Source organism: Myxocyprinus asiaticus, chromosome 34, assembly GCF_019703515.2.
Source record: "Myxocyprinus asiaticus isolate MX2 ecotype Aquarium Trade chromosome 34, UBuf_Myxa_2, whole genome shotgun sequence".
NCBI lineage: Eukaryota > Metazoa > Chordata > Actinopteri > Cypriniformes > Catostomidae > Myxocyprinus > Myxocyprinus asiaticus.
In genome coordinates, this window is record NC_059377.1 from 27,036,390 (window position 1) to 27,324,747 (window position 288,358).

Genomic DNA, 288,358 nt, shown 5'->3' on the forward strand with positions numbered 1-288,358 from the left:
TACTGGATTTAATGGAGCAACAAAATTTGTTAATTAGAAGGGGGTGTCCACAAACATTTGGCCATATAGTGTACCTTTCTGTCAGCTCGTATGAATATAACACATCTTAATAAAATGTTTCACCGCTGTTCAATTTCTCTTTGGATTGCATCATTTATATAGCCAGCAGCCAAATCACTGTGGAGCTCTAGACTGGTTACCCACTGAAGCAAAGCAGGGTTGAGCCTGGTCAGTACCTGGCAGTAGACCTCCTGGGCAAAAACTAAGGTTGCTGCTGGAAAAAGTGTTAGTGAAGCCAGCAGGGGGTGCTCACCCTGTGGTCTGAGTGGGTCTTAACGCCCCAGTATAGTGATGGGGACACTATACTGTAAAAAGACACTATCCTTTGGATGAAATGTTAAACTGAGGTTCTGACTCACTGTGGTCACTAAAAATCCCTGGGCACTTCTTGCAAAGAGGAGGGGTGTAACCCCTGTGTCTTAGCCAAATTCCTCCCATTAGCCCTTATCTCCTAATAATCCCCATCCTTGAATTGGCTATATAACTGTATTCTCTCCTCTCCACCAACAGCTGATGTGTGGTGAGCATACTGGTGCACAATGGCTGCCGTCACATCATCCAGGTGGATGCTGCACACTGGTGGTGGGTGAGGAGAGTCCTCTGTTCAGTATGTTAAGTGCTTTGAGTGTAGTGTCAGAACAGCACTATCTAAACATAACATTCATTCATTCATATGGATAAAATGTTTTCCAAATGAAGAAACTAAATATTAAATGGAACAAATCATGGGCGCCTGCAGGATTTCATCTGAGGGTACGCACAGAAATCTGCCTTGTACAACCTTATATCTAGGGGAGTCCGGGGGCATGCTCCCCTGAGAGAATTTTTTTGCAAAAACAACACCAAAGCACTCAATTCTGGTGACTTTGAGAAAGTTTTTTTTCTCGAGTATGAGTAGCGTTCATGTAACTACTGGCTGAAACATTTCTTCCAGTAACCATTCAGAACAGACTGTTCTCGTGCTATTGATTGAAAAACAGCATGAGCGGATGCAAAAACACATTTAGTTTGAACAGCCCCTTGTTCACATGACACAGCATTAGCTGAAGTTACCTCTCAAAGTTACCTCTCAAAAAGTCTCAATTGATTGCAGGTAAATTTCCACTGTATTCAGCGCTGTTTTTTCTCTGTATTCGTAAATATCCCGATGTTGTTTTACTATGTGAGAAACCACTCCAAATGATTCTGTGAGAGAGCGGTCCGAACGAATTGTACTGAATCACGAATCGATTCAGACAGTTTTGTAAGCCCGTTTGGCCAATTCACTGGAAAGAACTGACTCAAAAGAATTATTCATTCACAAATTGGTCATCGCTAGTTCTTTTAAACAGCCAAAAGAAATACGGGATACATTTCATCATTGGTGAAATATTCTGAGAGTAAATATTTCTCAGGTCAGTCGGAGCGCTCATGGCACGCACAGTGCGTATGGCCGTACAGCTGCAGGCGCCACTGGAACAAATGACAATAACATGCAAATCTCTTTATTAATAAAAATACTTTTTGAATGTAACTGTATTCTAAATACCAATGATTTAAATTGTAACTGTAGTGGAATACAGTTACTTATATTTTGTATTTTAAATATGTAATCCCATTACACGTATTCCGTTACTCCCCAAACCTATATTTCAAATAGTTTGAAAATGGAAATGAGAGCTCAATTTTTACCATCTGTGTCTGGCAAAGTCTGTTGCAGTACTGAAAAAGTGTGAAAAAGCTCCTTTTTCCCTTCTCAGGGTAGTGAGAAACCAACATAACAACATACTAGTATGTATTAACCAGTATTTCAGACAGCTCAAAAATGTAAAAGGTTCAAATTGACCCACAATATAATAAGAACACAACGACTTTAAAATTCAAGTTTGGCGTATGACAGTCTGTGTGTAATTTATGTTGTAGAACAAAACATTACTTGAAGATACATAGATGTTTTGTTCTTCAACATAAGTTACACACAGTCATTCCTCAAGTGTGAATTTTGAAGCCGCCATGTTTTTAAAAAATTAATGTTGCTAACAAGTGGCTAAATAAGGACTACAACAACCACAAGTATATGAGTGTAAGTGCCTGACGAAATGGAAAATCACTGTGAAAGGACCACCAACTTCCCTTACAAAAAATCTAAACTAGTTGCAAACTTGGCGCAAATTTGCAGTTCGTTATTTTTTCATGCAAATTAGCTTTTGATTCACCGCAAATGTTTGCCAGATGTTTGCAGCTCTTCACCAGTAGTTGTGAACCTCCGGCAAACCTTTGCCAACAATGGACAATTTGAGCAAGTTTGCCTTAAAGCTCTTTTGCATGTGAAAATTGTCTGTGGCGAATTTGTGGCAAGTTTGCGGCATATTTGCATTGAACTCTCGATTTCGTAATGGTTAATAGCAACATACTTTTTTACAAAACACGACAACTTTAAAATTCACATTTAGGGTATGACAGTCTGCGTGTACTTTATGTTGCAGAACAAAAGTATCTTCAAGTAATGTTTACCGCAGACCTTATTTTACACAAGAATCCAAAATTGCCATTATAAGAACCCATAAGATAATACAGAGGGAACCCATGGCTAAAAAAATGCTAATTCTCTTCCAGGTTTTTGGACTACAACCTGGAAAGCTCTATTAACTGTTATTACATGGAAAAGAGCAGTGTGAAGATTACTTTAAAATCTCCATCTGTGTTCCTTGGGGAAATTAACAGCAACAGATGTGGAATGACCTGAGAGGTGAGTAAATGTTGAAATAATTTTCACTATTCGGGCCTGGAAAACTATGTTCAATATTGCTGTGCTATAAAACTCAGCCAAAACAGGTGATTAGAAACCTTTTTTAATAAATACTCTTCCTCTACTTCAATATTGTGTAATGATAGCTAGGAGGGTTATACACAGGTAGCCTAAAAATCGCCAGCCACATCGTGTCAAAGTCGTTCTAGCAAGTCCGTCCACTATCGGCCATCTTTGGAACGCACTCGGGAGACTATTTCCATTTATGCCAGTGCATAAAATGAATGGGGGAACACCGAAATCTTAAAAACGGTTGGTCAAGATAACGATCAAATAACATATTTAAAATTAGTAATTAAATGTGATAATATTGCAATCATAAATTGTGCTTCTTTAACTCATATTAAGCTAAACACGCAATTTCCCCGGCTTGTATAGCTAAAATGCATGCGCTGAAGCGAGAGGCTTGACTGGCGATGTCTGTATCTAAAAGATGATTGGCTCTTTTACCTGTGAGGCGGGACTTCCTTTCTACATCAGTTGACTGTTAGGCACTAGAGCTTCTTGGTTGGGCGTTCCAGTTTCTCACATTCATTTAAATCGAAGTGGCCCGTTTCTGCTAAATATTCTCTGATCGTGTCCAGTATAGAACTGTCAAACGTTGGCGGAAGTTACCGCACTAAGCCTGATAGGCGCTGTTTTTTTTTTTTTTTTTTTTTTTTTTTTTTAAACAAACATTAATTTTTAACAACACAGAATTTAAACACTAGGGGGAGCGTAATACCAATCTACATAAACATTTTAAGGAGACCTGATAGGCGCTGTAGTACTGTGGACGTGAAAAAGCGCAGCATAAATATCCTGCGCCGGAAGTACAACGTCCTTTTCTCAGTGATCAAACATGGCGGTGAGTACAACAGAAATTGTGATCATGATGGTGTGTAATTGAAATCAACAAACATCTGCTTGTTTTGAGATACTAGTCAAGAGAAACACGCCGTTCTTATTCGGTCTTGCTCTGACATATAAATTGGTGTCATTATTTTTAGCTAGAACGTTTAGATGCGTTGGATATTCCAACTAACAGGAGCTGCCTTCACAGTGTGCTAAAAAGCCGAGACTGCATTGACTCACATAAAGTTACCTATGTGCCTACTTGAATACAAAGCATACCTCGATTGAAATAACGGTCCGGAAAAACAGCGCGTTCGTTCCATTAAGGATTAAAATGCCAGAAATTACGGTTTACCGGCTTAATTTTCCGTATTTGCAGCAGCTCTCCAAATGGTGGATATGTCCGGACATGTTTCATTGGGACCCGTTTCTACAATACAAGTGGTTCGGGGTTTAGAAGAGTAACTTACAAGTCTGCCTTGAGATTTGAGTGTATATAAGTGATTTAAATTGCTGTTCGCTCATCAAAGTGTGAATGTTGTCACGAGATATGCCATCGTATACATTTTTCACAAGATTACCAATAAAAAATGCTACATCTGAGAGAATAATGTAATTGATAACTCGGAACCAATATCTGTGTATTTATTTGCTTTACATCTGTAATATAAGATCATTTGGTCAATTCAGAGGTTGTGATGGAACTTTGCAGTCATGACAGCTAGTTGTTATGAATTTCATTGTACAGGAACAGGGTGAGAAAAAGGAGAACCCTATGAGGGAGCTGCGCATCCGCAAGCTGTGCTTGAACATCTGTGTAGGTGAGAGTGGTGACAGACTGACACGAGCTGCTAAGGTGCTGGAACAGCTGACAGGCCAGACTCCTGTTTTCTCCAAGGGTAAGTAGCATTTGTTCTTTTCCTCACCTTTTTCTGTTGGTAAAACTCTGTGCTTTATTCAGCTGCAGTTTTAATGTGGATTAACTGTGGGAAGACTAGGGTAGTGCATTCACTAATTTTAACTCTGCCTCCCAGCCCGCTACACTGTGCGATCCTTTGGCATACGTAGAAATGAAAAGATTGCAGTCCACTGCACTGTTCGTGGTGCCAAGGCTGAGGAAATCCTGGAGAAGGGACTGAAGGTGAGAAGTTAACTCCTGAGAAAAACTGTTTATTAAAATTAAGACAAGTTTGCCAGGGCTGTGTAAGATATTTTGTGAGAAATAACTAAACTTAATTGTTTAAAGACATTTGTTATAGATGGGGGTGGGTGAAGATATCTATTTCCCGATGCATTGCTGTCTTTGTTTGAACAATATCGATTCTTAAATCCCAAGATAGATCTTTCAAACTGTGGTGGCGTAGTGGGCTAAAGCACATAACTGGTAATCAGAAGGTTGCTGGTTCAATCCCCACAGCCATCACCATTGTGTCCTTGAGCAAGGCACTTAACTCCAGGTTGTTCCAGGGGGATTGTCTCTGTAATAAGTGCACTGTAAGTCGCTTTGGATAAAAGCGTCTGCCAAATGTGTAAATGTAAAATGTCTGATTAGTCACTGGCTAGTAAATGTTCAGATTTCACTCACCAGTGATCGAGTAGTTGAAGTAATTGGCACAGAAGTCCTTTCACAGCATGTTGAGAGTTTGATTTAACTTGTTCTGTGGTGGCAAGGACGAGATCCACAGATCCATCTTCTCTTGTTATATGCGCTTACAGGCTGATGCCGCTAGTATTAAAGAGACAGTACCGATTAAGCATGTGTTCTACATATCAATGTAAATACTTGTAAATATAGTAAATTATGCAAGTAAACAATAAAATGCAACAAATGTACATGCATCATAATAAATGCAATTTCAAGACATTAATTGCTGGAATAGACTGAATTTGAATATTTTTCCAAAGCTAAAATGTGACCAATTTGATGGAAAAACTTATGATAAAATATAAATTGTAACATTTTCGAATTGTGCCTAGAAGGTTCCTTTTATAATTTAAGGGCATTCAATTTGACATTGTAACAAATGTACCCATATGAATCGATATAGAATCGAGAGCTTGTGAAACAATCAAACTGGGAAATCTGTATCATTACTCAGCCCTAGTTATAGATGAGTTGTGTACGTAGTGGGTTCTCTAACGTCCAGGTATATTTTGTATACTTTGTCCAGGTGCGCGAGTATGAGTTGAGAAAGAACAACTTCTCAGACACAGGAAACTTTGGCTTTGGTATCCAGGAGCACATTGATTTGGGCATCAAGTACGACCCTAGCATTGGAATCTACGGTTTGGACTTCTACGTGGTGAGTAACATGAATATCACGTTTTGAATCAAAGTACACCTATACAATTTACAGTGGGTTAAACTTTTTTGATTTTAACAGTTTAAAGGAGTGTGAGAGAAAAGGCAATCTCAAGATCCTGAAACTGTAACCAATTCTGCCGTGTCTGGAGCAGAGAAGTGGATAATTATTCTTAATCTGACTGTTTTTTTCTGTAGGTTCTTGGCAGACCTGGTTTCAGCATTGCTGACAAAAAGAAGAGGCAGGGCCGCATTGGTGCAAAGCACCGTATCCGCAAGGAGGAGGCCATGCGCTGGTTCCAACAGAAGGTTTGTGTTTTAAAACTTTGTACTTACCCTGACCCCAGATTCCCAAGCAGTCCATTATCCAGCACAGCTGCTGTTGAACTAAATAGCTTTTGTACAGTATACTTTTACACTGGATAAGATTTCTTTTTATTTACTTAAAGCGTGATGCAGAAATGCTACATATATTTTAAGTTAATTCAAGTTATGGTCATTTTGTCAGCATAACTAAACCTTTGTTAGATAAACACATGTATCAGTTAATTCAACTTAATTTACTTAAAGGTATGGAACACGTTTAGGTTTTAAAGACTGAAAGCGCATTGTTTCAAAATAACATTATTATACTTCTAATTTAATTGCCTCAAAAATAAATGACTGAGGGCAGTCATTAAACAATCGATTCCCCAAAGAAGTGCAGATAAAGCTGCACTTCAGCTATGCACATTCGCATGCACAAGGAAAAATTACATGGATTGAACAGGATCCAACTTCACCAAAAGGAACACTAATCACCTTAATTGTGACTTTACTCAAGTAATTACAGTAAAACAACATACGTAACACTAAAGAGCTAAAATCTCTGAATTTTATATAACTAATTAAATGCCCACAATTTCATTTTGACAAAACAAATGTGCCTAAATTATGCAAGGGCTTATGGGTATTCCCCACAACCTCAGTTTTGTACTTGATCTTGAGGTAATGGTACTTAAAATATAAATTTTGGGGGCCTGGGTAGCTCAGCGGGCAAAGACGCTGGCTACCACCCCTGGAGTTGTGAGTTTGAATCCAAGGTTTGTGAGTGACTCCAGCCAGGCCTCCTAAGCAACCAAATTGGCCCGGTTGCTAGGGAGGGAGGAGACACATGGGTTACCCTGCTCATGGTCGATATATAGCGATTCTCTCTCGATGGGGCGCATGGTAAGTTGTGCATGGGAAATAGCATGAGTGCCTCCACATGCGCCAAGTCTCCAATGGTAACGCTCCCAGCAAGCCACGTAATAAAATGTGTGGGATGACTGTCTCAAAAGTGGAGGTAACTGATATTTGTCCTCTGCCACCCGGATTGGGTTGAGTAACTGCGCCGCCACCAGGATCTAGTGAGCATTAGGAATTGGGCATGCCAAATTGGGGAGAAAAGGAGATGAAATTTAAAATTTAATTTTATGGATTAAGCTAAAGAAGTTCAAGGAACTCGCAGTTATTCTTTTACTTTATGTATCACTCTAAGTTGACGTTAATATTTTGCGTTGTACACAATAGAGCTGTTCAGCCGTGATGTCAATTTGTAGGTGAACCCGGAAGTTTAATTCGCCATGGGTTCCCTCTGGATTTTCCTATGATTTTTAAACGTAATAATAAAATAAGGTCTGTGGTAAACATTATTTGACGAAACGTGGACGTTTTGTTCTACAACGAATTACGTGCAGTCATACAGCAAACATGAAATTTGAAGCAGCTGTGCGTTTAAAAAAAATATATAATTCAACTGCTTCAAAATTCACATTTGAGGTATGACTGTGTGTAATTTAGATTGTAGAACAAAACGTCCACGTTTCGTCAAGTAATGTTTACCACAGACCTTATTTTATTATTACGTTTAAAAATCATAGGAAAATCCAGAGGGAACTCGTGGCGAATTCTGTTCCGGGTTTTTGGACTACAACCTGAACAGCTCTATGCAAATTAAGTAAAAAAATTCTTAAATGTACGTTTCGGAGTAGAAGCTATTTACCATGTATTATTTTTACAGTCATGTATAATATTGAGTAATATTGAGAAAGGTAATGTTTTTCACTCAAACTTGGAGAATGCAGTCAAATGGGCTTTTAAAACTAGTTACTATCCTGTCCATACTATCCTGTGGCCATTTTTATAAAGGCCTTTTCAAGGATTTTTAAAATTGTACCAGGGAAGTGTCTTCTCTGCAAAAGTGATCTATGAGGTTGTGCTGCTCATGATAGCAAATAACTGAAGAACATAGAACATATCCTTTCCACAATCCTTTAATTGAATATTTGTTAAAACAAAGTAATTGTATGTTTGCTGACACAAATTCTTAGTTGTAGCTTGTTCAGATCAAGATTCTGTCAGCATAATGGTAATATTGATAATAGTTCTGAACAAAAGTGGTTTCCAAGGCTGTTAAAATGTCTCTCTGACTAGACAGTATTTGTCTGAGCATCTGTCCAGCTTTAGTGTTTTCTGCTGTCATGAACTTACCTATTTTGTCTCTTTTCAGTATGATGGCATCATCCTCCCCGGCAAGTAAAGGACCACCTTTTTGACTTTGTAACACAAATAAAAGAAAAGCCCAAATTTTACGTTTTCCATGTGTCTTTTTTTTTCTTTCTTATTTTAGTACAACTAGGGTGTTGCTCCTTCACAATTAACATGCTATACTCCTCCACACAAAATACAATTATATTGTCTGTTAAACTTTCAAAAAGTTGTTTTAAAATGGCTTTGCCCACTATACTTGAGTTATACTTAACCCTAATTTGATGTCCTTGGATCAGACCTTTTTAAATATGGAGTTCACTTTGTAGTGTGGAAAATGTTTTGCATATGGTGAATTGCACCTAAAAGCAATGAGACTATAAACAAAAGATCAACCTCTGATATGAATCAGATTCTGCTCTGCCAGATGATACAGAAAGTATTGTACTGTAGATGTATGTGGAAGTCTGGTGTTAGGTTTGTGTAGTGTAGTTTGAGACGAGTCTAACAAGCCAGAGCCTGTATTTAAAATATTTGTCTCTGGCAGCTTTAATGTAGCACATTTATGTACTATATAATGCATCAAGTTTCTAAATACTCTTAAACCGTTTCTTGTTGGCGGCTATCAAAGAGAGCTGGCAGGTTCTGAAAGATTCCACATTTCAGCATATTACAATGAAGAAAAGACCCTTTTTGTTTTTTTCAGTTTGGCTTTTATTTGGTGTGCATTTTTATTTTTTCAATCGGATGCCCTCAAGGCTCCTTAACTTGCTACATTTTCCATGTTTTGTATTAATTTCAGTTCTAATTCTGTTACATATTAATTGATATTACATTGCCTACACTTGGACTAGTCACTTATTGTTGGGTATTTTTACTTGGTCTTATGAGATCACATTTTATGCATAAGTACAGGTTAGTTAAAGGGATAGTTCATATAAAAATGAAAATTCTCTCATTTACTCACCCTCATACCAATCCAGATGTATATGACGTTCTTCTGCAGAACACAAAGATTTTTAGAAGATCTCAACTCTGTAAATCCATCCAATGCAAGTCAATGGTGACCAGACGGTTCAAGCTTCAAAAACCACAAAGGCAGTGTAAAAGTAATCCAAACCACTCCAGTGGTTACATCTATGTTTTCAGAATCAATATGATGGCTGTGGGTGAGAAACAGATCAATATTTAAGTCCGTTTTTACTATTTCCACTTTAACATTCTGAAAGAGTAGGTTTATAGTGAAAAAGGATTGAAATATTGATCTGTTTTTCACCCAAAGTGATTGCATCTCTTCTCAAGACATTAAACTACTGGAGTCTTGTGGATTACTTTCATGCTGCATTTGTGATTTTTGAAACTTGAAAGGTCTGGTTACCATTCACTTGCATTGGATGGATCTACAGAGCTGAGATATTCTAAAAAAAAAAAAATCTTTATTTGTGTTCAGCAGAAAGTCCCACAAATCTGGGATGGCATGAGGTAAATGAGAGAATTTTCGTTTTTCAGTGAACTGTCCCTTTAAGTGTGACCACTCCACAGATGTGGTAAGGCAGGTTCTGTAATTTGACTTTAAACAAAATAAATTTATCTGGGTTCAAAGGGAAATGCAGTAGCCCTGGTAATTTGTTTTGATGATAGCAGGACTGAAGACTGGCTGTGTGATTTTTATTCTTTGTGAGTTTATGCAAATTCCACTGAGTGCAGTATCAAGTTTGGTGCCTATTTGTGTATTCTGTGTGTGGGGTATTGACTGTTGGCCTGGACCTCTTGGCACATAAAACATCTTAATTATCACTTAACTGTTACTGTGTCAAAATAGATAAAATGAAAAGCAATAAATAATTTGAAATACAGATAAATACAATTATATATTGCTAGATTCGGTACTATTGACTTAGCCTGGTTTGTTGTCATCCCATGATACTAGTATTTTCAATAGAACTGTATGGCTCAATGTCTACAGCTAATTCATTCACAGAAACTGAAGCACACACCTTGCTGAAAGCTTTCATTTTTCACGTTCTTTTTAAAGTGGGCCCTTCCAGTCCTTGTTTGAACTCCGATTGTACCGAAAGGCATACTTGGAGTTTAAGAACAAGACTGAAAAAGACTTTTGTGCACAATGTCTTCCCTTTCTTATATTATTAATTTACTTTCTGTTATCTAGCTTTCCATCTCTCCTACTGTCCTCTTTCTAAGCTCTTATTAATCACTCTCTCTCTCACACTGTCTCTCTTGCTCTCTTTCTCCTGCTTTCTTTTCTCATGCATTAATATGCTGTGAAGTCTGGTCTTGATTAGAAGGGGTGTTCCGGTGCCTCCGAGTTGTGTGGCGAGGGGGCAAAGGTAGGGCACAGCAGGACACCCCCACTATGGGTTCTGGCATGTCTTCAACAGCTGACCAGCTGTCAGTGGCTGGGTCATAACGCTGGACGGCTGACTTGTAACGCTTCTCGGATTCATTCCATCCACCCAGAAGGTACAAGTGATCTCCATGTGGAGATAAACCAGCTGTGCTCACTCCCAGGGGTAGGGTTGCAGCTCTGGTCCACTCCTCGGTCTCAGGGGAGAAAACCTCCATGATCATCACATCAATGCGGACTCCACCGGGGCCAAGCTGGCTGCCACCTACCACGTACACCTTGCCATCTAGTGTTGCAGAGCAATGCCAGCCACGGGGTGTCTCCAACTCTCCCTGCTCACTCCAGGTGTCGCCATCAATGCTATAACGGATGACTGAGCGTGAGTAAGCGCAGTTGACGTAGCCGCCTGTCACCAGGATGTCTCCAGATGGCAGGACAGCACTGGCGTGGCAGCATCGTGGCATATCCATTGGGGTACGCAGCTGCCAACTGTTGGAAGAGGGCTGATAGCTCTCAATGGTGGCCAGGAGGCCCTCAGTGTTGCGGCCACCAATGGCATACAGCCGCCCATTGGTGGCCACTAGACTGAAATGGGTGCGTCGCTGGCGCATGCTGGTCAGATGTAGCCAAGTGTTGAAGCGAGGATCGTATCTGAGGAACAGAAGATAATGCAGTCAAATGTGTATTAGACCAGAAACATTTTTTACAACTTTATACAAGTATGTGGATGCAGATGCAGGTGCTTGGCCACCGCATTGCGAACTGCAACATTGGTCTGGTTGAACACGATTAATGTGCGTTCTTGCGTTACTGTAGTGATAGCAAACCTCAGTACTCAAGGGGGCGATAGAGTTGCCTTCAATGGCCTGTGCCATTAAACTGGACATGTTACTTAGGTAAGTTCCTATAAATATATAAACTTTGACTAGCTCTGGATATTTATTTCAAACAGTTGCTCCACCACGACAGTAGTTGGCATGAAAGAAAAAACTGACTGCTGAAGAGTAAAGTTCACACTAATGTCCGCTGTAGCACCCCTTGCAGCAATGCTGAGAATGCAACACGAACTTGCGTTGTTATTAAATGCAGTCTGACACATTTTGGAATGCAACAATGCATGAAATCGAGCTTGCGTAGCTGAGAGCTTCTGTGTTCACGTACGACAGCCTGAATGTCAATACAGTACAATACAACCTACTATATATATATATATATATATATATATATATATATATATATATATATATATATATATATATTATTTTATTGAATAATGTGTATCTATATTGTGTGTGTTGTATACTGTACAGTGTATGTTATTATTTGTATATTGTATTGTGTGTAATTATGTGTATATTAGACTTTAAATTGTGTTGTGTTAATTTGATGTTATTGTAAATTGGTATATGTTTCATCACTGTCACGACTGCTATGTTGATCGGAACTGCACCCAAGAATTTCACACACCATTGCACTTGTGTATATGGCTGTGTGACAATAAAAGTGATTTGATTTGATTTGACTTGCTTCAGGGTATGTTTCAGCCTTTCGATGATTGATAGGTTCTGCTGATGACTTTTTGTGATAACGTACCTGCTAAGGGTGCCAACAGCATGTTTGGCCTGATTTCGGGCATCATTTTGATCTTCTCCTCCTGCCACATAGAGAAATCCATCCATCACAGCCACACACTGGTTGAAGCTCTTAGCTGGCAGTTGAGTAAGATGACGCCATGTGGCCATTCCTTCACGAGGATCTCTCCACAACACCTGCACTCAGTAAAACGAGTGAGCAACTAAAAGAGAATCGAATTGAAATGAATTTTCTTCATCATATTACATCACAGCAGGGCTATTAAAATTCGTCCTTGGAGGGCCACCGTACTGCAGAGTTAGGCTCCAACCCTAATCAAAAACACCTGAACAAGCTAACCAAAGGCTGTTTCTCAATGTGCGTTCTGTTGTGTTCTTACGCTCTTGTGGACTCGTTCAATGTTATCATCCACTGCCGAAGTTCAGTTCCTGTAGTCAAGAACGCAAGTACCGAGAATGCATAAAATTACCCAGATGTGTTCTTGATCAGGCTGAATATCAAGGATGCATCAGATGGTAACTTTGAGCAAGAACCCGGTACTACGGTGGCAGATGAAAGACATTTATCATTGTGTTTTACCCACTGATATATCAGTGGTTTTACTGCTGTAAGCTCGTGAAAGTCTGATGGCTTGTGACAGCCGTTATACTCCAACATTTGTTGTATTGTTGGGCATCATTTTAATATAGTAATAAACACATGAAGGAAACATTTGTTTACCGAGTTTATTCTTTTGAAATGTTACTAGTCCTGGAAAACCTCACTGATGTGATGATGATAATGCTGTCAGTGGTGTGTGATAATGCAAGTAGTTCTCTCACTGCCTTCAAATGTGCTGTGACGGTTAATTGCGCAACAGGAAGATCGCAGCACATCTCAAAGCAGCACATCTCCTCCTGTCCTTCCTGAGTTTGTTCTTCCAAGGTGGCTTGACAAGACCAGTCTCCATGAGAACACAAGTCCATTCTTTGCATTCTTAGAATTGAGAAACACCCAAGGTCTTCAGGATGCTGCTTTCCAAAATTTAGGAAGACAGGGGAAGACTCATTCATATTTATGAGGAAAGCGCTACCTGGTTGGTTAGGTTTAGGGGTAGGGATGGGGTTGGGTTGTAGTTACTGCAACTAATCAGGTAGCGCTGTACTGATGAATAGTACTGATTTGTCCAAGCTTTCTTCATGGATAGAAATTACTCTTCCCCTGCCATCCTATGTTTTGAAAAAAGGTATGTAAGAGCATGGTTGGAACTAAAATTGTGGCCCTCCAGGAGCGGATTTGAATAGCTCTGCATTACAGTATTAAACGATTTACATGTCAAGGACTTTATCCAAAAGTTTGGAATGCTTATTTAATATTTACCTCTCGACTTAGGGCACGTTCTGTTAGTGAAGGGCGACCCCCAATTGTTAGCAGAGCACTTTGGCTGCCACGGACCTTTGTGCGTCGAGACTGCAGTGTGTTCTGCTGGTAAGGCAGCAAATGGTAGTTCATGGCATCCACCAGCAGGCCATGACAGCGAGGATCTTGCATCATACGTGCCACAGGCTGGATCTCACTAACCAGCTCGCTAGCAGGGATGGTCTCAAAGCGCACATGAGACAGTAGTTCTACTGCATGTTCCTGCCTCTTTGGGTCAAAGTCTAACCACTTCATGGCCACCTAGGTTCCAGGAAAAGTTAAAGTAATCCATATTTAGTGTCTGATTCAGTTCACTTAATAAATATAAATGATGTTCATCCTCTACATATCTCATGACTCTCTGTAGCTGTATCTCTTTATACAGTATGTGCTGTATATATCTGAATATACAGACATATTTATGTTTTTGGCCACTTTATAAATAGGATATCCCAAGGGTCTGTGAAACCACTATTCCATCCATCCAACCATCCAGCCATCCATCAGTGGTGTCTCTACATTAGGGCGCTGTTGTGCAAAATGCATGGCATAATCCAAAACGTATTTTAAGAAATAATATATTTTTTGCATCTTAAACTTGTTTTATGTCCATTATACATGACAACAGTAGATATTCTTTTGAGAAATTCTACAATTATTAAGGTATGTTGCGTTAAAGTCATTTAATCATTCTCATTTGCTATGCACAGGACTAGCCCATCATCCTCCATGTTAATCAACGGAGGTCTGGAGAATCACATCCACCAAACTCGGGAATGTTAACAACGTGAAAATGTGGATGCATCTGACCTGGAAGGTGGTGACCTCCGAGGGCAGAACTAGGTTGTCGTCTTGTAGGAAGGATGTAATCTGCTCTAAGGTGAGTTGGTTGAACTGGGTTGTCTCAGAAAACTGGGCAAAATTCTCCATAATATAGCGTCGGGCGGCCTGACTGACAGGCATCAGACCATATGCAGTGCCAATGTTCCATACATACACACAAGTGTGAGTGTTCAGCTCGGCCATCAGGAAGTCCATGCACATCTGCAGAAGAGGAGGGATCTGCAGGGTGCTGGCTGCAGATACAGTGCATCCAATGGTGTACAGGGACATGTGCACGCGGCCAAGGTAAGCAAAAGTAATCACATTGGCAAGTCCTGTGGAGGAGAAATTCCAAAAATAGGTATCATATGAAACATAAAATAACATTTAGTATAGTGTTCTAATCTAATGGTGATCATGATTTTGCCAAGTTGCACGTTTCTGCATCAACATCATTGTTGGTTCTGGAGCAACAATCCTATCAACCAATACGATTTTAACATTAGTTTTAGGGTTAATGTTAGGGTATGGCTTAGGGTTAGGGACTTATACACCATTCTTATCAACCAACCATTTCCCTCTGATTTTAGGGGTTGGTTATGGTTAGGGTTATGGTTAGGATTGGGTTGGGTATAGGAATAGGGTTAAGAATGTGTTTATTTTACAGAAATGTTGTTCCAGGACCAACAAAAGATGTTGGTGCAAGAAGCCTTAATTGGCAAAATCAAGTTGACCATGTTCAAAAATATGGCCTGGCTATAAACTCAGGCACAGATCTAGTTGCTTTTGACACTTGAATGAATAGTGAAACGTTAATAAAAGCAGCTATACTTTAAGATCTTTTGATGCTTGTAGAGAAATTATAGTCCAAGTCACTTCTTTTGGTATAAAACGTAAAAAGATTTTATAAAAACTAAAATAAAGGCATTTTGTACAAGAAGTGCCTTGGACATAATTTCTACAGCAATGACTGAAACCCAACCAAAGAGCACCTTCTGGGACTTTATCTTTTGTTGCTTACCTAAAGGTGAGAGGGTTGGGAGCTCCAGTCGTTTGATCCCAGGGTCCTTGGCCAGGACTTCACGAAGATACTGGCTGACCGAGGAAATTACTAGTTTGTGAACATCAAAGGCTTTGGTTTTGCAGGCCATTTCCATGTCAGTGAGGAATCGCTCTTGCCTCATGCGGCTCAGCTCCTCCAGCAGAGCAGATCCATGCAGGGGACGAGTGAGCTCGCTGCCCAGGCCAAAACCTCTTTCCCCGGGTCGTATCACGGGGGGTGGCAAGGGCACCCCATTGAGCCGATTCAGCTGATCAATGTTAAGAGGAACCTCCAGCTTCTTAACACCAGGCTCTGGGACCATTACTCCACTCTCAACGATTGTCAGTTCAGGAATAGTCTTCTTGGGGTGAGGTGACTTCTTTTTGGGAGCCATTGTAGTGTGTAGGCTGGTTAAATTTTAGCTTTCTGGCAGGGTAACAGTTAGGGCTAACCAATTCTGATGGACACCTATTCAGAAAGACCCACAGCACTTGAAGAGATTTACTTAAGTTGTAGTTTTTGTGGTTTGTTGTTGGCTTTTCTGTGTATTATAGTGTTTTCTTTTTAGGGTTTAACTGACAGACCTAATTTCAAGTTGTAACGCTTTCACCAGAGCACTGGTTGGCCAAGATACTATATGGACAGACAGACACACTACACTTTCAAACTACTGAAGGAGAGGGGCTTGATCAGTGTCAGCACACGGCACCTAAAAAGAAACAGAGAAGTACAATAAATTACAAACTTTATATCATGGATGGGTTTACACTCGGTCTCATCTTACTATTTTGCAGCATGAGGGCGATAGACAGGTGCATGTGGTCTCGTAGGGGAGTTCCCAAAAAGGATAGGCAGGGTTAGAGTTTATTACAGGCAAGTTGAGGAGGTGACAAATAACATGTACATAAACTTTTTCTTCAATCAGGAATTCAGGTTAAAACTGATATAAATGGATAAGGGAAAGTGTATTTTTCATGTGCTGCAACCGTTCGCAATTTCTTAGAAGTTTTTTCTCTTTATAATCACTTTTTTTTAGGTTTGCAATGTGAAAAATTTATTTTAAAAGTACAAATATGAAAACTGCTTGTATAATAATTAAACAATAAATATCTATTTTATAAATAGTTTTAGATGAAGTATAGCATGTCATCAACAACTAATATGCACTTGTATTTCTAAATTAAATAATGGATATAATGTATCTTTGAATTGATATATGACTCATATTATAGGATTCAGCCTGTAATAAAGAATGTGTAATTATTATAGTTAAATATGCATTCACATTGTATATTTAACTATACAGACACAGCATCTTACAAAATGGAGCACATGTATAAACATGATATAATTCTTTTTTTTATTTGTCATAATTCATCTTAGTTTTGCTCAGGTTGTTTTAAATTTCAGCACATTGCACTTTTTTCTTATGTTTATATGGGGAATGTACCGTTTCTATCAGAAACAGAACAAAGTAACCCCTATGTAGTCACACAAACAAACAAGCATGATTGGACTGTGATAGACAGGTGTGCTTATATCTCTTCTAAAAATACCATACCACACTGCTTAAATTACCCTCACATTGTCATCAATCCCCTTTCTCACCCCCACCTCTCCCTAAAGCCTTTAATCTGTGCCACAACACAAAGGTTTATTCATGAACTCAAAATCAGATGCTGTTGTTTTTCATTTAAGTGAAAAGGCATCTGTCTTTCAGGCACAGATATGACTCAGTCCTGTTGCCCTTAACGCACAGTGAATCCACCCATTTGCCATGACAACCTTTTTCACCGAGGACATATGTTACACAAAGGACTGCTTTTTATTTTAGCAACAGGTGTGCAAAATATGGTTTTTAATTTAAAAAGAGAAAAATATTAACCAGACTTATGTTTGATGTGCTTCCGTCTTTGCTTTATTGTTTTAAATTTCAAAGAATTTACAAGATTAACCATCATGCGCTCCTTGGGTCACACACAGAAATGAAGGGGATAGATTATTAAGCATAAAGAGTGCAAATGATACACACCCACACACACTTACACAAACAAACAAAAAATAACTGGCAATACTATAACACAGAACAATTTTTTTTTTATTTTGTCAAATAAAGAAAAGAAATAACTGCCACAATGCAGAACAAACATACAGAAATGAATGGGTGAGACCATAACACATCCACAATGCAGAAAGCACACACACATTTCCTAATTTTACAACCAGGGATGAATTAGTGAATCTCTGCAGCCATTTACTGGATGTACTTGCCAGTTCATGTCATTTGACACACACACACACACACACACACACTGTATTACTGTATTGTGCAAAAATTTCAGTGTTCAAATAGTTTTCCCCCCAGTGAGCCTCAGCACTGTTCTTTGTTTTTAGAAAAGAGGAAACAGATATTTATTTATTTATTTATTTATTTTTTTATTTTTTTTTAATCTGTTCAGGGGATATTTTTTCCTTTCTGCAGCCTAATATTTGTCTTTGGTCATACTTCAATGTACACAGAAAGTCCTTTCTATAAACTAATGTCACTAACTGTACTTTCTCATTTTGAACAATTCTGTTAAATACAAGTCTCAAGTTATGAGCATACAATTTTCTTGATTATACAGTGAATACAATGTACGCTTATATGGTGCTTGCGATGGTTTTGTGACCATTTCTGTCATTTGGATCAGATCTACAGATCTCTGGAAATGTTTATATCATTTCAGGGGTGTTGCAACATAACATCCCTCATTACAGCACAAACACGACTCCTATCTGCCAGTGTCACCCCTCATATGACACCACAGCAGCTGCTGGCGCTGCCTGGCCTTTGACGTGCCCACACATAACAGCAGCACATTAATAGCTATTTACAGCAGCGGTTATAAAGAGCATTAAACAGCATGGAGGAAAAAAAAAAATCAATGGCTAAAATAATCATGATTCATGTTTGTACTATATCAGGGATGGCAGCCATAAATTTGTAATAGTTCTATGAAAGTCTCAGTAACAAAGTCCACATTCAAATAAAGGGATTCTATATTCTAAAAAAAGAGATACATGCTTCACAGCTATTGTGATGTTCCTGTATACATCATCATATCAGTCAGTATATACCGAATAAACTAAGTCAAGACATGCAGGATCTTTTTGACTACTCTGTTATAATCTAATACTAGAGACTTTTCACAACTACCAGATTCACAGTGCATCCAGAATTGCCTTTGTATGGACATGCACTGATATAAATGAATAATCTGTCACAGAGGATATTCTGAATGAGGCCTTTCCTTGACCTGAAATTCTGATTACTACACTATAGGCGGTCTTGTTCAGATTTCTAGAATGTTCTTGTGTTTGTAAACACAGTCAGTGATGACACCATTAACCATCTGACCCAGATAACTTAATGAAAGTCATACAGAGATTCCGTCTGTCTAATTAAAAAGTGATCAGTTCACATTACTTGTTCTAACAGTCATGATTTCACAACAAGAAATTCTTCATGTGCACAACATGAAGAGGTTAGAGGTAAGCATGAGACAAGGAGAAATTAATATACCTTGTGCAAAGATTTAAGAGAGGGAAATATAAAGGAAGTTTGAGAGGACTAGATAGGGCAAGAGGAGATGGAACAGAAGCAGCTGTCACATATGTCAGTAGTCAGTCCTAAAAGTTTAAGGCTTGGCTGTCTATCATCAGTCTAAAACATTGCAATGTTATGGAAAGTCTTGATAAGCATTTGTGTCCAACAACTCCATCATTCCCGCTGCAAGTACGCTGGTTATTTATAGAGTGAGAAGCAATCCTCATGTCATTCTCTGTTTCTGACTCTGACTGAGGCTGTTTAAATTTAGAGTACCTCACTACAGTGGGATGCTTTTAATAAGAAATTATGATAGTCTGTTATTGGATTGTCTGATGTCAAGCACATTCAAAGTGCTGATTAGCTGTCAGTGCCCAAGCTCATGTAATTTGCAACACTTCAAATTCTTGTTTCTGTAATTATCTGGATTTTGTGAAGTCATGCATTACACATATCTCAAATGTTAATTTGCTGTCAGAATGTTTACTCTGTAGTAAACGTTTTGTTTCATGTTCTGCTGAGATTGACTTTACTGTCTTTACTGTATGTTTTGGGTCCCTGAGAACCCAATGATTTATGTGTATATACAGAGTAAATATATTTTTTTAATCTGGCTTAATCAAAACCCATTGTACATACATTATAAAAGCTTAAACCCTCTGTTCTATCACAAAGTAGATATACGTTTCAGAAATGTGATCATTATGCAATAGAGCAAAGTTGCTTCTGGTTAAGAGTCAATTTGATGCTGGTATATATATATAGTTAAAATAATAATAATAATAATAATACAATAAAACAAATCCAAATAGATAAAAGTGAACTCCTACACTGTAAACCAATACGAAAATCCATTATATGTAATCATGTTTTTATATAAAGGGTTTCTGGCATAGACAAAATGCAATATTTTCTTCAATGTCCTCTGGAACATAGTCTAAATGTGTGATGTTCACTACCCAGTGAAAGAAAACATAATTAAAAAGATAGAGCAAGGACAAAACGTTTACCTCTACTTTAAAGCTCTCTTTATCTTCCTGCTCTTCTTCGTTTCCTCCCTTGTTCTCTCATTCGCTTTCTCTCAGTACTTGAATCCACTCTGTTTTCTTTCTTTGTACTTTGTCTGTCTGCCAGTCAGAGCTCTCTTGGCAGCAGGAGTTAGTGGAAAGGATGGACCAACCAAAGCTCTGTAACATAAACCTACCAGTCCCAAACCCCACCTACATCTCCATCTCCATATACAGTCACCCACCACTCTCCAAAAAACATTGTGCTTGCCCTCCTACCTCTAACCTGATATGACATACAGTTGAAATCAGAAGTTTAAATACACCTTAGCCAAATACTTTTCAACTCAGTTTTTCATAAATCCTGACATTTAATTGTAGAAAACAACCCCCTAGATCCAGCCCTGCATGCTAAGAATAGGGTTGTAACCACCATAGACATCGAGAGGGACATGTCCCCCCAAAATTTAGATCAATATGGGTTTTTTAAGGGCAGATTCTTAAATGGATAGTTCACTCAAAAATGAACATTCTCTCATCATTTACTCTCCCTCATGCCATCCCAGATGTGTATGACTTTCTATCTTCTGCAGAACACAAACAAATATTTTTAGAAGAATATCTCAGCTCTGCAGGTCCATACAATGCAAGTGAATGGTGACCAGACCATTCAAGCTCAAAAAAGTACATAAAGACATATTAAACCACTGGAGTCATATGGATAACTTTTATGCTGCCTTTGTGTGAGTTTTGAGATTCACTTGCATTGAATGGGCCCACAGAACTGAGATATTCTCTATAAATCTTCATTTGTGTTCAGCAGAAGAAAGAAAGTCATACACATCTGGGATGGCATGAGGGTGAGTAAATGATGAGAGAATTTTATTTTTGGGTGAACTATCCCTTTAAATGTTTAAATCAAAATGAACACCTTTGTCCCTGTTTTCTGTCACTATCAAAACGTACCACAGTGCTGCCATGTTTTTTTGTCATATACCATGTGTTACGTCCTTGTGTTCGTGCATGAGGTCGTAACATCATGGTAATATCGTGGCATTATTTTAAGTACATAGGAGTACCATGTAAATCCAATGGTGTGTGAATATGAAAATCATTGAGTGCCATGGTATATACCAAAATAACATGAATTACCATTTGATTACATACTGTAAGATGGTGTTTGAACATCTGGTTACTATTTTGGTTTAGATGCTTTTCTTCTGTCATGTTTTCAGAGAGGAGTCCTTGTATTTTGACTAATGTAACAAATTAAATATTTTGATACATTCAAAATCCCTTTCGACATGTTGTTGGCACATTTTAGGAAACTGAGTTTGCAAACTACACTGACTGCTTCATTGGGCCTTCCCAAATGGGCTGTATCTGCAATAACTACAATGCTCAATTATCAAAGTCGCCACACTTAATACGTTTTGACGTCATCGTGTTTTTAGCATGATTTATGACAGCTTTATGACGTTCATCCGGGATCTCCATTTGGACTGACGGAAGTTCATAGCAGTCTGAAACAACAGCAGCCCCCCTTCCCCACTGCTGCTGTTGAAGCTGCTTCCGGGCAACATGTTCCAGCTGTAAACATGGCGGAGGAGATACTGGAAGCAGTCGAGAAGTTGCAGTTAAGGCTCACGGAAAATCAAGAGCCTCGCAAGGTAAGAAACCTTCTTGGAGAGACGAAGCGATCGCCTTAGGAAGCGAATACTTCACATCGATTGTTTTACACCTTTTACGACTATGTTATACGCAGTGCTGCGAGTGTCTTCCCGAAAGGGGCATGAAACATTGCTGTCCAGAAAGCCCACGTATTACAATTGCAACGGCAGCAGACCGTGAAATGGGGGATGTTTAGACGAATAAGTCTGAGATAGCTTTGCCTCAGACATTTTTCTCAAACATTTCTCGATCCATCCAAACACCGACAGTCGAAGCTCAGTGTCGAGCCACTTTCTCAGAACCGTGTGCTCAGTTATCAGAAATGACAACCATGAAGCGATTTTATAAGATGGCACTGACAGAAGAAAACAGGCCATGTTTAAAGCAGCGAAGAGTCTGTTAATCACTTGAAGACGAGGAATATTTATTTTTACACGAGCAGGCAGATTAACTACTCGCGATTTCTTCTGTAAATGTTGTCAACAGTTCATGTGCCTACACTAAGGCTGTGTCCCAAGACCTAGTGAGCTGCCTACGTAGATAGCATTATGAGGGGCCGTTCAAACCGAACGCATTCTTGCGTCCGTCCGCGCTGTTTTTCAGCTGGTTTCCTATGTAAACATACACTAGACGGACGTCTTTGACCGATGCGTTACGTTTGTTTGAGCGTAAAAACCCATTCGGTCTGAACGGCACGTACCTAATGCTCTATTGTGCTGTGCCCCAAAGTGCTGTCTATGTAGGCAGCTCACTAGGTTTTGAGATACAGCAACGCGGTCGAACGCGGCCCTGTTCCTTTCTAGGCCACGACGACACTTGGCACTTTTAGAAGTGTTTATCTCATCATGGATTTCTTTTGAATATTTAATTTGATAATTTTGGTATTAAAGGAATAGTTCACCAAAAATGAAAATTCTCATTTACTCACCCTCATGCCATTCTAGATGTGTATGACTTTCTTTCTTCTGCTGAACACAAACAAAGATTTTTAGAAGAATATTTCAGCTCTGTAGGTCTTTACAAAGCAACTGAATGGTGGCCAGAACTTTGAAGTTCCAAAAAACATATAAAGGCAGCATAAAAGTAATCCATAAGACTCCGGTGATTAAAACCATATCTTCAGAAGCGATATGATAAGTATCGGTGAGAAACAGATCAATATTGAAGTCCTTTTTTACTGTCAATCTCAGTCCTTCAGTTGCATTGTATGGACCTACAGAGCTGAGATATTCTTCTAAAAATCTTTGTTTGTGTTCAGCAGAAGAAAGAAAGTCATACACATCTGGGATGGCATGAGGGTGAGTAAATAACAAAAAGTACTACAGTGCTGACATATTTTTGGATATGGTACCATGGTAATACCATGTTTTTTGGTGTATGTACAATGGTAATATCATGGTACTCCAAGGTGCTTTAAAAATGACATGTAAATACTGTGGTACATAATGTGGTATTCATTCGGTAACATGGTATTACCATTTAAAACCATCACTGTGCCATAGTAATGCACTTACAGTATTTTTTTGTAAGAGTATCATATTTTGGTATTTTAATAATAAGTGCATATTTCAGTCTCCTGTCTGTAAGATTCATATTTATTTTTCTCCCCTCATCTTGTTCTGTCTAGCTGCTTAAAACTCTCAAAAGGCTGGGAGAGCTGCCCGTAACCGTAGACATCTTGGTGGTAAGATTATAAGTTTAAATGCTAGTTTCATCTAACAGTTGTTCTAAAATGAGTTCTTTAGCTCGGTTACATTTTCTCAAATTCTTGCAGGAAACAGGTGTTGGAAAGACTGTGAATTCCCTTCGCAAACATGAAGTTGCTGGTGAGTCCGCTAAGAACCTCGTGGCCAAGTGGAAGAAGTTGGTTCCAGAGAAGTCTGCAGACAGGTTAGTTTTACACTAAAGGGGCTCGTATTTTCAAGCGTTTTAGTAAATCAAACACTAGGCTTACTGTGTGTTAATTACTTTGTAATTAAAGGCATAGTTCACTCAAAAATGAAAATTGTGTCATTTACTCACCCTCATTTTGTTCCAAACCTACATGATTTTTTTATCTGCCATTGAACACAAAAGATGTTAAGTAGCATGTTAGTCTCAGTCCCCATGCACTTCCATTGCATTTTTTCTATATAATCAAACGTGAATGGTGACTGAGGCTGTCATGCTGCTGAACATCTCAAAGAAAGTCATTTGGGTTTGGAACTACACAAGGGTGAGTAAATGATGACAATTTTAATTTTTGGGTGAGCTATCGCTGTAAGTGTAAAGATCAACCAATCAGAGAACCTCGGCCAACAAAGCACTCGAAACAAGCCTAGGAGCGACTGCCCACTCCAATGACGCACTTTGAATGACGTAATTGTCTCCCTTCACCCTCAAACTACTTATATATTTGTATATATTGAAATATTTTGCAATATATTGTGAAATTAAAACAGTTTCTACCCCCGAAAGATTTGGAGACTGCAATCCACGCTCTCATAACATCACGCCTGGACTACTGTAATTCCCTATACTGTGGCCTGCCTCAAATTGCGATCTCTCGCCTGCAAATTGTCCAAAATGCTGCAGCGAGACTTCTTACCGGGAAAAAAAAAGAGGGATCACATTTCTCCCATTTTAGCGACTTTACAATGGCTTCCTGTAGAGTTTAGAATCGATTTTAAAATTGCTGTTTTTGTGTACAAGGCTTTATCTGGTGTCGCACCAAAATACATGAGTGACCTTCTGATTCCTTACTCTTCCCAAAGAGCACTTAGGTCTAGTAATCAGCTTCTCTTAACCGTCCCACGTTGTCGCTGTAAAACTAAGGGTGGTCGGGCCTTCTCTGCTGCAGCACATAAACTTTGGAACAGTCTGCCCGTAAATGTGAGGTTTGCTCCTTCACTAGCCAGTTTTAAATCGGCTCTTAAATCTTATTTGTTCTCTCTGGCTTTTGATTAAGATTAGTTTAAGGGTTTTATGTTGAAGTTTTCTGATTGTATTTTATTTAATGTGTTTATATTTTGTACGCAGCATGTTTTCCTTTAATGCTTCTTTTTATATGCTCAACGTTTTATTGTACAGCACTTTGGCGCAACTCTGTTGCTTTTAAATGTGCTATAGAAATACATTTTGACTTGACTTGAAATGTAAAATATATTGTTTCTGTACTTATAATCAACAACCTAAAATCAAGAGTTTTATATATTTCCATCATTTTCTATTTAATTACGTCATTCGCAATGCTTCATGGGGTTGTAGTTCGTGCCCTCATGAAAGATGGTAAATACAGTCTTGTACATTTTGTCTTTTTGTCTGATTTTTCAAATATTTTTTCGCCTCAAAACAAAATTTGTGATGTTTTGATTCACCTCGGAGCTGGTTGGTTTAGTTCATGGTTCACAACTCTTTGTGTGAGATTTGATGGAAAGCCTATGCAAAAAATGAATAGGAAAAATCTTCCGGAACCCAGACGGCCGAAAAAGTGGGCGGGCACTGTTGCTCTCTATTGTGTAATTTACAATGTTTAATCTGATCACAAAAATTCTTTGCAAAACTTGTTGTAGTGTTGCCTTGCAATATGTAAGTTTCAATGTGTTTCATGTTTATGAGAAGACCAAGTGTAAAGGAGGGGCGTTCCCACTCACGCATTAATGAGCCTGGAGGGCATAAACGAATCAGGGAGCGGTCTCCAGAGGAACCTCCACTTATGGAGGAGGAACACCAGGAGGAGATGGAATACCAACATGGCTACTCCCCCTCCCCCCCACAGCACTACAGCCCACAGTACAGGCACAGCAACGAAAGGGAGTATCAGTCAGACGAGTATGAAAGCCCTCCAGAAGAGGAGCTGGAGCCAGAGCTGGAGCCAGAGCCAGAGCCTGAACCCAGTCCCCCACGAAATGACATTAGACACAGCAAACCACACAAAGAGCTGGCCAGAGAGCACAGTTCTCACGATGTCCGGGAACAGGAGAGACGGAAGCACCGTGAACAGGCTGCGGGTGGCAGCAGTAGTGAGGGGAGGACACATAAAGCCAACAGAGAGCAAAAGAGTGGGACGAGTCACAAATCTAAACACGATCGGCATTTAACCTCGCATGAAGACAAGAGGGAAAAGAAAAGAGGAAGTGATGGTGAGAATGTTTGATTTGTCATAAAGCAGTTGCCTTAAGAAACAGTTCACACATAAATGAAAATTCTGTCATTATTTTCTCATACGTGTCATTTCAAACACATATGGTATTGTTTTTTCTGTGGAACACCAAAGTAGAAATTAATTCTTGCTAGGCAGCTGGGTCCCAATTTGATTCCGAATCACAAGCTCTCGATTCGATTCTTATATCGATGCAATATTGTATATATAATATTGCAACAGATCTACAGTATATAGGTGAGAAGATCGATGGCAAACGGCAAGTAGATTGTAATGGTACAGCTTGTTGAATTTGCCAAACATCAGTGTCATGTCCCGGTGCTACAGTACATCAAAGATGTCGTTTTATTTACGCCGACATCACCATGCAAATCGGTGGATTTGCGATGCAGAAACAAAGCAGCAGCAGCAAAGTTGCATTTAACAGCCAGCCTCTTCCAGACGACACGGAGCATGACACTGAGCAAGACGCTCGTAAGTAACAAAAACAAGCTTATTCAAAAATCTGACAACGTAAGAAACCCACCATTACATGAGACTTATTCTCTGGTTTTGACGTCGAAATGTAAACGGGTATATGAGTAAAACATTTGCGCACATTATAAGCCCGTAAAGATTACATGCAATGTGAAACGGGGGAAGAGGCCAAAAACATTTCGTGTGCCGACCGGTTTTTGCTCATGCCGCTAAATAATATCGAATTATGTACTTCTAGCGTAAAACCAGATGTCAGGTTCCTCTCTAGTTTTTTTTTTAACCACTAAATAACACTGAAAGAAGTTTTTTCCTTGCCACAGTCACCTTTGGCTTGTTCACAGGGGGCTTTAAGACATTAAGGCGTGATTTTCTATGAAGCTGCTTTGAAACTATATGTATTGTGAAAAGTGATATACAAATATAAATTACTTGACTGTAGATAAACAAATCTTTCTCAAGAAAAACATGAAAATTGTGAGTTCACATTAGTTTTTCTCATTACAGTCAAACAGAATAAATGCAGTGCTGTTGTTTAAGTTACATTATTATAGAGCTCTGCTTTTTGTTGCCAATGTCAGACACTGTTGTGTCATTTGAGCACTTATAAAAAACATTTAAGTTGAATCCTTGAATAAGTTTGAGCAAAACATTTGTGGGCGCTGTTTTTGTTTTGTTTTTTTAATACAATACAATAAAAAAAAAGTGTATCATATCCTGAGGCTTTGTATCGTAGCGTGAAATGTGTGTATCGTTACATTCAGCGAACGTCACAGACGTGTTTTGGTTAAGCACACATTAACAAGAGCTTATTCACCTTGTCCATGCTATGCGTGATTAGAATACATTTTTTATTTGTTGTTGTTTTTGATCCACAACTGACCGTAAAGAACAGAAAGGATATTAAAAGAGACATTATTCAATGACAAATGGATTGTCTTTGGAAATGCATTACAGGGAACTAGTCAAATCAAACATTTACTTTCAACACGTAGTGAAAGGATCTTGGTGCTCAACTTATTCGCCACTATACTACTGGTGAGTGAATTTTGCTTTTTAAGAATCGTTATCGAGATCGTTCAAATGAATATGCAGTGGAAAATCTATATTTTTACCTAGCCCTAATTCTTGCCATTCAATGACCATGGGCTGTCAAGCTCCAAAAAGTGTAAATATGCCTCAAAAGCACTATAAAAGTAGTCCAAATGACTTTATGCGCTATATTCCATAACTTCTGAAGCTATTTGTTAGGTATGTGTGAGGAACAGATATATAACAGGAATTTAAATGATTATTCACTAATAAACTGAAGCCAGTATTTACGTCTATAATTTATAAAAAAAGTGCGTCGTATTCAGTTACCACATGTGAGAACCAATACCGTTTTGGCATCAGTAATAACATGCCATTTTTCAACCTGGATGCACGTCACTTAGATGCAAGCTTCAGCGGAGGTGAAGATTTTCAGTGAATAACAATTACATTTTCTGTCTTTTCTTCTTACAAACCTGTCATATGGCTTTGAAGACTCGCAATTTAGCACACGAGTTGCTACTTTAATTGTGCTTATTTTTGCTTTTATGGCTTGACAGCCTCTGGTTACTATGAACTGTTGCTTTATGGTATGCAAAATGATTCTTCAAAAATTTCTACTTTTGTGTTCCATGGAATAAATTACAGCATGCAGGTTTGGAACAACATGAGGGTGAGTACATAATGACATAATTTTCATTTTTGGGTGAACTATTCCTTTCATTTTTTAGATAATTCTGTTATTGTATATTGTTGCTAAATCTCAGAACTTAAAACTGATCTGTTTCTTTTTCTTTAAGGAAAATTAAGGGAGAGAAGAGAAGTTCCAGAGCAAGTGGATGAGGATGAGGAGCCATTTGAGGCTCCCACCATGTCTTTTGAATCCTTTCTCACATACGACGCTCCTACCCCAAGCAAAAAAAAGAAAAAGCAGCCCTCGCGGCCCACTCAGCCCCCTGCCCCTGTTCCTTCTGTGTCCTCCAAGTCTAGCAAAGCCAATGGGACCAGCAGTAAACGCTCTAAGCCATCCTCTTCCGCTGTGACCACGGCCACTGTTCCAGTGAAACGCAAGAAGGTGAGGCTGTACTGTATTTTTCTGGCGAGGAAACGGAACTAAGCCGTTATTGAAATGTGCTAATTGCAGTTGACCATTTGTATTAAAGTGAGGCAGTGTTGTAGTACTTGAGACCGGACCGAGTCCAAGACCATATTTTCATGGTCTTGGTCTTGTCATGGACTCGTGAGCAATTTGACTCAGTCTTGACTCGAACTTGAACAAGTGTGGACTCGGACTTAACCCTGAGTCCAGTCGAGTCCCTTTTAAAAAAATATACAGTGGAAAGCTGTTACTTATCTGACAAACATTTTTGACTGATAATATTAGAGATCTTGACGTCATGTCCCGCATTTCAATCTGCTTAGTAGAATCAGAACTAGTGATGCCCAGTTCACAAATAAATCATTCTACTGAGTCGGTTCTTTTCAGCAAATTGGCCAAACCGGTTAGCAAAAAGGTCTGAATCAATTGGCTATTCATTCCGATTTGTTCGTTGGATAAAGTGGATATTTAACTACAGTCAACAAAGGACTGATTTTTTTGAGAGGTAACTTTGAGAAACTTCCTTTGGTGCTGTGTCTTGTTAATAAGCGGTTGTTCACTCCAAATGCGTTATTGCGTCCACCCATGCTGTTTTTCAGTTGTTTTTCTGTGTAAACATGCTAAACAGATGTCTTTGACCTTTGCATTACGTATCGCTGTGTTTTTGGCGTCTCGTGCAGGAGGGCCACAATTGTTTTTCACAATCTTTTGTCAAATTAAAAAGAACATTAACTGTTAAAAACGTGTCTCGAGACACCTGTGTTATACTCTTTTCCCTGATAGTACACGTACAACACCCAGACATCTATTTGATGTGTGTGTTTACATCTGGAAGACGTCTATTTTATGTTGTTTGCTCATCTGCAATACATCAATAAGACGTATGTCAATAAGTATGTCTCGGATGTCAATAAAACAGTCAGCAAATGAGATGTTTATGAAATAGAATGATTGTAAATCTGAACTTTAAGATGTTTAGCAGATGTTAGATGCTTTCCAGATGAAAAGATCTAAAACAGACATCTCGTAGACGTACGTGTGCTATCTGGATTCGTTGCACTGCGTTGGTCTGAACGGCCTCTAGTCTTTTAGAAATGCTTTAGCCATTAGTTACATGAATGCTACACATACAAATGTAAAAATACTTCTCAAAATGTCATCAGAATTGAATGGTTTCTGGAAGGAAAAAAACTGTTTCTGTACGTACCCTGAAATGAAATCTCGCAGGCAAAAGTAAGCAGAATTGCTTACTTGACTTACAGTCAATGAAATATAGTAGTGCAATTGAAGAAATTGTTCACAAATTAAATGTTTATATCACTTTCTGCATAAACATTGTCATATTTAGTACATTAGTGTTTGGTTTTTAGGCCCATTTTAGTTATTGTACAGTTGTACTGTATTTTGTAATGCAGAAATGTTAAATGTTAAAATAATAAATGAGGTTTATTTAATATATGCACCTTTAGTTCTATAAACTATTTAATACATTAAAAACATAAAAAACTCTTGTCTTAGACTAAGATTTTACTGGCATCGGTCTTGACTCGAACTCGACCTACTGTGGTCTCGGACTGCACTTGTACTCAGATGAGCTGGTTTCGACTACAACACTGCTGTGAGCTGGTAGAAAACTAGCATTGTGTCCTTGTGTAGAAGATTTTCAATCCACTCTTTTCTCAGGTTGTGGATGTGGTTCCCACTCTGCCAGAAATCCCTTTGCCAGCCATTCAGCCTAACTACAGACCCCTGCCCTCCATTGATCTTACTCCACTGTCCCCCCAGAGACGCAAAGGTATTTGTTTTGGCACTGTTAGCACAGTTTAAACCCAATCTTATTTGAGCTTTTTTGGTACACCGAAAAGGAACAAAATCAAATTCAGGTTTATTGTTATTTTTACATATTGCAGAGCAATGGACAAAACGAAATTAGGTTCCTTCAGGAAACAACAGTACAACATTTAACAAGCAGACATATGATGCATAGTGAGCTATACAGTGGCAGGAAAAAGTATGTAAACCCTTTGGAATTGGCTGGTTTTCTGCATTAATTAAAATGTAATCTCATCTTCATCAAAGTCACAAGTATAGACAAACACAATGTGCTTAAGATAATAACACACAAACAATTATAATCTTCATGTCTTTATTGAACACATCCCATTAAACATTCACAGTGCTGTGGAAGAAGTAAGTGAACCCTTGTATTAATAATGGTTCGATGGTGAAATCCATCGTAGCTTTTGCGACAGGGTCGTGCGATCTGCTCCCAGAGCAAACAGATGGAACAGTGCATACGGACGCTTGATCAATTTCTGAAGCAACAACTGCACTATTTAAACCACTTTAATGTCACCTGTGCAGGTGAAGAGAGGAGAAGCAGACAGCTGCACATAAAATGAATAGCATGGCATAGATTAATTTTAAATAATAATTAAATACTATTAAATGATTTACAATGCTTAAACAAAAATGAAAAAAATAATATAATCAGTTGAAGTAGTAGTATTCAGTGTGTTTTGATGGAGAACCAATCTTTTTTTTCTTGTGCTTTTTAAGAGATTTTTTAAGGTTCTAAAGAAAGAAACTGAAAAACTGAGATACTCTTTTAAACTATAGAACCATTTATTTAATCTTGTGGATGTTTCATGTTTTGTTCACAGCTAATACTGAATGTAAAGGCCAGTTTATGTAATGTGACTCGTTCTGATTTTTTAAAACCGCTGTTAAATAAAAAGCTGAAAGAGAAATAATAGAGTAAAAAATAAATTTTTAAGAAACTGAAAAAAGAAAGAAATTGAAGGACAAGATGCATCGTGATGCATCGAGAATCATTTTATAATCGAATCGTTACCCTTTGAATCATAATCGAATCGTGAGGCCAGTGAAGAGTCACACCTCTAATGTCTACTGGGTTAAGGTCTGGGCTCTGACTGGGCCACTCCAAAAGGTGGATTTTCTTTTTTAAGCCATTCTGTAGTGGATTTACTTCAATGTTTTGGGTCATTGTCCTGCTGCACAACTCAACTTCTACTGAACTTCAGCTGGCACACAAACACCCTCACATTATCCTGTAGGACAGGGGTCCCCAAACCTTTTTCTGCGAGGGCCACATAATTTTTCCTTTCTTTAATGGGGGGCTAGGGATGCAGCGATTAACCGGTTTCGCGATTAACCGCGCTTTAAAACGTCACGGTTAATTAATCGTAAAGGTTCCGCTAAACCGAGTGTTTCTGTTACACAGAACGGAACTGCTGCAGCTTGCGTAAATTGAAAACAAAGTTACACTAGCGGTGCACCAGCTTAAAATGACGTGCTTATCAGAGGCACGGAGGCTGATTCAAAATCAAAACATTTACTTACTTATGCATATTAATTAGTGTGAACTGTGGGCTTGCTTCTGGCTGGTGAGAAGTCCAATGTCAGGTTCCATTCCTGTCACAGCCAGTCTCAAAGACTGATGCAAATGTTCATCAGTGAGTCTTGATCTCATCTGAGTTTTCATCAGTTTCATGCATGAAAAGGTTTGCTCACAGATATATGTGCTGCCAAAAAGTGTGGACATCTTCATTGCATGCTTTTTGATGTTTGGGTATGTCTCGTATGGGAGGGCAGCATAGAATTCAATGAGACCGTTGGGCTTAAACGCGTCTTTCAGAACATCACAGTTCTGTAACTCAGCCAACTCAAACTGATAAGAAGGCAAGGCTTCGTCAATGTCGGAAGCAAAGGGGTTCTGGAAAAGGCGGATTTCTTTAGGGTGGACATGTAGCTCACGGAACCACACGTCTTCTTTTTGATTGTATTCTTTGAACACAGACACTCTTTCTTGACAGATGAGACAAACAGCCACTTCTTTGCACTGAACAAAAAAATAATCAGTTGTTCACTTTTGGTTAAATACCCTGCATTCTGAATCAACCTTTCTCTTTCCCAACCGTTTCGCCATTTTGTCGTCTCTTTGAATTTTCTCGCTGGCTCGCGCGTCACCTGTTCGATCGCGATGGCACGTTATGTTGAATGTACTATTCTGTTGGTAGGTGAATTTTACAAATAATTAGGCTACGTTAATAACTAAGGGAAATTTTAGTTTGAAAGCCAACCTTTATTATCAAATACAGACATGATATAAGTAAAACATATATTTAAAATTGCATTTTAAAATGACAAAATATGTCTCTGGCATTGTTCAGAGGGCCGATCCAAATGTGGGGGCCGTAATTTGGGGACCCCTGCTGTAGGATATCTTGATTAACTTGGGAATTCATTTTTCCCTCAATGATGGCAAGCGTTCCAGGTCCTGAAGCAGCAAAGCAGCCCCAAATCATGATGCTCCCTCCACCGCACTTCACCGTTGGGATGATGTTTTCATGTTGGTATGCGGTGTCCTTTTTACACCATACATAGTGCTGCATGTTCTTCCCAAACAATTCAAACTTAGATTCATCAGTCCACAAAACATTTTTCCATTAGCGTTGTGGAGTGTCAGAGTGGTCAAACTTCAGGTGCGTAGCAATGTTTTTGTTGGAAGGCAGCGACTACCTTCATGATGTCCTGCCATGGACACCATGCCTGTTTAATGATTTCCGTGTAGTAGACTCATGAACAGGGATGTTAACCAGTTCCAGTGATTCCTTCAAGTCTTTAACTGTCACTGTAGGGTTCTTTTTTACCTCATTGAGCATTCTGTAGTGTGCCCTTTGAGTCATCTTGGGCCACTTCGAGGGAAAGTAGCCACAGTACTAAATCTTCTCTATTTATAAACCATTTGTCTAACTATGGACAGATGAATATCTAAGCTTTTTGAGATAACTTTATAACCCTTTCCAGCTTTACGCAAAGCAACAATTCTTGAACGTAGGTCTTCCGAGACCTCTTTTTTGTGAGGCATGGTCCACATCAGCAGATGCTTCTTGTGAATAGCAAACTCAAAATGTTTGAGTGCTTTTTATAAGTCAAAGTAGCTCTAACCCACACCTCCAATCTTGTTTTATTAATTGGATGCCAGGTTAGCCAACTCCTAACTCAATTAGCTTTTGTTGACGTTGTTAGCCACATAATTGTTTCCAACCTACACTGTGAATGTTTGAATGATTTATTCAATATGTACAAGAACAATACAATAATTTGTGTGTTATTAGTAAAAACAGATTGTGTTTGTTCATTATTATAACTTAGATAAAGATCCAACCAGATTTAAAGTTAAATTTATACATAAATGCAGGTAATTCCAAAGGGTTCACATATTTTTTCTTACCACTGTATATGCCTACCAGTAAATTACAACAGCTATTAGACAGTATTAACTGTATTTAAGACAGTATTTACACAAGACTGAGTTGGCGAATGTATTTTATTATAATGAATAACTAAATAAAATGTTTCCATCTGCATGGACTTTGAATATGCTCCTCAGTTTAATTTCTCTTCCAGTCCCTGTGTCATATGATGAAGAAGATGCTGGCTGCATAGGTCGACGGCTTAACTCTAAAATGGTGGTGTACTCTGGCTCCAAGACGGCATACTTACCAAAAATGATGAGCCTGTATGAACAGTGTATTAGAGTCCTCCAGAACAACATTGATTGTAAGTTTTCTACCATCAAAATTATCAGAATATTTTTTCATGTTTATATGTCTTCAGAGATCCACCTTTGATCAATTATTTTAATAGCATTATTGTTTAACAATTTTGTTTGTTTTAACAGGATTAAAGAAATGTATAAGAAACTGAATGTTGCACAAGTGTATTCCAAATAAAAAGGTGTTGATCAAATCAGGCATAACCTGATTCATTCATCATAGCCTGAATGAATCAGGTTATGAATCAGCTTTTTTGCTGATGTTACTCATATTCTCCCAGCAATCGATGAAGTGGGTGGAGTGCCATTTGAGATTCTGGAACCGGTTCTGGAGAGATGCACACCTGAGCAGCTTTATAGGATTGAGCAGTGTAATCAGGTATGTGTGCCAACACACACGAAACCAACACAGACACTGACCATGACTTTCACAATAGCTATTTATTGTGTATAGCTATGAATTGTTAGTCATTATGCCATAGAAAAATAAAGTACTTTTCCTCATCAAAACTTGCTCTTTTGTACATATAGTGCTATAGTGGAAAAATCTGTCATTATAAGTGTCTCTTCTCTCAGTATTTCACAGAAGACTCCGATGATTTGTGGATGAGACACTGCCAGCGGGATTTTAAGCATGAAGCTCCTCAGGAGTTAGAGTCTTGGAGGGAACTGTATCTCCGGCTCCATGAGGAACGAGAAGAGCGTCTGCGCAAACTCACGATGAACATCAGCTCTGCCCATGCAAACAAACCTAAAGGTAAACAGACACACACAAATGGCCACTTTAATAACCATATTTAGATAATGTGTTACATTGCATTATGTGTAAAATTGTACATATAATTTAGGCTTTTTAGGCTATGTAATTTCTTCTACAGACATGCTAAAACTATTGTGTGGTTCACAGACTGGAATAAAAAATGGTTAAAATATGGGTGAGCATTCACTGAACAGCGCTCAGGAGGATAATTATTTATTTTATTTTATTTTTTTATTGGGGAAAGATTGTCCTTGACAACATCTGGTTACATACATTTGTCTCAGTTTCAGCCTTCCCACACATTTTAAGTTTTGCACATCATTTTTAATATCCACAGGTTAAATACAATCTTTTTTCCAAATAGAAAGCAAGTTCTTTGAAGACGAAAAGCAATAAGCCTAAGCAAGAAGAGTACTTATTCAAGTACTTATACAGTATAGACACACTCATTATATGTCATGTACAGTTGAAGTCAGAAATTTACATACACCTTAGCCAAATACATTTAAACTCAGTTTTTCACAATTCCTGACATTTAATCATAGAAAACATTCTCCGTCTTAGGTCAGTTAGGATCACTACTTTATTTTTAGAATATGAAATGTCAGAATAATAGTAGAGAGAATTATTTATTTCAGCCTTTATTTCTTTCATCACATTCCAGTGGGTCAGAAGTTTACATACACTTTGTTAGTATTTGGTAGCATTGCCTTTAAATTGTTTAACTTGGGTCAAACATTTAGGGTAGCCTTCCACAAGCTTCTCACAATAAGTTGCTGGAATTTTGGCCCATTCCTCCAGACAGAACTGGTGTAACTGAGTCAGGTTTGTAGGTCTCCTTGCTCGCACATGCCTTTTCAGTTCTGCCAACAAATTTTCTATTGGATTGAGGTCAGGGCTTTGTGATGGCCACTCTAAAACCTTGACTTTGTTGTTCTTAAGCCATTTTGACACAACTTTGGAGGTATGCTTGGGGTCATTGTTCATGGAAGACCCATTTGTGACTGAGCTCTAACTTCCTGGCTGATGTCTTGAGATGTTGCTTCAATATATCCACATAATTTTCCTTCCTCATGATGCCATCTATTTTGTGAAGTGCACCAGTCCCTCCTGCAGCAAAGCACCCCCACAACATGATGCTGCCACGCCCATGCTTCACTGTTGGGATGGTGTTCTTTGGCTTGCAAGCCTCACCCTTTTTCCTCCAAATATAACGATGGTCATTATGGCCAAAAAGTATGTCCCCATGTGCACTTGCAAACTGTAGTCTAGATTTTTTTTTTTGGTAGTTTTGGAGCAGTGGCTTCTTCCTGGGCAGCCTTTCAGGTTATGTCGATATAGGACTCGTTTTACTGTGGATATAGACACTTGTCTACCTGTGTCCTCCAGCATCTTCACAAGGTCCTTTGCTGTTGTTCTGGGATTGATTTGCACTTTTCGCACCAAACTACGTTCATCTCTAGGAGACAGAATGTGTCTCCCTCCTGAGCGGTATGATGGCTGCGTGGTCCCATGGTGTTTATACTTGGGTATACTTGCGTATTGTTTGTACAGATGAACGTGGTACCTTCAGGCATTTGGAAATTGCTCCCAAGGATGAACCAGACTTGTGAAGGTCCACACATTTTTTTTTTTCTGAGGTCTTGGCTGTTTTCTTTTGATTTTTCCATGATGTCAAGCAAAGAGGCACTGAGTTTTAAGATAGGCCTTAAAATACATCCACATGTACACCTCCTATCAGAAGCTAATTATCTAAAGGCTTGACATCATTTTCTGGAATTTTCCAAGGCACAGTTAACTTAGTGTTTGTAAACTTCTGACCCACTTGAACTGTGATATAGTCAATTAAAAGTGAAACAGTCTGTCTGTAAATAATTGTTGGAAAAATTATTCGTGTCATGTACAAATTAGATGTCCTAAATGACTTGCCAAAACTATAGTTTGCTAATATTAAATCTGTGGAGTGGTTAAAAATGAGTTTTAGGCTGAAGTCCTTAAGTGTATGTAAACTTCTGACTTTAACTGTATACATTATAAGCACTCTACACAGAAAATATATATGGTTGAATAGGAGTTACATGCTCAGTCCATTTAGTCCAGCAGTCAATAAATCAAGAGAAGTACGCATAATGTTTTTTTTCCATGTAGGGCGGCACGGTGGCTCAGTGGATAGCACTGTCACCTCACAGCAAGAAAGTCCCTGGTCCCCGAGTCCCGGCTCATTCAGGGCCTTTCTGTGTGGAGTTTGCGTGTTCTCCCCGTGTTCGCATGGGTTTCCTCTGGGTGCTCTGGTTTCCCCCGCAGTCCAAAAAACAATTTAATTGGAGACCTTAAATTGCCCATAGTTGAGAGCGTGAGTGTGAATATGCATATCTGTATGTGTTTACCCTGTGATGGACTTGTCCAGGGTGTTTCCCTGCCTTCGGCCCAAGACAGCTGGGATTGGCTCCAGCACTATAGAAAATGGTGGATAATGTTTGTATGTATGTGTATTATTCACTCTCAACAGGGCGGCAGGTTAAAATGGCATTTGTCAACTCTGTTGCTAAGCCGCCACGTGATGTCCGCCGGAGACAGGAGAAATTTGGCACTAAAAACGGTTCTCCCAGCACAAGCGCTGCTGCTCCCACTGCCAAGTACGTGAATGCTTCACTATTCACCTTGACTACTTCTTAATGGAATAATTCACCAAAAAAATTAACATTTTCTCATCATTTACTCATCGTCTTGCCATCCCAGATGTATATGACTTTCTTTCTTCTGCTGAACACAAATGAGCACAAAGAATTTTTCACATCTGTTGATCCATACTATGCAAGTTAATGTACCAAAACTTTGAAGCTCCAAAAGCATATAAAGGCAGCATAAAAGTAATCCATATGACTCCAGTGGTTAAATCCATATCTTCAGAAGTGATATGGTAGGTGTGCGTGAGAAACAGATCAGTTTAAGTAATTTTTTACTATCAATGTCCACTTTTCACTTTCATTCTTTATGCATATCACCACCTACTGGGCAGGGAGGAGAATTTATAGTAAAAAAGGACTTTAAATATTGATCCGTTTCTCACCCACACCTATCATATTTCTTTTTTTTTTTTTTTTGTTCAAAGTCTTTTTATTAATATTTTACATAGTATAATATAACAGCAATTTCAAAAACAGATTAAGATGAAATCAATTCTCTTGCTCCAACAGAGCTCCCCATCCCTACTGCACCATTACATATTATCTTACAGACTTTTCTGTACCATATTATCATGGCCTTACAGGGTCAGATATAAGAAAAATAAGGAGGGAAAGAAAGAGAAAGAAAAATAAATAAATAAATAAAATTAATAATTCACACAGGATAAATTACATTTGGATCCATTTGCTGTATGCAAGTCAGCACTGGTTGCCAAATAATGAAAAAAGTTTGACTACAGCCTTTAGTGGAGTATCGAATCTTCTCTAGTGCAAGATGATGAATAAGATCCCTGATCCAATGACTAAAATTAGGTGGAGATCTGTCCTTCCACTTAAGCAATATAAGACATCTAGCTAATAAATTTGAGAAAGCAATCATATTTTTAGCATTATTATCTAAACAGAGTTCTGTAGTTAAACCGAATATTGCAAGAATGGGGGAAGGATTAATAGATAAATGCATAACTCCTGAAAGAAAATTTAATATTAATTGCAAATAATTAATAAACTTAGGACATGACCAAAACACGTGTGTATGATTAGCTATCTCAACTCTACACCTATCACACAAGGAGTCTATATTTGATGAAAATTGTGCAAATTTAGCTTTTGTCCAGTGTAGGCGGTGAACTACTTTGAATTGAATAATTGTATGTCGTAAACAGATTGAGGTTGAATGAATCTTATTTATAATATCTTGCCATGCTTCTTCTGAAAATTGCATATCAAGTTACTTTCCCATTGTTGCTTTGATTTAGTCAAAGATGTTAAATTTTGTGAGGAAATCAGAGTATATCAGACCTATATTATTCTTGGAGAGTGGGCTGATTTTCAAAATGATATCAAGTAGAGATTCAATAGGTAGAGCTGGAAAGTAAATAGTGTTAGATGTCATAAAACTGCGAATCTGCAAATATCTGAAGAAATGTGTATTTGGAATATTATATTTTGCTCTTATTTGCTGAAACGACATAAAGCTATTATCATTATATAGATCTTTCAATGTGACAAGTCCTGTCTCTTCCCAGTAATTAAAAGCAGTGTCTATAATAGAGGGAGTAAACATATGATTTGTCATGATAGGGGCATGCAATGAGAGATCAGTGAGCGAAAAATCTCGTCTAAATTGGTTCCAAATTTTAAAAGATGCTCTAACAATTGGGTTTAAAGAATGTTTAGACAATGACTCAGAAAGAGGTATCTTTGTACAAAGTAGAGCAGGTAATGATGTGGGCCTACAAGAAGCTTTTTCTAACAACAGCCATGCCGGGTTGTCAGAAGGGTTGATCCAATACAACTTAAATTTAATATTAGAAGCCCAGTAGTAATGCTGAAGATTAGGGAGGGACAGTCCACCACAAGAGCGATGTATTTGTAGTATATCTTTACGTATCCGAGGGATTTTCCTATTCCAGATAAAGTCAGATATCAGGGTGTCTATATGCATGAAGAAAGATTTTGTTAAAAAAATAGGAAGACTTTGAAACAAAAACAAAAATCTAGGCAACACATTCATTTTGACCGTGTTAATTCTACCTCCTAAAGATAATAAGAGCAGGTTCCAACGGTCAAGATCCTCTTTTAAATTGTTTATGAGTGGGCAGAAGTTAGCTTTATAGAGTTTATTATATTTATAAGTAATCCAGATACTCAAGTATTTAAACTTTTCTGTACTTATTTTAAATGGAAAAGAGTTAGATTATGTAGAATGAGATGTTAGATTTTATAGGCATGCGTTCACTTTTCTGTAGATTAACTTTATATCCAGAGATTTTGCCAAAGACATCTAACAGTCCAATCAGTACTGGTAAGCTTGTAAGTGGATGAGATAAGTATACAAGCATATCATCTGCGTAGAGAGAAACTTTGTTCGATACCTCTTCTGTGAATTCCCCTAATAGCAATCTGCTCACGTAAAGCCACAGCTAGTGGTTCAGTTACTAACGCAAATAAAAGGGGTGATAAAGGACAACCCTGTCTCGTGCCACGCTGTAGAGAGAAAAAGGGAGATAAGTTATTATTTGTACGTACAGCCGCCACAGGGGATGTATAAAGAACTTTAATCCATTGAGTTAATTTTGAACCAAACCCGAATTTCTTCAAAACATAAAACAGATAGTCCCACTCCACCCGGTCAAAACCTTTCTCAGCATCGAGTGATAATATTACCTCAGGGACATCAGATGGAGTGGGATCATAAAGAATATTTAAGAGCCGACGTATATTAAAAAACAATTGTCGATTTTTGATAAATCCAGTTTGATCACTGGATATTATAGAAGGCAGAACAGTTTCTAACCTACGAGCCAACATTTTAGCTAGGATTTTACTGTCCACATTAAGAAGAGAGATGGGGTGATAAGAGCCACAGTCAAGAGGATCTTTTTTTTTCTTGAGAATGAGCGATATGACTGCTTCTCGCATAGTTGGAGGTAGGGTACCAGAAGAAAAAGATTCCTCAAATACACTTAATAAAAATGGAGATAATTCATTCTTAAATTTTTTATAAAACTCGCTCGGAAACCCATCTGGGCCAGGTGATTTTCCGTTTTGCATTAACATTACTGAGGCGTTAATTTCTTCAACCGAAAAGGGAGTTTCGAGTTCAACTGCTGTCTCGCTGTCAATTGGAGGAATGGTAATCTTATCAAAAAATGAAGAAAACAGCTTCTTATCCTTATGGGATTCAGAAGTATATAATTCTGAATAGAACTCATAAAAACAATGATTGATCTGTGAGTGTTCTGTATACCTAAGGCCTAATTTATCTTTTATTTGGGATATATTGTGATCCGCCGTCTTTTGTCTCAGTTGATGAGCCAAAACTCTCCCAGCCTTCTCACCATGTTCATATGTTTTATAGCATGTTTTGTCCATCAGATTTTCAATGTGTTTAGAACTTAAAAGATTATATTCTGTTTGAAGTGATAATCGTTGTTTATATAAATTAGGCGATGATTTCTGGGTCAGGGTTGCATCTATTTTTAGTATAGCATTTTCAAATTTCTCAAGTCTGGCTGTTTGTGCTTTTCTAATGTGGGAACTGTAAGATATTCCTGTCAAATATGCTTTCATTGCTTCCCATATAACTGAAAAAGGCATTCCCAGGGTTTGGTTATGTTCAAGAAATGTTTTTATCTTAGACAATATAAGTTTAACAAATGCTTCATCTGAAAGCAACAAAGTGTTTAAGCGCCAGGGACGATATCTGTCATATGTAACTGGTATGCATAATGTCATTGATAGCGGGGCATGATCTGAGATAACAATAGCATGATACTCACAAATAATTAATTAAAGGGAGAAGATTCTTGTCTATGAAAAAATAGTCTATACACGAATAAGTTTGATGAACAGGTGAGAAAAAAGAATAACTTCTTGACCCATGATTGCGAAAACGGCAGACATCAGATATCCCATATGTGTCAAGAAATAATTTAATGGTATCGGCTGATTTGGATGGAATGGTAGCTTTGATAGAACTACGATCTAACAATGAAGACATTACGTAATTCATATCTCCTCCTAGTATCAAATAGTGTGTGTCCAGTTTTGGTAGTTTAGAAAAAATGTTTGTGAAAAAGACTATCATCATAATTTGGTGCATATACATTAGCTAGGACAACTGGTATGTTGTAAAGTTTACCAACTACTATGACATAGCGACCTGTAGAGTCTGCTACGACCATCGAAACCTTAAATGAGATATTTTTTTCAATAAGAATTGCTGTGCCTCTAGATTTAGAATTAAAATTAGAGTGATATAACTGACCTACCCACTCACACTTCAATCTAAAATGGTCTTTTTTTACATAAATGAGTTTCCTGAAGAAAGGCAATCCCCACTTTAAGTTGTTTTAAATGCAGAAGTACTTTTCTACGCTTGACAGGGTGATTTAAGGACTTAACATTCCAGCTAACAAAATTTAGATTGCAACCTGCTGATCTACTGGCTGTATTAACCATTTTTTATTTAAAAAAAAAAAAAAAAACAGAATCCAGCCATGATCGCATAGGATCTGAGCAAGTATAACAGTAGTCCCTCCTCTAAATTAACAGAAAAAATGCAGATTGAGTAAAGTGCAAAATAAGAATCTGGTGCAGTAAAAACCCACCCCCATTCACCCAAAAGGACAGAGTGAACCCCAAACCCATTGAAAAGACATCCACACATTTAAGTGCTTGTTATGGAGAAATCACATTGTAGCAGGCGCTCCTAGTCAAAATAAAAATAAAGAGCATATAACCTATTATCAATATTAGTCTCAAAGGCAATGTGGTCCTTTTACAAAAATAAAAAATTACATATGAATGAATATTAACATGTCTAAAAAAAATTTAAAAAAAGTCTTACTGCAAAATGTAGTACCATGCCATACATCTTTAAATATTAAACAATATATTCACAGCAAAGTCATCTACTCACCAACTGGAGAGAGATAGGAAAACAAAAGAGAGAAAAAAGAAAACACACGTTAAGTGTGTGTAAATATGTATGCTGTATCTGTCCTCGACAAGTTTATCTGCTATGCAACATTATCCAACACAATGTTTCTCTTCACATATGCCATGGCCTCGACTGGGTCGCAAAACTCCTCCTCGTTGCCACTGTGAGTGATTCGAAGCTTTGCTGTGTGAAAGATGCCATAGCGTACTCCGCCTCGGCCTCGTAGCAACTTCTTAACATCATTAAACGCAGATCTTGCGCGAGCCACGCTTGGAGGATAGTCTGGGAATATGAAAATTGTGGATCTTTGAATCGCAGGGGTCCAGCCTCTCTGGCTCTGCATAGGATCTCGACACAATCCTGGAAATAATGCAATTTGGCCACAATTACCCAAGGTTTACCCTCAGTCTGCCTCGACTGGAGACCGTGATGTGATCTGTCCACAAGCACTTCCCTGTCCATGCCAAGGACGTCTTTTAGCAGCTTTGAGACTGAGGCTGGAGAGCTCGAACCTGGCCCCTCTGCCACGTTCAGTATACGGATATTTGACCTCCTCATCCTCCCCTCCATATCAATGCATTTCTCCTGTAGACCCGCAACTGCTGTTTCAAGTGTACTCACAGACGCTTGTAATGAGGTCACATCATCTGAACACACCGATAACCCATTTTCTATATCGGTTACCGTCTTTTTCATAGTTTCTAAATCTGAGCGCAACAGCGCGATGTTGCCGACAACCTCCGTTTTAACGGCGTGCAATTCTGACCTCATATTGTTGAATTCGTCCACAAGAACAGTCTACAATTCAGCCCTGAGCAGCGTAGGGATATCATTTCTCATCAGCGACAGAATTTCTGCTTTCATATCCGCCATTTCTGTTTGTTTCTCCGGCGATTTCTGGTCACTGCATGAGGTGCCAGGCCTACTCGCAATACTTCTCCCCGTATATGTGTACTGTCGCAGACTTTTTGCCATTTATGTACCGCAGTAATTAAATTTTTTTTTTTTCAAAAACAAGAGGCGCAACAACAGAATGTTTTAGTGCCAATTTAAAGCAATAAAACGCCCAAAAATATAATTAATTTAACGAAATTTAACGGAGCTCACCAAAAACACAACTTACTCCATGCCTGCTCACCAGCACCCCCCACCTATCATATTTCTTCAGAAGGCATGGATTTAACCACTGGAGTCGTATTGATTACTTTTATGCTGCCTTTATTTGCTTTTTGGAGCATCACAATTTTGGTACCCATTCACTTGCATTGAATGGACGTACAGAGCTGAAATATTCTTCTAAAAATCTTTTATTTTATGTTCTGCAGAAGAAAGCAAGTCATACACATCTGGGATGGCATGAGGGTGACTAAATGATGAGAATTTTCATTTTTGGGTGAACTATTTAAGTTCAACCCTTTAAGTTGAAGCTCATTTTGACGCATGATTAAAAAAATGGGGATAAATTATGATTCCTCATACACAGGATCAGACCAGCATCAAACTACAGCTACCTTAGCAAGTCCAGTGATCAAGGTGGCCAGTCATCTTGCAGCAGTCCCCCTGAATCCTCCTCTCGCCCCTCTGCTCCCAACAGTGCTGGTGGCTCCAGTGCCAGAGAAAAACCACAGGTCAAAAGTGAGTCAGAGTGGAAATACTGTAGTTATGACAGCAAATATCTTGTACATACAGCTTTCTCTTTATATACCTTAAATTCTTGTATGCAATGATTTCTTGCATGCAAATAAATATATATTGTGTATTTACTGTGTTGATGAGATGATAATTTCCAATATTTTGCCCACAAGTTGAATTGTTTGTAACTTGTTGTTTTTGAACAGATTGCTCAATTCTTTACCACTTTTTCTTCTTTTTTTAGAAATTGCCCCAATGATGGCTAAGACTATCAAAGCATTCAAGAACAGATTTTCCAGGCGGTAAAGGGAAGAAAATGGCTGATTTTAGTGTATGAGAAGAGAGAGAGAGAGACTGGTGGAGGAAACATTTTTTTTTGCTGTAATGCTTCATAGGAAGCATTCAGTGCCCTCTCACCTCTTATGTTTTTTGCTTTCAGTATTATCAGTACAGCTCACTGGAAGCAATCACAAAAATATCCACATCAGCAACCATCAACACTTAAAGGTACACTCAGTATTTTTTATGTTCATGTTACGCTGGCCAATATGGCAGACGTCTTAGACTTCAAAAATTTTTAACCGATGTCCGCTATTCATTGCTAGCCATTAATGTTTTTTATCCTGTGAGAGAAAGTGTCCATTAATGGGGAGATTATTGAGATAAAGTGAGTTGTATTCAGTTGGTAATGTGATCTCAACATGAGGCTGTCCACTCCTTGTAAAATGAAACAGCTTTTATTAAGCTACTGATATAACTGGATTCTTCATCTCGTGTGAGTGTTCATGATTTTAATCATATTTTTCAAATGTACTATTCATTTCTTTATGTGTAAAAGATTGCTGAGTGCACCTTTAATTATGTCATAGCATTTCCTTCATTCTTACATGAACACACAATGAAATCAAGTGGTACACTACAGATTACCATGAGAAACCAGAATTACTGTTATATGTTTATTTAATTGCTTACTGCTTTAACAATTTCATTGTCATGGAAGTGAGTAAATGATCATATGGTAGAGTGAAAGGATAAATTAGATGCAAAAATTCAAGAACTCTACACTTCCACACCATCATATTTATTTTAAAGTCTTTGGACCTGACAGCCCTGAACCTTGCCTTGAATGAAAGATCAAGAATTCATTTTAATAGATTTTAAGTGTTCTATGGACGTTTTTAATAAAATCCATGTGTTGCTCTCACCATTTTCTTACTTTTTCATGAATATATGACTTGATGTTAATTTTTCTATTCCAGATCTATGAAGTTATTCAAAAATACATTAAATATGCAATTCACACAAAACAATTACTTGAATACACCTATACTATGAAGAACATGTCTTCAATTTCTGAGTTTTTAGTCATTTTGATATTTTTCTGGGGCTTACAGTTAAAAATGTCCAAGTGGTGTAACCGTCCCTAGACAATTATACATTTTTATTATTAATAATAAAAATAAGTCTCACTAGATGCTAAAAATCTTGAAAAAAGAAATGTCGATAAGTAGTTGAGAATCATCTTTTATTATGATTTTTTTTTTTTTTAAATAAGCAATGCATTTATATATATATATATTTTGAAAATCCACCTTATCAAAGTCAGGTGGTGTAACCAACATGCAAGGTAGCCATTCTGACAAAAACAAACAACGTAAAACAGAGGACCCTGTTAGACTATCATGATGATCCTGTATATGAGGTTTTTAAAAACTTTAGGATATTTTCATATTTTATGAAAAGGCACATTTTGTTTAAGTACAACAGATTAACTCTAAGAAAAACTTCTTGATATTCGTGATTCAAAATGTCTTGATATTTATTTAAAAAATTGCCTTGAAAAATATGTTTGAAAACTCTATTTTGTTTGTAAATAATGATTAAAGGAATATTCCGGGTTTAATAAGCTCAATCGAAAGCATTTGTAGCATAATGTTGATTACCACAAACATTTATTTTGACTCACTCCTCCTTTTCTTTTAAAAAAAGCAAAAATCTGGGTTACAGTGAGGAACTTACAATGGTAGTGAATGGGGGCCAATCCATAAACATTAAAATACTCACTGTTTCAAAAGTATATCCACAAGACATAAACAATATGAGTGTTAACATTATTTTAGTGTGATAAAATTGCTTACTTTTCTGTGTAAAGTTATAGCCAATTTTACAACGTCATTGCCTTGACGATGTAATGTCAACAAACACTAAAATTACTGGTAAACTGATGATATAAACAACTTAGCTCAAATAACGTGTTTTAACACAATTATTAATGTAAGTGCTTTTATAAAATTATAAGCTTCACATTTCTGCCTTTTAAACACTCCAAAAATTGGCCCCATTCACTTTCATTGTGAGTGGATCACTGTAATATCGATTTTTGATTTTTTTTTTTTTAAAGAAAGGAGGGACAAGTTAAATTATTTTTTTGTGATAATCAACATTATGCCATTATCAACAAATGCTGCCAGTTGAGCTTAACTTGTATTGAACCTGGATTATTTTTATTTTATTTTTTTTGCAGAAAATTGTATAAATATTTTCAAGATATGTATGAAATCAACATGGACACAAATATTACATTTCTACGAACACATGTAGTTTAAACTAAATTTTTAAAAGGTTTCTCATTTTTACCTCGAACAACCTTTTTTGTCAATAACCAGGGGTGTAAAAGGTACTCAGAAATTGTGAAAGTATGGATACCGAGTGAAAATTTTACTCAATTAAAAGTCTAAGTATCTAGCCAAAAACATACTTGATTGAAAGTAAAAAAGTATTCACATTAAATTGGACTTAAGTATTAAAAAATAAAAAGTAACTTCTTTACTATAGATAGAATGAAATCAAGAGATAAGATTGTGTGAGAGAGGATGTTAAATTCAATTGGTTTGTTAGGTCACCTTTTTACTGTGTCCGACGACTGTCATAATTGTCACATTCACAACCTGGTCAAAGAATCATGTTACAATGACTAAATGTTTGCTAAATTATTTTTATGTAGCCTGTTGTAATTAACACAGAAATTTCCTGGTGGAATGAACACAAGAGGAGCTATAACAACGACTTTTATTCACTTTCACAAAAGTCATGAGTAAAACGGCAGATTATCAGTTCATAAACACTTACTTTTCGCCATTTTCCTCACATAATGCTATCTTATGACATCTAAACACTTTTACTGTAGCGTATGACTCATTTTAACATTTGCATTACATCAAGTATGATCAAATTGTGCAGTAGCTCAACTTAGAGTTTTGCACTTGTGATGTAAAGGACTGGAGTACGAGTCCTGAAGAACACGCGAGTCGACACGAGGCGAAAGTGTCATAGAAGCACCACAAAATAACGTGGTATCTTCAGAAACTGTGTTTTTCATCTCACATTTGCTTTTTCTGACACTGTCTGTTAGTTTTAGGTTTAAAGGAATAGTTCACCCAAAAATGAAAATTTACTTACCCTGATGCCATCCAGGATTGGATAGACTGTCTGTCTTCATCAGAACACAAATGAAGGTTTTTAGGAGATGGAGCTCTGTCAGGTCCTTATAAAAGAAGTAAATGGGTGCCAGCACTTTGACGGTTCAAAAGTCATATTTAGGTGATCAATGAATGTCTTCTAAAGCGAATCGATAACTTTGTGTAAAAATAAATCGATAATTAAAACTTTATTAACTTTTAAAAAGCGCTTCTACAAACAGCTGACGCGAAGCGTGACGTAAGCGTGTTGACGAGTTCACGCAAGAATTTGGAAGCGGCACTTATTTACAACAGAAGAAATAACGTCAAGCGAGAGTTCGGCCATTTTAAACAGCATTAGAGCCCTGGATGGAAGCGCTGATTTAAAGTTTAAAACATTTTCATTATCGACTTGTTTCTAACATAAACGTATCGATTTGATTCAGAAGACATTCATTGATCGACTGGAGTTGCATGGATTATTTTTATGCTGCCTAAATATGACTTTTGGACCGTCAAATTGCTGGCACCCGTGTACTTCTATTATAAGGAACTGACAGAGCTCTGTCTTCTAAAAATATCCATTTGTGTTCTGCTGAAGACAGACAGTCATACACATCTGGGATGGCATCAGGGTAAGTGAATAATGACAGAATTTTCATTTTTGGGTGAACGACTCCTTTAAGATTTAGGATAGGGAGGTTATGTTTGTTGATTTATATCTCAAAAGAACTTTTACCTTAAAAACCTCATCTGTTCGGGAGAACGTTTCACTCGCATTTAGCGCCACACAGTGGACATTTCACTTCGAAATTGCCCTGAGACAAGTAATGAACCACATCATTTTATTTTGCAAAAATGTCTCCACAGTCACACAATGTTCGTTGCAAGGGAGAAGGCACTCACGAATTGCGATGTCAGAGCACCCAGCCCCTTGAGACATAGAGAAAGATAAAAAAATGTAAATGAAGCTTTGAAGAAAGTTAGCAATGTTGTTGGTTTAGTGAATTGTTTTCTGAGGTTTGCCAAACCTTGCTGTTGAGCAGATGAATTCAATAAAATGAATAATTAATATTAACTCAGATTCCATTATTTTTATCATTATTATTATCATAATCATTGCTGGTTTTATGGTTAGTATTTTAACTATTAGTTGCATAACAATAACAACAATAATTCAGCAAATAGGGAGTAGTAATTCATAGATATGATTTAAATATGAAGGAAAGTGCAGAAATACAATAAATGACATGTACATATTTAATTACAAAAGCCTTTTGCTTTTATATATACGTATATATTTGCAACGTGAATGGTAATTTTTAACTTTATAACTATCCAATCTGTAGATGTAGCAGACATTTAGAATAAAGTTTAGGACAAAAACCGTCAGTGTTTCTCACTTGGTGCTCAGAGTTTTGAATGAATACATCACATTCAGTTGGGCATCACATATGGTCTAATCGCGCAAATATTTAAACGTATCCGAAGCTCAAATCAGATCCGAAATTTGAAATTTGTGCGACACTCCATTTGAAACGACTGAACTTTGGTCTGTCATCTGTCCTTTGTGGGATGCAGTCAGTCCAGTAAGATGAAAGAAAATGATCTGCAAAAATGTAGTGAGTACTTTTCAAGTTTAAATAAAATTGTAAGGAGTAAAAACTACTATTTTTTCTTTGGAAATGTAATTAAGTAAAAGTACAAGTATTCCATTTAAATTGCATTGAGTAAAGTACAAATCCCAAAAAATAATACTTAAGTATTTTTACGCAATTACTTTACACTACCTGTCAATAACCCTTCATCTGTATTATTCATATGCATCCACTAACCGCATATGGCGCACACAGTTACTGTTGTATTTTAGGGTAATGTCTAGAAGAGATCCCTCTTTCATCAATCTCGCGAGATTCTACAATTGTACAGATTATACAAGGCATTTGAAGTAGCACAGCAACGATGAGCTCTAGTAAAAGATTATTTTAAATTGTCTGTTTTCATAAATAGTCATTCCTGATGATCAATTCAAGCTCTAAAATAAATATTTCACATAATAAATTTGATAATTTCATCACTAGATATGCTACTGTCAGTCATGCGATATTGTAATTTAGGAGAGATGTACATCAAACAGTGCCAGTTGCAGTAGTTTGATTGAGTGGTTTAGGGGTAACTAATAGACCCCATGCATAAGAGGCTTAGGGTTCTAGTCCACCTATGTGCATCTTTATATTTTAATTAACAAAGATTGCATATGCACCAGAACCATCAGGCACAAGAACAGTTTTTTCCCTCAGGCTATCCATCTCATGAACAGTTAAAACTGCCCCACTGAGCAATAATTATGTGCAATACACAGCTTAGTCTATTTATATTTATCCAACATACCCTACCTTTTCTGCCATTACATTCCATTGCACCATCTGTATATAACAGATTTGTACATACATATATATATATATATATATATATATATATATTGTCTATTGTGTATTTCTATATATTTTCTATTCACTTTTTATTTTTATTCTATTTTTGTATTATTATCTCTGTCTTGTTGTATTGTTTGTGCACTGGAAGCTTCTGTCACCAAGACAAATTCCTTGTACGTGTAAGCATACTTGGCAATAAAGCTGATTCTGATTCTGATGAACATAGTTACACATACTTAGACTATGTAACAGACTGCACATGTGCGAGAAGTTGACGAATGAGGGATCCCTTCTAGACACGGCCATACTTTATTTACAATGAAGGGACGCGACCAATCAAACGTCAATACGTCACAAGAAGGCGACTCCAAACTCCGTTCCTAATTGGGTCCTCCGTTTTTAATGGTCCAATTACATTCCAGGTTTCTTATTCGTGTGTTGTGGACTTCTACCACTTTTACACTACCTGTGACACTGTACGAGAGGTTTATGTTGCATTTTACCATTTGTGACAGAATCTAGTTAAACTGTCGTATATTATACAGTCGTCTGCAGGCGTGAGTGTTTTGGCACTTCTTTTGGTATTCCTTCGTTTAAAGTGCAAGTTTACGCAATGTCTGGACACGGCCACGGCGGTGGACACAGTCACGGTTGCTGTGAATGCGATCACGAGCCAGCTGAGCGAGGAGTGGAATATGAGCTGTACAGACGCATTGATATAGAGAAGCTTCAGTGCTTGAATGAGAGCCGAGACGGAGACGGGAAACTGGTGTTCAAGCCTTGGGATCAACGCACTGACAGGGCGAAGGTACCATTTAAAATAACTTGGCAGTTGCGACATGATGGCATAGAACTTGCTGGAAGTTTTAAATAGACGCAAGTATGGAATGGAGCCAAACTAAAAATTGATTGCATTTTAGTTTAAATTATAGGTGATCTTGCAACAAAAATGTCCTGAGTGTCTGTTGAAATATTGAAGACTGATTGCTCGTCTAAAAATGATATTGAATTTGTTCTATGTCTCCCATTTTATTTTCAGTTTGTTGAAAGTGATGCTGACGAGGAACTTCTGTTCAATATACCGTAAGAAATCTATGCTCTTTTGCATCACATATTTATTTATTTATTACGTAGCAAACAGCACTCGTCCTCTTTAAGACTCATTTTTGGCCACAGTAATATCCTTTTTAGGTAACTTGCTAATATAATACATTATTTGTAAATATCATAAATGCAATGGTCATATCTGCAGGTTTACAGGCAGTGTGAAGCTGAAGGGAATCATTATTGCTGGGGAAGATGATGAGTCACACCCTGCTGAAATGAGACTGTGAGTGTGCTCTCACTGTAAAATGAGCTTTATTGCAGTGTCACAGATGGATAATGCAATAATAATATCAATAAATGAGAGTTGCAAGTAACTTGGTGCTTTTTGAGCAGGTACAAGAACATACCCCAGATGTCTTTTGATGACACAAGCAGAGAGCCAGAACAAGCGTTTCGCCTAAACAGGGATCCACTGGCTGAACTTGAGTATCCAACCAAGTAAGCAATTTGGTTTTGAGAATGTAAACATGCATAAAAGTGCATTATTTGCTTGTTTACATCCTGTGTGTTGGGCATTTCTACTGACTATCTACCCCAAACACTTTGTATAGGATTGCCAGATTCTCCAATGTGCAGCACTTATCTATTCACATATCTCGGAACTTTGGGGCAGAATCCACTCGTGTGTATTACATTGGGCTACGGGGAGAGTACAAAGAGGTCAGTAGTGGGTAAACAAATATTCAGCAATAACAAAGACTAAGATTTATGGGGAAAGGTTTAACCCCTTAACCCCCTCATACACCACTTTTAAAACACAGTAAATGTTTTTACTAACTGGAACCAGATGCACCATATGCAAATGATATGAAAGGGCAATAGTTGACAGAAATCTTGGCTCTAGTTTAATCATGTCTATAAATATAAGTTATGGCGAAGGATCCACATTTGTGCAGTCACCTTCATGTAATATCTTGATTTCTTTTTTGTTATCTCTATTTCAGGCTCACAGGCATGAGATTACAATTTGTAACTATGAGGCTGCAGCCAACCCAGCAGATCACAAAGTGGAGAGCATTACTCCGCAGACACAGTTCATATCATGACAAATTAAGGAGGGAGAATCTCGGGCTTATTGTGTGAAACAGTAAAAGTGTCCATGAGTTTTGATAATAGTAACGTGTTGAACTGAGAGAGAGACTGTATATTCTTTGATGTGTTTAACAAGGATTTGTTTATTTACAAGGGTTTGTTCACCTGCAATTATGCTAATGTGCCAATAAACATTAATATATACTGTGTGTGTGTGTGTGTGTGTGTGTGTGTGTGTGTGTGTGTATATATATATAATAGTATATGAGTATTATTTATTTATTTATACTTATGTCAAATAAACAAAATATCCTTGAACTAACAGATGAGCGATGCAAGAAATCTGTTTTCGATAAAGAAAATAACTTAAGAACGTTCCCTTTTACATTTCTTGCATATCACTGTTGCGGATCAGATTTAAAATGTATTCATTCTCTTCATAAAATTGCATCAGTCGCTTCATGTCATATGCTTTAGACCATTTAAATTTAATGCAAATGTATTACACTCTAGCCGTGCAAACGTATGCTTACAAAATAAGATGCAAACTTCAAATCGTGGTTCAAGCTTCCTGCCTCAAGAATGTCTAGAGCTTTTTCAAGCCACCAGATGGGCGTTATGACTTCCCAAAAGTAGCTTAAATTGAATTTGCGGAACAATTTAAGCTTTTTGTTATTCAGTGCCACAAGGACATAGAAAAGAGGTTTTTGTACATAGTCACATTAACAAAATCACTAACATTGCCAGAGAAAATCATTTGACAACATCAACAAAATGTGAAAAATGTGTTTTACAGAGAGCCCATTTTGCTTGTGTATGATAATGTGCCCACTATAGGGTACAACGGGGCTAAAGGCACTTTTGATTTTATTTTCTCCAAAAACACTAAATGGCAATAAAAGCAGTACTTTCCTAAACACCTGGGGCCGTATGCATAAAACTTCTCAGAAATGCTCCTAAGAATAGTCTTAAGCTTTGGCTTATGTGTCAAAAAATTCTTAGCAAAGATTAGGACTTGTGTACGATTGGGAGCTTTTTATAAGCAACTTTCAGCAAAGTCTAAGACTGATTCTTAAGTGCTGACTGAGGTTACTCTTAAGTGTTGTAAAATAAGGACTACAGTGATGTCGACCCAAAATGGCCGACCTAAACACTGAATCAACCAATAGTGAGCCTGCATGGGTGTCCAAGCTGATATGACATCATTAAATCACTCATGATTTAATACAACACATTATAAAACAATGTTTTGATAATAGGTTATTTTCTGTTGATTAATTCTTTGGTTAATCAAATGAGAAAGCCAAATTGAATTTCCTGTTTTTTTAAAACATTATTCCACATTTTGCCGAGTGTTGTCCTCAAACAATATGCAAATTGAAGGCTACAAAACATCCAAATGCAAAATATTGCAATATAAATTTAAATAGAAGGATAATTTAAATCACAATGATAATAAACCAAACTGTTATAATCCCATTACAGTTACATATAAGATTTCAGTGAAACACGGTTCAATGTAATGATAAATTTGACATTCATCATATCAGCAGTATTTTATTGTGGCACTCCGTTTGTTTACTTCACTCCATGAATATTATTATTATTATTTTTTTTGGCCTATTTAAAGTAATAACGACTTGCTTTCTGTTTTGGACACGTTGTTTTGCAAACTGGGAATGTAAACTTGCATGACATTGAGTTTATAATATTGACAAATAAGAATAAATTAGTCAAATGTAAGTTATGAGCTGGGGTTAAACATCTCTCAAGCACATTGAACAGCAGAAGGAATCTGTTAAAGCACCTGACAACCCACACAAAACTATGAGCTTATCAAATGTTTTATATAGTGCTTGGGTTGGGCTCTTTTCAGACGCAGCTCTGTACCATTTTTCAACTGTCTTTTTTTCCTATCGAAATACGTTTTCACCACTGTAAAATGGCATCACAGATGGAGGTTTGTCATGCAAGTGCAAAGATCTTCAACTAATTATAATTAAATTCATTGCAGATTATTTTCATTTCAGTTCATTTTTTTATTATTTTAGTGATATTTAGATTTTATTAATTAGTTGCAGCCCTCTAAAAGCTTAGACAGGTAACCCATCAAATCTTTCAAATGCTTAATTCACACACCTTTACATTTGCACACTGTTTGAGGTCAACATTTGACAAGATGTAGAATAATGTTTAAAAATACAAAAAATACGAAATAATTAAAGGTGCTATATGTAAGATTGACCACAAGCGTTTGAAATGGGCACTCTCAAAATATTGGAGAGTTGTCTGCCCCGCCCCAGACTCGAAGCTCATGCGGGTTGCCAGAATGTTGACACGCAAATTAGCCAACTCAGCATCCCTTTTAAAGGATTTCTGGGCTTTAAGCTGTCTCCATCTTCCAAAGGCATCTCCAATATTTATCCTTGTTTTACTACGCCTCTGGTCATGGTGGTTTTTATACGGATGGCGAGGCTTTTTAGGTTGGGTGGAATCTGTTATCTCTGATCCAATTCGTTTGCTGGCTTCCATGGCTGCAGCACGCAGTGTTGTTTGCCTGTAAACTTGTTCAAATCTGGCAACCCAGCGGTGTCGAAATACTTTTGGGAAATCGGCAGTGGGCGGGATCACACAGGCCAAAACATAAACAGAAATTCCGGCCCGGAATGGAAACTTCAAAATAGAACATACTGACTGTAACATTGTTATCGGAGAAGCCAGTATTTCAACTTAGCATGTTTCCTAATTCTCTAATGACATATAATGGTCATTTTATGATTTAGGACAGTAAAAATATTACATATAGCACCTTTAATTTTGCCAATAAGACGTGTCTTTCCATCCATTTTTAGTTTAATAAAGACACGTATTTTGGATATTTCAGAAATATGATAAAAATCACATATCCCATACAGAGATTGAACTGTCGAGTGTTGGGAATATTCACATATAATTTATACACATAAAACATGATATTACAGATAAACAAAATCAAACATTTTAGAAGAGAACGAAACATCACATCATGTTTTTTTCGTTCAATGCCATACAAACAAGAGGCATTTATACATAGTCACCATTAAAACATGTTACATTGCCAAACACAATATTTTACATACATTTTAGTTCTTTTTGAACTTTACATGTTTTCAGCGTGTTTTTGTTATTTGCTTTTCCATCTGTTTAAGCCAATGAAAATTAAGCTGTGTCGTCAGCAAGTCCTCGCCAGCGAGGGCGAAAAGCGTGTACGCACCACTGATAAGGAGATGCTTCCCGTCCTTTCAAGAGCGATCGAAGAGCTTGATATTGAGTGGTCTCTTCCAGAGGAACCTACACAATCTCAGGGTAACGGAGTAATGTTTCACAGCCAGCTCGCTCCCGCTTTGTTTTGAGCCAGCCCCGGCCAAAAGTCCCATGCCCGCTAAGTTTAAAATGTTTGCCCAATATAACTATTGTCCCTATATTTATAAGATTTCACTATAACCCACTTGAGGCCCTTTTACTCCAAGTGTGGGGTAAAAGACTCCCTAGTCACCTTTTTTAAAAACCGAATTTTAATCAAACCAGTCTTCCATTATTATTGCTTTTCATACAAATTATGTTGTTCCATCAATATGACAAATAAATATAATTTTTTCAATCTTGAAACACTTTTTGACCAGGAAAAAGCACGTTTTCCTGAAGGTGTGCCTTTTGTCCCGTTGTACCTTTACATTAAAAAAAAGATCATCTTTAAAATAAAATGCATCAAATTTTAATCACACACCCCAATTTTCTCTCAATATAAGTTTCCCAATCCTTCTAAAAGAATCGTGCATAAATAAAAAGGAAAAAAAAAATGAAGAATGGTTTCTTTCTATAGTCCACATAATTCACAAGTATATGAAATGTGCATTTTAAACCTTTCCAATATTTTTATGATACCGCTTTGCTTTAATTATGAAACATTTCAAGCGCACGCGGTTGAATGTACGCGATGACATCACGCGGCTGTTGTCTCCGCCCATCTCCGGCAGAAGGAGCGGAAGTTCCGTTGTGACCTGGTATAGCAAGCGGTGAGTCAATACATTTGTACCACTGGGCCGCTGTTTATAACTGTTTTTCTTTGCTTGAACCCTTAAAATGTAGTCTATTCCCTGACCTTGGCTTTATTGAGCGTTACGAAGGCGCTAGCCTTCGTTGAGCGGCGTAGTAGTGGGATTATGCTCGGGGATAGAGAGAGATAGCTCCATCAATGGCTGTTGGTTCATTGTGACAATAATGCAAGCGAACAGGATTAAGATGGAGTATTTATGAAATGACCTCGCGTCTTTAATTGTGTATTTATCCAGTCCTCCATTCTGCCTACCTGTAAAATATGAGCTGAGCTGCGCCCCATTCTCCATTGTTTTTCATGCCCACCCCTTTCTTCCTCTTTTGAATATCATTTTATAGTGATATTCATGTATGCACGCGAGGAATCTGCACTGGCTTATGAAGGATCATTGCACTGACGCATTAAAGCCGATCAATACAGTGATTTGTTTAATCTACATCAGTAAGCCGTGAAGTAGTCAGATGCACATACTGAGGGAAAATTGATCGTGCACTTTCATTAGAAAAACAAAAAAACTAAATAGACCAGCTGCTGGTTTAAGAGGGGTTTTGGTCACTTTTTAAATAGTCAGGCAGGCAGAGGTCAACCTGGGAAGTTCTGTTTGTAGTAAATTGTTGTAATAAATTTTGTGTGGGTCCTTACTGTCCTCAATCATGTCTTTAAATTGAGGTACTAAAGAGATCATTGGGGCAGATGATTAGATAAAAAGATTGGGTGACATGTAGCGTACAATAGTAAAGTCAAGGAAAGCAGAGTGACCCACTAAAGTGAGTTGGGCAATTCAAGTGCTGTGGAGATCATTCATGTCTTTGAGATTGTTAGGGCTGAAACTTATGATATGGTTACACAAGCCACTCACAGACAAATTAAATCATTAAAATGGAGTGTATTTTCCTCCTGCAACTTTCAAGATGTAATTTCTCAGCACTGTCATGTGGTTCCAGGAAAATAGGGACCTGTGGTTTTCGTTTAGGCTTCATTAGAAAGAGTTTTCGTGGAACTGATGTGAAGTAGATGACACGTCTGCAAGTAGAAACTTGTGCTCTGCACAGCCACCAGTAGAATTGAGCGTCTCTCAGTATGATGAACCAAAGCATCAGTGCTTATGTAGCAGGCTAAATCCCTCTTTAATTTCACCTTTCTCATTTCCTATACACATTTAGATTCTCTGCAGATGGAATAGGGCATTAAAAGCTTTAGATGCGCATGAATTGCTTTGCTAGTTGAAATTTGAACAGCACTGGTGATTAAACCAACTTTTGTTAATCATTCTGCAGCCTGCTGACAATTTCTCTCCCAATCGCTGGTTTGTATCTTCAAGAACCATTTATCCAATACATATTGCCTGGGCCCATGTATTTTGTCACTGCATTTTGCACATAATTACTGATCTGTTTTGAAATCTTTGTTTTTGTGTTTTTATAAAAGCACTCCTCACATTGTATGTGTGGCAACAACATGTCTGTACCTCTGCTCGCCGAAGCTGTGACTTTGTCTGGGACAGAGAAGGAGACAGCTGTGGTGAGAGACCAGTCAAATCATTGACAAAAATACTCAAGTATCATCAGTATGCCATCAGTTATTTAAAATTTCCTTAAAGGAATGTTTTATCCCAAAATGAAAGTTTTGTCTACAGGGAAGAGAAACTAAATTCGATTTTTTTAACTGAAATATTACAAAAATATTTCAGAAAATTAAAGATACGCTTCAATAGGCAGTTCTATGTTAACTTTGTGTTGCACAGTAGCCTATACCGGTGGCATAGTACTACCATGGACTCAAGCTTCATAATACCAGCGGTGCCACAAAGGTTTCATTAAATTCAGTTGTATGTGCATAACTAAAGCTTATGCAGCGAGACGCTGATAAAAGTGCAAGGCATAGTCAAGATACAACCTTCAAAGGCCTCCACCTCTGGGGGCTGTTCACTCCGAACGTGTCTGTCTTTTTCTAGGTAAGCATGCGCTAGACGGATGTCTTTGACCGTTGCATTGTGTGTTGCTGTTTTTTTAGTGTCTCGTGTAATTTTTATAGACTGTCTGAGATTGTCAATTTAAAAGGAATTGTAACCTTTAAAACGTGTCTCGAGAAACCTGTGTTCTGTTTTATTCATTTTAAGCTTTCAAATTAGCTTTTTTATCTTAAATTAAGTGAATATTCAGATTTCTAATTTAAATTTGACAGCTGTACTGTTGACATTTACTCACCTTCATGTTGTTTCAAACCCGTATGACTTTCTTCTGTGGAGATGTTACACAAATGGAGGTATTAAGCAGAATGAGACCCTCAGTCACCATTTATTTTATTGAAAAAAATGCAACAAAAATGAATTGTGACTAAGACTTCCATACTGCTTAACATCTGCTTTTGGATTCCACAGAGGAAAGAAAGTCATACAGGTTTGGAACAACAAAGGGGTGAGTAATTGTTGACAGAATGCTAGTCTGACACTAGCCTTGGGGTCTTCCTGTCCCTAGGGTGCACTTTTATGGTTTTCTGGTTGGTCTGCTTAGTCTTAAATGGATAGTTCACCCCAAAAGGAAAATTCTCTCATCATTTACTCACCCTCATGCCATCCCAGATGTGTATGACTTCCTTCTGCTGAACACAAAGTAGATTTTTTTTTAAATATTTCAGCTCTGTAGGTCCATACAATGTAAGTGAATGGTGTCCATAACTTTGAAGGCCTAAAAAGCATATAAAGGCAGCGTAAAGTAATCCATAAGACTCTAGTGGTTAAATCCATCTCTTCAGAAGTGATATGATAGGTGTGGGTGAGAAACAGATCAATACTTTAGTCCTTTTTTTTTTTTTTTTACTATAAATCTCCACTTTCACCTTCACATTCTTCTTTTGTTTTAGTGATTTACATTTTTTGTGCATATCGCCACTGGGTAGGGAGGAGAATTGATATTAAAAAGCACTTAAATATTGATCTGTTTCTAATCCAAACGTATCATATCACTTGTGATGAAATGGATTTAACAACTGGAGTCGTGTGGATTACTTTTCTGCTGCCTTTATGTGCTTTTTGGAGCTTTTAAGTTCTGGTCACAATTCACTTGCATTGTAGGGACCTACAGAGCTAAAATATTCTTATAAAAATCTTTTTTTTTTGTGTTCAGCAGAAGAAAGAAAGTCATACACATCTGGGATGCATGAGGTTGAGTAAATTTTTAGGTTAACTATTCCTTCAATCTTCAAACACCTTCCTGCCTCATTGATAGAAGAAAAGGAGGAATAAATTCACAGACATCTTAGATTTAGAGATGCTGTTTTCATATAAAAATACCAACAGTCAGCATCAAACACAGAATGACCCATTTCCTGAACTACACCATCCTTTTTAGACCTGTTTTGTACACAGGAAACCAGGCCTCTTATATAGTTGTGGGCTTTCCAGAAATAATAATCTCCCACCACTCTCTGTTAACTTTGCAGGTGATCTTCCTTCATGGCTTGGGTGACACAGGGTGAGCTCGGTTCTTGCTTATTACTTGCCTGTTGAGGAATCTTTTAATGTCCCGCAACCTGTTGTGTAAATATCACAGACAAATATCACTTATTTCCACAGACACGGTTGGGCCGATACAATGACGTCTATTCGGCTGCCGTACATCAAATACATCTGCCCACACGCGTAAGTAACAGCTCATTGATTGCTTATTATATTCGTATTTCATTTGTATTTGTATTTGTATTTTTTTACCACGTCTGATCAAATGGGAGCATACAAGAACTACCTAGGTACCACCATAACTTTTTGCATACTGCAGCTACATTGGGCTTTAATCATTATACTCACAAAAATCTATATTAAAATTGTAAATGGAAATTAAAATAATAAAACATTGGAAAGCAACATTTTAAATCAAATTTAGATTTTTTCAGATACCACCTGGTGGCACGCCACATATCGCTAATGGTACAATATTTTGAGAACCACTGACATATAATATCATGCATTACAGAACTGTTTTAAGTTTCTTTTAATTTTAGTTTATCACACATTAGATTGTATTTTCTGTCTTTTTAGACCCAGAATCCCTGTAACACTCAACATGAAGATGACCATGCCCTCATGGTAAATTGCTTCTGATGTGAATAAAATTAGAATTTTGTAATTCTTGTACATTTACATAATGGCATATCTAACCTAAAGGGGTTAGGGCCTCTTAAATTCCTGTATAAAATGATCTATTTTTCTATTAAGGTTTGACCTTATGGGTTTAAGCCCGGAATCACCAGAGGATGAAGCCGGGATTAAGAGAGCAGCAGAAAACAGTAAGCAAAAGTTTTTTTTTTGGAAGAACATCGGGCATTTTCCAGGATACAGCATGAACCTTGACCAAACTAAAAATAATTTTCTTCACCATAAGTGAATAAGTGATGCTATCCAGTTAGGCTTGGTCTGTGTCAGCAAATTTGAAATCACATAAAGAAACACAACAAGTTTACAAGAGAAACATATTCCTGAAACACAATACTGTTATATGATGAAATTTGATAACATGGCACTCAGTATAGACTGTTCATTCTCTTCAACAGTAAAGGCCATCATTGATCATGAAGTAAAGAACGGGATACCATCAAATCGTATTATTCTTGGTGGTTTCTCTCAGGTAAGTGATCTACTTTCACTAAAATTCACTAAACAGTTGTGCTACTTTTGGCACGCATTGTTTCAGATTAAAAACCTGCATCTTTTTCACCAACCAGATGAAATTTAGTTTAAACAGTGGCTATTTGCACTTAAATTAAGTAACTGTCATTCTTTTCAGTGCAAACACAACTCTTTTTCTTTTTTTTTCTTATGGTAAAGAGCTTTATAACCATGCATACATCCAGATGCGCCTCTTTTGTCATTTTAAAGAAACGATTCAGGTGTCTAGATTACAGTGGTGGAGCAATACTGTACAGTCCCAGTAAAGCATGCTAGATTGTGGTAGTCTGCTGTATCCTTCACAAGATTGCACTCAGAATTGACCCGCAAGATCGGGAATTGTGCTGAATACAAATTGTGTTCAGGACTGTATTTTTGGGTATGTTTGCGCCGTTACCTGATTTGCAAAATTTCTTTAGTGAATGAGGCTCTAAAACAACGCAGACAGCACATGCAAATAAACCACGCTATAAGCATGCACAATTAATAGTGAATTCCCCCTGAATGTTTGTATTGTCATTCAGATTGCTGACATTGCAGATACGTTGCAGTTCCTGTGTAGTTCCCAGTTCTCTTAATTTGATACCTGTTTTCAGAGGATATTGTATAAGAAGGAATTGTGTCTGTCTTTGTTTGATCTTTAGGGTGGAGCACTTTCTCTCTACACTGCTCTGACCTGTCAACAGAAATTAGCGGGTGTTGTTGGGCTTAGCTGTTGGCTTCCACTTCACAAGACCTTCCCACAGGTATAAGACATTTGATTGTATGAATTTATGTGAGAAAGTGACAGAAACATGCTGATTGTACTGTATATTCTTCATCAGGGGCCATGCATTTAACCTCTATGGTTATTAATGCATGGACAGACCTTTTCAGAGATTAGTGATTCATCTTTCCTTCATATTTAGCAATGTGCTCTTCATGTTTAGTGGAGTAATGATGCCTTAGATTGTATTTCTTGAAAACTTACAGATCAGGCAAGTACCAGTCCTATTAGGAGACCAGAAACATCACAAATTGGCTTTGATGTTTGACACAGGAATAGTTCACCCAAAAATGAAAATTCTGTCATCAATTACACACCCTAATGAGACCCCAAACTCGTATGACTTCCTTCTTCAGCGGAAAACAAAAAAAAATATTTAGAAGAATATCTCAGTTTTTTTGTCATTGGGGTCCAAAACTTTCAAGCTCCAAAAAGGACATAAAGGCAGCATAAAAGTAATCCATACGATTTGAGTTGTTTAATCCATGTCTTCTGAAGCGATACGATAGCTTTGGGTGAGAAACATAAAGAAAATTCTGTCTTTATTCACTAAATCTTCTCTTCTGCCCAGCTCTCCAATGCGTGTTCATGGGAGAAGCCCCGGTTGTATCGCACACGTGTCAGTTCTCATGTGACCATACAAACGTGCATACGGCAAGAGTGAGGATGTGTTATGCTACCTTCCTGTCCTATTTGGATCTTGAAAGTTTTGGATCCCATTGACCTATTACATGAACAGAAACATAGTTCTTCAAAATATATTCTTTTGTGTACTTCGGGAGTTTGGGATGGCATAAGGGTGAGTAAATGATGACAGAATTTTCATTTTTGGGGTGAAATTTTCCTTTAAATATAAGGACTAAAAATACATAGCAATCAATTCACATATGTGAATTGGCTTGTAACCAAACATTTTGAGGAATGCAAGCATGCAGTCTTGTTTATTATTTCTGTTCAGATTTTAGACTTGCAAAGGGCAGTTCACACTTAACTCATTTTTGCGTCCACCTGCACTGTTTTTCTATGTAAACATGCACTAGATAGACACGTTTGACCGTTGCACTGTGTCTCACTGTTTTTTAGCATCTGGCGTAGGAGTGTCTTGATTTTTAAAGAATTTTAACTTTTAAGAACGCATCTCGTGACACCTGCATTCTGTTCCATTTGTTTGGCTATGCAGAAAGTAAAAATTGATTTGCGGGCTGGATTTAAGGATTAACTATGACCACTGCCTCAGTATGTATACATTCTTTTTTGTATCCATTAGGCTGCAAGTGGGAGTGGAAATAAGGACACTCCCATCCTGCAGTGTCACGGAGAAATGGATCCCATGATCCCGGTGCAGTTTGGGGCTATGACAGCAGAGAAGCTCAAGACCATTGTTTCTCCCGTGAACATCACCTTCTGCACCTATCCAAGTCTCATGCATAGCTCCTGTCCTCAGGTTAGTCTCTTCTTTTACCTATGTCTTCATTTGAGTATCTGTTTAGCATGTATTATGCATGTATTACAATTCCTTCACTGTATATTACTAAATATTGCTGAGAACTTGATGTAAGATTCACTTAGAAGCAATATCCTGCTTATTTCCTGTGAATGCATATGCTGATTATTTAAGTCAATTTAAGCAATAACATCATGCAATTTATTCCCACATTCATACATTTCCTTATTAGCCTACACATCCTGCAAATTTTAGCTATTAAACTATTTTACTCCACTTGTTTATTCATACTACTTCTAACCTAAAACAAATGCTACTCTGTGATTATCTTTACAGGAGATGTCTGCTGTGAAGGATTTCATTGAAAAGCAGTTACCCCGAATCTGACCTCATTCTAACTCACTGTGACCCTTAGACACTGACTTCTCACCTCCGACCTGCCATTCTCCCACAGGAAACAGCCATGATCCACAAAAATACATTCATGCACATACACATACACAAACACACTCATGCATGAACATTCAGTTAGATATACTGTGAACATGCAACACATGCATACAGTTTCATCTCACACCTTTGTTTGTAATTTCATACATCAATGGACATTTATTAACAACTTAGAAGTGTTAGAATTCTTATACATGACGCATTGGTCATTGAACATCTTACATACAGTAATATTCCACCAAACTCTTGGGGCACTTTTTTCTAGGGCACTTACTGACTTTTATTATACATTCCCATAAACATTAAAGGGATAGTTTACCCCCAAAAAAGACAATTTTGTCAGCATTTACACCCACACCTTGATTGTTGCAAACTCACATGATATTCTTTATTCCATGGAATATAAAAGGAGATGTTAAGCATAATGTTAGCCTCAATCACCATTTATTTTCATTGTATGGAGAGGAAAAAAAAAAAGATGCAACAAAAGTGAATGGTGACTAAGGATGCAAAGGGACGGAAACTTTCCAGAAACTGTTCATGGGAAATTAAGCTGGGGAATTTTGGAAATATTGGAAAAAACTTTGGGCACTTGGCTATATGCCGCTGCATCTTTGTGGCATTCTTAACATAGGTCTTTGCACAGTATTTGCAAATGTACACAGCCTTTCCTTCTACACTGGGTGAGGTGAAATGTATCCACACATCAGATGGCGCACGTGGCACTGTTCTGTAGAATAAGATTAGAAAAAAAGCTTGTAAAAAAACTCTAATGCAATGCTATGCACAGATATATAAATAGTTAGCTAAACAATTGGAATATTCTGGAATGGTACAAATATTTTACAACTGATGCTAGACAAATTAATAGAAATAGGCTAGATGAATAGATGAACACCTCAATCGGCATGCTAAATCAAACTATAACCTACGTTCTTGTATGATAACAGAAAACTATGAAATTCAACTGAATTTGAATTAAATCTGGTTGTTTTAACCAAGATTATGCTGCAAGATGTTTTTTTTTTTAACAACATTTAAGTTCCCCGTTATAGGCTAACTTGCAATTTTGCAAATTTCCAGTTTATTCCCGTTAATTCCCATATATTCCTGTTAATTCCCATGGAAAGTTTCCAACTTTGAAACTTCCTGGAATTTTGCAACCCTAATGGTGACTGAGACTAACATTGTGCCTAACATCTCCGTTTATGTTTGAAACAACAAGAGGTTGAGTAAATGATGACATATTTTTGTTTTGTTTACTATCCTTTTAAATCCTCTCTCTCTTTCACTCTTTATCTCTCAGTAAGCAATGCAGTATGGGTAACATTTTATTAGACAGCTCCTTTACGCAGAATTCTGGAGAGTTCAGCTGCTGCGAGTCTGTGGTGGTGGAGGAAGTTAGTCAGAGCCTGGTGCCGTTTGGAGTGATTTGCGTCACAATGCTCTGCATGCTAGTCCCACTGTGCATGCCTGTGGTGAGGGTTCATCGGGATGCTGCAACTCCTACTTGTGCTGAAATATCTTTTTTTTTCTTTTTTTTTTAAAGCTAGAATTATGAGAAAAACGAGCAAAAACCGCTCAAATAAACTAAGCACATGAATTATTCAAATCTTCCAGTATGTTTTGTTCTTCTAAAACAATTGATGACTTAACATCCAGAATAAGAATATACTAATTATATATGGTAGGATTTATGTTTTCATTTGTGCCATATTTATGAAGTCTTTTGGCTTTGTGTGAATTGTGTCTAGACTGGTTATGGCTTTATAACTATTTTAGGAAAAGCAGCATTATAAGCTGGCTTTAGATTTTAGAGTATCTAATTGTAAAATAATAATCACTGCTTGACATCACTTATTTGCAATAATCAGTGTGCATCACTCCAGACGGTGCTGGTAATAATCTGCCGTTGCTTTAAATAGCCTCCTAAGTCCTCCCTAATTCCCTTTCCACTTCATAGCCACATCATCTTCCATTCACGTAACCAAACACAGTTAAGTGTTCTGGGGTCTCAGATTGAAAATGTATATACATTTCAGGTTCCATATTATTGCATAAAAGTATTGTTTACTGACATGACCTATAATAAAGGATGGTAGGGTACAGTTATACAGCAGTGCTAGCGGAAGATGTGGTGGATTGAGCCTGCTGATATTAAAGAAGCAAAAAAAGTAACCTTGATTAGTTATTAGAACTTAAAGATGAGTTTGCAAACATGGATGCTATAGTTGTTTCACAGTTTGCTTGTATACATTTGAAAATGGATTAAGATGGTTTGTGTGATGATATCTAAACAGTTGTTTGCGAAGTAGTGAATGTTGCTTTTTTAAATCTAAATAGATGTTCTTTAATATAATGTTTCAGTGTTATTTTATCTTTTTAACACTGTTACTGAGTCCATTTGACTTCCATATTTTAATAAGCAATGATCCCCTATTTTCTAATTGGCATTATTCCTTATGATTAGGTAGTGTAATTTCTTAGCTTTGGACAGGTTTCCTATATGCCCTATGGCTTGAATGTTTAATGTATTAATCATGGGCATGCCAGGCACAAGCTGGTCAGAAGAAACTGGCAATATCTTTGGGTTTAGCAGTGAAATTATAAGTCTGTTTATGTCTACCTGAGTTGTATTTTGTTAGATTGTGTTTTATCATTTGTGCTCATTTAAACAAAACCAGTTGTGTTCTGTTTTTGTTTTTTAATTTGATAAAGTGTACAGAGGGACAATTTGTTCTTAAGCAATTTTCCCGAAACACATGTATGTGAAATAAATGATGCAAATCACAGCAATGCACTCTTGCCATTTTTTACCCCTCAGATGGGTCAATGTGAGAACTGCTATTTAACATCTCTCTGGACGACTGAGCATGGAAAACGTCTCATTCATACAGTACATAGCATCACGGTATGGTCGTACTTAGCTAATGAATGTACAAACAAATGGATATTAGGCCTAAAACTTTGCACGCAGAGAAAAAATCCTCTTAATTTTCCTTGAAGGTGCAAATACAATGATCTGTAACAGTCTTTCACTTATATATATATATATATATATATATATAAGTCTCCAACGAGAGACTGGGAAAGACTATTTGAGAAGTCATTTTCTTGACATCCAATGGTGGAAATTACGGCGATTAAAACATTTATTTCAAAAGGTTTTTTAAAAATAAAATGGCCGACTGCTTTGTCTTGCTAAGGCTAATTTCATAGCTAAGATTTAAAAAATGAAATAATAGTTTTTTTTTTTTCCGGCAAAACTACAGCTTGATTGGAAATGACGCCCAACAAAAATGTACCTTGATTTTTTTTTCCCGTCAAATTTCGCTTGTCTCATATAAAGGAATATTTAAAAGAAGTTAAGCTCAATCAACAGCATTTGTGCCATAATGTTGATTACCACAAAAATGATTTTCGACTTGTCCCTCAAAGCAAAAATCTGGGTTACAGTGAACAAACAATAAACGTAAAAATACTCACTGTTTCAAAAGTATAGCCACAAGACATAAACAATGTACTTGTTAATATGATTTCATTGTGATTAAATCGCTTACTAACCTTTCTGTTTAAAGTTAAGCCAGTTTTACAACTTTGTTGCCATGACGATACTCTTAACAAACCCTAAAATGTTTGTAAAAATGACGATTTGAACAACGTTACAGCTCAAATAATACACGAGTTTCAACAGATGAGTTAAAGGTGCACTCTGTAATTTTTTCCTCATTTAAAAAGTTTTACTCCTCAAGAAATTAATTGTAATTTTGAAACGTATATATAAAACCATGAGCACTCACATGAGATAAAGACTCCAGTCATACCAGTAACCTTATAAAAGCAGTTTTATTCTACATGGAGAGGGTCTCCTCATGGGGGAAGCCATTTTAGAATCACATGGCCATCTGATTACTACTCGCTTAAATGCAGTAACCGTCCTGTTATTAGACACGTTCACTCAGGAATTAAATTAATCCTGGGTGACTGTGAATTGCGAATTTCTACAATGGCATCCACAACTGAAAACTATTGCATTTGCATAATGCTCTCTGTGTCCAAATTAATTTGCACTACATATGTGTGTGTGTGTATATATATATATATATATATATATATATATATATATATATATATATATGTATGTATGTGTGTGTGTGTGTGTGTGTGTGTGTGTGTGTGTGTGTGTGTGTGTGTGTGTGTGTATACATACATATATATATATATATATATATATATATATATATATATATATATTCTTATTGTGTATTCTATATATACTTTATTTTCTATTCAATTTTCATTTTATTTTTATTTATTTTTTATTTATTTTTCATTATTATTTCTGTCTTGTTGTTGTTTTGTATTGTTGTGCACTGGAAGCTCCTGTCACCAAGACAAATTCCTTGTATGTGTAAGCATACTTGGCAATAAAGCTGATTCTGATTTTGATATTAAACAAATTACTGAGTGCACCTTTAATGTAAGTGCTTTTATAAAATCATCAGCTTTACATTTCTGCCTTAAACCCTCCAAAAATTGGCCCCATTCACATCTATTGTAAGTGCCTCACTATAATTTTTTTATTTTATTTTTTATTTTTTTGGGAATCAACATGACGCCACAAATGCTGTCGACTGAGCTTGTACTAAACACGGAATATTACTTTAAGCATAGCCTATGCTCTTTCACTAGTCTATGTTTATTTTTCTCTTTTATCATAGTTTTAAACATGTCATAATTTGTATTTTTATAATGGATTTTCTTAGTTTAATATTGAAAGTCTTGGTCTGGGACAAGGCTGAAATTATAAAATCTCTAGGCCCCATTAAAGGCATTAGAAAAGTACCAAAAACAAATGAGAAAGGTGTAGTAAAAGTTTCTAGGTCAGTTTTAACGTTACCTTCATATAGGCCTAAAAAACCGAAACATGATAGGTACTGACATGTAAATTACAATGTCCCATTAGATGGCGCAAACACACCAATTATTTGAAATTTATTTGTTTTAAATGACATTCGCTAACTGTAGTTGAACGGCACCACCGTGTGTCATCCTGCTCGGTAAGCGGCGGTAACGCGCTCGTCAATTCTGTCTTTCGGGTGCCCTTATCACAGCGAAGAAACAGTCGATTATTGTCCTATGAAATGAGAGTATGAACAACAAACACAGCCACGAGCACCACCCCTACGATTGTACAGTTCTTTATCATATCTCGGCACATAATCTCTGACATGACCGAATGTCTGCTACCTTATAAAATGTCGCTATAACCTGTTGACAAGCCGCCTGCTCGGGTCATTTGATGTCTCATCGCGTCCGAATCAGTGATGAGGTACGTGTGTGCTTGTTTGCGATTGTGTTGATCTCTCATGTCAACACGCATCAGTGCTGAAATCTTCGCTTTACATGCTTAAGTGTGGGGGAAATTAAAGCTCTGCTTATTTGTAGGTTTGTTTGTATATTTCCGTGAATGTTAGCGCTGCTCAGCTGTCAACACTGTAAATGCATTGAACATTTGCAATCATCAGAGCTTTTGTGTATTGTTACAGTTTTTGCTTGGTCATGCACTTTGATCTTTATGCCCTGGATATCCCGCATTTATAACATGTGTATTCACATTCGCATGTTGTCTTTGTTTTGCATGTGCGACCAGTGTCCATCCCTATCCGTGATGTTTAGAAAAAGGTGAATAGTAGCCAATGCACAATGAGAAATTCCTCATACAAAAAGAACAAACAACTCCACTGTTGAAGACAAACACAAAGAAGCAATTCATAGAGCAAATATTCGGACACTATGCATCATTTCTTGGACAGTGTTTAGTGACAACTAAAATTGCAATCAGTAATGTAATTCTTTTAGATTACAATTGTAATGTAATCTAATCTGGATTGCATTTGGAGTACTTCTGAATGACTTATTTCATGTTTTGATGAACATTTAAGTATCAATTCACACTACTTTAATTAAATGAATAGTTCACCCAAAAATTATAATTCTCTCATCATTTACTGACCCTTATGCTGTCTGAAACTCGTATGATTTTCTTTCTTCTGTGGAGCACAAACAAAGTTTTTTTTGATGAAGATGGATATGATGTTTAAATTCATACAGTGCAAGTCAATGGGGTCCAACAGTAGCTGGTTTTCCATCCATTTTGAAATTGTGCATAAGAAATCCAGAATGGAAACGCTTGATATGCGAATAAACTTAGCTTAAAATTGAATGCGCTCGGAGGAGGTGGATTTTCTAGAGTTTCATATTAAGGTGATGGATACAGTTTATTTGCAAAACGATGTTGCGTTTTGATCATTTGTGCACGTGTTATGAGTGTGCGATAGCTTGATGTGACTGGCCCAACGAAAGGTCAGACATTGGCTGATACATTAATACCCTAAATATGTGCACGGTAACTTTTTGTAAAATTTGGTTAACCACAAGAGTTCACAAACGGTTATTCTGTTATTTGTCGGGACTCGGGAATGAAGAAATTTATTCCCTGCTATCTGAGATTATGCGTCAAACATAATCTCAGATAGCAGGGAATAAAGTGCACAGTGAGCTATGAGCCGAAATAGCACAATACATAGATCTTCAAATGATAAAATCACATTGAAGTTGATCAAAAATAATATCTGTCACTGCCTGCAACATAGTAGGCCTATTCTTAATAGGGATGCACCGATCCGATACCTGTATCGGTATCGGCTCCGATACTGAAGTTTTAGACGGATCGGGTATCACTTGCAGCTATTTTTAGCCTTCACCCGTGTGCAATATTTGAGCACTACTCACGAACAACATCTCAGATGTAGATGCTCAATAGTTCGGTTCACTTATAATATGCATTCAGAATGGCACCGGAGGTGCATTTTACCAGAATTTGAATAAGAAGTGAATTAAACTACTGTGAACTTGCCTACAAACAGACACATACAGGACTTCCTGGAGAGTTCAGAATGTTAAAATAGAAGCCAGAGTGTTTTAAAGTTAAAGGTGCATGATTGAGATATATTACTATTATAATATATTATTATTATTATTATCATTTGTTTACAAACATTAATAACTGTGTGAATGAAAAGTGAGCTGATATCTTACAACTAAATTGAACAAAATAAAAGGCTTCTTTTCTACTGACTTATACTGGAATTACTGTTAATTTTGATGCTACATTATCCAGTATACTAGTTAATAATAAAGTTTTTCTTAATAAGCTATACATTTATATTGAAATAATTTGTAGTTAGAGGTTTGTGTTTCTTTACATATTAAAGAGCACACCCAATTAGTTCCACGCAATAATGTAAAGATATTCTAAACTGATTATGCAGAAAAACAACACTGGTATCGGATCGGGATCGGTATCGGCCGATACTGAGATTTCTGATATTGGATCGGAAGAGAAAAAGTGGTATCAGTGCATCCGTACTTCTTAAAGGGGCATTTAGTAGTTTTCTAGCTAGCTTTAGCATTGCTCTTCTTCATGTAGTTTAAGTACCGATGTTACAGTGGTTTTAGATGCTATACTGCCATCTTTCGACGTGGATCAGCATGATCGTCTCTGCTGCCCATTCAGCTTTGGAATATCATTTGAATCTGGAAAATGTCAGAGTTTGAGGTATTTTAAAGTTATTTATTACTCCTATAAAATGATTGCTTTGCATAAAAACAAACATCAGAAATCAAGTGAACATGCTTCTAGTGTTAAGGATAGATTATTGTTGTCCCTCATATCACTAATCTTTGGAGACTGTCTGCATTTCATGTTATTTCTAAAGACAGTTATTACCTTTATTTTTTTGTGATTAACATTTTATTGATTCAAAGAAAATAACACAACAGAGAAAAACACAACATATACACACCGAATCAACATTTAACTTTTAAACCTCATTAATATCCCTCCCCAAACACCAACCCCACCCTACCCCAGAGAACACCCCTGTGGTCACACAAAATAATACACACACACACACACACACACACACAAACAATAAAATAAAAAATAAATAAATCAAATATATAATAAACATGCATAATTAAACTAAATGTCTCTCTCTCCTCATCCCTTCCCCTAGAGTCCCCCAAAACCGTCCTCCAGCCCCAGCCGTCCATCTATCATCTTCTCAAAAGCTGCCACCCTCCCCATCTCTGCACATCACTCTGGGAATGGTGGCGCACCGTCTGACTTCCAACCCCTTAAAATAATTTGTCTGCCAATCATCACGGCAGTCAGAACCCAATTTTTAATATATTTGTCCCCCGAATTTATAACTTCCCCATCGCCCAAAATACAAAGTCTGGGGCAAAGTAAAATTCTGAACTTTTATCCAAAAATCTTGGATCTTAACACGTCCCCAAAAAACATGGGTTGTGTCTCCAACTTCTGATTGGCATTGCCAGCAGGTGGGTGTGTCTTTAAGACCAAGCCTATATAATCTAGAGGGAGTCCAATAAAAGCTTTGTAAAATCTTAAATTGCATAAGGCAAACCCTTGCATCTCTAGATGCAGACTTGACATTTTTCAGAATCTTAGTCCACACACCATCCTCCAGTACCACTTTCAAATCTTTCTCCCATAATCTCTTAATAGAATTTAAAGCTCCATCCCCCAGACTCTTAATCAGCAGGGAGTAATACACTGATGCCTCATGACCTTTCCCAAAAGCAGTAATCACCTCTCCCAGAGTATCTGCCGTTTTAGTGGGGTGTGTGCTACACACAAAAACAGTACAGAGCATGTGGTGCAGCTGTAAAAACCTATAAAACTGAGATCTGGGAATCCCAAAATGATGACCCAAATTCTCAAAAGATCTCAACACTCCACTCTAATACATGTCGCCGAGTGTAGCAACCTCCCTCACAATCCGCTCCGACCAACAGAAAGGGGACTTACTGATACATAATTTTGGGTTAAGCCATATGCTCAAGGCAACATTTAAATAAATGTTCGAATTGGATACTCTGGCAAATGTGAGATAACGGGGTGTGACTTAACTTCTCCGGTTAGTTTGATAGAAATGCTTTGCAATGGCGAAATAGGGGCAAGGATTTCCTGTTCAATAGAAAACCAGGGAGTGGCTCTTTCAGGTGGAAGCGACCAATGAGCCAAATGCCTGAGACCAAACGCATAATAATAAAACAATCATGGGTAGGCCTAGCCCACCTTTGTGAATCGGCCTATGTAATTTGTTGAAATGTAGTCTGGGACGTTTACCATTCCAAATGAAGGACTTCGCTATGTTATCAAATTGCTTGAAATAAGAGAGGGGGACATCTACAGGGAGTGACTGTAGCAGGTAGTTGAATTTTTGAATACAGAATTTTTGAATACAGTCAAAATTAACACTAACTAAATCAGACAAATTTGCTGAGAATAAAATACCCAAATACTTAATGCCCTGTTTGGGCCACTGGAAGGCGCCCGGCTGGAAGGCCGTTACTGGACAGTACGCTGTCAGAGCCAAAGCTTCGGAATTGACTTTGTATCCTGAGAGCTTGAAAAAGGAATTAATAATTCTGTGGAGGCAAGGCATAGATCTAGCAGGGTCAGAGACAAATAATAAAATATCATCTGCGTAAAGCAAAAGCTTATGCGCCATACCTCCCACCACCACCCCTGGAAAATCATCCTCCTTTCTTATCGCGGCTGCTAATGGTTCCAGGGCAAGACAGAACAATAATGGGGAAAGAGGACAACCCTGCCGAGTGCCTCTATTCAGAGTAAAATAATCTGAAATTAATCCATTTGTTTGTCTATAAACTAGGGTAAAAAATTACAGGGTGTCTATAAAGTAACTTAATCCATCCAATAAAAGTACTTCCAAACCCATTCATTTCCAAAATCTTAAAAAGATAATCCCATTCTACCATATCAAGTTAGATGGCAGTGACCGGAGACTGATCATACGTTACTGACCACATGATATTGATGAAATGCCTAATGTTATCAGAAGATCTATGGGCCTGAATAAACCCCACTTGATCTATATGTATAAGAGTTGTCATAACTTTACTTAATAGGTTAGCCAAAATTTTTGACAATTTTTACACCTAGCTGGATCAGGGAAATTGGATGGTATCTTTTACAATTGCTTGGATCTTTGTCATTTTTAAGAATCAGACTGATCTGGGCTTGTGTCATGGTTGGTGGAAGCTTTCCGTTCTTTAATAATTCTGTTTAAACTTCTAACAGATGTGGAGCCAATTCTGTAGCATAAGATCTGAAAAATTCAGTGGCAAAACCATCTGGCCCCGGAGCCTTGCCAGTAGGTAAGGTCTTAATTACCTTGTCAATCTCCTCCAAGGTTATCTCAGAATCAAGAGAGTTTTTTTGCTCAGTCATCAATTTGGGAAGTTCTAATGGTTCCACAAAGTTTCTAATATCTTCATCAGTAGACGAAGACTTGGAACTATAAAGATCAAGATAAAATTCTTTAAAGTCATTATTAATATCAATGGCCGAGGTAAAAATGTCACCCCCGGCAGATTTCACTGAGGGAATGGTAGAAAAAGACTCTCTCTGTTTTATATACAGTATCTATCCATAAGCTTTCCTGCTTTGTCCCCCGACTCAAAGTATGACTGTCTTGCCCTGAATAGCCAAAACTCCACCTTCTGCGACAAAATAGTATTATATCTGTATTTCAATCGTGTCAATTCTCTGAGGCCATCAGACGACATTCGGCGCTTCATCTCTGCCTCGGCACTTTTAATATTCCCTTCCAACTCCACGAGTTCTCGTGCTTTGGATTTTTTGATGAATGAGACATACTGTATGATCCGGCCCCTAAGAACCGCCTTAAGTGCCTCCCAAGCCACACCCACAGAGGATACTGAGGACCAGTTGGTCTCCATATAGACATTGATTTCAGTCTTTAACATTTGTTGGAAATCAGGATTTTGCAAAAGGGGATACATTAAAGCGCCAACTATAGGATCTCTTTTTCTCCATATGTTGCAACACCTCAAAGCACACCAGGGTGTGATCTGAGACTAAGATGTTTCAAATTGAGCAATCAACAACAGATGAAATGAGGGATTTAGATATATATATACATAAAAAAAATCTATTCTAGAATAAATCTTATGAACTGATGAAAAAAATTTATAATCCCTACCAGATGGGTTCAAAAGTCTCCAAATATCTGTAAGACCAAGATTTTTACGCATCCTGTGAAGTGTCACTGTTGCTCTAGGGGGCTTACACACTTTTGAATTATTAAAGAACGGAAAGCTTCCACCAACCATGACACAAGCCCAGATCAGTCTGATTCTTAAAAATGACAAAGATCCAAGCAATTGTAAAAGATACCATCCAATTTCCCTGATCCAGCTAGATGTAAAAAGGTTAACTTTTCATGAGGCAGCGAACACTACGGATTATAGGATATCTTTGGGATGCTTTGATTTTTAAATTATTCAGCATTAAACTTTTGTATTTATTGTCCGCACACCACAGCAAAAGTGGAAAAAAACATTGGCTCACTGTTTATAAAGCGCTGAAACTTTGCCAGGTGAAAAACAATCTGGAATCACGTGTAATAGTCACATTCCTCTTTCCAAACTTCATCAGAATGTTGATTTGTGACACCAGCGCTGAAAAAGCTCGATGCAGTGCAACAAATGGTGAAACAGAATATACGTGTCTTGAGATGCGTTAATAAATATAAACATTTTGAAAATATAAAAAAGGGTTGAAGACCTCTAAACACATGCAGAATAACCTAATAGTGATTTTGGTATTTGAATACTGTGCACAACCCTATTAATAACACATGATTTTGGATCAGTTCATGATTAAAAAGTACATAGCCTATAATTGGCCATGTAAGACATTGCTCCAAACTTTTCTTCCGTCTATTTGAAAAATCACCAAATCTGCCAAGTGTCCTGTAGGTGAACATAGTCACATCATGGGGGGCCTCCATGGTGTACCAGCCCATAGACCTCTCAGTTCTCCATCCTTGCCCTTGAAATTCAGAAGTGTTTAACCTACAGCTTGTCTTTAAAGTGGGTCCTCACAATCTGCCAGAACAGTTTTAAGAGCGGGCGGTCCCAGGTATATGAAGGCCGGCGGCGTATGGGCATCACAGCCATTTGAGCCCTTTATTTTATCAGATATTACGCACAGAGCACATACGTTTTTAACCTTTAAAGGAATAGTTCACCCAAATATGAAAATTCTCTCATCATTTACTCACCCTCATGTCCTCCCAGATGTGTATGACTTTCTTCTTCAGAACACAAATGAAGATTTTTAAAATCTCAGCTCTGTAGGTCCATCACAATGCACAGTGAATAGTGGCCAGAACTTTGAAGCTCCAAAAAGCACATAAAGACAGCATAAATGTAATCCATATGACTCCAGTGGTTAAATCCATGTCTTCAGAAGCGATATGATAGGTGTGGGTGAGAAACAGATCAGTATTTAAGTCTTTTTTTTTTTTTTTACTGTCAATTTTCATTTTTGATGATTTGCATTCTTCATGCATGTCGCCACCTACTGGGCAGGGTGGATAATTTATGGTAAAAACAGACTTAAATATTGATCTGTTTCTCATCCACACCTATCATATCGCTTCCGAAGATATGGATTTAACCACTGGAGTCATATGGATTACTTTTATAATTATTGATATATACTTTTTGAAGCTTCAAATTTCTGGTCACCATTCACTTGCATTGTGAGGACCTAAATAGCTGAAATATTTTTCTAAAAATCTTCGCTTGTGTTCAGCAGAAGAAAGTCATACACATCTGGGATGGCATGAGGGTGAGTAAATGATGAGACAATTTTCATCTATCCCTTTATTTCTGACATGTGTTGGATGCGTAATCTCAAAGTGGCATTCATGTTAACTGGGAATGCAGTCTGTTTAGGGTTCATTTTGTCTCTGTGTAGACTTTGTATGTATTATTTTCCTTCATTTTTAGTGATTTTAAGTGTCAAGTATGAAATGCTGTTCCCTGTCGTCCGTGCCAATGTCACCCAGTGTATTTTACTGTCCTACATACGGCAGTTGAGGATCATCTTTTAGCACAAAGCTTGCATTGTTTGAAAGTAGCCCACTGCCCGTAAAAATGAATGCAAATTAAGTTGTTTCATTAATGGATGATGTATGAGCTGCATTGGGTGAAGGTGGGGGAAGCTTGTGGAACCGAAATTTTTCCCTCCCTTTTGTGTGCCATGTGCTGCTCTTAATTCATCTGTGTATTTTGCAGTCTCAGACATCCCACCTGAAAATTTGGGGTGTTCAAACACAATCAGTCCCACAAGCCCCTAAAGCATTTGTTCGGTCTGCATTTGTTTTGTTTCTAATGTAACTCCACAGACAGTTGTTTTGAATGCGAGTAAGATGTGAAATGATGTAAAAAAGAACAACAGCGCAGACAGAATGATCTAAAAAAATATGGGTCAAGCTCCCAGTTCCCACTCACACGCCATTACCCAGCCTGACTGGTGCACCTGCTGCCACTCTTTCCTCTCTCATAGCCCTCTCAGTTGGATTTATTAGAGCATAACATTATGTAAGCCAGATTTATTTATTTTTTTGCTGATGAAACATTGTCTATCCCTTTTTCTAAAAGTGAGTCAAGAAGCTTAAATGATGCAAATAATTAAAAAAGTGGAAAGTGTAAGATCAGATAAGGATACCTGTGCAAGGTTATTATTATTTGCACTATTTCGACATATGCAAATTAGTGTGTTGGGAAGCAGACTGTTTTTGTGTTACGTTAGGTATTTCCAAATGGTTGTGTTACATGAGCTGGATAATAGCTTTTTTCTTATTCCACAGAAGCACAGGAGCTTGCGAGTTATATTAAGTCAGCCTTTGCAGATGAAGGTAATGGACTAGTAGTGGGCGTTGAGATTATGTAGCACATTTGGAGCAAAACCTGATAGCTGATTGTGTCTAGCTAATTTTTTAAAGGGATAGTTCAAATAAAAATTAAAATGGTGCTGTATCAGAATGAAGGATTTTACATAAGTTGATTTTACATTCCCTTGGGAGTTGCCAACACTAGGAATAACCGATTGAATCCGCAGACTGTAAACAAGTTGTGTTTACATTGCAGGACTTGCAGTATGCGGCTGGTCCGCTCTTACACTGGCTGAGCACTGAATAGTGAATGTGGGCTGCCCTGCGGCTCGCCCTACTGCTCCTGCCATGGGGAATACAGCCACAAAGTTCCGCAAAGCACTTCTCAGTGGAGACGAAGGATTGGCGTGGCAGCTCTATGAGAGTAACCCCCAATTTAAAGAGGCCTTGGACCCCAATGCATCTTATGGGGAGCCCTATCAACACAACACAGCCCTGCACTATGCCTCACGCCATGCCATGACACGCCTCATCAGGTAATATCCTGGGAATTAATGGTCATTAAAATGCAAGCATTATGTCATGTCTTCACAAAGTGCAACGATAAGTTCCCAGCATCAAGTAATATGTTTGTCGACACTGAAAGGAAAAATGCTGCGTGAAGGGACACAATCACATCCAATCAGAAAATATTTGATGTTTAATATAGTCATGTGGAACGGGATTTTGGACCAGTGTAATTTTTCTGTGAGCGATGCTACCTAATGCGAAGGTCGGGAAAAAAACACAAATTGTAGCCTAATTTACACAATGGAAGAGGACAAACTAAAGTACCCTTAGTGAACGAAGTCTGCGGTTATACAGTTGCTGGCTGAGGTTTTAAGACAGTCCTTTACCACACCCTCCACAGTTTTAGCACGTTTTAGCTCAATGTGTGGACTTTTCAAACGGTCCCTTACTCACCGAAGGCACAGTTTTCAACAATTATCAAGGTTAAATTAATGATCTTGAACTATTTCGGGTGTCACCATTGGATCAGGTTAAATGTGGGACAAATCCCGTCCCGTGTTGATTCGATATCATCATCATTTCATCTTTATTTTACGGGACGGTTGGCAACCCTAGCTGTACCTATAATAACCTGCATGTTGATATCAGACACACTGAAAGTTCTTGTATATGAACATGCATATGCTTTTTAAAAATTCCCGATCGTGTGGTTATTTTCCTTTACATCTGGAAACGTTTAAACTTTTTTTCTTTTTTTTTTTATTAGGCGGCGCTCTGCTGCTCTGGCACTACAAACCCAATGTCTGAATGTGTTTGAAGTGGACAAATCTAAAAACAGTTTAAACCCAGTTACAGCTGTCTTTAGCATCGTCCCGTTTCTAACAGATCACTCAAAATATGTCTTTTACCATAATTAAATTCATTCACAAACTCGCACCATTTATTCATGATAACATGCCAACCAACATGAAAGAAAGGCTCTCGTCCATTTTTTAGCTTACTGGCACTATTTGCAAAGGAAAAAGAACAAAAAACAGGTGACAATAATAAAAAAGGTGAGTAGGGAGATGTGGGTGATGTTTTAATTAATTTTTTTTTTTTTTTTGTCTCCTGTTACCCAATATCTTGCTCTCCTTTTTCAACAAACATGAAAGAAAGGCTTGCACCTGTTTTGCGCTTATTGGCAATGGGAAAAATTTATAAAACAGATGAGAATAATAAAGACAGCGGGTAGATGTGGGTAAAGTTTCCTTTTATTTTTTGTCTCCTGCTTCCCAATATACCTTGCTCTCCTCTTGCACACACTATATTTCATTGGCTGTTGCTCACTTTCGGTCTTTCCCTCGTCCGGAATGTGCGCACACTTAGTTTGAAATCTGTCGTAGCATCTGCGACTAGTCTCGGCATGTCGCAGGAGTGCGCACACTACAAGAACATTCCTCGTGAGATCTAAAACTTCTCGTTGCAGACCAGTCGCCGACTCAAAACATCAAAGGAGATGAGCTTGAGTCGTGTAGTGTGCACTAGGCTTTACTAGCCAGCGATTATGTAAATGAAGGTTACACCTGAAAATCGCTGAAAAAATTTGCTAGTGTAAAGCCAGATTTCGCAGACATTTTTGTATCCTTAATGGCAGAGTGGGATGGAATGCCAACACCTTCAATATCAATATAATTTACGAAATTGCATGACAAAAGAGACCTAAGGCTGTTAGGGGCCGAATGCATCCTTGCGCCAAAAAAAGTTAGGCGCAGTGCCACGAATAGAACAAAACGCAGGCGTCTCAAGATGCTTTTTTAAAGGTTGACGTTCTTTATAAAGCTGCACTATGTAAGATTTTTTTGGTTAAAAAAAATGAACATATTGCCATTATTGATTAAGTACATAAATGATCAGTATTCAAAACAATGTCCTTACCTTACGATTCATTTCGGTAAGCCTATAAAAATAATTTGTATTTTGAGCTGTTGTGTCAGATTTGGTGCAAAATTGCTGGCTTATGTCATTCCTCTTTGCATCATGAAGTCATGTCCGTAAACACAGGAAAGAAGTGCTGGCTGTCAATTGTTCGGCTGACGACGCTGTTCAGTTCAGCCAGTCACAATCACACAGTTCAGGATGGCATGTTTACTAATACATATGACTTCTGAAAATGACTTCTTGTACATATTATTCTCATGTTTAATAAAGTATATTTTGTTTTATGTTTTTAGTTTACAGTGTTCTTAGGCCTACAGTTTCACTTGCTTTATCAACTGCCGTGTTCATTTTTTCAGTTTTAGTCTTTTGACAGAAATGTCCTTTAAAAATAGTAAATATTTCGTCATGTGATATTAATTAATTTTAGTCAGTTTTACAAAAATAACAAAATTTAATCAATGAAAATAATATATTTTACTTGATGATGATGTGCAAAATGGACAAAAAATATCAAACTGTAACAGACCAAACTTTAATCAAATATTCAAATATTTAGAAAAAAACATTTATAAACATTTTCTAATGTAAACATGTATCAAACATACAGTATAAATGTACATAGGCCTACTGTCCTTGTTGTGAAAAACCTGAGCTCCTGAAATAATAATGTATAGACTGAAGTATTAGATTAGCAAGTTACACAACAAATTACAATTATTGTCACTAGCGCATCATTTAATTCAAGTTCACGTTCATTTGTTTCGTTGTGCAGATGTAAGTTGTTCCATAAATGTTGTGGATATATTGATGAATCTCATGTATAAATAGCATGCATTTGAATGAGGTATTTATCCCATTTTAAAGCGGTTCATTTTTGACGGTGTTAGCGCGTTCAACTCATGCAGCACACGTGGAGAAATGCCCAACACACTGGATGAATGGATTAAATGAATCCATATCTAATATCTTCTTCTATTTATCAAGATGTTTCTTCTTCTGTTTATATCTTGCAGTATAATTTTTAACATCATATTTTCGTCTCGGTATGCTTTAATAAAATCATTTAATAATCTTCATGATGCGCCTTTTTCGTCTCGTCTTCGTTATCGTTGACGAAATCAAAAAACCTTTTGTCAACAAACATTTTCAACATTGATTTCGTTGACAAGATTAATAATGTAAAAATAATGAAGTCTTACATTGAACTTGAATCAGCAGTATCACGAGTTTCACATCTTAAATTGATAATACAAACATTAATAGTCAATAAAACACTTGAATAATCATAAAATATACTTCTAAATGGTGGTGATTCAGGAGAGTCCCCTGAGTGCCTTGAGTGTAGTGTCAGAAAAGTGTACAATTAATTCACTCAAAATATATAAATAAGAGTGTTGTTTATCTTCATCAAAGCAAGTAATATTTCATTTTTTTTTTTTTTTTACGTTTAATCGTATAACTTAATTATATCAACATGAAAATAGCACGTTATAACTCTCGCTCTGAATATCTTTCAGTCATGATCACACAGGTGATGTCCAGGTAAACTCAAATCATGAGATTCATTCACCAGAGCAGTATTGTCGAAAGACGACGGATGTAAAGTGTTCTTCCACAGACTGCTTGCAATTTTAAATTTCAATCACAGATGTCGCTAGAGAGCACAAAGGTACGTAGTGCAGCTTTAACATGCCACGGCAACTAAAAATGCCGTAAACCTGCACGAGACACAGAAAAAACAGTAAGACATGGCGCAATGGTCAAAAAGTCCATCCAGCTCATGTTTACATAGGAAAACAATTGAAAAATCCATACAGTATGTTAGTATTTAGTGTTTTAGTGGGTCATTACTTCAGGAAGAAAAAAAAAAAACTCTGAATAGCATTCATGTTATGGCCCCTAACAGACAGTATTTAAAGTGTATGGCAAGTGTATGTGGAGCCAATGGTATTTCTGTGCTATGCAAGGTTTTTTGTGAGGCTGTTAAATTTCACACTTCTCTGTATTTCAGTCAAGACCACTTAGATATATGGAGCCAAGTTTAACTTGGTGTAGTGGATGCACCCCTCTGAGAAAATGGTTTGGTAATTACTAGCTAGGACAGCTGGCTATTGAGGACTCTCTGTCCCTTGGCTAAGCTCTTTAAAAGAGTAGGCTCCTTGAGCAGACCACCAATCACCTTGACAGTTTTCAGAGGCTTGATGCCTCGCACATTTATGCATCAGATTGATTGGAATAGTAGTTGATTTTTTTTTTTTGTCCTCTATTTGTTTAACATTTTGGGAACAAAGATGTTGACTAAACTACAAACACCCTTGCTAGAAAGGCCCATTTTAAATGGGCCTATGTATTTAAATGCTAGTACCAGACTGAAGTATCTTCTAACTGGAATTCTGATGCACATTTTGGCTGCTAGCGATTCTTGGAAAAACAGCCTGCCAGTCTAGACTGCACCCAGAATTTTTGCTTTTAAATGTGTGTAGCAGGCTCTTTGTGTGGTCCTGGATTCATTATGATCAAGCTTTCATTATCCAGACAAGTAGAACAAAGCTCGAGATGTCTGTCAGCAGCTTGTCTGGACTTTATCCCTGGATGTTGGTTTCAATCCAGGTTAAAAGCTTGGCTTTGAATTTCATGATGTAGTTTATAATAGTATTTTACTAAAGTGTCATTATCACATGATCATATACTGGATGTAACAGTTGCATAATTAGCAGGTGTCAGTGTCAGTTTCTTGGAACCAGTCTTTCTAGCCTCCCAGGTGCTGGTGGAGAGCATGGTTAGGAGAATGCAGGGAGTTATAGCCATTGTTTGCAGTTGCATATTAACTAATAAACTCCTAGTGCCAAATTCACATTACTATTTCCCGGAACAAAGCGCTGAGTCATTTCAACTGAAAGGCCTTAAAGTCTGCTGAATGCAATTCCTAATTTCACTCTTGAAGTTTACGAGGCATTACATTTACCCATGTCCTTTCTAGCAGTTTGAGCCTGTTATCAATTATGTTGAAGCTCCCTCAATAAATTACCTGAAAATTATATAAGTCTGTTTCATTATCTCCAGCTATCTGGCAAGGGCTCCAGCTGCACTGAGCACTGTCATGCCATTTTCATTGTTAATATTGTTATGGTGTCTTCCTAATGCCCTCTCAAATGTTATGCAATATTGAGATGGTAGCTGCCACCACCAGGTCTCAAAATATCTGTGTTGAGTTCTGTATTTATCTTTCCAATTCTACCAGTGTTTTATTGAGGTTTATAACATGGATAGTACTGGTCCTGGATGCTGATTGGTCAATACAGCGTTCCAGTAGTGCTATCGTAACAGCTGTGATGCTGAACAACTGTTCACCACATCAGTGTGCAGAGCACAAAGTGGTCATTAGTTTTGTTGCAACGGCTTGTAAAGCAATCTTCTTGTGGAAGGATGGCATTTAGTGAATTAGTGAGTTTTAATGAAAATTTAAGGCCTTAATATTTTTAAGGCACAGCACAGACTGGGTTGTGATAATTATGTAGTAGCAATTTTATAAAAGCAATGTGGCACTCAAGGCTGTGCAATATTGTCAATATAATCATGACTCTGCTGTGCGTTCTGCCTAATAATCCTCTTTAGCCGTCACCATAGTATATTCATAATATAGCAAAGCTTTTCAAGTTTTTTTGCTTAATTATTGAGCTCTTAAAGGGATTGTTCAACCAAAAATGAAATCTCTGTCATAATTTACTCACCCTAATATCATTCAAAACCAGTATGGCTGTCCTCCTGTGGAACACAAACAGGAGATGTTAGGCAGTATGTTAGCCTCAGTCACTGTTAATTTTTAGTGCATGTTTTTTTACATTCAATGAATGTGAATGGTGTCTGAGACAGTTTGAACTTATTTTTAGAGATGCACCAATATAATTGTTTTGGCCGATACTGATTTTAACAAAAAACAAACAAATTACAGGCCGATACTGATACCGATATTTTGCCACTTTTTGTCATCAGATCACTGGTTTACATAGAAATGCTTAAAAAATTTACAAAGAGGGGGCCTGAGTAGCTCAGTGGTAAAATACGCTGGCTACCACCCCTGGAGTTCGCTAGTTCGAATCCCAGGGCGAGCTGAGTAACTCCAGCCAGGTCTCCTAAGCAACCAAATTGGCCCGGTTGCTAGGGAGGGTAGAGTCACATGGGGTAACCTCCTTGCGGTAACTATAATGTGGTTCGTTCTCGGTGGGGCGCGTGGTGAGTTGAGCGTGGTTGCTGCGGTGGATGTCGTGAAGCCTCCACACACGCTATGTCTCCGTGGCAATGCGCTCGACAAGCCACGTGATGTGCGGGTTGATGGTCTCAGATGGATATCATACCAATGTCTCAGAAGTGAATGTGTGCTGGTTTCAAAGCATTTAGATGGTTTCCCTCATCATGTAGCCTATAGGCAAGTACTGCTTTCACAACTGTCACGTCTGTTTATGGTGTTTTTTCCGCATTAACTTGAGAACGAGACAGAATAAAAATGTAATATTACATGTTCTTAGGAGTGCCAACTGTTCTACCATTTTTGGCTATTATTATTTCTGGATTGTGATTTGAATTCAAAGTTTTACAAAGTGTGTTACTAATTAATTAAAAATAAACCATTGGTTTTTCATATCTGCGTTTTCATGCTTATTACCGATATGTTGATGGTTTTAATTTGATCAATAATTGGCCAATTAATATCAGCAACCGATACATCGGCGCATCCCTACTTATTTTAACTCTATTCTTTTGTTCCATTTCTCCAGGTCTTTTATTTTCTCCAAAGACGGCAACCCCAACAAGTGTAACATTCACAATGAGACAGCACTGCACCTGCTGTGCATGGGCCCACAAATCCTGCTGGGTGAGGGGGCACTACAGCCGCGGATCAGCCGCCCCCAGGAAGACGAACAGAAGCGGGCTGAGTGCCTCCAGATGATCCTGCAGTGGACCGGAGCCAAACTGGACCAGGGAGAGTATGAGAGAGCCAACGTCAACGGCACTGACAACAAAAAGAGCACCTGCCTGCACTATGCAGCGGCTGCAGGAATGAAGAACTGTGTTGAGGTTGGCAATTACAGTAGATGGAGACTGGCTTGAAGTGATTTTATATTTTCATGTATTTTAGGCTTATAAATTATGATCGTTTTTAAATGTAATGCACAGTGTTTTTGTTGTTATTAGGCTCTTAAAGGGAGACTTCACCCAATAATGAAATTCTATCATTGTTTACTCACCCTCATGTTGTTCCAAAGCTGTATAAGTTTCTTCTGTGGAACACAAAAGGAGATGTTAGGCTGAACATTAGGGACTGACAACCTCCGTCCCCATTCAGTTTCATTTATAGAAAATAGAGCAGCGTCAGCATTCTTCAAAATTTCTCTTGTATTCCACAGAAGATAGAAAGTTATACAGGCCTGGTATGTTGTGATTGCAATTTTCATTTTTGAGTAAACTATTACTTTAACTGGTGATTGACAATATGATAAGTTACAGATGTACCCTAAATTCATCTTTCCTTGTATCATCTTACATTTACATTTATGCATTTGGCAGACGCTTTTATCCAAAATGACTTACAGTGCCATTATTACAGGGACGTTCCCCCTGGAGCAACCTGGAGTTAAGTGCCTTGCTCAAGGACACAATGGTGGTGGCTGTGGGGATTGAACCAACAACCTTTTGCTTACCAGTTCAGTGCTTTAGTCCACTACGCCACCACCACCATCTTTAAATCAGGTCTTTGTCAGTATACAGTGAAAATACTTAAGTGGTCGACTGATCCAGGTTTTTCAATGTCCGATAATGATATGTAGAGAGCAGGGTCTCTAATGGCCAATATAATACCTATATGTACACCGATGAGTCAAAACATTATGACCTAATATGCTGTCGGTCCTCTGTGTGCTGCCAAAACAGCGCCGACCCGCTGAGGCATGCACTTTACAATACCCCTGAAGGTGTCCTGTGGTATCTGGCACCAAGGCATTAGCAGCAGATCCTTCAAGTCCTGTAAGTTCCTCAAACCATTCCCAAACAATGTGTGCAGTGTGGCAGGGTACATTATCCTGCTGAAAGAGACCACTGTCATCAGGGAATACCATTGCCATGAAGGGGTGTACCTGGTCTGCAACTATGTTTAGGTAGGTGTCATGTGTCAAATTGATGTCCACATGAATGGCCAGACCCAGGGTTTCCCAGCAAAACATTGCCCAGAGCATCACACTTCCTGCACCGGCTTGTCATCTTCCCGCAGTGCATCCTGGTGCCATCAATTCCCCAGGTAAATGGTGCACATTTACACGGCCGTCCACGTGATGTAAAAGAAAATGGAACTCATCAGAACAGGCAACTTTCTTCCACTGCTCCAAGGTCCAGTTCCAATGCTCATATGCCCATTGTAGGTGCTTTCGATGGTGGACAGGGGTCATCATGGCACTCTGACCTGTCTGCGGCTATGCAGCATGGTGCGATGCACTGTGTTGTGACACATTCCTCTTGTAACCATCATTAAAATTTTCTGTGACTTGTGCCACATTAGACCTTCTGTCGATTCGGACCAGACGGGATAGCCTTCGTTGCCCTCACGCATCAATGTGCCTTGGGTGCCCAACACCCTGTCGCCGGTTTGTGGTTAGCCCTTCCTCGGACCACTGTCGGTAGGTACTCACCACTGCTGACCGGGAGCACCCGACAAGCCTTGTCATTTCAGAGATGCTCTGACCCAGTCGTCTGGCCATACGTAACAATTTGCCCCTTGTCAAAGTCGCTCAGGTCTTTAGTCCTGCCCATTTTTCCTGCATTCAACACGTTGACTACGAGAACTGATTGTTCGCTTACCATCTAATCTACCCAGACCTTGACATGTGCCCTTGTTAGGAGATGATCAGTTTTATTTGCTTCACATGTGAGTGGTTATAATGTTTTGGCTCATCAGTGTATATTCTATAATTTAGTTATTGTAAATGAGACGTAAACAAAATTGCAAAAAAAAAAAAAAAAAAAAACAGAAATGAACGCTTTTGCTCAATATTTGCTCAAAATTCACTAATTATATGAAAACATTACGTTTCTTATCTATTTTACAATGGCTGTTGTGCCATGTCTCCTACCATCAGCAAAACATTTTTAAGACACTGTGTCAAGCTAAAAATAGTTTGTCAGTTTTAAACAATGGACCAATCAGATAAACCTGGGGGCGGGATAAACATATCAAGTATATGGAGGGTATAATTAATAATTAATAATTTTATTTATTTATCACACATTATACATTTACACATATACAGTGAAATTCTTTTTTTCACATATCCCAGCTAAGCTGGGGTCAGAGCGCAGGGTCAGCTATGATACGGCACCCCATACATAAGTACCTGTGTATTGGAGTTAATACATACATAAGCGTGCCTTGTGTTGAATTCAGTTGGACTCCAACCAGCTGTTTTTATCGTATGATTTCTTCCCAAAAATTGCTTTTTTGATTTTCATGATATGTTTTTTTTTTTTTTTTTTTTCACTCATTGAAGTCACTTTGGCTAAGTCTTGTCTATTTCTCATTGCAGTTGCTGGTGAAGAGTGATGCAGATTTGTTTATGGAGAATGAGGATAGGAAGACACCATGTGACTGTGCAGAGAAGCAGCATCACAAGGAGCTGGCACTCAGTCTAGAGTCTCAGATGGTTTTCTCTCAGGATGCTGGAGCTCAGGAGATAGAAGCAGAGTACACTGCCCTTGACCGACGAGAGGTATGCCTATGTTAGCAACTGTGTTTTTGTTTTTGTTTGTTTTTTTCCTCCCATTTTCTCCACAATTTGCAATTCCCAATTCACTCTAAGTCCTCATGTGGGACACTAGACATAGTGTCTTGCCTCAATCCGGGTGGTAGGAGAACGAATCTCAGTTGCCTCCACGTCTGAGACCGTCAATCCACGCATCTTATCACGTGGCTTGTTGAGCGCGTTACCGCGGGAGACTTAGCGCGCATGGAGGCTTCACGCTATACTCCGCGGCATCCACGCACAACTCCCCACGCATCCCACTGAGAGCGAACCACATTATGGCGACCACAAGTTTACCCCATGTGACTCTACCCTCCCTAGCAACCGGGCCAATTTTGGTTGCTTAGGAGACCTGGCTGGAGTCACTCGGCACGCCCTGGATTCGAACTCGCGACTCCAGGGGTGGTAGTCAGTGTCTTTACTCACTGAGCTACCCAGGCCCCCAACTGTGTTTTGCTTTTAATTTAAGGTAGCATTTTGAAATCTTTCTGGCATTTCTGGACACTATTCTTAGCATATTGTGTCTGTAATACCAGTCAAAAGTTTGAAGACAACTACTCATTCCCTCATATTATTTTCCACTTTTTAGAACAATAGTATATTAATCAAAACAATAAAATAACACAAATTGAATTATGTAATGCCCAAAAACTAAAAAAAAATTTTAAATATATTTTTTTAAATATATTTTAGCTTCTTCAAAGTAGCCTACCTTTTGCTTATAATACAGCTCCGCACATTCTAGGCATTCTCTCAATCAACTCTGAGGTATCACCCTGGGGTGCTTTTTAAACAGTGTATAACTGATTTTTCTTCACTATCCAGTTCAGCTCATCCAAATCAATTTAGGAAATTAAATCACATTTTGACACAATTTTGTCTTTAAAGCTAATTTCAAGCATTTAAAGGAATTTTCTGGGTTCAATACAAGTAAAACTTAAAGGAAGAGTTCACCCAAAAATGAAAATTGTCAACATTTACTCACCCTCATGCCATTCCAGATGTGCATGAGTTTCTTTCTTCTGCAGAAAACTAAGATTTGTAGAAGAGTATTCCAGTTCTGTAGGTCCATACAATGCAAGTGAATGGTGACCAAAACTTTGAAGCTACAAAAAGCACATAAAAGCAGCATAAAAGTAATCCATAAGACTCCAGTTGATTTTGTGTGAGAACAGACCAAAATATAACTCCTTTTCACTATAAATCTTGACACCAGCAGGCTCCATGGTGATCATGATTTCAAGCTCTATAGAGCGCAACAGTGACCGCCCGCTTTTTCAGCCGTCATTTTCCTCATGAATTTCTTCCATAGACTTTTAATAAAATCATTCATAAAAGAGTTGTGAGCCATGAACCAAACCAACCAGCTCTGAGGTGAATCACAACATCACAAACTTTGTTTTGAGGCAGAAAAGTATTTGAAAATCAGACATAAAGACAAATGTACAAGGCTGTGTACTTACCATCTTTACTGAGGGCACGGACTACAATCCCATGAAGCATGTAATAGGAAAAATATCATAGAATAAAAAACTATGGGAATATATAAAACTATTTATTTTAGGTTGTTGATTTTAAGTATAGAAACAATATATTTTAAGTTTATTGCAATATATCCCAATATATACAAATATATAAGTAGTTTAAGTGTGAAGGGAGACCGACTCGATTAGGTCATTCACAGTGCATCATGGGAGCGCACGGTCGCTCTGAGACACTTTTCACGGGTTTAGCTGTTCACACAGTTCTCTGATTGGTGGATCTTTCTCTGCTGTACCATGGGCAGTGTAGTTGTTTACATGAATTCCACTATCAAATGCAATTTTTAAAAATGAAATTGAGAATGCAGATGGATGGCTTTAATGGAAGCATACACCATCAGTGAACAACCTCGTAGCTCATGATAGGTCTATCTTTAAAAGTTATCGTTGAAAATCAAAAGAGAACAGGACCAGCTGCCATTTATAGTGCCAGTAGCAGACTCAAAGTTACTTCAGTTTGATGTCCCAGACACAAGCTAAGCAATGTATAAGTTTAAAAGAAAAAGCTTTATTAACTTCTTTTCCATCTCTCCTCCTCTTACACCCTCTTTTCCTCACTCGTTTAATCTCTCTGTCATCATTTATCCCTTCACTCTCTCTTTCTCTTTAGCCATATGAGGGACTGAAGTTGCAAGACTTGCGTCAGTTGAAAGACATGTTGATAGTGGAGACAGCGGACATGTTGCAGGCTCCTCTCTTCACGGCTGAGGCGTTGCTGCGAGCTCATGGTACGAATTTACTGCAGCTCCCAAAAAGTAGCTACCTTGGATAAATTCCAAGGCAGCCACATCAATGTTTTAGATAATATAAACAATTTAGATCTCTAACACTTTAGTACCTGAATGTACTATGTTACTACAATAGTTCTTTGGACATTTACCATGATATTCTTTGAATCACCTTGGGATACCTTGAAAAAATACCATGTATATCTAAAACCATCACTGTACCATGACACCACCAGAGTACTTTGTAAGAGATCACTGATGCAGCTGTTATTCTGCAAAGCTCTGTCACCATGTGCCAGGGAATCCATTAGATAAATTAAAGAAATATTCTAAATCTAGACAATATCCAAGACTTCCATTCATTAAGATATTATGTCTTCAAGGAAAAGGGTTCGACTCTTGTTTCAAACTAGAACATTCCACACTTACTCCTTACTGAAGTATTTGGCACCCAGGGTTGTGGAGTAATGGGATTACGTATTCAAAAAACAAAATATAAGTAACTGTATTCCACTACAGTTACAATTTAAATTATTGGTATTTAGAATACAGTTACATTCAAAAAGTATTTTGATTACTGAAGAGATTACTTTGCATTTTATTGTCATTTGTTTCATTTAATATTTAGTCCTTTCAGATGGAAAACATTTATACATATAAATGATGCGATCCAAAGTGCATTTGAACAGCGGTGAAACACTTTCTTATGATGTGTTACATTCATACCAGCAGACAGAGAAGTAAGTTTAAAGTAAGTTTAGAGCAGAAGAAACAGAAATAAACCTTGTGTAAATTGTCAGCTTTACGCTAAGCTAAAATGCTATTTCTAGCCATTTTACAAGCACATGTTACCAGGCACGATCATATTTTTTTATCAAGAAAATTCACGTTAGATCAGAATTTCTTTTTTTCTAGTAAGACCTTTGATATTAGGGCAAAAATTGTATTCTTGATAATAATTTTTGTATTGTTTTCCTGTAAAAATATCTAAAAATCATTCAAACAAGATCAATTTGATTTATCTTGTCTTAGAAACAACACTGCATAAGATATTTAGGTTTTTCAGAGAATGTATTTTTAACATGTGTATTTTGTCTTACTGTACTGACAGAGTTTTTATAGTCAAAACAAGTGAAAAAATCTACCAGTGCTGAAAAAGTAATCCAAAGTATTTAGAATACATTACTGACCTTGAGTAATCTAACAAAATACGTTATAAATTACATTTTACAGCAAGTATTCTGTAATCTGCAGTGGAATACATTTCAAAAGTAACCCTCCCATCCCTGTTGGCACCACCTTCAAGCTCAAATATTTTAATGGCACTGGTGGACTCAATACTGTATAATGTTTGTTGTACTACTTGTTTTTTTATTTATTGCATATAGCATACTTTTTAAATATTTTATATAGTTGACTGCAACATAGATGATGACAGTGATGCGTTTTATAAGCAGTTTCAATTTTCAGGCCATATCAGATGTAGCCTCTGTGGTTTAACCTCCTGAGACCTGAGTGTTACTGCTGTGTGCATTTTTCATTCCCCTTTTTGATTTGTAACTAGTAGCCCCTAAAAAACATGCAAAAAAAAATGCTCTGTAATTAGGGAATGACTTAATCTCCAGTTTGCTGTCTGTCTGTGCTGGTCTCAGAACAGTTGGAAATGCACCTTATTTTCATCCTAACTCCATATACAGCCTCTGAAATAAAAACAAATTCAGCTTTTGGATGCATCCATTGGTTCTCAATGTGATAATGCCCAGTGAATATAAGATATTTTAATGAAAATTAGCCTATAGTTCACGTACGTGGTCATTATGTTTAACAGCGTGCCGTTTCGTGATAAATCGATGAAATTTTTAAAATGGCATATTGGATGAAACTAGAGACAATACTCTTTTTACTCAAACAGGTTTTAATGTAAAAACGTAATGATGTTTCTTACCAGATGTAGTTTTGTTGCCATTTCTAACAAAGACAAACTCAGCTGAGATCGGCAGCATGCTGTTTTTTCTGTGCATCAAAAGTTAATGACAGCATAGAGCCTCTGAATTGAGATCAGTTGGTTTAAAAGCGAAGCCAAAACGTAATGTCCATGCATGTGGAAGCTGGGTTTCATAGGGTTAAAATATGTCATGATATGTTCTGAAAGGTTTCTTCTGAAGAGCAACCTGACCATATCTTGAGTGATATTAAGCATAGTGTGGGAGAGAAGAGAGTTGTCTTACTGTCAGTCACTTTAGTTCTTCTTCCTGTTCTACTGACTAGACTGGGATAGGGAAAAACTCCTGGAGGACTGGATGTCTAATGCAGAGGACTGCTGTCAGCGCTCAGGTGTTCAGATGCCTACTCCCCCACCAAGTGGCTACAATGCTTGGGACACACTGCCTTCACCTAGAACTCCTAGAACAACTCGGTCCTCCGTCACCTCCCCTGATGAGATCAGCCTTTCACCTACAGATGGCCTTGCCCTGGTTAGACTCTGCATGGCATCATGTATTTATGCTCCATTCCACTTAAAGAAATAGTTTATCCCAAAAAATCAACAATCTATTAGTTTACTCACCCTCATGCCATTTCAAACATGAGTGCTGTAATGTTTTAATGGAATACCAAAAGAAAAAATTTACTCATGAGCGATAATGACAGAGTAAATTACAGAATTATTATTTTTGGGTGAACCATTCTTGTAATAATCTTTGTGTACCAAAAATAGTCTTGGTCAGCATCTACTCTATACTGCCTGGTATGGATGTACCCTTGGTAGGAATGTGCCCTGTTTTTACAATGTGTTGTTCACATTCTTCCCCATTCACTGTACACTGTATTGAAATGAATATTGACACATTCTGTTTGATGTTTATCATTCCTATATAGTGTGGGATTTGCATGTGCCCCATATCTGTGTTTGAGGACCCCGTGGACATGTCCTGTGGACACGAGTTCTGCCGGGCATGCTGGGAAGGGTAAGCATTGGAATAAAGGTTTTCTTTGACTTGGTTTCCACAGTCATGGAAAACATGGAAGTATCAGGTAATTTTAAAGTTGTGTTTTCCAGACTTGGAAAAGTCAAGAAAATTAATAAAATCTTAAAAGCCATGAGAATTTCTGCTGTAAATTTTATTTTTTCTAGCTCTGCTCTACAAATTTGAATTGGCTAAATATTGGGCTTGTGTAGAGTAAAACTTGCTCGCAAGCCTTTGTGATGTCCGATTTGTGAGCGAATGTTTCTTTTGTTTCTGTTCTTTTCAATGAATCAGTCAAACCAGATCACTAATTAGAATTAAAAATGTATTAGTGAATTGGTCTGGATTTGAATTATGTTAAAAAAATCCTTATCTAGTAATTATAAATGACTGGAAAGATAATTGAAAAGCCATGGAAATGATTAAGCCAAAAGGTTTTGGAACCTTGGTTTTAAATGGATAGTTCACCCAAAAATGAAAATTCTCTCCTCATTTACTCACCCTCATGCCATCCCAGATGTGTATGATATTCTTTCTTCCGTAGAACACACACAAAGATTTTTTAAAAATATCTCCACTCTGTAGGTCCATACATTGCAAGTGAATGGTGACCAGACCTTTCAAGCTCCAAAAAACACATAAAGGCAGCATAAAAGTAATCCAAATGACTGCAGTGGTTAAATCTAAAATCTAAAAGTCTTCAGAAGCGATTACAATAGGTGTGGGTAAGAAACATCAATATTTAAGCCCTTTTTTTAACTATAAATTAAAGTGGAGATTTGTAGTAAAAAATGACTTCAATAATGATTTGTTTTTTACCCAAAGTGATTGCATCATTTCAGACATAAAAGACATAGACATAAATTAACTGGAGTCATATGGATTGCTTTTATTCTGCATTTGGGGGTTTTGTAGCTTCAAAGGTCTGGTCACCATTCACTTGCATTGTATGGACCTACACAGCTGAGATATTCTTCTAAAAATCTTTGTTTTTGTTTAGCAGAAAAAGAAAGTCACACATCCGGGATGGCATGAGGGTGAGAAAATGATGAGAGAATTTTATTTTTGGGTGAATTATCCCTTTAATGCACAAGCTCTGATCATATCGGTGGATGTTTTAGAAATAATAGTCCATTCTCATTAATACATTGCTAAACTGAGATTTTCAGATGACACTTAGTCATGATGCATATTTGTGATCTGTCATCTTTGAAAACTGTTTTTCTGGATGTCAGGTTTTTAAATCTGAAGATCCAAGAAGGGGAAGCACATAACATCGTCTGCCCTGCTTATGACTGCTTCCAGCTGGTTCCCGTGGAAGTCATTGAAAGCATCGTCTCCAGAGAGATGGATAAGCGCTACCTGCAGTTTGACATTAAGGTGCAATTGGTGCTCACAAAGCACCAGAAGCCATTTCAGAGTTGCTATTTATTTTCTCTTATGATAGACTGTCTGCCAATGGCTTTGAATCAAAATATTGACAGAGTCATGCTGTTGGTTGGGTTTACGCCAGTGTTTATTTGAGCAAAAATTTCATCAGTCTGAACTGAAAGCTCTTGTAAACACACATGCTAAAAAGACAAATGTTTGATTGTTGGGTAGACATAAAGTTATGATTTAAGTCATCTAAAACGAAGTGTCAACACGTTTGTTTTTTTTTTCATCTTCAGGCTTTTGTGGATAATAATCCTGCCATTCGCTGGTGCCCCGTGGCCAGATGTGAAAGAGCTGTGCGACTGACTCGCCCAGGCCCAGGAGCCTCTGACCCTCTGAGCTTCCCCTTGCTCAAAGCCCCTGCTGTGGACTGTGGGAAGGGTCATCTCTTCTGCTGGTGTGTTAATCATCTGTCTGTCTCATCATCTGTCTGTGTACTGTTTCTTGATCTTCTGTTTCATTGACAATCATTGCCTCAGAGGTCACACCATAGGACAGTCTGTTAGCTAATTTATGGATGTTTGCATGTAGTTTTTGGGTCTTAAAGTGATGTTATTATTACCAGAAGTTCATGGTTACTTTTCTGAATTTAAAAGTATAACTTCTCTGACACACTAGAAAATGCTCTGACAAATTATTGGACAGATAGTAATACATATAGTGGCAAGTAAAAGTATGTGAACCCTTTGGAATTACCTGCATTTATGTTATGGATGCACCGATACCACTATTTTCTCTTCCGATTCCGATATCTGAAATCTCAGTATCGGCCGATACCGATCTGATACCAGTGTTGTTGGTTTTTTGCATAATCACTTAAGAATATCTTTGCATTAGTGTGTGGAACTAATTGGGGGACTCTGTAATATGTAAAGAAACACAAACCTCTAACTACACATCAAATCAAATCAAAATAAAATCACTTTTATTGTCACACAACCATATACAAAAGTGCAATAGTGGGTGAAATTCTTGGGTGCAGTTCTGAGCAACATAGCAGTCATGACAGTGATGAGACATATACCAATTTACAATAAACATAATTTACATATCTAATATACACATAATTACACACAACACAATATACAAATAATAATACACAATGTACAGTGTACAATACACACAATATAGAATACACATTATACAATAAAATAGTATATATAGTATATATAAAATATACAGTAGGTTGTATTGTACTGTATTGACATTCAGGCTGTCGGTTGATAGTCAGTTGCCAGTGTGTTGTTAAGAGAGAATATAATTTCTGACAGTCCAGTGTGAGATAATAAGAGTAATAAAGTGCAGTGCTGATGTATATTGATCGTGAGAGATCAAGAGTTCAAAAGTCTGATTGCTTGGGGGAAGAAACTATCATGGAGTCGGCTGGTGCGGGTCCTGATGCTGCGATACCGCCTGCCTGATGGTAGCAGTGAGAACAGCCCACATTATTTCAATATAAATGTATAGCTTGTTAAGAAAAACTTTATTTTTAACTAGTCTACTGGATCCTGTAGCAGCAAAATTAACAGTAATTCCAGTCTAAGTGTTCAGTTGAAAAGAAGGTGTTTTTTTATTTATTTATTTATTTATTTTTTTTGTATCTGGATTTTAAAGGATTCAGATCTATTTTTTGTTCAATTTAGTTGTAAGATATCAGTTCAGTTTTCATTCAGTTATTTTTTGTAACCCATTCAACTTAAATATTGTTATAATTTGTAAACAAATAATAATAATAATAATAATAATAGATTATTATTATTATTACTATTATTATTGACTTTTAGAATTTTAAATACAACAGTAATATATCTCAATCATGCACCTTTAACTTTAAAACACTCTGGCTTTTATTTTGACATTCTGAACTCTCCAGGAAGTCCTGTATGTGTCTGTTTGTAGGCAAGTTCACTGTAGTTTAATGCTACAGTTTACTTGCTTCTGATTCAGTTTATGGTAAAATGCAACTCCAATGCCATTCTGAATGCATATTATAAGTGAACCGAACCTTTGAGCATCTACATCTGAGATGTTGTTCGTGAGTAGCGCTCAAATATTGCACACACGTGAAGGCTAAAAATAGCTGTGTGTATGTGTGTGTTTCAACAGTGCAGCGCCATTCACTAACGTCCTGGCATTTTATATATTTACTTATTAAACACAGCCTTTTGTGATTCACAGAGCTATTGCACATCTTCAAGTGGCTTTGAATACAATGCACGAGTCATATGAACTACTTTTAATTGTTTTTATGGTTCTTTAATATAAATTTTGGAGCTTGACAGTAACAAACATGACTAACACACAGTATCGGATTTGGATCCGGCTCTTCGAACCGATATCCGATCTGTCTAAAACTTCAGTATCGGAGCCGATAGCGATCCAGGTATCAATTTATGTATAAATTTGTCTTAAAATCTGGTTTGAGCTTCATCTAGTTGCAATAATGAACAAACACAATCCGTTTTAACTAATAACACAAATTATTGTTTTGTTCTTATACATACTGTACACATCATTCAAACATTCACAGTGTAGGATGGAAAAAGTATGTGAACCCACAGGCTAATGACATCAGCAAAAGCTATATAGAAAAAGGGTTACTAAGTTATCTCAAAGAGCTTAGATAAATGTATCCGTCCACATTTAGTTAAATTGTCTATAAATGGTGATGATTTAGTACTGTGGCTACTCTCCCTAGAAGTGGCCATCCAGCCAAGATGACTCAAAGGGCACATTGGATATTAAATCCAAGGGTTCAGTTACTTTTTCCACAGCACTGTAAAAGTTTAATGGGATGTGTTCAATAAAGACATGAAATATTATAATTGTTTGTGTGTTGTTAGCTTAAGCACATTCTGTTCTGTCTATACTTGTGACTGATCAAGATGAGATCACATTTATGACCAATTAATGCAGAAAACCAAATAATTCCAAAGGATTCACACACTTTTTCTTGCCACTGTAAGATCTGTTTCAAGTGTGTTTACCGATGAGGAAATAGGCAGGGTCATTTTGAATCAAATGGAAATACAGTGAAATGGATTTCCGAAAGGAAAATTGGACCTGACTGTCTGAAATTCACTTTGATTTTCAGAAAAAGTAAACATTTACTCCACTTGTTAGTCACACGGAAGAAACCCACTATTGCAAACACTTGCATTTCTTCTCTACATCCTTGTGATGCACCATTGTAATTAAAATCAGTGGATTAGCATCATTCATAAACTTTGTTGTCATAACATGAACTTTAGTGTGGTAGCACCCTTTAAGATGGTTCACATAGGACGTGCTCTTGCATTCAAAACTGGTGAGATGCAACACAGGAGAAGGAAATGGAACGTAGGAGTCTTGAGACACATTTTTTTTAATGTTGAACTTGACAAGCTGTTTTAAAAATATGGCATGAGATGCTGAAAAAAACAGCAATGTGTTGCGCAATATCAGAAGACAATGCAACATCCATCAAGCTTATAGTTTAACAATTTAAATGCATCTTGCGCATATATATATATATATATATAAAATGAAGCTAGCTGTACCAGCATGTTACATTATTTATTTTTATCTCTCTTCTCAGGGAGTGTCTCTGTGATGCTCATGAACCTTGTGACTGTGAGACATGGAAGATGTGGCTGCAAAAAGTGTCTGAAATGAAGCCTGAAGAATGTAGGAGTTCCCAGACTCTACAAACATTTCAAAATTCAGTATATATACAGGCTACATTGATCTTTTAACCAGAAATCAAACTCCTTAACAATGCATGGTTGTTTGACTTGTACCTTTCTCTAATGGATAATCATGACATGCACCCTGCTGCTAAGGTTCAATGAGTAGGTTTAATACTGAGCTGCTCTCTATTTCTCTGGACAGTGGCTGGTGTGAGTGAAGCTTATGAAGATGCTGCCAACTGCCTTTGGTTACTCACTAACTCTAAACCTTGTGCCAACTGCAAGTCCCCCATCCAAAAAAACGAAGGCTGTAATCACATGCAGTGTGCAAAGGTTAGTGAAGAATGGATGATGTGGACAAAAACATCAATCCAGATTCATCCAGTTGTCAGTTGTAACTTTCATATGATTATTAGCTGACAAGTTATTGACCATTTAGGAACCCCTAGGTCAGAGAATCTTATGTTATCAATGTAAAAGTTGGTAATCGCATGTTTATGCAGAGCTTAACAATAAGGAAGGCATTTTTATATTACCACATATATAAATACATTGCTAAAAAAAAAATAAAGTAAAAAAAAATTTATGTAGGGGACAGTGAAAATTTTGACAGGACTAACAGAAATCTGTGGGCTACTATTCCTACTGTTATGACCTGGTATATTTTTTTTTACCTCTAAGCTAGAGGAAGCTTAACAGTGAAAAAAAGATATAAACAGATGTTATTTGGAATGTTACTGAACTTGAACCTTATAACTCCTGTCATAATGTGCTTGTCCATATCAGAGGGGAGTTTACAAACTACTTTACCAACATGTTACATGTAAACAGGTGTTGCTTATAAGCCGCATTTTCACTTATAGCTTATTTGATGCAAAAGATTCTCATTTAAAAAAATTACACGTGTGTGTGTGACCCTGACACAAGATGTACGATGCAAACAAGCTCACTGACGTCAGAGGCAGGTGTTTGAACAAAGGAAGTGCGGAGGCCTCAAACTCACTGTTATTTCCTTAATGAAGGCTTAACTGAAGCTTTGAGTGACAGGTGAAGTGCAGGGGGAAGGGGAAAGCTATTCACGCCACCAGCACGTGGAGGGAAAGCAGCATCAAAAGCTTGCAAAACTTGTAAATGCTCACTTTGGATATCTGGATGGCTATTTACATAGTGAAATAAAACAACTGAAGTGTTGTTGTAAACAGTAGCCTACACTGGTATATTCTTGAATATTATTTTAATGAGTTTGAACTTATGAACTACTGTCTAGACTTTTTTTCTTAAGTTTTGAATTATTATTTTGAATTGTTTATTTATTCTCTAATCAATTTTTTAATCTTTAGGCTGTTATGGCAATTTAAAATGCTTCCTCTGTTTCGGAAACATTTGGCTAATGAATCAAGATAGCACAGTGCAATTTAGCCAAAGCATTTTCAACATGTATTGATGTGTTGACAGTGTTACTGTATTTAAAAGATGTTTGTGTGGAATTAGTAAGAAAAGTACACTTTAAAGAGGCTTGTATTAGAGCCTGATTCAATCCTGCTTGAGAAGTAAACTCCTTTGCTTAGTAACATGCAGTGTACTGATTAAATCACCCAAAAGAATCTGTTGCTGTTTTGTGTCATTGATAAAGAGCAAGGGAGGACATTTGGAATTGTTGAGAAATGGCAGCGGCTGTTTAACAGGGTTGGTTGAACGTGTGGTCATGATTCCCTCTATGGGACTGTACAAATCAGATCTGCTTTAAATCAACTTTTGAGCTGCTTTTTTTTTTTTAATTTTTTTTTAAATATTTGAGTTCTGTGGAAAGTAACCAAATATTCAAATACTTTAGTTTATCCCAAGAACAACGCTTATTTTGTTCCACAGTTTAACCCTTTAAGCTCAAAACAAAATTATCAAAATATTAATAACTACAGTCTTGACCAACACAAAAAAGGTATCGTTTTAAAGTTTAGAAAGCTGTACTTTACAATGCCTGTAGGCATTATGACCAAAACTGAACAATTGACACACATATAAACAGGTGTTGCTTATAAGCTGCATTTTTGCTTATAAATTCACAAAAAATAAACAGAACATAAAAATCACATACCATTACTTAAAGGAGAGGATTCCGTTAAAACGAGCCCACACAATGTAATCGGATGCATAGATCATTAGATAATCCATATGAAGCAAAATGTGCACACAGCGCCTAATGTGCTATCTGGCTAAAAAAGACGTAGCTTTCCTGGATCAGATGACTTCATTGGAAATTATGCAGTACGTTGTCCAGCGTCATGGAATGCTAAATCGTATTAGAATTCAGATTGCTGCAACCAGAGGTGGAAGTCATTCAAATATGGGCAGAGAGGAACGATCTCTCTGCCAATATTTGTCTAATTATGTATGGTCACCAGGAGATGGCACAAAGTACATGACACAGACTAAATGATGGCTCAAATGACACAGAATGGAACTGAATGAGATCTCGTTACTCATGCCTGCATGCTTTGGAGAGAGAGAGCATACTTTTAGTCGTTGTGTAATTATTTCTTATGTACAATTATTATGTATTATTTGTTTGGAGACATTTTTTGGACTCTAGGATAAATTATATTTGTAATGCTTTAACTTTTTATTTGATTTGCTTTTGTTGTATCAACACCAAATTTTACTCTGTTACAGTTGTCATGGTTGGGAATAAAACAAAAGTAGTTTTTTTTTTTTTTTTTTTTTTTTTTTGCAGTTACTTAGGCTGAGAGTCTCATAATCTATATCATTAAAACAATTGAGAAGTTTTCTTTAAAATTATATCATACAATTGACCCTCTTTGTTGTTTTTGTAGAGTTATTAGCCTTTGATTTTTTTACTGAAACAGGAACATTTTAAAAGCACATTCAGAGCTTAAAGGGTTAAAGCTGAAGTGTGTAATAATATGCAGAGACAGCTATATAAGTAAATCATTTGTGAGTTGTGGTGCTATCAATGCATTGCTCGGTTTGTTTGGGCATCCTGACCAGTCTGACAAGGCAACATGAGCTCAATCAATGGTAATTTGGGAAACCTGTTTGAAAATAGCCATTATTTTAGCAATTCTGTTAGGTAACACTAATGGCACAGAAATTACACTTTTCACCCTTAAAATTTTGTGTTTTACCTGAATAACTGGTTGCATTATTATGCTTAATAAACCTCATTCCTGATGCAGTGAATGTTAATGTTGCATTATCCTGACAAATTCTCTTTCCTTTCCCTCTCTTTCTCTCTGTAGTGCAAGTATGATTTCTGTTGGATTTGTCTAGAAGAATGGAAGAAACACAGCTCCTCTACTGGAGGATACTATCGCTGTACGCGCTATGAGATCATTCAACAGGTGGAGGAACAGTCCAAGGATATGACTGTGGAGGTACTCACACCCTCGTATACAAAGCCACATTAGTTTCTGGGCAGTTGTCAAATAATAGCTTCAGAAATGGGTGTACACACATGGCAACCATGTGAGGAATGCATTTACTTTGATCTTTTGTGATTTGTTTGTGGACTGCTGTGAATGGTTCTTATAAATAAAGATCAGAAAAAGTATAAAAGAACATGAAAGCTGAAGTCCTGAGCAGCAAGTTTTACTGTTCTGTCTCATATTTTCTTATGTACGGTAGCACTTTACAATAAGGTACCATTTGTTAATGTTAGTTAATGCACTACGTATCATGAACTAACAGTGAACAATATATTTTTTACAGCATTTGTTAATCTTTGTTAATCTTTGTTAATGTTAGTTAATAAAAATGACAATATTCATTGTTTATAGTACATTAAATTATATTAACATATACAACTTTTGATTTAAAAAATGTATTACTAGATGTTTAAATTAACATTAACCAAGAAGAATAAATTCTGTATAAGTATTGTTCATTATTAGTTCATGTTAACTTATGTAGTTAACAAATGGAAATTATTGTTAAGTGTTACCTAATGTACAAATGTAACAAAGCAGGTTCTGTGCAGGTTTCTGTTGTTGTTAGTTTATATGTGGTTTTACAACTGTTAAAGCTAGAATTTCAGGCTTATACACCTGTTTTGTTTAAATGTTTTTGTATCTTCACAGGCGGAAAAAAAACACAAGAGTTTTCAGGAACTCAACTGTTTTATGCATTATTACACTCGATACAAGAACCATGAACACAGTTATCAGGTTGGCATCTTTATAAAGAATGTCTTTAAAAATGAATGTCCCCTTATTTGTTCACAATCACAAATAGTAATTTACTTTCACTAGTTGGAAGAACGACTTTTGAAAACAGCTAAAGAGAAGATGGAACAACTGAGCAAAGCTTTCATTGGAAGTGAGTGCAAATTTGATTGAACCGATCATGCATATTTTCAACTACATATACTGTAATTGACTTTATTTTTTTGTAGAATGTATGTTAGATTGCGAATAATATAAATTATGCATTTACAATTCCAAATGTCGTTTTCTTAAAGGGGAAGGATCCCCACCTGACACCACATTCATTGAGGATGGTGTTCATGAACTTCTCAAGACCCGACGCATCCTTAAGTGCTCTTATCCATACAGTTTCTTCTTAGAGCCCAAAAGCACAAAGAAAGAAATATTTGAACTTATGCAGGTACTAAGATCAATATATATTCACCACTTTCCTCTTTAGAAAAACAACTATACATCTATTTATGTTTCTGTTTTACATAATATTTTGTTGCACACATGTCTCCAACAGACTGATTTAGAGATGGTCACTGAGGATCTTGCTCAGAAGGTGAACAGGCCTTACCTCCGCACCCCTCGCCACAAGATAATCAGCGCTACATATCTGGTGCAGCAAAAGAGACGGGAGTTCTTGGCCTCTGTGGCTCGAGGTGTTGCCCCAAATGATTCACCTGAAGCTTCACGTCGCAGGTAAAGACAATTGCTCCCTCTTTTTATCAGGGTGTTGCAAAATGTTGTATTTATTAATCTACAGTGTTCCCAATGTCATGTAAAACCTGGAAATATCAGGGAATTTTCAAATGTAAAACACATGTAGGGGTCATACAGTGGCAAGAAAAAGTATGTGAACTCCTTGAAATTGCCTGCATTTATGTATAAATTTGTCTTAAAATCTGGTTTGATCTTCATCTAAGTTACAATAATGAAGAAAAAGAAAACTATCTTTTTTAACTAATAACACACAAATTATTGTATTGTTCTCATACATATTGAATACATCATTCAAACATTCACAGTGTTGGTTGGAAAAAAATATGTGAGCCCCTTGGCTAATGACGTCAACAAAAGCTAATTAGAGTCAGAAGTTGGCAAACCTGACATCCAATTAATGAAACAAGGTCGGAGGTGTGGGACTTTGACTTATAAAAAGCACTCAAACATTTTGAGTTTGCTATTCACAAGAAGCATCTGCTGACATGGACCATTCCTCACAAAAAAAGAGATCTTAAAAGACCTACGATCAAGAATTGTTACTTTGCATAAAGCTGGAAAGGGTTGCAAAGTTATCTTGAAGAGCTTAGATGTTCATCTGTCCACAGTTAGTAAAAGTGTTGTTAAATGGTGATAATTTAGTACTATGGCTACTCTCCCTAGAAGTGGCCGTCCAGCCAAGTTGACTCAGAGAGCACACTGCAGAATGCTCAGTGAAGTGAAAATGAACCCTAGAGTGACAGCTAAAGACTTGAAGGAATCATTGGAAATGGTTAACATCTCTGTTCATGAGTGTAATATACAGAAAACATTAAACAGGTATGGTGTCCATGACAGGACACCATGAAGCACCATGTTTGGGAAGAACAAGCAGCACTACGTATGGCATAACATGGCACCACATACCAACATGAAAACATCTTCCCAACGTTGAAGTACATTGGAGGGAGCATCATGATTTGGGGCTGCTTTACTGCTTCAGGGCCTGGAATGCTTGCCATCATCGTGGGAAAAATGTATTCCCAAGTTTATCTAAATATACTACTGGATAATGTCAAGGTGGCTGTGCACCAGCTGAAGCTCAGTAAAAGTTGGGTGATGCAGCAGGACAATGACAAAAACCAGCTAATTCCAAAGGGTTCACATACTTTTTCTTGCCACTGTATATGAATATAATAATACTGAAAAAATGTCTTCTTCTTTTTGCAGTTTTGCCGGTGGGACTTGGGACTGGGAGTATCTGGGATTTGCATCGCCTGAGGTATCAGTGTATCTTGTGGTTTTGTGTTTACATTTTCTGTTTTTAACTAACCTCTGCTCTTGCTATTGCAAAGCTCGCACAAGCAGCCAGAGTTGTAGCTCACTAGACTATTAATACTCTCTGACTTTATGGTATGTTTGTGCTAAATTAAGGGTGGGAATCAGCAGGGACATGGCGATTCAATATTATATGAATATCTAGGTCGTAATACGATAATATTGCTATTGTTTAGTGTATTGCAATACTGATATATTGCAATCTTTTACTCCCTTGTTTCTCATTCATATTCATTGGACTTTGTTGCTTTGGGCAACAAGTGCTGGACCTCTTGCTGTACTTTATCGAGTCATAGTAGTAGCATGGAGCATAGGCACGTCAGTGTCTATAAAAATTAGCGACAAAAGGGAATAGCATACCATGATTCCATTGCGTTTATCAATACATGAAAACCCTTGTAATGATGCAGTCTAGAGGTATGTATGATCTGTGCGGACATAATTTTAAATTAAACCAATTATAACTTTGCATGCTCGTTCTGAGTTTGCATTTGGAATTAATCGAGTGTGCAATGACCGGATGCTGCGGTACTTTTATTCTTCTCATATATTTGAGTGGTAGTCCCCCCCAGTTTAAATGTAAGAGAGTTGTATGTTGCTGTATTGTACTAGCAGTCATTGAATCTCATTCTGTGTCCAAAGATGGTGAGGAATCACCCAGTACGGGGATCAAACACACAGCGTGAGAGCAATTACAATCCAGGAAGCCAGCCGCAGGTACTACTGAAGAGAAAAAGCCGAACATGCTTCAAATTTGGTCCAGTGTCAATTTATAATCATGACTATGTGCTATATGAAACTTATGAAGTCAATCTGGAATTAGTTTTAAATGTAATATAGTTTCTAGCTTTTAAAGGCTGGTCATCTCCTGGAATAACCCAGAAAAGGACTATGCCATTGCTCAATTCAAATGATTAACTGAAGTAGAATTCCTGTCCTGTGGTCAACTTCACCGTTCTTGAAATATGGACACTGTTGTAGGTTGCTTTTTCATGCATTGTGTGCCTGTGTGAATGGTCTGCATTCAGTCTTTTTAACAACTGTAGAATTCTGAAAATATAAGCAGTTTGTTGCAATTTTTTTTTTTTTTTTTTTTTGTTTTTTTTTTAATTGCAATGCAACATCATAAACCCTAAAACAGATGATTTAAATAAATTTACAGCTTAAATAAGAAGTATTAATGTAAGTACTTTAAAAAAATTATACGCTTCACATTTCTATCTTTAAACCCTCCAAAAATTGGCCCCATTCACTTCCATTGTACAATTGTGCTGAAAAGTTTCCATACCCTTGGAGAATTGGTAATATATGTACCATATTTAAAGAAAACATGAGTGAGCAGGCAAAACACATTTCTTTTATTTCTTATGGGATTCATATTCAACTGTAGGTTATAACAGAATGGCACAATCATAAAACAAAACTTGGCAACAAAGAAAAAAATGAAATGACCCCTGTTCAAAAGTCTGCATACCCTTAGTTCTTAATACTGTGTATTGCCCCCTTTAGCATCAATGACAGCGTGCAGTCTTTTGTAATAGTTGTCTATGAGGCCCCAAATTCTTGCAGGTGGTATAGTTGCCCATTCATCTTGGCAAAATGCCTCCAAGTCATGCAAAGTCTTTGGTCGTCTTTCATGAACCGCACGTTTGAGATCTCCCCAGAGTGGCTCGATGATATTAAGGTCAGGAGACTGTGATGGCCACTCCAGAACCTTAACCTTTTTCTGCTGTAACCACTGGAGGATCAACTTGGCCTTGTGCTTAGGGTCATTGTCGTGCTGGAAAGTCCAAGAGCGTCCCATGCTCAGCTTTCGTGCAGAAGAATGCAAATTGTATGCCAGTATTTTCTGATAACATTTTCTGATATTTTCTGCATTCATCTTGCCATCAATTTTCACAAGATTCCCCGTGCCTTTAGAGCCCACACACCCCCAAAACATCAGTGAGCCACCACCATGCTTCACAGTGGGGATGGTATTCTTTTCACTATAGGCCTTGTTGACCCTTCTCCATGCATAGCGCTTATGGTTGTGACCATAAAGCTCTATTTTGGTCTCGTCACTCCAAATTACAGTGTGCCAGAAGCTGTGAGGCGTGTCAAGGTGTTGTCGGGCATATTGTAACTATGCTTTTTTTGTGGCATTGGCACAGTAAAGGCTTCTTTCTGGCAACTCGACCATGCAGCTCATTTTTGTTCAAGTATTGTCGTATTGTGCTCCTTGAAACAACCACACCGTCTTTTTCCAGAGCAGCCTGTATTTCTCCTGAGGTTACCTGTGGGTTTTTCTTTGTATCCCGAACAATTCTTCTGGCAGTTGTGGCTGAAATCTTTCTTGGTCTACCTGACCGTGGCTTGGTATCAAGAGATCCCCGAATTTTCCACTTCTTAATAAGTGATTGAACAGTACTGACTGGCATTTTCAAGGCTTTGGATATCTTTTTATATCCTTTTCCATCTTTATAAAGTTCCATTACCTTGTTACGCAGGTCTTTTGACAGTTCTTTTCTGCTCCCCATGGCTCAGTGTCTAGCCTGCTCAGTGCATCCACGTGAGAGCTAACAAACTCATTGACTATTTATACACAGGCACTAATTGCAATTTAAAAAGCCACAGGTGTGGGAAATTAACCTTTAATTGCCATTTAAACCTGTGTGTGTCACCTTGTGTGTCTGTAACAAGGCCAAACATTCAAGGGTATGTAAACTTTTGATCAGGGCCATTTGAGTGATTTCTGTTACCATTATGATTTAAAAAGGAGCCAAACAACTATGTGATAATAAATGGCTTCATATGATCACTATCCTTAAATAAAAATTTTTCTTGTTTTTTTTGCATGATCAGTTATATTTTCAAAATCAATGCCAAAATTTCACAATTTCTGCCAGGGTATGCAAACTTTTGAGCACAACTGTAAGTGCCTCACTGTAACCTCCATTTTTGCTTTTTTTTTTTTTTTTTTTTTTTATAAAGAAAAGGAGGGACGAGTCAAAATTATTTTCTGTAGTAATCAACATTATGCCAAAAATGCGACTGAGCTTAACTAGTATTGAAACCAGAATATTTCTTTAAGTTATATGGAATGGGGCCAAAAGACTATCATTCTCAAATGGGACATTATAATTTATTAACCGAATTGTATATGAGTAATTTTGTTTCTTTTTAATTTATTTATCTTATAGAGTCTATCCATGTTTTCCAAAGGAGAACATGACCCATTCTCATCCTTAATTGCTCCTCATTGACAAATCAAGTATTTTGCAATTAATCTGACCTTGATGGTTCCTGCAGGAATACTCAGAGTTTCAGTACAGACGCAGACACAGACAGCGGCGTAGAGGAGACCTGCTCAGACTGCAGAGCCTCCACAGTACCTCCCCTGAACCCCACGATTCCAATGACAACACTTTAGGTACAGCTCCTAGATAGTGACATTGCATAATGTTACAATAGAAATTTTACTTAAAAGGTGATTTTAAAAGAGCCACTTTAGGCCAATTTGAAATCCATGTCCAATTTGTGTCCACAGAAACACATGATGGAGACGGTTTACAAAGACATGGAATCTCCACGGTGAATATTGTGTTCATATGTGTTATGTATGTTTTTCTAATGTTATAGGTGATGTTAAAGTAAGATTTAAAAACCCCATGAAATAGCTTGACATTTTCCTTCCTGTGTTGATTGGCATTGTAGCTTATGTCACAGCCGTGAACAATGATTTGCTACTTGCTAGTCAGTTACAGGTGGTATTATGGTGAGAGTGTTGGTTATTCATGTTTTTGAGACGTTACAGACATTACATCAGAAATTTGTATAATTAATTCTGATTTGAAGTAATAGCCACCATCATCCAATCACTGCAACCATGTTAAAATACAATTATACATTATAAATTCTGAATCTATATACTGATTACCATTGTCCCATTTCTGCCAAACATGTTGAGTGATCCAAATATCATCTGCAGCCTGAAACTGAACTTTAGATAAGAAGTTTTTGAATGAATGCTCTTATCTGCATAGAGAGCAATAGGATGCTCCCTTACTCCCTATTTATTGAATGGTCTAACTGGTCTCAGAATAGTTCGAAATGCACCTTATTTTCCTCCTAATTCCATATAAATCCTCTGAAAGCAGCATTTTTCAGCATTTGGGTGAATCATTTATACTCTATGTGATAATGCACAGTAAATAAAGGATTTCTAAGGAAAACATTTGCATACATGTACATTGTGTTTAGCATCGTGGCGTTTCACGATAAATCGCTCGGATTTTAAAAATGGTATATCGGATGAAACTAGACTCTTTTTGAGAATCTTTTGACTCAAACAGGTTTTAGTGTAAAACTTAAGGTTTCTTACCAGATGTAGTATTGGTGGCGTTTCTCCCATGTTGTTTGATCACATGACTCCGTGCGTCAAAAGTTGAACCCTTTACTGACTGCACAGAGTTTCCTGAATGGAGATCAGTCGGTTTAAATGAATTTAAATTATGCGTTGCGTAAAGCCAAAATACAATGTCCACACGTGTACACGGGGGCCTACCAGGATATTAAATTTGTAAATTATCATATCAAAATGTACTAAATTAGATGGCCCAGTTTGTTGTTGTTGATTAATAAACGTCATAACTGACAACATCTTTTCATTTTGTATATCAGGGATATTACATTATTAATGATAATGTAAAATTATATATACAGTGCATTCAGAAAGTATTCATACTTCTTATGCTAAAATACTTTAAACGTTTATTTTTTTCACATCAATCCACTCTCCATACTCCATAAATGACAAAGCAAAAAACTGAGGCGATTACAGCCTCAAGTCTTTTTGGGTATGATGCGACAAGCTTGGCACACCTGGATTTGGGGATTTTTTGCCATTCTTCTCTGCAGATCCTCTCAAGCTCTGTCAGGTTGGATGGGGACCGTCGGTAGACAGCCATTTTCAGGTCTCTTCAGAGATGTTCTATTGTTCTATATTCAAGTTCGGGCTCTGGCTGGGCAACTCAAGGACATTCACAGAGTTGTCCCTAAGCCACTCTTGTGTTGTCTTGGCTTTGTGCTTTGGGTCATTGTCCTGTTGGAAGGTGAACCTTCGACCCAGTCTGAGGTCCTGAGTGATCTGGACCAGGTTTTCTTTAAGGATATCTCTGTTTTTTGCTGCATTCATCTTTCCTTCAACCCTGACCAGTCCCCCAGTCCCTGCCACTAAAAAACACCCCCACAGCATGATGCTACCACCACCATGCTTCAGCGTTGGGATGGTATTGTGCAGGTGATAAGTGGTGCCTGGTTTCCTCCAGACATGATGCTTGGAATTGAGGCCAAACAGTTCAAACTTCATTTCATCAAACCAGAGGATCTTGTTTCTCACAGTGTGAGAGTCCTTTAGGTGCTTTGTTGCTTTCTTGCACTGAGAGGCTTCCATCTGGCCACTCTGCCATAAAGCCCAGATTGGTGGAATGTTGCAGTGATGGTTGTCCTCCTGCAAGTTTCTCCCATCTCCACACATGATCTCTGGAGCTCAAGCAGAGTGACCATCGGGTTCTTGGTCACCTCTCTTACTAAGGCCCTTCTCCCCTGATTGCTCAGTTTGGCTGGGCGGCCAGCTCTAGGAAGAGTCCTGGTTGTTCCAAACTTCTTCCATTTAAGAGTTATGGAGGTCACTGTGCATTTGGGAACCTACTATGCAGCAGAATTTTTTTTTGTAGCCTTCCCCAGATCTGTGCCACGACACAATCCTGTCTCTGAGCTCTGCAGCCAGTTCCTTTGTTCTCATGGCTTGATTTTTGCTCTGATATGCATTTTCAGCTGTGAGACCTTGTATAGACTTGTGTGTGCCTTTCCAAATCATGTCCAATCAATTGAATTTGCCACAGGTGGACTCCAATCAAAGTGTAGAAATATCTCAAAGATGATCCAGAGAAATGGGACGCACCTGAGCTAAATTTCAAGTGTCGTAGCAAAGGGTCTAAATACTTATGTCAGTGTGATATTTCAGTTTTTTTCTTTTTAGTACATTTTCAAAGTTATCAAAAATCAGTTTTTTGTTTTGTTATTATGGGGTATGGAGTGTAGATTGATGTGAAAAAAATAAATAATTTAAAGCATTTTAGCATAAGGCTGCAACATAAAATGTGAAAAAATGAAGGGGTCTGAATACTTTCTGAATGCACTGTAGGCTTTTGGTTCACATCTTTGGGGTTTTTTGTCGATGAAGGGTTATTTGAGCTTTACGGATGGTGCGGTTACAGCAGGAAACACTGCATTAGCATATAGATGGCATTAAAGCTAATAAACATTAACTAAAAGCCACAAAGCTCCAATTTTTATTTCATGGATTCAAATCAATCAAAATCAAATCACTTTGTCACACAGCCATATACACAATTGCAATGGTGTGTGAAATTCTTGGGTGCAGTTCCGATCAACATAGCAGTCGTGACAGTGATGAGACAGTACCAATTTACAATAACACCAAATTAACACAACACAATTTAAACATCTGATATACACATAATTACACTCAACAATATACAAATAATAACATACTGTACAGTATACAATACGCACTATATAGATACACATTATTCAATAAAAATAAAAAATAAAATATATAAAAAAGTATATATAGTGTATATATAGAATGCACAGTATTGTACTGTATTGACATTCAGCTGTCGGTTGATAGTCAGTTATTAAGAGAGAATATAATATATTAATAATATAATTTATGACAGTCCGGTGTGAGATATAAGAGTAAGGGTAATAAAGTGCAGTGCTGATGTATTTGATCGTGGGAGATCAAGAGTTCAGAAGTCTGATTGCTTGGGGGAAGAAGCTCATGAAGTCATGAAATCATGAAGTCGGCTGGTGCAGGTCCTGATGCTGCGATACTGCCTACCTGATGGTAGCAGTGTGAACAGCCCATGGCTCGGGTGGCTGGAGTCTCTGATGATCCTCCGAGCTTTTTCACACACCGCCTTGTATATATTTCCTGGAGGGAGGGAAGCTCACCTCCGATGATGTGTCTGGCAGTTCGCACCACCCTTTGCAGTGCTTTGCGGTTGTGGGCTGTGCTATTGCCGTACCAGGCGGAGATGCAGCCAGTCAGGATGCTCTCTACAGTGCAGGTGTAGAACCGTGTGAGGATGTGGCGGTTCATTCCAAACTTCCTCAGCCGTCTCAGGAAGAAGAGGCGCTGATGAGCCTTCTTCACAACGACTTCAGTGTGGCTGGACCATGTGAGTTCCTCAGTGATGTGGACACCCAGGAACTTGAAGCTGCTGACTCTCTCCACTGGTGCTCCATTGATGGTGATGGGACTGTGTTCTCTGTCTTTTCTTCTGAAGTCCACCACAAGCTCCTTTGTCTTACTGACGTTGAGGGAGAGGTTGTGCTCCTGACACCAGTGTGTCAGAGTGTGCACCTCCTCTCTGTAGGCTGTTTCATCATTGTCAGTGATCAGACCTACCACCATCGTGTCATCAGCAAACTTAATGATGGCATTGGAGCTATGTGTTGCCACACATTCATGTGTGTACAAGGAATACAGTAGTGGGCTGAGAACTCCAGTGTTGAGGGTCAGTGATGAGGAGATGTTGCTGCCTATTCTAACCACCTGGCGTCTGCTTGACAGGAAGTCCAGGATCCAGCTGCACAGCGAGCTGTTTAAGCCCAGAGCCCGGAGTTTCTCATCTAGCTTGGAGGGCACTATGGTGTTGAATGCATTCTCACATAAGTGTTCTTTTTTTCCAGGTGGGAGAGAGCAGTGTGTATTGTAGATGCAATGGCATCATCAGTGGAGCGGTTGTTGCGGTAAGCAAACTGCAATGGGTCCAGTGATGGAGGCAGCACAGAGCAGATATAGTCTCTGATTAGTCTCTCAAAGCATTTGCTGATGACGGGGGTCAGAGCAACAGGACGCCAGTCATTAAAACAAGTTATTTTTTATTGTTTTGGAACAGGCACAATGGTGGATGTTTTAAAGCATGTGGGGACTACAGACAAAGAGAGGGAAAGGTTGAAAATGTCCGTAAAAACACCAGCCAGCTGGTTCGCGCACGCTCTGATGATGCGGCCCGGAATGCCGTCTGGGCCCGCGGCTTTGCGGATATTCACCCGTCGGAAGGATCGGGTTACATCCGCTACAGAGACAGAGAGTGAACTAACCTCTGTAGCTTCAGCCGCGAGAGCTCTCTCCGCGAGGGCGGTGTTATTTCCCTCGAAACGAGCATAAAAAGTATTTAGCTCATCCGGGAGAGAGGCAGCGGTGCTCATGGCGGAGTTTTTATTTCCTTTAAAGTCCGTGATGATGTTAATTCCCTGCCACATGCTTCTAGAGTTGGTGGTGTTAAACTGTCCTTCAATCTTGCTCCTGTACTGGCGTTTTGCGGTTCTGATAGTTTTTCGGAGGGCATAACTGGCTTGTTTATGCTCCTCTGCGTTCCCGGAATTAAAAGTGGAGGTCCGCACATTAAGTGCCGTGCGAACATCGCTATTAATCCAAGGTTTCTGATTCGGATAGATCTGTACTGTTCTGGTCGGAACCATGTCCTCTACGCACGTTCTGATGAAGCATATTACGCTATCAGCGTAAAGCTCGATGTCGTTATCAGAGGCAGACCGGAACATCTCCCAGTCCGTGTGATCAAGACAGTCCTGTAGCGTAGAGTCTGATTGGTCCGACCAGCACTGGATCGTTCTGAGGGTGGGTGCTTCCTGTTTCAATTTCTGCCTGTAAGCGGGCAGAAGCAGAATGGAAGAGTGGTCTGATTTGCCAAATGGTGGGTGGGGGAGGGATTTGTAGCCATCCCGGAAGGGAGAGTAGCAATGGTCCAAAACCCGGTCCCCTCGTGTGTTGAAACTAATGTGCTGGTGATATTTTGGTGCGACTGATTTTAAACTGGCTTTATTAAAGTCCCCGGTCACAATGAACATGGCCTCAGGGTGCGCGGTTTCCTGCTCACTTATAATCCCATACAGTTCCTTGAGTGCCCGGTCTGTGTCGGCTTGTGGGGGAATGTACACAGCAGTGATAATGACCGCTGTGAATTCCCTCGGTTGCCAGAATGGTCGACACAGAAGCATAAGAAATTCCAGATCAGGAGAGCAGAAAGACTTGATAGAATGAACGTTCCTCTGATCACACCAGGATTTGTTGATCATAAAACATACACCACCTCCTCTAGTTTTACCTGAGAGGTCTTTCGCTCTGTCCGCCCGGTGCACGGAGAACCCCGTGGGTTCAATGGCTGAGTCTGGAATCTCCGCAGACATCCAAGTTTCCGTAAGGCAGATAATGCAGCAGTCCCTTGTATCTCGTTGGAAAGAGATCCGCGCTTTCAGCTCGCAGAGCTTGTTATCCAGAGACTGAACATTTGCCAGGAGAATAGTGGGTAGCGGGGGTCGATTTGCGCGGCGTCTTACTCTGATGAGAATGCCAGCTCTGTTTCCCCTTTTCCTTTTGCGTTTCCGCGGCCGTGCTGCCCAGACAAAGGGCTCCGCTTGCGTGTTTGTAAACAGCGGGTCGGCATTGAGGAATGTGAAGTCCGGTTTACGGTATGAAATTGCTGAACCAATGTCCAAAAGTGTTTGTCTGTCGTAGACAATAAGGCAGACAACATCCAAGACAAAAAACGTAAGAATTGTGAACAAAACAAACAAAACATTACTATGTTGTGTCGGAGCTCGCAATGCAGCAGCCATACTCGGCGCCACCTTGAGTCAATCTTATGGTATTCTTTAATACCATAAGATTTACAGCGTTTAGAGTTTCATATTACTTCATATCTAAGTTGTTATGGTATTGCTTGGTGTCAGTTTTTCTAATTACATTGCAAAATCAGCCACATGTTTTAATATGCATTTTATTAGCAAAGTTTTGAAGAATATTCAAAGAGGCTTTACTTTCTGTGAGAATCAAACTGCATCTATTGAGTTATTTGACTTCAATCCCTGTCCCTGTTTTTTGTTTTGTTTTTTTGCCTCAGGCACATGGGTCTTTGGATGAGGATGACCCAAATATTCTCCTGGCTATTCAGCTGTCCCTACAGGAGTCCGGGCTGGCCTTGGACCCCGAGTCTCAGGATGTGCTCAGTACTGACCCCTCTGTAGGAGCCAGTGGCTCCTCTTTGCCCTCTAGACTGGATTCTGCCCCCCATACTGTGGATCCCCCCCGGGCTTCCATGAGCAGCTCTGAGCTCCTGGAACTGGGAGACAGCCTTATGAGACTGGGCAATATTACCAGCCATTACACACCCTTTAACATGAATTCCTACCCTAATGCCTTAGGTAATGCCTTCACCCCTACTGATCCAGACTTCCTGGACCCTTCCACCAATGCCAACCTGCTTGGCAACATTATGGCCTGGTTTCATGATATGAACCCACAGAGCATTGCACTGATACCCTCGAATGCCGGTTCTGATCCACTCGTTTCTGGAGAGGGACACGAAGAACCTGTTAAACCCCAGGAGGAGGAGAACGAGGTGGGGAGGCCAGAGCAGGGTTCCCCACCTCTGACAAAAGAGAGTGCAGGCATGTTGATGCCACAGTGTTTGGAACTAGAATGTGTGGATGATGCACAACCATCTAAAGTAGAGCCAGACTTGGAGGATTTGGGCAGAAGTGAAGATCTCACTGGCACAGTTTGTCAAGAGAGCAGTAGTGATCGTGATGTCCAGGTAACTGACCTCTCAGAGTGGGAGGAAGAAATGCACCTTGTGTGAGGAAGTAGTTCAGTTAAGTTCACCAACAGAGTGCTCTTATTGTGCCAAAACACTAAATATAAGCAAAACTGTGTCTGTATAAATAACAAATCTGGTGCAATGGGGTTAGACAGGGCTTGTCGTATTGGTGTGCATCTGGTGAAAGAATAAAGAGTGTGTGGTCAGATTCAATATGATGGAAGTTGGTTTGATAACAGTGTGAGGAAGAGAATGTTGCAAAGTATTATGCCCAGCAAGGTCACTTTGGCCATCCCCAGAAATCTTGCTTTGGGTGCCATGAGCAAATCAGTAATAGATTAGAGATTCATTCATCTGTGCCACTTTATATTAGGTGTCTTTAACTACTATGTACTAACATTAAAAATACATACAATACAATGTACTTACTGTGTAACTCTGTTGTTCTGCAAAATTCTCACAAGATTCACATTTGCTGCTACTGAGGTTGAGGTACGGGTAGAGCTAGGATTTAGATTAGAGTTAGGGTTTAGGCTAAGGATTGGGTTAGGGTTAGGTTTAGGATTAGGGGTTTAGGTTAACAGTGTAACTACAGATGTCATTAAATGCAGGTACTTTAAATGTAAGTAAAATGTAACACATATGTACATAATAAGTACATTATATCAAATGCTTAAGTACATAGTACATGAAAACACCTAATATAAAGTGGGTTCCATTCTTCATTTAAAGGGATAGTTCACCCACCCGCCCCCCCCAAAAAAAGAATATTCTGTTGTCATTTACTCTATTACACTAATTTCGTTCCAATCCTGTATGACTCTTTTTTTTTTTTTTTTTTTTTTTTTTTGGTGGAACACGAGACATTTTAAAAAATATTGATGCTGCTGTTTTTCCATACAATGCATATGAATTGGGAAAGAGGATGTCAGTCCTTAACTATATCTCTCTGAAATAGTAAGTAAATTATGACAGAATTTTATTTTTTGTGAACTCTAAAAAACAAAAAGTTCAAATGGTTGAAAGAATATGAAACATACATTTTTAATATGGTTTAATCTTTCTGACAAGAAAAAAAGTAATGTTTACATACAGATGAAAATAGATGATTGCTGAATTTAATTGAGAACGTGTCAATCAAATGTTTCTGGGCTGTTTCAGTTACTGTAAAACAGTGTGTGAAGTCAAGCCACCATTAAGACCTGATCTTGTGAGTTCTTTCCCCTTCTGTGTTTTATAGTTTAAAGCTGCAACAGACCTCTTATTTAGCAATGCCAATTTGTGGCTCCATTTGAAGACACAAATTCCCTATTTGTTAATCATGCCACATTTAATGCAAGTTAATTGATGCATATAGCACAATGCACATTTCAGATATTACAAATTAGGTTATTTCTATTTCAGTGTACTGTCATGCAGTCCAGCATTCATTTAGAAGTGCATCAACGGAATATTTTGAGTTAAAAAACAAAATACTACTTGCAAATTAACTTAATTTCTTATCTAATCTATTGTGACTACTAAACACAATACTTCTGATATCCAGTGTTGTGTATTTCACTGGGCTCATGCATAATAGATACCCATAAAGACACTCCACAGGTCTTCTGAAGCAACACAGACATGTATTTACAGTGTTTTTTATGATTTAGTTTGTGTCACACTTCCCTTCTTAGTCAGAAACATAGGAGGTCATTCTGTTTAACAACAAAAGATGTACATACAGTATGTGTCCAAACTTATTCTAATCCATAAACCATTTCTCACAGGTACTGTGGTGATAGCTGTTTTGCTATCTTAACCACTATATCTCTTTCTCACTAAACATACTGTGCAGAATCTAAGAAGCTTTTAATAGAATATTCCAGGTTACATACAACTTAAAAGGATGGTTCATCTCAAAATTAAAATTCTGTCATTATTCTGTCACCCTCATATTGTTCCAAACCTGTACGAGTGACTTTTTCCATAGAACACAAAAGGAGATTTTATGAAGAATGACAGCCAATGTCACCATTCACTTTCATTGCATCTTTTTTCCCCATACAGTGAAAGGTGACTGAGGTTGCTCATCAGTGTGCCTTTTTTCTTATATACATGTTACCTAATTAAGTTAGTGTTTGACGTGTCTATTAACTACAATCAACTTCTGTACTCATTCAATGAAATGTTAATGGAGAGTATTTGGTTCATATTGATAACAGCCTCATGTCTTGTTCTGCAGTGAAAAGGTTGCCATGATTTGATTGCATTACAATTTGTGTGTGGCTCTTTAGAAGTGTCTTTTAATGGTTAGGACCGTATAATCATAGAGTGAAGAGAAGAGGGAAATAGACAATTTAGAGTTGGTACTTATAGTTGGTGCATTTAGTTTGGCTTTATTCCCTCTGATCAAGTCTTGCATAAAGTGAGGGCCAGTTTTTTACTTTTTTGCCCTTTGCCATACATCATCTTGCATTTTGAGACATGGGCAGTTTTTACATCTTGATCTGAATATTGTGTGAAGATGGATTGTTTGATTTTATTATTATTATTAATATTATTATTATTATTTCCTGCTTCCTGTTAGATATTTATGGTGGTGGTATTTTATATCTAATTTGTTTTGTTTGTTTTTTTTAACTTTTTTTTATTATTATTGAAATTTGACCATTAACATTGAATTGTCATTGCACTTTCATACTTGATACATACATACTTGATACATTCACGGTTTTGTAATTTGTAGCCAATAAACAAAGTATTTCGCTCAAGGTTTGCCCAGATTAAAAAGTGTGAAATGCAGCCATTTTTTTTTTTTTTTTTGTCTGTCTCCATTTACTGATTCAAAAGATTAATCTGCGCCATCAAGTGGAATCTTTCTACCAGACATTCTATTCCAGCTTGAAATAAGGACGGGAGAAAACAGGACTTTTATTTTAAAATTCAGAAACTGGTTTCCCGGAAGTATTCTGCCTGCTACATCATAAAAGAAACGGCACCTAACATTCATTGTTTTCAAAGTGATGGATATGATTTAATGTTGAACTAATGGTACAAATTCGTCAAAATCTATATTTATTATAGGCATTGGGCTAAAATCGCAGTTTAACCGAGAAGTTAATCGGTTTTGAACAGAAATAAGTTGCAGGCTCCATCACAGTTGTATACTCAAAACACAACGTAGGCAGATTGCTGCTTGCGGTCAACAAACATGCCTCTTGGTTTAAAACCATGTTGTGCTGTCTGCAAGACAAACTCTTCTTCCATGTGGAAAAAGGGAAACCAGGGGGAAATTCTTTGTAACAACTGCACGGGTAAAAGTATAACCAGTGGAGGCTCCGGAGCATCCGCTTCATCTACCATCCAGCAGAATAATGGCGGAGGAAAACAGGTTTGACATTAATTTATTTATTTTTTAAATCTACTGTTCTAACCTTAAAATGTCAGATCATCTGTATTGCAAGCGCAGGACTTCGCGCCCTTGTGGTACAATTTGGTTTATTTAAAGGCGTTAAAACGTTGCAGTGTGTATACAGTTTAATGCAGAGTATGAGGGTCATCGACAAATGTCCGAAATTATTTTTTATCTTTAGTTTTAAACACGTGCCAAGTATGTAGAAATGTATAGTTTGTGTCCATGTTGATTTCATACATAAAAAATACATTTACAGCATTTTCAAAAAATAAAATAAAGTTTTAAAAAATGCAATTTGGTTTAACCATTAAAGGAGCAAAATGTAACATTGACATCAAGTGTTTAAAATGGGTACTGCAGTCCAAATTCAAAATATTGGAGAGAGTTGTCTCCCTGCCCCCTCCTAACCAGACTCAAAGCTCACGCGGTTGCTAGGTGGAGGACACGCAACAGCAACGAGTAAACTGACAATGTCAAGTGACGAGCCTTACACTGTAATTTGATCAGCTAATGTATACGTTTGCAGTGTTTATATTGTTTGCAAATTATAAACCAACTCATGTGGATTTGTTATAACTCTGTTAATGTTAGCTAGATTTATTGCTGGCTACCATGGCTGCAGCGCTGTGTTTGCCCGCTAACTTGTTATAAATTTGGCAGCCCAGGGTGTGGAAATACTATTGGTGAGTGGGCAGTGGGCGGGATCACACAGGCCAAAACGTAAACAAATTCCGGCTCGAATGGGCATTTAAAGTAGAATATACTGACTGTAGCGATGTTTTCGGTGAAGCCAGTATTTCAACTTTGCATGTTTCCTAAATCTCTGATAATATATTATGATAATTGTATGCTGTAGTACAGTAAATATATTACATATTGCACCTTTAAAGTAATAGTTCACCCAAAAATGAAAATTTGCTGATAATTTACTCACCCTCAGGCCATCCAAGATGTATCTGAGTTTCTTTATCCATCAAAACAGAATTTAAGATCTTTAGGATTTCATTTCAGGCCTCCTCCTCTAATCAATGCAAGTGAATGTACTCCATTTTTTGACGGTCCAAAATGCATATTTAGGGTGCATCAAAATAATCCACACGACCCCAGTCGACAAATAAAGTTCTTCTAAACGCAAACGATTGATTATTTTTAGAAACAAAACAATGCTTATATACTTTTTAATTACAAATGTTCACTTCCGTACATCTCTGTGACATGCGCTCATGAGAGGGATGACGTGAGCTCGTTGGTAAGTACACGTGTCAATTGGAGGAGGAGTCAGAAAGCGTGAAAGTATATTCACTTGCATTGTTTAAAGGAGGGGGCCTGAAATGAAATCCTAAAAGTCTTCAATTCTGTTTTGATGAAGAAAGAAACTCTGATACATCTTGGATGGCCTGAGGGTGAGTAAATTATCAGCAAATGTTCATTTTTGGGTGTACTATTCCTTTAAGTAAAAAGTCTAAAAATACTTTCCATGCACTTTGAATACACATGAGTGAGTGTACATACAGTTGAAGTCAGAAGTTTACATACACCTTAGCCAAATACATTTAAACTCTGTTTTTAACAATTCATGACATTTAATCGTAGAAAACATTCCCTGTCTTAGGTCAGTTAGGATCACCATAAGAATGTGAAATGTCAGAATAATAGTAGAGAGAATGATTTATTTCAGCCTTTATTTCTTTCATCACATTCCAGTGGGTCAGAAGTTTACATACACTTTGTTACTATTTGGAAGCATTGCCTTTAAATTGTTTAACTTGGGTCAAACGTTTGGGTAGCCTTCCACAAGCTTCTCACAATAAGTTGCTGGAATTTTGGCCCATTTCTCCAGTCAGAACTGGTATAACTGAGTCAGGTTTGTAGGCCTCCTTGCTCGCACATGCTTTTTCAGTTTTGCCCAAAAATGTTCTGTCAGATTGAGGTCAGGGCTTTGTGATGGCCACTCCAATACCTTGACTTTGTTGTCCTTAAGCCATTTTGCCACAACTTTGGAGGTATGCTTGGGGTCATTATCCATTTGGAAGACCCATTTGTGATGAGCTTTAAGTTCCTGGCTGATGTCTTGAGATGTTGCTTCAATATATCCACATAATTTTCCTTCCTCATGATGCCATCTATTTTGTGAAGTGCACCAGTCCCTCCTGCAGCAAAGCACCCCCACAACATGATGCTGCCACCCCAATGCTTCACGGTTGGGATGGTGATCTTCGGCTTGCAAGCCTCACTCTTTTTCCTCCAAACATAACGATGTTTCATCAGACCAGAGGAAATTTCTATAGGATATAGATACTTGTCTACCTGTTTCCTCCAGCATCTTCACAAGGTCCTTTGCTGTTGTTCTGGGATTGATTTGCACTTTTTGCACCAAAATACGTTAATATCTAGGAGACAGAATGTGTCTCCTTCCTGAGTGGTATGATGGCTGCGTGGTCCCATGGTGTATATACTTGCATACTCTTGTTTGTACAGATGAACGTGGTACCTTCAAGCATTTGGAAATTGCTCCCAAGGATGAACCAGACTTGTGGGGGTACACATTTTTTTTCTGAGGTCTTGGCTGATGTTATTTGATTTTTCCATGATGTCATTGTCAAGCAAAGAGGCACTGAGTTTGAAGGTAAGCTTCAAACATCCATAGGTACATCTCCAATTCAGTACACCTCCTATCAGAAGCTAATTGACTAATTGTCTAAAGGCTTGACATCATTTTCTGGAATTTTCCAAGCTGCTTAAAGGCACAGTTAACTTAGTGTATGTAAACTTCTGACCCACTGGAATTGTGATATAGTCAATTAAAACTGAAACAATCTGTCTGTAAACAATTGTTGGAAACATTACTCATGTCATGCACAAAGTAGATGTCCTAAATGACTTGCCAAAACTATAGTTTGCTAATATGAAATCTGTGGAGTGGTTAAAAAAATTAGTTTTAATGACTTCAACCAAAGTGTATGTAAACTTCTGACTTCAACTGTAAGTTAATCATTATTTAAAAAAAAAAGAAAATTCAAACATTAATAATAATGATTACCTTGAAAAAGGTTTGAAAACTTTAAAAGAATATATTATTTTACAAGTATACATTTCTGAGTCACGAATATCAAGTTAACTTGAGTTATTGTCATTTGGGGTAAAAGGGGTTCTGTTTGCAGATTTTTTGTTTCTTTGTTTATTACGACAACAACATGATAACCTGCAGGTTGGTTACTCCACCTGACTTTGATTTGATCGACAAAAGTTCAAATATTAATAGTTTAAAACAAAATGGTTTCACTGCATTTTTAAAGAAATAAAAATAAAACATTATTCCAAACTGCTTATGCCATTTCTTTTGTCAAGAATGTCAGCTTTTAAAAGAATATTCCGGGTTGAATACAAATGAAGTTCAATCGACAGGATTTGTGGCATAATGTTGATTTTCTACAAAAGACAATTTCAAATCGTCCACAAAAATCGAGATTACAACAGTGAGGCACTTACAATGGAAGTGAATGGGACCAATTTTTGGAAGGGTTTAAAGGCAAAAATGTGAAGCTTATAATTTTATAAAAGCATTTGCATTACAGCTCAAATAATACATGTTTTAACATAAGAATTAAAGTTGTTTCAATCATAATTTCGACAGTCATTTTAGAGTTTTAAGGTTTGAAATGACATCGTCATGGCAACAAAGTTGTAAAATTGGTTATAACTTTACACAGAAAAGGTTAGTAAGCAATTTATAACAGTAAAATCATGTTAACACACATATTAAAGTCTTGTAGCTATACTTTTGAAACAATTCGTTTTTTTATATTTTTTTTTTTTTATGTTTATGGATTAGCTCCATTCACTTCCATTGTATGTGCCTCACTGTAACCCAGATTTTTTTTATTTTTTTGAAGAGGAGGAGCAATTCAGAATAAATTTTTGTGAATATCAACATTATGCAACAAATTCTGTTGATTGAGCTTAACTTTTAAAGAGACCTTTATTTCTTTTACTATCTCCGGATGGTTACACCATGTTAAGCCCCAGAAAAAAAAAAAATATTAAAATCACTTTGAACTCATGAAAGCATCTTCATCATAGTGGAGGTGTATTCAAGTAAAGGATTTGTGTGAATTGCATTTTGTATGTATTTTTGAGTAACTTAATCGATCCAGACGAAAACAACAAGCATCATATCATTGAATTGATACACCATGAATCAGTTTTCTTTCTTTGTAGTACAAACAGGAGATACACAGACGCTCAGCTCGGTTACGGAGCACCAAGTACAAAGCGCCAGCATCTGAGAAAAAAGTTTCAACCAAAGGAAAGGGTAGACGACACATTTTCAAATTGAAAAATGTAAGTACTTTTCATTCGGCCTTGTGTATGGCTTTTATCCCTGTATCTATATGGTTTTTATAAAATATGTAAAAACTTTTATCCTTATGTCCTGAAATATAGCCAATCAAAGCACCAGAGTCAGTGTCGACGATCATTACGTCTGAGTCCATGTTTTACAAGGTAACTTTTCTCCTGTGTTCAAAATGTTTTTCTTACTGCCACATACATTGTATTCACTAACTTGCACTCCTTGTGTTTAGGGTGTCTACTATCAAATAGGAGATGTCATTAAAGTAATAGATGAGGAGGATGGGAAACCATATTATGCACAGATTCGTGGTTTCATCCAGGACCAGTACTGTGAGAAGAGTGCTGCATTAACTTGGCTGATCCCAACTCAGGCCAGTCCACGAGATCGGTTTGATCCAGGCACTTACATTGTTGGTAAGTTCATGTACAAATGTCTGTTCCTGACAGATGTGCTCCACTTAAAATAATGTCAAATCTACAAAAAGTGTATCAGCCAAATTGTTAAAGGAAATGTTAATTTACTTAGTCAACCTGGATGCATCAGCAGGACTGTCATATTCCCTATTCAGAGCTTAAGAGAAAGTTTATTTTATGACTTACTGTATAAATGCGTTTCTTTCTTCACATAGGCCCAGAAGAGGACTTGCCAAGAAAAATGGAATACCTGGAGTTTGTCTGTCATGCCCCATCAGAGTATTTCAAATCAAGGAGTTGCCCTTTCCCAACAATACCAGTTCGTCCTGAAAAAGGCTACATCTGGACTCATTTAGGACCAACACCTGCTGTTGCCATCAAAGAAACTGTAGGGTGAAGTTAACCCTTAAAATGACTAAGACATTTTAAGAACTTACAAGGGATTTTTTTTGTTTTTGGAAAAGACAATTGAATCCAATTTCAAATATTGAACTGACATATGACAGCAATTATGCTTGGACCAGGATATATATATATGTATTTATATAACAAATACATTTACAACTCAGTGTACAGAATATTCATGAGCATATTTGAATGTGATTCAGTGAAGTCGCATTAGTTAAAATAGAAACATCAAGTACAGTTAATATGTAACAAAATTCGGATTGACAATTTTGTAGCAAATATTCCCTGAATAAAGAGTTCCGCTAAGCCATTTTACGAGCTTAAATCTTTATTCAGACAAGAAGTTAATGTTTAAAAATATAACTTAATACCACTCAGTTTACAACTCATTTGTCCTCTGTGCTTCTCACAGAAGATTTTGAGTTTCCAGTGGCTGAGAGAGTAAGGTCTGCTTGAGATGAGGTTTCCATCTGTTTAGCTGCATGGAATATCATGCCCCTGTCCAGGTGTGGTGAGTCTGTGCTGGTGTCTAAGATGTGTGCCTGAAACAGATTCCAACTCATTTTATGACTTCTTATTACATGAGCAAGTATGTATTTCTGCCTATGTTTTATTGGGCAAATGCTACAAAAGATTCTTTTTAATAAATGTTTAGAATATATCTGGAACTCACCTTTTCGAAGTTGATGAGAGTGGAGAGGATGTCTCCAGTGGCAAGCTCATTTTTTAGTTGGTTCTCCAGGGAGAGTGTTTTCCTATATGCCGTAGGTACATGATCGTGCTTTTTTTTATGCACCTCCTCTACAATCCTACAGATATTATCAGATTTTATTTCTTTTCCATTTCTACAACCAATCTTAAAGGGATAGTTCACCCAAAACTTTAAATTCTCTCATCATTTACTCACCCTCATGCCATCCCAGATGTGTATGATTTTCTTTCTTAGGCAGAACACTTATAAAGATTTTTAAGAGAATATTTCATCTCTGTAGGTCCATACAATGCAAGTGAATGGTGATCGGACCTTTGTAGCTCCAAAAATGACACAAAGGATACATAAGTAATCCATAAGACTCAAGCGGTTAAATCCATGTTTTCAGAAGCGAAATGATAGGTATGAGTGAGAAACAGATCAAAATGTAAGTCTGAAGATATGGATTTAACCACTGGAATAATATGGATGGTATCCTTTATGTAATTTTTGGAACTTCAAATGTCTGATCACCATTCACTTGCATTGTATGGACCTACAGAGCTGTATTGTTCTTCTAAAAATCTTCATTTATGTTCTGAAGAAAGTCATACACATCTAGGATTGCATGAGGGTGAGTAAATGATGAGAGAATTTTCATTTTGGGGTAAACAATACCTTTAAGCTGGGCTGGAGTACCTAGAAATTACCAGTATAATGTATAAAAAAAAAATTATACTACATTGAAACGTACATTTCTATCTCTTGACGAATCTCCAAGCATTCATCTAGGTTCCTCTGTATTGCTGATATAACGATGACCAAATCCTCATAGGTTTCTACTGTCAGGTTCTCTAGGTATCCACTCTTCAATGTCTTTTGACACTTGGTTATTTTCTTTATCACCTCCTCCAGTATGGCATTGTCCTCTGGCCTGTCCTGTTTATGTTTTAAAACATTACAGTTTTTTTGCATTATAAACAAACACACAATTTTCCATTTTCTAGAGAAAATGTGAGGGGTGCTCGTCCATGCAAAACTTTCTGCCAAGATGCTGGGGTGTTCTTATGCGGTTGCTACGATTGTTTTTAGAGTGTTACGAAGGTGTTCTGGGTGGTTGCTTGTTTAAGCATGTTTAACTGTGTGTTTACAAGCTGAATAATATTTAAGAAATATTGTGGGTTCAATACAAGTTAAACACTCGACAGCATTTGTGGCATAATGTTGATTACCACAAAAATGTATTTTAACATCCCTCATTTTCTTTAAAAGAAAAAAAGAAAATATCGAGGTTACAGTGAGGCACTTACAATTAAGTGAATGGGGCCAATTTTTGGAGGGTTTAAAGGCAGAAATGGTGAAGCTTATAATTTTATTCTTGTTTAAACATGTATTATTTGAGCTGTTAAATTGTTAAAATCGTCTTTTTGTGGGATTACAGGGTTTATGGCATTACGTCATCATGATAACAAAGTTATAAAATTGGATTTAACTTTACACAGAAAAGGTTATTAAGCAGTTTTCTCAAACTAAAGTTCTGTTAACACACATAGGGCTTTATTTTCGTGAGTGCGCACAGCACAACACGCTACGACCGTGCTTATCCATATTCTAAGAACAATTATTGTGCCAGCACAAATGGGCATAGGTGCGAGTGTTTGCGCTACTGTGGGTGTATTGTATAAGTAAATGAAGTAATGTAAAGCACAATTTACTGTTTTCCTAAGAATTTGGTCATTGCGCTAAGACAATTCAATACCACCTCTTAACTCAGCGCAAAGTCCAAATTCAGTTCCTGCATTTGCAGTTTGGAGATTTCATGAGCAGGTGGTAATAAAGTTCAAATAATGTCCACATTCTGAAAGTACAGAATATCAAATAATGTCCTTGACAATCGCTGTTGAGTCAAAAAATTATGAGATTTGTGTTACATTTTCTAGAGGTCATGGTTTATTTTTTCAGTTATTATTGTTATGTTTAAGTCACTGGAGAGAGTAAGATGTTTGGATTTGGTATGATTTTTTTTTATTTATTTTTTTTGGACCACTTCATTATTTTGATTATATTTTTGAATTTAGAAATATTTTTGGTTTAATTTTTCTGTATTTGAATAAATTATTATTATTTTTTTTTAATCAATGACAACCGGTAGAAGTGAAGTGAGTGCTGATACAATCACTGTTAATACTAGCCATGATTTTTGTGTTAGTAGATGAAAATGATTAATAATGCTTACATTCTCTGTAATTTAACGGAGCCTACATCCATATCCTGAACCACCTTTTCCATAAGTATAAAAGGTACGTGTCCCATTTAACAAGGATGCACAAAATAATGTAACTCCATATTTTTATTCTTCCAATTCATTGTATATAGTCCATTTACACTACCAACTTTTTATGAATGTACTGTCTTTGTTTATATTGCTGGTGCTTGACAGGGAATGGACTGTATAATAGGACGGAGACGGTGCCGGAGAAGAACCTCCATTGACCCAATTAGTGACTTACGCTCTCGATTTCACCAAACCCACTTGCACCTACACTTAGCGCATGTTTGCACAAAAATACCAATACTTCACAGCAATGCCCATTGACTTTGCACTTATGAGTTAAGGCATTGCGCTGCGCTTAGCATTTACGTGCTTAAAATAGGGCCCATCATATCTAACGTTTATGGATTGGCCCCAATCACTTCTTCCACTGTAGCTCAGATTTGAGAGAAAAGGAGGGACAAATCAAAATGAATTTTTGTGGTAATCAACATTATGCCACAAATGCTGTCGATTGATCTTAACTTGTATTTAACCCGGAATATTTCCTTAAAGTGATTCTTTGTTTTTTCACAAGCGCCTAAAAGTAGAAAGGTTGAAACAAATTTTGGAATTGTTCTCTCTCTCACTGACATATTTCAGAAATACCTTAGAGAAGGCATTATCTGTTGGACTTTGTTGCTCTGTTTGGTCTGGCTTTGACATGTGCAGATTGCCTATGAAAATGGCATCAAAAAATCCAAAGATGAGGGTACCGCAGAAGATAAAGATGGCAAAGAACAAAAAGGTTCCAAAAAGCTCCTCGTCACTGAAAAACATATGGACACGTTAATGTGACTGCTGGAGAAGGAAGAAAACAATGTTGCTTAATGCTTGTGAATATTCTTATGAAAGTTTCTGGAAAGCAGAAGTATTATATACTCTTCAAACATCCTAAAGATGGCTGTCCAACCATCTTGTGTTAAACAGACAAACAGAGTGTAACAGGCAGAAAATAAACTCCCATAGGCTGATGGAACTGCAGTACTGAACAGGTAAAACCCACAAACAGCATACACCTGAAAAAGAACAAAACAAAAACCAACTTAGCTAGCACATCTAAACAGAAACTATATAAAAATTAATGTGTAAACGTTTATACGTACCAGCATGAAGACAAGAAAAAGGAGAAAGAACATGTTCATGTCTGCTATGGATTTTGTGAGGACCTGAACTGTCCTGATCATGCCTTGCATGGATGTAAAGCATCTGATGATACCAATCATACGTACAACCCTAAAAAGCCAATTTGAAATGTTAACCTAAGCAAACTCGTGAAAGAGTCTTCTGAATACATGAAACATTATTCTACTAGTTAGTAGTGTTTTCATAAGCTCTGCGATAGTGTTGAAAGCCCATTTTTCACACCTGAACATCTTAAAAGTGTTGGGATCATTGGTTATCCAGCGTCCAACAATGAGAGCAAGAGTCATCAATAAGTTTGTAATGTTCCACAAGCTCTGAAGAGATTAAAAAATATGACACAAAAGTTATCATGGGGAATAATAGATATTATTATCTAATAGTTCTGGAAACAGCACAAGGAAGTATTTAAAGAATTGCATGGTGCAGTGTTAGGGTTACAAAGAGGATAAGTGAAAGCACTGTCTTCAAGAGAATAAATAGAAATGATACCCTCCAAAAAATCATGAAGCCATAGCACCACTTGAGCAGAATTTCCCATACAAAGATGGTGAAAATAATGTGTTCACATACAAATAGCGAAAATGCAAATTCCTGAAAGAAAAAAAAAAGTAAAAAATTATATTGTATAAAGTTAGGATTTGGAATCTTAAAATGTAAAGAAATATTCTGTGTTCAATACAAGTTAAGCTCAATCGACAGCATTTGTGGCATAATGTTAATTACCACAAAAATTCATTTAGACTCGTCCTTCCTTTTCTTTAAAAAAACAAAAGCAAATATCTTGGTTACACGGAGGCACTTACAATGGAAGTGAATGGGGCCAATTTTTGGAAGATTTATAGACAGAAATGTGAAGCTTCTAATTTTATAAAAGCACTTACATTAATTATTCTGAATATTATTTGAGCTGGAAAGTTGTTTAAATTGACGTTTGTATGGTTGTTTTAGGGTTTACAGCGTTATGTTGTCATAGCAACAAAGTTGTAAAGTTTAATATAACTTTACACAGAAAAGGTTAGTAAGTGATTTTACTAAAAATCATATTAACACACATACTGTTTACGCCTGATGGCCATACTTTTGAAACAGTATTTTATCGTTTACAGATTGGCCCCCATTCACTTTTACTGTAAGTGTTTCACTGTAACCCAGATGTTTTTTGTTTGTTTTTTAGATTTTTATTTTATTATTCTTTTGTGGTAATCAATAATATGCCACAAATGCTGTCGATTGAGTTTATTTTGTATTGAACCCGAAATATGGAATATTCCTATAATACGTCATTTGAGGTTACTAGACATGCGCAGATAAAGGCATAGGTATTCTCACCTGTGAAAAGCTTGCATTCATTTGGAGGGCAAAAATGATGATATCCATGACAACACAACTCTTTGTGAGCAAACGGAAGAAGAAGTGGTCCATCAAACCACCAACGAAGTTGTTTTCGTTGACCAAGTCATCCTACATGTGCAAACAAAAACTCAATTTCCTTTCATTTCGCTACATGCTAATGTCACATATGCTCTTAAAAACCTAGTAAGCTATCTACCTAGACCCCATATTTGAGCTTCATAGACGTGTTTGGAATCAGCTCCCCTAAAAATACTGCCTTGGTAGGCAGCTCACTAGTAGGTTTTCAGACCCAGCAAAGGTGTATACACACACACACACACACACACACACACACACACACACACACACAAAATAAGGCGAGATATTAGTACATAAATTGTTAAGTATTTAACCTTTTGTCTGGGGATATCTTCGATATTGATTAACTCCGGTTCTTCATCCAACCATCCTGATTGTTCCATCTCTAACAATCGCTGAACTCAAACGATTAGAGTGAGATCTAAATTGTATCTAAAACATTTAATATTAACAAGAATATTTCAGAGGAACAGTTTACTTCAGATTTTACGGAGTGTTTCCTTTGGTCCATTTCATATTTCTGCCCGTTTAACTATTTTGCTGTCTCCATAACGGCGATAACGGTCAAGCAAGCTGTGAAGTGTAACTGAACAACACTGGAATACGTAAGTAAATAAATAAATACTTTTCTCGTTATTTAATTTTTGTCAAGATATTACCAGAGGGTGCTAAACTGTTCTGGCTGCCGTGACCGATGAAACGTATTACAACTGTCATTTTTATATTTGCTTTGCAACGTTTAGCTATGTTGTGTTTAATCTGAAACAATCAATAAAGTTTAGGAGTTTATTTGAGAATCGAGAGATCCAACAGAACCTTCCCCTAACGTTAGCACTTGTTTAGTTATTTTATTGGGAACCAATTCCTAATGTTCTAGGAATGTTCTCTTTAGGTTATATTTTTTTTGTAACCATAAACTAACTTTCCCAGAACGCTGCAGCAAGGTTTTTTGTGACAACCAAATAAGAATCTAACATGCTCGGTTATTTTTAGTTTTTTTATTAATTTAAAAAAAAAAAAAAAAATTATAACCATAAACTAACGTTTCCTGAACGTTGCATGGAGGTTTTTTGTGACAACCTAACGAGAACTTATACAGAACGTTCTCTAATGGTTATTTTTAAGGTCTTATTGTTATAACCCAAACTAACGTTCCCTGAACATTGCGTGGAGTTTTTTTTTTTTTTTTTTTTTTTTTTTTTTTTTGTGACAACCTAACGAGAACTTATACAGAACGTTCTCTAATGGTTATTTTTAGATTTTATTTATAACCATAAACTAACGTTTCCTGAACGTTGCATGGAGGTTTTTTTGTGACAACCCAACGAGAACTTATACAGAACGTTCTCTAATGGTTATTTTTTAGGTTTTATTGTTATAACCCAAACTAATGTTCCCAGAACGCTCTGGGAATCAAAATTGTTAGCTGGGATGAAAGCGTTAGAATACAATCTAAAAATAAATAAATAAATAAATAAAATCCGTAATTACATTTATGTTAATTTCACAGTAAACATATAAAATTTTCCTTAAATGTAATTAAGGAATATTTTTTATGGCCGAAGGTTGGTCAGAATTCCCATGCAAATGTATTTAAAAAAATATTTACCAGGAAAAAAAAATAAAAAAAAAAATAAAAATAAAGAAGGCTTACGTCGTCGAGGGGAGGGTGAGTCTTTTGAGTTGCGCTTCCTCCATTAAGAATGAGTGCATTGCAGATTCTCACGGAGCAGATGATTTTCATAAACTTCCTCTGAGCCTCCAATAATAATATGGACAGACTTAAATGGAAACATTTATATCCAATCCCACTCAAAATATGGCACAGAAGATGTCATAGATTTTCTTGAAAGTACAACTCTTTCCAAATTCGACAAGAGAAATAAAAATGGGAAAGTTGCAATCGAAACATGGTAAGACAGTTTGCGTTTCGACATGCCAGACGTATTATGGAGTATTTATACTAATTTCTTTTCTTCTTTTCCAGCATCTAAACGGAGAGAAAATCCAGAAGGTAATGTGATACGCTACATGACTTATTTCTGCCATATTTTATAAAAACTGTTTTAGAATAAATATTTGTATTGTAATAGGAGGTGCTTTCAACGAGGCAGACTGTGTTGGCGAAGTAGACAGAAACGCAGACAAGCAGGTAAGAAGACCAAATTTCTTCTATATGTAAGTCCTAATGTTTAGACCTGTTTCTTATCACTGTTTTACTGAAGAAACTGTGCAGTTTCGATGTTTTATTTTCTTGGTAATGATTGGTTGATGAGTCACATCTTTCATTGGTAACACATTATCATAACTTTTATTAAAACATCAGCAAACTTTGACATTATATGACTTTGCTTAACAGAATATTAGGTAAAGTACATTAAAATAGATATGTCTTGAGATATTGATTTATAGGCTATACTGTATTCAAATTGGTACACACAATAAGCAGGCTACCGATCTGTTAAGCACTATATAATTTGAGATATTAATTGTTATTTCAAACAAAGAAAGTTATTAACATGTTTTCCTTTGATTTGTAGGCCTACTTTATGTAATTGTTATGCAAAATATAGCTTTACAATTATTTGTATGACCCGATATTGCAATGACTTACTCTGTTTGAAGTACTAAGAAGCTGATTAGATATGTGCTGAAATTAGCATTCATTAGTCGGTGGCTCATACTGGACAAGTCAAAACAAATCAACACCATAAAATCTTTAATAATCATATCGCACTGTATTTTCACATTTTATACCACATAGACTGTCAGTCTACTCAGTGCTGCTCAATTTTTCAATGTAACCAAGCACTGACTGATCCAATCTACACTACAATGTATTTCTCAGCATTGTATGTAAATGGTTTGGGTCAACATTCTCTTCCCTCTTTTTCCTTTGCTCTCATTCTCTCAGTTAAGCCTGGAGCCTTCATCACTGTGTGAAATGCATATGGCCGGCAGCCAGAACAGCAGGGTCTTTGAGCACAGCCCCACCACACATCTGTTATTGGTTTTGAAAACAGAGGGAAGCTGTGCTGGGAAAATGGGGGGAAGTGATTGGAAGAAGGAAAGGAGGTATAGTTAGTGGGAGGAGTGGTATGACGGAGGTTGGTGGAAACAAGTTGCAAAATGTAGATCAGTGGTTTGGGAAAAGGAATTGTATTATTGTGGTGATACTGTGTGCATTAAACATCTTATTCAGAGATCAGGGTTGGTGGTTAGGGCCAGAGCAACTTACTAGATAGTGCATTTAGCCGTGCTGTTGTGACAACTACCCTATCAGCTCGTAAAACGGATTACTGGTTAGCAGAGTGCAATGTGCAATGTTATGGATTTATTTTTAACGTTTGATAGAGATAAAGACCGACCTGAGAGACTTGATGTGGCAGAGAGGGAAAAAGGCAGAAAATTACGTGACTGCCGACATTTTTGGCATGATTCCTTACACGTATTGTGGCAGTTCCGAGGTAAAATGTCCACTGTTTGGTGCTAAAAGCGATTAAATTTTTTATCTCAAACATATGAGGTTTTGAGAGTTAATGCTCTATTGAGTTGCAAATCAACAAAACTGACCTTTCTACCCTAAACCTAAACATGACCGATATTGTTATAAAAAGCAAATTTGACATGGAAAACGCAATTGCTTAAGCAACCGCATAATTTTGTGGTGCTCCTATGACACTTTCGGCTCGCATGTCCATTGGACTCTCACCGTGATACTTTTCATCGCAAGTGCTAGGCAAGTACCTGTAGTAGTTATATAGGTAGACCTTCAAAAATAGTAATCACAAATGGCACATTCAGGTGAATAAGTTGCAAGGCCTACATGATCACACGGCAAGTCGGCATGTTGTCTGATAATTTCAGTACCCTAGGATCGGCCACATTATGCCGAATCAACTGACAAGCGTCATCTCCCATCAGACATTTTTGCATTGGCTCCAGTGTGTTTACCAAATTTTCAGAGCCATGAGATCTGATAGCTTCAGATGTAACTTGCATTTCATTGGAATAGCCATGGCTTGAGTCACTAGCTGCATTTCTATAATTGGGCCAGTGCAAGCCAGTACTATCAACTGGTCAGCTGGGGCCAATATCCTCGAACCTTGAGCCGCGAGACCAAAATCGATCTGCATTACCACCATCAGGCCAATAGCCCTGCAGTGTTGCCCTAAAACCCGCCCCTAATACGCCACCCTGGTGCCAACGTCACACACCCTGCCCATTTCACAAGCAAGAGGGAAGCTCAAACTGAGGTTTCAGACTGAAGCTGCTGTTTTTTTTCTTATTTATGTCTTTGCTGGTGAAAAGTGCGACCTGACTCAGCGAAACTCTGCCTTTGACACTGAGCCAGCCTCAATCCCCAGTTGCTCTTATTTGGCCCAATAGTAATCGGAAATCTGTAATAGGAAATCTTGCACCTCTCCTTGCTTGCCCAAATGAAAAATTCGTCCTGGCTAGTATCTTTTAGATTTATTTTGTAATATTAAGTGTTATGATAGTGCTTCTTATGAAAACATAATGAAAGCGAGTATCTCAGATATTGCCATCATACATTTCAAAGTCCAATTCTCATTCATTTTAATTTACCCACAGAAATGTCATCTTTATCACTCTGAGATAAAGGGAACGCTATGGAATTCTGCCACTTTTCTATCTCCAGGTTTTTTTTAGGCTTAATTAGATCACTGTTCTTTCATAGCAGGATCCTGCAGCCTGGGTCATAAAAAACACTTGAAAGATTGCAAAGCTCACAGAACCCTTTCACCTTTTTTCCTCTCTCTGCCCCACTTCAAAGGGCTTAAGGAGGGGAGCGTTTGCTGAAGGCTGTGATCCATGCCTCTTTAGAATAGGGAGCACGGGGTGACAATTATACTTAATGTTTGCTCAAATTATTTAAACAAACTTTAACTTTATCTATACTTTATCTATACTGTTAACAGTCAAAATATGGAAAGGAAATCCAGAGTTGTAAAGTAACAGATAAACTGATTTCACCAGAAAGGAGAACCAAGAATAGTTTTTAGACTTACAGTATATTGCTCTTACAATGGTCTTTTGTCCTCTTTTAGTGACCTTGATTCTTATGAAGAACAAACTCATGCAAAAGTTTTGTCATTTATCTGATAGAAAAACAAGTAATTTGCTTAGACATGCCTGGAGAACATGTATTACTTAGCCTGATGTGTGGTTTATTCTTTAGAGATTTTTTTATAGTACTTACTAGGCTGTCTTAAGTGGTTGTTTGCCATCAGTCCATTCCAAATAGCAAACAGATTTTTTCTGTGGCTCCAGAGTAATTAGTCACATTGCTTTATGGCTAAGGTGTTTGGTTAAATAATTTTGTGGCAGCTGTGAAACTTTGAGAACAATAGAAATGCTAACAGATAACTTTCTTCAAGTATTATTGACTTTATTACTAAAAAAATATGTGAGTTTGGGTAAGGGAGAAATACAAAAATGTTGACCATAATGCATTTTTATCTTGAATGAATGCCCATCTAAACATGGAAAGCATGGTGATGCTGGATTGTGTTTGAGTTTATTCCAAGACCACAAAAGATTAAATCTAAGTCTAGTTCAACCTAAACATTTTTAGCATATGGTGTTAGATATTGTAGTACTTTGAGACTTGGCCATACCCCAAATGACTTGGCTCAGTGATGATCAAACAACATGTTGTTTCTCTCTCTCTCTCTCTCTCTCTATCTCTCTATCTATCTATCTCTTTCTCTCTCACCATGTAATAAGGGTTCTATCCAGGTGTTTGGTGACCGGAAGAGTGATGAAACAAAGCCAGGCACTGTTCTGAACCTCATTAGAGGGCACAGACAGCAGTGTGAGTGGGTGGTGAAGAGGAATAGGAGTTGGGATGGGGGGTGTCTAGAACAGTGACAGGAAAAAAACCCACAGAGCTGGTAATCTGAGCCCACATGAAAGGCACTAGAGCAGGTAGAGCGTGGCAGAGGCTTGGCCATGATGATGGAAGAAACCATTGGCAGACAGACAGATCATTCAGCACACTTCTCCTCTGGACTCTGTTCTTCAGCACTCTGTCAGGCTGCAAGTTCTGCTTTCAGCATATGATGCAGAGATATTGCAATTGCTTTTAGAATTTCTTGCTAGGACAAGATGGGATTTAGTAGAATAAAAAAGTTTTACTCATCCTCATATTTTTCCAAACCTGTTTGACCTTATTTCTGCCGTGCAACAACAACAAAAAGATTTATTTATAGCAGAATATTCAGTCTGTTTTTTTTTTCCATACAGTGAAAGTGAATGGTGACCAAGACTTGGAAAATAGCGTGCAGGTTGTATGGACTATTTTTATGATGCTTTTTTATGATGCTTTTTTTCACTGTATGGAAGAGAGCAGCTTGGACATTCTCTTCTGGTGTTTCATGGAAGAAAGAAATTCATGGTTTGGAACAACATGTGGTTTTGTAAATGATGTCAGAATTATCATTTTGATTAACTATCCCCTTAAGAAGACTTTATTTATGTTATGTATTTATTATTGTGTGTTGTGTGATTTTAAATCAGTACATTCCCAGGGGAAGCTGACTGTGTGTTCTAAAGATGTTTTCTGCTGATATATTCATTGTTCTGGCTCATAAAAGAAGGTTTCAGCCAGCAGTAGGTAGTTGTGTGATTTACTTCTAATGCAGTTGTTAAGTAACATGTGATTTCCACATCTGGTCTTAAATGAGAACACTGTGGGGGTGTTAAACTTAATGAGAGTTTGTAACTAAATATCTGGTTTTATGGTGGTGCATGATGTTATAGCTGGCTTTATTAACACCATGTCTATATCATGTAGGGCAGGGCTATTCAACTTCATAGACAAGTGGGCCAGATGGAAAAAATCTCCAGGGCATGCGGGCCAAGTCAGAATATTTTGTTAATGAAAAGCTTCTATCAGATATTGTGTTATAGTAGGCCAAAAATATTGCTTATAAGAGAAACATTTTCCAGCAGGAAATTCTGAAAAAACAACAAACAGATAACTTCAGACAAAAAATCGACTAAAAACTGCTTTAAAATTGGTCCATAACTGAGAAAATACATCAGATTAAACTTTTATTGAACAGTAAAAGTAAAGTTTTTTTTTATAGATGCAATGATTTAAACTTTTGACTTTTCAAATCGAATGTTTTCTTGACCAAATTAATGAATAGAATTTTTCTGTTTCTCCGAACTCACGCTTGTTAGTCATCCATGATTTGAGTGATTTCATCTTCCCATTTCGTCAAAAAATACGGATAATGAATTATTTTTAGCGCAACCTCTGAAAGCATCAAAAAAATTTGGCACTCCTGCACGAGACCTGGCGCGACTTCCATCTAGCGCAAGTTTACATAGGAAAAAATAAAAAAACAGTGCGCTCAGACACCAAACATATTCGGTGTGAACAGCCCCTAAGACAGTTGACAACCTCAAACGGGCCGTGTTTGACCCACAGGCCACCAGTTGAATAGGCCTGATGTAGGGAATTCTACTTTGTGAACTCTCCACTTTAACTATTTAATTTCAAAGTAACAGATATATGTGCTGTGGGTTCAATAGTCAAAACAAGTAAGTACAAACCCCCCATTATTTATACCATGATCAATGGAAACATGGGTAAACGCTTCATACTGCAAACCCTTCAAATATAATATAATTTAATTGCAAATTGATGTTCAGCTATAATTTTTGTTGAAACATTTCAGTTTCTTTCCTCACAAACTGGCTTCCATTACAGTCAGGAAAAAAAAAATAGAATAGAATCTAAATAAAACTAATTCAATCAGGAGTGGAGCTTGCCTTTTCGTTAGTGCAAGAAATTGGATAAGCGTATCTAAAAAAGTTGTTAGAAAATGGTCCAAAATTATTCATGACATTATTTTATAACAAATAATTATACTATAAAAAACTAAATCTGCTTAGCTGGCTGTGGGTGCACGGCACCCATTGAAGCTCTGCAATAGCATGGAACATGACAGAAAAAAGAAGTCCTATCCCTTTTTCTTTTATTTGTATTGGATACTGGTGAACATGCTGATAATTTGATCTGATGCTTTGCCCGCATACATGCAGTTGTTTTTAAGTGACCTACTCACCCAATATGCTAGTGGAAGAGAGAGAGAATTGTGGCGTGGTGGATTAGAGACGATGTTTTGTCATGGAGGGCAGTTCACTTCCTCCCTCAACTGTGCAATGTGTCTGGAAACAATTGTGCTTAAGACCACAGGAGTGCAAAGAATGAAGTATTTTTTTCTGGTTGCTGGTGAATTCATTATGGAGGCTGGTTTTCAAGATTACTACAGGGTTTCTGTGCAAATTATACAGAAAAGTGATTTACAATGCAAAAAAGTGTCAATCATGTTCATCAATCTTTGAGTGTGAATGTGTATATTTTAGAGACTTTTAAGAATTGCAATAACCTTCAAAAGAACTAGCATGAATTGTCTATATGGTTTCTCATTTAATCACATTTCTAATTAAATGATGTTGGTCTCTTACTGTGCACACTAGCTGTCGTAGAAACCAGTGTTTTCTTTGGATGTTCAAAGTTTTAATGGTTTGCCGCTTTTCCTCTTTTTTTATCTTCTAGAATCGATGTGGTAGAGATCCAAAAGAAGATCATTACTGTTCACTTGAGGGTAATTTGTGCTTTGAAAGGAAACTTATTCACAATCAGTGCCTTTGTTTGAAGCAAAGTAATTTAAACTACTAATATTTCATTTTAAATATCCCAAAAAATTTGGATTTCATATGAAAACATGAGCTTTGGACACACGTGTATAACTGTTTATAGAACTTTAGTAGAGATCTGAGATGCATCTATTAACATTTTCTGTTATTTGTAGTAACACTGCCACCAGACAGAGTAACAGAGAGTCCCAAACCTCTCCTTTCTTCTCCTGAAAACGAAAGACAGCAACCACTCAAAGGTGCACCGAGGAGAAATGGAAAAAGAGATGTAGGTGTCTGCCATTGAGAAAACTACACGTTTATGAATATATGTGACTTAACTTTGTAGATTTAGTCCTCAATTTGAATTTAAGTTCAGTTTTATGAGTGAATTGTTTTCCAAGTTTTAAGATACAGTTGCCCCCAAAAATATTTGGACACTTATGCCACATTTAAAAATTTATGAATGACTTTTCACAGTATAACAAAATACCAAACCAAGTGACTTATTTTTAACCTACTGAGACCAGTGCCCACATGCGTGGGTATTATGTTTTGGCTTTACTATAGGCTATGCATAATTTATTTTAAAGCAAAAATTCAGGAGACTCTAGGCTGTCATTAAAGGGTTAAACCTTCGACCAACCGAGTCATGTGACAAAACAACATGGCACCGATCACAGCGGAGTTTGTCTTTGGGAGGAACGGCAACAAAACTACATCTGGTAAGAAACCTCATTAAGTTTTTACATTAAAACCTGTTTGAGTAAAAAGAGTAGAGCCTGTTGTTTCATCCAGTATGCCATTTTAAAAATGTCGTCGGTTTATCGCGAAACAGCACGCTGTTAAACACAATGACCACTGTGGCAAGCAGGGCGGGGCTGAGCGGCGTCTGGGCAGAGCGAGGCCGGGAAGATAAGTGGTGAACGAGTTCCACCTGTGCGCCTCACTGGCTCGCGTTCCAGTGAGGGGCGGTGGGAGTATTTAAGGAGAGGAGACCGCAGCAGATGGGGAGAGAGAGAGACGCACAGAGCTGTGTGTGCGAGTGTTGATGTGATTGTGTGTGTCAGGGACCGCTGAAAAGCAAACCGGACCTGTCTGTGTGTTGAATGTTACAGCTGAAAAGCCTTATTGTGTGACACTGAAAAGTGTATGTGCAATAAATGTCTACGTGTTTTGTCAAGCTGGCCCCAGCTTCCTCCTTCCCATGCATTCCTTGAACCTTGTTACAACCACGTATCCTATATTCACTGTGCGTTATCACATTGAGAATCAATGGATGCATCCAAAAGCTGGAAAATGTTGCTTTCAGAGGCTGTATACAGAGTTAGGATGAAAATTTCAAACTGTTCTGAGACCAGTGCAGACACAGCACACTGGAGGTTAAGTCAATCCCTAATAAGGGAGCATCCTATAGTTTTCCTATACAGCCAAGTGCTCCTAACATCCGGTCAAAAGTTCAGTTTCAGGGTGCAGATGATGTTTGGACCACTCAACATGTTTGGCTGACATGGGACAATTGTAATCAGTACATAGATTCAGAATTTGTCATGGTAAATTTTATTTGAACATGGTTGGCAGTGATTGGATGATGCTGGCCATTACTTTGAATCAGAATTATTTATGCTAATTTCTGATGTAATGCCTGTAACGTCTCAGAAACACGAATAACCAACACTCCTGGAAACATAATAAACATTTTGATTAAACTAATCTGACTTTCCATAGCTTGGAATTATTTGAAATTTCACAACTTAGTCCCACATATGTGACTAATCCATCCATTATTTGGAAAACTATTTTTTTTTTTGTGCATGTTTCTTAGGGGCTACTAGTTACAAATCAAAAATGGGAATATAAAATGCACACAGCAGTCACACTTGGGTCTCAGAAGGTTAAAGAAAGAAAGCAAAAGTACACTTTTCAAATAAAGCAGAAAAAAGGTTTCAGATAATAAAATAGTTGATACATTCAAAATTAAGACAAAGTATTTGGACAGTTTCTGGTTGTCAAACATTAGTGGAACATATCCATAATGTTTTATGAATGTGATGACCTACACCTGTGGTTACTCTGCAATGACACCTGAGGGGAACTGATTTTATACTGTGCATCCCCTAAATGACCTTGTGACCAGTTAGTTAAAGCAGGGCTCGACATTAAGCATTGTTGTGTGCTTGTCCTCCGGACAAGTAAATTGGTCATTCACTTGTATGAGTAAAAAGTTACTTGTCCGGAGAGAAAAAAGGACATTTAAGTTACATGCTCAAGTAACATGTCAAAGTTTATGTTGTATATTTTTCTAAAATTATGACCGATGCCCAACCTAATAGTGTACCTATGCAATCAACTCAATTCCTTGCGACAGAAATGTAAACTGCACTGGGTAGGGGAGGAGGCAGTTGTCATATGAAAATTATTTTATGTTATGTATGGTAGTCAAATAAAGAAAAGTCTCCATTGCCATCATTTACAGCAGGGGTTCTCACACTTCTATGGAATGAGATCTAGTTTTTCATCATGTTATTGCAACAAGATCTGCCATGTACAATAAAGGCTATACATTATCACAATATAAAAATTTCAGTAGTCGGTTGTGAAATTTGATGATTCTCAATACCAGCTTTAATACCACAACAAATAATAACACTAATTAATATGTTATGGAAGAATTGTTTCAAGTTCTTAAGTAATTATTCAAGACTAGTAAACAGTCAGTAATAAAATAACAATAAAAAACAGCAATGAATAGAAATAGATTAAAAATAATAGAACAAAATATACAAATTAAGAAAATTCAGTGCTTTTTTTAACAGCTTTAAACGTTTTTAACAGCAGTAGGCTATCAAGTATTCAAGGAAACATTCAGAATGAAATACATTAATACTTTTTAAAGCTACTAAAGTAATTCAGTCAAGAGCAGTGAGTGTTTTCTCATTTTCTTGTTACGGTTGTTTGATTATTATAATGACACACTAGACGGCAGCAGGTTTATTAGCTTACATCTACAAGTCCGATGTTTTAATACAAATCTGCTTTTTTCCTCTGCTGTTTATGTTCACTTTAGATATTACTCTCTCTGTTTACTAGAATACCTCACCAAGATGGCATTTTGGTGGAATTTTGAAATGTATTTGACCGTTCAGGTGCGCATTAGCACGAGCATTTTCGTAACGCGCATATTCAGCACACACATATGCTGCCTGTCAATCAAACAGGGCACAGCTGTTACTAGATCGCTTGCGAATTATAAAATTACGTGCTCTTGATTACTTTCAACAGCAGAATAAAAATATGAACTTTCTAATAGTGACAGGCCTAGGCTATCACAAATATATATGGTTATATTTTTTGTTATTGACGTTTTAAACAGTCTGCTTGTCTGGTGAGGCAAGTAAAATTCGCTTTTACTTGCGCCTTCAAAAATCCACTTGTCCCGGCCAAGCGTTAATGTCGAGCACTGGTAAAGGTAATAGCAAACATAAATAGGAAGATTGAAGGTATTTCTGAGAAAAGCTCTAGCATAATTTATTTGCAGATGGTTTGATACTTTGTTTTCTAATGCAATGATATTCATATATTTTTAAGTGTCCAAAAGTGTATAAATACTTTTTGCGGACCACTGTATCTTGACTTATAAACATTTTGTCATTTTGATACCAAAATGGGAGCAAATATCTTTTTCTTACGTTTTTGTGGTGTTGATATCAGGATGTGGAGTGTAATGTGTCTACGGAAGAAAATCTTCATGATTGGATGATCACATTGTGCGATTTTGACAGCAACGGCAAAGTGACCAAAGAGGTAATGCTTAAACAAATGGCAGTCCACTATTTTGTTATTACAATGGTACAAAAAGACATTATTGGTGAGTTTCTCTCTATGTTTTTGTTGCAGAATATGTTGAGCTTGATGCATGCAATCTATGAGGTGGTGGAGGCTTCAGTTAAACAGATGGTTCTTAGCAATGGCACAACTCTGCGTGTGAAGCTGAGTGTCACCCCATTAACCAAAGGCAACAGAAAAGGTGGACTGAACCTGGAACTTTCATGATTATACTGTCTCATTTGATTTGTGAAGGTACTATTTGTTTATTGTACAGAGATAGTGATGACAATTCAATATTACTGACTTAAATTTGCTTTTGTCTTAATCCTTAAGATCGGGACATTGGTATATCTCATAAAGAGCGAGATCAAAGGGAGGGAACAATACAGTGTGCAGAAAGCCATCATATTCAAATTAGGTAAGCAGGACTGAGGCATTTTAATAGCCAAGCGTGTGCCATATTTTTGATGCAGGTTCTTTGATGCAAGAAGCCCCTTAATTAATTATTTACCCAGTGGAACAAAATGATAACAGTTCTATAGATTTACAAGACTATAATATAATATGAGTTATGTACAGGAATAAAAATACGAGAAAAAAAAAGAGTTTTTCTTTCTCTTTCCCCTGTCAGAGGCCAGAGGTCAGGTCAGTTGGGTGATCCAGACAGAAAGCACTATTCTGTTGATGAAAACACAGAACGTAGGAACCACTATCTAGATCTGGCTGGGATTGAGAACTACACCTCCCGATTTGAAGCTGGTATCTTGAATTTTTTATTTTTTTTTCCAGAATAAAATAGCCCCTGTGTATTTTTCATAAAGGTCAGGAAAAATTGCCGACATGAGTGTTGAACCAAACTCAACACTGTTTTACATACTGTAATTTAACTATGATCAAACATTAAGCAACAAGTTGTTTCTGGTTTCTTCATCTCCATCTCGTGCAGATCTGCTCTTACAATGTCCTTTCAAATGCTCTTGGTTGCATTCAGCTATTACAGTTCAGTTAAAAAAATGTGGTAATTGCATCTCTCTGAGTGTTCAATGAGGTCTGGTTAAAGACTAGATTTTCGAGCTTTCTTAATGATTTATCTGACTCTTGTATCTTCAGAACCATCTGCTGAGAAACAGAAGCAGGACAGCCCATCCTGTGGCCATCACTGTCACTCTCAGACTGAGACCTCTAGCCCTGTGGAGTCCTCTGGTAGGTCCATTCCTTTCCTCAGGTCACTCCACAACCGCAGCAAGTCTGTCGGTGGCAGTGGAGCCGCAACCAAACCCAGTAAACTCCATGTGCATCACCCTGTGACCTGGTGCCAACCATCCCAGCAGCAAATGCAGCCTCCTCTGCTGTATAGCTCCAGCAAACGCATCCGTGCCAGGGCCCGTGAGACCACACCACCTTCCAGAGGCAACCAGGGCCTGGACAGAGAGTTGCAGCCTGGGCCATCTGTCCCTGCTGGGGGCTTTATGCCCATTCCTCAAAGGCATGAGCACCATCATCACCATGAGCATCATCATCACCATCATCATCACCATTACCACCCAGCATAAGAGTTCTGAAGTTCAGGTCATGGGAGTTTCAGTGAGTGGCACCAAAATGAGTGACAAAGTAGCAAACTCTGATACCTTTTTGAAGGTAGCATTAATTTTGTTCTCTACATACAAAGAGGAACTGTGGTTCATCTGTCACACAGTTAGAACATTTCCACAAGAAAAGGGGCTGGACCACATATATTTAATAATAATAATAATAATAATAATAATAATAATATATATATATATATATATATATATATATATATATATATATATATATATATATATATATATAAACGGCATCTGCATTCACACCCATTATGTTGCTATGTGCTTCCCTCTTGTGGTTCTAAATGGAATTGTTAAAGCAGAAGTGTGTAATTTCTGCACCATCCAATGGAATTGAAAAAATAAACGTTTGTTTTGTGAATAGGCCCCCTGTCTGCTGTTGTTAAAACAAACAGACAGTCCCGCCCCAAACTCATGCCATTGGTTGTGTCAGTGTTGTTGTGTCAGGCTGGACGGGTTGCTCAAAACAAACAGCATTTTTGTCGGACCACAGAGACACAGTGTTTACTCTTTTCGAGAAAATTAACCCACAAATGGCTAACTTACAGTTGTCTTTGCATATTAAACTGGGATATGAGGAAATGTTTTAACATAGAAAGTTACACACTTAAGCTTTAAGCTCAAACTGGTTTTATCCAAGATTTCAGAGCTCCGATTTCGATATAATACATTTGGGTTTCCTTTTTGGTTTGAAAAATATAGCATATTAGTATTTAGTATATGCTTAGTTCTAAAAGTAATTGTAATACTTGGGTTTATGAGTTGCAAGATAACTCTCAAATTTAGGAGCCTTTGAAACTGAAGATTTTTTCCTCAGGATTATATTCTATATAGATATGACCAGTTTTATGTAGTCATTTCATATGTCAATGTTCTTATTAATGTATTTTTAAGAGTAAGCTTGCTTATTTTATAGAAATAGTCAGTGTTTTTAAACCAAAGATAGTCTTTACAACTATATTCCATGTTTATGTTCTGAATATGGCTGCTTATATTATCATAGAAAATGGCATGTTGAAGTCCTGACATTGTTAAAAACGACAGAAAAACACATAATGTACCAAGAAAAATAAAAGCTTGAGTAAGAAAAAAATTTTTTTTTCTCAGTTAATCGCAGATTACTAGATAATAATAATGATAGTAATATAACTTTTATTTGTATATATCCTTTCTTACATCAAGTGTAACTCAAAGTGCTTCATAAATCAGAAGCAGGATCATGATTTCAAGCTCGATTAAACTTCCTAGTGTTTAGTAGTGCATGCGCAGAGCGCTAGATAGCACCATAGGAAATGTAATCAAGCTTGAAATCATGAGACTGCTGTTAATATGTACAGTGAAAAATGAGTTACATTTTGGTCTGTTCTCACCCCAAAGTTTTGGTCACCATTCACTTGCATTGTATGGACCAACAGAGCTGAGATATTCTTCTAAAAATCTTAGTTTGAGTTCTGCAGAAGAGGGTCATACACATCTGTGATTTCATGAGAGTAAATGATGAGAGAATTTTCATTTTTGGGAGAACTAACCCTTTAATAAAGTCCATTTTAAATCAATCACAATGATTAAGCCATATTATTACTGTAGCCACAGAATAATTGCATTGTGCTAATTGTTGTCTCCATTGTCCTTCAATGAGTATAGTCAAGAGACTTCTATTTGGTTTCCAAAATGTAATTGCTATTTAACCTCTGCCTGTTAGCCAGTCTGCTAGTATGAGACAGCTGCTTCTATAAATAACCAACCCCCCTCTCAACAACCTCCCACCTCATTCTCTCACTCAGTAGGCAACACTGCCTTCAGGTTCTGTTCTTACCAAGGGTTGACGCACATATATATTTTGTTGCAAAGAAGGCAGAGAAACACACCACGTCTCTTAAAGGCTGACAGCTCTAAAGAAGAAGTTTGATTCATTTCAGGAGCTGACAAGCACAGCTATGAAGAGCCTCAAGTTTTTAGCGGCAGAGGGCTTCGTTCAGAATGGCCCAAATGCATGTAAGAGCCTCAATTGCTTGTCTTACAATCTCTACCCAGTCCTTTTCAAGGCCAGCTATCTGCGTGAGGAGCCCACAGTGCTCCATGATTTGGTCCAGACGTGGCCTCTCACAGAGCTCAACTTGCGCAAGTTACTGGGCAGAACAGTGGACTGTCCAGATGATCTGACTTCCCGCACCTGCAGAATCTGTCTGGAGGCCTTTCTAAAAGGTCTGAAGGACTATGTGCTTCAAGCGCCAAGCACTTATGCAAAAATGCTTCGTGTTGTAGATATGATTGGTCTTCAAGACACAGAACACCAGGTCTGTCCATGCAGCCGTACGCTTGGTCGCTGGGCACGCACCGAACTGCTTACTAGCATGTGCTATGAGACTATGGTGTCCATGCAGGCTGGCCAAGCAGCACCATCAGCTTTTGATGTGGAGGTAGATGTCCGTCTTGATGCCTTTGTTACAGGAAGGAACTACGAGGTGGTAGCACAGGCTCTGTTGCTGCACAGACATTGCCCATTAAAGCTGCACTTTGTAGGCCTACGTGTGGACTCACTGGCCCTCAAGAATCTCTTTTATTTGCTGAAGCTAGTGGAACCACATGGCCTGCAGAAGCTGGAAGTGGTGCACAATGTACACCTGGAGGCTCCACACATTGAGGTAATGCTCTCCAAGCTGAAGTTCCCTCAGCTGCGCTCACTCACGTTTCCAGCACAGGCTTTGAATGTACACAGGTTGGGTCCAGAGGATGTGGACCTCTTGGGAGTTCTGGGTGAGCTGATGAGTGAACTGACTGAGCTAAGAGAGCTCTATCTGGGCTTCTCCACTCTTACTGGACACCTGAGGAAACTTCTGAGGTAAGGACTTTAAAACCACATTTTAGCAATGTGAGTTGAGGTATTGGGAGACCGTAGCTAGTTGTCACACTTTTCACTGCAGTGAACATTTGTAAGGGTAGGTTTATTTTTCAAAGTCAATTTCTGCATAGCCACATACCTTAAAGTCTTGGCTACAAAAAAGCTACTGTACATTTTCACCTTCACTGCAAAGGAAAAAAGATACAGTTCATTGAACACACGTTGACCTTTTGGCGGGACATATTGTTACACTTTATGGAGTAAGCTGTTACAATAGAGTGTCATTAAACCAGTGGTGTAGGTTACATGTGAACATTTTGAGGGTACATGGTCCTCCATCACCAACCATCACAATAACCAAAAGAAAATCTACTCCTCTCGTTACATCTACGCCTGCACTTAACCGCCTACTTAGGCTTTTCAGCAAATTTTAACCCTCTATGGTACCGTGTTGCCTCCAGGCAACATAGCCTATTTTAGTTTTAGTTTTTTAAAAAAAAACTTTTTTTTTTTTTTTTCCCCAATTTGGAATGCCCAATTCCCAGTGTGCTTTTTAAGTCCTTGTGGTCACGTAGTGATTCAGTTCAGTCTGGTGGCGGAGGACGAATCACAGTTGCCTCCGCGTCTGAGACCGTCAACCTGCGCATCTTATATCGTGGCTTGTTGAGCGCGTTGCCACGGAGACATAGCGCATGTGGAGGCAACCACGCCCAACTCGCCACGCGCCCCACCGAGAACGAACCACATTATGGCGACCACGAGGAGGTTACCCCATGTGACTCTGCCCTCCCTGCATCTGGGCCAAGTTGCTTAGGAGACCTGGCTGGAGTCACTCAGCACGCCCTGGGATTCGAACTAGCGAATTCCAGGGGTGGTAGCCAGCGTATTTTACATGAGACACCCATTTAATTGGTCAATGCAATCTCAGGGGAGAACTCAAATACTAACCAATGAAAATGCAAAAAAGTGGTCACATGACCCACAGGGGTCCATTTTGTTTCCTCTTTCAGCACATGTGCACGTCACATGGCTCCATATTTTTTCCAAAGAAAAGTGAATTTTTCACTCATTTTTGTCCACTTTTACAACCTTCATTGGTAAGTAAAGAAGTATTTTCAAAAACTTTACATTTATATATCATCAAATGTATCATAGGACATTACAAAAAAACTGCATGTTGCCTCGAGGCAACATTGTACCATAATGGAATCACATAAGGCCATACCAGGCATACTAGGTTGGCTGGGTCTTCTATTGGAGACCCAGCTTATGACAAGCTGTACAAGGTGCGCCCACTGCTGACATCCCTCTTGGAGAAGTTCCAAGCAATCTCAGTTGATGGAAATCTTTGTGTGGACGAACAAATTGTCCCATTCAAGGGGGAAAAATTCCCAAGAAGCCAAAATGCTGGGGATATAAAATCTTTGTTCTTGCTGATAACAGTGGCATAGTCTACAACTTTGAGGTGTACATTGGGTGTATCTCTCCCTGCAATGGGCAGCCTGACATAGGCGTGAGTGGCAACATAGTGCTAACCCTTTCAAGCATCATTCCAGACAACATCTCCCAGAAGTTGTTCTTCGACAACTGGTTCTCCAGTGTTGACCTGCAGATGTTGTTGGAAAAGAGGAAGATTCACTGCCTTGGCACAGTCAGAACCAGTCGTCTGGCTAGATGCTGTCTCCCCATTGATTGAGACATGAAATGGAAAGGAAGGGGGGCTTTTGAGGAAAAGGAGACCATTTATAATGGGGTTACGCTCAGGGCTGTGAAATGGCATGATAATCGTGCAGTCATTCTCCTCTCCACCTTTGCCTCAGCGAATCCAACAACCACTGTGATGAGATGGGACAAAAAAAGGAAGACAACAGTCCAGGTGAAATGCCCAAGCATTGTCACCATGTACAACAAAGGGATGGGAGGGGTTGATCTACTGGACTCCCTCATCGCCCTCTACTGAACAAAGATTCGATCCAAAAAGTGGTATCACAAAGTGGTCTTCCACATGTTTGATCTGACTGTTGTTGAGGCCTGGCTCCTCTACCGGAGAGACAGCAGAGACTGTGACATCCCCCCAAAGGATGTGTGCAGCCATGCAAAATTCAAAGATGAAGTTGCAGCATGTCTCTGTATGGAGAGGAAGGCCTTGAAGAGAAGGTGGAGACCATCACAGCACAGTGAGGAAGAACAGCCTGAAAAGCGTCCAAAAACCCCTGCAGAACCACGACCATCAACGCTGGTTTGCTTAGATCAGACAGCACCCTTTTCTTTCAATTTTGTCTGTTTGGGGTGAAAGAAAAGGGTGATGCAAATACCCAGGTTGTTCAGGCATTGTAAAAGTGCAGTGCTCAAAATGTGCTACCTACCAGTGTTTTTCTGTTGAGAGGAATTGCTTCCTCAACTTTCACAATCAGGGAGGTGCCATTAGTGAGGAAGGAGATTTTGTGCATATTAGGATAAGGTGCATATTAGGATAAGGTTATGGTGATTTTTAAAGTTTTACCTTGAAACAATTGTAATGTTTTGAAATGATAACTTGATGATATGATGGTTTGGTAATACTTGTGTTCCACGATGGTACAATGTTGCCTGAGAGCAACAGCTGGATATTAAATGTTACTTTTTTTAAATATGAAATGTGTAATACATTAAAAACTAGATAAATCTGTTTGTTCAAGTGTTTGGTTAAAGAAATTGATGTTTTCAGTAAATATATTTCTTCTTTCTGTATGAAAATGTCAAATGTTTCAATTTGTCCATTGTGGTACAATGTTGCCTTGAGGCAACAAACTTTTAATAAATAAATACATTTCAAAATAAGGAAAATGTTTATTGATATTGTTATAGTGTCCAAATTTAAGCAGGAAAAACCTTTTCCTCATTGATATATTGCGTACCAGTTTTTTGTTTTTTTTGACACTGCTATCACTGTTTTATTTTTTGTCAACTTTTCAAATATATATAACTGAATTTAGTTACATAACATTTTTGACTATTTAAACATATAGTCTACGTATAGGATGGCTAACTGTATCAAAGACTTCCAATATCCCATTGCCATGCAGTAATAAATATCTGTGTGTTTCAGTATAATAAAAGGGCTGTGTGTGGCACACAGGGTGTTGCATTAAAATAAACAGACATATAATGGCAAAAGTAAACCGAAACGCATACGCTGCCTACAGCAGCGATAACAATAACAATTACAAAGACAAAGACAAAACAATGAACAATGAGGGTTACATTACATTATGACAAAGCTTGTTATACTAGCTTATATGCATTACACCATGAAAGAGTCTTACATGCAATAGAATTTTTTGAATTCCTTAAAGAATTTAAATATATATATATCAATATCTTTCTTGAAAATAAAAAAGGAAGGAGTTTTCTTTGAAAATGTCCACTTATGAAAGTAAAATTTGGCAAGAAAAAGTAATAAATTTATTATAAAATTAAAATGAGAAGGGACTAATTTCAAAGCTTCACCAAAAAAAAAAAAATAATAATAATTTTTTGGCTTATACAGAAGTTTGAAGATAAATACTTTTTAACAAAATTTGAAAAGTCAACCCAAAATATTTTGCAATAAGTACAGTACCAAAACAAATGAATAATTGTTTCTTCAAACTGATGACAGAAGGAGCACATGGGGGAAATACTATTATTAAATTTAGCAAGTTTATAATTTACTGGGTAACAATTATGTATAATTTTAATAAGAGAACAACTTTATTAGATTTTTTTTTTTTTTTTTTTTTGTCTATATCACTAAACTTATTATTCCAAAAACATACACAAGCAGGTCGAGAAATCTGAGATCTGTTAAGAATTAAAAAAAATTTTTGTTTGACATGCTACTGAAAAGACATTGGTCAACAAATAAATTAGTTTTGTCAAAAATAGGAGGAGAGCATAAAAAACATTTATGGCCAGGCTTTACTAAAAGTTTGACAGAATCAGGAATTGCACCAAAAACAATGGCATACTCTCTTGGGGGTACTGGAAAAGAGAATTCTTGCCTAAAATATTTGTAAGTGAGCAGGACACCCCTATCATCTAAAAGTTGACTCACTAAAAGTATATTCTTATCAAACCAATTATGAAAAGAAAAAAAAAAAAAAGTTTTATTTTTATATCTAATATTTTTGTTGTTCCAGATAAAATAAATATGTGGAGAAAAATTATAATTATATATTAGGGACAAACAAATTAAAGCCTGTTTATGAAAACTAGATAAAGTTAAAGGTATTTTAGAGATGTCATAGCTGCAGCGCAAGAAAAAATGGAAACCTCCAACTGAACTGAAAATATGATTTGGAATGACATTCCAAAAGGATGTGGGGTTGTTTAAAAACGATTTTAAAAACAAATATTAAAAAATAAAATAATTAATAAAATATAATTATTCACACACATAACCTCTACATCTCTCTCTCCACTGTCCCTCCCCAAGAGCCCTCCAAAAATGCCAAATATTTGCCCCATTTTCCCATAAACGAGTCCAAATTACCCAATCCTCTAGATACCCCTTCTTCAAACGCTGCCACCCTCCCCATCTCTGTACACCACTCTAGAAATGATGGTGCTCTGTTGGACTTCCAACCCCTTAAAATGGCTTGTCTGCCAATCATAACACTTGTTAAAACCCAATTTTTTTATAAATTTGTCCCCCAAATTTATGACAGCTCTGTCACCCAAAATACAAAGTCTGGGGCAAAGCAAAACTTGAGTGCCCAAAATGTCAAACAAATACTGTAGCTCTGCACCTTCATCCAAAAATCTTGAATCTTAACACACCCCCAAAAAGCATGAGTTGTGTCTCCAACTTCTGATTGGCATCACCAGCAGTTGGGTGTGTCTTTAAGACCAAGCCTATATAATCTAGAGGGGGTCCAGTAAAATCTATGTAGAATCTTAAATTGCATAAGGCAAACCCTTGCATCTCTAGATGCAGACGTGACATTTTTTAGAACCCTAGTCCACACTTCTTCCTCCAATATCAAATTCAAATCTTTTTCACATAATCTCTTGATAGAAGCTAAAGCTCCATCCCCCAGACTCCAAACCAGCAGGGAGTAATACACTGATGCCTCATGAAATTTCCAAAAGCAGTAATCACCTCTCCCAAAGCATCTGCCGCTTTAGGGGGGTGTGTGCTACTCCCAAAAATAGTACAGAGCATGTGGCGCAGCTGTAAGTACCTATAAAACTGAGATCTGGGAATCCCAAAATGATGACCCAGATTCTCAAAAGATCTCAACACTCCACTCTCATACAGGTCGCCGAGTGTAACAACCCCCCTCACAATCCACTCTGACCAACAGAAAGGGTGTTAAGAATAAATCTTATGGGCTGATGAAAAAAATTTATAGTCTCTACCAGATGGGTTCAAAAGTCACCAAATATCTGCAAGACCAAGATTTTTACACATCCTGTGAAGCGTCAGTGTTGCTCTAGGGGACTTACACACTTTTGTTTCACTGTGATCAAGGACTGAGTCCATCAAAATATTAAAGTCTCCTCCCAATATTATATCATGAGGGTTGCCAGCGGCTTGCAACATCCCTTCAAGATCTATAAAAATGCCCTGATCATCAGTGTTAGGTGCATAAATATTAGCCAAAATCAAACTTTGCCCCTGAATTTCAGTTAAAACAATAATGACTCTTCCTAATTTATCTTTAATCTGTTTGAGAAATTTGAATTGTAGATGTTTATTAATCAATATAATGACTCCCTTGCTCTTACTTGAGCCAGCACTAAAGAAAACATGCCCACCCCATATCTTCCAAAATTTTTCAGCTTCCTGCAGGGTAAGATGTGTTTCTTGAAAAAACACTATATCATATTTCTTACGTTTAAGAAAAAAGGGTGCCACCTTTTTATGGGGTGCCCCAACCCATTCACATTCCATGTGGAGAGAGATAGTACACTCGTATTAACATTTGACATATTGATATAATAAAAATAAATAAATTGTGTGTCAAAAACAAGATTATACAGACCACATTCCCCATTAATGCAACAATCAAACCCTGAATTTCCACCCGAACAAAACAAACAGAAAAAAGAAAAACGTGCACATTAACCCCACGCATGACAGCGCCAACCGGCGTCAATCCCTTAAAACTCAAAGAGTCCATGTACGCCTATGAGAGCCCCCGTGACAACTTTGCCATCGGATTGCTCAAGTCCGGTGCTTCTATACAAATTTTGTAAGGCAAAATTACATAACAGAAAATATTTTGTAAAACAGACCCCAGCCAACAGGCAGAATAACAGAAAAAACATGTAGACTCATTCACAGAACCATCTCGAAGGTGTGTTCCTCCACAAAATAAACTCCAGCTGATATAAAGCCGTTCAGTTTCCTCGGACAGACAAGCAATTGTTCAGTGAGCCAGCTGTTATGAGTTCAGCGGATGACATAATCATTCCAATGTCCCATAAAAATACTCAACAAAACAGACTCCAGCAAGCAGGAGGAATAATCACAAAGAACAAACAGATATATCCACAGCAGAACAAGCTCCATCCGTTAGGCGGAGCCAGCACGAAAAACAAAACCGGCATCCTGGTTCCTTGGATGATCAAGAGCCAAACTAACTCAGAGGCCGCAAAAAAAAAAGAAAAAAAAAAGAAAAAGAAAAGAAAAATACACTATAACTTACTCAGCCCGTCAACTTTATAAATACGTCCTTTATGTGAGCATGTAGATATTTTGCGGTCATCCAAAGTGTCCATTCTCGATCTGGCCGCAGTGTAAAAAAGATCTTCCGTCAATGCAAAAGTTGCTTGGAGTCATGCCACAAAACAAACTCCAGCCGCTAGGCGGAGCCAGCACAGAAAGAAACAAAAATAGCACCCAGCTTCCTCAGATAATAGAGTCACATTTAATCTTTTTAACAAAAACCATGGCTAATATTTTGTAAATTTGTTTAGGGATCAAATTTATAACGCCCTGAGTCATAGAGGGTGGGAGAGTACCCTTATGAAGACTTTCTAAATAAACTTCTAGGAGAAATGGAGAAAGATCATTTGAAAATTTCTTATAAAACTCTGTGGTCAGACCATCATTTCCAGGAGATTTATTTAGTTTCAACTTGTCAATCGCCTCAAAGATATCTTTAATTTGAATAGGAGATTCACACAGAATCTTGCCATTATCATCAATTTTGGGAATATGGTCCGTGTCAAGGGAGTTAAAAAATAAATCCAAGATATGTTGAGAGTGTCTAGGACAATAAAGGTCTTATAAAACTCTTCACAATAATTAGACATTTCTTTATGATTCTTTAAAACCACTCCATTTACATTAAGACTATTTATAGAATTAAGATGACTTCACTGTTTCTCTAATTTGAAAAAAATAGCTGGAATCACGTTCTCCCTCTTCCAGCCACCTCTTTCGAACAAAAGCACCCTTTGCTTTACGTATCAAGTTATCTAATGAATTCTGTAGTTCAACCAATTCTGATTTCTGGACAACTGATACATTTTCAAAGGGGATGCAGGAGAGACAGACAATTCTTTTAACAATGTTGAGTTCCTTTAATTTATATTGCTTGGCTTTTTGAGTACCAGTTTTAAGTAGCATTAACCTAATATTGTATTTCAATAACTCCCAAATAGAACCAAAATTATCTTCAGCTTGAGCTTTGTTAAAAAAATATTGAATCCTAGATATCACAGATCGACAAATTTCCTCATCCTCTAATAAAGCAGAGATTAATTTCCAATATGAACTATATGTGTTTGAATAAGATGGGTTATCAAAAGATAGAATTATGGATTTATGATCGGACAGTGGAGAAGGCAAAATGTCAACCTTAGTGACAATCAAATAAAGAGTCAGATATTAACCAGAAGTCAGTCCTAGACCTCAGTGAACCAGAGCTGTTAGTCCAGGTAAACTGTGAAGCGTGAGGATGTTTTTCCCTCCAAATGTCAATTAGGCCAAATCGGGAGATCAAATCACAAAGGCCTGATGATCCATTAGATAATCTAGGTGGTGATCTGTCCAAAGAGTTGTTTAAAGTTTGATTTAAGTCTCCACCCAAGAGAATAAGCAAGTTAGAATATTTAGATTTGAAATATTCTAAATGTGTTTCTATTGAATTAAACAATTTGAAGTTATTTTTTGTAGCATTAAATCTGTAAATGTTACAAAGATGAAATCATTTAAAGCAACCAATAAAAAAAGAAAATGGCCTTCAGTATCAGAGATTGTCTCTATAATTTTACCCTTAAATTTGTGCTTTAAAGTTAGGACACCTGCTGAGAAATTAGAACCGTAAGAAGAAAACAGCTCATCACCCCACTGAGATTTCCAAAACTTCAAATCACTAGAGTTTGTGACTCTTGTATAAAACAGAAAATAAGTATTAAGAGTTTTTGCATATAGAAAAATTGCTTTACATTTGACATCATTACGCAACCCTCTTGCTATTGCGTACCAGTAAAACAATAGAAATGTTCAGCCGTGACGTCGATTTGAAGGTGAACCCGGAAGTCAAATTCGCCATGGGTTCCCTCTGGATTTTCCTATGGGTTTTTAAACTTAATAATAAAATAAGGTCTGTGGTAAACATTACTTGACGGTTTTGTTCTACAACACAAATGACACACTTTCATGCCTCAAACATGAATTTTGAATCCGCCATGTGTTTTTTAAAAACAGTATGTAATTCATTAAGGCTTCAAAATTCACAGACCTTATTATATTTAGTTTAAAAACCCATAGGAAAATCCAGAGGGAAACCATGGCGAATTCTCTTCCGGGTTTTTGGACTAAAAGCTGAACAGCTCTATTATGAAGCACTAAAATATATTTATTAAACAATAAAAATGGAAAAGGTAATGTACAAAAATATCAAAACATTTTTGGACCAACATATACAATTGATGAGTTGTATAAATTAATGACATTTTAAACATGTGACAACCTGCCTTGCCCTGACTTTCATGAAATATACCTTTGTCCTAAGAACATATTTAAACCTTTCCGGCAAAAATCTGCCTACATAATATCATTGACCCTTGCCTTAATGTGTGCCAGTGAGGTTTGATTATGTTCATTTGTTACCCAAGAGCTTTAACAAAAAATGTGATAGAGAAAATTTACTTTGGAGGGTAAAATTTACAAAAAATATTTTAATTTAAGAGAATTTTGAACTAGGTGTTCAAACCAACATATGTCTGCTAGAGAAAACGATCATTTGAGCAATTGGACTTTTGACTGAAAATCTTATCGTTACTGAGATATAGTCCCTGTGACAACTAGCCCCGGTATACAGTTCAGGTGTCTCAAAACACAATTATTGGTGTCATGTAAAAATATCAGTAAATTCATCTACTATAAATTATGGAAGTCATAAATAAAGTTTATTTAATATGTTAGATCAGAGAGATGTAAGAATGTCAGCTTATTTGAGAACTGTATTATAAAGATCGCAGGCCTAATCAGCTTTGTTTTATATCAAGAGTGTTGTTATTGACATTGGATGGCTCCCTATTTGTTTTGTGTGACTGCTAGAATGCAGACAGCTGTGTCATTGCATGGCTGTAAGAGGCCAGGACATGAGCCTGGCAACACAATACCTTCTACATTTAAATAGCACTGCAACCGAATAACAGTCAAAACACTGTGAGCACTAGAGTGATTTGTAGTTCCACAACACTATTTAGCCCAATAGGTAATAATTCACCTCAGAAGCAGATGTAACATGTTAAATAAAAATATTTCTTGGATTTTATATGGCTTTTATTACCTTTTACAAATTTAATTAATTGATAGTGAGTTTATAAATGAAGAGTGATTGTATGTTACATACAGTGTTGGGTAAGTTGCTTAAAAAATGAATGCACTTCAAATTAATACTTATTTATTTAAAATTGTAATGTTTACTTCATTAAATTAATCACATTGCTAATTACTTTTAAGATACTTTTTAAAATGCTTTTCACAGAAGTTTTTTTTTTCATTCAAAACAATGTCTATATTTCCTCCTTGTTTATTGACATGCAAGCCATACACTCAACACCACGAGTTTTGTACTACACAACTTGTTGTACTAAAAAAGTAATTCGATTACAATAATTAATTACTTTGTAATTAGATTACACCTAACACTGGTTACATGGGATTTATATGTTGTTTGAAATAGAATGAATTCTAAGTTAAGCACTGCTGTTAATCACAATGCAGTACATGCTGCATTTATAGTGCATGCTAGACATATTACAATTTGTTGTATATATTTAAGGGATAGTTCACCCAAAAATGAATATGCTCTCATCATTTACTCACCCTCATGCCATCTCAGATGTGTATAACTTTCTTCTGCTGAACACAATAAAAGATTTTTAGAAGAATATCTCAGCTCTGTTGGTCCTCACAATGCAAGCGAATGGTGACCAAGACTTTGAAGCTCCAAAACAACACATCGAGCTTAAAAGCATAAAAGTAATCCATAAGACTCCAGTGGTTTAATCCGTGTCTTCTGAAGCCATCTAATCAGTTTTGGTTGAGAACAGACCAAAATATAACTCCTTCACTGTACATCTTGCCATTGCAGTCTCTAGGCACGATCATGGTTTCAAGCTCGATCACACTTTCTAGCGTTTAAAGCATACGCAAAGGGCTAGATGGTGCTGTAGGAAGTTTAATCGAGCTTGTCACCATTCACTTGCATTGGTTGGACCTACAGAGCTGAGATATTCTTCTAAAAATCTTTGTTTGTGTTCTGCAGAAGAAAGTCATAAATTGTAAAAAAAAAAAAAAAAAAAAACTAATTAGTGAGCCACTCGAATGTGTTTCTGGAAGTCTCCACACTGCAGTTTATGTGTGTTATATATTAAATATTTACTATTATTATTTATTTATTTTTACATAATTTTGTTACTTGTTTAATGTTATTAGTATTTCCAGTGTGCTAGTGTGATGCTGTTACCCTAATTAAGATCTTGATCTTTCTCTTTCACCAGTCCACTTCAAACTCCACTGCAGTGTATAGAGCTAGCAAACTGTAACATCAACGCAGTGGACATGGCCTACTTTGCCAACAGCCTGCACAGTGAGCACTTAGTAAAGTTGGACCTGAGTGGTCACGGAGTAGCTGACCTCTTCCCGAACACCTTTCGGAAACTCCTGCAGCGGTGTTCTGCCACACTCACTAGCCTGGGTCTGGAAGAATGTGGACTGGATGAAGAGTGCCTGAATCTGCTCACCCAAGCACTGGCTCCCTGCCAGGGACTCCAAGAATTCAAGATCTTGGGTAACCCATTGAGCACAGCTGCCCTGCGCCATCTTTTCAGTGTGCTGGCTCAGGGTTTTCCAGCTTTGAGGTATGACTACATGCATGCAAGATATTTTTTACGGATGGCGTACTTTTAGTTGTCTCTGTGTATTTAGGTGGGGATAAGAGAAAGTAGGCTATTTTACATCAGCTTTAAGACTTTTTAAATAATTTAATAACACATCAGAGGATTAAACTGTAGACCAACATCTGAGTCTTTCTGAATGTCTATGCTATCAACAGATATGTTGAGCTACCCGTGCCTCGTGACTGTTATTCTGAAAACGCAACGTACCCACTGGACGACAAGACACTGCTGAATTATGATAGAGAGAAGTTCCAACAAGCCAGGACTGAACTTGTGGGCATCCTTGAGAGAGTGGGGAAAGGAAATGTAGAAGTTTGCACCCCATTGCTTGGAGCCTACGATCCTGACATCAATGAGACGAGTAACGAGCTGGGGGTCTCCATGTTGCACTCTTTCAACAGTGTCATAGGCAACTTCATTGATACGGTGAATAGCGTAAACCAACGGAGAGAGCAAAGAATGATGGAGTGAACCTGTTCATGGTGAACAAGAAATTAGAATGTTTTACTGTAACTGATTTAAGGGGGATATTTTAACAGTTAGATTCAGTATACAATATAAGCACCTTTGTAAATATACATAAATATATAGGTGTTTCTTCAACTTCGGGCAATTTCATGTCCCATGGGTTGATTTTTAATCAAATGGCCAGATTTCAACTTTTTTCTTTTTGTTATTTGAAAGTCACATTAAAACTGACTTGGAAACTTTTTTTCCAGGCCTTCATTTTTATTTTACTTCTCAAATGCCTTTTATGTACAGATTTTACTGGTTAAGCCTTGTCCAAGACCCGGACTTTCAATATTATTTTTGTTGGATTTTCTTCCAATTTGGAATGCCCAATTCCCAATGTGTTTTTTAAGTCCTCATGGTCACGTAGTGATTCGCCTCAGTCCGGGTGGCGGAGGACGAATCCCAGCTGCCTCTGCTTCTGAGATCGTCAACCCGCGCATCTTATCACGTGGCTTGTTGAGCGCGTTGCCACAGAGACATAGCGCGTGTGGAGGCTTCACGCCACCCACCACGGCATCCATGCTCAACTCACCACGCGCCTCACCGAGAATGAACCACATTATAGCGATCGCGAGGTTACCCCATGTGACTCTACCCTCCCTAGCAACCGGGCCAATTTTGTTGCTTATGGGAACTGGCTGGAGTCACTCGGCACACCCTGGATTCAAACTAGCGAACTCCAGGCGTGGTAGCCAGCGTCTTTTACCACTGAGCTACCCAGGCCCCGGACTTTCAATATTAAACTATGAATATCCATTATAAAAATACAAATTATTACTGGTTTAAAACAACGATAATCAAAAAAAAAAAAAAAAAAAAGTATGAAATAATAATAATACATTTAAAAAAATACGTTTCGACTGTCTCACATTCAGAACTCATAGTTACGTCATTTCCACCACACTAAACAATTTTGCCCCAAAATACATTTTTTTCAAAAGTTAGTGTACTTAACCAAGTGGACAAGTGTCAGTGAAGAGTGTGCTTGAAATGAAATATGAGACAAGTGATGTTTGAAAAAAAAAGGCGAATATCACTTTTTGTATTGCATTTATTTTATTGCTTATAAGCTAATTCCCAATCGCTATAATTTTGCCAACTTGTGTAAAACGTGTGAAAATATAATTTAATTGTGTGTATTTAGGATATTTATGAAAAATAAGTGTGAAATTTTTTTTCAAACTTAACTTTATAGACATGCCCAAAGTTAAAGAAACTCATATATGTAAGCATCTTTGGAAAGGTGGATGGCGTAAAATATAGAAACAAAGAATTCAGCTGCTACAAATAATTTACAAGCACGTAGAATATATATTTTTAACATGTGAAAGAATTAACTGATTTAAGGCTTTGCAATATTTTCTGTATAACGATTCAAATTATTTTTTTTGTCTTGTTTTTAAAGAACATTAGACTGTAGTAATGAAATATGACCCATTACTTGTAAAAGCAAGGGTCATTTTCATGTATATTGTGCATTTATTGTTTAAATGAATTCTTTAAAAATAAAGAAATTGCCTTTGCTTTAGAATTCACTGTAACATTACCTATGTGGTTGAAATATCCTTTGGGAATATGACACGGCCGTGAATATGAAAACATTGCCATGACTTTTAAAATGTAAAAAGTAACCAAAATCCAAGCAAAGAACAACTGAAGTTTTAAAAACATTATAGAAAAGAACAACAGGTATTTATAGACTTCTGTCAAAGGAAACTTTAATAGGTATTGGGACAAATACATATTCTCTTAAATACAAGACACCAGACATCACACCAAACAGGAGCTTTAACTTCACATTCATTTGACTTAATCTGCCACTCCTCTCTTTCCCTCCTTTCACAGATAACCTCAACGAGATAGGGCTCAAGGTAACGCAAATCCTACAAGGAACAAAAGTAACAGCAGTTGAAAACATTTACACATCAGAACCAGAGGTTTATATAATTATATTGAAGGAATATTTCACCCAACAATGAAAATCCAGAATATTGTACATGTTTGTGAGCTATGGCAGAGGAGAAGATCACCAGAATGAATAACAATTTTACATTTCACATAATACTATCATATGGCTTCAGAACACTTGGAATTTAGCACTAAAGTCATATGGAATACTTTTATTTATTTTTTTGGTGCTTATGTGTCATTCCAGGAGCTCAAAAGCGTTTACATTTATTGTAAGGGAAAGAGTTCCCTGGCCAATCTACCAAACATCTTTTGTGTTCCAGTGAAGAAAGAAATTTGGATTTCTTTGGGTTTGGAATTCTTGGGTCAAGAAATCTTTTAAAAAAAGTGGATTTCTAAAGATTACTTTGCATTTTATATTCTTATTTCTATTTGTCAAAAAATATATGCTGTTGAGATGCATGTCAAAAAAGAGGAAAATTTTCAGATAATATTTAGATCTTGATCAAACACAAATTGAATATGTTATGTTAATAAAATAAGAAGCTAAAAATCAAACAGACCTAACTACTTCATTAGAACCTCACAGTTCGCTGTGAAACCGTTTGCAAGAATAGTGTCCTATATGTGAACCAGGAGGTGCTCTTAGTTTAGTTAGAGTGTTAGTTCACCTGAAAATTAATTTCTGTAAAATTAAACTATAATGACCCCAAGGCACAAGGGTATTAAATTAGAACCTGCCACATGCCAAATGCGGGTACTTTTTGTGCAGTGGCGGGTAATTTTGGTCATCTGCCTGCAACTGTGGCCAGTGACCTGTAAGAAGTCTCGGAGTGACATATGAAAAGAAATACCTTTAGACACAGACTCACGCTTGAACAAAAACACCAAATTATATTTTTAAGATAATCATGCACATCTGATTCGCTGTTTTCAGAGGTCACTTTCATGTGGAAACTGTTTGCAAGAATAGTGTCCTATATGTGAACCAGGAGGTGCTCTTAGTTTAGTTAGTGTGTTAGTTCACCCAAAAATTAAAATTCTCTCATCATTTTTTCACCCTCATGCCATCCCAGATGTGTGACTTACTTTCTTCTGCTGAACACAAACAAAGATTTTTAAAAGAATATTTCAGCTCTGTAGTTCCATACAATGTAAGTGAATGGCGGCCAGAACTTTGAAACTCCAAAAAGCACATAAAGACAGCATAAAAGTAATCTATAAGACTCCAGTGGTTAAATACATATTTTCTGAAGCAAAATGATAAGTGTGGGTGAGAAACACATCAATATTTAAGCCCCCTTTGACCCCGTTTCCACTTGGTATTACGATGCATCTTGGGTGATCCGATCACATGTGGTCAGCGCTAAATACAGGTCTAAACATGGTCTAAAACGTTTTGTGATTGGATCACAAAAATCACATACGAATGTGGTCAAAAACGCATGTGTTCACATCACACATTGCTGTTTACACCTGGTCGCTTAAATGCATCTCCAGTGACCACTTGTGTTTGGATTTGGAGGGGAGGGTCTCTATTTCATGTCAGTGTGTTCTGCATGATACTGAATCGCAAAAGTCAGTACAGACAAAGAAAGCACGAAAAAACGGCGCATTGTTTTTCCCAGATGCGGTTGAAATGTAATCTAAGCACAAACTTGACATGTCAAGCAGAATTATCCATTATTGCAGTGAATTACCTGTATTAAAGGAGCTTCAGATGTTCGTGCTTGTCATCTGTGTTGATATCAGACACACTAAAGAAGATCTGTGAAGATCTCGTGATTGTGTATGTATCTGCTTTTTTTAATTTTTCAGATCGGACGATTATTTCCTTTTAAAGCTGCTCGTTACCGGCAAACTTTAAACTCTTGATATATCGGTCAGTCGATATTAGCCTTTCACCGATATATCGGTATCTGTGTATATTTTACCGATATGCGCCGATATGAAAACTTTTTTCAGAACATATAATGCAGAAAACAATGCCTTAGAATTGGTGTCATAGCGTTGTTTGTCCAGCAGAGTGCGCTCCGACTCCATTGTTTACAGAGCTGACTGAGCTGATGGTGGCTCTGCAGACAGGGCGGAGTTAAACGGTGCGGATTTGAGCAGTCTCCTCTTGTTAAATTGCTAACTAGTTTGTGAGATACATACTGAAAAGTTAATAAAAAATGACCCCATCATTTTATATAACTAATATAACGTTAACCCAGTCCCTGACAACCATGTCACTCATGTTTATCACATTCACATCTGTTTGCGGTTAGCCAGCTATAGTTTGTCAGTGCAGTAAGTAATGTAGCAGACTGAAAGGTAAACATCAGAGCATCTTTTTGCAGCTCAGCAGACAACAGTGCGGTGGTGGATTGTGTGTGGTGAGTGTTGATTTCATGCTTTGCTGTTACCTATTTGGTGAGAAACAATGCTGGAAAGTAAATAAAGTCCATTTTTTACTTTCCAGCTAACTAGCTAACCACGTAGCTGCTTTAATTGACTGACAGTGTGTAAACATGTATTCACCAAACTGTTTTGTTCAGGATTCACAGTTTGTTACCCCTTCAACCGAACAATTCCAGTCGTTGCATTTATAAAATGTAATATTTAGAAGTCTGGTTTTCCAGACATTAAAATAGGATATGTAATAAAAGTAGATTTAATAAATAGTATATTCACCCTTTGTAAATAATAATATATAGGAACTGTATCTAAAATAAATGAGGGGTGATACATACTAATACAACAGGCTGGAAAAATAGACATTTATTCATTTTAATATCCAACATATATATATATATATATATATATATATATATATATATATATATATATATATATATTTTGAATGTGTTGAAACTTGACCCCAGCCGACGCACTCCAAAAACGGCACCGTTAGATCGGTTTCATGCTGAAGAGCCGCTTAAAAGTAAGTTTTTTTTTCTCTCTCGTAAATGTAAACGAGTGTAAATTCCAACATCATATATGTCGAAAGGATTGAAGCCTGTCATGCAAAACATGAGCTCATTGATGTCATTAAATGAGTCTGCCTTTTTATTCCATCCGTTACTCCTGGTCGGATGCTTCCATAAATATTTAGTTTATACGTTGGGTTATGTCCTACATAAATGTAATGGTGCAACACTCAAATATTTAGTAGAGCGTAATTTGTGACTTAGTGCCCATTTATGCCACAACTAGGCTAAGTTGTAACATACGTATAGCTGGTGCAACTGGCCCCTGATGTTTATTTAGCTATTTATTGTATTTTTATTTATTCTTTATTTTAATGATCAGCATTTGACTGATAATAAACATACAGTACTGATGTTTATTTAGCTATTTATTGTATTTTTATTTATTCTTTATTTAAATGGTCAGCCATTGACTGATACTAAACATACAATGCTGATGTTTATTTAGCTATTTATTTTATTTGAATTTATTCTTTATTTTAATGGTCAGCATTTGACTAATACTAAACATACAGTACTGATTTTTATTTTAGTTTATTTAAATGGTCAGCAATTGACTTATACTAACAGTACTGATGTTTATTAAGCTATTTATTGTATGTTTATTAGTCTTTATTTTCTCAGTGTTCATTTCTAGAATTTTTTGGCAATGTATAATAATAATGTCAAATATTCTTTGATAAAAATATTTAAGAAAGCAGCCTTCTGAGTACCTTTGCATAGTCATATCGGTGCACAATCCACACAGAAAAGGTCTGTTTTCATTCCAGCTCAAAAATTAGCTATATCGGTCACCATATCGGTAATCTGTGAATTTTCCCCCTCTAAAATCAGTATCGGTCTCAAAAATCCCATATCGGTTGGGCTCTAGTTAGGACTATAGGTGAATTGTCATGTGTAGTCAAAATAATTTAGTACAGCCTCAGAAATGGTGCTTGAACAAGAATTTCTCTCTTCTGTGCCTGTCTACTTTTTAGCCTCTATTGCAATTTGACCATATGTTATCATATTGTGGTATGTGTTATATATGCACTCATATATACGGTATACTCAATATAGGTTCATTTTTACTATACAGGCCTACAGCATATATAGCATAATAAACATAAAACCTATACAGTATATGAAAAATAAAAGTGGCTGGTAAAAATGGGCATTTACCAGCTACTGTGGCTGGTGGGCAAAAAAATTTATTTCGTACCCTACAAGGTACACTTCCCACCTCCTCATATTTAATCCACTGGTCCTTAGGAAGAACCTGATGCTTCATTGACAGATCCAGAGCTCTCTTGATGCGGAACATCCTATCATTGTAAACTGGTTCTGGAAGCCGATGAATGGCTTCTTTAACATCGGAGTCCTCATTGATGGTATCATCCCGCATCAAACCTATAAGACATGCAACGAGGCATTAATCAGTACATGTGTGTTTTAAATTAATTATCAGCGCTTGGCCACAATTTCAAAACGTTGCACTTTAAAGAGATGACGCTGCTTACCAAGTCTGTTGAAACCACATGTATTATAGTACCACTTTCTGAAGCCCACCAGGAGCCTGCTGGTTGCTGCTGTATTGGGACAGGCAATAAACACAAATAAGAGGTAAATGAGGAACCAAATGGCGTGTACAAAAAAGACACAACCCCAAACAACACTGCAATAAAGTCAACTGGCAGTTATTATAATGTACGTTTGCTACAGTTAAGGGGTACTGTACTTAAAACCTTTAAGGGTGGACTAGTTTATAATAGCAGAAAAAGTTACTGATAAGTTTTCACGTTCACTCTAACAAGATGAGATGTCACAATAACCCACTTTATACACGGCTAACCATCAAAGAACCATAGAATTACGTATCATTTATCTATTAATTATACACTTAGATACCAAATAAACCTCAAGCCACATACAACTTGACATCGACCATAATCAGTGTTAAAAACGACATTTTAAAAGTGGTAACGTTCACGCATTTGTGCGGACGTGCTCGACACACAGTATAGGACATCAGTGATTCACATAAAACTAGCCACTACGTCAACAAACATTCGTTGTAAATGCACATATTGTAAGACATTCTGTAAAATACATTTTTAAAACGATGACAATAAATGCAAATACTCGGCATCTTAACTAAACGGTCATAAAAATTATGACAACATTTTACCTGGTACCCTCGACGCCATTTTTGATAGCCAATGCAGCCCAGGATTGTGGGAGATGTGACGTCTCGTCCAATGATTGCGTAATCTGTCTCAAAGTCTCTTGTGTCAAAAGCTTCCCCATCTTGGGCAGGCCAAGATGGGGAATTATTTTCAATGTAAAAAGCTGCATAAGAGTACAGCTCCTATTGACTTAAATGGGGAAAGACCGAAATCTGCAAACTGCTGTCCAAGATTACGATCAAAGAACAAATGTCAAATCAGCAGTAAAATGTGAATATGGTATTATAAGTGGTGCTTTTTGAGCTCAGATCACGCTTAAAAACGATAGTGTATAGAGTCTAGTGTATTAGTGTATAGAGTCTAGTGTTTTAGTGTATTAGTGTATAGTGTATAGAGTCTAGTGTTTTAGTGTAGAGTCTAGTTTATAGAGTCTAGTGTATAGAGTCTAGTGTATTAGTTTATAGAGTCTAATGTTTTAGTGTAGAGTAGTTTATAGAGTCTAGTTTATAGAGTCTAGTGTATAGAGTCTAGTGTATTAGTTTATAGAGTGTAATGTATTAGTGTATAGAGTCTAGTGTTTTAGTGTAGAGTCTAGTTTATAGAGTCTAGTGTTTTAGTGTAGAGTCTAGTTTATAGAGTCTAGTGTATAGAGTCTAGTATTAGTTTATAGAGTCTAGTGTATTAGTGTACAGAGTGTAGTGTATTAGTGTACAGAGTGTAGTGTATTAGTGTATAGAGTCTAGTCTATTAGTGTATAGAGTCTAGTGTTTTAGTGTAGAGTCTAGTTTATAGAGTCTAGTGTTTTAGTGTAGAGTCTAGTGTATAGAGTCTAGTATTAGTTTATAGAGTCTAGTGTATTAGTGTACAGAGTGTAGTGTATTAGTGTATAGAGTGTAGTGTATTAGTGTATAGAGTCTAGTCTATTAGTGTATAGAGTCTAGTGTTTTAGTGTAGAGTCTAGTTTATAGTCTAGTGTTTTTGTGTAGAGTCTAGTTTATAGAGTCTAGTGTATAAAGTCTAGTGTATTAGTGTATAGAGTGTAGTGTATTAGTGTATAGAGTGTAGTGTATTAGTGTATAGAGTCTAGTGTATTAGTGTAGAGAGTCTAATGTATTAGTGTATAGAGTCTAGTGTATATAGTCTAGTGTATTGGTGTATAGAGTCTAGTGTATTAGTGTATATAGTCTAGTGTATTGGTGTATTGAGTCTAGTGTATTAGTGTATAGAGTCTAGTGTATTGGTGTATAGAGTCTAGTATTAGTTTATAGAGTCTAGTGTATTAGTGTATAGAGTGTAGTGTATTAGTGTATAGAGTGTAGTGTATTAGTGTATAGAGTCTAGTCTATTAGTGTATAGAGTCTAGTGTTTTAGTGTAGAGTCTAGTTTATAGAGTCTAGTGTTTTTGTGTAGAGTCTAGTTTATAGAGTCTAGTGTATAAAGTCTAGTGTATTAGTGTATAGAGTGTAGTGTGTTAGTGTATAGAGTCTAGTGTATTAGTGTAGAGAGTCTAATGTATTAGTGTATAGAGTCTAGTGTATATAGTCTAGTGTATTGGTGTATAGAGTCTAGTGTATTAGTGTATAGAGTCTAGTGTATTGGTGTATAGAGTCTAGTGTATTGGTGTATAGAGTCTAGTGTATTAGTGTATAGAGTCTAGTGTATTGGTGTATAGAGTCTAGTGTATTGGTGTATAGAGTCTAGTGTATTGGTGTATAGAGTCTAGTGTATTGGTGTATAGAGTCTAGTGTACTGGTGTATAGAGTCTAGTCTATTAGTGTATAGAGTCTAGTCTATTAGTGTATAGAGTCTAGTCTATTAGTGTATAGAGTCTAGTCTATTAGTGTATAGAGTCTAGTCTATTAGTGTATAGAGTGTAGTGTATTAGTGTATAGAGTGTAGTGTATTAGTGTATAGAGTCTAGTCTATTAGTGTATAGAATCTAGTGTATTAGTGTATAGAGTCTAGTCTATTTGTGTATAGAGTCTAGTCTATTAGTGTATAGAGTGTAGTGTATTAGTGTATAGAGTCTAGTCTATTAGTGTATAGAGTCTAGTGTATTAGTGTATAGAGTGTAGTGTATTAGTGTATAGAGTCTAGTCTATTAGTGTATAGAGTCTAGTGTTTTAGTGTAGAGTCTAGTTTATAGTCTAGTGTTTTTGTGTAGAGTCTAGTTTATAGAGTCTAGTGTATAAAGTCTAGTGTATTAGTGTATAGAGTGTAGTGTATTAGTGTATAGAGTCTAGTGTATTAGTGTAGAGAGTCTAATGTATTAGTGTATAGAGTCTAGTGTATATAGTCTAGTGTATTGGTGTATAGAGTCTAGTGTATTAGTGTATATAGTCTAGTGTATTGGTGTATTGAGTCTAGTGTATTAGTGTATAGAGTCTAGTGTATTGGTGTATAGAGTCTAGTATTAGTTTATAGAGTCTAGTGTATTAGTGTATAGAGTGTAGTGTATTAGTGTATAGAGTGTAGTGTATTAGTGTATAGAGTCTAGTCTATTAGTGTATAGAGTCTAGTGTTTTAGTGTAGAGTCTAGTTTATAGAGTCTAGTGTTTTTGTGTAGAGTCTAGTTTATAGAGTCTAGTGTATAAAGTCTAGTGTATTAGTGTATAGAGTGTAGTGTGTTAGTGTATAGAGTCTAGTGTATTAGTGTAGAGAGTCTAATGTATTAGTGTATAGAGTCTAGTGTATATAGTCTAGTGTATTGGTGTATAGAGTCTAGTGTATTAGTGTATAGAGTCTAGTGTATTGGTGTATAGAGTCTAGTGTATTGGTGTATAGAGTCTAGTGTATTAGTGTATAGAGTCTAGTGTATTGGTGTATAGAGTCTAGTGTATTGGTGTATAGAGTCTAGTGTATTGGTGTATAGAGTCTAGTGTATTGGTGTATAGAGTCTAGTGTACTGGTGTATAGAGTCTAGTCTATTAGTGTATAGAGTCTAGTCTATTAGTGTATAGAGTGTAGTGTATTAGTGTATAGAGTGTAGTGTATTAGTGTATAGAGTCTAGTCTATTAGTGTATAGAATCTAGTGTATTAGTGTATAGAGTCTAGTCTATTTGTGTATAGAGTCTAGTCTATTAGTGTATAGAGTGTAGTGTATTAGTGTATAGAGTCTAGTCTATTAGTGTATAGAGTCTAGTGTATTAGTGTATAGTGTAATGTATTAGTGTATAGAGTGTAGTGTATTAGTGTATAGAGTCTAGTGTTTTAGTGTAGAGTCTAGTTTATAGAGTCTAGTGTATAGAGTCTAGTGTATTAGTTTATAGAGTGTAGTGTATTAGTGTATAGAGTCTAGTGTTTTAGTGTAGAGTCTAGTTTATAGAGTCTAGTTTATAGAGTCTAGTGTATAGAGTCTAGTGTATTAGTTTATAGAGTGTAATGTATTAGTGTATAGAGTCTAGTGTTTTAGTGTAGAGTCTAGTTTATAGAGTCTAGTGTATAGAGTCTAGTATTAGTTTATAGAGTCTAGTGTATTAGTGTACAGAGTGTAGTGTATTAGTGTATAGAGTCTAGTCTATTAGTGTATAGAGTCTAGTGTTTTAGTGTAGAGTGTAGTGTATAGAGTGTAGTGTATTAGTGTATAGAGTCTAGTCTATTAGTGTTTAGAGTCTAGTGTTTTAGTATAGAGTCTAGTGTTTTTGTGTAGAGTCTAGTTTATAGAGTCTAGTGTATTAGTGTATAGAATGTAGTGTATTAGTGTATAGAGTGTAGTGTATTAGTGTATAAAGTCTAGTCTATTAGTGTATAGAGTCTAGTCTATTAGTGTATAGAGTGTAGTGTATTAGTGTATAGAGTCTAGTCTGTTAGTGTATGTCTAGTCTATTAGTGTATAGAGTCTAGTCTATTAGTGTATACAATCTAGTGTATTAGTGTATAGAGTCTAGTGTATTAGTGTATAGAGTCTAGTGTATTAGTATATAGTGTCTAGTCTATTAGTGAATAGAGGCTAGTGCATTGGTGTATAGAGTCTAGTGTATTAGTGTATAGTGTAGTGCATTAGTGTATAGAGTGTAGTGTATTAGTGGAGAGTCTAGTCTATTAGTGTATAGAGTCTAGTGTATTAGTGTATAGAGTCTAGTGTATTAGTGTATAGAGTCTAGTCTATTAGTGTATAGAGTCTAGTGTATTAGTGTATAGTTCTAGTGCATTAGTGTATAGAGTCTAGTCTATTAGTGTATAGAGTGTAGTGTATTAGTGTATAGAGTCTAGTCTATTAGTGTATAGAGTGTAGTGTATTAGTGTATAGAGTCTAGTCTATTAGTGTACAGAGTGTAGTGTATTAGTGTAGTGTATAGAGTGTAGTGTATTAATGTAGTGTATAGAGTGTAGTGTATTAGTGTATCGAGTCTAGTGTATTGGTGTATAGAGTCTAGTGTATAAGTGTATAGCGTCTAGTGTTTTGGCATAAAATAATCCATTCAGGCCACAGGGATTCATTCACGTTTTATTACAAAAATTACATAACACGGTTGTATGAATAATTAGGGATACAAGCAAATGACAGCTGATGTTGTGTAGATCAAATATACTTAAATGATAATACCTTTTATCATTAACAGTGTTGTGTACTTCATCTAAAAATCTAAAAATGAATAAAACAAATTAATAAGGCATTTAAAATAAAGGACTGAACTGCACTGTAACAGATTGTGATTATTGATTAACCATATAAGATGTGAAATATCATTCAGGGCACTGTCATTTCTATAACAGCATTTTAAATAGAATGCACTATGAGATGCTTGTGCAAAAAAAAAATATCTTTACAACAAATGGCACAATATTATTATAACCAATGTATAGCACAATATATAACAATCAGCTTAGACAAGCAAATTTGAAGCTTTACAAACATTAAAGCTCAGGAAGTAGTAGTAGTAGTAGTTTTGTTTAAAAAAAAAAAAAAACACAATGGGTTAACACTCTCTAAGACAAATACTTCAATATATTTTTAAATATATATATATATATATATATATATATATATATATATATAGCTAAAATGTCACTCTTTTAAATTAAAACAATAAATCAAACACTTTCATGAAAGTAAACAAGAATTTGTTGAATGTGTCAACATGTAATTCAAAGCATGCAAAATGATGCAACCTTACTTATAAAATAATATAAAATAGTATCTGAAAAACTGAATGACTTAAGAGAACACACCTCAAAGCACACCACAGCTATGGATTTTCACTGCAATGATTTTTTACTGTCCTATGAAAACATACCAACATTTTTGACCACTTCCATACACATAACACCCCCACCCCCACACACAAAATTGTTATCATTTACTTTTTTAAAGACTTCAATAATATTTTCAAAAACATGTCCAATGTCCATGCATGTATCGAGAAACTGCTGTAATAACCACTTTTTTGACATGATAAAAGTCTATTGTTGCATGTGAGACAGAGAGCACATGTAGTATGCATAACAATGCACATGCAGAGATTTACATAACACATAATATAAAACAAATACCTGGCAGTGCTGACTATAAAGAGTCTATAATATGTGAAACCTGGGGCCAGGGGTGGCGATGATGTCGCTGTAGGGCTCGTCCTGCCTGAGCTCTACAGCTTGCTGTTTCTTTAGCACTAGAAAGCTGTAGAACTTGGCAGCTGCTTGTTTCTTGTTGTTGTTTCTGCACAGCTCCAGCAAGCTGATTGATTCAGCTCCAGTCTTAGCAATGACCCTCTGTGGAAATTCAAAGTGAGCAGTCAGAAAAAGAAACGTGCCACAATCCAATTACATATGTCACTAAAATGCTCCTGAGAAAATGTATTTATTGATGTTAAATCAGTTTGTTTTATATTAGACTGAATATGCCCTGAGGAGAAGAAACAACTTAATGCCATTTTACAGTATGTGTACAATAAAGAAAACCTAAAACAAAAACAATTGAAAATTGTGCCAAACCTGTAATCCATGCAGCATTTGCTGTGTTCTCTTGTTCCATCTCCTCTCCTCCTGATCCTGGTCTCCACTCTGACCCTCCTCCTCCTTTCAGACACAAATTCAAAGTTAAAGCTGATGTGTGTAATTTCTACAAAACTAGCGCCACTGAACGGAATTGCAATGTTACAGCAACCTTTGGGCCGTATTGGTTTTTCTTTTGTGTTTGTATTCTGTGTTGCAGATTGGTGGTGAATGGAGTCGTTTGGCTCATCAATATTGATGAGATACACCTGTGCCAGTCAATGCTGCATGGCATTTAAGCGGCTCTCGCCCAGTCTTCACTCTCTCCTTTTCCTATTCAGACATGTGTTCTTTTTGGTTTCTGTTGTTTTTGTTAATTCATTTTATGTAAACATTTTCCTTTAATAAATGTATTTTTTATAAGAATTTAATCCACGTCTGGTCTCCCTGTATGTCACGGCTTACGAGCCAGTCATGACAAATGGGGGCTCGTCCGGGATTTTTGTGGAGATTTTGAATGACCCCTTTGTTTTGGTGTGATTTGTAAATTTAATTTAAGCACTTTTGTTAGTTTGTAGTCATTGGCTATTTGGTGGGTGTTTGGTTGCTCACACTGATTTTGTCAGCCAAATGATTACAAACTTTGTTGCGCTATTGTTTTGAACATTTGTATCCACCGTAGTTTGGGAGACACGCTTTGGGATTGTTTGGGTATGAATTTTCTCATTTACTTTCTGCTCATAATTTGAGATTTTGTGGGAGTTTTTAAAAAGTTCTACATTTGTTCTGTTTCGATTTGTTCTGTTTGTTGCAATTTTCAGTTATTGAAAATTACTGAGCATTTTGAGATTGAAATAGGTGAAAAATGATTAAAAGATACAGTTAAAGAGATTCTCAAAGCGAATTTGGTTGATAAAGGAGTTCTGGGTGAACTAACCTTCAATGCCACCTTTACGCAGTTTGGCTCGCTCTTTAACGTTTGAGCAGCAAAAAGAGTTGTTATTACAGCTTGAGTTAGAGCGTTTAAAACAACAAAGTGAACAAGGTAACCTTGAGCTTCAGAAATACTGTCTAGATTTGTTTCGAGCAGGTAAACTTGTTAATGAGAGTCATGCTGATTTTTCTCAGCGTGATCCTTCATTCGACACCGTCGGAAATTTGTGGTTTTTACCAAAATTTAATGCAAGAGATCCTGATATATTTTTCACATTGTTTGAGCATGTGGCTGATGCAAAAGGTTGTCCTGATAAAGTGCAAACACTGATTTTACAATGTGTTTTTACTGGTAAGGCTCAAGAGGTTTACATTGCTTTGCCGGTATCAGAGAGTGAAAATTACACTATGGTTAAAGACACTGTTCTAAAAGCTTATGAACTGGTACCATTTCCATACCGCTAAATGTTTAGAACTTTATCCAAAGGGGTGAATGAAGCTCAAGTTAAGTTTGCCAGAGAGTTCATCACCCTGTTAAATCATTGGTGTGTTGCATCTGAGTTACAAGCGTTGAGGAATTGTATGATTTATTTGTGCTTGAACAATTAAAAAATTCCATGCCTGTTCAAATCGCTACATATATAAGCAAGCATAAGTTAATACAGCTGCGGAAGTGGCTGTGCTAATGATGAGTATGATTTGACTCATAAGCTTAGTTTTGGCGAGTCTCGTAAAAATAAGGAGCTGTCTGGTCTTAAAACTGATCGTATGACACCTAAGAATGCTGATTTGTTTTTTTAACTACTGCTGTGGTAAAGGACATTGGAAAAACGACTGTCCTGTGCTTAAGTTTAAAGGTAAATATTCAAATACTTCTATGCACATTAAGCCTGCTGTGCTTGTGGCACCTGTAACTATTAGTTCAGTTAAGTCTGCCTGTGAAGAACAGTCCAATGCCATGAACACTGTTAGAGACTTGGAGTATGCTCCATTTATTACAAATGGTTATGTGTCATTGATTGAAAGTGACGAAAATATTCCAGTCAAAATTGAGAGATACAGGGGCTTTAGAGTCTTTTGTCTTACAGTCGGTACTGCCATTATCACCGGGTAAGTGATACTGGGACTAGTGTCCTTATTCGGGAATTGGGTTAACCACTTTGTCTGTTCCTTTACACAAAATAGTGTTATCTTCTGATCTGGTGAATGGGGAAGTATTGGTTGGCGTGTGTCTCTTACTGACAGTTGAAGGGGTTGACACAATTCTGGGAAACAACTTGGCAGGTGGACGGGTTTGGCCTGATGTTCCTCCACCTCTTGTGGTTTCTTCTGTTCCACTGTCACCAGAGGAGTCTGATGAGAGTGCACAAGAGTATCCCGAAGTATTTACAGCTTGTGCTGTAACTCGAGCTATGAGTGCTAACCAACCTTCTCCCTGTGTACCTAGGACTGACAACAGTGAAGTATGTATGGAGCCAAAGTTCTCTCTACCTGAGTCTCTTTCTGTGTCCTGCCCTAACATGATAGCTGAACAGCGAGCTGATTCTACTCTCACAGAACTGTTTGATTACGTTTTACCTGTTTAATCGGAGATGTTGCTCATGGCTATTTTGTGCAGAATGGAATGTTGATGAGAAACTGGATTCCTCATTGAGCCAGTTTTGCCGTTGACCCCATCATGCAGGTGATTTCCCTTAAATTCTGTCCTTTAGTCCTGCAGACTGCTCATGGTGACATTGCTGGTCACTGGGGTGAAAGGAAAACCTATGACCGCATTTTGCACCGCATTTCTTTTGGCCGAAATTGAAAAAAGATATTGCTGCGTACATTAGAACGCATCACACTTGCCAAATGATGGGTAAGCTCCATTGTTTCCTATTCCGGCTATTAGTCAGCCATTTGAGCATCTGATCATTGACTGTATGGGTCCTCTGCCTCGATCAAAATCTGGCAGCATTTATTTGCTTACAGTTATGTGTGCATCAACACGATACCCTGCAGCTTATCCCCTCCGCACCATTACATCAATATCTGTGGTGAAAACTCTTACCGAGTTTATAACGGTCTTTGGCATTCCAAAAATGCTGGCTGCCCGAGAAGTCTGTCAGGAGAGTACTGGTTTTATCCCAAACGATTAGGTGTTTGGACACACAGTTCGTGGTCCTTTAGCAGTTTTGCGAGACAATTGGATAGAAACCGTAATTTTCATAGCACCACAGAGACACAGTGTTTACAGTTTTGTATAGGGACACCGATATAAAAATTTTTGGTCAATACTGTTTTAACAAAAAAACTATAGGCCGATACCAATACCTAATTTTTTGCCACTAACCTTATTTTGTCATCAGATTTTACTTTGTAATTATGCAAAAATGTCAAAGAGGTAAAAAAGCTTTTTTACTGTTCTAACAATAAATAATTTCCATTAAACATGGATTGGATCTGTTGAACACATGACAGGATTTTTTTTTTTAAAGAGAGCCACAATGAAAGATAAATAAAAAAAAGAAATAAAATAAAATAAAAATAACCAAATATGACTGATATAAAAAAAACATTTTTGCACTTCTGTGTTTGCAGTTAAATACAACAGAACAATACAACAGAAACAGAACATTGCAAAACCACATCATGGAAAAATAAGAAGTTTTAACAAAAGGAACAAACCCCACTTTTAAAATCTGTATTATAGTGGCATAAAATATAATGGATAATGCAATCCAGACCGCTAGAGGGCCCCGATTGCTCACAACGCTGACTGAAGCGCTGAATGTAGACTATATTTTAAAATGTAGGCTTTTAGGTTTTAGTAATCACACAAGGCCATATTGCGATTTCAATCTTAATTCAATCAATCATGCAGCATTAATGGGTATCATACCGATGTCTCAAAACTCAAAGTCTTCTACATATTGTGGCTATTATTGTTTCTGGATTGTGCATTTGAATTCACAGAGTTTCTACGAGTTACTAATCAATTATAAATAAACCATCAGTTTTTCATATCAGCATTTTCATGCTTATAACCGATATGCGGATGGTATTAATTTTGTCAATAATTGGCTGAGAAATAGCAGCAGCCTACAGTATATATATCGGTGCATCACTAGTTTTTTAGAAAATTAACCTTAAATAACTTAATTATAGTTGCCTCTGCATATTAAAATGGGACAGAATACATTAGTTTAACACATAAAAAGTTACAAATTTTAGTTTTAACAGACTAATAAGATGAATCAGATGCATAAAAAAAATTTAAAACATTGCGTACAGACTAAGATAAATGCTCAGAATCTATCCTGGTTACTATTTGAGTTATTAACATATAAAATGTCCATGAATATTTTTAATTACACTTTTTTAAATCAAGATTTTAGATTAAAATTTACATACTGTATCTGTTCAAGGGAAATTTTATTTCTTCTGGAATTGGTAACTGGTTTAAATTTTTCATAATTTTAATTCCCTTCACTAGTATCTGTGATATGACAAATTTGGCAAGAAATGATTTTAAAGCACAACTATTCCATGTTGTCTCTTTAATATGAGGTCATTAAAACTGCATGTATGATAATTATGGAAAACTTAAAATATTTTTAAATGAATTACACTATAGCATGTCACACCACAGGTCACTGAAGCTGAAACATGAAGATGAAAAACTACCCATATAATTCATTTACAGTATGGCTTATTAGTCAGGCTAGGTATAATAATGCCTTGGGTAAGATAAATGTTTCTCATAAGACTTGATGACCTGATTACATCTTCCTCACCTCTTCCTCATCATCATCCTTCTTGTCTTTGCTCTTCTCTCCAATGAGGTCGAACTCAGAGATGAGCTGTGAGATGTTGCCTGAGTCCTCAGGAGGGAGCTCCACCTGCTGCATGTTTATGTGCTGTGTGGACACAATGGAGGAACGATCATCCTCAAGCATCTGTATGAAAAGAGGTGTAAGCATAGATTTGTTAGAAAGCCACTTAGTTCTATTTCAAGTTAAAAAATTACTGGGAAAAACAGTAGAATCTGATTTAAAGGGATAGTTCACCCGAAAATGAAAATTCTCTCATCATTTACTCACCCACATGCCACATCCCAGATGTGTATGACTTTCTTCACAAACAAAGATTTTTAGAAGAATATTTCAGCTCTGTAGGTCCATACAATGCAAGTGAATGGTGATCAGGCCTTTGAAGCTCCAAAAAGCAGATAAAGTCAGCATAAACAAAATCCATCAGACTCCAGTGATTTAATCCATGTCCTGAAGCGATTCTGTTGGTTTTGTGTGAGAACACCTAAATGTAACTCCTTTTTCACTGTACATCTTTACAGCAGTCTCCTTGGCGATCATGATTTTAAACTCGATGACACTTCCTATAGAGCCATCTAGCACTCTACACATGTGTCAAGCACAAGGAAGTGTAATCGAGCTTGAAATCATGATTGTGCCTAGAGATGTACAGTGAAAAAAATAGTTATATTTTTGTCTGTTCTCACCCAAAACCAACTGGATCACTTCAGAAGACATGGATTAAACGACTGGAGTCTTATGGATTACTTTTATGCTGACTTTATCTCCTTTTTTAGAGCTTCAAAAGGCCTGATCACCATTCACTTGCATTGTATGGACCTACAGATCCGAAATCTCCATGTAAATATCTTCGTTTGTGTTCAGCAGAAGAAAGAATGTCTAACACATCTTAGATGGCATGAGGATGAGTAAATGATGAGATAATTTTCATCTTTGGGTGAACTATCCCTGTAACAGCACTTACAACCCCCTAGTGGTCATTGCAAAATTGCATGAATACCTACTAATAAGGCTAAGAAGGCAAACACTTTGCAAAATCATACTGGAAAGAAATGCATTGAATTAAAAGTTTTGAGTTCTATGTCCTTGCTTGTTACTCTAAGGACAAGCGTGATTAGCCTGTTTAATCTGAATGTAGGACTCACAGGCAAGGCAGGCTCTGTGTCCTGAGCTTTGCGCTTCTGTCCGCGGTGTCCAGAAGGAGGAGGCATGACTGACTCATCAAGAGTTGTGCGACTGCCCTCCATGGCTGAGGCCTGTAACACACTGGGTTCCTCCAAGATGGTCTGGTCTGCAAAAAGCCAAGCATGGGCATTAGTGACATAACTTCTATCTAAAAGCACATTATCAAATGTACTGTACATCAGTTATATTGCCATTATATTATGTCCCATATGATTCATTTAAATTGATACAACTTCTCTTACCAATGATATCTCTTTGCTGAGACAGGGACTCTTCTCGTGGCACCTCTGGGTTCTCCAAGTCTTTAAGGAACTCATCCAGGCTATCTGCTTCTCCACCCTTCCTCCTCTTCCTCAGTTCATCAGGCACCAGAGGGGTCAGGCACCGTGTGAACATCTGCATAAAGGAGTAGAGCTGATATCAGGACAGATGATACCGGGGAGTTATTCATGTTAAAGAAGAACCTTTGATACATTCTGCCACATCTTGATGTTACTTAGTTTGCACCTCATTTGTTCTTTCTGTCTGTGACAGAATGTAGCACCACTGAGTGTAAATTAATTTACTGTATGCCATTCTGAATACAATAGGGTCCAAAAGTCTGAGACCACATTGAAAATCTGGGATTCAAAATTAAATTATACCTGGAAATATACAGTAAGTTTTAGCATTTTGAAAAATTCAAACCAAATAAAAAGTTATGACATAAAATGATAAAGTGACAAGGAGCATTTTAATTCCTTTGTACAAAAGGTCAGAGTTCCTTATTTCCATTGAAGCACACAGTATGCTCTTTGAAACACTCTCAAATCATACTGGAATAACATGGATTTCGCACAAACTTGTGAAGTCCATGCCAGCTCGAGTGCATGCTGTCATTAAAGCAAAAGACAAAAAAAAAAAAAAAAACAACATACCAAATACTAAGAAATTCTGAAATTCTTGTCAATTTTTTTAAACTTGACTTTTCACTCATGTAATATTTTTTTTTTAATAAAATTATACAAACGTAAATGTAGTGTGCTTAAAATAGATGCATTTTCACCAGTGGTCTGAAACTTTTGGACCCTACTGAATTTTGCCAACCTTACTGGAATTGCATTCAGCAAATACATAGTTCAATGTTAAGACTGTAAAACATACTGTCCATCTAGTGCTGTCGATTTAACACGTTAATTCAAAATTAACGCAATTAATCATGCCCCCGGGCCGTAAAAAGGAATATTCCTACCATCGGAGCAATTCAAGCTTAAAGTACCACCTTCATGTTTTCAACAAGGCACAGTAAGTGCTGCACACTTGTACAGCCGCGCAGATGAGGACTTATTGCTGCATTCAAACACAGCTGGATGGAGCACAACTCCGAATGCAGGGGACTAGAGAAGTGTTTCAAACTACATTTAACTTTACACAGCATCATAAAACTCTGTGCTTATGATGCAACGCAATCAAAATAAGACACTCCAAAATCATCAATCAGATTGTGTGCACATTGATTCATCCTTAGAAAAGCCCTTATAATAGTCTACTTTGGACAGATTGACGAATTCAGTTGCAAAATGAATTGCTGTGGATTGTAGGCCAATGATAGTCCCAACTGATGTGTTCAATAATATGGAAATAAACAATATGTTACCTTCTAAAGTAATTTTTATATTGCCTAATCAAAGCTGTACTTGTCTGCCACAATAATGTAATGTATTTTAATAATCTAAATGAATATATTTATTGTATATATTATATTTATAATAATTTAATCATTATATAATTAATAATTTTATTTGGGGCCTTTCTCTGTAAAAATTGACATATTAGATTAATCGAAATATCATGTAATTAATAGACCTTTTTCACACTCTGGGTTTCGGAACGTGGAAGTAAATGTTTGCAGGGTAAACTTCGACAGTGGTGAATGGGAGTGAATGGGAGACCACAGCAAATATTATTTTAACTTACCCATTTGCTCCAAAATCAAAAGAAAAAAATCCACTGGAGGAAAGAAATAGAGAACGGTGGATTAAGACAGTCAGATGGGAGCAGCTGTAATCGAAACCCCCTGACAGCTGTGGTAATTTGTGTTTTAAAACTAATTCCAGGGTAATATAACAATAAGTATATATACATATATATACATATATACAATTTTTTGCTAGATTTACACTGCTAAACAAGGTGGAAACGTGTCTTCACAGTCTGTGAAAAAGGTCTATTTGATTCAACATATTTATTGACAGCCCTTCTTTTAACGTATTTTGGTGTTCAAAAAAATAAAATGGCTACCTATGTATTTTGTTCCATCAAAATCTGGATTAATGCTACAGTGTTCTCATAGCTTGTTCCAGAGATCTATCCTGACCTTCAGCAGTCTGCTGTTCCAGAGGGGCTGAGCTGGCAGAGAAAAGAGCTTCTCCACTCCTCCTGTTTCTTTCCACATCATCAGCTTCTTTGTGGGGGGAGCCAGATCCAAAGTGGTGACTATGTCAGAGTAGTCACTCAACTGAGCACGAATGGTCTTACTGTCCAGCTCCTTCACACTGTCCACAATCAGCTTCCTCTTCCTCTTTGCCTTGGTCTCCTTCACTAATAGAGCCAAAGATAAGCATGGCATAATGAAATGTGCCTAAGATAAATGAAAATGTCTTTTTGTATATCGGCAAGGAACCAATGTTGATATGTAACTTAAGTTTAAATCAGGGGTCTATAGCGGTACTGCAGAGGTTCCACCAATTTTTGTTTGATCTCAAACTAATTTTTGTGAGAAAAAAAATAAAAATAAATTAAAAAGGTTGAAGACCTCTTCTTTAAATAGCATATATGAAATGTGCTATTATTACCTGTGATGTCAATGGGCTCCAGAGCAAAAGCCTCCTCCTCATTATGGACCAGGGTGGTCTGTTCAGTCTGGTCTGTCATGGTGGGAAGCTGCTCCACAGGACCAGAATCTGGACTGTCTGGACCTCCTGCTGCTATTGGACAAAATGCAACATTTCAAATTTTATGCAAACCAAAAACGACCGTTACATAAAATATATATCTTATGTAGTTGCTTAAAGGGATTGTTCACCCAAAAAATGAAAATTCTGCCATTATTCTGTCACCTTCATGTTGTTACAACTTTTTTCCGTGGTGCACAAAAGGAGATTAGGCAGTATGTTAGTCCCAGTCACCATTCACTTTCATTGCGTCATATTAACTTACACTATATTGCCAAAAGTATTCGCTCACCCATCCAAATAATTGAATTCAGGTGTTCCAATCACTTCCATGGCCACAGGTGTATAAAATGAAGCACCTAGGCATGCAGACTGCTTCTACAAACATTTGTGAAAGAATGGGCCGCTCTCAGGAGCTCAGTGAATTCCAGCGTGGTACTGTGATAGGATGCCACCTGTGCAACAAGTCCAGTCGTGAAATTTCCTCGCTACTAAATATTCCACAGTCAGTGGTATTATAACAAAGTGGAAGCGATTGGGAATGACAGCAACTCAGCCACGAAGTGGTAGGCCACGTAAAATGACAGAGCGGGGTCAGCGGATGCTGAGGCGCATAGTGCGCAGAGGTCGCCAACTTTCTGCAGAGTCAATCGCTACAGACCTCCAAAGTTCATGCGGCCTTCAGATTAGCTCAAGAACAGTGCGTAGAGAGCTTCATGGAATGGGTTTCCATGGCCGAGCAGCTGCATCCAAGCCATACATCACCAAGTGCAATGCAAAGCTTCGGATGCAGTGGTGTAAAGCATGCCGCCACTGGACTCTAGAGCAGTGGAGACGCGTTCTCTGGAGTGATGAATCACGCTTCTCCATCTGGCAATCTGATGGACGAGTCTGGGTTAGGCAGTTGCCAGGAGAACGGTACTTGTCTGACTGCACTCTGCCAACTGTGAAGTTTGGTGGAGGGGGGATTATGGTGTGGGGTTGTTTTTCAGGAGCTGGGCTTGGCCCCTTAGTTCCAGTGAAAGGAACTCTGAATGGTTCAGCATACCAAGAGATTTTGGACAATTCCATGCTCCCAACTTTGTGGGAACAGTTTGGGGATGGCCCCTTCCTGTTCCAACATGACTGCGCACCAGTGCACAAAGCAAGGTCCATAAAGACATGGATGAGCGAGTTTGGTGTGGAAGAACTTGACTGGCCTGCACAGAGTCCTGACCTCAACCCGACAGAGCACATTTGGGATGAATTAGAGTGAAGACTGCGAGCCAGGCCTTCTCGTCCAACATCAGTGTCTGACCTCACAAATGCGCTTCTGGAAGAATGGTCAAAAATTCCCATAAACACACTCCTAAACCTTGTAGAAAGCCTTCCCAGAAGAGTTGAAGCTGTTATAGCTGCAAAGGGTGGGCCGACGTCATATTAAACCCTATGGATTAAGAACGGGATGTCACTTAAGTTCATATGTGTCTAAAGGCAGATGAGCGAATACTTTTGGCAATATAGTATACATGTAGTTTTGTGTTCCACAGAAGAAAGAAAGTCACACTTGTAAGTAAATGATGAACAAATGTTCATTTTTGGGTAAACAATCCTTTGTAGATATCATTATGTTAGTTTCAGCTTCTATATGCCATCTTACGTGAAAGATTGTCAAAATCATCCTCATCATCTCCACCGTGTTCTTGGGGCATCATCACACCCTCAGTAATGGCTGAAGGGTCGTCGAAAATACCGCCTCCATCCTCATTACTGAGGAGCTTGTCCACTTTTGGTGAAGGAACCAGCAAGTTCAGTTTCAAATGGATGTTTGTCATATATTTTGTCACAAAAAACTTAAATGATAAGGTTTTTACATTACTATAAGCCCAGCTCATGAATGTCCCCCTCTTACCCAGCATGCCTCCTTCATTGCTCTCCATTGGGTTGTCGCCAAAATCGTCCTTGTATTGGTCATACTCCAGGTGATTGGACTTGTCAGCTATCTGTCCGCTACTTGACTCTGATTCCAGCAGCAGGTTAGATGCAGATGCCCCGTGGATAATGTCCACCTCAAATGCACCTTCCTCTCGCATCATCTCTCGGTCATCCATCCCAAAATCAGCTGAGAAGGAAAATATGAATATGAAAAAGTTGAACGGTCAAAATGATGTCTAACATGATCATACTATGGTAACAAAAACATTGAGATAAAGGAATATAGCAGGTTCAATAGAAGTTAAGCTCAATCGACAGCATTTGTGGCATAATGTTGATTACTACAAAAAATGTTTTTACTTGTCTTTTTCTTTAAAAAAAAAAGCAAACATCGATGATACAGTGAGGCACTTACAATAAAGTGAATGTGGGCAATTTTTGGAGGGTTTAAACGCAGAAATGTGAAGCTTATAATTTTATAAAAAAGCACTAGAGATGTATCAGTTGCTGATATTTATCGACTAATTATTGACCAAATTAAAACCATCGGTAATAAGCATGAAAACATCGATATAACAAAACGATGTATTATTTGTAATTAATTAGTAATTCAAATGCTCAATCCAGAAATAATAATAACCACAATATGTAGAAGGGTTGGCACTCCTAAGAACATGTAATATTTAATTTTTATTCTTTCTCATTCTCACATTAATATGAAAAAAAGACGGCATAAACGGACATGACTGTTGTGAAATTGGCACTTACCTATCGGCTACATGATGAGGGAAACCATCCAAAATGCTTTGAAACCAGCAGGCTTTGATTTCTGAGATATTAGAAATTAATTATTGTTTGAAGAGTAGAAATGCTTTAGTACCTCTTCATAAATTTGTAAGCATTTCTAAGTAAAACAGTGATCTGATGACTAAAAAAGGTAAGTGGCAAAATATCAGTATGGCCTATAGTTTTTTGTTAAAATCGATAACGTATTAGCCAAAAATTTTCATATTGTGCATCCTTAGTTAAAACTTGTGCCTTATTTGATCTGTAAGGTTGCTTAAATTGAAGTTTTTACAGTCATTTTAGGGTTTACAACAGTTGTGAAGTTGGCTATAACTTTACACAGAAAAGGTTAGCAAGTGATTTTATCACACTAAAATCATGTTTACAAGCATGTTGTTTACATCTTGTTGCTATACTTTTGAAAAAGTTAGTTTTTTAACGTTTACGGATTGGCCCCATTCACTTTCATTGTAAGTGCCTCACTGTAAAAGAGGGAATGACAAGTCGAAGTTAGTTTTTGTGGTAATCAACATCATGCCACAGATGCTGTCGATTGAGCTTAACTTGTATTCAACACAGAATATTCCTTTAAGGCTAATTCAGCATGTGCAGACTTACTTAAAGGGACAAATGAATGATTAATCACTATTTATTTGTTATACTATTATTTAAAATGTCAAGCACATTTGAAAGCAATACCATAAAAAAAGAGGTGTCTTATATGCCATACCAAAATCATTCTCTTGCAGTAAACTTAAGTTTCCCACTTCTTCTCGCATGGTGATCTCCTCCACACGGGACTGATTAAGGGTGAACTGCTGAGCAACATCAATGTCACTGCAATCCACAACACAAGGAAGGGTCAACACCAACGGTATGTATCTAAAATCTAAATGAAATTCTGACACAACAGCAATGACATCATGCAATGAAACTTATCTTTTCCATAAATTACAAAACAAAAAACAAGCAGCACTCACTCTAGATCTGGAAGAGGCTGATCAAAGTCATGGAATTCCTCAGGTAATGTAATGGCATTGTAGGCAGCTTCACGGTTTTCCTCAGGCAAGTCAACCACACCTGTGTCAAACAGTCCACAATGCATTCTTCTTTATATCTATTAAGTACAGGTGCATCTCAATAAATTAGAATGTCGTGGAAAAGTTCATTTATTTCAGTAATTCAACTCAAATTGTGAAACTCGTGTATTAAATAAATTCAATGCACACAGACTGAAGTAGTTTAAGTCTTTGGTTCTTTTAATTGTGATGATTTTGGCTCACATTTAACAAAAACCCACCAATTCACTATCTCAAAAAATTAGAATACATCATAAGACCAATAAAAAAAAACATTTTTAGTGAATTGTTGGCCTTCTGGAAAGTATGTTCATTTACTGTATATGTACTCAATACTTGGTAGGGGCTCCTTTTGCTTTAATAACTGCCTCAATTCGGCATGACATGGAGGTGATCAGTTTGTGGCACTGCTGAGGTGGTATGGAAGCCCAGGTTTCTTTGACAGTGGCCTTCAGCTCATCTGAATTTTTTGGTCTCATGTTTCTCATTTTCCTCTTGACAATATCCCATAGATTCTCTATGGGGTTCAGGTCTGGTGAGTTTGCTGGCCAGTCAAGCACACCAACACCATGGTCATTTAACCAACTTTTGGTGCTTTTGGCAGTGTGGGCAGGTGCCAAATCCTGCTGGAAAATGAAATCAGCATCTTTAAAAAGCTGGTCAGCAGAAGGAAGCATGAAGTGCTCCAAAATTTCTTGGTAAACGGGTGCAGTGACTTTGGTTTTCAAAAAACACAATGGACCAACACCAGCAGATGACATTGCACCCCAAATCATCACAGACTGTGGAAACTTAACACTGGACTTCAAGCAACTTGGGCTATGAGCTTCTCCACCCTTCCTCCAGACTCTAGGACCTTGGTTTCCAAATGAAATACAAAACTTGCTCTCATCTGAAAAGAGGACTTTGGACCACTGGGCAACAGTCCAGTTTTTCCTTCTCCTTAGCCCAGGTAAGATGCCTCTGATGTTGTCTGTGGTTCAGGAGTGGCTTAACAAGAGGAATACGACAACTGTAGTCAAATTCCTTGACATGTCTGTGTGTGGTTGATGCCTTGACACCAGCCTCAGTCCATTCCTTGTGAAGTTCACCCAAATTCTTGAATCGATTTTGCTTGACAATCCTCATAAGGCTGCGGTTCTCTCGGTTGGTTGTGCATCTTTTTCTTCCACACTTTTTCCTTCCACTCAACTTTCTGTTAACATGCTTGGCTACAGCACTCTGTGAACAGCCAGCTTCTTTGGCAATGAATGTTTGTGGCTTACCCTCCTTGTGAAGGGTGTCAATGATTGTCTTCTGGACAACTGTCAGATCAGCAGTCTTCCCCATGATTGTGTAGCCTAGTGAACCAAACTGAGAGACCATTTTGAAGGCTCAGGAAACCTTTACAGGTGTTTTGAGTTGATTAGCTGATTGGCATGTCACCATATTCTAATTTTTTGAGATAGTGAATTGGTGGGTTTTTGTTAAATGTGAGCCAAAATCATCACAATTAAAAGAACCAAAGACTTAAACTACGTCAGTCTGTGTGCATTGAATTTATTTAATACACAAGTTTCACAATTTGAGTTGAATTACTGAAATAAATGAACTTTTCCACGACATTCTAATTTATTGAGATGCACCTGTATATACGCAACATGGAAATGTGCACCTCTTGCAGAACAACGGGATCTACTTTTTATTTAGTCTAGCCATGACTTACCTGGGCGAAAGGCCATTTTAATCTTAATAAAAGCCTCATTACAGTCTGCCAGCAGGTACTTGGCTTTTCTGTGGTAGATCCTCACCACGCCCAGGAGTAAGTGGCCAGATGTCCGAAGAGCCATTTTTACCTATCAAATTTAAAATACATTATAAATAAATGGTATTACACTAAATAGGTTTGCAAGAAGGTTAAAGCTCAACAATACAAAACAGTAATACAATCTACAGGAAAAAAGTACACTAAAACAGTGTGATTTAAAGACCATTAACCTTTGGAGAGATGATGCTCTCCACACTGCTCTCCAGATTGCACTCGAACACGTGTGCCTTAGTCAGCTTCTTATCCCAGTGGGCCGCCAACCAGATTTTGGCCAGCGGCCCACGCTTGCTGAGGACAAAGTGAGCGTAGAACATCGTCCCTACACCTTCTCACACTGAGGTGGTGGGGGACGCTGTACCTACAGAACAAAACAGGGTTGGCATTTCTAGTAAGAAATGTTTTGTCAGGTAACTACATTTTTTCTTCATGTGGTAACATCTAAATGAACTAGTTTTACTCAAATCAAAAATTATTATGTAATAAGACTGAATCAACCCGACTACACCAACTAAACTACATTTTAAAGCTGAAGTGTGTCATTTCAGCACCACCAAACGGAATTGCAAAAATTTACTTTATTTTCGATATACACCCCCTGTCTGCAGTTGATCAAACAAACAGATAATCCCACCCACAATTCACACCACTTGTTGAGTCAGTGTTGCTTTGTTCGGCTGGACCGATCACTCAAAACAAACACAGGAATTTTTATAGTGCCACAAAGACACAGTCACTACGTCCAAATATCCATGCTTCCCTCGTATATAGTATGCCAAAAACAGTATGCCAATGGAGCTGTATGTCCGATTCCTCAGTATTCATAAAACAGTAAGCGAGAAATACCAGGATGATATACTATTTCCTGTGAGCTTCTGAAGTGTGTATCAACTAGACACTTTACGATCCCGTAATTCTTCTGTAGCTGAGGAGACATCACGTTCAAAACGCTGGATTTAAAGAAACGGAGGTGAACCTGTTTCAGACAGCTCTTTTCAAGTTGTTCCTTGTGCCTAAATGGTGCTTGTTTAACAAAACCAGAGTAGATTATTACCGCAGTTGCTTTTATTACGTCATACATTCAGGTCACTTGTCATTAGCCACGACCCTGGATGAACTATGTCCTGAATCTTTTCATTCTACTCGCATGCATACCTAAAGAGCGCACTGTTTTAAGGGCAGAGAAGTGATTTACTTGATTAAATAATAATAATAATAATTAATTTTATTTATCACACATTTGCACATATACAGTGAAATTCTTTTTTTTTCACATATCCCAGCTAAGCTGGGGTCAAAGTGCAGGGTCAGCCATGATACGGTGCCCCTGGAGCAGATAGGGTCAAGGGCCTTGCTCAAGGGTCCAACAGTGGCATCTTGGCAGTGCTGGGGCTTGAACCCCTGACCATCTAGTCATTAACCCAGAGCCTTAACCGCCAAGCCACCACTGCCCCGATGTAGGGAGTGTTTAGAGTTTTTTTTAGATAATTAACCTACAAATGGCTTCCTTATAGTTGTCTCTGCATATTAAAAGGGTCATGACATGAATCAAATTTCCCTTCATCTCTTGATGTATAAGAGGTCACTTTACTATAAAAACATACTGTAAGTTTCAGAACTCAAAACTTGCAAAGTACTCAAAACCTCCTCACTGCAAAAAGAGCATTTGTTAAAACCAAGACTCGTATTTGCATCTGACCACCTCCACAACAACACATCAATGCCTACTTTACCTTATCACTTCCCTAGCCCGCCCAACAGCAGTGAGCAGTGAGATGGCAGGTCAGTCAAGAGCAGAGTGCCAATCATAACATTGGCCGTTTACTGTCTTAAAAGAGAAGCAGCACCAAAACCAAGTGTTTCTGACAGAGGGTCAGAATGAGTGTGGAAAATTATGTTTTACATAATAATTTAACCCTACAAAAATATGATACCCTACATTAAAATAACAACAAAAAAAAAAGGCATTTCATAACACATAACTATCAGAGTTCCCACACATTTTGATCAATAAATTTCAATGACTTTTCCAGGTGTTTGTGATTTTTTTTAAATCATTAAAAGTCAGTCAGATTAGCCAATGAATGACTCAAATACCAATTTGTGAATGGTTTTGATCAATTAAAAAGAATGATTTGCTCATAAATCGGATATCACTGTGGTTTGCAAGCAACTTTTATTTGACACTACAGTAATTCCAGTCGATGAAATATTTCAGAACAGAGCATTACAAGAAAAATGTATATTAACTATAGGAATGACTTAAGATATAAAAAATGTCCATGACTTTTCCTGGCCAACATGTTTGTTTAAGAATGTAACATTTGTTGTAATAATATATCTATGCATTTATTCAGCTATAACAGTTCACAGTTTTATTTCTATATTTGTTTAATGGTCTAGCTTCGTTAAGGTCTTCCTAGAGAAGACGCCCACAGTACAGAAATGGGTGTGTGTGACTGTCAGTGTCAGTCTGATGGCGGGGCCTGTGTGATGCAGACTGGCGAACGTCGTTTATCTGAGCACTTTTAGTCTTTAACGCTTGGTGATTTTATTCTAGGGCTACAATAATCTATGGAATGTCTTACCTATTTAATGACCGTTAATAATATAAAACAATGAGTGGCATACATTTTAAAAGGCTGTTGCTAAATGAAGAGCTAACAAGCTAACGGTCTGCTGTCGCGAGATCAACATCTGCATGGAATTTATACATAGGTTCACGCCATGTGCGGATTTAGCTCGTGCATTACAACCGTAAAAGCGGCAAACACATTCTTCCGATAACAAGTCATTTTTGCGTTAAACAGAGATATTTAATGTTGACAGATAGAGTTAAATAGCGCCTGTAATGGATCGCTACTGTATGGAGAGAGAGCATGGAATCTTCTAGCATGAATGGTTATGCTTTAAATGCATGCAGTTAAATCAATTTTATTGATGTTTTAGCCTAAAGTACTTACGAAGAGCGGTCCTATCTTAGCTTTCCGTATTTAGCAACTGTTTCTAGGGTACCTTTTTCACTCCTCCCACTGTACAGTTGCCCTAAAACAAACAAAATGGCGACGCCCCCCTCCCGCCGTGAGGTTTATAAAAATGTGCAAGATGTTTATGGGGGAAACTGATCCATATGAAGGCGATGTCACACCAGCAACTGATGCTTATACTGTGTGCATAGTTACAGTGATGCCGATCATGATGATTATAGCAAAGAGTCAAAGACCAATTGGCACTATATTCCTTAAAATGTGACATTTAACATTAAAAAAATTGAGAAGGCAGCTTCTGAAAAAACGACACATATTTGAAGTAGCAATAGAAAAGCTGTAGGTTATTGACATCCTAATGTTCACTGGAACAAATGATTATGATAACCCTACAAGAGAAAAAACAAACATACATTTAGATCAAACAGAAAAGAAAAATTGCACCATATTGCAAAAATATGATTAAGTGATTTTCAGAGTTGTAATAATACAACTCTGAAAATCCCAGTTTATAGCCACCTGATGGTGCTCACACTCCATCCAAAATAAAGATTTGATGCTGCATAGCCTTGCACTACCGTCTGGATGGATGGATGTGATGAATAGAATAAAGATGAGCTTGATGCAGCTTGATCTGGTATCATTACTTGTTCTGCTCCAGATCTAAGGAAATCTTGGGAACTCCTATACACTCTCTCTTTTCTAAATTCTATATGAACAGAAGTCTTTGAGCAAATTGTTCTTACACAAAACATACTGTACCATAAAGATTTGTTATGAGATAGCTTTCACACATCTAGCAGTCTGAATACAGTCTATAATCCTTTGAAGCCAGTATTTATTTTTGTTTTTTTGTTGTTTTTTTTTTTTAATCTGGGGCTCCATGGAGAAGAATATATATATATATATATATATATATAAAGAAAAAGAAATGTCCTCTCACTTTCAACTGCTTTTATTTTCAGCAAACTTAACATGTGTAAATATTTGTATGAACATAAAAAGATTCAACAACTAAGACAAACTGAACAATGTGACTAACAGAAATGGAATAATGTGTCCCTGAACAAGGGGGGGGGGGGTAACAGTCAGTATCTGGTGTGGCCACCAGCTGCATTAAGTACTGCAGTGCATCTCCTCCTCATGGACTGCACCAGATTTGCCAGTTCTTGCTGTGAGATGTTACCCCACTCTTCCACCAAGACACTTGCAAGTTCCTGGACATTTCTGAGGGGAATGACCCTAGCCCTCACCCTCCAATCCAACAGGTCCCAGACGTAATCAATGGGATTGAGATCCATGCTCTTTGCTGGCCATGACAGAACACTGACATTCCTGTCTTGTAGGAAATCAAGCACAGAACGAGCAGTATAGCTGGTGGCATTGTCATGCTGGAGAGTCATGTCAGGATGAGCCTGCAGGAAGGGTACCACATGAGGGAGGAGGATGTCTTCCCTGTAACGCACAGTGTTGAGATTGCCTGCAATGACAACAAGCTCGGTCCGATGATGCTGTGACACAATGCCCCAGACCATGATGGACCCTCCACCTCCAAATCAATCCCGCTCCAGAGTACAGGCCTCGGTGTAACGTTCATTCCTTTCACGATCAACGCAAGTCTGACCATCACCGGTGATGTCTGGTAAGGACCTGCCTTACAACAGGCCTACAAGCCCTCAGTCCAGCCTCTCTCAGCCTATTGTGGACAGTCTGAGCACTGATGGAGGGATTGTGCATTCCTGGTGTAACTCTGGCAGTTGTTGTTGCCATCCTGTACCTGTCCCGCAGGTATGATATTCGGATGTACCGATCCTGTGCAGGTGTTGTTACACGTGGTCTGCCACTGCGAGGATGATCAGCTGTCCTTCCTGTCTCCCTGTAGCACTGTCTTAGGCGTCTCACAGTACGGACATTTATTGCCCTGGCCACATCTGCAGTCCTCATGCCTCCATGCAGCATGCCTAAGGCATGTTCACGCAGATGAGCAGGGACCCTGGGCATTTTTCTTTTGGTGTTTTTCAGAGTCAGTAGAAAGTTCTCTTTAGTGTCATAAGTTTTTATAACTGTGACCTTAATTGCCTACCATCTGTAAGCTGTTAGTGTCTTAATGACCATTCCACAGGTGCATGTTCATTAATTGTTTATGGTTCATTGAACAAGCATGGAAAACATTGTTTAAACACTTTACAATAAAGATCTGTAAAGTTATTTGGATTTTTACAAAATTATCTTTAAAATACAAGTGTCCTGAAAAAGCGGACGTTTCTTTTTTTGCCGAGTATATATATATATATATATATATATATATATATATATATATATATACACAGTTGTGCTCAAAAGTTTGCATACCCTTGGAGAATTGGTAATATATGTACCATTTTTAAAGAAAACATGAGTGAGCAGGCAAAACACATTTTTTTTGTTTCTTATGGGATTCATATTCAACAGTAGGTTATAACAGAATGGCACAATCATAAAACAAAACATGGCAACAAAGAAAAAAATGAAATAACCCCTGTTCAAAAGTCTGCAGTCCCTTAGTTCTTAATACTGTGTATTGCCCCCTTTAGCATCAATGGCAGTGTGCAGTCTTTTGTAATAGTTGTCTATGAGGCCCCAAATTCTTGCAGGTGGTATAGCTGCCCATTCGTCTTGACAAAATGCCTCCAGGTCATGCAAAGTCTTTGGTCGTCTTGCATGAACCGCACGTTTGAGATCTCCCCAGAGTGGCTCAATGATATTAAGGTCAGGAGACTGTGATGACCACTCCAGAACCTTCACCTTTTTCTGCTGTAACCACTGGAGGGTCAACTTGGCCTTGAGCTTAGGGTCATTGTTGTGCTGGAAAGTCCAAGGGCATCCCATGAACAGCTTTCATGCAGAAGTATGTACTGCCAGTATTTTCTGATAACATGCTGCATTCATCTTGCCATCAATTTTCACAATATTCCCTGTGCCTTTAGAGCTCACACACCCCCAAAACATCAGTGATTGTGGTTTATGGTTGTGACCATAAAGCTCTGTTTTGGTCTCGTCACTCCAAATTACAGTGTGCCAGAAGCTGTGAGGCGTGTCAAGGTGTTGTTGGGCATATTGTAACCGGGCTTTTTTGTGGCATTGGCACAGTAAAGGCTTCTTTCTGGCAACTCGACCATGCAGCTCATTTTTGTTCAAGTATCGTCGTATTGTCTTCCTTGAAACAACCACACCATCTTTTTCCAGAGCAGCCTGTATTTCTCCTGAGGTTACCTGTGGGTTTTTCTTTGTATCCCGAACAATTCTTCTGGCAGTTGTGGCTGAAATCTTTCTTGGTCTACCTGACCTTGGCTTGGTATCAAGAGATACCAAGAGATAGAATTTTCCACTTCTTAATAAGTGATTGATCAGTACTGACTGGCATTTTTAAGGCTTTGGATATATTTTTATATCCTTTTCCATCTTTATAAAGTTCCATTACCTTGTTTCAGTAGTTCGTATGTTAATGTAATCTTGTGTTGAAGCAGTAAACATATTTGGCTTGCTGTCCGTATACTGGAGGGCTCGGAGCTCGAGACTCGAATCGAGTCCTGATTACCCCCCCGGACTTTACTTATTCAGATAATGAATCTAGAGAATAGGTGTAGATGGGGTGGAGGTGGGATGTCAGGAGAGTTGTCACAGGAAACAGGTAAGCAGCGGCTTATATACTCCTGCTCGTGGGCTGTGATTTGTCAGATTAAAATTAACATGCTCCTCCCAAACCTCTGTTAATTAACTCCATTTCAGTAGTTCATATGTTAATGTAATCTTGTGTTGAAGCAGTAAACGTATTTGGCTTGCTGTCCATATACTGGAGGGCTCGGAGCTCGAGACTCGACTTGAGTCTTGATTACCCCCAAAAAGGCATTATGATGAAAGAACAGTACCATGACTATGGCAGGAAGTATTTAGGACAGCAAGCCAGCAACAATTCTATTTGGTAAATTGGCTTGGCGGATGCTTCTGAATTGTTTTCCCCCATAAAATGTGAACAGAGGGAGTGCTTTAAGCATTTGTTTGAGGGTGCGTTCTTGTACGATTGCTGGTAGAGAGGGCTACGCTGTGATTCGAACGAGACCACCACTCATCGTAGAATTAGGCGGGCTCACAGTATGTGAACAGGGAAGGTGAAAATGAGCGTTCAAAAGGGAGGGCTCACACTGCAATTCAAATGGGAGACTGTTCTAAGAGAGAGAGGTTTAGCTCACAGCGTTTTAATGGGTAAGCCCAGTTAGCAGTCGAACGGGGAAGGTGAGAATGAGAGTTGGCTCGCACTGTGTTTGAAAGGGAGGGCTCACACTGCGATTAGAACGGGACATTGCTCTATAAAGAGAGAGCGCTCACGGCAGTCAGACGGGTAAGCCCAGCAAGCAGTCGAACAGGGAAAGTGAGCAATAGTTGGTCGTGCTGCATTAGAAAGGGAGGGCTCACACTGCGATACGAACAGGAGACTGCTCCATAGAGAGAGAGCACTCACGGAATTCGAACGGGTAAGCCCAGCAAACAGTCGAACGGGGAGAATGAGAACGAGAGTTGGTTTGCACTGCATTTGAAAGGGAGGGCTCACACTCCGATTCGAACGGGAGACTGCTCCATAGAGAGAGAGCGCTCATGGCATTCGAACGGGTAAGCCCAGCAAGCAATCGAACGGGGAGAAGGCTCGCGCTGTGTTCGAAAGGGAGGGCTCACACTGCGTTTAGAATGAGAGACTGCTCTATAGAGAGAGAGCACTCACGGCATTCGAACAGGTAAGACCAGCAAGCAGTCGAACGGGAAAGATTTGAACGAGAGTTGGCTCGTGTTGTGTTCGAAAGGGAGGGCTCACACTGCGATTCGAATGGGAGACTGCTCCATAGAGAGAGAGCGCTCACGGCATTCGAACGTGTAAGCCCAGCAAGCAATCAAACTGGGAAAATGAGAACGAGAGGAATGGGGCTTGTTTGCGGGGGTAGCCTCACTCAGTAGACTACCCATAGATAGGGAAATATGGTGCTTTGAGAAGAGGAGGTGGTGACCGCTATCTCCTGTAATGCTAGCTGCAGCTGCTAGAGAAGCGAAGAAAATAAGGCTTCGGCAGAAGCATGGTAAAAAAGCTGCTGCAGCAGTAGAGTAAAGTGGGCCTTCTGTGGGAGCGGAGTTTAAAGCACTGCGGCGGCAGTGGATTGAGTATTTGGGGGCATAGTGAAGGAGCACCTGTGGGAGCTCTGCTGTGTTTCCATTGCTATAGATGCACTTCTATGAAAGTATGGAACTTAGACACTGAAAGCGCCTGTGGAGTAAATATTAACAACTGTGTACACACAGTTGGTATGGATGGGGCACTGTTGCTGTGTTATCGAGTAGGGCACAAAAGACTTTGTTTATTAACACCTGTAAAGGAAGCAAAGGTTAGTTTGTACTTACCTGTAGTGGAGCAAATGGTTAGTTAGGAATATGTAAATTTATTACCTTTATGTATGTCTGTAGGGGAAGCAAAAGTTTAGTTATGGAAAACGTGTTAATTACGTTCATATGCAGCTTTGAGGAAAGCAAAAATTGAGTTAAGAATGCAACTTTATTACATTTGTCATGGCGGGGCACTGTTGCTGCGGTATTAAGTAGGGCATAAGATTCAACACCTGTGGTTAGTTTGTACTTACCTGTAGGGGGAGCAAATATTAGTTAGGAATATGTACCTTTATATACGTCTGTAAGGGAAGCAGAATGTTAGTTATGGAAAACGTGTCAATTACGTTTATATGCAGCTTTGAGGGAAGCGAAAGGTTAGTTAAGAATACAACTTTATTACGTTTGTCATGGCAGGGCACTGCTGCGGCAGTATCAAAATGCGAAAGGGGTGATGCTGTGGCATAATTGAGAGTATGCGGGCAATGCTGCGGCAGTAGATCATGGGCGGGCGCTGTGGCTGCAGTATCAAATAGGGCACACATAGTTTATCACATTTAGGCACACCTTATTGTGTGTCGGGCTCATTTAGACCATGAGCAAAGGAAATGCCAATGCCATGGTTAACGGGAAAATCTAAAAGGCTCAAGATTACTGCACCACCACTACACTCGAACAGGAGAGCTCATACTGCGTTTCGGATGGGAGAGCCCACGGAATGAATGACATGAAATCTCACACTGCATTCGAATGGGAGAGCCCACCCTGTGATTCGAACAGGAGAGCCTGCATTGCGGTCGAACGGGAGGGCCCACACTGCGATTCGAACGGGAGAGCCTGCGTCCAGTGCGCAGAGGTTCACACTGCGTTCGAACGGGAGAGCCCACACTGCAATTCGATGGGAAAGCCTGCATAGCGTTCGAACGGGAGGGCCCACACTGCATTCGAATGGTGGGTGGCGCAGAGTAAAGAACCTTGCTGAATAGCGGTTTGATGGGTATACATTTATGAGCTGTGCCCCTCGAGTCTTAAGAGGAAACATAAGAGGAAACAGGAAACATGATTGCAGTGTTGTGGGAGATTTAGTGGCAGGGCCTGGAAAAACACATTTGCTCTGCTTTGCGGTGTGTTGGAAGTTTGTCGCATGGTCCGAAGGACACCGCAGATGCGGCACCTGTACAGCATGCTTGCGCTGCTTTGCGGTGTGGTGGAAGTTTGTCGCATGGTCTGAAGGACACCGCAGTTGCGGCACCTGTACAGCACATTTGCGCTGCTTTGCGGTGTGGTGGGAGTTTGTCGCATGGTCCGAAGGACACCGCAGTTGCGGCACCTGTACAGCACATTTGCACTGCTTTGTGGTGTCGTGGGGGTTTGTTGCATGACCCAAAAGATGCAGCAGTTGTGGCACGTGGACAGCACATTTGTACTGCTTAGAGATGTTTTGAGCAGAAGGCAGAAGCACCGCAGTTGTGCTTTCTTAACTAAAATGGTTGCCATTTTTGGCTCCTCGGTAGGTAATGGTGAAGCCTTGGAAAGTCACCTAGATAGAGAAAGTGAGAGGTAAACCTGCGTACAATCCAGTGACAGGAATTTAAATGGGCTCTCGCAGAGACCTGCTGGAAGTAATATTGGTGAGACCTTGCGGAAGGCACAATTTCAGGCGTTGCTGTAGAAAAGACAAAATAATCATATTTAGGTGAAACTTTAGAAAAAATGTACTAAGGAATACAGAACATCTTCATAAACAATGTGAAAAAATAGCATTAAATGATCTGAGAAATAAGATATGAGATACAGATATGCATGGACTTGCAATCATCATTGAAGGATTCACTTTTGGCCATTCGCTCTTTAGGAGTATAACTGTCACCTGTAGTACAATATACTTCTTGCATAGGAAATGCATCGCATAGCAATAGGTGTGAATTATCTAGGAATGCATTGAGTTGCAGCTCTGCACTGCATACAGACATGCAGGAGATATCTGCTGGGAAATACAGTACATCTTAAAAAACAATATGAAAAACAGCATAAAATGATCTGAGAAATAAGAGCTTTGGTTCTGTACTGCATGCAGATATGCAGGAGAAATGGACTTGCAATCATTACTGAAGGATACAGTTGTGGTCATTCGCTCCTTAGGAGTATGACCGCCCCCTGCTGTACAATATACATCAATATATGTCAATAATGCTGAGAAGAAGCGAGACATGTTGCAGAATGATTATAAATGAGTTGGAACGCGGCACATGCTCCGCCTCTTGCGGAGCCGAATTCGGCTCGTGTCTGTTAGGACAGAGTCCGTGTATAACTGCAGTGTGCTCTGGAATGGTCAGAGCCAGTGCTGCGCGGCAGCGAGCTTGCGTTAAAATGTCTACGTTGCTTTGAAAATAATTTGTCATTAGATTATCGGTCGATTGAAGGGAGTTCTGTGTTGCATGATGCCCCTGTGTATATATATATATATATATACAGGTGCATCTCAATAAATTAGAATGTCGTGGAAAAGTTCATTTATTTCAGTAATTCAACTCAAATTGTGAAACTCGTGTATTAAATAAATTCAATGCACACAGACTGAAGTAGTGTAAGTCTTTGGTTCTTTTAATTGTGATGATTTTGGCTCACATTTAACAAAAACCCACCAATTCACTATCTCAAAAAATTAGAATATTTTGACATGCCAATCAGCTAATCAACTCAAAACACATGCAAAGGTTTCCTGAGCCTTCAAAATGGTCTCTCAGTTTGGTTCACTAGGCTACACAATCATGGGGAAGACTGCTGATCTGACAGTTGTCCACCAACATTGACACCCTTCACAAGGAGGGTAAGCCACAAACATTCATTGCCAAAGAAGCTGGCTGTTCACAGAGTGCTGTATCCAAGCATGTTAACAGAAAGTTGAGTGGAAGGAAAAAGTGTGGAAGAAAAAGATGCACAACCAACCAAGAGAACCGCAGCCTTATGATTGTCCAGTAAAATCGATTCAAGAATTTGGGTGAACTTCACAAGGAATGGACTGAGGCTGGGGTCAAGGCATCAAGAGCCACCACACACAGACGTGTCAAGGAATTTGGCTACAGTTGTCGTATTCCTCTTGTTAAGCCACTCCTGAACCACAGACAACATCAGAGGCGTCTTACCTGGGCTAAGGAGAAGAAGAACTGGACTGTTGCCCAGTGTTCCAAAGTCCTCTTTTCAGATGAGAGCAAGTTTTGTATTTCATTTGGAAACCAAGGTCCTAGAGTCTGGAGGAAGGGTGGAGAAGCTCATAGCCCAAGTTGCTTGAAGTCCAGTGTTAAGTTTCCACAGTCTGTGATGATTTGGGGTGCAATGTCATCTGCTGGTGTTGGTCCATTGTGTTTTTTGAAAAGCAAAGTCACTGCACCCATTTACCAAGAAATTTTGGAGCACTTCATGTTTCCTTCTGCTGACCAGCTTTTTAAAGATGCTGATTTCATTTTCCAGCAGGATTTGGCACCTGCCCACACTGCCAAAAGCACCAAAAGTTGGTTAAATGACCATGGTGTTGGTGTGCTTGACTGGCCAGCAAACTCACCAGACCTGAACCTTGTCAAGAGGAAAATGAGAAACAAGAGACCAAAAAATGCAGATGAGCTGAAGGCCACTGTCAAAGAAACCTGGGCTTCCATACCTCCACAGCAGTGCCACAAACTGATCACCTCCATGCCACGCCGAATTGAGGCAGTAATTAAAGCAAAAGGAGCCCCTACCAAGTATTGAGTACATATACAGTAAATGAACATACTTTCCAGAAGGCCAACAATTCACTAAAAGTGTTTTTTTTATTGGTCTTATGATGTATTCTAATTTTTTGAGATAGTGAATTGGTGGGTTTTTGTTAAATGTGAGCCAAAATCATCACAATTAAAAGAACCAAAGACTTAAACTACTTCAGTCTGTGTGCATTGAATTTATTTAATACACGAGTTTCACAATTTGAGTTGAATTACTGAAATAAATGAACTTTTCCACGACATTCTAATTTATTGAGATGCACCTGTATATATATATATATATATATATATATATATATATATATATATATATATATATATATATATACACATACACACACATACACATCTAATATATATATTAGATATGGAATTATTTCTAAATAATTAAATGTATTTCTTAATGGGGAACATTAAAGGAATATTGCGGGGCTAATACAAGTTAAAAGTGCACTCAGTAACTTTTGTCTTTGTGTCATCTTGGACTTACACTGACACCTAGTGGTTTGGATGCAGAATCATTTAAAATCAATAGTTTTCAGTTTCAGATGCCATCGTAGAAATGTAGTATTCACAGTCAAATATGATTAATCAGTGAGTGAAAGTGTCAAATAACAGGATGGTCACTGAGATTAAGCGAGTAGTATTCGGCTGGTCATTCTAAAATGGCAGCCCACATGTGCGGACCCTCTCCATGTAGAATAAAACAGCTTTTATAAGGTTACTGATATGACTGGAGTCTTCATTTTAATGTGAGTGGTCATGATTTCCTACATATATTGTAAAATTACAATTCATGTCTTAGGAGTTAAACTTTTTAATGAGGAAAAAATTACCAAGTGCATCTTTAAGCTCAATCAACAGCATTTGTGGCATAATGTTGATTACCACAAAAATTTATTTCGACTTGCTCCTCCTTTTCTTTAAAAAAAGCAAAAATCTGGGTTACAGTGAGACACTTACAATGGAAGTAAATGGGGCCAATTCGTAAACACTAAAATACTCACTGTTTCAAAAGTATAGCCACAAGACGTAAACAGTATGCATGTTATTATGATTTTAGTGTGATAAAATTGCTTACTAACCTTTTCTGTGTAGTTATAGCTAAAACTACTGTAAAAATTCAAATTTAAACAACTTTACACAAAGTTTAACAGAATAATTAATGTAAGTGCTTTTATAAAATTATAAGCTTCACATTTTTGCCTTTAATCCATCCAAAAATTGACCCCATTCCCTTCCATTTTAAGTGCCTCACTGTAACGTTGATTTTTTTATATTTTTTAAAGAAAAGGAGGAACGTGTTGAAATTATTTTTTGTCGTAATCAACATTATGCCACACATGCTGTCAGTTGAGCTTAACTTGTATTGAACCCAGAATACTCATTTAATGCTATATGTCACAGTGGCCAGCTGGCAGGTAGCTGTGCAGTGTGTAAACCTCACTCACCTGACCTCAAGAGGCACACTAGTAACTGATGCCTCTAGTCTCCTCATTAGCTTGTCCGCCTCCTATGCCAGAGACGCCGGTTCACACATATATATATATATATATATATATATATATATATATATATATATATATATATATATATATATATATATAGAGGGTCTCTGGGTTGGCTGTGAATCTGGGTCAGGGGTCCCTGGATCTTTAATTGTTGAAAACCCCTGGATTAAAGATCCTCAGTATTAAATGAAAGAAGTTGTCACCACACATTGTTGACATTATTTACTGTAGAAAATTTTAAAATGTAAGGAATGTAAGGATCTAACATGTTCAGATAATAAAATACAAAACTTGACATCTTCATGCATAATGAGCTTAAGGTGAATATGTTCTGCTGTTTGAGGCATATATGAGCCATGCATGATGCCCTTATGTTGTCCTTTGCTCTTAAAGACAATAGTGCCACCCCTTAAAGTATTTTGCATAAATCATGGCCACTTTGGGGGAATGAATAGAGACAGTCATTTCCAACATGTTACCTTTAGGGTGAGGGGTTTCAGAGTCTGAGAATATGAATTTCCATTACTCCTGCATGACAACTGAATTGCTTACTTTTAATTGGAAATGATTATAACTCTCTTGCGAGCTTTACTGTGGAGGGCTTTGTCACGCATTCATTCTCATATGTTGCCCACAGTGTCAGCCTAGAATGAGACATCCATCAAATCTCAGGACAGGAGACACTTGTTCTTCAGCAAGCGGAAAGGAAGGTGACCTTGTGCAACAATGGAAGAGAAACTTTGAAGCACATTCTTTCCTCTTTCTTTCTTTCTCTCTACCTCCAACTCTCTCAAACTGCACATCCTTCATATTTTTGACCAACTTGTGCTTTTTGCCAACACTGTAAAAAGTAAACAGTTTGAATGACTTTTTTTTAGTTGAATCTATCTACTTAATTATATTAAGTAAATGTTTACATTGAACTTTAAATGTTAAAGGTTCACTCAGTAATTTTTTTTCCTCATTTAAAAAGTTTTACTTCTAAAGAAATTAATAGTAATTTTGAAACATATGTATAAAATCATGACCACTCATGTGATATGATGAGTTCAGACATATCAGTAACATTATAAAAGCTCTTTTATTCTACATGGGGCAGGGGCGCCTTTTATATGGGCAGCCATTTTAGCATCACATGACCAGCTGAATACTACTCGCTTTATCTCAGTAACTGCCCTGTTATTGGACACTTTCATTCATGGATTTAATGAATCCTGGTTTATTGTGCAGGGTGAATATCTACAATGGCACTGGTAACTGAAAACTACTGTGTCTGAATGATGCAGCATCCAGGCCACTAGGTGTCAGTGTAAGCCAATGTAAGTCACTTTTACATACTTTAAAAAATTACTGAGTGCACCTTTACTCCATCATTGTAACAAGTACCTTTTTAGAATAATTAGGTTTCCTGTGTCAACTTAAAAATAGTCTTATGCAAATTGTTCACTTTATTTATATGGTTTAGAATTGTTCAATATTATGTGATTTGTCGCATAGGGCCTACATGTCATGAAAAGCAAAACCTCTTGTTGTCTTAAACCAATGATATCATTGCATTACAACATGCTACAAAAATCATACATTTAATACATTTAAACACCACACACAGCCCTCAAAACTTACATGAAACAAAACAATGGAGGAATGGAGGAACACACATCCTACAAGACAAAAAGTTACTAACATGACAAAATCCACAACAATAATGCAAATAAATATGCAAATGGTCAAACAATACAATCATATTATTCATGCCCCAGTGTATGCTGAGAAGAGGTCAATTGTAAGTAAACTACTAAACTATGGCTAAATTTGGAATAGCATACTTCTATACTACTATTTCTGCTCTACATATGGCAGAAATAGTAAGAGTAGTATGGCAGTATACAATTTAGCCCATTTTGCCCATGTATTGATCCAACTCACCTTGGACCTGGTCCATCTAAAACAACAACAACAACAACAACAACAACAACAACAACAACAACAACAGTATATAATAATAAAAAACAGGATTAAGACACATTACATGTGTTCCTAAGAATTGTAAGTTGTTAAAATAGTGAGTAAACAAAAACACTCTAATAATCAAGTCAATCTTTTCATCATTATTTCCTCAAACTAATAATTACTTTTTACAAAGAAACTGTCTTTGAGCTTGTCCTTTTGCCTTTGCAGGTCATGTCCTCCACCAGGGCTGGATGGGTCTTTCATTGTCACAGCTGAGGTTTGAGCGCAGTGTGTTTAATCAGGCCTCTAAGAATCTCATTAGTGCATGGATACGGGCAGATGCAGACGAAAGACAGAAACACAGCAGAGACATCTGCACTCGCTCTCTTGAGTAGTCATGAGTGCATTTGCAATCTGAATCTGCAGCCAGTGGGAAATGAGTACAACAGTATGGGAACTGCTGAAGATATAAAGGCATGGTGATCACATGGGATGCCAGATAGGGAAACGCATAACTGAGTGGTTTATCCTATACAGTACAGCAAGGGTAAGGTGTTAAAGGAATAGTTTAAGACCACAAATAAAAATGTTGTCATTATTTACCTTCATGTGTGTCCAAACTTGTATGACTTTCTTTCTTTTGTGGAACAAAAAGGAGAAATTTTGAAGATTGTACTGATTTCTCTTTTCCATGCAATTGCAATAGATGGGGACAGGAGCTTTCGAGCTTTAAAAAGGATGCAGAAGTATCATAAAAGTATCATAAAAGTAGTCCATATGACTTGTGTGCTATATTCCAAGTCTTAACACTTCAAGTGTTACTTTTGTGTGAGGAACAGACCGAAAGTCGTTATTCACTGAAAAACATTTATATCCACACTACCTCTCCTTGGCTCATTCATGAGAGAAGTAGTGATGTCTGATTTGTGAATGAATCATTCTTTAGAGTCAGATCTTTTCAGTGAATTAGTTCTGAATGATTTGTTCATAAATCAGACTGATCCAATTTACTATTTCAAATCACTGATCTGGTTGCAGCAGTTAACAGCTCACTGGAGGAAGATTGTCAGTGAATAACAACTTAAATTTCAGTCTGTTCTTCATACAAAGTTACTGTATGACTTCAGAAGACTGAATAGAGCGAATATAGCGCACAAGCTGTATAGACCACATTTATGATGCCTTTATGGTGCTTTTGTGCTCTTTTTGAAGCTTGATTGCTCCACTCCCCATCCATTGTAATGGTATGTAAAAGAGTGACCGGTATATACTTCAAAATTTTCCCTGTTTTTGTTCCACAGAAGAAATAAAGTCATATGGGTTTGGAATGACATGAGGGTAGTAAATTATTAAAAAATAATATAATTTTTGGGTAAACATGTTCTGTAGCTTGACATTTAGCACTTAAAGATATCAGATTATTGGCTACACAGCAAAGTCTGAACTGCAATATAATCAGATCTCCAATATGTAATAGAAAGAATGATTGAAATATGTGATTGAAGGTTAAAAGTAAATAAGTGTGTTAGTCTGCCTTGATACCCCAAGCTGTCTCCCTCTGTGATTCTGATATTCTTTCAGCATCCAACTTAAAAGTACTATGCTACGAGCTCTACAAAATGCTGTGGTGTCATCTTCTAGCTTACCATGGCAAAGCAGCACCTTTACTGGTAACCTTGATCTTATTATTGGCGTGAAATGATGTAGAAAGTGAAAAATTGCTGGTTCGTCTCAAAGAGATACATACGCTTGAAGCTGTTACGTTATAAAACATGGCAGCAGTGAGATGAAAGGCTGGACATGAACCTCAGTTCTACTGTGACATAGAAAAGTAAGCTTTAGACTACAGGATTATAGGGCTACATCTTCATGGCCTGAAGTGTCTTTCTGTTTGGCCAGAGATGAAGCATTTAGAAGCTTATACAAAACCTTTAACAACACATAACCTCTACATGTGGACACAAACATGATTCTGATTTTCAGTGGCCCTGAAAAGTATTAAAGGGGTCATAAAATGGAGAATAAAAATGTCCTTGATATTTAGACATATAAGAGGTAACTGTACTTTAAAACATTTTGACATGTAAATTTCAAAACTCAAAAATTCCTCCCCAATCTAAAAAGAGCATTTATAGTTGCCACCCTGCTGAAACATCTCGTTTTGAAATCTGTCTGATCGTGACATCACAAAAAATCACTCATTTGTATTTACACATCCCACAACATGTGTCATCGCATCCTTGGACCCGCCCACTGGCATGCAGTTCAAGTCAAGAGAGCAGGCCTTCTGTGGCTAACTATTCCTTACATAACACCAAAGGGAACCCATCTGGACTGTTTTGAATTATTTTATATATGAACATGAACTACACAGACTCTTTGACCACTGCTATGTATCTCGCCACTATTTTTAATTGTTGGTGTATGTAAACAAAGGACATCATTGACGATGGACGTCTTTGAGGATGGACGTCATTGACCATTTCGGTGTGTTTCCAGCAATGTGCACCTCAGTGTGCCTACAGTATGTGCTTGTGTTATTTCACCATTCTTTGGACTATGATGTGTTCGTTTTTTTGGCTCATGTCACTATCGATTGTTTATGAACCGTCATAATACGATTCAAGCTTCGCAAAGGAACTGTTATTAAAGGATGGGACAGTTAAAAACACTTCAAAAACGTAAGTAAACCATTTAATTCATGAATATTTCAAATGTCATGACTGTTTGATAGTTTATGGTGCTGACTGATAACAGTTGTGCTTGAGATTAACAGTTTAATATATTCAAATGCAATGTGTTGGATGTGCATTATGTGTAAACCCTAAACGTTTGTTTTATAATGTTGAGGGGCTTATTCATTCTCTTCCAATTGAGGCTGCTGAATTTGAGGGGCTGCATGATGTTAGCCAATCATAACAGTTGGTGTTTACGTTGAAGTTTTAAGGAGGCGCTTAGGCCAAAACCGAGAGTTTCAGACAGAGGGCAATAAACAGGGTGGAAAATGATCATATTACTAAATTGTGACTGTTTTTATAACTTTATCATTGGACCTCAGGGAAGATAATAAAATGCTAAAAAAATAGCACCTCATGACCCCTTAAAGACAATTTAGCCAAACTTAAAAATGTACTTAACCAAGTGGTATTGTTAAAAAAATGATTCTAAAGTTTTTCTCAGAACTAACTTCGCTTTTCTTATCCATTTTTATAATTACTTTTAATTAACCAGTTTCAAGGTGATTTTTAGTGGATGTATGAAGTCAGTTCTTCTCAAGTTTACTCAAGTGTCCTAGATGAGTAACCATGGGTAGTACATCACATTAAAAATGGACATGTTCCACTAATGTTTAACAACCAGAAATTGTCCAAATACTGTCTTTATTTTGAACATTATAATTTCTATTGTTTTAGAATTTAAAACCTAACAAACTTATTTTTATGAAATGTTTTGACTGAAAAGTGTGCTTGAGCTATCTTTCTTAAAAATAAATACCACATTGTTTGATATAATTTTATCTAATGCAATGAAATCGTCTTGGTTACTGATGTAATCTCTGCTGAGGAGCCAAGAGACAGTTCTGGCCATGTCAGCGGTCAGTTCAGCACCGCGGCAGGAGGGACACAACGTCTCGTTCCCTTCATCAGGGAACAGAGGTTACATCAGTAACCAAGATGTTCCATGTCTGTCATGCACTCGACGTTGTGTCGATGTAGTGACACTAGGGGTTCCTATACGAAACGCCGCAGGTGCTGAACCGTGTCACGAGGTACGGAGCTCGACCACATCGTGACCTTCCAACGAGTTAGGTAAGGCGTCTCCCTGGTCCCGATAAGGGTGGGAGTAGGCACTTACCCGAGGAGGCTACAGGCGGTGGCCTTTCCTGATTTTTGTATTAAGCAATTTCCCGCCGAGCACCTGCTAGAATAGCGCTGGGGAAGTGCTCTTCCCTCTCCAGGAGGGAGAGTACTACGGAGACCACATCCTACCGGAGGGAGGTTAACATGTGGAGAATACCTCACATGGACTTGCCGACGGGGAAGTTCACATATGGAATGATGCCACTAGGGAGGACCCTATCTACGGAGAGGGTACACAGCAACAGTGGCCGAGGCAGAGCAGAGCTCTGTCGAGGGGAAACACAGGGTTCACCTGAGGGGAAACCGAACGGTGGAAACGCATCATACGGGATTACCGTGGGGGGAGTCACTACGTATGGAGCACTGAGCCCAAGTACACAGGCTTACCTGAAAAAGGGCATACCACGAGTACTGGGCCTGGCGGCATTACTCCTCTGCTGAGTTCGTCACCAAATAGTGCTTAAGAAATTAAAGAGGCGTCCAGTGTTCACCAGTTGTGGGGAACTGTTGTGGACAAGATAGTGCACATTATCACCTTGAAAGGGGAAAGGCGCAAATGCAAGCAATACACCTGAAGGTTTTCAGGCCGGCCAGCACTGACTGTGCATGCTCGTTCATAAGGCGTGCCATCATGGTGACCGAGTCCAACTCCATAACGAGAAAAGAGATGCTCTGCGCAGGGGAGAGCTTGCTCTTTTCCCGGGTGACCTGAAGCCCCAGTCGGTCGAGGTGCTGAAGCACAAGGTCCCTGTGCGCACACCATAGATCTCGCGAGTGAGCTAGGATCAGCCAGTCATCGAGATAGTTGAGGATGTGAATGCCCTTCTCTCTTAGCGGGGCCAGGGAAGCCTCTGCGACTTTGGTAAAGACACAAGGAGACAGGGACAGACCGAAAGGGAGGACCTTGTACTGGTATGCTCGTCCCTCGAAGGCAAACTGAAGAAAGGGTCTGTGTCGATACGTGAAAGTATGCGTCCTTCAGGTCGACGCCCGCAAACCAATCCTGATGTTGTACTGACGCCAGGATGCGCTTCTGCGTCAACATCTTGAACCGAAGCCTGTGTAAGGCCTTGTTCAAGGCATACAGATCCAGAATTGGGTCCAACCCCCCCCTTGGGCACAATAAAATAAGGGCTGTAAAAGCCCCTGTGGTACTTGGCTAAGGGGATCGGCTCTATCGATCCCTTCGCCAGAAGGGTGGTGACCTCCGCCCGAAGGACCGAGGCATCCTCGCCTCACACCATGGTGGAGAGGACGCCACTGAACCTGAGCCGACGGGCTAGAAAGCACTAACCAGGCTTCCAGCCTCTACGCTAATGGCACCAGGGGGACGATTGGTTTTATCACACCCAGGGTGGGTGGTTCGCGGCGAAGCAGAGCAGATGCCCCACTGGGAAGACCATCCAGGGGAGGCGTGCTGCCCTGCGAGCCCGCAATGGTGGCCGGTGGCTGGGGCGGGTGAGCGGCCCCAAGAACTGGCGCATTTACCTGTTTGCCGGCTTTCTTTCGACGGAGAACAAGGGAACATGAGATACTCGCGTCCCGCTCGTTGACCGGAAAGAAATTCAGCGCCTGGCCGTCACGAGGGCCGGAAGGGCTGAGCATTGGAGAATGACCTAGGGAATGAGGAAACTGCTGTTTTACTGACAAACTGGGTGCCAGGGCCCAAAAGGCACCTGGTAATGTTGTGAGGGTACTCACCTCATGCTGGCCCAGGGGCGGGAGTGGAGCCCTTATGCTTACCTGGGTCAGGCCAGTCCCAGGGCCACTTTGAAGCCTGTCCGGGGTTCTTAGCTGCCGGCTGATGGGCAGGTGGTGCCGCCTTCTTGTGGGAGGATCTTCTTCTCAGCAGGCTCCAATGGTGGGGGAGCCGGGGCCGATGCTGCAGGAGGACGGCCTTAGCGAGAGGCAGACAGGGCACGGGACTTCGGAGGCCAGTAGGCAGCCGAGTCGTGCTGTGGCAGGATGTGTTTAATGGCCTCCGTCTGCTTCTTCACCGTTGAAAACTGATGGGCGAAGTCCTCGTCAGTGTTGCCAAAGAACCCCTCTTGGGAGACGGGCACATCGAGAAAGCGGACCTTCTCGGTGTCACACATCTTAGCAAGGTTGAGCCACAGGTGTCGCTCTTGGACCACCAAAGTGGACATCGTCTGACCTAGGGTGCATGCTGTGACTTTCGTCGCCCGTAGAGTGAGGTCGGTCACGGTGCGCAGTTTATGCATGAGCCCTGGTTCGGTCCTACCCTCGTGCAGATCTTTAAGCTCCTTGGCCTGGTGAAGCTGCAGAATGGCCATGGCGTGCAGGGCGGAGGTGGCCTGATCCGCGGCATTGTAAGCCTTCACCACTAACGAAGAAGAAAACTTACACGCCTGGGAAGGGAGCCTTGGTCGGTTCCTCCAGGTGGCTGCGCCCTGCGGGCACAAGTGCACCACCACGGCGTGCTCGACCTGGGGAAGCTTGACACATCCCTTGGCTGCCCTGCTGTTGTGGGTAGTTAGGGTGGACGAGCTCGCGAAGCGTGTACGGGCAGAGAAAGGCGCCTTCCATGACTTCGCAAGCTCCTCGTGCACTTCCGGTAAGAAAGGCACCAAAACCAATCATTCAGGCACGAACGCTCAGGGCGGGGCGGAGGGTTCCACTCAAGCCCGATGTTCGCAGCCGTCTGGGCAAGCACAGCTGCCAACTCAGCATCTGCTTTGTCCTGAGCTCTACTGCTCGAGAGCGGGAGCTCAGTAGACTCGTCTGCTTCCGAAAGCAGGAGCCCACCCTCTGATGCTGCGACCGATAACTCATCCTCGTCACAAGCCACGAATGAGACATTAAATCCGCCCTGAGGCGGACCGCCTGCCTCGCTCGTGAACTCTACCGGGCAGAACGAGCGTGCTGGGGGATGGGAGGTCCTCAGGAACTGAGCCGGCAGAGAAGCTCCCATATCCACATCCAAATCGCCCACGGCGCTTGCAGACCCAGCCGCCTGAGATTCAACGCAGGATGGACCGGGTTGGGAAGCAACCGCGGTGGCTCTCTGCTTCACGCAGAAGGAAGAGAGCTGTGACCACAACGTTCTCATCAGCAAGTTCTCACAGTGAAAACATGACCCATCCACAAAAGCTGCCTTGGCGTACTGGCGACCTAAGCACACGAGACAGATTTCGTGACCATCCGGTGGGGAGAGATAACAGCCACACCCAGTAGCACAAAGGCGAAAGGACATCTTTAAAAAGACGGCAATCGTTTGTGCAAGCTCTTTTAGAGAAAATATACTCTTTTGAATATACTCTTTTTTAACACCTGTGGACTCAGCCGCCGAAGTGCCCAGGGGAAGCACAACACACGACCGTGCGAGGGTGACCGCTTATACGTGCCATAATTCCAGCAGCAATAGCAAGGTGACGGGATGAACACACACATGCCCTTGGCTCTGAAGAACAAGTCTGAATGAGTGTTGCACGCCATCTCCTTTTATTCCCGTATCTCCGGGGCGGAGAGTGGCATGCAAATTCCACTCGCCAATTTTCATTGGCCTTTTCTGAATAAAGCAAAGGTGATTGGGGCTCTCAAGAGTGAACCCCTAGTGTTACTACATTGACACGTCGAGTGAGTGACAGACAGGGAATCATATATTTTTAGTGCCCTTAAGTATAAACATCACTTTTTTCCCACACATCGTTTCATAGCAGCTTTACAGGAAATCATGCATTAACAAAAACAAAAACAAAAAATGAAACTGTAATATCTATAAAGTCTTAGAGTGATCATTGTGTAGTTTAATTAAATATGATTGTAAAATGTGTATAGAAATTAAATAATGAAATAATAATTGTATTTAGAACCCCTAAGAGCAAGCGAAGGCGACTGTGGCAAGGAACACAAAACTCCATAAGATGTTGGTTAATGGAGAAAAATAACCTTGGGAGTAACCAGGCTCACTGTGGGGGCCAGTTCCCCTCTGGCTAAATGACATGAATATAATGCCAATATTAGTTATTTATGTACAGTGCAAGTCATGGTTTTAAATTTGTAAATTAAGTAAGTGTTAAGGTCCAGTGTTTTAAAAATAAAAATAAATTATTTTTTTAATGAACTTTAAGATTAATGACTAATGTCTTTGAAGTCCATCCTGGATTAACTGCAGAAGCTTACATAGATGCATTGTCCTTTGTTAGTTGGATAATGAAGGCAATTAAATGATAGTCTATCATTATCATTTAGGATTTGCTAATACAGCAAAAACCCTTAACCTCATGCGACCTTGTGTACATGTGCGTGAACGTTGTATTTTGCCTTCGCTATACGCAATGCATAATTTAATAAAATTTAAACCAACTGATCTCAGTTCAGGAGAATCTGGGCAGTCAGTATAGGGTTAAACTTTAGGGGAACGGAGTCATCTGACAAAACAACATTGTGCCGATCACAGTGGAGTTTGTCATTGGGAGAAACGGCAACAAAACAACCTCTAGTAAGAAACCTAATTAAGTTTTTATGTTGAAACCTGTGTGAGTCAAAAGATTCAAGTCTCTAGTTTCATCTGATATGCCATTTTTAAAATGTGAGCGATTTATGGCGAAATGCTGCTAAACACAATGTACACTAATGTGTTCAATAGCACAAGGTTTTCATTAGAAATCCTATATTTACTGTGTATTAAGAAAAAAAAAAATTGCTTTCAGAGGCTTTATATGGAGTTAGGATGAAAATATGGTGCATTTCAAACTGTTCTGAGACCTAAAGGTCCTTCAGTGTGCTGTCTGTCTGCACTGGTCTCAAAATAGTTCCAGTGGAGTTTAAGTCATTCACTAAATAGGGAGCAAGTGCATTCAATCCAAACCTCCTATCAAAATTTTCAGTTTCAGGCTGTTTGAACCATTAAACATGGTTGGCAGACATAGGACAATGGTAATCAGTACTTTGATTCAGAATTTATAATATATAATTGTATTTTAACATGGCAGTGACTGGATGATGTTGGCCATTACTTTTATCAGAATTAATTATGCTGATTTCTGACTGGTAAAATGCTTCAGCACAGGCTATCACTTGTTTGTTTGACAGTGCAAAGAGAGAACACTGAGATTTTGTTGACGAAGTAGAGAAAAAACATTAACATAAAACTCAAATCTAGTAAAATAATTGTTATTTGTATAGTTTTTTATTTGTCTAGTTTTCCCAATACACATTTTTTCAAAAGCAGCTTTACAAAAAATAAACATCTCAAAAACATGAATAACCAACACTCCTGGAAACATAATAAATAATTTGATTAAGAAAATCTGACTTTCTATAGCTTGGAATTATTTAAAATTTCACAACTTATTCCCACTGTCCACACATGTGGACATACATTTTTAGGAAAACTATTTGCTCTAGAATTGTTTTCTTTTGCATGTTTATTAGGTGCTGCTAGTTACAAATCAAAAAGGGAAAGGGAAAATGCACACAGCAGTCACGCTCGGGTCTCAGAAGGTTAATAGTATTTTTCAATAATTTCTGTCTGATTCAAATTTAATGTCTTTACAAAAGAACATAATAAAAGTTTTGAGAGTCATTGGCTTGCTCCCTGTCACAAACTAGAATTGGCCTTAAATTCATTGCTGTGTAAGTTGTAGTATCACACGGTCTTGTGTCAGGAAAGCAGACTTCTAAGAACAGAGCACTCCGATTTGTTTCATCTTTTCTCTTTCATCTCTCTTTCAGACAGCTGGGAGAAATCAATATTCTATAATCTTAACTTCATTCATGTATTTCTTCCACAATGTGCTATATTCATTAGACTGTTGTTATTTCTTACTATTTGTTTAAAACTTCCTGGCAGCTGAAAGTGCCCACATCAAAAAGGCACAGATAACACTGTGGCACTAACAAAGAATTTGCACACAAGAAATGAGACAATTTAGTTACAATTTTCTGAATTTGCAGATAAAAAGGAGTAACTTTCAGAGCTATTATGCAAAATCAGTTTAACAGACAGACACAAAAGGAACATTTAAGATATATATATTTTTGTCCATGTTATCAAGGTCTGTTATTTGGTTAGAGAATGCAAGTTAGCTTTAGAATATCATCTTTCTCCTTCCTTCCAGAACCTCAGAGATTTGACCAAGGAGGTCTATAATATCTGGAGCGGGTCAGCCGTTAGTGTAGCAATCCCATTCATCTCAATGGCAGTTGCTCGGCTGCCAAATGCACCTTGGTAGCACACAACCTGAATACTTCCATCTTTTCTCAAGGACACTCTGTTGCAATAACCTTGCAATAACTTCAACGGTGTGTAAATTACAACTTAGCCTAGTTGGGGCGCTTACGCATTACTAAATGTTTGTGAGTTGCACCATTAAATTTAGTTGAAACCTAACTCTACGTATGAACAACATTTTTACGGAAGCCTCCGAAATATCCATTGGAATAAAATTTCAGACAGACAAAATTTAATCAACAAGCCCATGTTTTGTGTGACACACTTTAATTCTTTAAGCATATATTGATATTTAAACTAGTTTACATTTACAAAATAAAATCTGGATAGGTGATGTCTCTGGAGCACTTAAGCCCAAAAAAACGGTACACTTTCCTATGTATATCATCCTGTATCACTATTGTATGCCAGGTTTTAACACAATGTCATTTTCCTGAAATAAATAAATGTCATTTTCATTTTGTTTTTTGTTTTAATAATATATACATATATAGACTCGATTCATTTTAGTTACAGTTGCTGAATATTTATTTATATATTTAAATATACTTTTATATTTCATGACATTTTATCTATTTCAAAATTAAATGTATAACTGTTGACAGGTAATAGAGGCAAAAATGCATGAAACATCAATTGTTTCATATGTTTCATACTTTTTAAAATGTTTAAGATTGCTTACTGGATCAATAAAGGAAAACATCATGTTATGCGACTACACATTACTTTATAAACTCACTTAGCACTTTATTAGGAACACTATGGTCCTAATTAAGAACCTGACATGGTCTTCTGCTGTTGTAGCCCATCCACCTCAAGGTTTGATGTGATGTGCATTCTGAGATGCTATTCTGCTCACTACAATTGTACAGAGTGGTTATCTGAGTTACCGTAGCCTTTCTGTTAGCTCGAACCAGTCTGGCCATTCTCCACTGACCTCTGTCATTTACAAGGCGTTTCCTTCCACAGAACTGCCGCTCACTGGATGATTTTTGTTTTTGGCACCATTCTGAGTAAACTCTAGAGACTGTTGTGCGTGAAAATCCCAGGAAATCATCAGTTTCAGAAATACTCAAACCAGCCCGACCCGTGTCTGCATGATTTTATGCACTGCACTGCTACCACAGGATTGCCTGATTAGATAATCGCATTAATAAGTAGGTGTACACGTGTTCCTAATAAAGTTACAAACAAAGTGATTATATTTGCTAAAGGGGTGGTCACACTAGGCTTTAAAGTATGGCAATTTTTTTGGACAATGCAACTGACCAGAATATGATGTCACACAGGAAGGCTCATGTCACCCCACTCTTGATTTCACTCCACTGGCTATCATTCACTTTCACTGCTCCTCTGTGGTGGAATGAACTTCCAACCTCCACACGATCTGCTGTTACCTTCTCAACATTCAAGAACCAGCTGAAATCACATCTGTTCCGCAAGCACTTAACCAACCCACATTAATTGCACTTACTACTGCACTTAATGTAAAAAAAAAAAAAAAAAACTATGTGTGGAAAGCTGAAAGGTTCTTTGAACTTTTTACCTATTATTGGCTCGCTCACATGTGACATGTTAAGCCAATCGGCTCACATGGTGTAAGCTGATTGGTTCTCTGACTTGTTATCGGGTAGCCAGTAAACTTATGTCTCTCTCTTTGTCTAAAATTTAAATAGCTCAGTTTTGCAGATAAGCTGGTTATCTGCTACATGGTGATTTTATGTATGTCTGTTTGTGCAGCAGCATGTCCTACATGCTCGGTGTAACAGCAGTATGTCCACAGTGGCAAGTCTCCGTACTTGCTCCGCAGCAGCAGCAGCAGCAGCAGCAGCAGCTTAGTAGATCTATTCCGCCAGTACCAATCTCCTATCAATATGTCATACCCACATTAACATGCTTAATCTTTTTGAGAGTTGACGTGACTGAAATGACTTTAACCTAATTAGCTGATGGCACCGCAAGAACATGCACAGCTTCACTAGCAACCAAGGGCTAGCAATTATAATGAAGATATATATATATATATGTGTGTGTGTGTGTGTGTGTGTGTGTGTATATACAGTATATATATATATATATATATATATATATATATATATATATATATATACACACACACACACACACACACAACCGGTCAAAAGTTTTGAAACACTTACTTATTCTTTATAATAATTTTTTTTTTTTTTCACATTTAGAATAATAGTCATCCAAGTCATCAAAACTATGGAATAACATAAATGAAACTATGGGAATTATGTTGTGACTACAAAATCCAAAATAAATCAAAACTGTGTTATATTTTAGCATCTTCAAAGTGGCCACACTTTGCCTAGAATTTGCAGAAATGTACTCTTGACATTTTCTCAACCAACTTCTTGAGGTATCACCCTGGGATGCTTTTATTGAAGTATTCCCATCTATGTTGGGCACTTATTGGCTGCTTTTCTTAATTATTTGGTCCAAGTCAATTTCAAAAACTTTTTTGTTTTTAATTAAATTTTAGTTTTATAATGAAATAAATTAATATGCTGGCATAATTATATTTTTGTCTACAAAACTAATTTCAAACATTTAAGCATACACCTTCAGATCAAAATATTTTTAAGATCATGAGAAACATTTCGGGCAAGTGTTTCAAAACTTTTGACCGGTAGTGTATAATATATATATATATATATATATAAAACAGAACTGAATTTTATAAAAGATGGCTTGAAATATTTTCTCTCTTGGAACTCTGCATTTGTGTATAGCCAGCATTGTATGATGCTGATCTCAACTCTCACCAAGTCATACATGAACACTGTCACTTAGCAGATGTATCAATCCCAGCTGTCATGGACAGAGCCATGGAGACAGTTTATTAATTTGCAGACTGCAACTGCAATTAAGACAGCATCAAAGGGGAAATTAGATTGGTTCAGCCTACAGGGATTTCCTGGAGCTTCTAACTCCACTCAATGAATCAAATTGTGATAGATGTCAATCAGGTGGTTTCATAGCAACACAAATGTGACTATAGCCAATAAAAATGACATTTAGGCAGGGGGTAAACAGGAATGTTTAATTGTGAAATTTTAATCAGTCTTGTTGTGTGCAGAATGCTGCTCACACTGAGCTCATGAGCTGGATCCGGTGGATTATTTGGATAATATCAGTGAAACACATATTTAAAAATGTGTTAAAATGTGTTTTAAAAATGTGAGAAGTACAGACGAAAAATGACGTAAGCATTCATAATTTTCCTTCTGTTTATAAAACAACAAGAAAACTTGGTATATATATTTGATTTGTTGATGTTTAGCACATCTCTGAAACCAACATGATCACACTTCAAGTTGGCATGATGTTTCCGATAGTTTCGGTACCCTAGGATCGACGACTGTATGCCAACGTGCTGACATGCAGCATTCTTATCAGACATGTTTGCAGCAGTTTCAATGTGTTTACCTTTCCACCTGGCGCGATTGGCAGTGCATAATCAACTGCGTGGGAGACTAGTGTTCAAAGCCAGGTTACTACCACGTTTGGATAATCAATGATGAGCATGATTTGGAGGTTTCACCTCTAACATTACTCAAAATCAAAAGTAAAATTATCTGGTGTGGCCACCAGCTGCATTAAGTACTGCAGTGTTTCTCCTCCTCATGGACTGCACTAGATTTGCCAGTTCTTGCTGTGAGATTTTACCCCACTCTTCCACCAAGGTACTTGCAAGTTCCCGGACATTTCTGGGGGGAATGGTCCTAGCCCTCACCCTCCGATCCAACAGGTCCCAGACGTGCTCAATGGGATTGAGATCCGGGCTCTTCGCTGGCCATGGCAGAACACTGACATTACCATCTTACAGGAAATCACGCACAGAACGAGCAGTATGGCTGGAGGATTTGTCATGCTGGAGGGTCATGTCAGGATGAGCCTGCAGGAAGGGTACCACATGAAGGAGGAGAATGTCTTCCCTGTAACATACAGCATTGAGATTGCCTGCAGCCAGCCAGCTCAGTCCGATGATGCTGTGACACACCGCCCAAGACCATGATGGACCCTCCACCTCCAAATCGATCCCGGCCCAGAGTACAGGCCTCGGTGTAACGCTCATTCCTTCAACGATAAACGTGAGTCCGACCATCACCCCTGGTGAGACAAAACCATGACTTGTCAGTGAAGAGCAATTTTTTGCCAGTCCTGTCTGGTCCAGCAAAGGTTTGTGCCCATAGGTGAGTATCTGCCTTACAACAGGCCTACAAGCCCTCAGTCTAGCCTCTCTCAGCCTATTGCGGACAGTCTGAGCACTGATGGAGGGATTGTGCATTCCTGGTGTAACTTGGGCAGTTGTCGTTGCCATCCTGTACCTGTCCCACAGGTGTGATATTCGGATGTACCGATCCTGTGCCGGTGTTGTTACACGTAGTCTGCCACTGCGAGGATGATCAGCTGTCCTTTCTGTCTCCCTGTAGTGCTGTCTTAGGCATCTCACAGTACGGACATTGCAATTTATTGCCCTGGCAGTCCTCATGCCTCCATGCAACATGCCTAAGGCATGTTCACGCAGATGAGCAGGGACCCTAGTCATCTTTCTTTTGGTGTTTTTCAGAGTCAGTAGAAAGGTCTCTTTAGTGTCCTAAGTTTTTATAACTGTGACCTTAATTGCCTACCGTCTGTAAGCTGTTAGTGTCTTAACGACCGTTCCACAGGTGCATGTTCATTATTTGTTTATGGTTCATTGAACAAGCATGGAAAACATTGTTTAAACCCTTTACAATAAAGATCTGTAAAGTTATTTGGATTTTTACAAAATTATCTTTAAAATACAGTGTGGTGAAAAAGGGACGTTTCTTTTTTTGCTGAGTTTATATGCTTTTCTCTTCATTGTATAACATCCTGTAAAGCTGAAAACAATTTGCTTCTCTACTAGCTTTTGGCAACCTCTCCTGGACATAAATGGAGCTCACACGTGCCCATAAGCCCTACAACACTTACCGCTTTGGCCACTGGGGGCAGTGTTTCGAAATTTCGGTCAACATATACTGATTTTGATGAAAGAAAAGTTGATCTACTCTTTCTGATTTCACTGTGAGATCAGGCTAAACATACAACTTTCATAAATGATTTAATTCGACAAAAGGAACAAGAGGTTGAACCCCTTATCGAATTGAGGACACCATCGGCAACAAAACTAAAAGTAACAACACCAAGAAAGAACAGGAACACTCATTAAAAAAGGAATTAGCCTTTTTAATCTTACATTGCATTGAAAATTTACATAATAGTTTCATACATTTTACAAATAATTTCTTCATAAAAATATATTTCTTTACAAAAAAAATTTAATTCTTTTTTTACCTTGGTTTTTTTTTTTTTTTACATCTATTTTGAATGCATTAACATGGGAGGAGTACCCAGCTGTACTGCAAATATTCACCTGCTCAATCGAAATGTGTCAATTTTTTTTTTATCATAAATGTGTGTTTTCTTTTATTGCAGTCAGTTATAGCAAAAGCTGTTGTTGGGAATTTAGAACTTAAAATGTCTTGAACGGGCTGGGGCATTGGATAAAACATCAGAGATATTCAACCACAAGTTTTGTTGACAGGGAGAATAAAAAAAAACCTATGGCAGAGGTGAAGAATGAGTAGAGGAATTGAGGAAGCAGCAGACCTGGGTCATATGGTTTTTGATAGGCACTGTGTAAAAATCTGCCATGTTGTAGACAAAATAAATAATAATAACCTACAGCAAAAAACAAAACAAAAAACAATTAAAAAAAGATACATTAATGTCAATGGCGTGCAAGACTGCAAATCCCTATGGCTGATGTTGAGTGCAAAAATGAATGCAGAAAATATCACAGGTTGATTTGTATGATTTTGGAACTCCTGGACAGCGATGTCAGCATAGTTGCCTGAAGTCTGCAGCTTTCACTCTTGCTGATGCACAACGGCTCATCTACACTTATTCTTCTTACATATAATCATTATCAACATCCTTTCATTTGACCTGCTTAGGAAAATGTTGTGGTGAATACTTTAGAAGGCACTGGAATGAATCTCACAGCTTTGAAGCCTGGAAGCACGTGACCAGCATTATCTGACCCTGCTAAATATGAAGTCATAAAGTGTTTGTAATTTCAATTACTGAAGTGTTGCAAGACTGTATTGCATAACACTACTTTTTCATTTTTTGTCAATGTGATATGCCTACAGTGTAATATTCTGAATAAAAACTCCACATTCATCCTAGTCTTTTTGTATTTATTTTAACGAAATACACTTTAACCCTAACCTACACAATTTCTAAGGTTGAATGCATTATAACTTACTTTTGGTAGTGAATGTGGATGTACTTATTGTTTATTCTGTATTACAGCAAGGTCAGACATAATTGGAAAAGTGTTTCATGGCCCATATGTACACGATAGATAAGATCATATTGTTGCCACCATACATCAATATACTTTAGTTAAGAAACATGCATTTGTCTGATGTTATTTAATCTGAGGTTTATATAAAATATACTGTATAAATGTCAAGTGCATTTCATTTTATACAAATTTTATAGAATAATAGTACTAAGTTGAATAAGTTGTTATAATGACCAAATTATCACATAATATTTGTCTGCCAAATACACATGGAGCTCAATGACACTTCCTTCCAGAAACAACAATAAAAAAAAATTAAAAAAAAATTAAAAATAAATAAAAAAATAACAAAAATGAAAAGAACAATACAAATTTCATCAAAATTTAATCTGCAGTCTTCAGGTTAAAATGCTGAAATGTGTCCTATGGCCTATAGTGAAGATGGGTGCTTATTAGCAGAAAAACATAAATACTTCATATAAAAGAACTACAGCAATTATTAAAAAAATTCCTCAAGAGGTACTGACGAACCACTATTCCACACATCACTTCAAATATATTTTGTCACATATTCTCTTTCGTTTTAAACAAACACATCACAGAATGCCTCAATGTGAAATCACAGCTATGATCTTAAAGGGATAGTTCACCCAAAAATGAAAATTCTGTCATTATTGTCATTGTTGTTCCAAGCCCATAAGACTTTCTTTCTTCTCTGGAACACAAAAGCCTCAGTCACATTTCATTGAATGGAAAAAAGATGCAATGAAAGTGAATGGTGACTGAGGCTCTGCCTAGGTTTGGAACAACATCAAGATGAGTAAATAATGACAGAATTTTCAGTTTTTGGGCGAGCTGTCCCTTAAAAGGTATGCCCATGTAAGAACTGCAAATAAAACATCATGTATCATTAAAAATAATTTGCGTCAGTCAATGTGAAGAGCAACTCTTTTAAATTCTGTATAAACTCTTGATAGAATCTTTCTCTCTTTGCTTCTCCCATGTGGTAATATACGTATAGCACAAAAATATAGGTGGTGAATGCTCCTCATATATATGCAAGTAGATGTACAGATTCCTTTACCCTAAAAAAATACCCAGTCGATTGTGAAGAAGCACTCACGGAGTGTGATTAGGTAGCAGAAGAATCTCTTCATGCTTTCCGTCATGAAGTTTTAAGAGCGAGTCTTCAAAAAATCACCCATGACAATGTGTTTCATATTCCATATGTTCTTTGCGGACACACATGGTCACACGGTTCCTGAAGAGTGTGCTTTAAATATCAGAGGAAGGGCAACAGTGCTTGTGCTAGTCATCCTCTTCGAGATAAATCCGTCCATGACTAGAATTGTATCCACCTTGACTAAAAACAAAACAAAGAAAAAACGCTTTACCCATTAACAAAAATCCATGTTCTTGCGTCAGGCGGACACCTAATTATACCATTGTGCAGACTGTGTTTAAATTGGGGTCAAATCGGACAGCTTTGCCTTCCACGGACTTTGCATTTGTGTTGTACATTGGGTTCTCAAAAGCAGCCTGCCCGTTGTTGTTCTCGTGAACTGAACAGCCTGTGTACTGGGTTTTTGGAGTAGTCCTGTTAGAGCAAGACAACACAGGCAAACAAGACATGACATTAGAACAAAATCTGGATCAGCTTTGAGAGTTTAACTGGAAAGACTGCAGGGTGTATGGTGTGAACACGATCATATTCAATAACCTGGACAAGAGCTAATTATGTCTCAAAAGACATGATCTCTCACATTTCGTTCCATCCGGCAACAAATGGTTATGATTTTGTCACTGATTCATTTTTAAATTCTTTCTGATTTGTCTAGCATAACAACTTGCCAAACTTTGGCAAACACGGATAGACAGCTAGACTTACCGCTGCTTGTAGAGATAAAATCCAAAGCCTGCAAATATCAGGGCGAAAAAAGGCACAAGGATTGCTATGGCCACAGAGCTACTGTTTGTACCATGTGGTGGATTTGACGAATTATTACTTTCTGACATATTCAAACCTAAAAGAGATGGAGAGACACATTTTGTTATTTTCACATGGCAAACTCTAGCCAATCATCATGCACTGTACTTGAGTAACTAATAACTAATGTTCATACTATTGAATCAAAATAGCTCAGTGAGGAAGATAAAGTGATAGTTTAGGATGAAAATAAGAAAATAAAACAATTAGTGCTGTCAGTCGATATACTTTTAATTGCGATTGTTCAAATAATGTTTTCGTAGTTTATCACGATTAATAGCAGATTTTGAAAGTGCTGAAATTTGACTCTAAGAAAAAATGTATTCCTTTCCTTCTTAAGAAATAAATGTAACAATATAATGCTTTACTAACATTTTCCAAACAAAACCTTCCACTATATAAAGATAGAAATGCAATTAAATAATTCAAGTAACATTAAACATTTCCCAAAGTCCAAGTGGGAGTTTGACTAATTGAAAGAACTAGTCTCCCCACAGGTTGCATATTCATTGCAATGGGCATTAAATCTCTTAAACTCTCATTCTCCACAATATTAATCTGCCGGCAGACTGTGGCTATCCGTTTAGTTACAGCAATCATGAAGCTGTGTTTATGATTTGCGTTAGGGCACCAGCGCCAGCTCCAAACACTGCTTTGAACTCCACATGAAAAGCGCTTGCAGACAAAAACGTCTCATTCTGCGTTTTGCTGATAGTTAAGACTTGGCGTGCTTCTGTGGTAATTAAAATGCGGCTTACTTAGGCTGAAAAATGCTTGATTTTTGTCACAAGTTCCATCTGGGCTTGTTTTGTGCAACAATAGCGTTAAGAGCAACTTTCCCCATCTCTTTATCACTGACACTGAATCACTGCTGTGTTTGTGAAGTGTGCATCAGTGTAATGACTCTGGGCGGACACATCGCAAAGGTTCTGCCCTTCCAACCAATGTTTATGCTGGTTTAACTGTATTGATGGTAAATGCATTAATGACAATTAAGAAAAATTAACGCGTTAAACTTTTTTAATTAATCACATGCGTTAATGTGTTAATTTTGAAAGCTCTAAAAACAATGTAACATACAGAAAAAATCAACAGGATAGATACCATACCTAGCCTTTGCAGGCCGAACTGGCCGTAGTCTTTACCCTGTATAAAGCCTTGAAAGACAAAAGTGGACCCATCTGGCTCTGCAGACACCTGAGTGGACAATGAAAAAAGAGTTACCAATGAAACAGTTTAATTGGCTTGCAAACTGCTACTACTGAGACCAATAGCGGTGGCCCACTTTTATAGTGACCTTAGTTCCACGAATATTTTTCTCATCTTTTTCTCAGCTGGCATTTAAAAAAAAAATGTAAGAATTCAATAAAGAATTCTAAGCCTTGAACCAAACCAACCATCTTAATGAGATTATTTGCAACATTTTTGCAATACATTTTTTTATTGTGAAGCACTTTGCTGTCCACTTATAATCATTAATGTTGTTCACAGTAAAAGCAAAAATAAAGGCATGAAATACAGATTTATCATGTTTTACACTTACATTTGACATGCCAATAGCCACTTACCTTAGCGCTACATCAACAGTTTGCAGTCATTTTGTTACATAATGATCTACCCTTTCATATAAAATAACTACAAACTTAAAAAGATAAAAAAACACATATTAATTGATTTTGTCTTGAGCACATACAAATCCATCCAGGGTCCACTGCTCTTCTTTGATCTTGCTGAGAGTGGTGGGAGAGGACGCTTTCACGTCGAACACCAGCAGCATCAGACGGGCTTCCTGGCTCTTATAGACACCTATGGCAGAGAACAGAGAGCTGTCGACATGTCTCACATGGATGTGTTTCATCATCTCAATGCTCTGTTCTCTTCTTAGTCACTGTCTATGTCTGTTCCTAACTGTCAATCAGAACTGCATGCACACACCCACACACACATTTTCTTGTTTCACTTTAGTCTGGCCACAAAATAAAAGTATTCACAAGCCTAGCATTAGCCGAGATCCATTTACTGTGACACTGCTGTCTATAGCACTCCTATTAAACTGCCCAAACTCTTAACTACAATTAAGAACCAAATTGAGAAAACCACACTTGCATTCCACATTTTTTGTTAGATTTCTAAATATCTTTTGTCGTTTTGCCTCTCATAATTGTATCCTGTTGTAAGGATGTCTAGAGATATTTTTACTGCAAAACAAGACAAATATACTGAGAAAGAATTTTTTTTTTTTGCAGTTTAGAGTGTTCCGAACACCTCTGTTGATGAATAATCAGTTGATGCTCCATTGTCGCTTCCATCATTATAATCATATTACCATTCCGACATTTCCTAGACAAGTCCATTTTTCACACGAGTGACTGGAGGTTTATTCACCTTTCTGGTGATTATTGCTGATGGCTGGCCAATTGCGAGGCCAATTTTAGTATCTAAGATTAATTCGATGATGTAAAGCCCATGTCAGCTTTATATAAAGACTGTCTCACGAGAGGCAGAGGATGGAGGAAGGAAGGTGCTGATAAAGCCAGTTTAATGATCTAACTCGTCGTTAACAACAATGTTATCAGTCTAGTTTAATTTTATCCTGATGGATTAAATCAAATTTTGTGATACTAGGAACCATTAATTACTGTAATTACTTAAAGTAAAAAAAGTAATGTAACATTGCATTTTTCATTAATTAATCAGATTACAGTTACTTACTTTCAATGAAAGTGATTTAGAAAGTAATTTAAAAGTAAAATAATTAGTAATGTGATTACTTTTTAAATGAAATAATCAGTAAAGTAATCTGATTTCATTTTCAGAGAAGTAATTTGTCATTTGTAGTTGATTACTTATTTTGAGTAACTCACTCAACACTGTTGGGAACTCAAAAGTCCTTGTTTGCCTCTTCTGATTTGTATTGATTGTACTGTATGTCTTTATTTGAATCTGTTTTGTTAGTTACACTGTGAGTCTGTTTAACAGTAAACTAACCTGAAAGCAGTAGTTCCATGTTGCTGCTTGTTAATGTGACGTTAACTCTGCCCGTGGTTGTATTAAAGCTTGTAATACTCAAAGTCATTGGTTGCTTTCTTCCTTTGTAGTTGTATGAGCCCTTCCAGATGTAGTTGGGGGCAAATACATCATCAGGAACTGTGAACAAACAAACAATTGAAAAAACTAATTACCCAACCAGGGAATGAAATGCAAAACGACAATAAACAACAAACATCTAATAGAATTGCACACATGCACACAAACATCTAACAGAATTTCAGAAATTTATTTATACATTTCTTACATAATGACTTGAAAATTAAACCTCTGTTAGAAAATTAATTACTGCCTTATTAAAAAGCTTGACTAAGCAGCTTGCTTTCAAACTTTATTAACAGAAACTAGGATTGTCAATACATTAAAATAAGTAATCACATTTAATTTTGGGAATTTATAACTTTCAAGAACTGTATGTTCCTTAATAAAAAAAAATAAAAAAAATCTGTTGTTCAAGGGTGTTGTTGATTTAAAATAAGAAATATGACACTAGTTTACATCTGGATTTTATTATAGCAAGTTAGATTATTATATTATAGCTTATTAACTTATTTTAAATAATTTTAATTCAACTTGAGGCCCCCTTGGAAGTTTCCTGAGGCCCCCTAATTGGCACCAGCCCCCTGGTAGAGAACCACTGTGATTTAGGTGAATAAACAAAGATTTAAAACAGGAATAACACAATTGATCAGGTCAAATAAAGCCACGATGAAGACTCAATTCAACAAGAAATTATTTAGCTAATGCATAAATATAATGGAGTCTTATAAAAAACAAATGGCCACAGAGTTGGCAGATAACACATTAAGTTTTTACAAAGACAGTGAACTGTCAGCGATCTGATCACAAGTGGTCAGCCAAGACAGACTTCTCCAAACTTTTCCGATCAGATGGTTATTTTCTTCTAAAGTTGCAAGTAAAGTCAAGGTTTGAACCCTTTTTCTGGTGGAATGATTAATTGACAGGTGAGTAGGCAGTCCTTTGCTATTGTCCTGGATCCATCAGGATTAATTAGCGTTTACACTATAAATGTGATATAGTTGCCTGTGTTTCTGACATTCAGATGTGGTTTTGGACCAGGTTTACACCTGCATTTCATGCTGTTCACTAACAATCAGATCACTTGAGTCCGATGTTATTACCAGGTGTAAATGGGGCCTTACTGACTCTGAGATCCATTAGTTTCTCGAAACACGCTGGATTTCAGGTTGTCTCTGTTCTGTCAGTTTCTACAAAGTGGCTTGCTTAAAGGAGTGAGATTTGGTGTAGGTACTCCTGCATGAAAGAGCCTCATTATTAAGTGCTTAAATCTTTGTGCTGTATGCCCCGAGAAGGTCTGGCAAAGTTCAGTCAGATTATCTTGTGGCTGCCAGTCTATTTTACTGTCAAACTAACTAGAACCCGTTTTTAATCAGTTAGTCCCCTCCTCCTGGGGCCGTTGGCTAGAATACATGACTAATAGCAAGTATTTGAGGTACCATGGTGCTCTGTGCCAAAAAGTGGGGACTCTGCAGTTAAATGAGGTGCACTTAACACAGTCATAAATCTTTCAGATTAAATATATAACATAAACCCTATTGTATAATAATAGGGATCCCACCATTTAGCTTCGGACTCGGTGTCCCAGGGACTGGTTTAATAGGTTTCTCAGATAGTTTAGAACCCGCTGGAAAAGAAAAAGCATATACTATATGAATTAAGGCATTCATTTTTAAGCATTCTTTAAAAACATGCTCTATAACATGATCTAGAACATGCTCTATAATGTGAATAATTGTTTATGTGTACATACTAATATTAGTCAATGCACAACATATCTTCAAATACTAGTAATATCTTAAGAAAAGGTTTTAATAGTAACAACCAACTATAAACATAGCAAACAAAACAAATGAGCTGTTATAGAAAATATATACCACAAAGTATCAGCTTTAAACCACAAAGGTACACTTTTTATTGCATCAGAACATCAGTGAAATATAAAAGTGGTTTAAAATCATCTACACTTTATTATTAGCCTATAACAAGCAAATCCTTCTCTGTTTTCTTCACGAGTTGGATCCCCAATTCCACTGCTCTAAAAACAGCCGTTATATTTATACAGATTTTTTGTAATATTGGCCTCATAACATATGTTACTGAAGAGAAAACTTTTAAATTATGTATGATTTGATTTACTGTAAATAGAATTACTACCCTAAAACAAAAACTACAGAAGACATTTTTACTTCAAGGGATGATCCACCCCAAAATAAAAAATTTTGCCATCTTATGTTGTTCCAAACCCGTACAATTTTCTCTCTTTGTACAACATGAGTGTGAGTGAATGACAGAATTTTCCTTTTTAAGTGAACTATCAACATAGTATCTATACTGCCGGTCAAAAGTTTTGAAACACATTCATTCTTTATTATAATTTTTTTCTTCATATTTTAGAATAATAGTAAAGTCATCAAAACTATGGGAATTATGTTGTCACTAAACAAAATCCAAAATAAATCAAAACTGTGTTATATTTTAGCATCTTCAAAGTAGTCACCCTTTGCCTAGAATTTGCAGACATGTACACTTGACATTTTCTCAACCAACTTCTTGAGGTATCACCCTGGGATGCTTTTTAAACAGCACTGAAGGAGTTCCCATCTATGTTGGGCACTTATTGGCTGCTTTTCTTTATTATTTGGCCCAAGTCATCAATAAAAATATAAAAGTGTTTTTTTAATAAATTTTAGTTTTATAATGAAATAAACGAACATGGTGGCACAATTATATTTTTGTCTACAAAACTAATTCCAAACATTTAAGCATATGCCTTCAGATCAAAAGATTTTTAAGATCATGAGAAACATTTCAGTCAAATGTTTCAAAACTTTTGACCGGTAGTGTACTTTTTCTCTTTTACAAAGAAATATTAGGAGACTGCAGACAGCAGCGGGGTGACATGTCAACACATCAAGTAGCAAGTAAAAAACAATACCCCCTCCCGCTTAGGAGAGAGGCGCAGAAAATGATAGTAAAAGTAAGGCCCCCATTAAAATATGGCGGAAGCTCTCTGTGGACCACTCGGTAGTTTTTTTTAATAGACAAACACATCTGTTTATATGCAGTAATTACTGGAAAGCCTGAAGTGTACAGCTGTGTGCATGCACTGCGGCAGAGCAGCAGGATGAAGACAGGGAAGATAAAATCATAGCACTGCAGCACGCTGGCCACACGCTAGCACTCCAGCACCCCACTGGAGCGCACACTCACATTGGCAGAAAGTGCAGAAACACCGTTATTGTAAAAGCAAGATATTGTTTGGTCTTCCTTTTTTCAAAATGTGTGATAATAGAGAATAGATAGAAATTTATTCTGTTAAGTTTTAAAAAATCAAGCGTAGCGTCAGTTGAGGCAGGTCACGTGAGTCAAGCTCGCAATCAGCTGATCATGATGCAATCAAAACATCTACCAATTCAAATCAGAGCAGTCCTATTTAAGTCCTCCATTTATTCATTGCCTTAGCTGTCATTCCTTTGCATGGATGCACGCTGCACTTAACACACTCCTCCATCCCCAGCACCACCTCTTGTATGGCAGCTTGCCTTTTAGTTTTCCTTACATCGGTCTTGTTCTGTGTTCTAAGACTACAATTGATTGCCAGTTTGGAATTCCTATCTTCAATGTGTTATTGCGCCTTGTTCTTGACTTACCAACTTGATATACAGTATTTAAAGTTCTATCAAGTGTACATTTAACCTGTTATTCAAATGAACAATTGTACCATGAAGCACTGTCAGAAACGTTAAAAAAAAATGGAACAACGTTGTAATAATTCTGCTGGATCTGTTCTGTTACCCCTAGGTTTTTTTATGTCCTTTATTTGCATGGATGGGCAGAGAATTTGCCCATAACAAAATCATACCGCCAAAACCAACAGATTGCTTTAATTGTCTATAAGTGAATAAAGTATTCATTCAAGTATTCAAGTCAAGTATTCATTTGATGGAAGTGGTCCTGACTGAACTAAAATGGTATGGAGAATTTACTTTGTTCCAAATGTCTCGATATTTCACCTCATAATACTATATCAATATTTTAATGGCATTTTTAGTTACATTTTTGGGAAAATATTAGGTCAACGAATATTAGATCTATGCAACCAAACTCAGAACAAGTTACGAGGTCAGTGACTGGAACAGTACACTATTCCCTCCCATAATTTTTTTTTACTGACTTGCCTCTGCTTTTTGCAACTTCTATGGCTTTACAATGAAGTAAAGCAGTAAGTTCAGCACTTGTTGCGCAAAGCACAGAAGTCCATTATTATTGAATTGCGACCCAGATATAATCACCAATTTGACAGACTAAAGTCAAAATTTACATAAATGTTGGCGAATAAACCCTGTCAAAACATTTATACAAATTCACCTTTTGTGTTCCATGGAATAAAAAATGTCATACGGGTTTGGAGCAACATTAGAGTAAGTAATTACAGCATTTTCATTTTTGGTTAAACCTTTCCTTTAAATGTGGTTGCAGACAACATGAAGAGTTTGATACCTCGACAAACAGGCATTTTCCCAGTCCAGGTTCCATCGGACCTGCAGACGCGGTGTTCAGACCCCCCCGACAAAAAGAACCCAGCTTGACAAGTGTAGATGAGTGTGTAACCGTAGGAGGGTAGATCCATCCCCACAACATCGACATGAGGGGGACTCTCAGGCTGCTTACAGTTGTGGGCTACAAAGAAAAGGAGGGAATAAGAGAAACAAAAGACATGAAAGTGCGATCCATCCACTACTTTTTCAGCAAACTGCCTCTGTTCCCATATAATCAGACTTCAAACTTAGTGGGCAAAATCAAAATGAAGTTTGAACTTTAAAAACAAAGTAGCCCGTCTCTTTGGAGAGAATCTTTGCGCTCCCTCTTGGTAGCTGACACGGTCATATTCCTGTGCCTACAGAAGCTGGCAGAGACTTGAGAGAGCCTTAAGTGTGGCGGAGGTTGATGCATGCTGGCAGACTGCACTTATAGGGAGTGCACCTTTACCTGTCACACCAGTAGATCAAACGCAAACCAATGCTCACTCAGTCATTCCAACAGCTCCACCATCACTATGACTTTGATCAAAAGTAGCCAGGATTGAGGCTTTGGCTCACTGCACTGGACTCATTCTTTTATCAAAGACTTTCATAAAAGTTGCTATCCATGAGCACTATATCAATAATATGGCCACAGAAGAATAGAAAGTAATCAGGCATTTGAGAGAAACTGTTATGCTATGTAATCACGAATACTATAAATAACTGTTTCATAGGGCTGTCAATTTTACATGTTAATTTGGTACAATTAATAAAAAAATTTAAACATTGTGATTTTGCATTTAATCATGCCTCCTGACCTGTACGTGAATTCAGTAAGAATTTTACATTGCAGCAGAGCAGGCAGCACTGAATTATGGGCCGTTCACACAGACACAACATAATCAAACAGAAGGCAGGGGTCTCAAGACGTGTAACTACTTATAACTTGACACTGTGTCTTAAAAACACTGAAGCTGTTAATTTAACGCATGCATACATAGGCCAACAATTAAAAAATAGCGCAGATGGAGCACAATAATGCATTCTATGTGAACGACCACCAAGTCTACCTCGTTCAGAATGACAACAAATTGTCATGCCCAATTGCAAAATGGACTGCTGTAGAGTGTAGGCCAATGATAAGCTTATGTTCAATGATATGGAAATAAAACAAAAAATATACTGACTGATTCTGTTTGCTGCTTTACTCGTCACAACAATGTAGGCTAATCTTAGAATAATCTTCATTTTAGGGCTTCTCTCAGCAAATATTGATACACTCACTGAGCAGGTTATTAGGAACACCAGTACACCTACATATTCATGTGATTATCTAATCAGCCAATAATGTGGCAGCAGTGCAATGCATAAAATCATGCAGATACGGGTCAGAAGCTTCAGTTAATGTTCACATCAACCATCAGAATGAGGAAAAAATGTAACCTCAGTGATTTCAATCATGGCATGATTATTGGTGCCAGATAGGCTGGTTTGAGTATTTCTGTAACTGCTGATCTTCTGGGATTTTCACACACAACATTCTCTAGAATTTACTCAGAATGGTGCCAAAAACAAAAAACATCCAGTGAGTGGCAGTTCTGCGAATGGAAACACCTTGTTGATGAGAGGGGTCAACGGAGAATGGCCAGACTGGTTCAGCTGACAGAAAGGCTACGGTAACTCAGATAACTGCTCTGTACAATTGTAGCGAGCAGAATAGCATCTTAAAATGCACAACACATCGAACCTTGAGGCGGATGGGCTACAATAGACACGTTGGGCACTAATAAAGTGAGTGTATGTGATTTTTTTACAAATATTTAGATTAATCAATCAGCATATCATGTAATTAATTTGATTATTTTTTTAAATCAATTGGCAGGCCTTCTGTTTAATAAATGTGTTATTACATAGCATTAATAACATTACTTCAAATATTCAATAAACTTAACCCATTCGTTCTTTCTGTACACATAGACTTTACATAACTTTAATAAACTGTTTATGATACAGTTCATTTGAAGTATAAATTCTCAGGGCAGGTCATAAGGCTGTATAAATACATTGTTTGTAAATGAATCCAGTGGAACACTGATGGAGAGGACAGCCATTATCCAATTCTGTGTAAAATGGAAGAGGGAGATGAGAAAGATGACTTAGCGCTCAGCCCGACTCCGTGAGTAGCCAACTGCTCTGTGTAAACAAAATTACAGCGTGTAATTATGGAATGATCTCGATTATTTTTGGGAAAAATGGCGTGATTAAGTGCAAACACACAAAAGCTGTTTTATCGCAGACTTACTATTAAATGGGGGGAAGAGCTGTTTCTTCCAAGCCGTCTCATTGTTTATTTTCCTAATTTTTGCAAATCAATGACAGAACTTATATATATAGTGGATAGTGGCATGATGCAAAATGTAATTGGCTTTTGAAATGCTTGAACTGAATTGCAATCTGTCTTGTGAAATTGGAAGCCAGCTGTTTTCTCTTTCATGGGGTTGATTTAGGAGCTTCTGTTGACAAACCATCATGATCTAAACACAGGCCATGTAAGCCCATCTTCAAAAAAGGCTTTTGACATGTGGCATATATGGTAGGAATGTACAGTCCTGCTCATGGATATCTAGTTTACTTCCAAGTGCTTCAAACAAAACTCTAAATATCTTTCATAGATTTGATGCCACTAACCTGGCACTCTTTTTCTCAAAATTAATCATACAAAAACAACTTCACAGTGACACATATAAAAATCGACTGTGATTATTTTTTGATAGTCAGGTAAAGATGCGCAGATGAGATAAAAAAAGAAAAGCATCCTGCCTGTCTGTGAAAAACTGGAACTTACTGCAAGTATTGACTGATTTACAAACTGAGATTTTAGGTTTTTTTGCAAAGTAATTCAAATAGATTGTTCTAGGCATTAGTCTGTCTTAACCCTTCTCTAACAGCACAGACAGACCTTCATCACTTAGCGGTCAGTAATTTGTCAATAGATGTAGTGAAGCAGTGAAGTATGCCGAGATAGATGTCACAACTCTGTAAGATATATTGCCCACATAATTCAGAAAAAATTCAAAAGGAACTCAAGTGCCCATTGTGAAAAAGTAGAACATTAATCTTACTCCTTTCAAAAAATATGAATTCATCTCTAAGTGAATTTTATTTAGTCTGGCTTCAACTAAATCATTATTTTAAACAAATCTCCAAGTTTTTTATTAACTGCGAATGTCTTTCAGATAGTGACATATCACATCACACATTTAATAATCTAAAGCTGTAGAGCAAGAATTACTTTTTGCAATCAAAGGAATATGGGTATTATTGGCACTGATCAGATGGATGTTACAGCTGCTCATTCAATGCAGGGGTTTGCGGTTTATTACTATGTATTTACTAAGCCATATGTGTTTGTAGACTCTTTCTTTTTTGCCCCTGTTACTTTTATTGCATTTTATTGCATACCTCACACCCAACATAGTAGCCATGACACCTGGCTTAAAGGGATAGTTCACCCAAAAATTAAACTCTCTCATCATTTACTCAATCTCATGCCATCACAGCTGTGCATGACTTTCTTTCTTCTGCTGAACACAAACAAAGATTTTTAGAAGAATATCTCAGCTCTGTAGGTCCTTTCATTGCAAGTTAATGGTGACTAGATCTTTGAAGCTCCAAAAATCACATAAAGACTGAATAAAAGTAATCCATACGACTCCAGTGTTTTTTGTTTTGTTTTGTTTTTTGGGATTTTTCCCCTTTTTCTCCCAATTTGGAATGCCCAATTCCCAATGCGCTCTAAGTCCTGGTGGTCGCATAGTGATTTGCCTCAGTCCGGGTGGCAGAGGATGAATCCCAGTTGCCTCCGCGTCTGAGACAGTCAACCCGCGCATCTTATCACGTGGCTTGTTGAGAGCGTTGCCACGGAGACATAGCGCGTGTGGAGGCTTCATGCCATCCACCGCGGCATCCGCGCTCAATTCGCCATGTGCCCCACCGAGAACAAACCACATTATAGCGACCACGAGGAGGTTACCCCATGTGACTTTACCCTCCCTAGCAACTGGGCCAATTTGGTTGCTTAAGAGACCTGGCTGGAGTCACTCAGCACACCCTGGGATTTGAACTAGCGAACTAGCGAACTCCAGGGGCTCCACTGAGCTACCCAGGCCCCCCGACTCCAGTGGTTTAATATATTTCTTCTGAAGCAATGCAGTTGCTTTAGATGACAAAAAAATCAATATGTAAGTCATTTTTTTTACTCTAAATTGTCACATTCACTTTCAGAATGTGAAAGAATGTGAAAGTGAAAGAGATCTAGAATAAAAAAGGACTTAAATATTGATCTGATTTTCACCCACAACTATCATATTGCCTCTAAAGATATGGATTTAACCACTGAAATCATGTGGATAACTTTTATGCTGCCTTTATGTGATTTTTGGAGCTTGAAAGTTCTGGCCACCATTCACTTACATTGTGTGGACCTACAGAGCTGAGATATTCCTCTAAAAAACTTTGTTTGTGTTCAGCAGAAGAAAGAAAGTCATACACATCTGGGATGGCATGAGGGTGAGTAAATGATAAGAGAATTTTCATTTTTGGGAGAACTATCCCTTAAATGTGGCCAATCCTGAATATTAATTAACCTTAATTTTTCTTTTTCGTTTTTTTTTTTTTTAGGAAAAATAAGTTGACAATTTACTGCTGTTTTGTTTATGGACTGTGTGACCTGGATAACTGAGGAACTTCACAGATAAATCTTAATTAGTATTCCAGATGTCCATGAGTGCAGCTACTGAATGGTTTTTTCTATAGGATACTTACAGATGCACTCTGGCTGAGTTCCGCTCCAGGTGAGGTCAGCCTGACAGAGGCGTGTCGTGGAGCCCTGCAGTAGGTGACCAGGCTGGCACTGGAAAGCCACCATGCTTCCAATCTGTACCAAGAGAAACAAACATACACAAACACACATCAAACCAAAAACGGTGTTCTCAAAACCCTCTTCTGGGGGCATATTAAACACAACATTAAACTCCTAATACATGCAGTTTTTGAATGACACAGTTTTTACTCCTGAGAACAGATGCTACAAAGATTGCAACTACCAATGTGTCACTCTAAATTTCAGATTGCATTTTTGTCATTGATTTCACAGTGACACACATCTTTTTAAAGATTCCTTTTGTTCCTTTTGCATCGCTATACACCAGCTGGTTGTCAGGCTCATTCTTATTCTGAAAAGCTGGAGTGGAACTCCTGCTATGTTAAGGGATATTTTAGTACATGGTACTCACCTACTTTACCTACAGTTAATGTAATCACCAGTACATGCACTTAGGAAGCCATTGTGACCTTCTTTCTGGGCCACTAGTGATGTAAAGTGGCACTTATTTCTATAAAATATGGTAGCACTCCTCATGCAAAGTTGTTAGACTACTGCATGTTGTAATCACCAAGGTCATGTGACACAAAAGGTAACAGTGTGGTATAATATGCCTTTATAAATGTTAATTAGCTTGTCTCTATCTATCTATCTATCTATCTATCTATCTATCTATCTATCTATAGTATCTATATGCACGTGTGCAAATGTGTGCAGTGTGCTTGTGTGAGTGTAGGCTGTGGCTCTAGCATAACTTTAGGATACACATGAGGGAGTAAAATAATAAAACATGTCACAGAGTGGCACGTGGACTTAGCACATTAATTGATTAGCATGTCCGTGCTTGCAGTGAACACGGCTGACGAGCCAGAGACACTGCTCCTTATCTGGGGCACACGATATCTCCTCTCCTCTGACTCCAACAACATTAAGCCCAGCAAAGCAAAAAAAAGCTTGACTGGCTTCTTTTACTTGAGGCTGGCTAATGATTTACGAATATGGATAGCCTGATATTTAGCTGTTCTATGATGCCTCTGCAGGGCTTGACCTCTAATAATGTAATGACTTGAATTCTTAATGTCTCTTCACATCTTGATAAATGCTCTTCCCCAGCATTCTCTCTCTCTCTCTCTCACCTTCTCTCTCTGTTTATCTGTTTTATTCCCTGCATGTCCCTCACTCATATTTGTATTGTATTGTTTTTCAAAAAGTATAATTAACATTAACAGAAAAAGTCTATTTACACTTTAACTCCAATAAGCAAAACTGTCCATAAAAAGCTATACAACTAAACATAATTGGTACAATATTCACATGCATGTATTTATCAAACCATAAATACTCATACACATCCACTATACCAGCATCTCCCTTAATTCACCCCTCTCTTGATAAAAAAATAATCATATTCATTTGCACTACTGTGAAGTTGATTATTTTCTTTCTGAGTGGTTATGTGGTGTTATTACAGTCATGCATACATTTCAAGCCTTCTTAAGCCCTGAATGTGTTTGGAGTGGTTCTACATAAAAAGTCTCAAGTGTGTTAAGAGCAATAATATTTTGTAGTGTACGTGGGGAAATGAAGGGCCTACACTATATATTGTGTCTGGAGTGACACTTTTGTGTTTTTGAGAAAAGCTATGAGTGATTCTTTAAAAATCAATTAAGGTGAAGTGTCTACTTTCTGGGCCTCTAGTGACACCAAAAGGAACTGCAATTGATCCCCTCATCTGCAATTAATCGAAAAAACAAGAAAAAAACAAAAAACAAAACAACTGACACCATTGGCTGAGCTAGTGTCAGGCTGGTCAGGATGCTCAAACAAACTGAGCAATGTTTTGATTGCACCACAGAGCCACAGTGTTTACACTTTTCAGGACAATCAACCTACCAATGGATTACTTATAGTTGTGTTTGCATATTAGGCTAGGATATAAGAAAGTACTTGAACACTGAAAATGACACACTTCACCCGTTATGACTGCCTTAATGGATGGAATAAAGAAAGATATGAAATCTTATTGTCCTTCATTCAAATGCAAATTCATAACTTTTTGCAACATTTAATTGAATTTTAACCTCATGCGACCCCATGTACACATCAAGGACGATAAATTTTGGCTTTGCTATATGCAACACATTATTTAAATGAATTTAAACTGACTGATTTCAGTTCAGGAGACTCTGTGCTGTCAGTAAAGGGTTAAATTTTCAAAGCACATCAAATGTGACAAAAAAACATGGCGCTGACCACAGGGGAGTTTGGGCAACAAAACTACTTCTGGTAAGAAACCTAATTAAGTTTTTTTTTTAATTTTCTCCCCAATTTGGAATGCCCAATTCCCAATGCACTCTAAGTCCTTGTGGTGGTGTAATGACTCGCCTCAATCCGGGTGGTGGAGGCTGAATCTCAGTTGCCTCCGCGTCTGAGACCGTCAATCCATGCATTTTATCATGTGGATTGTTGAGCGTGATACTGCGGAGACATAGCGCGTGTGGAGGCGTATTCTCCGCGGCATCCACGCACAACTCACCATGCGGCCCACTGAGAGTTAACCACATTATGGCGACCACGAGGAGGTTACCCCATGACTCCGGGCCAATTTGGTTGCTTTGGAGACCTGGCTGGAGTCACTCAGCATGCGCTGGATTTGAACTCGCGACTCCAGGGGTAGTAGTTAGCGTCTTTACTCGCTGAGCTACCCAGACCCCCACATTGAAACCTTTTTGAGTCAAAAGATTAGTCTCTAGATTCATCAGATGTCATTTTTCTGCTAAACACTGTGTATACTAGTGTGTACTTCAGCGCATTTGTCCCTTATAAATCCTTTATTTACTGTGCATTATCACATTGATGATAAATGGGTTCATCCAAAAGCTGTAAAATTTTGCTTTCAGAGGCTTTCTACTGAGTTAGGATGAAAATAAAGTACATTTAGGACTGTTCTGAGACCAGTGCAGACAGACAGCACCCTGGAGGTTAAGTCATGCACTAAATAGGGAGCAAGGGAACATCCTATAGCTCTATGCAGCTAAGTGCATTCACTCATAAAATCCAACCAAAAGTTCAGTTTCAGGCTGCAGATGATGTTTGGATCACTCAACATGTTTGGCAGATATGGGACAATGGTAATCAGTACATAGATTCAGAATTGATAATGTATAATTTTATTTTAACATGGTTGGCATTGATTGGATGATGCTGGCCATTACTTTGAATCAGAATTAATTACGCTAATTTCTGATGTAATGTCTGTAACATCTCAAAAACATGAATAACCAACAGTCCTGGAAACATAATAAACAATTTGATAAATTTTTGCTATCATTTAAAATTTCACAACTTAGTCCCGCTGTCCACATATGTGGACATACATTTTTAGGAACACTAATTGCTCTAGAATCCGCCCCCCCCCCACCCCATGTTTATTAGGTGCTGCTAGTTACAAATCAAAAAGGGAAATGGAAAATGTGCACTGCAGTCACGCTCGGGTCTCAGGAGTTAAGAGCAATCTAACAAAGTGACAATTATTTTAAATGTATTCTATCTAAATGTTTATTATTTTATTATATTTTGTGCATTATTTACATCTAAATTTGTATTTTGTATTATGTTGATTAACCATTATTGTAAGTTTTAAGATTTCAATTAATTGATTAAATTAAATAATTTGACTTTAATGGATGACAAGATGTGTTTTCAGACACTTATAAAAACAAAATGGTCTCATAAAGGTAAATGATGCCCTTCAAAACAATTCCACGGGGCAAATATCACAAACAATGTTGATTTTGTATCACTATATCATACAACGGATTATATATGCAAGAACAGATAACAAATGGGCCAGGACATGCTGTGATTTGTGATACTCGTTCACTCTAAATGTATACATATTCATACCTAGATAAATATGAAAAAATGCAAATCATAGTTTTCACAGAAAGTGTATGTTGCTGTATATGGTACCTTAAAACCAAAGGTCCTGTTCAAAGAGCCATAACGGGGTGTCCCAGGGTTCTCACAGTTGTTGCGAGTTGGCTCTGTGGAAAAAGAGGGAAAGAAAAAAAGAAAGAGAAAAAATGAACACCCAAACACATTCCTATTCTAAATAACTTCTCATCCACCACAACCGTGGCAATTTCTTATTCACTACCACAACAACTCAACATAAAGGGAGAAAATAGCATTTCAGCACTCATAAATATGTGGCACATCGCCTAGATCCATCTCTCAAAGCACTGCTAGAACCTGGCTTATAGTGATTGTTATGGTGCCTGTGTGTTTATGTAAGTGCTGCAGCAGAGTGGTTGTTTTTTTTTATAGCAGGATGATGGAGACCCAGTAGGGGGCAGTGTTGCTGCAGCAGTATGTCTGCTTTGGGACAGATATGCTGGTCTGTAATTGGGATGTGGAGCACATATTTGAGCTGACGCAGGGACCCTTGATTCAATGCAGGCGTGCAAATGACAGGACAACCTGCCCAGCTTACACAACCAGCCCCTTTTCCATGCTGTTTTCTAGTGAGGAGCTTCAAATACAGAGTCAGCACATTGAAAATATATGACTGCATCTCCACATTGAGAATATAGTTGCAGACTGTGCTGGTGTTGCTTTGAGCTTCGGCTATGAGACCAGTTGAGAAACTGGAACATGCAGAGGGACATCAGATTTGAGCTTACCAGATCGTGAAAGTGCTTTCCAGTTTTACGTGCAATATGCATACGTCCACAGATCTTAAGTTAGTCTAGCAAAATAGAATGAGACTAACCAACAGGATGCATTCTGTTAAAATCTGTGTGCATGACTGTGTGCGCACTGCATTTGTGTACGTGTATGTGTGTGAATAGGTATACGTTTAAGAGGCATTTTAGAGGACTTAATTTCCACTTAATAACCCCAAACCCCCCATATTTATTTTTCACAATGTATTTGAGGGCTTAATATGAGGCCATAATAATACTTAATTGAAATAGCTAAATGATTACACCTGCTTTGGGGCCATGGCTGACATCTTATGTTGGCGCAATACACAAAATGCTTAAAAATGGTAATCAGAGAATGAACTGAGCTCATCCAAATCTCCTGCTGGCTATTCATGGCTCCTCAATAATGGCCTCACAGAGTTGGGACCAATTATTCAATGACTTGCTCAATTAAAAACAATTATCGATGTATTTATTGATGTTAGGAGAAGAGCTCCCTCATGGATATATCAACTGAGGGGTTTAATCAGATAAACACTGTAAGAGGACAGTAAGAGGACTCTTTGCTAATGAGACATGGAGAAATGGATGCAGCTATAAGAAATACAGCCACAGGCCAGTTCATACAGAGTATGCACATAACATTAGACTACTTTTGTGTACTAGCTGATAATTATATAATAACTATTAATCACATTCAGATTAAGGAGATTATTATTGTTAGCTTTTTTACTGTAATCATTGTACAGAATATTAATATTTTATTAAACTAACATTATTACATATACTGCATTGTACATTCCATAATATATTTCAATGTAAATAATGTACTTGTATTTCATAGTATATTTATTATGGTCCTAGATGTTATTCAATTTAAATTATTGTATATTTCACATACTGTATATACCATAACGTATTTCATTGTACATAACACTGTATATTTTATAGAATATTCTACAGCATGTCTATAACTTACTCTAATTCCCATGCTACAGTCCACCATATCTCCTTGTAATTTCATCCCCATTGTTTGTGTTTTTCCATATTATAAAGTCATATTGTATTGTACAAGCATAAGTTAGTAGGAATAGTGTCAGAACTAATTCATAGTGCTCCTGATTTTTACAATTCTTTGTAAATATTATATTTGATTCCATTCACTTTTATCTCTACAATGCCTCTCACAATTCAAAAGCATTACAAAGCAGCTCTACAGAGATCAGTGCCTTAATACCATCCCATGATGAGAAACATATCAATATTTAAGTCCTTTTTTACTATAAATTCTCCTCCCTTCCCAGTTGGTGGCAATGTGTACAAAGAGTGTGAATTGCCTAAAACAAAAGAAGAATGTGAAACTGAAAGTGGAGATTTATAGTAAAAAAAGGACTTAAATATTTATCTGTTCTCACCCAGACCGATCACATCCCTTCTGAAGTCATGGATTAAACCACTGGAGTCGCATAGGTTACTTTTATGCTGCCTTAATGAGTTTTTTGGACCTTCAAAGTTATGGCCACCATTCACTTGCATTGTAAGGACCAACAGAGCTGAAATATTTTTCTAAAAATTCTTGTTTGTGTTCAGCAGAAGAAAGAAAGTAATAAATGCTGAAAATGTCTGGGATGGCATGAGGCTGAGTAAATGATGTGAGAATTTTAATTTTTGGATGAACCATCCCTTTTTACTTAATCGAATCACAAGACACGGCTGGTCATGTGCTTTCAACATTGAGACACCCATGAGGTGGCAACTCACCTTATGTAAAAGAAGATAACTTTTTCTAGGTCACTGATATGACGGGAGTCTTCATATAATTTTAATGTACATCGTTTTATCTGTCAAAAGCACTATTAATTATTAAAGTGTAAGCCTTTTTTTTTGTTTTTAAATAGGGTCTACTTTTTATTTAAGGTAAACATGCCTTAGTCCACTTGTTTTTGCAGAGGTCATGGACCAAACTAAAATGCAGAGGACAATATCTTAACATTTACCACTGCCAGCTATCTAGAAGCTAGTTTGTCAAGTTGATGTTTCTGATGCAATTGAGTTTCCCCAGGCCTCAATTCCACACTTCATACTGAAGCTCATTCCTCTACAGACTGCAACTTTTCCCTCACTCTGAGGGCACTAAAAGAAGGGACTTTGTTCTTCCCCACTATAATTGTTTCAATACAGCACTAAGGCTGCTTGAAGCAGCACTGGCCTGTGCTGCCAGGGCAGTGGGAGGGCATTGATTTCTTTGGAGTTGTTGTTGCTAAATACTTTTGAAACTTGTTTGTGCACCAGGCAACAAATAATAATAATAATAAAAAAACTTTTCAATGTGGGTGGTAATCATAAGATTTAGCAGCTGGAAATACTGGCAAGTGTTATTTGAGGCCAAACTTTACATTAAAAGTGGAGATCTGGCCAATGAGTTTATTCAGACAATATTCAGGCTTTAGAAGCTTTACTGAATTGAGCTGTGAATCTCAAGAGACACTCTTTGACAAAATTACATAATTGAACTTAATTGATTTAGTTATTGCTTGTATACTGTAAACTTTGAATATAATGTTAAAAGTCTAGTAAAATTAGTTATTCTTTCATTTATTTGAAAAAATACATCCATAACTGTATTGCAGTTCTGCTCAAAAAATTACATTTATATAATATAAAATATTCATTTAATATATTAGCAGTGTCAGCTAGTGTTTTCTTTGTATCTGTAATCTTGCTCCAAATGACTGCTTATCAAACTACTTTTAAAAAGTATAAATTAATTAAAATAATTGACCAACTGTATTTTTACAATATTTACAAATGGCAATAGGCACAAGACACGATTATGGACACTAATTTAAAAGTGTTACAATAGACTAACTACGTCTCTATCTTCGAGCACTCTGTGTATGGTGCTGCTTTTTAATCTCAAAAACTGTCAGTCATGTACTGTACATCACCCTTTAAAGTACTGGCTGTTTTGAGGGCTTGCACAATCATCATTTAGGGAAGCTGGGCTTCCAGGGAGGACAAAAATACATGAATGAAAAAAAACAATGAAAGCCTCACTATCCAATAAACAATCAAATTATTTTTAAAATGCAAGTTTTGATATACTTACATAATAAAAGCACTTACTGTTGCAACCATTTTCAATGGTAATGCACCATATGGTTTAAACAGGGGAACAATCATCTTTAACACTTAAAAGTCAGAATAATTGATTTACCTATACACCGAGGCTGGGATCCACTCCAGGTGCCATCAGTCTGGCAAATGCGTGTAGCACTACCCACTGGGATGTAGGGGGCCATGCAGCTAAATAACACTTCTGACTGGTAGATGAAGCTGCGGCCTTCCCTGGAACCAAAAGCAGGAATTCCAGGATCCCCACAGAACTTAGCTGTAATCATAGACAACAATGTTTATAATACTGTTGCAGAAGGAAGCTCCCAGTGTAGACAGCTTTGTTGAGTATAATGGGAGCGATTCATTTGTGACACATTGTGATGTACCAGTGTAGACACAGTGTAACTGTTGGTAGTTTCCAGTTTCCACGCAACTTACTGCTTAAATACAGAACATACAGTTGTGGCCAAACATATTGGCAGCCTTGGTAAATATGAGCAAAGAAGGTGGTGAAAAATATGTCTTTATTGTTTATCCTTTTTATCTTTTATTCAAAATATTCACAAAACTCTATTCTCTAATGGATAACAAACAACTGCAAACACAACACAAGTTTTATCAAAAAACAAATATTTTTGTCAAATATGTGTGGCACAATTATTGGCACCCTTTTATTCAATACTTTGTGCAACCTCCCTTTGCCAAGGTGACAGCTCTGAGTCTTCTACTATAATACCTAATGAGGTTGGAGAATACATGGCAAGGGATCTGAGACCATTCCTCCATACAGGATCTCTCTCCAGATCCTTCAAATTCCGAGGTCCACACTGGTGGACTCTCCTCTTCAGTTCACCCCACAGGTTTTCTATGGGGTTCAGGTCAGGAGACTGGGATGTCCATGGCAGAACCTTGATTTTGTGGTCAGTGAATCATTTTGTGTTGATTTTGATGTGTGTTTTGGATCATTGTCCTGCTGTAAGATCCAACCAGGGCCCATTTTAAGCTTTCTGGCAGAAGCAGTCAGGTTTTGATTTTTTATCTGTTGGGATTTTACAGTGTCTGGCAAACTGAAGATGCTTGAGTTCAAATGTCTTGAGGACATCAAATGTTGGATGGCAAAAATTTTGCAGCTAAGTGAAGGCAAAACTGAAATTATTATTTTAGGCTCTTCCAGGCCCCCTCCAGCCCTTGAAGCACAGTTACATTCAAAAGCATGTCAAAAGTCTTGGGGTTATTTTTGACACATCTTTAATTTTTGACAAACAAATCAGTGCCGTTGTTAAGGGAGGTTTCTTTCATCTAAGGTCTATTGCTAAACTAAAACAGTTTCTCTCTCAAAAAGACCTAGAAACGGTAATCCATGCTTTTATTACATCATGGCTGGATTACTGCAATTCACTGTATATTGGTCTGCCTCATTCTGCTATATCTCGTCTGTAGATTGTTCAAAATGCGGCAGATAGATTTTTAACTGGGATTAAAAAGAGGGATCACATTTCCCCTGTATTAGCTTCTCTACACTGGCTTCCTGTTAAGTTCAGAATTGATTATAAAATTGCTGTCTTTGTGTACAAGGCCCTTTCTGATCTTGCAGCTAAATACATTAGTGACCTTCTGCACTCTTACTCTCCTCCAAGAATGCTCAGATCAGGTAATCAAGCTTCTTTTATCCATCACCCATTTGCACTGCAAGTCAAAGGGCGATCGGGCCTTTTCTGTTGTTGCTCCAAAACTTCAGAATAGCCTGCCCTTTCATGTAAAATCTGCACCATCTTTAGCTATTTTCAAATATGCCCTTAAGTCTTATTTTTATTCATTGTCTTTTGATATTATGTACTGTTTGCCGAGCAGTTGGTTTTTTTATTATGTAAAGGTTACATTTTTACTATATATTGTTTGGTTGTTTTTATATGTTTTATCTGTAAATTGTACAGCACTTTGGATCAACCTCTGTTGTTTTTAAATGTGCTTTATAAATAAAGTTTGACTTGACTTGCGTTTGAAACCCTTCCAAACAACTTAGGCGTAGGTGTTGGTGACATCTGATTGTAGTTTTGGAGACTTTCTGAATTTTTAACCCAACTAATTTCTGCAATTCTCCAGCTGTGATCCTTGGAGAATTTTTGGCCACTCGAACCATCTTCTTCAAAGTGCGTGGAGACAATATAGACACATGTCCTCTTCCAGGCTGATTCTCAACATCTCCAATTGATTTGAACTTCTTAATTATTGCCCTGATGGTGGAAATGGAAATTTTCAATGCTTTAGCTATTTGCTTACAGCCACTTCCCATTTTGTGAAGCTCAACAACCTTTTGCCGCACATCATAACTTTATTCTTTGGTCTTACCCATTGTGTTTGATGACTGAGGGAATTTGGCTTGTGTGTTACCTCATATTTATACCCCTGTGAAACAGGAAGTCATGGCTGAACATTTTAATGTTCCTAGTCACCCAGGTATACTAATATAATGTGAAATATGAATGGGAATATACTTCAGATATATTTTACTAATAAGAATTTCTACTGTGGCAAACGTATTTTGGAGTAAAAGTAGCAGAAAATGTGAATTTGAGAATTTTGCAGAATAACATGTAGTTACACAATAAATACATTGTATTGTATGTATTTTAATGTTACTAAATAGTAGTTAAAGACACATGTCATGGCCCCTTTAATACTTAAAGAATTTAACTGATGTGTTGTCACAGGTGTGTGTATGTCAGCTTCGAATGCAGTACATCCAATCATATTTATAATGAATTGCTATTTAAAGTGTAACATGATGTGAAGCTGTTTTTGCTTATAATTTATTTGTTGCGACAAATCTGATCTTTAGGGTTGCATCAGTCAAATTCTAAATAAAAAAAGAAAATATTCAAATCAGATAAAGTAGCTTTCATTTATGAAGTATTTCATTCCCTGGATTATCAAAAATATATGCATTACTACATGGTTATGTATTATATAAATCATTTTTGGGTTAAATTTTCATCCCCCACCACTAAGGATAATGTCACTTTATCCTAATAAGAAAAATAACGGCCCAGAAAGAGAGGAAAAGAAAAATAATTTTGAAGAATAGTTAAAGAATATTTGGGGAAGACCCAAGCCTCAAAGGCCAATGCGAGAACATTAGCCATGTCCCTGCCACTGTCAGGCAAACAATCGGTCTCTGGAGGAAAAATCATTCACATGGTTGATGTTACTAGCAGGCTGATCCATCATTAAGTATGCTGGTCAGACTACTGTGCCTAAGATCTAGCACTACAAACTTGATGAATTGATGAATTATAGATATGCTGTCAAGATATAAAAATAAGAGTGGAAAAGAAAGAGATGAAAAAAAAAAAAATCAGGACTCTGACAAAGTCAGAGGTACACTTTCATTCTTGAGCATGAGATTCCATGTGAGAGCTTAAACAAGGGTACCTTTGGGATAAAAAGGCCTTTTAAACTTTAAATTCTCACGCAGTCTCTGTAAGATTTCCGAATTGTATATTCACAACATGATAAAGTGTTGCTTTTGTTGAAGTTGAATGAAAGTGTCATAGGACATAAACACTCAGGTTTGGTCTGGCTTCTTCTTATGTAACACCTCATCAAGAAATGAGGCTTTCTATAATTCAGTCATGACAACTCTTGGAATGTTTTTATTTTTTATTTTTTCTATTTAGCGTTCAACTAATTTTTATTATAGCATTTAACACTACTGTTTACAAGCTGATTGCTAAAGAGACTGCATAGGTAGATCGCGCATGTAGAGTATGTACTGTACAGTTTCATGAATGAACTTATTGGACATTTTGATTTACCAGAAACTGTCAATTTGGGTATGATATGCAAAAGGACACAAATATCATGCTTATCCCACATTGTTTAGAGTCCTAAACAAATACTTGGTATCTAATTCAACAGAACCAATGGTAGTCATGAAGCTGTTTACCTACAGTGCTCAATACATGGTTCCCACACTTTTTAACCAATGAATTTCCATGACTTTTCCATGACCTTTCCAGTCATTTGTGGTTACTGGATAAGGACTTTTAACATAGAGTGTAGCCGATGAAATATGTGAGAGAAGAGCATAACTAGATCTAGTTAAATTTACTACAGACATTTCCATGTTTTGCCTGACTTTTCAAGGCCTGGAAATCACAATTTTAAAATACACTGATATTTATTCCCATGACTATGGGAACCCTGCTAATAAAGGTTCTTTCAATCAATGTCTGATCATCACATCCTTGGCAAGTACAAGTACTGTACTGTAGATAAGATGTAGATAAGAAGTGGAATTCAAACTTTTTGCTTTTGGGAAAGCTGCTTTTTTGGGAAAGGTTGGCCTGCATGTAGTTGCAAGCACCAACAACGATGAACCACACACTTTGATTAATATTAATAGAGTAATACAAGTACTCACGCAGGCACTGGGGCACCTCACCACTCCATGTACCATTGCCCACGCAGGTGAGGATGGCAGGGAAAGAGAGCTCATAGCCTGGAGAGCAGCTGTAACTCACACTGGTGCCCCATTCAAAGTCACTGCCCTCCAGGAGGCCGTTGGAGATGGGCGGAGGAGCTGCACAGGTGACAGCTGAAGGGAGACATTAGACAGAGGATAATTCAGCTCTTGTTGATGAATAACATTACACTGCAAAAAAACAGTGGTTCATGCTTAAAGTCCCCATGAAATCCCTTGACAAGCACAAATTTCTTTCCTATGTTGACATATTTCCTTTTGAAATTTGGATGGGACATAGGCTTGACAAGGGCTTATTCTTTTGATTTGCTACATGTTAGTCAGTTGCAAGTGGTATTGGGGGAAGGACATTGTCATTCCAGAGAGCATTTGTTTGGACAAAAATCTGTAGTGCATGATGAGTCATCAATATTTTTGTTCCATTTGCAAAGAAGAAAAAGACTCCAAATTTTAAATGTGTATAATATGTTAAAAGTGTTAACTTTTAGGAATACACTAGCATTTAGATGGCTTCAAAGCTAACAGATATGGACTAAACATCATAGAAAGTACAATTTTTGATTTCATGGGGTCTTTAAAACAAGTGATAAACTCTGCCAATTGAACTAAAATATAATTGAAATAAATAAAGACTTTAAAAATAAATTATTATTGCTGGATAACAAGACAAAGACACTGATTAAGAAAATTATTTTATGCAGTGTACATTAAAGAAATACTCATCAAACCTACAAAAAACTTTCCGTAGAATAAGTTTCATTTAGTGGTTTTCGTGCACAGTAGAAAAATGACAGAATATGTGAAGAAAAGGGAATGTTAGCTAATGTGTTACCGGTATGTATCTTTCCAAATATCTGCCTACACTGCCTATGCACAGTTCTCTTCCCCGGTTATTCGTCCACACATGAGACCTTAACATCAATAACACTCTACCAGTCAGGAAGCCAATGTATTCAAATGGGCGTTATTGATGGCTCATCCATCCAACACCCCGATTTTACACTCATATACTTGCCCACTCTGTATACCATGGTAAAGTTCCAGTGTTGGAGTTTTCATTATAATGAGATCAATGGAAAAAGACAATCATTGCCCGGAAAAACTATTCAACATTGTGAGAAGTGGATGCCCCTTTCTAAGTAAGAGGGGCCAGATTCACGAAACATTCTTAAGAAATTTCCTTTTTAACTACCATTTTCTTCTTAATTTCTAACTTGATAAAAAGTAAAAAATATTTTGCATCCCCCCCAAAAAAAAACTTCTTAAGAAAGTTCTTATCTTTTTTCTTAAGATTGTTCTTAATAAAAAAGATAAGAAGCATTCAAATTCTCAAATTTTTTTTCTTAGAAATCATTGTAAATAACATCTTGAAGTTATGACAACCTCACAGTTGTATTAAATTCTAAAAGGAAAGATGTTTAATGAATTTACTGCATTCGCAATGGGCTGTTTACGTAGAAATGTGATTAGACCAAAAAACGTTTTTGACCGTTTTGTGTTTAATGATTTTTTATTTTCAGTTTTCAAACCATGTAAATGTTATCACCAAATTCAAACAATAAATGTTGTTTTGAAGCTGAACAATCATACACAATGTGGTGAACAATCATGCTTATTCAAACGGATGCGCTGCATATAGCGCTCTCTCTCCACGATATTTAGAGTTAATAGAAACATAATATTATAACGTTAGAAAGCTGAGACTTTCTTTTTCACCCCCCCATCCACATCCCTATCAGAGTTGGGCACAGCAGAGACAGCCTCTGCCACCCTTTCCCATTTACCCGCCTCTTACTTTCCAATGTCATATTATCATCAAGCTTCCCAAGGAGAACTATTTCCTTGCAGTCATTTCCTCAACAAGAACATCCAGCTCTTGTCTACTGAATTTTTTTCTTTTCTTAAAAGTTATCAAAAGGTTAGCAGCAAGTAATTCTCCTATGATGCGTAGAGTCGTTAAACTAACACATCTCACGCACTTTACATTCAAAAACATTATCGCGAGGTGCTTGATACTTACGTTAATAGAAGGTTAATAGATACATTTATTGTTACGATTTACCAGTGTTGAAGTATTTAATTTGTTGTAGGCTATTAGACAAGGCAAGCCCATGAGCAGGCTGATCAGACAATGTCAAAGCCTGTCTTTTTATTCTTAAGAAAAAGCTTGTCTTTTGGTCTTAAGAAAATATTTGAGAACTTCTAAAGAATTTTTCAAGAACTGCACTTAGGAACATTCTTACGAACTTATAATTTATCCTAAGAACTTTATTAATTTTCTTATGAACATTTTTGTGAATCTGGCCCCAGGTTTGGCTAGACCCCTTGATTCTGGGGAAGACAAATTGTAATGCCACAGCATACAAAAATATTCTAGTTTCCAACTTTGTGGAATAGTTTGTGGAGGGGCTTTTCTGTTCCAGCATGACAATGCCATTGTGCAGAAAGCAAAGTCCATAAAGAAATGATTTACTGAGTTTTGCGTGGAAGAACTTGAATGGCCTGCACAAAGTCCCGACCTGACCCCCACTGAACTGCAGACAAATCATACCTTGAAATCCTGTGGCTTATAGACCTTATTCACCGTAGCGACACCTTTTATTTTACGGGAATGAAAATGAGGCTGTGAGGGACAGACCGGCTCTTCACTGACATGCACTGTACAGAGCTATCAAAAAGCTACTAGATCACATCTAATTTTCCACAACTCCACAACTGGAGTTTTTTGTCTACTGAAATTTATTGGAAAGATATTTTTTCAATGTTTCGTCAGCGGAATGATCCAGAAACATTACAACCACAGCCTCACTGTCATTCCCATCAAAAATCAAAGATGCCGCTGCTGTGAGTAAGGTATACTGAGCAAAGGTATGTCTTTGCTTTTCTAAGTGACCAGATGTATGGAAACAGACGAAAAATTACTTAACACTGAAAAGGGCAACACATATGTTTCTAGGGATCAGAATATCATAGAGACTTGACGGTGGGCTTTTTTTTAAGAAACCGCCCAACAATGCCCTGGCAACCACTCTGAACACCGTAGCAACTGCCTAGCAATGCCATATAAACCACTGACAAGGAGAAAGAAAAGGGGATACATACACAATGTCTAGATCCTCCCAACACCCAAAGCATTTGACAGAAATAGGAGTGGTTCATTTTGAGTAAACTCACATTAGCATGCACATTAATAGCTCTGTGAGGCTGAGTTCAGACTGGGGATATGAAGTTCAAGCCTCCTCAGATATGTATGCACAACATGTCCTTTAAGAGACAGGAGGAGTCCGCCGCCTTCAGGAATAAATGAGACATCTGTGTATCTAAATAAGCTTAGCGAAATGGCATTTGAGGCCAGGGAATTGGTGGGTATCAGAAAAGCAATGCCCACACCTGAAATTAAATTTCATATCGCTTGATATATTCAAAACCATTTCATCTCCTGGCAGCAGGAAGATGACAGGAGTCATTTGTGCTGTTGTGAAATTAATTACAAGAACTGCAAGGGCTTATAGGTCAAAGCTGATTATGATAATGGGGACAGCACAGCCCTTAAGTCTCTAAATGTGTTTGTGTTACTGTTGTTGGACTGTCATTTGTCAAGCAGCATGATTGGTTGATAAAACCAGAATGTTTACCATTAGTTCTAGCACAATCACGCAATAAAAGATGACTTACAAGGGTAGCTAAACATTCCTCCCCTTTTTAGCTCTACATTTCAAACAAGACATCCATCACAACACGGAAGACAAAAAGCTGGAAGATCTCAGTGTAATCTGGGAGAAGCATCTGTGCATGTAATGCTTGGGGCGGTCGGGACCAGATGTGCAGATATATCAGTGAGCGAGTTACAAGCAAGCCTTCTGAACAATAAAGCTATCTGGCTTTACTTGGACAAGAAAATGAAGGCGTTAACTACAGTGGGGCCCAAAAGTCTGAGACCACATTGATCTGGGAATCAAAATCTACTTTAAACCTGGAAATAAACAAAGTGAAGGGTTTTGAGACACTGAAAACAAAGAAACGGTAGAATTAAAAAAGAAGAAATGTTTAAAAGTTCACCTTGAATCAACATATTTTTTGTTTATGTCACCTTGGATTTACACTGACACCTATGGGCATGGATGCAGCATCATTCAAACGCAATAGTTTTTAGTTACCGATGCCATTGCAGAGATGTACTATTCAGAGTCAGCCATTATTAATTTAACCCATGAGTAAAAGCAATTACAGGGCGGATACTGAGATTAAGTGAGTAGTATTCGGTTGGTCATATGATTCTAATATGGCAGCCCCCATTAAGGGATCCTCTCCAGGTAAAATAAAACAGCTTTTATGAGGTTACTGATATAACTGGAGTCTTCATCTCATGTGAGTGCTCATGATTTTATATGCGTGTTTCAAAATTACTAATTTCTTCAGGTATAAAACCTTTTTTAATGAGGAAAAAACAGCTGAGTACACCTTTAAGATTCTGCACTATGGACACTAATTTCTAATTTCTAGGTCACAATAGAAGCACACAAGATGCTCATTGGAACATTCTCAAATCGTGCTGGGATAACATGGATCATCAGGTTTTGCACAAACTTGTGGCGTCCATTCCATCTCGAGTGCATGCTGTTATGCCCAATACTAATAATCTGTGAAATTCAAAAAAAAAAATTTCAGTTTGTAATGAAAAACAATTGTTTTAATTTAGAAATATGCAACAGAAGCATTTTCACTGGTTGTCTCAGGCTTTTCTACCACAGTCAGGTTTCATAAACATTTTGACTAGTAAATTTCCATGACTTTTTCATGAATTTTCTAAACTCTTTTTCAGAGTTTCCAAATGTTTCTAGGGCTGTCAATTTAATGTGTTAATTTGGTGGGATTAATTATATACAAAAATAATACCTTAAACAAATTAATGCAATTAATAATGTGTCCCCGGACCATAATGAGGAATATTTCTACCATCAGAGCAATTCAAGCTTGAAGTACCACCTGTTTTCAGCAGTGAAACTCGAGCTGTATGAGCAAAGTGCAACTGTAGAACAAACCACAGGCTTGCTCGACACACTTGCAACATCACAAGATGAGTACGTGTTCTTGCATTTCAAACCATGTTTAACATGACACAGTGACCTAAAAACGCTGTGTTTATGGCGCGACACAACCAAAGCACTCTAAAAGCATTTGTCTGACGCAAATTTACATTAACGCATCCTAAGAAAAGCCATTATAATAAATATATATCTGACAGATTTACTTCATTTGCAAAATGGATTGCTGTGGACTGTAAGTCAATGATAGGATTATGCTCAATAATATGGAAATAAATATATTGCTTTCTAAAGCCACTTTTTGTCTTATCAATGCTTTACTTGTCTGCCACAATAATGTAATGTATTTTAATGAATTATAATTTTTATAATATATATAATTTTTATTATTATTTAAATATAACTATTTATAATTATTTGATCATTATATATTATTATAATTATTTAATTGTTGTTATTGGAGGGGCTTTCTCAGCAAATATTTATATATGTGATCAATTGTGGTTAATTCGATTAATTACTCGCCATATAATGTAATTAATTCAATTAACATTTTTAAACGATTGACAGCCCTAGTTTCTACCCATTTGTGAAAAATAAAATTCATCATTTTGTATATAACAGTCAAAACATACACCTTATACAATACCATTAATACCTTATATACAAAACCACAATGGCACACATCATTTGCTTTGTAATAATTCAAGGGTTTTATTTATTTATTGCTGTGAACACATTGTTTTTGCTTTATCTTGTCCTCTCACCACATATTTTGGATGTCTCACTGTCAGCTTTTTAATGCCCACTTCGATTTTTTACAAGTAATTTTTTTCCTATTCAAACAAATAGCAGAAAATATAACAGTATACAGGCTATGTTTGTACAGTAAAATGTTAACAGCTGGATTTTAAGTTAATTAAACTACTTATTTGCAGCGCTCACAAATAAGACATAAATTCTTGCAAACTGCTTTTGGACCACTGACACAGAGAGAGAAATTCTTCATATGCACAGACACTTGACGGAAGTGGTCGAAGGAAAGATCAAGGGACATCAGTGACAATCAGCGCGTTTTCTTTCATGTTTTCCATTAAAAACAGGATAATGCAGGTGACACTGAGACTTTTAATGATTGCTCATCAAGAAGTGGACAATTAACACTGCTCGGGCTCACAAGCAAACATCGCCATGAATTAATATCGTGAATTATTACATACAAACATTCAAAGCCTTAATAAATTCAAACAATAATGTAAATATAAGATTTAGTAATTCCTTTACTTATACACTATCCATATGAACTTAAGCTATTGTGAGCGAACTTCTCAAGCGTTAATGAAGTGCAAAATGCTCCACCGCATGGCACCACGTCTATTCACACTCTGCAGCAATGCTTTTTGCGTACTGCACCGCAATTGCACCAGACTTAAAGAATTCTTAGCACACTTGTATTGCTGAAAATATTTTGTTAGAAAATTCCATGACTTTTCCAAAACATTCAGTGTTAACTTGTTTTTCCATAACATTTCCAGGCCTGGAAAACCCAATTTCAAAATTCCATGACTTTTCCAGAATTTCCATGACCATACGAACCCTGCCCACTATATGTGTTAATCTCTTAATGGAGGGGACCTATCGGAATATGCTTTTTTTTAAGTGTTAATTTTCATTTGCGTTTATATTTATTGATACAATGGTTTAGTGGTTTCAGTATTACAATTTTAAATGAATACTTACCTTTACAAAAAGGCACAGGGGCATTCCAGGTACCATTACCGGTACAAGTGATGGTGGAGAAATTCTCAGTTTCCATTGTGTAGCCCGGCTGGCACACAAAGGTGATGTTTTGTCCAATGGTAAAGTCCTCACCATATCTCAGCCCATTGGCTGGAACTCCGGGGTCTCCACAGTTGATCACTGCAATAGTAAAGATCACAATTAACATGTTTAAAGACCCAAAGTTTACACAGTGAACACAAATCTTAATGCTGCATCACACAATGATATTCTAGAGAACTGAGTGCTTCAAACTTTGAGGCAACAATTCGAGGAAGGCCCTTTTCACAAAGCAAAGTCCATAAAGATGTCCATGATTTATCACTTTGAACCCCACACTTTTGGGATGAATTGGAACATCAACTGCAAGCCAGGACCCATTCCCCAACATCAGCAACTTACTGATGCTCTTGTGTCTGAATGGAAGCAAATCCCCACATTCGTGTTTTAACATCTATTGGAAAGCCTTCCCAGAAGAGTGGAAGCTGTAATAGCAGCAAGAGCAAGGGAATTGATGCCTATGGCTTTGAACTTTAATGTTCAACAAGTACATAGTATGGGTATTTTTTTTTTTTTTTTTGGGTGTCTACATACTTTTGGCCAGTTAGTGTATGATTTAACAGGAACAACACTAATCTGTCTTTGCTAATCTTATTTATTTCCTCCCGATCCACCAGGGGCCCCCGATGCTGTCAAAGATGTTTAAAGTAGCCAAGGTTATGATGCATAATGTAGAAGTAGACATGGTTTTGAAGTGAAGCTACCCATCCGTCAGGAGCAGAAAAAAGGAGAAAAACACGGCAGGAATGTGAAACGAGACAGCTTGAACGTATGTACTGTTTTAAAGGCAATTTTAATAGTTTTTAAAGCATAATTTTCAGTTAAATTTTTTTCATGAAAGTGCTCAATGAGTTCTTTAAGACAGACATAATAGCATAATTTTCTGTAAAGCTGCTTTGAAACTACAATATGTGAATTGTAAAAAGCACTATACAAATACAAATGAATTGACTTTACAATTTAACATACACTGCCTGGCCCAAAAAAAAAAAAAAAGTTGCAGTTTGGATTTAAATAAGCAGATATATAAGAGCCTATGATTGGGTCATTATTGCAGTGATTAATATGTTTCAGCAGCTGGAAACAATTATTTTAACCCTAACTGATGCAGTGTGCAGCTTCTCATTTCTTAAACAACCATGTCAGAAGACGTATCCCGTGGTCGTGGAAAAGATGTTACTGTGTTTCAGAAGGGGCAAATTATTGGCCTGCATCAAGCAAAGAAAACAACAACTAAGGAGATTGCTGAAATCACTGGAATTGGGTTAAGAACGGTCCAACACATTATTAAAACCCAGAAGAATAGTGGTGAACCATCAGCTTTGCGGAAGAAATGTGGTCGGAAAACAATCTTGAATGATCATGATCAGAGATCACTAAAATGCTTGGTGAAGTCACATCAAAAAAAATCTACAGTAGGTCTCACGGCTATGTTTAATAGTGAAAGTAAGAGCATTTCCACATGCACAATGCGATGAAAATTTACAGGATTGGGACTAAACAGCTGTGTGGCCACAAGAAAGCCACTTGTTAGTGAGACTAATTGGAAAAAACAACTTCAATTTTCTAGGGAGTGTAAAGATTGGACTGTGGAGCAATGGCAAAAGGTCATATGGTCTGATGAGTCCAGATTTACCCTATGCCAAAGCGATGGGCGCGTCAGGGGAAGAAGAGAAGCGCATGAAGCGATGCACCCGTCATGCATAGTGCCCACTGTACAAGCCTCTGAAGGCAGTGTTATGATCTGGGGTTGCTTCAATTGGTCAGGTCTAGGCTCAGCAACATTATGCGGCAATAAAATGAAGTCAGCTGACTACCTGAATGTACTGAATGACCAGGTTATCCCCTCAATGGATATTTTCTTCTCTGATGGCACAGGCATATTCCAGGACAATGCCAAGATTCATCGGGCTCAAATTGTGAAAGAGTGGTACAGGGATCATGAGGAATCATTTTCACTCATGAATTGGCTACCACAGAGTCCTGACCTTAACCCCATTGAAAGTCTTGGGGATGTGCTGGAGAAGACTTTATGGAGTGGTTCAACTCTCCCGTCATCAATACAAGATCTCGGCCAAAAATTAACTCTGGACAGAAATTTTTTCGTTTTAGAATGTGATGAAGCACATACCTGTTGGTATGGCAATACATGCATGGCAATGCTACAATTAACATTATCTATAAGAACTCTGAGTCCAAAATTTGCACATTTAGAGAAATATTGATGGATTCTAGTATGTTTACTTAAAAAAAAAAAAAAAAAAAAAAAAAATATATCTTTCATGTTTTCCAGGAAATTATACCAGCGGAAAAGCATTCATAAATACTAACGTTCTTAAAATTGACTCACTGTATGTTGTTTTACTCCGAAAATGCTCTACGAGAAAGGTTTAAGGGGTGGGGTGTGGGGGTGGGTAGTTTTTAGGGGTTATGAACATACACAAAGTTCTGCTTAGGGCCCGCAAAAGGTTAAGACCGGCACTGGCTAGCATTGAGTAAAATGTGCTGATTTCACAGACTCTAATTGAGCTAAAAGTGTAAGCAGTTTACAATGTGCCCAACGACAAGAGTGTCATTGTCTTAATTTAAAATCTAGCATGACTTATGTGATGGCAATCTTCCTGTTTTGTGGCAATGTGATTGAATTTATTGAAATGAACCTTGTGAAGCCACATTCACAAATCATCTTTAACAACTCATTTACACTATAACAATATTTAGGACCTCTGGCTTTTTATTTGAAATGATATATCTTCTTATTATGTAAAAAAATCAATAGCAGCAAGCAAGCACGGCTCCCTTCCCATTGGTGTCCCTGAGGTACAGCTTCGAATCAATTCTTCAGATCTTTTACAATTATCATTCCTTCCAATGGATAAATAAGAGTAGGTAGGGTTGGAATGATATGAGAAAGAATGTGGCGCCACTGGAGAGCCTGTTGGATTTAGATGAAACCTCTTTTGCACTTTGCTGTGGCTGACAAAACTTCATTCTATCAGTGCATTTATTTCAGTATTTCCTCGACGCAACATCTTAATTTCCTCTATTGATTTATAGTGGACCATTACTTATTTGCCACCCTTGAGTTCCCATGCATTTTGTGTCTTTTGGAAAAGGACGGAAAACGATGTTTTGTAAAATTCATATGCGGCCTTAGGGATTAAAACATATCAGCCGATGGTGAGAAATGGCTAACACTAAATTCTAATGTGACTCCTCCTATGGACACAGTCATGTATCATTGCTTTTGGCCCACTCAATAAACACATGTCGAGACGCATCAATCAGAGCACGTTTGGAGTGCCGCCCATTTCATTCCAATAAACAGTAAGCAGGGTTATGGCACCCACATTTTAACACTTATCTCTGAAAGCATTTAGAGATGTGCTTAAGAATGTTAATGCCAACTCTGAGCTAGGTACTTCCAGGAACATGTTATGCAGGCTAAGCTATTTGATATTTTTCTGGCTTTTCATTATTACTTGCTCAATCTATCTTGTTCAAACTGTCTCAGGGACTACTGCAATGAGACTTTCAAGATTAATAGATTTATGAGCGAGTCAGTATTCAAAAATGTCTCCTTTCTCTTGATTACTGGCCTCCATTACAAAATGCAGACTGGACAAAAAGTCTGTGCCTGAATTTCCTTTTTTTTTTTTTTTACCAATACATTTTAAGGACTTTTCCATGACCTTTCAGGATGTTTTATTTAGACAGATTCACTAATGAATCAACTCAAAATAACTATTTACTCAGATGTCCTAAGGCAAAGTTGTATTCTACACAAGAGCAGTGTCTATCTGATTAAATATTTCAGAGCAGAGCTTTACTAAAACAAAATGTATATACACTATACAAATTTCCATGATTTGTTTTATATTTAATTAATTTCCTTGGTTTTCTAGGCAAAACACAATTAAAAAAATTCCCTGATACTTCCAGGTTTTCCATGACTGTGGAAACCCTGTCCAATACTTTCACAGTATTTACTGAATTTGTTGAAGAACTCACTTCTCGAACGTTAATGAGGTCCATTCTGTAGGTATATTGGTGTGTAGTAAAAATACATTTCCGCCACATACTACATCCATATATCCATACAGAGGGAAAGTCATAAAGGAGGAACCTAATGTATAAAGGTCTGAACTGAAAACTGTAATGTAGAAGGCTCAAAACCCTACAGTGAAATCCGTAAACTATCACCATTATGCCCTTGAACATAGAACATGGCGCAATGCTGTACATAATGAACAGTGTTGGAAAAGAATAATGGCACTTTAAAAAACAGAATCTTGTGACAAAATTAAGAAAACTAGTTGAGCATTATGTTCATAGCAGGGCTAGGAAAGATTAAAATAACTGATTTATGTATCTAACAGAGGCAGGGGATGAACTGTTCTGACCTGTTCATCTTCCTGCTTTTGACAAGAGACAATTTGACTTGGAGCTGTCTCCAAGAAACCTCCTCCTGCAATCCCACTAATTCTAACACTATTCTTTTACAAAAAGACACTTTTCTAACTTTCTAACCTTCTCTTATTCAAAAGAACCAGTTATTCTCATGGTGGTGCCTCAGTTAAACTTTTATGAAGTTTATGAAGTATTATGAAGTTATGAAGGTGCACTGAATTTTTAGAGAGAGTTTTGATAGCTTAGTGTAGATTACTTCTGAAGTGTAATAAGGTACTGATTACAAATTACATGACTACAATTGCAATTAGTAACGTAATTTATTGGATTATATTTTTAGGTAATCTAATTCGATTACTTTTGGATTACCTCTGACCTAACTCTCTTTTAATTTGTTGTCACATGCATTTGAGTAGGAAAAGATATGCCATTTTGACATAATGTTGCTTAAATGCATTTGAGAAAACTTACTTAATGAAGCAAAATATGACAATTGATATGATTTTTTGTGTTTTATTCACTATTTGTAAGTTACTGAGTAAAAAAGCACTTACAGAGCCATGACACACAAAAACACATTTTAACTGATACATATTTTAATGTCATAGTGACTATTTGCACTAGGTGTCTATCGTCAAGTTTCTCTTTGCATTAAAATGTTTATCTAGACTTGGAGTATATCAGTTGGTTCTTAATTATATGAGTTGGTATGCATTTGTACAATGGTTTATCTGATTTTGAAGTCTAGCAACACATCTGAAGTGTCTGGTTTAGCAGTGTCAAATACACAGGCTGAGGCACAACCTCGGCTAAAGCACCTGTATGGCTCTATAGATGGATGGATACGGCTCAATGGACAAAGCAGCATGAGCGCAAAGCTCTTAAAACTTGAGCTCTTAAATCGCAGCTTTGCGAGAATAAGTGAGAAGCAAGGCACGAGAAGCGGAAACCATTTGAATTCTGCACAGAATTCTACATCACCACCCTTGAATTGACTATAGTAACACTGTGATGAGGAGGAGGGCGTGGCCAGGCTGAGAGGATGCACGCCTGGCGCTGAGTTGCCCAATCAGCGGGAGAGAGATAAAAGAAGCTGTGTGTGTGTGCATCATTGTTTATGTTGAAAGTCTTCATCTGTGTTTTATTAAAAGTCTTGTGATTGTTAATCCGATTCCTGCTTCCTCCTTTCCCTACTGAACAAGAGGCATGTCTGCCACACTGGTGCCGAAACCCAGGACTGGAGGAAGACGTGCCGTCAGAGAGCCCTCGCCGCTGACGGAGGATTGCGACACCGAGGAGAGGATTGGTTTGATGGTACTGAAGCGGTCTGCCAGGAGACGGAGGAGCCGCTGCCATCCGCCAGGAGGTGGCGGAGCTGTAACCGTCCGCCAGGGGACAGTGGAGTCGCTACCGTCCGCCAGGAGGTGGAGGAACCGCTGCAGTCCGCCAGGAAGCGGAGGAGCCATTGCCTCCGCCAGGGGATGGAGGACCCGCTGCCTCCGCCGGGATGTGGAGGAACCACTGCCGTCCGCAAGGGGACAGAGGAGCAGCTGCCGGCCACAAGGAGGCGGAATCCAGTGCCATCGGCCAGTGTCGCGGAGGATCGCTGGATAGCTGGCTGAGGACCGAATGGCGGCGTGGTTGGGAACTGGAGTTTTATTTTATTTTCTTTCTCTCTCTGTCTCTCCCACTCTCTTTTTCTCTCCCCTCATCCTACCCAGGTACCCAGGAGTCGGCGAAGACCAGCCGGTGATGGAATGGCCGAAGGGGCAACTCCTCCCCTCCAGGAAGGGGGAGTAAGTTAGACCGGAGGTTTCACCCAGCCTGAATTGGGCGGTGGGGGTATGTGATAAAGAGGAGGGCATGGCCAAGCCGCGAGGATGCACGCCCGGCGCTGAGTTGCCCAATCAGTGGGAGAGAGATAAAAGGAGGAGCCAGGGATGCCAGAGAGAGAGAGAGAGAGAGAGAGAGAGAGAGAGAGAGAGAGAGAGACGCACAAAGCTGTGTGTGTGTGCGTCATTGTTTATGTTGAAAGTCTTCATCAGTGTTTTATTAAAAGACTTGTGATTGTTAATCTGGTTCCTGCTTCCTTCTTTCCCTACCAAACAAGAGGCTTGTCTGCCACAAACACTAACTGTACTTTAGGGAGAAATAGATTGATAATAAATATTATCATATCACTACTTTAGCTCTATTAAATTTGTCATAGGCTACAGTAGGAGTGAGGGAATATAATTAATTTTTGTTACAAAAATATTTATATTTTATATTTATTGTTTTTACATGTATTTAGAGTAGGTCTACTGTTTATAATTACAAAAAAGCCATATTTTGTTTTAACAATATCACTTATATTATTAGATTCTGTCTTCGCATTTTCATTTTATAGGCCCCAGATATAGCCCTCCATCTGCTTGAATTCAAGAAACACAAGGTTTGGTCTCTCATTCAGCCTGCTGAATTTATTAATAAAAATTATGCAATGCATCGAAGTTGCGTTGAGCAAATTAAGCAAATAACCCAAATATTGAGTTTTGTGATTTGTTTTTTGTTTTTTGCACAAAAAAGTCTCTGCTTTCAAATTATGTCACATAATTGGGGGGTGGAACGATTGGGGTAAGTGAATGAAGTAGGGGGCGTTCATCAAAAAAAGGTTGAGAACCACTGACCTAAATGAAGCCCACAAGTTTATCTGTCATTTCATCTATCAATACAACATGGAATGAAAAACTGCAGAAGCCATTTTGGTTCTGAAACAGACACTAATCTACTGTTTAAAAAGGTGATGTAATTTTATTTTAAATTACTTTCTTGTATCCCATCTTAATGTGGATAGAAAACTACAAGCAAATTAAACTTACAGGTGCAGTTGGGTGCATTGCCAGACCAGGTGCCATTAGCTTGACATTGTCGCATGGTGGATCCACTTAGCAGGTATCCATCCATACAGGAATAAACAACAGAGTGAGAGAAGGTGGTGCCATCCAGTCGGTATACCCGTCCGTTACTAGGGGTCCCAGGGTTACCACACTGTACCGCTGTATCAGATTAAAAAACAATGTTTAAAAGATATTGAGAGTTGACATACATTTTTGTAGTGATTTAGATTTGTTTTTGACAGAAAATGTCCAACAATGGCAGAATATGGGCAGTTGACATGAAAAAAGTTTGGAAAGTTGCTATGTCCTGCAGTGTGAGATTCTATACTCCATGCATTCTTTTATAAATATTTGTATACATTGTATGCATTTTTATAAACTTATATAGGCTGAGAGACTACATTAAATATTTTGTCTTTTAAAAATACAAATATTACGCTGCAGGACCATTTAAAATTAACTACCAAAGACAACAATGTGATTAAAAATAGTGAAATGATGACCAGTCATAGGACCTAAGACACACTTTCTCTTTAAAAATAGGAGTTAATAAAGCATTGGATGTGCTATGCATCAACTACCCAAACACATCTGATATATCTTCAGGTTATCTGATAGAAAGATCATTAAAGACTTCTTTGACCATGCAATGAATGTGATAGGGCACAGTGACTACAGTAGAATGACTTAAAGATGTAAACGGATGAGGTTGAAGCTCTTATAAGAGTGAATATTTGGTATGACAAGCCTGTAAATCACACCCAAACCATGTCACTGAAATATAGAGAAAAACTGAAGAAAAAAAGAGCTCCTTATTCCAGCTGAAACATTGGTTGAATTAATTCTCTGGCTTGAAACCTATTTAAAGCCAAATTGTTCCTTTGGATGACAGCGATGGGAAACTCAAGCTCTCTTTTTAGGATGAAATCGTCACTGCTTGCAGTACACCTCCATGACGGGGAACTTGAGCAATCCCATTGTCTTGTGATGACATGCTGGCCATTGTGATTTACTCAGAGCTTGTCATTTTGTGGCAGGAGGATGATTGTAGCGCAATCCACAGTTAGGTACTGTCCCTGTATCCCATTGCCAACTACCATGTCTCAGAAATTATCCGAGCACAATGGCCAGGGTCATGTCAACTACAGTATATGTTCAGTGGGAGGTGTGAGTCCTGGGAAAAACACCATTAATCAGGTCTTGGGGCAAAAACAAGCCAGTGCATCAAGTTTCCACAGGAAACACTGCCTGTTTGCCCTGGTCGAGGCTAGTCATCTTTCATTTGTGCTGTAGACGTTACAGCCTCTGGGAAAATGTGGGTTTATTACTGTACATGGTGTAGTACTTCGACAACTGTACAACAGCTGTAACAGGGCATAGAAGAATGCAGACTACAATGAAACATCAGACAACAATATGGATGTTGATATAATATTTGGAGGGTAGTTGGACTGATTGGTTGTCACTGATAGATGACTGATGAGAATATTTTATGGTATAATTAAGAAGAAATTTGCTGCCAATCGACAACATTTGTGGCATAATGTTGATTACCACAAAAAATTTTTTTTTACTTGTCCCTCATTTTCTTTAAAAACAAAAACAACAACAACAAAAAACAATCTGTGTTACATTGAGGCACCTACTATGGAAGTAAATGGGGCCAGTTTGTAAATTTAAAAATACTCATATCAAAAGTATAGCCACAAGACAATATGCGTTAAATCAGTTACTGTATTCTGTGTAAAGTTATAGCTAGTTGTATATTTTTAGATATAGCAACTTCGTTGCCATGACGATGTAATGTCAACAAACCCTAAAACAACTGGAAAAATGAGAAATTAAGCAACTTTACAGTTCAAATAATACATTAGTTTTAACAAAAGAATTAATGTAAGTTTTTTTTTTATAAATTATAAGCTTTTCTGCCTTTACCTTTCTTGCTTTTCTTGCCCCATTTATTCCATTTCACTGTAACCCAGATTTTTGCGTTTTTCTTAAAAAAAGGAGGTACGATTCAAAGTTATTTTTTGTGGTAATCAACATTATTGATTAATCGATTAAGCTTAACATGTATTGAATGCAGAATTCCCTTTAAGAATTTCATTTTGCTTGGTCACAGTTCAAAGAAAAAAATTGAGTCAGCCGTCTGCCAACTGGTAGTGTCAACAGTGGATTGAACAAAAGTGCAAGTGGTAATTCTACTATGGTTAATGCCTTTTTACCAATATCTACATTTCAGCTAGGCCTTTATACATCTACCAGTCAGATAGCACTACTGGCCAAACGTCACGTCATGAAAATATTATTAATGATCATTCCTATATGGCCCTGAATACTACTAAGATAATTACAAGGCAATGCTTGGCAAAGCTTTAAAAATATGTTGTACAATTAGAGAAACAATTCACCGTCTTGTCTTAGATCAGCTAATGATTTGTTAAAACAAACAACAGACTATGTAGCTTTGTGCTTAGATGCCCTTCTTCTGCATTCAGCAAGTACTGGGACCAGTGATACTGAAGCAAAGTGAGAATAAAATATATGAGATGAGAAGTGAGAGAGGGAGTTAGGCAGTTTCAGAGCTGGTGTGTCATATCAGCTGCTGCAGATACTTACGTTTGCAGGAGGGCTGAGTACCGGACCAGGTGCCGTTGGGGAAGCACATCCTTTCTGCAGAGCCAAAAAGCTCATAGCCCACCGAGCAGCTGAAGTGCACTTTACTGCGGATCCGAAAATCACTCTCATCTCTGCTGCCATGGGATGGTGTGCCTGGGTCACCGCATGTCCCCGATGAATCACCTAGAGAAACAAAGAGAGGAATAAAACAAAAATAGTGATTAAAAAGACATGAAGGAATGAAAGAAAGACTAAAAGAAAGGAAACAAAGAAAAATAGGAAGGAAACAAGGAAAAGACAAAAACAAAGGAAGCAAGGAAAGACTGGAAGGCTGGAAGGAAGGAATGAAGGAAATAAAGACAAAAAAAGGGATAAAATACAGAAATAAAGATTAGGAAACAGAGAGAAACCAAGAATTTGCTTCATTAGTAAATAAACATAACACTTTAAATGATTCTACTGTCAAATGAATGAAAATGGATGACTAGACTTGCGCCTGTTTTCCGGGCCCTCTCCGGATGTAATCTTGGAGGAGGACAGCTTTTTCCCACTCACTCAAAGCTACAACAGCTCTGTGAAAATTTATATTTCTGATTGATTCCTGCTGCTTCCATATATCTGTGATCAGGGCCCTGCAGCCTTGCACCTCACCTGAACTTGAGCTCCATTTATCATCAGAGCACAAATGTCCACAATCACACTGAGACACACATGAACACGCACAATGATGCTCATGCAAGGTGAATAGTCTAACCAGACCAAAAATATAGATATAGATACACACAAAGTCTAGAGTAGTGCTTCTGAAGCGGTTGGTCAATTCTGACATGATTGTGGACTGCAAGGAAAACAATGCTAAATGCAAACCATAAAATGCAACTAATCATATAATCAACCACAGTTAAAATAGAAAATGTATTTTGTATCAAACATTTTTTTATCAACTTTTAAAAGGGGGTAGAACATGCTTTGCATACAATTTCTTTTGACACTGACATCAAAGGCTATGAGCCCAATCAAACTCTAAGGTATTTTGGCAAAATCATCTGTTACTTCAATACATCAGCACCCAAAGAGTAAACACACTGCCACACATTTTTAAACAGGCTTCATACTAAACCTCTTTATACATCAGGTGAGCCAACATCCAAAACTAGCCCACATCCAAGGAACCGGCCGGCTCCATAAACAAGTAATGATTTATTTAAGAGCAGGCAGTGGTATGAAATAAGCCCTCTACTGATCTAATACAGCAGTGTGGCTGGAGTGGAGAGTGCAATAGGCAGGGCTAGTGGCTGGCTGGCTGGCCCAGGGGACAGAATAAAATGGTTGTTATTAAAGGATTGCAGACTGTTCCTCTCACTTATTAATACGTCACCAGGCTGCCTGCACAGGCTCTTCAGCTGGAGGGCTAGTGGTTGACCCTTGAATGACTGGCAGGTTTTTATCATACATACATCACACCACCTGCAGCCACATGGACAAGATCCATGTTGACGTGCACTTGGTACCCCACAGAGCACACTCTTGGGGAGGTAGGGAAAATACTTCTTTCAGCACTTGTGGAGATATGTTCTGACAGCAAATGTAATTTTCTTGGGGCGCACAAGACAATGGGGCACCTCGTGGTGGGGTTGGATGTGTATGGCACTCCAAGACAAGCTGTTTTTTTAATGTCATGTTCCATCTTTTTTCTTTCTTGCTGGTGGCAAAGGATAGGAGGAGCAAGAGCTGGGAAGTATGGGTGAGGGTGTTTGGGCTCCCAGGAGTGTGTTCTGTCAGGGAGAGAGTGCTGACCAAGCACAACACTTCAAGGGCAGATGGAGGGCACTGCTGTATTAGCCGTCCCACTGGAACTCTTCCACTTATGTGCAATGGCAGCCCTGAGACTGCGAAGAGAGCCGTATGAGAGGGTAATTATTAATTTGTGTGTGAGCCTTGTCATAGAATGATGTACAGGCACCTCTAATAAAACAGTCACTGCAAATATGCAGTTCACACTTTGTAACACCACTGAAAGGATGAAAAACTGTCGCAATATTAAATGTCATCTTTTTCATTCACACAAACCATGAGTGGAAGAGAAGTGGGACACTAAAAATGTGTCTCTTATGGATTTTTGATCAGTGGAATCTTTGGTGGCTTTTAGCAGTCAGGGTTGATTCTTCAATTTGGGTCAGATATGCTTTTGGACAACAGATATGACACAGATATAAAATAAGAAATAAAAAGACATGTAGAATTAAGAAAATATCAGGCAAAAGGAAGGAAGGAAGGAAGGAAGGAAGGGAAGGAAAGAAAGATATGAAGGAAATAAGGTAGAGAAATGAATGAAAGAAAGACAGGAAGGAAGGAAGGAAGGAAGGAAGGAAGGGAAATGAATGAAAGACATAAAAGAAGGAAGGACGGACGAAAGGAAGGAAGGAAGGAAGGATGGAAGGGAAAGGAAATAAATGAAAGAAAGACATGAAGGAAGGAAGGAAGGAAAGAAAGGAGGAAGGGAAAGGAATGAAATAAAAGACATGAAGGAAAGGAGGAGGAAGCAAGGAATGAAGGAGGGAATGAAGCAAGGAAAGGGAAGGAAATGATTGAAAGAAAGACATGAAGGAAAGAAGGAAGAAAGGAAGGAAGGGAGGAAGTGAAAGGAAATGGATGAAAGAAAGACATGAAGGAAGGAAAGAAGGAAGGAAGGGAAAGGAAAGGAATACAGCACTTACAACATCCTCTATTTGTAAAATAATATATGGTTTTGGAATACAGATATGCAACATATATAGGTGATGATGGAACAGGAATAGATGTAATGTTCCTGTAGCACATTGTGTAGAGCATAGTGTTAACAACAGCTTTGTCATAAATCTAATTATATGTCAGATATAAAATGGTGGAAATGATGGAGTTTTTAGATAAACATGCTCTAGACTGGCTAGTAAAGCTGGTCGACCAACATATCACCAGTCTTCAAAACATCTTTTCAGCAAGCTGGTACTTACGTATGCAGGAGATGTAAGTATAAGCCTGGATCCTTCCCTCCTTTACTTATAATCTCATGTCCACTCTTGACAGTCCAAAAAGATGGCAAAAAGCCTTTAGAATTGACTGATAGTGCCACATTAGTATCCACACTAACATCACCCACTTAAGTCACAATTATTCTATCACTGAATTAAGGCGAATAATAAGGGTGATTTATGTCATTTTTCTGATGTTAAAATATTTCCTCTTATCCAAGTCGAATGTGCAACTGTAGGTAAGCCATCAAAAGTTGACTTCTTAAGAGTGTAAACTGTGTGCTTTAAAAAATTTTATCAGTTTGTGTGAGCAGTCTGACATGTCAACAACTGGCTGAATAAATGACGTGAGCTTAAGGCGGTAGCCGTGGGACTACCTCTTTGGTTAAACAATGGCATGGCGGAAGGGGCGGTCGGAGTGTTTGGGGAATAAGTATCTTTGCAGTTCTATTTAGTGCTGCTAGTGCTGCAAGAAAAGCTTAATCCATGTAGTCTGAGTTAGCAACTGCTCTGTCTCAATCAGTGTGCAGTCTGCTCAACTTATCTGCAGTCAAGCAGTGCCAGCAAGCTCAAGCAGAGCTGGCAAGTTAAGTCTTGGGAGAGGCTCACAGCTAGAGGCTGCTCCTTTAGCTACAGGCCTCACACATACTTACAGCCACTCTAATTGGACCACGGAAAGTTCAGGTGTGAGTAGGGAGAGAACAGAAGATCTTCCCACCAGGTGGACACTAAAGCCCTCACTGATACAGCCTGTACATGTGCTAATTGAGGATCAGGCTGTTTTGGGGGCAGAGAGTAAATGACTGTTTGTTGGTTTTAACAGGGTCAGGTCATGTTGTCTGGTCATAACATCAGGAGGTTTTACATTTGAGAGCTCTGGCTGGATGTAGGCAATTAAAGTAAGCTTTCAACAAGGTCAAAAGCTTGTAATAGCTTCAGTTTGGACTTTTAATAAAACAAAATTGAAGGAAAACAGCATCGAACTTGGCTACCAAACCTCAGAAGCCACACACACAGACACAAAAATGTAAACAATGGCTGGGTCTGAATTCCCATACTTTCAAAGTAGGCCTATGTACTGAATTTAATGAAGAACTTGCTTCTCGGCTGTTGATGAAGTATGTTCTAAAGATATGAGAATGTGTAGTCTACATGATCACACAGGAAATTGACACGTTGCTTCCGAATGTACCCTGAAATAGACCTCATTCTGCCGAATTAGTGATAAGCGCTATCCCTCATCAGATATATTTGCATCAATTAAACTGTGACCACATTTCCCTCTGCCACTACTTGCACAAACACCCTCAGGGACATTGATTCTGAACCCATGGAAGCCAGGAAGTAATCACGTTCACATAAAAAATGGTGAGCCTGTTAACTGTATTACATCATTTACAACTAAAAATGTCTTTTGGCACCTCTCTGTGGACATTTCACCTGGAAACTGGAGCTCACACATGCCCATACGTACAACATCACTTCCAGGATTGGCCATCAGCAGCAAAACTTTCGACCTACTGTCTCCAAATTTACAGTACGATCAGTCTGGTATAGTATAAGTAAAATTGGAGGACACACTACATCTGGGAAACACTGTATACACTGTATACACATATAGTATACACTCCACATATTTCCTGCATGTCTACAATTGATTTCCTTTAAAGACGTAGTTCATACTGACAGCGAGGAAATTCTACCATTATTTACTCACGCGTGCTGAATACAAAGGGGATATTACAATGATTAATCACGAAGAACAACTTTCTTGGTATCTGTAGCACTTACATTTGCAAAGAGCCAGCCAATTCACAGTTGACTGCCATTTTCTATATATTTTTTAATCATTTATTTATTTATTTTTTATACTTTGAAATTGAAGTTAAGTTAAAGTGATCTTTTGCTATAGCAAAATGTGCAGTAGTTGCACACTTAAAAATCTCAGCAGATGCAGTATGTCATTTGGGTATTGTTCACCTACTGCAGGGGTCGGCAACCTATGGCACGTGTGCCAGCATTGGCACGCAGAGAGGTAATCACTGGCAAATGCTCAGCAATGTTTTAAGCTTTAAAATGAGGAGCAGACTATATTGTAATTTCTATGCACAGCCATTGAAACATCTCCTATGGAATTTCATATAAAAAACTGGCACGTGTCATGTACAATATGATAGGTGAGCCAACCCCTGACCTAACTTGTATCATTGAATACTGAGTATTTGAACTAGTCCTTGATGTTGATGTGTCTAATTTTGTAGCATACAGTGTGAGCAGAAAAGTGTCCATTGATTTGCGCAATAATGCTAAGTGTCTGTCCTTTACAGCTGCCTAGAGTTCACTCTGTATGAGTGCATATGTGTGGAGGGGTGTTTGCGTGCATAAATGCCTTAAGCATAGCACACAGGAAAAGGGATGAAGTTGTGCTGCTATGATTTTGTGCCATGAAACCCAGAAAACCCTGGAGGCAGATGAACAGCACCAGGAAGGAGGGTAGGCTCTACCCTCCTTCCTGGTGCTGTTCATCTGCCTCCAGGGTTTTCAAGGACCAAGAGGAAAGCAGAGAGGAAGAGAAACAGGAGAGAGCTTTCTAAGGGCTTTCTCTTTCTCTGTCTAGCTGTTGCTCTCTCTATCTCTCGTTCGCTCTCTGTCTGCCTGTTTCTGGGTCATGGATCTCTATAGAGGATTGGAGCATATACAGTGGAATTGGAAAGAGTGTCTGTATCCTCACTTTATGGGTCACAGGTATTTTATCAAGGTTTATTGGATAAATAGTATACACTCTTTTTTAAATATCCAAAACAAATGGAAACGAGTATAAAAGATTCAGCAACAAGTAATCTATCTAAGAACATTCACAATGACAATGATTGGTGGTGACAATTACAACGAATTTATGAATCTGTAAAGCCAGTATTTCTAAAGTGTAAACCTTATGAATGAAAATTCACACGGTATGATTTCAGATTGGATGGCCGGGGTCTCGACTCCGTTTGCGGTCTCTGTTAATTGTGCGCGCCTGGAGCTTGTCAAGTATAACAATAATTAAGATATTATTGTGATTTCCATTTATTCATGTATAGACTAAACCTGAGCGCGATGTTCAATTCCTGACCTGAAGTGATGATTTCATGTCGGAGCTCGTCTATCCGTCTCTTATAGTGGACCACATTTATATCCACATCAGCGAAGGTAATTATTTGGTTAAGACTTTATTCTGAAAAAATTTAAAATGCTCCATAAAGGTTTAAATGCTCCATAGAGTATTCATCTATTCAGAATATTCCTCCTTATGTAAAATGAAGAAACTGAAACATGCTTTTCTTCTTCTTCTTTAAACTGTGCTAAATTTGAGAATGTGAAGTGTTCTTGAGCTCTGGAAAGGCACTATAAATCTGTTATACATTTAACATCATCATGATTATTATTATTATTTAACTAAATAATGTTGCCCTATTGTAAAAATTCCTGTTAGACTTATGGACTTATAGTTTGTAGACTATATCAATTTATTTTAATTGCTTTTAATGTTTGAATTTGTATTTAATGTTCACTGCAAAATACAGATACTTTTGTCATATGAACAGATACAGATAATGGCTTTGCTGCACACTCCTAGTACAAACACAGCAATGTTTTGTTTTTGTTTTTTCCACAGAGAAAAGTCCTCTTCTACAGAGAGTCAGTGGCTCAGAGCACAAAATCTTTTTTTTTTTTTTTTTCTTAAAGGGCACCACCATCCTCAGACTATTACAGGAGGGACTTGTTGAGCTCACTGAACCAGAATGGGATATAAACTTTCAAAATGCCAGTTAATAAGTTGTCCTTACAAACTACACACACTCCACATATAGTATACACTCCACATATTTCCTGCATGTTTACAATTAATTTCCTTTAAAGAAATAGTTCACCCAAAAACGAAAATTCTGCCATTATTTACTCACCCTTGCTGAACACAAAAGGGGATATTATAATGATTAACCCAGTCCATCGTTTCAATACAATAGCAGCGAATTTAAAACTTAAAAAAGGTATGTATCATAAAAGTAGGCCATGTGGCTAGTGTGTCATATTCCAAGTCATCTGAAGGCATTTCCCCAGTTTTGGTGCGAAAAAACATGAAATTTAGGTCAGAAAAACTTGACGTACATTGAATGTTCATGCGTGCATGAGAACACTCACAAAACTGTGAATGCACTTCTCTCATAGTGCTCATGAACGCACAATGGACTTCAAGATTTTTACTGAAAAATGAAAAATTTCAAATCTCAAAATGTTTTAAGCTTTAAAATGAGGTGCCATTGTATTGTAAGCGCTGTGATATTCATTAAAACATCTCCTTTTGAGTTTCATGTAAAAAACTCACACGTGTCTTGAACAATATGATAGTGAGTTAATTCTGACAGAATTTGCATTTTTGGGTAAACTATTCCTACTAGTCCCCAAGGATAATGTGACAGTGGTGTAATATAAGAGTGGGCACAAGGGTCCTTGATTTCGCAATAATTCTATGTGACAAAGTTTCAGCTGCCTCTAGCACACTCTGTTCAGAGCTATTGGAAGCTGTGTTTGTGGCCATGCACAGTGTTTTGTGTGGGGACAGTGTTGGGGCTTATGTAAAATCTCTCTAAGATATGTTTGGTGCTTGAAAATACTTTGGCTGTTTGTGTGGGTGTCAGAACCCACTGGAGCCCTTTGAGGTTCCTCCTGGATTTCTCCAGGGGGGTATATGCCTTTCCTTTCCATTTACAGAATGAACAATGGCAATGAGAAGGCTGGGTGCTGTGCTGCATTTGTTATAAAATGCGCTTGTTCAGTCTCGTCTCCACAGCGAGTCTAAAGTCTCTTCTGTTGAGTCTCAGAGTACCCGTTCCTGTTTTAAGAGCCTAACACAACACAAACAAACGGGCTCCTGCAGTGTGTCTGTACGTGTGTGCGCCTACACACATATCTCTGCAGTCTCCACCGAAAAGCAGATGGCTTGTAATCTCAATAAAAAGAACAGCACTCAAAATATACCCACAGATCATTTATACATCTCACAGACATCAGATGCAAGATTAAAGGGATAGTGCACCCACAGAAGGAGATGTTAGGCAGTATGACAACATCAGTCACCATACATTTTCAATACAGCTTTTTTCCATACAATTAACGTGAATGGTGGTTGAGGCTGCCATACTACCTAACACCTCCTTTTGTGTTCCACGGAAGAAAAAAAGTCATATGGGTTTGGAACAACATAATCTGTAGAAATGAATTATATTGCTTTAACAGTTCTATAAACAAGAAGATAATATCAAATAACTGACATTTTAGAGAAAATATGGGCAAATATTATATTTTTGTTCTGCCAGCAAAAGTAATTACACAAGAAGCCAAAGCAGGACAAAAGTTCTAATGCAGTTGGAATATCAGCACTCTTGGAACGTCACATATTTGTACAAATCACAATAGTGGACTGGAACTAAATATTGTATAAAGTTATAAAATAAGTATCTAGTTATTTTGTTACCTAAGGAGGGTACAGGCATATGTCGTTTGATACTTAACCAAAGGGCAAGTTCTATTTTAACTAGACAGAGTTGCCTGATGATACCATTGCAGTAGGTAACGAGCCAATTAAGCATGAGAGGGTTCTCATGTCTGCCCACACAAATGCTTTATGCTTTTGTGTAATGTACGCAACTCTTTTATACACTTTTGCAAGTGGCTTCTAATTATCTCTATTTTAATTCTCTGTTTTGAAGTGATTACAGAATAAATACAGCATTTTTTGAAAGACATCCATTGTTTCCAACCAACAAATTGACTATAATAAAAACAACACATAATGAAACAAAAAATGTAAGTTGCTTAATTAGATTAAGCAGAAAAAAATCCCTTTGCATCTTTAAAGACATATTTCACCCAAAAATGAAAATGATGTCATCAGTTTCCTTTCTTCTGTGGAACACAAATAGGAAATATTTTGAAGAATGTACTGGTTGCTTGTTACCATTCCAACATTTATGATTGTTTTTGGTCTTTTATTATACTTTTATGTTGCTTTTGCATCCTTATTAAAGCTTGAAAGCTCCAGTCCCCATTCATTGTGATGGAAAACAGTGACCAGCACATTCTTCAAAATGTCTCCTTTTGTGTTCCACAGAACAAAGTCAGTCATACGGGTTTGGAACAGAACGATGACAGAATTTAAATTTTTGGGTTAACTATCCCTTTTATTGTGCAGATTCAGGTGATTGATGTGACTGTCCTACCTGAGCAAAAGGGCATGGGCACGCTCCAATGGCCGTTGAGCTGGCAGGTGCGTGAGGACTCGCCCTTCAGTTGCCGACCACCCATGCAGCTATAGCGTACCGTGGCTCCAAAGGTGAATTTGTCCCCGCTCAGCACTCCATTGGGAGGAGATCCAGGATGTCCGCAGTCCACCACTATCCACACCACATGCAGAAGCACAAATGAGCAAACATAGTTACTGAATCGGCTAACACTCCTTCAGTACACATTCAAAGTTGAGTATGATAATATTAAAACATTAAAAGACTTAAACTTGCTCTTTACTTTGAATAATATCATAGCTCTAGTTGATCTCAGTGAATATGTTGCTAATTCAGCTTCCCGTAAGAGCACTATAATCAGCACTTTCCGAAAGTTTCATTTCTTCCTGTATATCAAACCTTACTGCCTGTGCAGCCTTAATGGATACATTCATGAAGATTAGATGAAAAAACAGATTACAAATTGATGCAATGATTAAATGCATCAGGATGGCACCCTGTCATACATGTACTACAATGGTGTTTGATTGGTTGAACCCCCCACAACATACTCACTGGTTTTACTGGTGTGTGAAAAAAGCAGTTCACTACCCCATATTTGTGGCAGGAATACAGGCAGTTGGCTTTGTGTGTGTGCGTGTGTGAATGTAAGTAAGATTGTTTTGCCTCCTCTATACTTGGGATTATTTAGTGCTTTATTATCTGATGTTTGATGTAAGGTTATCTATCTTTCAGTAATTGGTATTTATGTATTAGTTTGTATGTTATCTATGAATGGGTTTTGGTTTCAATGGTACAGTGCATCCGGAAAGTATTCACAGCGCTTCACTTTTTTGTTATGTTACAGGCTTATTCCAAAATGGATTAAATTCATTATTTTCCTCAAAATTCTGCAAACAATACACCATAATGACAACGTGAAAGAAGTTTGTTTGAAATCTTTGCAAATTTATTAAAAATAAAAAACGAAAAAAAAAAAAAATCACATGTACATAAGTATTCACAGCCTTTGCCATGACACTCAAAATTGAGCTCAGGTGCATCCTGTTTCCAATGATCATCCTTGAGATGTTTCTACAACTTGATTGGAGTCCACCTGTGGTAAATTCAGTTGATTGGACATGATTTGGAAAGGCACACACCTGTCTATATAAGGTCCCACAGTTAACAGTGCATGTCAGAGCACAAACCAAGCCACGAAGTCCAAGGAATTGTCTGTAGACCTCCGAGACAGGATTGCATCTAGGCACAGATCTGGGGAAGGGTACAGAAAAATTTCTGCAGCATTGAAGGTCCCAATGAGCACAGTGGCCTCCATCATCCGTAAATGGAAGAAGTCTGGAACCACCAGGACCAGTGGTGGAGCTAGGGGCCACCCCACTCGCAACTGCCATTTTTGGGCAAAAGACTTAACATGTACTGCCCGAAAATTTCTGTGCCACCACAGAATGATCGCTGGCCCCTGCCCGGCCACCCCTGTGAAAAACTCCTGTCTCCGTCCCTGACCAGGACTCTTCCTAGAGCTGGCCGCCCAGCCAAACTGAGTGATCGGGGGAAAAGGGTCTTAGTCAGGGAGGTGACCAAGAACCTGATGGTGACTCTGACAGAGCTCCAGCGTTTCTCTGTGGAGAGAGGAGAACCTTCCAGAAGAACAACCATCTCTGCAGCACTCCACCAATCAGGCCTGAATGGTAGAGTGGCCAGACGGAAGCCACTCCTCAGTAAAAGGCACATGACAGCCCGCCTGGAGTTTGCCAAGAGGCACCTGAAGGACTCTCAGACCATGAGAAACAAAATTCTCTGGTCTGATGAAACAAAGATTGAACTCTTTGGCCTGAATGGCAAGCGTCATGTCTGGAGGAAACCAGGCACCGTTCATCACCTGGCCAATACCATCCCTACAGTGAAGCATGGTGGTGGCAGCATCATGCTGTGGGGATGTTTTTCAGCGGCAGGAACTGGGAGACTAGTCAGGATCGAGGGAAAGATGAATGCAGCAATGTACAGAGACATCCTTGATGAAAACCTGCTCCAGAGCGCTCTGGACCTCAGACTGGGGTGAAGGTTCATCTTCCAACAGGACAACGACCCTAAGCACACAGCCAAGATAACAAAGGAGTGGCTACGGGACAACCCTGTGAATGTCCTTGAGTGGCCCAGCCAGAGCCCAGACTTGAACCCGATTGAACATCTCTGGAGAGATCTGAAAATGGCTGTGCACCGACGCTCCCCATCCAACCTGATGGAGCTTGAGAGGTCTTGCAAAGAAGAACGGGAGAAACTGCCCAAAAATAGGTGTGCCAAGCTTGTAGCATCATACTCAAAAAGACTTGAGGCTGTAATTGGTGCCAAAGGTGCTTCAACAAAGTATTGAGCAAAGGCTGTGAATACTTATGTGCATGTGTTTTTTTTTAATTTATTTATTTTTTTATAAATTTGCAAAGATTTCAAACAAACTTCTTTCACGTTGTCATTATGGGGTATTGTTTGTAGAATTTTGAGGAAAATAATGAATTTAATCCATTTTGGAATAAGGCTATAACATAACAAAATGTGGAAAAAGTGAAGCGCTGTGAATACTTTCCGGATGCACTGTAATTTATCTGTAAATGTTCTGATTTGTGTTATAGAAACCTACAACCAGCCAACAGCAAGATATTATGGGATTCTGTCATTGTTTACTCATCCTAATGTAACTCTGACTAATTTTACTGTGGTTTTATGTTGTTTTTTGTCCTTTTTGTAGCTTGAAAGCCTGGAGTCACTATTAACCTTCATTATATGGCGAATTATTATATGTTCCGTTTTGATCATTTATAAATTATTTTGCAGTGTACATATTGTAATCAGTAAAAACATCAATCTGATCAGATAGCCATGTGTCATATGTCAATGGAAAGCTCACAAAGAGTAGTATACAAATAGGTATTTTGGTTCATCTGGCACCAACAATCACGCCATGGTCCAAATCACTGTGATCACATTTTTTCCCCATTCTGATGGCTGATGTGAACATTAACTGAAGCTCCTGACCTGTATCTGAATGATTTTATGCACTGCTGCCACACAACTGGTTGATTAGATAATCGCATGGCTGATTGTTGGTGCCAGACGGGCTGGTTTGAGTATTTCTGTAACTGCTGATCTCCTAGGATTTTCATGCACAACAGTCTCTAGGATTTACTCCAAATGGTGCCAAAAACAAAAAACATCCAGTTCTGTGGATGGAAATGCCTTGTTGATGAGAGAGGTCAACAGAGAATGGCCAGACTGGTTCGAACTGACAAAGTCTGTGGTAACTCAGATAACCGCTCTGTACAATTGTGGCGAGAAGAATAGCATCTCAGAATGCTATTCTGAGATGCAGGTTGGCGCTGTTTTGATGGCACAAGGGGGACCTACACAATATTAGGCAGGTGGTTTTAATGTTGTGGCTGATCGGTGTAAGCAGCGTTTTTGCTTATAACTTCACGAAAAATAAACAGAACATAAAATATCATTACTTAGAGGAGGGGATTCTCATTAAAACAAGCCCACTCACAACGTAATCGGATGCATAAATCATTAGATAATCCACATGGCGCACAATATGCACACAGCACATAATGTGCTATCTGGCTTTCCTGGATCAGATGACTTCATCGCAAATGATGTAGTAGTATGTTGTCAAGCATCATGGAATGCTAAACCAATAGTACTAGGAATCAGATCACTGCAATCAGCAGTGGAAATCATCCAAATATGGGCAGAGAGGATCGTTGACTCTAATTGCGTGTGGCCACCAGGAGAAGGCGCGAAGTACATGACACAGACTCAATGATGGCTCAAATGACACAGAATGTAACTGAATGAGATCTCGTTACTCATTCCTGCATGCTTTGTAGAGAGAGCATACCATTAGTCGTTGTATTTGCTTGTGTTCTTATGTACAATTATTATGTTTCATTTGTTTGGAGAGGCTTTTGGACACTAGGATAAATTATTTCTGTAATGCTATAACTTTTGATTGCTTTGTCGTATCAACACAAATTTGTACTCAGTTACAGTTGACATGATTGGGAAGAAAACAAACAAACAAAAAAGTTTTTCGGAGCCACCTTATTTACACCCAGAGATATAAATTGTCAAATCAGAAAAATAAAAAAAGTTCATTTTTGGTTCAAGTTCTTTTGTGATTTTTCAGTAGTTATTTAGGCTTTTTTGTAGAGTTATAAGCCTTTAATTTTGGGCATGCTACTGAAACAAGAAATCTTTAAAAACACCCTCAGAGCTTAAAGGGTTAATGGATACACCGTTGTGTTGGCACATAAGGCAATACAAGTTTATTTATTTATTTATTATATATAAATGCCACTAAAGCAATGTTGTAACAATGTACGTCAAAGCAGCTGAGCTTTTGGAAATTAGCTTGAATGTCTTGTGAATTAGGGATCTTATTTTGTTGCAATAATAAGTACAGACTATATGCAAAAAAAAAAAAAAAAAAAACAACTGGATCTATTTCAGAGACAGCCCAGCATTTGGTGTATGTATTAAAAATGTAAATCTAGTGGGAAGCTGTTTAAGATTATCCAGACACACAAAGAAGAAGTGGCAACAGGGCAAAAGGATATCTCCAACAGCAGGGAGTCTTGTCAGGGCAGAATGTAAGCGAAGGCCCCGTTGATTTTGCAGCTGCTGTAGAATGCATCTGACTATGCTGTAGACAAGCCGAGGTGTTTCAAAAGATGTTTTTACAATAAAACAGACATCAGAAAAAAAAAAAAACCTGGCATTCCTAATTAATCCATCACATAAATCTGTGTTCCACCTGTCCCTCAATTACAACACTGATCTTAAGCAGTGGGAAGGAGGTCGTGCAATTAATTCCCCTCATTTACAGGACTAATTAACACCACAATCACACTGCCAAATTTCCGCTTTCATCCAAAAGTGCCAGCAACTTACCGATACACTCGGGCAGCGGCTTGTCCCATTGACCCGTGGGCTGGCAGGTGAGGACAGGTGAGCCAAACAGGTAATAACCAGGGTTGCAATCATAGAAGACCACAGTGCCAAAAGTGAAGTTTCCATGCTCGATCTTACTCTGCCTGATAGAGTTGGCTGGAATCCCAGGATCAGAGCAATTGACAACTGAACACAAGGAAGACAAGAAGGGAACAAGATAGAGAAGAAGAGGTGTTATTTGGCAGAAGTGCTAATCAAGTGACTTCAGTGCAAACAAATAGGTCAAATGTAAGAAACACATGCAAAATTGTACTCTATATTGTGAGCATTTGCCATGTCAGATTTCACTGTTAATTCCATTCTCAAAAAAAAAAAAAAAAAACCAATAAATAAAAACATTCTGAGAATAATCTACCTTAAAGAAACAGTTCATCCCAAAAATCATAATTTACTCACCCTCATGTCTTTCGATAATTGTATGACTTGTATGAGTTATTTATATTTGAATGCCTAAGATGCTTTTCCATACAATAAAAGTGAATGGGGACTACGGTTGTCAAGCAACATTTTCAAGGCAAGATTATCAGTGAATAATGTAAATTTCAGTATGTTCAACACAAAAAAAAAAACATAATACACAAGGCAGAATACTTGGAATATAGTCCACAACTCATGCTGGCTATTTTTATGATGCCTCTCTGGCGCTTTTTTGAGCTTGATGGCTCCTAGTCACCATTCACTTTCATTGAATGAAAAAGAGCAGTGTAAACATTGTGCTTAACATCTCCTTTTATGTTCCATGGAAAAAGAAAGTCATATGTCATATTTGGAAAGACAGTAAATGATGACAGAATTTTCAATTTTGCTGAACTTTCCCTTTAAAAATTAAGGATAACACTAATGTACATTGTAATACAGTGATCTTTTGTGCTGTATAGTGCTCTGTGTTAGTATCCTGTATCATTTGCAGTTTCATGCAGTAATAAGTGAGTGCATACATGCAGCTTTCACATATCACAGATCATGCAATCTTAATCAAACTGAATATATCGGCCATATTTAACATTCTCCATTTCCATTTTTTTTCCTAAAAGGTATCAAAGGCAGTTTTTATTTTATTTTTTTTCAGGCACCAAACTCGACAACAGGCAGCCACGTATGGTATAGTGCAGGTGCCATGACAGCAGCAACTATCCTCCTTACCCCCAGTGCACTGCAGTGTTTTTATTTTGGCAGGCGGTGGATCAGGCAAAGCTCCGTGTGAATAAAAGACTTAACTTTTCTCCCCACCTTTACATGTTGGTGGTGGCTGGCTCCATTGTCGGTTGGCCTGACACTGGGCCCGAGAGGGGCCCTCCATCACGTAGCCCATATTGCAGGAGAAGCTCACCACATCATTCAGGTTGAAGCCATTGCCTACGGTACGGCCATAAATGGGGCTCCCTGGGTGCCCACAACTGATGGCTAGAGATGAGGAGAGTAAGCATTTTAATATGGCATAGGCAACATGCTAAAAACAAATTTTGTGTAACAATGTTGGATGATTTCTATATGTCTTGTTTTCCAGTAAAAATATCTAAACATCCTTAAAACAACATACAGTTACTTGAGAAGCAGACTATATCTTGAATTTTAGTTTCGTTCTTTCTTGTTTTAAAGCTGAAGTATGTAACTTTTTCGGTGTTAAAACACTTTGTCTTATCCCAGCTTAATATGCAGAGACAACCATAAGCAACTATGGTAATTTTCTTGAAAACTTTCTTTAAACACTGTGTCTCTGTGGTGCTATGAAAATTCCTCTTTTTTTTGAGCAACCCATCTCAAGAGAGACAATAACATTGACTTGACCAATATCGTGAGTTGGGGGCGGGACTATTTTGTTTGTATGATCAACGGCAGATGTATATTTTTGCAATTCCATTTGTGGAGTGAGTGGCGCAGAAATTAAATACTTTAGCTTTAATCTAAAAATCTAAAAATCTAAATACATTTAGTGAGGTTTATGGTTTCAACATGAAAATAACTAACAAAAAAAATTCCAGTGGGTAAGGTAAATAAACTTAATTCAAGATCTAGTAACTGAAAACAAGTCTTATTCTTATTACACAATTTTGCTTCTCAAGTAAATGTATATATTTTTTTAAGGATGTTTAGATATTTTTACTGGAAAACAGACAAAAAGACTTGTTTTTTCTTATTTTAAGCATACAGTAAATCTAACAAAATTTGGTGAGGTTTATGATTACAAAAATGAAAAAAGTGACAAAGAAATTAGCTAATGGGGTAAAAGAAATATATTTAATTCAAAATATATTCTTTAAAAACAAGTATTGTTATCTGACACAATTTTGTTTCTTAAGTTAATTTAGCTTAAGGATGTTAATATACTAACAAAATACTTGTTTTGTCTTGTTTTAAGCATAAATAAAATATAAAATAAAAATTGTGAGGTTTGTGCCTAAAAAACCCCAAAACAATATAAAAAGCAATTTGCTATTTGAGAAATAAAACAAACTTAATTCAATATATTTTCTTGTAAAACAAGCATTATTATACGATACAATTTTGTTTCTTAAGTAAATGCATCTTGTTTTAAGGTTGTTCACTGGAAAACAAATGCTGGTTAAGAAAATTATTTTTGCAGTTCCTTGAAGCTGTTTTCTCACAACAGGTAAGTTTTTTAATGACCGACCATGATTAAATTATGGATATAGAAAGGGCTGTTGCTAGTGGGGTAAAAGGTGGTGACAATTCTAGGGGCCCACAGCCCAGAGGGGCCCACAAAAAACCAATAGTTATGCTACAGCTCCCTAAATGATCATATAGATTAAAAAAAAAAGAAATGCAATATTGGTGAAAAAGGTTTCCAAAGCAATGTTACCTATCTTCCCCTCCCTAAAAATATATTTTGTCCCGATGGTTTACTGGTGCTTAATACAAATTACCTCAGGTATCTGGAAATCTGGAAAGTCCTGTCCTAGCCACTGAACACCACCAATCAACGTTCAGAACATCAACGCTGTTCTGAGAACAGTTTTGGTGTACACTGTGGCGATTTTGCATTGTGAGTGTGACACGAAGTTAAAGTAGTGGAAATGACAGACACTAGTGCAATAGAGAACAAAAAAATAAAAAAATAAAGAAAAGAAAAAGATAAACAACTCTCTGCCCTTGGCTGGATCATTTTAATAGCTTAAAGAACTAATATATTATTTACTTGAATTTAGTAGAATACTTGATCCTGCTGTTAGACACCAGAAAGATTTGACTTTATTCTATTGCTTGTATTTGTTTCTTTGTTCTTATTTTATTAATTACCATTTGTCATGAATAATTACTTGAGAACTTGAAACAATGTTTACTTAAGAAATTCTTGAAGCAAAATGCAATTTTTTGATGTAATATTTAAATAAACATTCAAACTTTTACAGTAAAAGAGTCTATACAATAACATAGGTATCTCAATTGGTATTGAGAAGCATGACATTTCACTGGCATTGGTATCCAACACTGAAATTTTACTGTTATACTGAATTTTTTTTATTAATGTGAAGACTTCTTAGGATTGTTGATGATAGCTGTTATATAATAAGTACAAGTAAATACAGTATTGTCTTGTACAGTTGGACTTATAAGACATTATAAGACCCCGATTACACCTGGTATTATGATGCGTCTCAGGTGATCTGATCACATATGGTCAGGTGTGACATCCCTGTTTACACCTGGTTGCTTAAATGTGTCTCCTGTGACCACTTATGCTCGAATTTGAAGGGGAGGGTCTTTGTTTCATGACGACACACATCAATCACTATGTCAGTGTGTTACTGCATGATAATAAAGCACAACAAATTCAGAAAAGTCAAAGAAATTGTAAAAAAAAAAAAATGCCGTGCTGTTTCTCCCAGAGGCGGTTGAAATTTAATCTAAGCACAAATGCAAAATTTCAAGCAGAATTATCCATTAATGCAGTGAATTACCTGTATTAAAGGAGCTTCATGTGTTGTGCTTGTCATCTGTGTTGATATCAGACACACTAAAGAAGATCCGTGAAGCTCTCGTGATTGTGTATGTATCCGCTTTTTACATTTTTTCCGATTGGGCGGTTATTTCCTTTTAAAGCCGCTCTTAACCGGCAAAGTTTAAACTCTTGCTTTAGTGCAGCAGTTAATTGACAGGTGAGGGGTGGCACTTCACTGCTGCCATGACGAATACAGGAAGGATTAGCGTCACATGCATTTTTGACCACATTCGTATGTGGTTTTTGTGGTCCGATCACAAAATGTTTTAGACCACGTTTAGACCTGTATTTAGCACTGACCACATATGATCGCATCACCCAAAACTCATCTTAATACCAGGTGGAAATGGGGTCTAAGTGACTTGGTCAGCAAAAAGGTCCAGCATTTGGATATTGGTTCAGCCCAAATGTAATGAGTTAAACTTGTTATAGATTTAAAATCATGTGAAACATATGCATAACTAATATGTATTATATTAATATTGTAAAAGTTTTTGCTATTTAACAATTAGAAAAATAAAAAAAAAATTACTTTAAAAATATCCAACAATAGAGAATAGGTGCTACAAAAGTGGGATGTAAAGTTAAGGTGCTATATGGTAAAGGGTTCAAATTAGTCCAAAAAAAGCAAAATAACCATGGCACACATATTACATTAAAAACCTTTATTATTCAATGGCTGTAGACAAATTTGGTAGTTTAAAGTTTTGTCTACTGCCATATGATAACAAAGGCTTTTTAATGAAATAAGAATGCCATGGTTATTTTCACTGCTTAAGAAAGACTTTCTTTTTCATATTTCTGTTTATATTTAATATAGGCTATATTAATTTTTGAATCAATATATTAATTATTTGAATCAATATTTATACAGTATATAGGTGGGTTACATAGCACTCTTAATGGGGTATAGGATATGGGTGGTGGGGGCCCAGAATTCCCTAGCCACGACCCTGGTTAAAGACAAATAGATGTGCACTTTATATTGATTAGTCACTGTGGGAAATTACTTCATTGGGTCTCTGTAATTTGTAATAATTTATTTGACATGTTGCCAAATTGAAAACAATAAATCAGACCCCATTTATAATTATTTTTTCCTTGATAAAAAATGCAATTCAAAAGCAGCACTATAGTCTAAATGTCAATGAATTTTGAGTGGGACACAATAAGTACACATCAGTCTGGACCCTTTCTATACCTGAAATACTCAGCATCTTGACGACATAAACATTTAAAATGTATCTGGAGAAAAAGCCCCAAACTCTCAGTGTAGTATACGGTATCAAGACCTTTTGGCAGGAGGAGTGTCATTTAATGGACCTGTGACAGTCAAAATGGCCCACTATCTGTGTGTAGACGGAGCGTTAGTCCAAAAAAGTCCTGCTGTTTAATGGCAATGGGCAACACAGTACCATTTGTGCTCAATTGCAGACATTTGTTGAATGAAGCAGAAAGAGTGTTTAAGTGTGTTAGGGGCTGTTCATGCTTTAAATGAGAGATTCTCACTCAATGCCTTTGGGCAAGAGCTGTCAGTCTGATGTTAAGTTTAGATCAGCACTCTCAAATCACTTGTCAGAGTACAAGATGCAATGTATATCAATCTAATAACAAAGCAGTATGCTTTTTAAATCGAAAATATGTCAGATTGGGTTGACATCATTTATGTGCTGAGTGACATTTAATAGGCCTAAACATTCAATCAGACTCTACCATTGAGCTGACATTTGATGCATATTGTACAAACAAATGGCAAGAGCTTGCTAAAATCGACAGTTCCAATCATTATCAGTCCACCTGTAAATACAGTTTTATTTACTAGGTATCGGGTTGATATAATGAGCACTTTTGAGGAAGAACAAATTTTGCATAAGCAATTTGCAAGGTTATAGTGGCATCAAATCTTTGTCAGAGTTTTATTTGAGGTACTTAGTACCAATGTATCTAGATATCCATAAGCAGAATTGTATATTCCACTATGAGTTATGTCTGTGAAATAATTCGTACTTATTTATTTTGGATATATAAGTACTCGTTCACAAAGATTGCTGTGCCATTATTTCAATAAATTTTTTCCACACTGCTGGTCCACTATTGTGGTATAATCTATCAGATAATACCACCAAATAATGGCACCTAAAACAAAAAAAAATGTGGTTGGTGGCTTTACATGTCGGCCAGATGGTCTCTTACTGTCTAAAGCGACATCCACACTAATCCATTTTCGCAACATCCCTTTGCAAAGTATCCGGTAATGAGGTGCGTTTTTTAAATGCTCCGTTTTTGGTGGGGGAAAGCACCATTCTAGTGTGGATGAGAGGTGTAAACGTAGCAAAATCAATATAGTTATTAGTATAAGTGTGGACGTGGCCTAAGTTGGTGGTTTTTGGACTGGAACAAGACTTTATACCGCAACGCAAATTTACACTATACAGTACATAATATGATTATCTCCAGAGTCTTTCTTATTCTGACATATTAAGCCAAAGAACAGCTTGTATTCTATTAATGTTCAATTTCTTTCTCTGATATGACACATTTGGAGGTTTGCTTTTGTAATACATCTTCTAAGCTACAGTATTTTGTTCCTCATTGTATGTCTCTTGTGCACTCATAAAAAGCCAACATTTATTTGCATAATCACAGTTGTAATTTGTTTCTCTTCGCACAGAGGCAATTTCCCTTTAATTTAAAGCTCTTCCATAACCCAAATTTCAAACCAAATCATTGCATGCAAAAATAGCTGAAAATGAACTCTCTTATCTCCCTCTTTTTCTTTCTCTATCTTACATGCTCTCTGTCTTGTCTCCTGACAATGATTTCAGCCTGTAGCGCAAAGCTTGTTTATGAAATGTAGACGAAACAAAACCTTTCACGTTTAAGTGGGGTAAACGATTAATACAAGTATGTCAGCAGCTGTTGGTTAGATCCACTGAGGACTCAAATCAGAAATTCTTGCGCAGCTTGTCTGGCATTAAATTGGCTTGCTTTCCTGTTGCTTTATTCAGTTTCGAAAAGTGTGAGATGATTCGTAGATACCAAACAGCTCTGTGATTGTTTCAGAATCAGTGTTAAAGTAATGTCTCGAAGAAGTGGCAATCACAATAATCAAAAGAGCTGCCCTAATAGCCCTGTAATCATTCTAATTGGCTGCCATTCTCTAAAAGATCATTGAGGAGAGGCCACATAAATGAAAGTGTGGAAAAAAGTTACATCAAATACTGGTCAAGTGGAAATATTACAAAATATGATTTTTTGCTGATTTTGTGTAACACCAAACCACAATGGCTTAAGACTGTCTACCCTGGAAGCATCAAAGCTGTACGTCATCATTAACCACTGACTAATCAGTACCTTGAGGCTATACTTTAGCAACAGTAAAAAATGTTGAAAATGTTTTTTTTTTAATTAAAAAAAAAAAAGACTTTTAGATAAGTAACTGTCCGAAGTACAAAAATAGAAAGAGAGCATCAACTGAAGATGAGCGCTTCCAGTGTAGACAGCTATATTGATTATTAATAGAAGCCTTCTAGTTTTGGTGCGACACAAACGCCCAATGTAGGTAACAATGTAAGGTGTTAGAAGATGAAGATGCTGAGTCAAATAGCTTTCAGTTCCCTAAAATGTAGGATCAGCCTTTAGGCCCTATCCCACTGCAGAACAAAAGTCCCTTTTAAGTGACTAAAATCCCTTTTAGGTACTTTTCTCCAGGACTAGTACATTTCATCGTTTTCGCACCTGAGGTTCCTCATAGCCGTTTTTCGCACCTAGTTCCTCATAGCCGTTTTAAGGGACATTTTTACCTCCTACTCCAGGGTAGGTACTTTGAGGGGCGTACCGGGACTGTGGGAGGAGTTGCAGCCTGTGACTGGTCAAGAACCTATGACGCACAAAGCACTGAGAAACTCAAGAAGTCAGCAGTCGCCATTTGTGAAAAAACTTGTAACTGCTAGCCTGCTACTCAGAGGATTGTGCTAATTTTACAATTCCCTTAACAGAAATAACCAACAAAGTATCCAAAGATTATGGCCTGTTTCACATACAGTATGTGTATGCGAGGGGGAGCAGAGCTGCTGGGTAACTTCAACGGGAGACGCTTTCAGTTTTTATCATATCTGTACTGTGTGACTATACAGAAAATAATGTGATTACTGGATTACTAAATTGTTCTTTTTTTACTGGGAAAACGGACATAAATAATAAGATGTTTATCAAGAGTGGGTAAATTAAAGTCAGCATGAAATGAAAATTAACACTATCTATTTTCTAAATGCATGTTATTGATCTTACTGTGAATGATTCATCCATGCATATGTTTATTTGTTTTTTTACTTCATAATCTTTAATCAAAATGTAATAACTCGATCTTCAGATGAAACGACAGACTTCTCTCTGGTGACGTTTGTAGGACATCTCCATTCATTTAGTCTGCTTAAACCCTGCCCCTTTTTATAAATACCACAACCTTGCAGAGTTGAACGAAGTGTCAACTGCATGTTGTTGAAGATGGCAAGGTATATTTTCATCAGTTTTCCTTCAAAACGATCGTTCTTGAACCCAAACTTCTTTGGTTACGGGTCAGCTAGCTTGAACTTTCATTTAGAATGAGGAGGAATAACGGCGAATTTGAGGTTGTGCTCGAGACATTTCATGCCTGAATTGCTGAGGTGATCACCAATTAATACAATGCTTCGGATGCCTCTGGAGTTTATTTATATTTTTGAATGCAGTTATCTTGGGATGCACAGCACGAGTAAGTGTTTTTTCCTTTATATTTAGTGTATTGTGATTCAAAATGTTAAAATATATTTTTACTCGTTCATTTTTCAACGGCTACAGCCTCTTCGTAAGCAAAGACCGTGATGTGCTTGTGCGTTTATGTTGTCAGTTTGATAATAAATGTGTTGAGATCACTGCTCAATTTCACCGATAACCGGCTCTGACTCGAGCATAACAGTGGTAAGGGTGTGTGTGTCCACTGCAAACTCGCATTCAGATCTGCCTCCGTTCTGCTATGCAACGCCCACATTTTCACAATCCAATCAACAACCAGTGGATAAACTCAAATCCCTGCCCTACATTTTTCTCTTGTTCAGTAAGGTGTTTCACTACGAAATACGTCGCAATACGGGAGTCGGTCGCAAATCTGTTATAAACTTATATCTAATTTACATGAGGAAAGTGTTATATGCCTTTTACTGTGTGGTTAACTTGCATCAAGACGTCTTTTTAAAATGAATGAGTTCTTTGTAAGAGTTCTCATCTAGAAAGTTACTAAGGGAAAAGTACCGGGACTGTAGGTGGGAAAGGGCCTTTTGACAATTTCATCATCTTTCTTGTCCCACAATAAACTGGGAGATGCTGTGCATTCAGTAACAATGTGGATAAATTCTGCAACCTTAGTTTTTGGCAACAGTTACTCCACTCCTTTCCCTATAGCTCTTTTTACCAGCTCATGTTCCTCAGACAAATACAAACACCCCGACTGAACTGAGGCAAACTTTATACAGTATGTCTGACAAATGTGGATTTAATGTGTTAATGTTCTCATTCAGTAATTTTTTTATGATTAATTTTACAAAATTAATATGTTGAATTTACAGTCCTCGAAAAATAAATACGATTGTGTTTTTATCTTACTTAATCAGTATTTTTGTCTTGTTTTCCAGTAAAAAAAAAATTTAAACGTCTTTAAAAAGCGATTAACTGACTTGAGAAGCAAAATTGTGTAATATAATATGACTTTTTTTCAGAGAATATATCTTGAATTAAGTCTATTTTTCTAATCCATTGGCAATTTAAAAAAAAGTTTTGTCTTTACTTTTTTTTCTTGCACAATCAAGAAATGACCTTAATTCACGATGTATTATCTACAGACAAGCCTTAATATCTTCTGAAATCTTGCTTCTCAAAATTGTTGTTTTTGCTTTGCTTGAGCCTTTCTGTCTGAAATAATCTATTTAGTGGTTCACTAATTTTCCAGTTAGTCCCAAACTCACGGACACAGATGGGCAGCTGTCCGGACCAGTTGTGGTCTTGTTGGCAAATGCGCACAGAGGATCCGATGAGGCGAAAGCCAGAGATGCACTGGTACACGACTGTGTCTCTGTAGCCAAAGTTCTCCCCAATCACCTGACCGTTGATGATCTGGTCGGGCACACCACAGTGGCCAGCTGAGTGGTGAGGAAAGAGAAGAGAGAATCATTAAAGTGAAAGGTCTGAGCAGCCGTAGAGTTGCTGAGATATATCCAAAGATACACAGTAAAATATTAACATCCAATGCTTTTAGAGAGACATGTCTGCGGTAATTAAGTGTTTAGTATGTGTACATTTAGAATTTAGCACTTCAGTGGAGCAGGAGGAAGACATTGAGGTGTCTGATGTACTTCACACATCCAAAAACTTCTTAATCAATATTCTTTGTCTTGTTTTCCAGTAAAAATATCTAAACATCCTTTAAAACAGAGTACATTTAGCAAAACTGTGTAAGTTAATAATACTTGTTTTCAGAAAAATTTCTTTAAGTTTATTTGGTAACACTTAACAATAAGGTTATATCTGTAAACATTAGTTAATGCATTAGGTATCATTAACTAATGCATCATGAAGTAATGCATTAACAATATATTTTTACAGCATGTACTAATCTTTATTCATTTTAATTTATGAAAATACAATTGTTCTTTGTTTGTTCATGTTAGTTAATAATGCATAACATAACTAATGCCTACATATACAACTTTTAGTAAAAGAAATGCATTAGTTTGTTAAAATAAACATTAACCAAAGTGTGCTGTAAAAGTATTATTCGTTGTTAGTTCATTTGAACTAATGTCGTAAACTTATGTTTTAAAATTCAACCTTATTATAGTGTTACTGTTTATTTTTCTTACCCCATTTAATAGTTTTTATTGTTTTAAGCATAAATCTAACACAAGTTGTACTTATGCACAAAAAAAGAAAAAAACAATTTGCCAAGAGTGTAAGAAAAATGCGGTATTTAAGATGCTTAGATATTTAGATAAAATATATAATTAAAGCGTCAAATGCATAAATATAAATATAAATATAAACAACTAATTAAAAAATAATTTTTCACAATGTAAACACCCACACACTGGACATATATACTGTATATATATAAAAAATATCAGAAATTACACTTCACTAACACAACCTAAAATATGTATGTTCGCCAGAATCATCAAGCAAAAAGGCTGATGTTTCTGCCACATTTAACAAGGTTGCACAACTACTAGGCAAAAATCCCTAAAACAAGACCTGTAAAAAGCAGCACTGAGTATACACCACATTACCTAAGCAGCGTGTCTCCGTTCCACTCCATAGACCTGAAGATAGACACTCTCTCACTGTGGAGCCCACTAGCATATAGGCATTGTCACATGTAAATATGGCTGTGGCCCCAAAGGTGGTCTGAGTTCCAATTTTCTTCCCATTGGGAGGCGTGGCCAGATCCCCACATGAAATGACTGTGGAATGAAGGGAGAGGATTAAACAAAGAACAATCTGGCAGCAGGTTAACACATTTGACTAACAGAGCCGAGCAGTTGGTGGTTTGCAGTTGAAACACACATTTCCCTTACTTTGGCAGTGGGGCCTCTCGTTCTTCCAGCTCCATGCCCCATTGGCCATACACTGAATGTGGGCGGGGCCTAGGCGGTAATAGCCAGGATCACAGGTGAAGATGATTTTGGTTCTGTACTCATAATGCGAACCGTTAACGATCCGCCAGCGCCCGTGTTCCAGCGAGAAAGACCCGATACTTGGGCAAACCACAACTGTACAACAAACACACAAACCAATATTCAGAAACACACTGCCACCCAAAAGAACCTCATGTGAAGTTGAATCTGCCAGCACAATTAGCACTTACCACAGTTATTCACAAATGAGTTCTAAACGGCAACACATTCAAATGCTGTTAACTCCACCATGGATATGAAAGACCTTAATATAAATGTGTTTTGCAATGCAGCCAAACCTCTTGTGCCCAGACTTTAATGGGTATAAGTTAATGGCTCTGTTTCAAAACCTAGTAAGCTGCCTTGCTGTCTACTGCCTAGAGGAAGCCTTTTAAGGAAACATCCAAACTGAAATGAAACCTCATAAGTGACCGATTTGGAATGCTTTACATAGGCAGCAATTCTATCCTTCATACAATACAGCGCTCCGCTCAGGCAAAGTGTGAGTTTGGTGATAGCACTGCAATACTCTAATAAGCATACTTAATACTATTAAATATATATATTTTTTTGTTGCCATTTTTCCCCTTTTTCACCCAATTTGGAATGCCCAGTTTCCAATGCGCTTTTAAGTCCTTGTGGTCGCATAGTGATTTGCTTCAATCCGGGTGGCGGAGGACGAATCCCAGCTGCCTCCGTGTCTGAGACTGCCAACCCGTGCATCTTATCATGTGGCTTGTTGAGTGCATTGCCATGGAGACATAGCGTGTGTGGAGGCTTCAAGCCATCCACTGCGTCATCCACGCTCAACTCACCATGCGCCCCACTGAGAACGAACCACATTATAGTGACCACGAGGAGGTTACCCCATGTGACTCTACCCTCCCTAGCAACCGGGCCAATTTGGTTGCTTAGGAGACCTGGATGGAGTCACTCAGCATGCCCTGGGATTTGAACTAGTGAACTAGCGAACTCCAGGGGTGGTAGCCAGCGTCTTTTACCACTGAGCTACCCAGGCCCCTACTATTAATTTTTTTAAGACTTTTTAATTTTGTAGCAATTTCTGGTTCATTTGAAGTCATGATGAAATCAATGGCCTTTGGTTTGGTAAGTGAGATTAATTCAGTAACTGCTTCCAATGATTCATAGGTTTTTGATTCACTAAGGCCTCATCCACACTAACACATTTTCAGTGGACACTCAGTTTTCTGTTTAGGTATTTTTTTTTAAAGAGTATGCAGTA

The 288,358-nt window shown here is 37.7% G+C and overlaps 13 protein-coding genes across 19 annotated transcripts in view; 8 read left to right on the forward strand and 5 right to left on the reverse strand.

The window, feature by feature from the left end:
- Positions 1–3,560: 3,560 nt before the first annotated feature.
- Positions 3,561–8,596, forward strand: LOC127425450 (60S ribosomal protein L11). Of its 2 annotated transcripts, none has more exons than XM_051671476.1 (6): positions 3,561–3,695; positions 4,431–4,581; positions 4,717–4,823; positions 5,854–5,985; positions 6,183–6,293; positions 8,515–8,596. In XM_051671476.1, exons 1-6 carry the CDS (start codon positions 3,690–3,692, stop codon positions 8,542–8,544), a joined length of 537 nt encoding a protein of 178 aa, XP_051527436.1. In that variant the 5' UTR covers positions 3,561–3,689; the 3' UTR covers positions 8,545–8,596. The 2 variants fall into 2 exon arrangements, with proteins under 2 accessions (XP_051527436.1, XP_051527435.1); XM_051671475.1 differs by having other exon boundaries at positions 3,675–3,725.
- Positions 8,597–9,182: 586 nt separating this feature from the next.
- LOC127425408 (kelch-like protein 31) lies at positions 9,183–20,455 on the reverse strand. Its single transcript, XM_051671407.1, has 6 exons — positions 20,312–20,455; positions 15,692–16,421; positions 14,659–15,005; positions 13,810–14,109; positions 12,451–12,626; positions 9,183–11,508 (listed from the first exon to the last, which is right to left on the reverse strand). Exons 2-6 carry the CDS (start codon positions 16,104–16,106, stop codon positions 10,758–10,760), a joined length of 1,989 nt encoding a protein of 662 aa, XP_051527367.1. The 5' UTR covers positions 16,107–16,421; positions 20,312–20,455; the 3' UTR covers positions 9,183–10,757.
- A 1,372-nt stretch (positions 20,456–21,827) lies between these two features.
- On the forward strand, positions 21,828–45,537 carry LOC127425409 (elongin-A-like). The gene is made up of 12 exons (XM_051671408.1): positions 21,828–21,978; positions 23,607–23,663; positions 23,754–23,869; positions 25,580–26,100; positions 28,427–28,701; positions 30,409–30,520; positions 34,159–34,311; positions 34,588–34,685; positions 34,883–35,063; positions 37,576–37,702; positions 44,185–44,336; positions 44,578–45,537. Exons 1-12 carry the CDS (start codon positions 21,907–21,909, stop codon positions 44,637–44,639), a joined length of 1,926 nt encoding a protein of 641 aa, XP_051527368.1. The 5' UTR covers positions 21,828–21,906; the 3' UTR covers positions 44,640–45,537.
- Positions 45,538–50,625: 5,088 nt separating this feature from the next.
- On the forward strand, positions 50,626–52,578 carry LOC127425447 (PITH domain-containing protein 1-like). Its single transcript, XM_051671468.1, has 6 exons — positions 50,626–51,034; positions 51,266–51,309; positions 51,479–51,556; positions 51,667–51,771; positions 51,885–51,993; positions 52,278–52,578. The coding sequence occupies exons 1-6, from the start codon at positions 50,840–50,842 to the stop codon at positions 52,377–52,379; spliced, it is 633 nt and encodes a 210-aa protein (XP_051527428.1). The 5' UTR covers positions 50,626–50,839; the 3' UTR covers positions 52,380–52,578.
- A 3,784-nt stretch (positions 52,579–56,362) lies between these two features.
- LOC127425441 (acyl-protein thioesterase 2-like) lies at positions 56,363–66,574 on the forward strand. 2 transcript variants are annotated; one of them, XM_051671462.1, is made up of 10 exons: positions 56,363–56,420; positions 57,890–57,982; positions 59,903–59,934; positions 60,036–60,101; positions 60,498–60,545; positions 60,675–60,745; positions 61,010–61,083; positions 61,769–61,870; positions 63,158–63,334; positions 63,671–66,574. In XM_051671462.1, the coding sequence occupies exons 2-10, from the start codon at positions 57,905–57,907 to the stop codon at positions 63,719–63,721; spliced, it is 699 nt and encodes a 232-aa protein (XP_051527422.1). In that variant the 5' UTR covers positions 56,363–56,420; positions 57,890–57,904; the 3' UTR covers positions 63,722–66,574. The 2 variants fall into 2 exon arrangements, with proteins under 2 accessions (XP_051527422.1, XP_051527423.1); XM_051671463.1 differs by lacking the exon at positions 56,363–56,420 and adding an exon at positions 56,471–57,767.
- Positions 66,575–68,928: 2,354 nt separating this feature from the next.
- On the forward strand, positions 68,929–117,881 carry LOC127425399 (ankyrin repeat and IBR domain-containing protein 1-like). 4 transcript variants are annotated; one of them, XM_051671386.1, is made up of 21 exons: positions 68,929–69,116; positions 77,867–78,146; positions 84,816–85,116; positions 87,612–87,794; positions 89,979–90,096; positions 92,365–92,570; positions 92,974–93,062; positions 94,298–94,442; positions 94,733–94,893; positions 98,074–98,162; positions 98,367–98,497; positions 101,422–101,556; positions 102,259–102,345; positions 102,430–102,496; positions 102,639–102,784; positions 102,893–103,071; positions 104,302–104,353; positions 105,052–105,126; positions 107,701–107,821; positions 107,939–107,982; positions 114,408–117,881. In XM_051671386.1, the coding sequence occupies exons 2-21, from the start codon at positions 77,959–77,961 to the stop codon at positions 115,143–115,145; spliced, it is 3,255 nt and encodes a 1,084-aa protein (XP_051527346.1). In that variant the 5' UTR covers positions 68,929–69,116; positions 77,867–77,958; the 3' UTR covers positions 115,146–117,881. The 4 variants fall into 4 exon arrangements, with proteins under 4 accessions (XP_051527346.1, XP_051527347.1, XP_051527348.1 ...); XM_051671387.1 differs by lacking the exon at positions 105,052–105,126; XM_051671388.1 differs by lacking the exon at positions 77,867–78,146.
- A 159-nt stretch (positions 117,882–118,040) lies between these two features.
- Positions 118,041–124,331, forward strand: LOC127425440 (GATA zinc finger domain-containing protein 1). 2 transcript variants are annotated; one of them, XM_051671460.1, is made up of 5 exons: positions 118,041–118,476; positions 122,719–122,841; positions 122,944–123,003; positions 123,084–123,267; positions 123,483–124,327. In XM_051671460.1, the coding sequence occupies exons 1-5, from the start codon at positions 118,297–118,299 to the stop codon at positions 123,662–123,664; spliced, it is 729 nt and encodes a 242-aa protein (XP_051527420.1). In that variant the 5' UTR covers positions 118,041–118,296; the 3' UTR covers positions 123,665–124,327. The 2 variants fall into 2 exon arrangements, with proteins under 2 accessions (XP_051527420.1, XP_051527421.1); XM_051671461.1 differs by lacking the exon at positions 118,041–118,476 and adding an exon at positions 119,915–121,126 and having other exon boundaries at positions 123,483–124,331.
- Positions 124,062–126,404, reverse strand: LOC127425451 (cation channel sperm-associated protein 4-like). Its single transcript, XM_051671477.1, has 3 exons — positions 125,121–126,404; positions 124,349–124,484; positions 124,062–124,217 (listed from the first exon to the last, which is right to left on the reverse strand). Exons 1-3 carry the CDS (start codon positions 125,339–125,341, stop codon positions 124,062–124,064), a joined length of 513 nt encoding a protein of 170 aa, XP_051527437.1. The 5' UTR covers positions 125,342–126,404.
- Positions 126,405–130,942: 4,538 nt separating this feature from the next.
- LOC127425430 (protein naked cuticle homolog 2-like) lies at positions 130,943–143,549 on the forward strand. The gene is made up of 10 exons (XM_051671446.1): positions 130,943–131,167; positions 131,242–131,268; positions 131,348–131,406; positions 137,851–137,899; positions 138,107–138,219; positions 141,642–141,734; positions 141,828–141,957; positions 142,092–142,176; positions 142,390–142,517; positions 142,869–143,549. Exons 1-10 carry the CDS (start codon positions 131,143–131,145, stop codon positions 143,309–143,311), a joined length of 1,152 nt encoding a protein of 383 aa, XP_051527406.1. The 5' UTR covers positions 130,943–131,142; the 3' UTR covers positions 143,312–143,549.
- Positions 143,550–143,588: 39 nt separating this feature from the next.
- LOC127425416 (leucine-rich repeat-containing protein 14B-like) lies at positions 143,589–159,638 on the forward strand. Its single transcript, XM_051671424.1, has 3 exons — positions 143,589–146,207; positions 157,197–157,556; positions 157,751–159,638. Exons 1-3 carry the CDS (start codon positions 145,303–145,305, stop codon positions 158,064–158,066), a joined length of 1,581 nt encoding a protein of 526 aa, XP_051527384.1. The 5' UTR covers positions 143,589–145,302; the 3' UTR covers positions 158,067–159,638.
- Positions 159,639–159,769: 131 nt separating this feature from the next.
- LOC127425455 (cytochrome b-c1 complex subunit 7-like) lies at positions 159,770–164,553 on the reverse strand. The gene is made up of 3 exons (XM_051671482.1): positions 164,488–164,553; positions 164,211–164,377; positions 159,770–159,991 (listed from the first exon to the last, which is right to left on the reverse strand). The coding sequence occupies exons 2-3, from the start codon at positions 164,370–164,372 to the stop codon at positions 159,827–159,829; spliced, it is 327 nt and encodes a 108-aa protein (XP_051527442.1). The 5' UTR covers positions 164,373–164,377; positions 164,488–164,553; the 3' UTR covers positions 159,770–159,826.
- Positions 164,554–169,585: 5,032 nt separating this feature from the next.
- LOC127425411 (double-strand-break repair protein rad21 homolog A-like) lies at positions 169,586–188,624 on the reverse strand. The gene is made up of 14 exons (XM_051671409.1): positions 188,495–188,624; positions 185,705–185,892; positions 185,433–185,562; positions 183,629–183,728; positions 183,379–183,485; positions 181,840–182,049; positions 181,588–181,713; positions 179,850–179,981; positions 179,372–179,595; positions 177,258–177,411; positions 176,976–177,121; positions 175,795–175,956; positions 171,086–171,169; positions 169,586–170,863 (listed from the first exon to the last, which is right to left on the reverse strand). Exons 2-14 carry the CDS (start codon positions 185,846–185,848, stop codon positions 170,672–170,674), a joined length of 1,911 nt encoding a protein of 636 aa, XP_051527369.1. The 5' UTR covers positions 185,849–185,892; positions 188,495–188,624; the 3' UTR covers positions 169,586–170,671.
- A 27,795-nt stretch (positions 188,625–216,419) lies between these two features.
- The window catches only part of LOC127425389 (CUB and sushi domain-containing protein 3-like), a 701,868-nt gene continuing 629,929 nt past the window's right edge, over positions 216,420–288,358 (reverse strand). The window contains exons 51-70 of the mRNA XM_051671320.1: positions 287,017–287,211; positions 286,729–286,902; positions 285,412–285,585; positions 276,682–276,855; positions 275,392–275,577; positions 270,424–270,597; positions 261,150–261,332; positions 258,513–258,689; positions 251,143–251,322; positions 244,298–244,471; positions 239,975–240,148; positions 236,021–236,094; positions 231,991–232,102; positions 227,144–227,323; positions 224,202–224,267; positions 222,542–222,700; positions 221,247–221,359; positions 220,663–220,750; positions 219,455–219,590; positions 216,420–219,163 (exon numbers count right to left, since the gene is read on the reverse strand). Of these exons, the coding sequence (XP_051527280.1) occupies positions 219,004–219,163; positions 219,455–219,590; positions 220,663–220,750; positions 221,247–221,359; positions 222,542–222,700; positions 224,202–224,267; positions 227,144–227,323; positions 231,991–232,102; positions 236,021–236,094; positions 239,975–240,148; positions 244,298–244,471; positions 251,143–251,322; positions 258,513–258,689; positions 261,150–261,332; positions 270,424–270,597; positions 275,392–275,577; positions 276,682–276,855; positions 285,412–285,585; positions 286,729–286,902; positions 287,017–287,211 (3,053 nt within the window). The 3' untranslated portion in view covers positions 216,420–219,003. The remainder of the gene's footprint in view (positions 219,164–219,454; positions 219,591–220,662; positions 220,751–221,246; positions 221,360–222,541; positions 222,701–224,201; positions 224,268–227,143; positions 227,324–231,990; positions 232,103–236,020; positions 236,095–239,974; positions 240,149–244,297; positions 244,472–251,142; positions 251,323–258,512; positions 258,690–261,149; positions 261,333–270,423; positions 270,598–275,391; positions 275,578–276,681; positions 276,856–285,411; positions 285,586–286,728; positions 286,903–287,016; positions 287,212–288,358) is intronic.

Excerpts from the sequence above, each read along its gene's own strand:
- LOC127425450 (XM_051671475.1), top strand. The coding sequence starts at position 3,690 with ATGGCGGTGAGTACAACAGAAATTGTGATCATGATG. Across the intron at positions 4,582-4,716 it reads GACTCCTGTTTTCTCCAAGG|CCCGCTACACTGTGCGATCC; the intron begins GTAAGTAGCATT and ends TCTGCCTCCCAG. Across the intron at positions 4,824-5,853 it reads TCCTGGAGAAGGGACTGAAG|GTGCGCGAGTATGAGTTGAG; the intron begins GTGAGAAGTTAA and ends TACTTTGTCCAG.
- LOC127425408 (XM_051671407.1), bottom strand. The coding sequence starts at position 16,106 with ATGGCTCCCAAAAAGAAGTCACCTCACCCCAAGAAGACTATTCCTGAA. Across the intron at positions 14,110-14,658 it reads CGGAGGTCACCACCTTCCAG|GTGGCCATGAAGTGGTTAGA; the intron begins GTCAGATGCATC and ends CCTGGAACCTAG. Across the intron at positions 11,509-12,450 it reads GCTGTTGGCACCCTTAGCAG|ATACGATCCTCGCTTCAACA; the intron begins GTACGTTATCAC and ends TCTGTTCCTCAG.
- LOC127425409 (XM_051671408.1), top strand. The coding sequence starts at position 21,907 with ATGGCGGAGGAGATACTGGAAGCAGTCGAGAAGTTGCAGTTAAGGCTC. Across the intron at positions 34,686-34,882 it reads GGATTGAGCAGTGTAATCAG|TATTTCACAGAAGACTCCGA; the intron begins GTATGTGTGCCA and ends CTCTTCTCTCAG. Across the intron at positions 37,703-44,184 it reads GCTGCTGCTCCCACTGCCAA|GATCAGACCAGCATCAAACT; the intron begins GTACGTGAATGC and ends CCTCATACACAG.
- LOC127425447 (XM_051671468.1), top strand. The coding sequence starts at position 50,840 with ATGTCTGGACACGGCCACGGCGGTGGACACAGTCACGGTTGCTGTGAA. Across the intron at positions 51,035-51,265 it reads AACGCACTGACAGGGCGAAG|TTTGTTGAAAGTGATGCTGA; the intron begins GTACCATTTAAA and ends TTTTATTTTCAG. Across the intron at positions 51,557-51,666 it reads CACCCTGCTGAAATGAGACT|GTACAAGAACATACCCCAGA; the intron begins GTGAGTGTGCTC and ends CTTTTTGAGCAG.
- LOC127425441 (XM_051671462.1), top strand. The coding sequence starts at position 57,905 with ATGTGTGGCAACAACATGTCTGTACCTCTGCTCGCCGAAGCTGTGACT. Across the intron at positions 57,983-59,902 it reads CAGAGAAGGAGACAGCTGTG|GTGATCTTCCTTCATGGCTT; the intron begins GTGAGAGACCAG and ends TTAACTTTGCAG. Across the intron at positions 60,746-61,009 it reads TAAGAGAGCAGCAGAAAACA|TAAAGGCCATCATTGATCAT; the intron begins GTAAGCAAAAGT and ends TCTCTTCAACAG.
- LOC127425399 (XM_051671386.1), top strand. The coding sequence starts at position 77,959 with ATGGGGAATACAGCCACAAAGTTCCGCAAAGCACTTCTCAGTGGAGAC. Across the intron at positions 87,795-89,978 it reads CTGCCCTTGACCGACGAGAG|CCATATGAGGGACTGAAGTT; the intron begins GTATGCCTATGT and ends CTTTCTCTTTAG. Across the intron at positions 104,354-105,051 it reads TGGGATTTGCATCGCCTGAG|ATGGTGAGGAATCACCCAGT; the intron begins GTATCAGTGTAT and ends CTGTGTCCAAAG.
- LOC127425440 (XM_051671460.1), top strand. The coding sequence starts at position 118,297 with ATGCCTCTTGGTTTAAAACCATGTTGTGCTGTCTGCAAGACAAACTCT. Across the intron at positions 118,477-122,718 it reads ATAATGGCGGAGGAAAACAG|TACAAACAGGAGATACACAG; the intron begins GTTTGACATTAA and ends CTTTCTTTGTAG. Across the intron at positions 122,842-122,943 it reads ACATTTTCAAATTGAAAAAT|CCAATCAAAGCACCAGAGTC; the intron begins GTAAGTACTTTT and ends CCTGAAATATAG.
- LOC127425451 (XM_051671477.1), bottom strand. The coding sequence starts at position 125,341 with ATGCAAAAAAACTGTAATGTTTTAAAACATAAACAGGACAGGCCAGAG. Across the intron at positions 124,485-125,120 it reads ATTCGTCAAGAGATAGAAAT|GATTGTAGAGGAGGTGCATA; the intron begins GTACGTTTCAAT and ends TAATATCTGTAG. Across the intron at positions 124,218-124,348 it reads CTCTCATCAACTTCGAAAAG|GCACACATCTTAGACACCAG; the intron begins GTGAGTTCCAGA and ends AATCTGTTTCAG.
- LOC127425430 (XM_051671446.1), top strand. The coding sequence starts at position 131,143 with ATGGGAAAGTTGCAATCGAAACATG. Across the intron at positions 141,735-141,827 it reads ACGGCAAAGTGACCAAAGAG|AATATGTTGAGCTTGATGCA; the intron begins GTAATGCTTAAA and ends TTTTTGTTGCAG. Across the intron at positions 142,177-142,389 it reads AGCCATCATATTCAAATTAG|AGGCCAGAGGTCAGGTCAGT; the intron begins GTAAGCAGGACT and ends TTCCCCTGTCAG.
- LOC127425416 (XM_051671424.1), top strand. The coding sequence starts at position 145,303 with ATGAAGAGCCTCAAGTTTTTAGCGGCAGAGGGCTTCGTTCAGAATGGC. Across the intron at positions 146,208-157,196 it reads CACCTGAGGAAACTTCTGAG|TCCACTTCAAACTCCACTGC; the intron begins GTAAGGACTTTA and ends CTCTTTCACCAG. Across the intron at positions 157,557-157,750 it reads CAGGGTTTTCCAGCTTTGAG|ATATGTTGAGCTACCCGTGC; the intron begins GTATGACTACAT and ends TGCTATCAACAG.
- LOC127425455 (XM_051671482.1), bottom strand. The coding sequence starts at position 164,372 with ATGCGGGATGATACCATCAATGAGGACTCCGATGTTAAAGAAGCCATT. Across the intron at positions 159,992-164,210 it reads AGTGGATTAAATATGAGGAG|GATTTGCGTTACCTTGAGCC; the intron begins GTGGGAAGTGTA and ends TGTTCCTTGTAG.
- LOC127425411 (XM_051671409.1), bottom strand. The coding sequence starts at position 185,848 with ATGTTCTACGCTCACTTTGTCCTCAGCAAGCGTGGGCCGCTGGCCAAA. Across the intron at positions 183,486-183,628 it reads CAGCCTCTTCCAGATCTAGA|TGACATTGATGTTGCTCAGC; the intron begins GTGAGTGCTGCT and ends TGTGGATTGCAG. Across the intron at positions 177,122-177,257 it reads TCAGCAAAGAGATATCATTG|ACCAGACCATCTTGGAGGAA; the intron begins GTAAGAGAAGTT and ends GGCTTTTTGCAG.